Consider the following 241,872-nt stretch of genomic DNA (forward strand, 5'->3'; position numbering starts at 1 on the left):
TCTGGGAGGCGGAACCTCTGAGCAACTTATACAAGGGGGCAGTCCTTGTAAGGAAGCGGGTGGCGACCAGGGAAGACAGGCAGGCGGTCACAGCAGGTGACCGGGACAGTCTCTGGGCAAACGGGCAGGAGGTCACGGCAAGTGACCGGGACAGTCTCTGGGTAAACGGGCAGGAGGTCACAGCAAGTGACCGGGACAGTCTCTGGGTAAACGGGCAGGAGGTCACAGCAAGTGACCGGGGCAGTCTCTGGGTAAACGGGCAGGAGGTCACGGCAAGTGACCGGGGCAGTCTCTGGGTAAACGGGCAGGTACGACCTGTGACGGCTGAGCCTCCAGGTAGGCTAGCAGGCAGATGGCAGATGAGTGCTCCCAGGTGAGCAGGCGAGAGTCTCAGGATAAGCAGGTGGTCACAGCATGTGACGGCGGAGCCTCCAGGTAGGCTAACAGGCAGGTAGCAGATGAGCGCTCCCAGGTGAGCGGGCAAGAGTCTCTGGACTGGCAGGTGGTCACAGCACGTGACGGCGGAGCCTCTAGGTAGGCTAACAGGCAGGTAGCAGATGAGCGCTCCCAGGTGAGCGGGCAAGAGTCTCTGGACTGGCAGGTGGTCACAGCACGTGACGGCGGAGCCTCTAGGTAGGCTAACAGGCAGGTAGCAGATGAGCGCTCCCAGGTGAGCGGGCACGAGTCTCTGGACTGGCAGGTGGTCACAGCACGTGATGGCGGAGCCTCCAGGTAGGCTATCAGGCAGGTAGCAGGTGAGCACTCCCAGGTGAGCGGGCAAGCTGGTCCATAGACAGACTGACAGGTGTCGGAAGGCAGACCGTCGGACCTCAGGCTAGCAAGCAGGAAAGCGGATGACAGGCAGCAAACTGGCAGGAGACTGGCAGGTAACTGGCAACGGGACCTGAGGGCTGAAGCAGAGTAGTGAACAGTGCAACAACATTGCTCGGGCACCTCCATTTTGGAGGAGGTGCCTTATATATGGAGGGATCCTCCGGCCATTGGCCGGGGAGTCCTTAGGGCGACGCGCGCGGCCCCTTTAAGAGAGGGGGAGCGCGCGCCCTAAGCACAGTGACCGGGGGAGAGCGGGCGCTGCAGGCAGAGCGGGAGGAAGCCGCCGGGCACGGAGCAGAGAGGTGAGGGGAACAGCATCCCTGCCTAGCAGGAGGCAGGGACGCCGACGCTAAACTGTGCATCGGTCAACTATACAACGCACTTTGCACAAGGAGAAGCTGTATGGGAGAGTGATGCGAAAGAAGCCGTTTCAGCAAGCACGCCACAAACAGAGTCGGCTGAGGTATGCAAAAGCACATTTGGAGAAGCCAATTTCTTTTTGGAAGAAGGTCCTGTGGACTGATGAAACCAAGATTGAGTTGTTTGGTCATGCAAAAAGGCATTATGCATGGCGGCAAAAAAACACAGCATTCCAAGAAAAACACTTGCTACCCACAGTAAAATTTGGTGGAGGTTCCATCATGCTTTGGGGCTGTGTGGCCAATGCCGGCACCGGGAATCTTGTTAAAGTTGAGGGACGCATGGATTCCACTCAGTATCAGCAGATTCTTGACAATAATGTTCAAGAATCAGTGACAAAGTTGAAGTTACGCAGGGGATGGATCTTTCAGCAAGACAATGATCCAAAACACCGCTCCAAATCTACTCAGGCATTCATGCAGAGGAACAATTACAATGTTCTGGAATGGCCATCCCAGTCCCCAGACCTGAATATCATTGAACATCTGTGGAATCATTTGAAGAGGGCTGTCCATGCTCGGCGACCATCAAACTTAACTGAACTGGAATTGTTTTGTAAAGAGGAATGGTCAAAAATACCTTCATCCAGGATCCAGGAACTCATTAAAAGCTGCAGGAAGCGACTAGAGGCTGTTATTTTTGCAAAAAGAAGATCTACTAAATATTAATGTCACTTTTCTGGTGAGGTGCCCATACTTATGCACCTGTCAAATTTTGTTTGAATGCAGATTGCACATTTTCTGTTAGTACAATAAACCTCATTTCAAGGCAGAAACATTACTGTGTCCAACAGTTATTACATATATCAAACTCAAATAGCTGTTGCAAAAACACCAATTTTTATAAAACATTAAGCTTAAGATTAATAGGGGTGCCCAAACTTTTTCATATAACTGTATGTAGGAAAAGCCTCACTGTGTGGTAGAATGGACAAACTTTTTTAAATGTATGGCTATCCCTAATTTTTTAATATGATGGAATAAAGACGAGAATTTTTTAGCAATTTGGACTGCACTTTTGTTTTTCTTTAGACTGTTTTGTGGTATTTTTGGGGGTATTTTTGCTTTTAACCAAAGACACTGCAGCCAAATATTAGCTGAAAGTCAGTTGTGATATATAAAATGAACATCAATATTTATTTTAGTTGTTCTCAATTTTGGCTGTTTTTTGGATACTTTGCATATATTTAAAAAAAAAGCAGCATGCTAAAAATGTAATGAATGGAAATAAAGAATGTAAAAAGGCAATGAGAATCACATGAAGTTTATGGCCCAAGAAACATGGTGCAATAAGCCTAAAAAGTGATTTTTTCGGACTATAAGACGCACCAGACCATAATATGCACCCCAAATTTTGGGGTGGAAAATAGAAAAAAATATTTTTGATGAGATGGGCGTCTTAGGCTAAGTGCCCACGATAGTATATCACTGACTGCGGTGGAACAAAATAAAATATAACCTTTATTGAATATAATAAAAAATACTCTAAATCCACCGTGCTTGTGTGCAGTCTACCCAAGTGTGTCTGCACAGGCAGAACACACCATGGGTAATAATAGACCTAAAATGACAATTAGATGTCCCGCATCAGCTCATAATATATGGAGGTACTAGACTCACTAATATTCAATTCCCCAACTGATGAAAGAGGGCAAAGAAAAACTAAACCAAGAAGGGAGAACACCCCCTTCATAGAGTGCAATTAGTTGTATATTGCACACTAGCCCAAATGCTTGTCATAGAGCCCTATCACAGGGCTCCTTATTTCATAAAGTGCAATCAGTTGTATATTGCACAATAGTCCAATTGCCTGTCATAGAGCCCTGTCATAGAGCTCCTTCTTAAAACCCTCATTCACCCAGAGCACCTTAGAGTTTACTACAGATAGCTCCCACAAATATTATGGTCTATATCACAGGTCACTGCCTTGAGATTAATTACCAGCTCCTAATACTATAGCTCACACTGCTTCATTCATAGCAGTGGAGCACATTCATATCACACCTCGACGCGTTTCATCCCTTTTTAATGCTCATACATCAGGAGGTTTATTAGAATACGGTGCATTCGTTTAGCACCGGAGCTCAACAGGTACCGACCACGATATGAACCGCACGTGGCGGCACGGACGCCCGACATTTGTAAAGAATCCTCCACCCCCAACAGATGACGCACGCTCACGCCGGCCAATCCCATGCTTCGTCCCATCGGACCAATCAGCGGTGGCCACGTCTGGCGCAAACGTCACAGCGCCGTCCCGGATGCGGAGGTATCCTAGATACAGGCATAGAAACAACAGATAAATTGCGGAGAAGAATACACAGTGGGCAAAGTCTGCGCCAACAAATCCTGCCCACTATGTGCCCACGATGCAGAAATGCTCCGGATTTTTCCTGAGCGTTTCTGCATCTCCCTGGCAGAAAAAACGCATGCGGATTTTACATGCATTTTTCCTGCCAGGCACAAGCGTAATTAAAGCGTTTTGATCATGCGATTTCACATGCGGGTTGTTAAGCGCTTTCCAAGTGATTTTAGCATCACTTGGAAAGTGCTTGACAACTTGGTCACACTATATAAATCCATGCAACCGGCATGGATTTTATATAGTGTGACCAAGTTAGTTAAAAAAAAGAATAAAAATGGTAAAAAAAAAACAAAAAAAACATATACTTACCTTCTGATGGCCCCCGGTCTCCTTATCCGATGTGTCCGGTCTTCCCGATGTCTCGCGGTTGTGTAAAATGACCTGCCATGACGTCATTTAGTCATGTGACGGGTCACGTGACCGCCGACGTTAGCGGTCGCGTGACCCATCACATGACTAAATGACGTCATGGCAGGTCCTTTTAGACTATCGCAAGCTGCCGGGAAGCCAGGACGCATCGCTATGGAGACCGGGGGCCATCAGAAGGTAAGTATAATGTATATTTTTTATTTTGATTCTTTTTTTTTACAGGTACTATGGTACCCGGGTCTGGAGGAGAGTCTCCTCTTCGCCAAACCCGGGTACCATCCGCACATTGAATTGCTTAATATCAGCATGTGTACATGTAGTCATGCGGATATTAAGCGATTCAATGCAAGTCAATGGCGGCGAAAACACAGCGATTACGCAAAATAATTGGTAGTGCTGCGGATTTTTCCGCAATGATAATCCGTAGCGGAAATTTCCGCAGCATGTGCACAGCTCATGCGGATTATCATTGGGGAACATAGCATACCTTCTACCAAGCGTTTTTTAAGCGTTTCTGCAGCGGAATTGTCTTATAGTTAGAATAGGTATCTTACCTGGGGGGCGGTGGAGCTTTGGTCACAGGAGGCATGCTCCCTCAGGAAGCCGGCGGCAGCAGAAGTGCAGCACTGCTGCGGGCCCTGGGTGGGAGAAGGGGGCACCCACGGCCATCTTCCTGAAGAAGTGATCTACATAGAAATGGCTGCCCGATCCGGCGCATGCACAGATTGGGATCTTGGCGGCCATCTTCCTGAAGCCATGGGCCTCGGGGAAATTGCCGCCAAGATCCGAGTCTGCACATGCGCTGGCTCGGGCGACCATTTCTATGTAGATTACTGCTTCAGGAAGATGGCCGCGGCCGCTGGAAAAGCAATGCATGCTGCTCAGCCTGACCGCTGACACCGGCCCCGCAGCATCTCACCGCTTCTGCCACCGCTGGGTTCTCGAGGTAGGGAGGGACCCTGTTTCCCGCGATCCCGCTCCACCACCACCACAACTCCCCGATAAGCTACGTTCGGACCATAAGACGCACCACCATTTTCCTACCAAATTTTGGGGAAAAAGAGCGTCTTATGGTCTAAAAAATACGGTAAATAAAAAAGCAACAGGAAATAGTATTTACAGAATCTCTCTTATAGGAAGTTCACACCTAGGCCACATTCACATGTTCAGTATTTGGTCAGTAATTTAAGCCAAAACCAGGAGTGTAACAATCGGAGCAAAAGTATAATAAAAAACATCACCACTTCTGTATTTTTCACCCACTCCTGGTTTGGGTTTACAAATACTGAAAATACTGACCAGATACTGAACGTGTGGACCTGGATTTAAATAGGTTTTCCACTACTTTATCATTGATGACCTACCTTTAGGATAGGTCATCAATATCTGATCGGTCAGGTTTGATACCCGGCACCCCCAACGATCAGCTGCTCTCAGTGTCGGCGGCCACCGGCAGGAAATGTTCAAATGCAGGGCTTTTCCGTCTTCTGATAGTGGCCGTGGCCAGGTACTATACATCCACCTCCTATTGATTTGAATAGGAGGTGGATGTGCAGTACCCAGTTTAGATAGGTCATCAATATTAAAGTATTAGACAACTTCTAACTTACTAGCAACCAAAATTATGTTTCAAAAATGATTATGTGAAGTAGAAATAGGAAATGTTATTTATTGTTAAGCCCAACAGTGGTGCATTTGGATTTGTGGACCCACTGTGCCACTGACTAGGCCTACCCTGGAGGGTCTTGACTAAGCAGCCATCTTGGTGTTCAATGCAGCCTCTAGTGGTGAGGTCAGACTTGTGCGGCAGGTAGCTGCCAGGTACCACTCAAGGGTGGTGTTTGGCATTAGCAGCGGATCCCATGGGTCAGGTTAGCTGACACAGAATAGGGATCCGTTCAGACTTAGGTACAGTTCAGGATCACTGACACGGAGATTCAGATAGGGAAATGTTCAGATACTGGCCACACTGGGACCAGTGGATTTCGAGAGCAGGACCAGTGGGCAGTGTTCAGGCACAGGCTGCTCTGGGGCCAAGGGACAAGGTTCAGGCACTGACCGCTCCTTTACCAAGGGACAAGGTTCAGGTACTGGCCGCTCCAGGACCAGGGAATGATGGTTAACGTGCTAGCTGCTCTGTGACCAGGGATCGAGGGTTCAGGCACTGGGCCCTTCTGGTCCAGGGGAAGAGGATTCAGACACTGGCCACACCGGGACCAGAGGACTACGGACACAGGACTGGCCACAACGGAACCAGGAATACAGGTTCAAGACACTGGCTACATCGGGACCAGGGGACCTCACAACTCACTAGTAGTACATCTTACTGACTAATGACTCTACACGTTGCTTGGCGACTCCCTAGGGGAGAGAGAGTCTTTTATACAAGATGCCTCCAAGCTATTGGCTGGGAGCCATCTTACAGGCGTGCTACTTATGCTAAATACTTAAAGAACGGAGGGGAATAGGGTAAAGGAATAGTCAGCTCACCAAACGTTGATTAGCAGTCTTCATCTGTTAGGCAGCGCACGGAGTCGTCACAGTCTCGGATGTAGAGACAAATAGCAGATGTGATCATTAAATTTAGCTTTTTATATTTTTGGCTGGAGGATATTCTTGTTTTTCTTCTACTTATTCTAAATGCCTCTCAGCAACAAGCTGAGGGCATTTAGAAAAATGTGCGCGCAGCCCCTTTAAGAACGGGGGAGCGCGCACTATGCGTTCTAGGACTGGAACAAATATAAAAATACAAATACAGTGCACAATATGAATGACTCTTTGATGAGTAAGGTTTTAATCAATATCTCATTGAACACAAGAACAATTTCCAAAATTTTGTCAAGGCTGAGTTTCATAGAACATTTTTTGAACCCATATCATGAAAGTAAGGTTAATAATATAATTTTCATTACAAAATCTTCAGTTTTAGTCAAATTATTAGAAATTAATACACCCCACTTCAAAAGCTAGTATATCTAGTCTTCTGTATGACCTCCATGATTTTTAAGGACAGCACGAAGTCTTCTATGCATGAAATGAACAAATTGGTGACATAGTGCAACATCTATCTTTCTCTATTCTTCCAGAATGACCTCCTTTAGAGCCTGGATGCTGGATGGAGAGTGAAGCTCAACTTGCCTCTTCTTTGGTTAAGTTATTGTTTGCTGTAAGCATCACAAACTATTAGAATCTGTTCACATTAATTGCATTTTCTGCTGGTTAACACATTGCTTACTGTAAGCACCATGAACTGTTTTTGAGACTTTTTTCACTACATTACAAGACAAATATTCTGGTAGAGAGGTAGAGGTATTTGCCTGTCTTCCTTGTTGATTTAATTTCCTTGCCATGCAAGTTGACTTATGTCTTAAAGAGGTTAAGGTAGAAAGCTCTAAAACCCATGCAATTATTTTAAAAGAGGTTATCATAAGCTGAAAGATCCCGTCGCCTTACTGAAGGACTCTACTCTTTTGGTTAACTGGATCATTGTCACATAAATTTTTCTAAACTGAATGCCAAACAGGAAATCTTAAGACCCTAAGCGAAGAAGGAGGTATCATCTTGTTGTTAACTTTATCCTCCATTAAAGAAGCACTCTCTTCTAAATTTGTATCCTCTTAATATACTGCAACCATCATATTATATAGCACTGTCTACTTATAATTGCTCATTTTGCCCTTCTACCCATTTAACACTAGGACTACTGGACTCGTGACCCCGCCTAGAACTACTGAAAGGAGTCATTTTGACTCCTTGCTTGTTTTCGTTTATTTTTAGAGTTTCATTTGTGGTTATTTATTAATAATTATATTTTTTGTAATGTATTATTATTGTGAGATCCAACAGTAATGCTTTTGATTGTTTTTTTTCTGCTTTTCTTATTTTTCTACAGAAAATAACAATAATTATAATAGACGTTTTTCAAACATTTTTTTTTATTCAAGTGCACACATATAAACAACAACTGAAGAACAAAAAGCAGAGAAAATGTAGGTGGAGGAGCATAAAAATGAAAATATGGCGCAGAATTCACCTTCTAAACATTTGGTGTTTCGCATTTTAGGCATTGCCTTTGATTTATGGCAGTACATTGCCCACACAAAGACTTACCACAAGTCTTACAATTTCCGACAGATCTATTTTTCTTGCACTTTTCTTTGATCTGGCAAAATTTTGTTTGAACCATCACTTCTGAGCATGTAGAAACTTGGGACGTGGAACCCTTTTCCCTATCTGTGACATAAGGACCACTCAACTCTCTCACAAGCGTTTGCAAAAATGCCTTGCGTGACATTTTTTGGTGGGTACTCTCCTTGAATATTATCCATGCATTTATACCCGCAAAGTCTAAGGCATTTTCAAATGCATGAACAGGCCATCTCCTTGTGCATGTTCGTGTGGTATATTTTCGTGCCATCTGATCCACTACATCTACTCCATATTTTGTTTCATTGTAAAACTTTACCGTTTCTGGAGTTTTTTTAGCGGAATCAGACGCAACAACAACATCTGGATGGACGGAACTCAAAATGACAACATTTTTGTTGGGCTTTCCTTGATATACTGTAAGTGTAAAATTGTCTTCATTTCTAAACACTTTAGTGTTGTACAATTCCTCTTTCATGGATTTTATTTCTTTAGGCACTTCTCGCCTTATCTTGTTCAGTGTTCCCACGATGGTTGTTCCTTTGCTTTTTAGCTGTTTAGCTAATTTTGCTGAAGTAAAATAATTATCGGTTGTAACATTGCGACCTTTTTTCAAAAACGGGTCCAATAACTTCATTACCACATGGTCAGCTAAACGGTCCTCAGCACGGCGTGTGTCATCTTTGCCTAGATAAGGGAAGCCATTTGCCAGATATTTGCTCCTCTTATCAACAGCTAGCCAATATTTGTGGCCATATTTATCTGGTTTGGAAGGCATGTACTGCGTGAATGGACACCTAGTTTTGCTTGGGAAAAGTTGCTCAACCACCGTTATGTATGGGCCAGGTTTGTAACACGCAATACAATTTTCAATAAACCTGTCCCACACAGTAGAAAATAGAGCAAACTTGTCCGTTTGCAGTCTCTCCGATCGAGTAGATTTCTCATCAAATCTGAGAAACCTCATAATTTCAACAAAGCGGTCCCTAGACATTCTCGCTTTGCAAAACGGTATTCCCCAGTCATTACACCAAATACTGCTAATCGAGTGACGGTTCGTGCCAGATATTCCACGAGCATAGAATATCGCAATGAATGCATCTAGCTCCTCATCAGATAGAGTAAACTGTAAATTATTGTTCCTGCATGCTTCTGCAAGCGTACAGTTCTTTATATGTGTCAATATATATGAATCAAAAAATAAACGCCATGCGCTCAAAGGACTATCGATAATGATATTTCTTCTGGCGTATCCTGTAGGGCCAGGTGCTTCTCGAAGAATATTTTGGCTGTCACGCCTACCAGGCAAGTGTTCTCCAATTTCAACAGGTTTCCATTGAATACCATCCGCTGAAACTAGTATTCCTTCAGATTCGCCTTCTCTGGTGTTTGTTGTTGCATTACCTTCGCCGCCATCGTTATCTGTTGTTCTTTCATTTCTGGGACGTTTTGCTGATTTTTTCTGTCCACGACCAGGAGGATGGTCACGAGGCAACATAACTGCATGAGCCCGATCCCCAGTTGATGTGCTTGGAATATCTGTAAAAAAGTTGATGAATATTTAGAATTTTTGTTTTGTAAGGGTCCGTGCACACTGGCTGTGTAACGGGTCTGGGAGGCGGAACCTCTGGGCTACTATACAAGGGAGCGGTCCTTGTAAGGGAGCGGGTGGCGACCAGGCAGGCAGTCACAGCAGGTGACCGGGACAGTCTCTGGGTGTTTGGGCAGGAGGTCACGGCAAGTGATCAGGGCAGTCTCTGGAAGAACGGGCTGGAGGTCACGGCAAGTGACTGGGGCAGTCTCTGGAAGAACGGGCTGGAGGTCACGGCAAGTGACCGGGGCAGTCTCTAGGTAAAGGGTAGGTACGACCTGTGATGGCTGAACCTCCAGGTAGGCTAGCAAGGCAGATGGAGGATGTGTGCTCCCAGGTGAGCAAGCGAGAGTCTCTGGAATAGCAGGTGGTCACAGCACGTGACGGCGGAGCCTCCAGGTAGGCAAGCAGGCAGGTAGCGGAGAAGCGCTCCCAGGTGAGCGGGCAAGAGTCTGGAATAACTGGTGGTCACAGCACGTGACAGCGGAGCCTCCGGGCAGGCAAGCAGGCAGGTAGCGGAGAAGCGCTCCCAGGTGAGCGGGCAAGAGTCTGGAATAGCTGGTGGTCACAGCACGTGACAGCGGAGCCTCCGGGCAGGCAAGCAGGCAGGTAGCGGAGAAGCGCTCCCAGGTGAGCGGGCAAGCTGGTCCATAGACAGACTGACCGGAGTTGTAAGACAGACCGTCGGACCTCAGGCAAGCAGGCAGGTAGCTGATGTGCGCTCCCAGGTGAGCGGGCAAGTTGGTCCTTAGACAGACTGACCGGAGTTGTAAGGCAGACCGTCGGACCTCAGGCAGGCAGGCAGGTAACAGGAAATCAGGCAGGATTAGGACAGCAAGCTGGCAGGAATCTGGCAGGTAACTGGCAGGTAACTGGCAACGGGACCTGAGGGCTGAAGCAGAGTAGAACGGTGCAACAACATTACTCGGGCACCTCCATTTTGGAGGAGGTGCCTTATATATGGTAAAGTCCTCCGGCCATTGGCCGGGGACTCCTTAGGACGGCGCGCGCGGCCCCTTTAAGAGGGAGGGAGGGCGCGCGCGCGCGCCCTAAGCACAGTGGCCTGGAAGGAGCGCGCGCTGCCAGCAGAGCGGGAGAGGGACGCCGGGCATGGAGCAGAGCGGTGAGGGGAACAGCGTCCCTGCCTAGCAGAGGGCAGGGACGCCGGCACTACAGTACCCCCCCCTTTAGGCCCCCCCTTTTTTAGGCCAGATAGAAATTTAGCTAGGATGAGAGGGGCATGGATGTTCTCCCGGGGCTCCCACGTTCTCTCCTCAGGACCAAACCCCTTCCAATCTACCAGAAAAAAGGTCTTTCCTCTTACCCTTTTGGTGGCAAGAATGTTCTCTACCTCAAACTCGTCCTCAGCAGAAACCGGAGCAGGAGGCGTACCTGTAGACTTGGAAAAAGAGTTAAGCACCACGGGTTTGAGGAGAGATACATGGAAGGAGTTAGGGATCCGTAAGTTGGCCGGGAGTTTCAATTTATAGGCCACCGGGTTGATCTGACTGATGACCTCCAGAGGACCGATGAACCGAGGCCCTAACTTGTAAGAAGGTATCTTGAGTCGAACATATTTAGATGAGAGCCAGACTTTATCTCCTGGACGAAATTGTGGAGGATCCAGGCGTTTTTTGTCAGCGTGTCTTTTCATACGCTCGGATGACAGAAGGAGTGCGGACCGGGTACTCTCCCATATGGAGGAAAATTTGCTAACGAGAGATTCCGCAGCCGGGTTGTCCACAGAGGTGGAGACAGGAAAAGGAATCCGAGGATGCTGACCAAAGACTACAAAAAACGGGGATTTGGAGGAGGATTCGCTCTCGTGATTATTATAAGAGAACTCGGCCCATGGTAGGAGATCCACCCAGTCAGAATGGTGGGCATTAACGAAGTGCCGGAGGCAACTGGTCAGGTTCTGATTGATCCGCTCCACTTGACCATTGGACTGTGGGTGGTAAGCGGAAGAGAAGTCCAGGGTGACGTCTAGTAGTTTACAAGTGGCTCTCCAGAAACGTGAGGTGAACTGTACCCCACGATCCGACACGATGTGGAGGGGCAGGCCATGAAGACGGAAGATGTGGCGGATAAAGTCTTTAGCCAGCTCGGGTGCAGACGGAAGGCCTGGCAGGGGAATAAAGTGAGCCATCTTGGAAAAGTGGTCAGCGACCACCCAAATGACCGTACAACCGGCAGAGACGGGGAGATCAGTTATAAAGTCCATTGCTATATGCTGCCAGGGGGCAGTAGGTACAGGAAGCGGAAGGAGGCGTCCGGCTGGCAGATGTCTCGGGACTTTGTTGCGGGCGCAGGACACACAGGCAGAAACAAAGTCTATTATGTCCTTGTGCAGGGTAGGCCACCAATAGTGCCGGGCAATAAGCTGGAGGGTCTTTTTCTGACCGGCGTGGCCAGATAGTTTAGACGAATGGCCCCAGTGTAGGATCTTCTCCCGATCAGGTACTGAAACAAACGTCTTACCGGGAGGGAGACGATTTAGACTCACGGGAGCCACCTGCATTACTCTGGCGGGATCGATGATATGTTTAGGTTCTTCCTCGAGATCGGACACCAGAAAGGATCGGGACAAGGCGTCTGCTTTGACGTTTTTGTCTGCCGGGCGAAAATGAAGAACAAAATCAAAGCGAGCAAAAAACAAGGACCACCGGGCTTGGCGCGGGTTAAGTCTCTGGGCATGCTGGAGGTAAGTCAAGTTCTTGTGGTCAGTGTAAATTATTACCGGATGAAGAGCCCCCTCGAGTAGGTAACGCCACTCCTCCAACGCCAGCTTGATGGCCAATAACTCTCGGTCTCCTATGGAATAGTTGCGCTCAGAAGAGGAGAAGAGTTTGGAGAAGAAGCCACAAGTTACCATTCTCCCGGAAGATGATTTTTGAGTAAGTACCGCTCCGGCTCCAGAGGAGGAGGCGTCAACTTCCAGGAAGAACTGCTTGTTGCCGTCCGGGCGATGCAGCACCGGGGCGGAAGAGAAGGCCTGTTTTAGGGAAAGAAAGGCCTCCTCTGCTTCGGGCGGCCACTCTTTGGGATTAGTACCCTTACGGGTGAGCGCGGAAATTGGGGCAGTCCGGGAAGAGAAGTGCGGGATGAAGAGGCGGTAATAGTTGGCGAAGCCCAGGAACCGTTGAATAGCCTTCAACCCCTCTGGTCGGGGCCATTTCTCAATGGCAGACAGTTTCTCAGGATCCATTTGTAGGCCGGTCTGAGAGATAATGTAGCCCAGAAACGGAAGCGAGGTCTGCTCAAAGAGGCACTTCTCATATTTAGCGTAGAGATGGTTCTGCCTGAGCCTGAGCAGGACCTGACGAACATCCCTCCGGTGAGTCTGGAGATCCGGAGAGAAGACCAAGATGTCGTCCAGGTACACCACTACGCAGGAGTAGAGAAGGTCCCGGAAGATGTCATTGACCAACTCTTCAAAGACGGCAGGAGCGTTACAGAGGCCAAAGGGCATTACCAGATATTCATAGTGGCCGTCCCGGGTGTTGAATGCCGTCTTCCATTCATCCCCCTGACGGATACGAACCAGGTTGTACGCCCCACGGAGGTCCAGTTTGGTGAAGATTCTAGCCCCCCTCAGACGATCAAATAACTCCGGAATGAGCGGAAGGGGGTACTTATTCTTCACCGTGATCTGGTTAAGGCCTCTATAGTCTATACAGGGACGGAGAGAGCCGTCCTTCTTTTTGACGAAAAAGAAGCCTGCTCCCGCCGGGGAGGTAGATTTCCGGATGAATCCCCTGGCCAGATTCTCCTCAATATATTCGGACATCGACCGGGTCTCAGCAGCGGATAATGGATAAATACGCCCACGGGGAGGAGAAGTACCAGGTAACAGGTCGATAGGGCAGTCGTATGGTCTATGAGGGGGTAGTGTCTCTGCCTCCTTTTTATTAAAGACATCAGCATAAGACCAATAAGGAATCGGAAGTCCAGGTAGATTAGCTGGGGTAGGAGAAGGACGGACGGGATGAACGGGAACCAGACAGGTCTTATGGCAGCCCTGTCCCCAGCGAAGGACTTCTCCGGTCTGCCAGTCAAGAACGGGTGCATGTTTCTGGAGCCAAGGTAGGCCTAGCAAGAGGGCGTGAGAGAGTCCAGGCAGAACATGGAAGGAGATACTTTCAGAATGCAGCATTCCCACCTGCAGAGTAATGGATTCGGTGATGAGTTGGATGGGGCGTGGTAAGAGCCCCCCATCCACGGCAGCAACAGACAAGGGTACAGCCAGAGGTTTGGTGGGGATGCGGTATTTCTCTACCAGGGACTGTGAAATAAGATTCCCAGCTGCTCCAGAGTCCAGTTGGGCTAGTTCGAAATAACGGTTCTCCCCGTAGACGATTGAAACTGACAACAGCAGGGATGGAGAGGATTTATTCTTGTCAAGGTGGACCTCTCTGAGCGAACCTAGACACAGGCGTTTCCCGACCTCTCCGGGCAGGCACGGATCCGGTGCTCCTTACTGCCACAGTAGAAGCAGGTCCCCTCGGCACGGCGTAAGTCCTGACGGGTCTTGACCATCTTGGTCTGGTCGACCTGCATAGGCTCAGGAGGGTGTACCTGGTTAGAGACAGAAGGAGTGACGGGTTTCTGAAAAGTAGGAGCTAGACGTGGTAACCTCCTCTCACGGGTGACCTCTCTGGCACGCTCCTGGAACCGTAGGTCAATCCGGGTGGCAAGAGTTATTAAGTCATCGAGAGTGGTAGGAATGTCCCGACCGGCAAGTTCATCTTTAATACGGCCGGACAGACCCTCCCAGAAGACGGAAACCAGAGCGTCGTTATCCCAGGCCAGCTCCGAGGCAAGGGTACGGAACCGTATGGCATATTGGCCCACGGTGAGACTTTCCTGACGGAGGCGTAGCAACGATGATGCGGATGAGGTCTTCCGTCCGGGTTCGTCAAAGACTTTCCGGAAAGCCGTGAGAAAAGCAGGTAAGTTGGACACCAGGGGGTCTCCTCTCTCCCATAGAGGATTTAGCCAGGCCAGGGCCTCCCCGGTGAGATGGGACATGATGAATGCAATTTTGGCTCGGTCGGAGTTAAACTGGTGGGACAATAGTTCAAAGTGCAGGGTGCACTGATTTATGAAGCCCCGAGCCTGGGCTGAGTCGCCTCCGAAGCGAGGAGGTGCAGAAAGCCGAGGTCCGGGGTAGGATATCATGGTGTTAGTGGACAGCGGAGCTGCCGGATTGCGAGACATGGCACTGGCGGAGGTTGTTGGTGGAGCAGTCAGAGTGTCTAGGCGAGTATTGACATTCCGCAGGTGACCCAGGATGGACTCCTGTTGGGACCTTTGACGGGACAGTTCATGTCACAGGTCCGAGAGCGAGGGAGCTTGGGTGCCACCGGGTTCCATGGCCCGAGCAAACTGTAACGGGTCTGGGAGGCGGAACCTCTGGGCTACTATACAAGGGAGCGGTCCTTGTAAGGGAGCGGGTGGCGACCAGGCAGGCAGTCACAGCAGGTGACCGGGACAGTCTCTGGGTGTTCGGGCAGGAGGTCACGGCAAGTGATCAGGGTAGTCTCTGGAAGAACGGGCTGGAGGTCACGGCAAGTGACCGGGGCAGTCTCTGGAAGAACGGGCTGGAGGTCACGGCAAGTGACCGGGGCAGTCTCTAGGTAAAGGGTAGGTACGACCTGTGATGGCTGAACCTCCAGGTAGGCTAGCAAGGCAGATGGAGGATGTGTGCTCCCAGGTGAGCAAGCGAGAGTCTCTGGAATAGCAGGTGGTCACAGCACGTGACGGCGGAGCCTCCAGGTAGGCAAGCAGGCAGGTAGCGGAGAAGCGCTCCCAGGTGAGCGGGCAAGAGTCTGGAATAACTGGTGGTCACAGCACGTGACAGCGGAGCCTCCGGGCAGGCAAGCAGGCAGGTAGCGGAGAAGCGCTCCCAGGTGAGCGGGCAAGAGTCTGGAATAGCTGGTGGTCACAGCACGTGACAGCGGAGCCTCCGGGCAGGCAAGCAGGCAGGTAGCGGAGAAGCGCTCCCAGGTGAGCGGGCAAGCTGGTCCATAGACAGACTGACCGGAGTTGTAAGACAGACCGTCGGACCTCAGGCAAGCAGGCAGGTAGCTGATGTGCGCTCCCAGGTGAGCGGGCAAGTTGGTCCTTAGACAGACTGACCGGAGTTGTAAGGCAGACCGTCGGACCTCAGGCAGACAGGCAGGTAACAGGAAATCAGGCAGGATTAGGACAGCAAGCTGGCAGGAATCTGGCAGGTAACTGGCAGGTAACTGGCAACGGGACCTGAGGGCTGAAGCAGAGTAGAACGGTGCAACAACATTGCTCGGGCACCTCCATTTTGGAGGAGGTGCCTTATATATGGTAAAGTCCTCCGGCCATTGGCCGGGGACTCCTTAGGACGGCGCGCGCGGCCCCTTTAAGAGGGAGGGAGGGCGCGCGCGCGCGCCCTAAGCACAGTGGCCGGGAAGGAGCGCGCGCTGCCAGCAGAGCGGGAGAGGGACGCCGGGCACGGAGCAGAGCGGTGAGGGGAACAGCGTCCCTGCCTAGCAGAGGGCAGGGACGCCGGCACTACAGGCTGGATTAGCGGCGGAATATCTGACCGGATATTCTCACCACAATCCGGCCCGTACCTGCCCGCTCAGGTACAGAGCGGAGTTTCATACCTGAAGCTCCGCTCCGAACCCCGGGCTGGAGCCGCTGTCTGGGACGGAGCCGTGCTCGTTCGTAAGCAATCGCTGCTCTGTCCCTGACAGCGGCTCCAGCCCGGGGTTCGGAGCGGAGCTTCAGGCATGAGCGGGCAGGTACGGCCTGTATTGCGGCAAGAATATCCAGATGGCTATTCAGCCAGAATTCTGCTAGTGTGCACAGGCCCTAACTCAGTGTGTGGAAGAACAAATAAATACACATAACTACTTACCTTCTGGATTTGTTCCTTCTGAGTCTTCAGATTCACTTGATATGTTCTGAGGAATGAAATCTTCATCACTGTCAGAATCAAATACATGTTCCTGCAATTCGGATTCTGATTCATCCTCCGGTATGGATTGCAAAGTAGCCAGAATATCCTGAGGCTTTATCAAACGTCTTCTCTCCATATTCCTCACAAATTCCATAATTCTATATAGTTCCCTGCTGAAAAATAGAAATGAAATGAAAACTAAAAGAAATAATAACTGTTCTGCCACCTTCAAAAGTAGGTGGGCTGAATCAGTTGACAGACAGCTAAACTATTTCATAACAATTCATACCTGTATGAGTCTTCAGAGCTCGTATGTCTGCGTCTGTTCTCTTTGTCTCTTCAGCTGAACTGAAAGTAAAGTTACTATCCAGAATACTGTCTCCTGCTAGGACCTTAGAAAAACACCACCCTTCATTAGCATAAGATAAGAGCCTAGAGTAAACAAGCTATTTTGTTCAGCATTACACAGTAATAAAAGCAGGTAAAACACAAGGAAAATGTGAAAAGTTGACATGTAAATTGAACTACATCTATATGAACATCAGGGTAAATAAGACAGAGTGAAAAAACTATGCACAAAACTTTATAGCAACATTTAGTGACAAAAGGACCTCAAAATATAGTAGGGAGTCAAAATGACTCCCTTCAGTAGTTCTTGGTAAATTTTGAAAAAAACACGCAAATTTTTCACCAAAATTATTTATTCTCACAAAATCTTTTTTCACATCATATTTGAGGAAAAGTCACCGAGTTTCAAGCCGGAATTCTGAAAAATGTAGTCACAGAAGAGAAATAAAAAACGAAAGGAGTCAAAATGACTCCATCAGTAGTTCTAGTGTTAATTCTTCTCTTTTCCATTAAGTCTATGGCATCATGTGACTAAAAACTAACTAGCTAAATCCTTCTAAGCTCTAATGTAGAATCAGGAGGTCAATTGTCCTTGTATGAGCCATAAGTCACTGCAAAAGTCCCTTGCAGTGGGGAGGAGCTGAAAAGGAGTTGAAAAGGGGAATGATAAATGCAAGGTCAAGCTATTTCCTGTTTCTACATAAAAAAGAGAATAATTTATTGGGTAGAAAGGCAAAATACAACTGTAAGTACACAGTTCTATATAATATGATGACTGCAATATATTAAAAGGATAAAAACTTTGATGGGAGGAGTGCTTCTTTAAAGACAAACTTCTCATGTCTATGTATGTCTCTTTCAGTTCCTCTGTGTTCAGAGGACATTAACTGATTCCTTTTGTTTCTTTGCGGTCCCCTCTAAAGCTGATCTCTGCAAATGGATCTGAAATTTCGTGTGGTCATATCCAATTCTGGACAGAGAAGGTGGGTCTTCAGAATGGAGCACTACTCGTTGAGGAAATTTCTTTTTTTTTAATTTTGCTATTTTCAGACGCACCTGTTTTTGGGACTTCCGTAGCTATGGCTACATGCTCAGGTCATTGAATGGTCTTCAAACAAGATCATCCAGTGGGAATAAACTTGCTTTTTTTAATTGCCTCAAAGATCTTACACAGCTCTGTAATGAGATCAGGAGAGCACGGAGCAACCATTACATATCACACCGATTAATCCCCATTTCATTTAAAATAAGCTCTGTTGGTAGTCTCATACAGATCAGTGTCTGGCCCATAGTCCTGACCGGATCATTTACGTATGAGAAAAACGTGGATTTCTTTGGAATATGACATCTGATTGTAGATATTAAGGCATAATTTTGTTCAGCTTCCTATAACGTGCCAATATAGACGGCTTAGGAGGGTTGATCTTACTGTCAGATTTCCTTTAAGCATCATGAACTACCATTCCTCGTATACATAATCTCATCTGGGGGTCTATGTATGGATCCAAAAAAGTTTCCACTGTTTTGGATTGGCCACAACCCACTGCTCTCAAAGCCATCTAGAGATCAGTTAATTAAAAACTACTCTCAAGTGGTTGCTCCTCTTAAGGGCCTAGGGTGCTAATTGTTGGAACTGAATGAACTATGTAGTTAAAGCCTTCCAAAAACTTAAATCATATTTTTCCAATGCTCCTCTCCTGTATCACCTTGATATCAATAGGCCGTTTTACTTTGAGGCGATGCCTCTGCTATTGGTGTAGGAGCAACTCTCTCACATAACTCTTTTGGAGCAAAAAAACATGCCTGTGAATTTTTCTCCAAGAATTTTTTTTCCAGCAGAATGGAATTATCCATTAGTGTTTTTGAGCTGTTATCCATAAAAGCTCTTGAGAAATGGTGACATCTACTAGAATGAGCTAAGTTCTCCGTGACCATCTATATTAACCACAAATATCTGGGGTATCTTCACACAGGTTGATTTCATCCTCACCTATTATCCTGAAAAAAAAAAAACGTTAAGCTAACGCTCTATCCAGATATTTTGGTCCTTGTGATGCCTCTGCAGATGCGCCCTCACATATAATTGAACCTGACTGAATATATCCTTTCTACCATATTTTTTCTCAATTCTCCACCTTTGGTTTTAAAGGCACTCTGCTTGAAAGTGTTAACTAGCGCCGATTCTTCTCTCCTCTCTGGTCTCCCAGGAGTTAAACAAACTACTGAACACCCTTATTGAACAACCTTCTTCTGTTGGCCCCAATGGAGACAAGATATAAAATGTCTTGCCATCAGTGTGCGCTGTTCAAGCCTTCACAATGACACCTCTTGGTACTCTTCAACCTTTTTTTATACTACTAGTGTTTTGTTGACTCAGTTACAGATATTCCTGAGGCACAATGGTTCACTGCTATCTGGGTCTTAGTGGTCCATTTCTTCAAGATGTCTCATTTTGTTCCATTATCTTTACTTCCATCAGCTCCACAGTTGGTCCAAGTGGTGTGTAATGGGCAGACTAAGAGAATCAACCAGTCCATGGAGCAATTTTTATGAATTTTCTCCAACTCCCATCAAGATAATTGAACGATTTTCTTCTTTGAGCTGAATTCACCCACAGCATTTTAGTTTCAGATGATTCGGGGAAATCTCGGTTTGTTGTATGATCGTGAAACTCGTCTTCTGCTACCAATTACATGTAAAAGTCTGCTCCCTGCTGCTATCAGCATCTCACAGGAGAAACATAATATCTGGACTGAGGAGCAATACAATTTGGCTGCAAAAAATCAGGTAAAGAAAATAAGAGTGCTGATAGACACATCGAACTGTTCCCAACATCGCTCCCAGAGAAAAGGTTTGGCTTTCACCAAAAACATCTGTTTAAAGACTTTTTGCAAAAAGTTTGCTCTTAAAGGGGTTGTCCCACTAACAAAGTACATTTTAATAGATCTTTGAATAAAAATAATTTCCACAATTGGATGTGTTAAAAAATGTTCCTGTGCTGAGATAATCTTATAATTATGCCCCTGCAATGTATTGTGTAATGGCTGTGTCTGACCGTACAGGACAGCATGTGATCACAGCTGTTTCTTTCTGTGAGGTTAAGCATGTACAGTCATGGCCAAAAGTGTTGGCACCCTTAAAATTGTTCCAGAAAATGAAGTATTTCTCCCAGAAAATTATTGCAATTACTGTACATGTTTTGTTATATACGTTTATTTCCTTTGTGTGTTTTCTTTGGAACTTGATTGAGGCACTTATATACCATCTGGACTATCCTGCATTGCAACCTTTCATCAATTTTTCTCTACCGTCCACGTCCAAGGAGATTAGCTACAGTGCCATGGGTTGTAAACTTCTTGATTTTGTTGCACAACTTCTTGATTTTGTTGTGGACAAAGGAACATCAAGATCTCTGGAGATGGACTTGTAACCTTGAGATTGTTGATATTTTTCAACAATTTTGGTTCTTAAGTCCTCAGACAGTTCTCTTCTCATCTTTCTGTTCTCCATTTCTTAGTGTGTCACACACAGACATACAAAGCAATCTGGTTTCAGGTGGGATTATCATATTGCCCACACCTTACTTGCCACAGGTTGAATGAGCATCACATGCTAGAAACAAAATTGTTTACCCACAATTTTGGCAAAGTGCCAACAATTTTGTCCTGCCCATTTTTTAGGTTTTGTGTGAAATTATGTCCAATTTTCCTTTTTTTCTATTTTTTTTGTGTTGCTCCAATATACACAAAGGATATAAATATGTGTATAGCAAAACATGTGTATTTGCAATAATTTTCTGAGAGAAATACATAATTTTCAGGAACAATTTCAAGGGCGCCAACACTTTCAGCCATGACTGTATTTGAACAGGCAGGGTAATGTTTTACCACACATAAAGAAGCAGCTGTGATCCTATACTGTAATTTCTGTATACTCTCTTTTACTTCCTCTGCTGGCCATTATCTTCTCCTGGTTCTGTGACTTCTGGTGTATCCTACCTCGCTTGTTTCTTTAGCATAGCATTTTGCAGCCACTTTTACATCGTGTGTCCGGTTCAATGTGAAAAATTTGGTGATAGCTCGTTGTACATTTTACTAAAAGCATCCATAAAATTTTTCTTTGGAATCACCACATTTTACACGTGTCCTTGTTTTTGTTTCCTTCCACGTACGATGACTAGATACCAAAAACGTGGATTTTGCTTTTCAGTAACCAGAGGAAGATCATGTTGTTAAATGGTCTTTGAAATCTGGATCTGATCTGACAATTCCCCATTGCTTATTCAATATATTTAGCAGCTCGTTCCAGTTTTCCTGATAATCTGTAATGAATCTAATATTATCATGTGAGTTCTTATTTTTTGGATTCAAGATCACAAGTTCTTGTCGGTTTATTCTAAGAGCAAGATTATAAGCTCTCTCAATCATTCTTTTTGAACAATTCCTCTCAAATAACCTTTTTAGTAATTCTGAGGCTCGTAATTTGAATGATTCAGAAGTGATATTTACGAAATGGGGAAACCCCATTGAATTCAAGCCAATGTCCCATCCCCTGACGACGACGCTGAAACGGTGAAACATGTTGTGGGGACTTGTGCTAGTATAAACTACCTTTCTAGTCTGCCACGAATGGTGGCTTCCTATGAGGCCATCAGAACAAACATATGAGTGATTATATTAGAAAGTTTAGGTAGATCAGGGATGTTTTTTAATACCCAGTGTGCATTTTAATTGAATATGTAATAAAAGTTAAATTTTATAGTCTTTAGTGAGGGGTATTATATGGGGTTTCCCCATTTGGTAAATATTGCATAAGCATCCCTCTGGGCTATTTATATTCCTCTTGTTGGTATTTTGATTCTCTGGCGGCACCTCAACCCAGTGGCGCTGTGGCATCCGGCTTTGGACCCCGGCTATCTGCTCCTCCACGTTATGGTGGTGACCCGGCCCTATGTAGGGGCTTCATAAATCAGTGCACGCTGCACTTTGAACTCTTGGCATACCAGTTCACCTCTGACCGAGCCAAGGTGGCATTCATCATGTTTCACCTCACCGGAGAGGCGTTGGCGTGGCTTAAACCTCTGTGGGAGAGAGGGGATCCTCTGGTGTCCGATCTCCAGGCTTTCCTCGCGGCTTTCTGGAAGGTGTTCGATGAGCCTGGACGAAAATCTTCTACTGCCTCCTCACTTCTCCGACTCCGCCAAGGGAGTCTCTCTGTAGGCCAGTATGCCATGTGTTTCCGAACCCTCGCATCTGAACTTGCCTGGAGCAATGAGGCCCTGGTGTCTACCTTTTGGGAGGGCCTTTCCAGACGGATCAAGGATGAGCTAGCCCGTTGTGACATACCTTCCTCCCTGGATGACCTGGTGTCATTAGCTACCTGGATTGACATCCGTTTTCTGGAACGCTCTAAGAAGATGACCCATGAGAGGAAACCTCTGCGCCTTGCTCCCGTCTTCCAAAGTCCAGTCTCGCAACCTGCACTCCCCCTGATGTCTTCTCCAGAGCCTATGCAAATTGGCCAAGTAAAGATGGTCAAGTCTCGCCAGGAGACCCGTCATGTTGAGGGGAGTTGCTTCTATTGTGGCAATATAAAGCATCAGATCCACTCTTGCCCGGTGAGACTAAGAAACTCCAGTGTCTCGGAGAGGTCGTCCTAGGCAAGAGTTCTTCCTCTCCGCCCTTGACTCTGTCCGTTTCCGTTACCAGTGGTGAGATCCGCTTCTTCGAGACTGCCCATCTGGATTCTGGAGCCGCTGGGAATCTTATCCAACAGGCCGTTGTGGAGCGTTTTCAGATTCCTACCATACGTCTGGCGGATCCTTTAGCGATTTCCTCTGTGGATGGAAAACTTCTCCCTGAAACCATCTTGTTGGTCACTGAGCCGGTAATTCTTCAGGTGGGAATGCTGCACTCGGAGAGGATCTTCTTTTTTGTACTGTCCGGTCTCTCTCACCCCCTCTTGCTTGGCCTGCCTTGGTTACAGAGACATGAGCATGAGCCCATCCTGATTGGAGCTCGGGTGAGGTGCTCCGTTGGGGTCAGGAATGCCATAAAACCTGTCTGGTTCCGGTTCGTCCTGCTCGACCCCTGTCTACCCCGGCTAACCTACCTGGCCTGCCAGCACCCTACTGGTCCTACGTGGACGTCTTCGATAAAAAGGAGGTAGAGACACTACCACCTCATAGGCCGTATGATTGCTCCATCGACCTAATACCTGGTGCTTCACCTCCTCGTGGGTGAATCTACCCCTTGTCGCTGGCCGAGACCCGTGCCATGTCTGAATACATTGAAGAAAATCTTGCTAGGGGATTTATCCAGAAATCCACCTCTCCAGCTGTAGCAGGATTCTTCTTTGTCAAAAAGAAAGACGGCTCTCTCTAAACCAGATTACCATCAAGAATAAGTACCCCCTGCCTCTCATCTCAAAGCTGTTTGATCGCCTAAAAGGCGCAAGGATTTTAACTAAGCTCGACCTGCATGAGGCGTACAATCTGGTCCGGATTCGCCGAGGAGACGAGTGAAAGATGGCATTCAACACTCGGGATGGTCACTACGAGTACCGCGTGATGCCCTTCGATCTCTGTAGTGCTCCAGCCGTCTTCCAGGAGTTAGTAAACAATATCTTTCGAGATCTTCTGTATTCCTGCGTGGTGGTGTACCTGGATGATATCTTAGTGTTCTCCCCTGATCTGCCCTCTCACCGGAGGGATGTTCGTCAGGTCCTGCTGAGGCTCTGGAGGAATCGCATGTATGCTAAATTTGAGAAGTGCCTCTTCGAGCAGACCTCCCTTCCGTTCATGGGTTATATTATCTCCCAGACAGGTCTACGAATGGACCCCGAGAAGCTCTCTGCCGTCTTAAAATGGCCCCGTCTGGAGGGGTTGAAGGCGATTCAGCGATTCCTGGGCTTCGCCAACTACTACAGTCTCTTCATCCCGCACTTCTCTTCTCGGATGTTCGTCAGGTCCTGCTGAGGCTCTGGAGGAATCGCCTGTATGCTAAGTTTGAGAAATGCCTCTTTGAGCAGACCTCTCAGCCATTTCTGGGGTATGTCATCTCTGAGACTGGGCTGCTGATGGATCCCGAGAAGGTGTCTGCCATCTTGAAGTGGCCCCGACCGGAGGGGTTGAAGGCTATTCAGCGGTTTCTGGGATTCGCTAACTATTACCGCCTCTTCATTCCTCATTTCTCCTCCCGGACAGCTCCCATCTCTGCTCTTACCCGTAAGGAAGCAAATCCCAAGGAGTGGTCTTCCGACGCAGAGAATGCCTTTATCTCTCTTAAACAAGCCTTTTCCTCCGCTCCTGTGCTACACCGTCTGGATTGCAACAAACAGTTCTTCCTGGAGGTTGATGCCTTTTCCTCAGGAGCCGGAGCGGTGCTTACCCAGAAATCTTCGGACGAATGGTGACCTGCAGCTTTTTTTCCAAAGTCTTCTCTCCGTCCGAGCGCAATTACTAGGAGATCAAGAACTGCTGGCCATCAAAGTGGCGCTACTTGCTTGAGGGGGCTCTGCACCCGGTGGTCATCTACACTGACCATAAAAACCTTGCTTATTTGCAGACCGCCCAAAGACTAAACCCACGTTAGGCCAGATGGTCTTTGTTCTTTGCTCGATTCTGCTTCAATATCCATTAGCGCCCGGTAGACAAGAACATTAAAGCTGACGCTCTATCCCGCTCTTTTCTATCTTCCGACCTGGAGGAGGAGCCTCTACACATCATTGATCCCTCCAGAATTATGACTGTTGCTCCATTTGACCTGTCTCATCTACCTCCTGGTAAGACACTTGTAGCGGCTCAGGATTGGAAGAAGGTCTTACTCTGGGGCCATTCGTCCAGACTGGCTGGCCATGCCGGCCAAAAGAAGACACTTCTGTTCATTGCCTAGCACTATTGGTGGCCCATTTAAGCCTATAAGAATAGCTCCATATCATAATCTGACACCAAGAAGAGGATAGAGAGATGTAACCAAGATCCACTAAAAAGTATGTGGAGGACACCACTCTCAAACAGAAACAGCCAGATATATAGCTATTAGTGCAGTAGATCAATACATTTTATTATACAAAATATTCCATATGATAATCAATAAATAAAACACAAATTATGAGTGACTAAGATGAGAGGCCAAGTTAAGGATAAGATGGAAATACCCAAAGGAAAAAGAGACCATTTCCCCAACTGCAGAGTAATCCACACTGAATGTGCACAAGTATATATTCAAACATGCCAAGTAGCCTGTGTCCTACTTGTTAGGAGGACACCGGAGCTAAACACATAAAGCTCAAAAGAGGGCTACAAATGCAGGTATGCGTTATCTTTACAAAGCATGTAAATAACATCCATGTACACAAACCTAATGTTGCCAAGTATTACCTTGAGACATAATAGTCAGAGGTGTGGGGGATCTGCCGTGGGTGAATGGAAAGCGTGCCTCAATGCGCGTTTCGCCTGAGTGGCTTCATCAGGAGGTGTGGCTAAGGTTGGGCAGGTGGGTGTTCTTATATGAAATGGCAGCAATGTCTGTCCAATAAGCGCGTCTCCGGTCATAGCGCCACACTCCCTCAAGCGTCCGGGCGAGTCCGACCGCGCCGAATACAACAGGAAGGAGGGGGACGTCATCCCTCCTGCTGTCAAGGCAACTATGGACACGCCCACGACGCTCGGGTCGCGCGGCGGCATACGAGCGGAGACTGAGGGTAATAGGTTGTGTTTGAGTATAAAGTTGCGATCGTGAATGCATCATCTGGCGTCAGGTGGGTGGCAAGTTCACGTGCAACCCGAGAGCTGTTCAGATCCGCAAACTGTTAATCTCAATAGGGAAATGCATATATGGAGAAGCATGGAACTGAATAAAGTTAGAAGATCTATATATATTAAGTCTCTATATAAAGGTGAATACATATATTTAAATACATACAAATGATTATCTCTGTTATATAATAACCCAATGTAGTAGGGATATATTTATCCATTCCCAAAACAATCATTATGCATAGATACAGATTTTTAGTGCACTAATCATATTTATACAAATAGTGTCCCATATAAAGGATACTAAAAAGCACATAAGACAATCTTGTTTATCCTGTTAATATGCATAAATATTAAAGAGGCAGAGACTAAAAGATCATATTAGCCAGATACATGTTATATCAACAATAAGATACAGGCATATCGGAGGCCTCAGGGCCTGCAGGAGTAGTAGGTGCATCCATTCATCAGATGTGATCTTCACATGTAGTTGGATTCTTATCTCAGGAACATTGTATACGTCCATGCCCAATCATCACTCCCATATTACAGATGTTAATGACATTGCGACATAAGAGAAGTTATCTACAGTGAAACAAACATGACAGTTAAAATCATACTCAAAAATACTAAAACTCATTAAAATGGACTCTCTAGGCCAAAAAGGACTTGAAACTCACACTCTCATTGAGTCCAAGAGGAGCTACCGTATCCAGGACCATTATCCATTGTGTCTCTTTTTGCAATAATTTTTGTTTTACATTGCCCCCTCTGATTCCTAAATGAATATGATCAATACCACATATTGTTGTACCTTTCGGGTCTCCCTTATGGGCCTCTAAGTAATGTCTTGGAATAGTTTTCAATGATTGCGGATCAGGACAAGTGCTTGAGTTTTTAATATACCGGATATGTTCCTGGATACGGACTTTCAATGGCCTCGTGGTCATTCCTATGTAAATGAGTCCACACGGACAGGTTAAATGGTACACCACTGCCTCAGTATCACATGATATGTGGTGTACTATTTTGTATGTTCTATTATTTCTAGAATCACAAAAATCTGAGGTCCTAGGAACATACTTGCAGATAGAACATTTGCTACAGGGAAAACTTCCCCAGGGTGGACCCTTACTTCCAAAGATGAACTTATTTCCTGGTGGTATATAGTGACTCCTAGAGAGCAAATCCCCTAGCGTCTTGGATTTACGCCAGGTGATGGTTGGATGAACTGTCAGATTATAGCGGAAGTCCTTATCCGTGAGAAAGATAGGCCAATGTCTGGAAATAATTGTTTTCATCGCTGACCAATTGGCGTTAAACGTAGAAATAAAACGAGGAGTTACATTAGATTAGATGTTTCTTTTTTTATTGCATGTTCGTTGTGATTTGCTGAGTAAACTTTGTCTGTCAATATATAGGGCTCTAACAAATCCTCTGTTAATGTCCTGGTGTCTATACCCTCTCTCGCGAAATCGTGTAGACAGTTCCTGTGCTTGATCTAAAAATGTATTATTTTTGGAACAAATCCGACGAGCTCTCAGGAACTGACCTATAGGTATGAAATTTTTTAACTTTGGAGGGTGGGACGAAGCATAGTGTAACAGAGAGTTGGTAGAGGTCTCTTTTCGAAAAATGTCTGTCTCCAGGCTACCGTCTAGATTCTTGGAAATGAGTAGATCTAAAAAATCGATCTGCCTCTGACTGTATTTCCACGTGAGTCTGACGTTTAAATCATTAGTATTGAGGCAGGCCAGAAAGTTCTCTAATTGCGACGTGGAGCCCTGCCAGATGAAAAACACATCATCGATACAGAGCGACAAGAGAACAACCGCTTCATTACCCGGAGTGTTCAGGACCATATCCCTCTCCCACAGCCCCAGGAACAAATTAGCGTATGAAGGCGCACAAGACGCCCCCATCGCTGTGCCCTGGAGCTGTAGGAAGGGGCGGTCCTTGAATACAAAATAATTATGAGTCAAGATAAATTTTAAGAGTTTTAATATAAATTCAATTGTCTCAGGTTCTAAATTAGTCATGTTCAAAAAGAATTTTTCAGCTTTAATTCCCTGGTCGTGCCGTATCGACGTGTAGAGGGACTCCACGTCGCAAGTGACTAGCCACATGTTGTCCTCGAGTACCACCCCATCTAACCGTCTATGGACATCTGTAGTGTCCTTCAAAAAGGAGGGGAGAGTCTCCACACATTGTTGTAAAAAGAAATCTACAAATTTGCATATAGGTTCACAAATACCCCCTATGTCGGATACTATGGGTCTCCTCGGTGGGCAGAGGGGGTCTATGTGAACCTTAGGCAGCAGGTAGAAAGTAGGGTTGATCGGAAACTCAGGCATGAGAGCCTCTCCCATTTTGGATGTAATGACACAGGCTTCCATGCCATCATCTATCAGATCCTTAAGCTCCTTTCTAAAGGAGCTCAATGGAATATTTTCCAATCTTTTATATTTCTGGGTGCAGTGAAGCTATTTGAATGGCTCTGCCTCGTACATCTCCACCGGCCAAACCACTGTCCGCTCTCTTGATGACTATATTTTTTATCTGTTGTAATTCTCATATTGCATACCTTGATGCTAATGGAAGATTATCATGATTGATTTTGGAATTTAACTTACTCAAGTCCTCTCGGACAAGTCTAACAAATATGTCTATTTGTGGACAAGCGGACAAGGGCGGAAAGGCACGGGAGCTACTTGGCATGTTTGAATATATACTTGTGCACATTCAGTGTGGATTACTCTGCAGTTGGGGAAATGGTCTCTTTTTCCTTTGGGTATTTCCATCTTATCCTTAACATGGCCTCTCATCTTAGTCACTCATAATTTGTGTTTTATTTGTTGATTATTATATGGAATATTTTGTATAATAAAATGTATTGATCTACTGCACTAATAACTATTGGTGACCCACCCTGCGCAAGGATGTTGCAGATTTTGTCACGGCTTGTTCCTCTTGTGCCCGTAACAAGATACCTAGGCACCTTCCAGCCGGTCGCCTCCTTCCTCTTCCCGTGCTTTCTGCTCCGTGGCAACATATTGCAATGGATGTCATCATGGATCTCCCCGTATCGGCCGGCTGTACAGTCATTTGGGTGGTCGCCGACCGCTTCTCCAAGATGGCTCACTTCATCCCTCTGCCTGGTCTTCCGTCTGCACTTGTGCTGTCTAAGGACTTCATCCGTCACATCTTCCGTCTCCACAGCTTACCCCTCCACATTATCTCGGACCAAGGAGTTCAGTTCACTTCTCACTTTTGGAGGGCCACGTGCAAGCTGCTGAATGTCTCTTTGGATTTTTCTTCAGCCTATCATCCTCAGATAGTCAATGGTCAAGTGGAACGTATCAATCAGATCCTTACCAGCTTTCTTTGGCACTTTGTCAACATTCATCACAGCGATTGGGTTGAGCTCCTGCCCTGGGCCGAGTTTTCCTATAACAACCATGTGAGTGAGTCTTCTGCTAAGTCTCCATTTTTTGTGGTCTACGGTAGACACCCCCAGATTCCGTTTCCCGTCTCCTCTTCAGTGGACAATCCTGCCGCAGAGTCTCTCGTCTGTGAATTTTCTGCGATTTGGGAAGACACTAGATTTGCTCTCCTTCAGTCCTACAAGCGGATGAAGAAGCATGCTGATGAGACATCTGAATCCGCCTCAATTCCGTCCGGGAGACAAGGTTTGGTTTTCCTCCAAATATGTTTGCCTCAAGATACCATCTTACAAGTTGGGTCCGCGGTTGTAGCATCGGCGTCTCTGCCCCCTGCCAGGCAGAGACGCCGTCCCTCTCACCGCCGCGCTCCCTGCCCGGCGTCCTCCAGCGCTCCTCTTCCTGCTTCTGCTGCCGGCGTGCGCAGCTTCCCAGCCACTGTGCTTAGGGCGCGCTCCCTCCCTCTTAAAGGGGCCGAGTGCGCCGCCCTAAGGAGTTCTCGGCCAATTGCCGGAGGTCCTCCCATATATTAGGCACCTCCTCCAAAATGGAGGTGCCCGAGCATTAGTTGATGCAGAATGTACTTACCTCTGCTTCAGCCCTCAGGTCCCGCTGCTATCCTGACTACTAGTCCTGCCCGCCAGCCTGACTATCAGCCCAGTCCGCCAGCCTGACTACTCTCCAGCCCGACAGTCTGTCTTCCGTTCAGTCTGCCAGACTGTCTATGGGCTTTCCCCGCCTGCTTACCTGGGAGCACCCGACTGTTACCTGTCAGCCTACCTGGAGGCTCCTGCCCGTCACTTGCCGTGACCACCTGTCTGCCTACCTGGAGGCTCCTGCCCGTCACTTACCGTGAGCACCTGACAGCCTACCTAGAGGCTCCCGCCTGTCACTTGCCGTGACCACTTGTCTGCCTACCTGGAGGCTCCTGCCCGTCACTTGCCGTGACCACCTCACAGCCTACCTAGAGGCCCCTGCCTGTCACTGGCCGTGACCACCTGTCAGCCTACCTGGAGGCTCCTTCCCGTCACTTGCCGTGACCACCTGACAGCCTACCTAGAGGCTCCCGCCTTTCGCCTGCTGTCTCCGCCAGTTCATCTACCCGGATCTCTTGTCAGCCTGCCTGCTGTGCCCATCTGCAGTATCGGTCAGTCTCAGCCATCTGACCCGTGGGAGTCACCTGCTCTCTTACAAGGTCGTCCCCAGAGTAGCACCTGGTCCCTCTGCTCGGTCCCTCCCTGGTCACGGAGTCGTTAGCCGCCGTACGACCTAGGTTGGTCCGAGTGGATACTTAGTTATGCCCCTCTGGGTCCCTCCTTGCACCGCATCACAGAGGTTCCACCACCCGGATCCGTAACAGTTTGCTCGGGACATGGAGCCCGGTGGCCCCCAAGCCCCTTCGCTCTCTGACCTGTACCAGGAGGTTTCTCATCAGAGATCCCAACAGGAAACCATCCTGAACTTCCTGTGGAGTGTCAACTCCTGCCTAGACCACTGACTGTTCCACCTGTGTCTGCCTCGAGTCGTGCGACTCCCGCTCCGGCAGCGCCGCTGCCCACTAATACCACGGCATCCAACCCAGGTCCCCGGCTTTCTGCACCTCCTCATTTTGGAGGCGACCCCGCTCTAGCTCGGGGTTTCATAAACCAGTGCACCCTGCACTTTGAACTTTTAGCACATCAGTTTCCCTCCGACCGGGCCAAGGTGGCGTTCATCATGTCTCACCTCACTGGAGAAGCACTGGCATGGCTAAATCCCCTGTGGGAGAGAGGGGATCCCCTGGTGTCCGATCTATCGTCTTTCCTCACTGCATTCCGGAAAGATTTCGATGAACCAGGACGAAAATCTTCCACTGCCTCCTCTCTGCTTCGTATCCGCCAAGGGAGTCTCGCCATGGGCCAATATGCCATACGGTTCCGTTCCCTCGCTTCTGAGCTTGCCTGGGACAACGAGGCCCTGGTGTCCATCTTCTGGGAGGGCCTTTCCGGTCGGATTAAGGACGAGTTAGCCGGCCGGGCCATTCCTACCACCCTGAATGACCTGGTGTCGCTAGCTACCCGGATCGACATCCGTTTTCTGGAACGTGCTAAAGAGACTACTCGGGAGCGAAGATTTCCTCGTCTTGCTCCTACTTTCCAGAGACCTGTCTCTCAATTAGCAACTCCCCGGGCACGCTCGCCCGAAAGTATGCAGGTCGACCAGACCGAGATCGTCAAATCTCGCCAAGAGTCACGCCGAGCCGAGGGGAGCTGTTTCTGCTATGGCAGTAAGGAGCACTTCATCCTTTCCTGCCCAGTGAAGCCGGGAAACGCCAGTACCTAGGACCGCTCGGAGAGGTCATCCTAGGCAAAAGTAAACCCTCTCCTTCCCTGACTTTGTCTGTCTCCATCTCCTGGGGAAAGAACCTCTACTTTGAAATTGCACACCTAGATTCCGGAGCTGCTGGGAACCTCATTTCCCAGTCCCTGGTAGAGAAATATCACATTCCCACCAAACCTCTGGCTGGACCATTGGCAGTCGCCTCCGTGGATGGAAGACTCCTTCCGGTGACCATCCTGCTCGTCACAGAACCTATAACCCTGCAGGTGGGAATGCTGCACTCTGAGAGGATCTCCTTCCATGTGCTTTCCGGTCTCTCTCACTCCCTATTGCTAGGTCTACCCTGGCTTCAGAGACATGAACCCGAGCTGCACTGGCAATCCGGTGAAGTTCTCCGTTGGGGGCAGGATTGCCATAAGACCTGCCTGGTCCCGGTCCGCCCGGTTCGTCCGCCCCTCACCCCGACTTATCTACCCGGTTTACCGGCACCTTACTGGTCCTATGCAGATGTGGCACCCCAGGGGTCTGGTTTCCACAGTAATGTAATGTTATGTCTGAGAGCAGGTGGGAGGTCCTTTGGTCAGGGATCCTGTGCATGCCACACCTCCTGCCCAGTCTTGGGAGGGGAAGAACTTCCCCTATATAAACCCGGGGCTGAAGCAGGGTTAGGAAGTCAAGGAGAGTAGAGACAAGAAACAGCAGAAGCAATACTACTACGAGTCAGGGGCTGGCAGCTGCAGAGCTCGCCCTGACTGAGAAGCTTTCTTACCGGACCCGGCGTCCGAGGCTGTGGGGACTAACTCTTACCCAGCAGCAGAAGCCGACCGGCAGGGGATTTCAGGTCCTCAGGCCCAGAAACCCGAAGGCACGGTCACACGCGTGGGACCAGCACCGCCATCGTGGAGCGGAAGCCATTAGAAGGCCCCGAGTCACCGGCCATACGGGTGAGCACCACACGGTACACTCAGGGACGTGGGCTACTTATATCCGCTTCTAGCAAGGTAGCCAGAAGAGTACAGTCAGTTTGGGAGGCCTACAACTCTGCCTGGCCAGGGGAGATCCCATCTGCTCAAGGACTGACCAGGCCCCGTTCACTAGCAAGTGCTCCGGGAGGGTCTATCGTTGTTACCAGTAAAGACCCTGAATTACACCGCACCGTCTCTGAGTGGTTCCTGCTACCCCCATCATCCACATCTGCTGCCCTGAGGCCATACCCCTCCCGTTGGGGGTTATACCATCTACGCTGCACCATCCATCCACCGGCCTCAGCGGACTGTCCTGCAGCGGCAGCTCCATAGCTGCATTCAACGGGTGGCGTAGTCGTCCTACATCTACCGCTGTTACATCGCCGCTCAGTTTGACTCCCTGGGCACGGACCGGGTCACCGCCACGAGACTACAACCCTCAAGAGATCCGGCTCCGGGTAAGCTCCCGCGTGCGCAACGCAGCGTGACACAGGCCCAGGGGCGCGTCAACTTTGGCGTAGTCGGCAGGATTTCGTGCCCGCAACCACCGGGTACTGCGTGCCTGAAAAAGAGACTTTTCAAACTTACCTGTGGTGAAGATTCCCGCCATCCGGCGCCATCTTCAGCCTTCTTCCCGCCATCGGTGAAGTTTCCCGCCATCCGGCGCCATCTTCTGCCTTCTTCCCGCCATCCGTTGAGTTTTCCCGCCATTGGACGCCATCTTGAGGACGCCGCGCGGGAAGAAGAGGGGCGTGGACTCCGAAAGCGCGCGAGAACTGAAGCCCCGCCTCACGTCCGGACGTTGCGTAAGGTTCTGGAAGGAGCCCAGCAGACGCCGACGTCACAGGAGCGCGACGGAAGGTCCTCAACCCTGACGATCTACTGCGGAGCCGCGGCCTACGGAAGAGGATCATCGCAAGGTAGGCCACGGTCCACTAGGGGGGAGGAAGATGTCGGATACGGAGGAGAGCTTCACTGCCTCAACCCCCGCCAGCGCTACCGCTGCTGCAGTTATGCCCTTCACCATGCCCTATATCCCGGGAGCAGCTTGGCTACCCCAGTACTCAGGGGAGTCACATACCCTGCATGACTTTAGAGAAAAGCTGGATAGCCTCTTCCAGGTGTACCCCCTCACAGAAGAGCAAAAAGTGAGCATCCTGGTGGCCCAACTAACCGGGGCAGCCAAAAGGGAAGTAAAATCCTGGCCACCTGGGAGGAAGACTGTCGCAGGGATACTAACCGGGCTGAAGGACACCTTTGATACCCGCACCTCAGCCGAGATTAAGCTTAGATTCTACGGGTGCAAGCAGCGAGCGCATGAGAGTATAAGGGACTATGCACTAAACCTACAAGAGGCCCTGAGGGCCATTAAGCAGACCGACCCTGATGGAGTGGGAAACGAGGACAGGCTGTTGACCGAACAGTTTATAGAGGGACTGTATTGTAATACCCACCGAACCCAGTTGCGGGCAATGGCCTTACAGGATCCCCATCTGGGCTTTGCACAGTTCAAGGACAGAGCCATCCGGGTGCTACGGGAACCGGCACCGGGTGGCGTTGTGACCCACAAGCGCCCTGCTATCACTTACCACCAGGAGGCGGCGCCCTTGTCGGCAGGGCCTGTGGGAGCTGATGCGCAGGCTTTGGACAATGACCCGGCTCCAGACCTACACCATCAGGTCCAAGAGCTAGCTAAGAGCGTTGCTGCGCTAACCCGAACTGTGCAGTCTTTACAGGCTTCCACCCCAGGGAAGATCCAGCTGGCATCCGGACCGGAGGACATCCCGTGGCGTCGACCAAGGAGGACCCCACCGGCCAGAGGAAGACCCAGTGACCGATACAGTGAGGACGGACGACCCATCTGCCGCCGCTGCAATCAACCTGGACATATGGCAAGGTACTGTTCTTTAAACGGGCACAACCTGGGGTAGAGGGCCAACCCCCAGGAAAAAGATCACCAGGCCCATCGAACTGGCGCGACAGATATGTGGGAGGACGTCCAGTCTTGCCTGTGGTACTGGATGGCATTCCCATGAGTGCCCTACTGGACACCGGGTCACAGGTCACCACCATCCCGTACGTGCTCTTTAAGCAGTACTGGAATGACTCGGATATTACCCGCTACCCTGACGACGACTTGAGTATCATCGCCAGCAATGGCCAGCCCGTGCCACAGATCGGATTTAAAGAGGTGACCATCAAAATCGGTAGAGTCGAACTGGCAGCACAGGGACTGATCATTGTAGATATTGACAAACATGAGAGTCACCCAAAAATAACTCTAGGAACTAATGTAATTGAAAATTGTCTTGCAGAGGTGATTTTCCTTTTACAGCAGGTTGCCAAGAACGCCAGCTCCGGCGAGCAGCGGGTGCTCCAGAAAGAGATCCGGGCACTGATGCGACGGCAACAGGTGGAACTCTCCGGCGGTGAGATTGGTAGCGTAAGAATGTGTGACCCTTTTCCTATTGCCATGCCCCCAAAAAGTGAAATGATGATTTGGTGCCGGGCAGCTATTGGTCTGAGAGGTAGAGATTACCAGGCAATGGTAGAACCAGTTTACTCGGACAGTAGGCCCACCATTTTGACAGCACGGGGGGTGGTTGATGTACGCCATGGGAGGGTGCCCGTTCGCATAATAAATATCGGGGAGAGGGAAGTGTACCTGCCCCGGTATGCCACGCTAGCCAAATTGTATACCATTAACCAAAATTCTATACAATCTGTGGAACCCTTGCCTCCATCTCACCCGGAGGAAGGTAACGGCTCTAAGAAAAACATGGAGGACTGGTGTCAGCAACTACATCTGGGTACTGACTCCACTCCCGCACACCAGAAACAAGGAGTCTATCGGGTGGTTCAGGAGTACGAGAGAGTGTTCAGTAAACACCCGTTAGACTTCGGGCGAGTCAAGGGGGTAGAACACCACATCCCCACGGGAGACCATCCTCCTATAAATGAGAGGTATCGACCCGTACCCCCTGCCCACTACCAACACGCCAAGCGGATGCTTAGAGACATGAAGGAGGCTGGGGTGATCAGGGATAGCTGTAGCCCCTGGGCAGCTCCACTAGTCTTAGTCCGAAAGAAAGACAACACCATGAGGATGTGTGTAGATTACCGGAAAATCAATCGTATCACACACAAGGATGCGTACCCCTTACCAAGGATAGAGGAGTCATTGGCTGCTTTAAGATCTGCTAACTTCTTCTCTACCTTGGATCTCACTAGCGGGTACTGGCAGGTTCCTGTAGCAGAGGCGGACCGGGAGAAGACCGCATTCACCACCCCGATGGGACTTAGCGAGTTCACCTGCATGCCGTTCGGACTCTGCAACGCACCGGGAACCTTCCAACGACTAATGGAGTGTTGTCTGGGCCACAGAAACTTCGAGACGGTCCTGTTGTACCTGGACGATGTCATCGTATATTCCAAGACGTATGAGGACCACCTGAAACACCTGGCGGAAGTGTTCGAAGCTCTGGCGAGTTACGGCCTAAAGGTGAAACCCTCCAAGTGTCACCTCCTGAAACCAAAGGTGCAGTACCTGGGACACGTGGTGAGCGCTAACGGAGTGGCTCCCGACCCTGATAAGATCACCGCAATTAAGGAATGGCCAAGCCCCTCCAGCGTAAAAGAAGTGCGGCAGTTCCTCGGGTTGGTAGGCTACTACCGAAGGTTTATTCCCGGTTTCACCAAAAAGGCAGCACCTATGCAGGACCTCCTGATAGGCCAGTCCCGGAAGGCCAAGAACCAGAAGCCGCCCTTCAAATGGGAGGAGCTGGAAGAAGAGTCCTTCCGCCAGCTGAAGATGGCCCTCACGGGGGACGAAATCCTGGCGTACCCGGATTATAGCCAGCCCTTTATCCTCTACACCGACGCCAGTAACATCGGGCTAGGAGCCGTACTGTCCCAGATCCAGCAGGGGAAGGAACGAGTAATCGCCTACGCCAGCCGAAAACTGCGACCCACCGAAAGGAACCCCGAGAATTACAGCTCATTTAAGCTAGAGTTCCTGGCCGTAGTATGGGCAGTCACCGAGCGCTTTAAGCATTACCTCGCTTCTTCCCGGTTCACCGTGTACACGGATAACAACCCGTTGACACACCTGGACACGGCAAGACTCGGTGCCCTGGAGCAGAGGTGGATGGCCTGTCTGTCCAACTACGAGTTCACAATCAAATACCGGGCAGGACGCTCCAATACCAACGCGGACGCCCTGTCCAGGATGCCCAACCTGCCGGACGGAGGAGAAGATCCGGAGGGACTGGAAGAAGTTGAACTCCCTGCGTTCCACCGTCATGGGACTATCCAGTATTCCCACCGGGTAAGGAGTAAGCAGGCTGCTATGTTGAACCCCTTACCCCACTACAACTGGGCGGAAACGCAAGACAGCGACCCTGCCGTCCGACTGGTGAAGGAGATGCTGACTCGGCCGGAGGCTCGCCTTGAACCAGACGCTCCGGAGGAAGCCAAACAACTATGGGCAGAGAAGAGTCGACTGTTCCTTTACAAAGGGAAGTTGTGCCGCAGAATGGTTAACTCCCGGACGCATGAATTACTCTGGCAAGTAGTGGTGCCACGAAGAGACGCAGCCATGGTGATGGAGGCATACCACGACGGAGCTGGACACTTCGGGTGGAAGAAGCTGGAGTTCCTGCTGCGCGAGCGGTTCCACTGGGTAGGCATGAGGGGAACCATCGAGAAGTGGTGCAGAGACTGTGGCCCGTGCAACCTGAGAAGGAAGGACCGTGCCAGCCAGAAGACTCCCCTGCAGTCCATCGTCACCCGGCAACCGTTGGAACTGGTAGCCTTGGATCATGTAAAACTGACCCCAAGCAGAAGTGGCTACGTCTACGCGTTAACCATCGTGGATCATTACTCCCGGTTCTTGGTTGTCGTCCCCGTCAAGGACTTAACGGCTCAAACAGCAGCTAGAGCCTTCCAGCAGCACTTCTGCTGTCCACACGGGTACCCGGACCAAGTGCTGACGGACCAGGGACCTGCCTTTGAAGCGGAGGTCTTCCAGGAATTTTGCAATCTGTATGGCTGCCGGAAGATAAGGACGACACCCTACCATCCGCAAACTAATGGACTTTGTGAAAAAATGAACCAGGTGGTAATGGATCTTCTAAAAACGTTGCCCCTGGAAGAACGCAGTCTGTGGCCTGAGAAGTTGCCCGATCTGGTGGACCTATACAACCACATCCCGGTAGGTTCCACCAACTGTACCCCGGCTTACCTAATGAGGGCAAGACCTGGTAAGTTACCTGTTGACCTGGAAATGGGAGTCCTGACACCCGAGGACACTTCACCAGAAACAGACTGGGACACAGAGAGGCAGCAGCAGTACCGGAGAGTACAGGAGAGCGTGGAGCGAAGTCTCTGTCAGGCTAGGGAAAGACAAGAGAAAACTTACAACCAGTATGCTCCCGCTGTTCCCCTGGTACCCGGAGAGCAGGTCTTGAAGAGGAAGAGACGGCTCCACAAGTTGGACGACCAGTGGGAGAAGGACCCGTACACCGTACTGCCCTCAAGCCACGAAAACCCGAAGGTTTGTACCATCAGTAAAGACGGAGGGGAAACCACAGCCATTGTATCCCGGGACCACCTGAAGAAGTGTCCCGAACAACTGAGGAACCCTGAAGAGGAACAAGAAGACCATCGACCCGTAGAGGAAAGGGAAGATATGGTTAGTACTGTGCTCGGGGACTTCCCTCGGTCTTGGACTCAAGTCAATGGTGCAGTTGTGGTACCCGTACTCACCTTCCTCCAACCAGCATCCCAAGCACCTACGGAGCAACAGGTAGAGCTGGAAGAACAGCCGGTCCAGGAGGCAGAAGACTCCACACAAGCAGAACAGGAGGATCAACCCTCTGCTTATAGTGAGCCTGCCGTACCCCTAGTGAGACAAAGAGCCGGTAGACAGCTGCCCAGTTTACCCTTGACAGCTCCTACACCCCGTAGTTCAGGGCCAGACAGTCAGCTCCGTAGGTCCACTAGGGCCACTAGAGGCCAGTTACCCGCACGCTGGAGGATTTGAAGTGTATAAATTGTTTTATTTATGTTTATCTGTGTATTGTTGCTTGTGTATAATTTTGTGTTTCCAGTTATTTTTAGGAATCCTTGGTGGATTTACCGGGAATCCTTGTACATAGTTGGAGCGTAACCCAGGATGGACTAGAGACTGTTAAGGACTCGGGGTAGGACAGACCCCTACCTGGTTACGTCTCCCTGTTTTGGTGAAATGGACACCTTGCTTCTCCTCAAAGACTGCACCCGGTTGCGGACATGCCGTAACCATCTTTATATGTTTTTCTTATTGTATTATTATTGTTTTACCTTGTTATGTTTTTCTAAAATGTGTTTAGTCCCGGAGTACTAAATTTTACTAGGGGGGAATGTGGCACCCCAGGGGTCTGGTTTCCACAGTAATGTAATGTTATGTCTGAGAGCAGGTGGGAGGTCCTTTGGTCAGGGATCCTGTGCATGCCACACCTCCTGCCCAGTCTTGGGAGGGGAAGAACTTCCCCTATATAAACCCGGGGCTGAAGCAGGGTTAGGAAGTCAAGGAGAGTAGAGACAAGAAACAGCAGAAGCAATACTACTACGAGTCAGGGGCTGGCAGCTGCAGAGCTCGCCCTGACTGAGAAGCTTTCTTACCGGACCCGGCGTCCGAGGCTGTGGGGACTAACTCTTACCCAGCAGCAGAAGCCGACCGGCAGGGGATTTCAGGTCCTCAGGCCCAGAAACCCGAAGGCACGGTCACACGCGTGGGACCAGCACCGCCATCGTGGAGCGGAAGCCATTAGAAGGCCCCGAGTCATCGGCCATACGGGTGAGCACCACACGGTACACTCAGGGACGTGGGCTACTTATATCCGCTTCTAGCAAGGTAGCCAGAAGAGTACAGTCAGTTTGGGAGGCCTACAACTCCGCCTGGCCAGGGGAGATCCCATCTGCTCAAGGACTGACCAGGCCCCGTTCACTAGCAAGTACTCCGGGAGGGTCTATCGTTGTTACCAGTAAAGACCCTGAATTACACCGCACCGTCTCTGAGTGGTTCCTGCTACCCCCATCATCCACATCTGCTGCCCTGAGGCCATACCCCTCCCGTTGGGGGTTATACCATCTACGCTGCACCATCCATCCACCGGCCTCAGCGGACTGTCCTGCAGCGGCAGCTCCATAGCTGCATTCAACGGGTGGCGTAGTCGTCCTACATCTACCGCTGTTACATCGCCGCTCAGTTTGACTCCCTGGGCACGGACCGGGTCACCGCCACGAGACTACAACCCTCAAGAGATCCGGCTCCGGGTAAGCTCCCGCGTGCGCAACGCAGCGCGACACAGGCCCAGGGGCGCGTCACAGATGTCTTACACAAAAAGGAAGCAGAGACACTGCCACCTCATAGGTCATATGATTGCCCGATCGACCTGGTACCCGGTGCCACTCCACCCCATGGGCGTATTTACCCAATGTCGTCAGCCGAAACCTGGGCCATGTCGGAAAACATTAAGGAGAATCTGGCTAGGGGATTCATCCGGAAATCTACCTCCCCGGCTGGAGCCGGATTCTTCTTCGTCAAGAAGAAGGATGGTTCACTACGTCCCTGTATAGACTATCGAGGACTTAACAAAATCACGGTCAAAAACAAATACCCCCTGCCACTCATCTCCGAGTTGTTTGACCGCCTTAAGGGCGCTAGGATCTTTTCCAAGCTGGATCTACGTGGGGCGTATAACCTGGTCCGGATCCGTCAAGGAGACTAGTGGAAGACGTGTAATGCCCTTCAGTCTCTGCAATGCTCCCGCCGTCTTCCAAGAGTTAGTCAATGACATCTTCCGTGATCTTCTATATTCCTGCGTGGCGGTGTACCTGGACGACATCTTGGTCTTCTCTTCGGACCTTCCCACACACCGGAGGGATGTTCGTCAGGTCCTGCTTAGGCTCAGGCAGAATCACCTCTATGCCAAATTTGAGAAGTGCCTCTTCGAGCAGACCTCCCTTCCGTTCCTGGGTTATATTATCTCCCAGACAGGTCTATGAATGGACCCCGAGAAGCTCTCTGCCGTCTTAAAATGGCCCCGTCCGGAGGGGTTGAAGGCGATTCAGCGATTCCTGGGCTTCGCCAACTACTACAGTCTCTTCATCCCGCACTTCTCTTCTCGGACTGCTCCCATCTCTGCGCTCACCCGTAAGGAAGCAAATCCCTAGGTATGGCCGTCCGAAGCTGAGGAGGCCTTCCTTTCCTTAAAGCAAGCCTTCTCCTCTGCCCCAGTGTTGCACCGTCCGGACTGCAACAAACAGCTCTTCCTGGAGGTTGATGCTTCCTCCTCCGGAGCCGGAGCGGTGCTCACCCAAAAATCTTCATCCGGGAGAATGGTAACCTGCGACTTCTTCTCCAAACTCTTCTCCTCGTCTGAGCACAACTACTTCATAGGAGACCGAGAACTGCTAGCCATCAAATTGGCGCTGGAGGAGTGGCATTACCTGCTTGAAGGGGCTCTATACCCAGTGATCATCTATACTGATCACAAAAATCTTGCATATCTCCAGAATGCCCAAAGACTCAATCCGTGTCAGGCCCGGTGGTCTTTGTTCTTCGCTCGCTTCGACTTTAATCTACATTTCCGCCCGGCGGACAAGAATGTTAAAGCTGACGCCTTGTCCCGATCCTTCCTGTCCTCCGATCTAGAGGAGGAGCCTACACACATCATCGACCCCTCCAAAGTGATGAGTATGGCCCCCTTAGATCTGACTCGTCTCCCACCCGGTAAGACATTCGTAGCAGTTCCAGATCGGGAGAAGATTCTTCACTGGGGTCATTCATCTAAGCTAGCCGGCCATGCCGGTCAGAAGAAGACTTTCCTGCTCATTACCCGGCATTACTGGTGGCCCACCCTGCGCAAGAATGTGGTAGACTTCGTCTCGGCCTGTTCGTCTTGTGCCCGCAACAAAGTTCCCATACATCTTCCAGCCGGTCACCTCCTGCCTCTTCCCGTACCTGCTGCCCCTTGGAAACACATTGCTATGGACTTTATTACTGATCTCCCTGTTTCTGCCGGCTGTACAGTCATTTGGGTGGTCGCCGACCGCTTTTCTAAAATGGCCCACTTCATCCCTCTGCCTGGCCTCTCGTCTGCATCAGAGCTGGCTAAGGACTTCTTCCTTCACATTTTCGGTCTCCATGGCCTACCCCTCCACATTGTGTCGGATCGAGGGGTTCAGTTCACCTCACGCTTCTGAAGAGCTACGTGTAAGCTGCTGGATGTCACCCTGGATTTCTCCTCTGCTTACCATCCACAGTCCAATGGCCAAGTGGAGCGTATCAACCAGATCCTTACCAGCTACCTCCGGCACTTTGTTAATGCTCACCATACCTATTGGGTGGACCTCCTACCATGGGCCGAATTCTCCTACAACAACCATGAGAGCGAATCGACTTCCAAGTCCCCGTTCTTTGTAGTCTCTGGTCAACATCCCCATATTCCGTTTCCCGTCTCCTCTTCTGTGGACAACCCTGCCGCGGAGTCTCTGGTCAGCGAATTTTCCACCATTTGGGAGAATACTAGGTCCGCACTTCTTCAGTCCTCCGAGCGGATGAAGAGATATGCTGACAAGAGACGTCTGGATCCGCCTCAATTCCGTCCTGGAGACAAGGTTTGGCTCTCCTCCAAACATGTTCATCTCAAAATACCCTCCTACAAGTTGGGTCCTCGGTTCATCGGTCCATTTGAAGTCCTCAAATAAATCAACCCAGTGGCCTACAAGTTAAAACTCCCGGCCACCTTACAGATTCCCAACTCCTTCCACGTATCTCTCCTCAAACCTGTTGTGTTTAATTCTTTTTCCAACAATCCAGGTACCCCCCCTGCTCCGGTTTCCGCTGAGGACGTTTTTGAGGTAGAGAACATTCTGGCCACAAAGAGGGTAAGAGGAAAAACCTTTTTTCTGGTGGATTGGAAGGGGTTTGGCCCAGAGGAGAGAACTTGGGAACCCAGGGAGAACATTCATGCCCCGCTTCTTCTTGAAAAATTTCTTTCTGGCCTAAAAAAGAAGGGGGCATAAAGGGGGGGTACTGTAGCATCGGCGTCTCTGCCCCCTGCCAGGCAGAAATGCCGTCCCTCTCACCGTCGCGCTCCCTGCCCGGTGTCCTCCAGCGCTCCTCTTCCTGCTTCTGCTGCCGGCGCGCACAGCTTACCGGGCACTGTGCTTAGGGTGCACGCGCTCTCTCCCTCTTAAAGGGGCCGCGCACGCCGCCCTAAGGAGTCCCTGGCCAATTGCCGGAGGTCCTCCCATATATTAGGCACCTCCTCCAAAATGGAGGTGCCTGAACATTAGTTGATGCACAGTGTACTTACCTCTGCTTCAGCCCTCAGGTCCCGCTGCTAGTCTGACTACTAGTCCTGCCCACCAGCCTGACTATCAGCCCAGTCCGCCAGCCTGACTACTCTCCAGCCCGACAGTCTGTCTTCCGTTCAGTCTGCCAGTCTGTCTATGGGCTTTGCCCGCCTGCTTACCTGGGAGCACCCGCCTGTTACCTGTCAGCCTACCTGGAGGCTCCTGCCCATCACTTGCCGTGACCACCTATCTGCCTACCTGGAGGCTCCTGCCCATCACTTGCCGTGACCACCTGACAGCCTACCTAGAGGCTCCCGCCTTTCGTCTGCTGTCTCCGCCAGTTCATCTACCCGGATCTCTCGTCAGCCTGCCTGCTATGCCCATCAGCAGTATCGGTCAGTCTCAGCCATCTGTCCCGTGGGAGTCACCTGCTCTCTTACAAGGTCGTCCCCAGAGTAGCACCTTGTCCCTCTGCTCGGTCCCTCCCTGGTCACGGAGTCGTTAGCCGCCGTACGACCTAGGTCGGTCCGAGAAGATACTTAGTTACGCCCCTCTGGGTCCCTCCTTGCACCGCAGCACAGAGGTTCCACCACCCGGATCCGTAACAGCGGTTCATCGGTCCATTCGAGATTCTGAACCAAATAAATCCAGTGGCTTACAAGCTGAAACTCCCGGCCTCCTTACGGATCCCCAACTCCTTTCACGTGTCTCTCCTCAAACCGGTTGTCCTTAATTCTTTCTCTGACGATCCAGGTACCACTCCAGCTCCAGTTTCCGCTGAAGACGTCTTTGAGGTAGAAAACATTTTGGCCATCAAGAGGGTAAGAGGAAAGACTTTCTTTCTTGTGGATTTGAAGGGGTTTGGCCCTGAGGAGAGATCTTGGGAGCCCAGGGACAACATTCATGCCCCTCGTCTTCTAGAAAAATTTCTTGCGGGCCTAAAGAAGAGGGGGCGTAAAGGGGGGGTACTGTAGTGTCGGCGTCTCTGCCTCCTGCCGGGCAGAGACACCGCTCCCCTCACCGCCGCGGTCCTGGTCCGGCGTCCTCCAGCTCCCCTTCTGCTGTTGTGCGCACTGTGCTTAGGGCATGCACGCGCGCGCTCCCTCCCTCTTAAAGGGGCCGCGCGCACCATCCTAAAGAGTCCCCGGCCAATGGCCGGAGGACCACTCCTATTAAAGCACCTCCTCCAAAATGGTGGTGCTTGTGCAAGGTAGTTGTTTGTATGCTAACACTCTCCTCAGCCCTCAGGTTCCAGTGCCCTGTCTATCAGCCGTGCCCGCCAGTCTGTCTACCTGCCATGCCTGCCGGCTTGCCTACCCGTATCACCTGTCAGGTTACCTGCTGTGTCCGCCTGCTTGTCTACCCGGATCACCTGTCTGGCTACCAGCCGTATCCTCCTGCTTGCCTACCCGGATCACCCGTCAAGCTACCTGCCACTGTACATGTCAGCCTCAGCCTCCTTGATTCACGGAGTCGACTAAGCCGCCGTGTGGCCAGGGTCGGTCCGAGTAGGAGCTTAGTTACGCCCCTCTGGTCCCTCCTTGCATCCCAGCACAGAGGTTCCACCTCCCGAACCCGTAACATTTATCACTGAGAGATTAACTTTGCCGGACAAGTCCGGCAATGCCCCCCCCTCCCCCCGTGATACGCATGTCTATGGACTTTGTACATGGAGAGCCTAGTTTGGGTGGGGGCAACTTTTCTCAGCTCAGCTTCATTCTAAATCTAAAGACTCTGATTGTGTCAGAATGGCTGCACCCAGTAATCTAAGTGATACATCATTGGATTCAGCTTCTCTTTGCCTACATCAAGTGAGGTAGCAAAAACCTGCTGACAGATTCTCTTTTAACTCTTAATTCAGCCACTGATTTGCTTTTTTATGTCAGATTTCTTATACCAAAAACAATAAGTCTTCCAGAGGGGATTGTCCACATTTTTGTGTATTTTAGGGAGCATATAAAAAATTGCTACTCTACGGTCCTTTATTTTTAGTTACAGCTCCCTTATCTCATCCATTGAGAATAATCTTGGTATATTCCTCCAAAGGGTTTATAGCCATTCCTATCAGTCAGCTGTCTCTTTAACTTTTGTACATATTTTTCCTTAGGCCAAAATCACTATTTTTCCCCCTTTGTCTGATTGTTTGAAAAGTACATTATTCTATTCCTTCATTCAACTTATCATCCATTTTTGATCTATCTGTTTATAAAGATCTGCTTTCCTCTGATAATGCTAGGAACTCTTGCGTGACCATCACCACTTGGCATGCATGAAATGACAACATTTATAATGGGTTTGGGTTTTAAATTTTTTTTTCCCAATGTGGAGCTTTGTTATCTTCATCTTTTATACCCTGTTGTGAACAGTGTTATCAGATTGTAATTCTTCCAGAACTTCAATGGCAGATAGTTCCTGGCTAGAACATTGTGATTGTGCTTGTAAATTTAGCAAAACATAGTTCTCTTGACTCCATTGAGCAAAGATCTTTTCATAGATAAAATTATGACCAAAGAGGTGACGATTCTTAATTGTATTGAGTTGGTTTGGAAGGCAAAAATTAAGGCATGTCTTTAAAACTCTTGCTTGGGCTCAAGTTATTGTATGTCTGGATAAATGGCTAACCCTTAAATAGTCTAACCTGTTCGATATTGTGTTCTGTTCTTGTTTTTGATCGAGCCACTGAAGTCCCACCTCACTATGTCCAATGAAAAAGGGACATGTGGGTCAGTGAGTGTATTAAATTATCCCTTGATGTTTTTGCCTGGGGACTGCTCAGAATGCTTTGTCCCAGAGATATTTACTCCTTTTTCTGTTTTTGACTGTAGTCTCCACTTTATCAATATTTTGTAGAACTTTTTTAAAGCTTTTTTCAAATTCCATTTTTTCTTTTAATTTCTTCAATTTTGAAATAACAAGGTTTAGATCTTTTTCTAACTTCTCCCAAGATAAATTTCTCAATCAAGTTTTTCTCTCAGACACATTTTCAGAATGAAATAAGAATTTACAATCTACCAACCTCTTTTGATAATAGGACCACACAGGTAACATATGATGTAGTGAGGAATATTAATTAAAATGCAGGATGTCTTTTGTGAAAGACTGAGATTAATAGATTGGAGAGGAAGAGAAGTGGCAGAACAAATGAAAATTCCTTTACAAGCTAAGACTCTTTGGTGGGGACAGGTACTTAAACCAGGATACCGATTGTGCCATCCAGTATGAACTGTTGGTTCTCACAGGATGAGGCTCCTATGATGAAAGACTGAGATGTATAGAATAGGCAGGAAAGGCATCTTAAGTTTTGAAAGGAATGAAGCGAATATCTAACACCTGTTAGAGATAGCTATTGGTCATTCAGGATGCACATTCCCTTCATAAACACATCTTTGGCAGACTTGATGTCTCCGAAAGAAAATATTGAATATCAAAGTTTGTATAAATCTGATAGTGATGGGACATACATTTTCAGTTTCAGGATGAATCAGGGAAGAAAATACTTGTATCCTCCTAATTATAACACCTGCCTATAAGCCCCAAATCAATAGTAACCAGATAACTGACAACAGCCATGTCATGTTTGGTCTCTGGGTAATGGTAAAATCACGATAAAAAATAGGATGGCCTTGAACTTCTGCGATAATCCAGAGAGAAGTTATCGCATAAGTTGAGAATTTCATAAAATCCTGAAGGGCTGAGAATAACCCACAACCCGGCCCACGTGAGGTCATCAAAGAGGGGTGTGCTGTTAGCTAATTGTCTGCAAGGGCTTTCAACCAGTACAAGAACTTTTGCCAAATATTATTTGGTTTACTTCTACCATCTATTATATAAAGATTAGTGATGAGTGAGCGTGCTCGTTTAACCCTTTAACTGAGCATGCTCTGGTGCTTACTGAGTATCTTCGGCGTGCTCGTATATTATGTTCGAGTCCCTGCGTCTGCATGATTTATGGCTGTTAGACAGCTTCAGCACATGCAGGGATTGCTTGTTTATTAGGGAATCCTCACGTGTTGAGGCTGTCTTTTATTTTTGGTTTGAGCTCGTCGTTCTTCATGAGTTTCCGAATATCTGGACCCACAAAAATGCCTTCCTTCATTTTTGCTTCCAACAGTCCCTGAAACTTGGTACACAGGTACTTAAAAGTCTCTCCTTCTTTTGGTTAGAGCTTTCACAAATTGCTTCATCAGTCCAGGCTTAACGTGGAATGGTGGCAGGAGAACTTTAGTGGGATCAACTAAACATTCCACAACTAAGTTCTTGAGTCCAGGTTGCAAAGATGTTCTCATTGGCCAACATTTTTGGTTCCAGTGATGAGTCCTATCCCAGCTGTTCCATTTACACAAAAAGCTTGGGCACTTTGTGTATTCTCCTTGCTGCCCAAGAAGCAAAGAGAGAACTTTCAGATTACCACATATTGGCCATCCTTGATCCTCATAGTTAAAGGGTTATTTCCATCTCCAAGACCCTATCCCAATATGTAGTAGGTGTAATAATAGCAATATTAGCGAATATCTCCAATTAGAAATTTAGTATATTTTCTTTCCTCTCTTTCCTCATGTGCAGGCATTACAGGACCTTGGGTAACCATGGTTACGTCCACGGATAAAGTCACAGTTAGTTAGCTAGTTGCTAGCGGTCGTAACCATGGATACCTAAGGTCCTGTGATGTCTGCACATGAGGAAAGAGAGATAGCGAATCAAAAATACTATACTACATTTCTAATTGGAGATATTTGCTAATATTATTATTATTAGTCCCTGACTAAATCATTTAATTTGAGGGCCTGTGGGCAGATCTTTTCTTGTTGATCTGGCCTTGAACACCAGGATAAGACCCTGCCTATAGTCCCGCCCGGAGCACGGGCATATCATTAACTCAAAACTGCAAACACTGATTACATAAAAACCACAAGATGGATCTCTTCACCACAGGTATTATATTAATCAGTGCAGCAGCCCCAACATGACACTGCCTGTAGTTTACTTAGCAAAATTCTGCTGACAGGATAACTTTAAATGTATTTTGTTGTTTTTTTTGTGATATACCAACACAAAATAGCAAGTATTTGTTAAGTGTAAAGGAAATGATATACAATATAAATATTTTTAAAATATAAATCTGAAAATTACGACGTGCTTTTGTATTCAACCCCCAGAGTCAATACTTTGTAGGACCACTTTTCGCTGCAATTACTGCTGCAAGTCTTAAGGAAGTATGTTTCTACCAGCAGCGCACATCTAGAGGCTGAAATTTTTGCCCATTCTTCTTTGCAAACTAGGTTTAGCTCAGTGAAATTAGATGGAGAGCATCTGTGAACACCAATTTAAGTCTTAAATGGGGTTGTGTTGTCCAAATAGATAAGTCTGCAGTCACTCTGTGTGACTGTCGTCCAGTAGCGTGGCCGACTAGAGGGTACGGCTTCGGTCCGTATAAGTGTATAAAGAAAGGCCGCGCTCACTAGATGGGCTCTGGATGGGAGTATGTATAACGCATACATACCCTCCTGTCCCGGCTCAGAAACCGGCGAATACTCGCAGTGCATGGTGCGTGTGCTGGGGGGATTCATAAGTCTGCAGTCACACAGAGTGACTGCAGAATTATCGATTTGTACCAGACAACCCCTTTAACACAGATTCTCAATGGTATTTAGGTCTGGACCTTGACTGGACCATTCAAGCACATGAATATGCTTTGATTTAAACTATTCCTTTGTTCCTCTGTCAGTGTGTTTAGGGTTGTTATCCTGCTGGAATTTAAACCTATACCCTAGTCTCAAGACTTTTACAGCCTCTAACAGGTTTTCCTCCAGGATTTCCCTGTATTTAGCTCCATCCATCTTCCCATCAACTCTGACCAGCTTCCTTGTCCCTGCTGAAAAAAAGTATCCCCACCAACAAACATTCCACCATCATGTTTGACAGTGGGGATGGTGTTTTCAGGGTGATGTGTGGTGTTAATTTTCCACCATACATAGCGTTTTGCATTTAGCCCAAAAAGTTTTACTTTGGTCTCATCTTACCAAAGCATCTTCTTCCATATGCTAACTGTGTCCCCTGCATGACTTTTTGCAAACTGCAAATGGGACTTCTTATGTCTTTCTTTCAAAAATAGCTTTCTTCTTGCCACCCTTCCATAAAGAACAGATTAGTGGAGTATACGACTAATACTTGTCCTGTGAACAGATTCTCCAACCTGAGCGCTGGATTTCTGCAGCTACTAGAGACTGACCTTGGGCCTCTTGACTGCTTCTTTAATTAGGGCTCACCTTGCTTGGATGTCAGTTTGGATGACAACTATGTCTTGGTAGATTTGCAGTTGTGCCATACTCCTTCCATTTTTGGATGATGGTTTGAACAGTGCTCTGTGATATCTTCAGAGTTTAGGCTATTTTTTTATAACCTAACCTGCCCTGTCTGGTGTAGTTCTTGGTTTTCATGATGCTGTTTGATCCCTAATGTTCTCAAACAAACCTCTGAGGTCTTCACGGAACAGCTGTAGTTATACGGAGAATAAATAATACACAGGTGGACTCAATTTACTAATTATGTGACTTCTGGAGGGAGTTGGTCACTCAGGATTTTATTTAGGGGTATCAGACTACAGGGGGGTAAATACTAATGCATATCACAATTTTCAAGTTTATATTTTTTAAATAATTAAAAAAACATGTATAATTTCCTTTACACTTCACAAATACTTGCTACTTTGTATTGGTATATCACATAAAATCCCCCAAAAATGCATTTACGATTGTGGGTATAATGTGAAAAAATGTAGAAACGTTCACTGGGTATGAATACTTTTTAAGGCACTGTATTTGTCTCTCTACTGACAGCTCTGCCTGTTTTTGACTGTAAAACACTAATTAGATGATGAAATGAGCTACGGTGTATACAGTAAATTTTGAGGTGCTGGGTCTAAATTTCTCAAATTTTGCTTTCTAAATATTAAGTAACCAGAAGTAATTGTGAAACATATGGGAACAAGTGAAGCATCATAGAAAAGATCTAATAAACCAGGGGTGCGCAACTTGGTGCCTTATTGCCAGAAGCAAGACACCATGACTTTCTCTCAGACTCCCAACTATTGGAGCTTGCGTGACAGCTGTGGATAAAATATAGACATATTGCTTTCTTGTGTGGAACTGTTTTTAATATTCTGCACCCACCTTCGAGTTCCCCCAAAAAGAGAGGTGCTCACTAGTGATGAGCGAGTATGCTCGTTACTCGAGATTTACGAGCATGCTCCGGTGTTTTCCGAGTATCTTCGGCGTGCTCGGGTGTTATGTTTGAGTCACTCTGTGCTCATGATTTGCGACTGTTTGACAGCTTTAATACATGTGAGGCTTACAGACTAAATGGAGTGAAATGTACAATGGCGTTAGTTGCCCCCCAAAAATTCCCAGGATACTGCTCTTTTCCCAATAACTCAGTGTCCAAACATGTACAGTATAAGTAACTAAGATGTTTATTGTCACACAGATAATGTGTTTCGTGGTATAAAACCTCTGTTTCAATCTAAATAGACATACTTACAAGTAATCGCACATGCCAAATATTAATACCACAGCAGTGTGGTAAAAAAAACCTCCAAACATGTACAAAGTCAAAATACTACTAACATCTAATATATCAGAAAAACTTGTCACATGTTGGTAAAATAACCTACGACATGCTTATTATATTACAATCACTTTAAGTCCAAAGTTATGTTCAATAAATATTTACATTTTTCTGTATGAATGATAACTCAGTGTTCATTATGTTTCTCCTATCTATCTAGAAGTGCAAATTGTCATCTTAACTGAGTGTAAGGAAGAAAAATTATATGAAGGGATAGATGGTGGAAGATGTGGTGTGCATCACAAATTAAAATGAAAACAGTAGGAAAGTGGGTGGTGTGCAAGTGCCATTTTGAGTGTGGTGCACATACTTAATTTGCGGTGCAGGCATCATGCTGGTTGTGGTGTGCGTCACAGCCTGAATAAAGCAGATATGCCCGACCCCAATAGAAAGGAATGAGCATGGTGCTCATTCGTAAGGATTATAGATAGGCATAGACCTTGTGAAGTGTTCAGTTGTTTCCACAGATCAATTTTACAATAAAGATACATGCCTGCATGTATGGCCACCCCATCTCCACCTCTTTGCTGTTCTGAATACTGGATCTACATTATCCATATAGATTGTAATCCCAGAAAATCACCATCTAGCAAACATACAGAATATACTCTCCATAAAATATAAATGTATTATATTGGAATACCAGCTTCAATTATTTTGTGGCCCTTGGAAGCAGTATAATCTAATACTGTAACCTTTGGACCAGAACAGGTAGTTCACCCCTGTAATATACACTGAAAAGCACTTTTAAGCTTGTAAGGTGGCAGTAGGCCTCAATGCATTAAAGGGAACCTGTCATGTACTGTAAAATAACACTATTTACCAGCAGCTTCCCCTATAACTAGAAGCTGAACTATGCCCGGGGGAATACGATTAATTTCCTCCCAGCAGCGGGGGTCTCAGTGCGGGTGTCCCACGGTGTCAGAACATTATTAACCTGCAGATTAACCCCAGATCTGCAGGTTAATAGCATTATTTTACATGACAGGTTCCCTTTTGTGAGGAGCTGGCCTTGTTCTAAAGACTACTGGACCAATGCTCTTAGAGCGGAGTCCGTGGCTCTAAGGGATGCAGACTTTTTCCAGCACGGAGCACCGGTTAAGTCAATCTTATTGTTGTGTTTTATTCAAGATTTGCTTTCTGTGTTTTATTAGAGATTTGCTTGCTCGTCAGTTTAAGTGCACAAATTTCACCTGAAAAGTGTTCAGTTTCAGGAATCAATGTTTCCATTTAGTGACAGTAAGCAGAGGAAGACTTGCTGGTTGGATCTTATATATACATAAGGCCAGACAAGAGATTGCTAAAAGTAAATTTCAAGCAAATGTAAATCATTCCATTAATCTTGTTAGTGTATAAGGGGCCTCAAGCCATTGGTCTCCCAGCCACTAGGCCCATTATGTGGATGAGGATAGTAGATCTAGGGGAGCCATAATCACAAGGAGTCTCACATGCAGTCTCAGGTGATGGGTTTGGCCTGAGGAAAAATAACTCCACCAATGCACAGTTAGCTTTGGGAGGGGAGGGTGTGAACACTTCTTCCCATTCAGGGGGCTGATCCCAGGGAGAGAGGACAGTTAAGCCACATGTTTAGAAGGGGATTTGGGGGAGTGACGTCGAGAGGAGAGGATCTATGGCTGAGGTCCTGGTGCCCATGTATGGATGGCCTATGGAGTTTGGAGATCGGTTGCCAGCTGGGCTGGATCCACGTGCTACCGTTGAGGGATTTGTTGTCTGGATTCGAGGAACTTTCTTGGGGACTGTTGCTGCTGGATATATGGGCTTCAATCGTGTTATCTGTCTTCTGGAGGAGCGTAGACAGTGACTACAGACTATACTGGCAGGAGATACAAAATTTGTGGGCCAACCAAAAGTTGGGAGACAGTGAGTATCGCCTGGTACGGGGGCAGTGGAACTACTGTCCCCGAGGAGGAGATTTTGTGGACAGGGGGCAATGTATTTTGGCCATCTAACCTGGAGTTGTTGTAAAACAATGGACATAAGGAATAAAAAATAGTTGTATCGTTACCCTGCCTAGGTGAGTATTACAACCCACAACCTCAGATCTTCATACCTTTAAAGGGGTTGTCCACTACTTTGACACTGATGCCCTATACTGTCATTGGTGAGGAAGAGTCTCTAGGGCTAGAGAAGAAAACAACAGAGATGCTTCACCTAGATCAGGAACCAGGTCTGAAGTTGTATTCGGTACCTATGGGAAAGATGACAACCCGTTGGGTGTTATACCTGCCTGTAAATACTGCCAGTTACCAAGTAAAGTTCTGGTTGTTTTTATGAACGCTGTGTCCTCTGAATGGTCTTCTGGTTCCAGAAGAGAAATTCTTGGAGTCAGAAGAGGCTGGCTGGCCAGAAGTAAGTGGAAACACCACATACATAGCCTCATACCAGAGCAAGGACACACTTTGTCTGTAGGGGGCCAAAACGAGCATGGGCTACAGCTCGCCCACGAGTACCTCATTTGGGCACCTTACATATGTTAGCTCATATCTCAGGTCACCAAAAAAAAACAACCTTCCCCTTCCCTCAGGTATTATTGTAGTGCACCTTGCTCCAAATCCTCCTCCTAGATGGTATTTACAGACATGGTGACCAAAACAAACAGCCGTGTTACTTAACTCAGCTGCTCTTGTCAAACCCTTTAAACTTATCATCTTTACTGCATCACACCACTATGAAAACATCATTACTAAGATGAAATCCACCTCCATCACCCTGCACTGTGTCAGATCAGAGCCTCACAAAGCCCAACATTTTGATCTGAAAGGGAACCTGTCACCAAATCAATACAGGAGGGGTGCTATAGACTCCTTATATGCCCTACAGTTAAAAATAAATAATTGTAATGTTCTATATGAAAAGTAATATAATAATACTTATACATACATATTTGCAAATACAAAGAGGTAAGACTTTGTACCATAGTATGCCCACCTCTGGGCTGTATGAATCAATTTGTGGAGCTGAAAAAAAGCCATTAAAGAAGTTGTCGACTACTTTGACAATGATGCCCTAGAGACTCTTCCTCACCAATGACAGTATAGGGCATCAGTGTCAAAGTAGTGGACAACCCCTTTAAAGGTATGAAGATCTGAGGTTGTGTGTTGTAATACTCACCTAGGCAGGTTAACGATAAAAAATAGTTATATCTCTTCCTCACCAATGACGGTATATCTGGATCCCAATTCACTCCACCTCCTAGAGCTTGAGTCCTGACTCATTCTGCCATCTCGCAGACAGACTGTGCCCCCAGACCCCTGAAGACTTCTTCGAGGTTCCCAGGCCGGCTAAGGGAACTATTGTGGAGGGATTCTCTGGCGATCCACTGTCCAGGATACTAGGCCCATGTCTACCCTAGCAGCCTTTACAGAGCCTGCTAACTTTATGCAGTACTGCACACTACTGACTGGACTCTACTTCCTGTTTCTGGAAACTACCCAGAGATTCCTAAAGTGCCCACCCACTATGGGCTGTCCTGACACATAGTTAACTCTCAAACTGTCTCTATGCAGGCTGTGTTATCAGAAAACTTCACCTTTCACCTACATTCTAGACAGTGACATCTTGTGACCGTTAGTTAATACTACAGCCCACAAGGACACATATCAGGAAGAAAACGTTATTCACATTCTATACCACAGCAGCATTGATGTCTTCAGGGGAAACATGGCAGCTGGTCATCTTCTTACACATACATTAAGGGAGTCCTACCATATTGAGAGTTGCTGTTACTGAGATCAATATCAGATAAGTGAGGAAGTGACAAAGAATAACACCTGAAAGTGGTCATCAACCTCATAGAGATAGAGACCAGGCTGTTAGATGTTAAAAGGAGGTGAATAACGTGCCATTGAGAATTGTGTTGAATTTGTTTAAGAACCTCCTTATGTGGGAAAAGTTATCCCGTTACAATATTATCTACAGTGGACATACAACATACAAATAGTAGTCCGCTTTGAAGTATAATGAAGGGTATGGTATGTTTCTGTGCTGCTTTTTTCAGTCGTGATGGAAATGTGGCTTACTTATCTGGACACCACCTGTTACAGTCTTCTAAAGCCAAGTCCACACACCATATTTGTTGAGGGTTTTGAAATTGTAAAAATAATCAGATTTTAGGGTCAAGAATTCTTGACAATATCTGCAGGGCAAAGTAGAAGGTAAACTAATATATATATTAAAAAAACTTTTTTTTCAAGATTAGCAAGGCTGATTTTCCAACCAAATTGTTCTCTTCTGTTCATCCAAAATTGCATCTTTTACTGTGCAAAGAAGAGAGTCTGTGTCACTCCAGCTATCGGGATACACAGTGTTGTACAAACAGGGTAGAGAATCAAGCTCAGCCTCCTCCCTTTGAGCACACTCCAGAAGCAGATCTTCACACTTTCCCCACCATTGCCGTGTTTTTCTAAATAAATGCAGAGAGAACTGTCAAAATTCTACAACATATACACACATAATAAGTATATTACAATCTTACGTCACATGGCCACCCGTTGCTGTGTTGCCTAAATCTTAGGCTAAGTTCCTGCAATGAGTATTTGGTGAATATTTGATGTTGCAGATTTTCCGCAGCATTTCTGCACCTATTAGCTAAATTAGGTTTATTTCATTGCATTTCTGAATGCGTCTTTTTAACATGCGTTTTTATCCCTGCGTTTTTTTGTCTCTGGTATGTCATGTTTTAAATCTAGCTGCATTGTTTTTGATTCTTATTTTACTTTGACAAAACCATCTTGTAAATCTACATGATTTTTAGTGCGTTTCCACAGTTAAAACAGATTAAAAACCTGTATGCATTTTTACCTGCAGATTTTCTGCATCTAATGTTGCAGATTTCAAAAATTACCTGCAGGTCAAAGTGCCGATCCTTCTCTTCCATGAGATCACCTTTCGGGGCAAAGTTGGGGGGCAGCTATACACATTAGACTGTCAGACCATCCACCAAAATTGGTGGTGTCAGCCGTCAATCTAATGTGTTTAAGGGGCATTCTCAAGTTGTCTATTGAGCAGCTCAGAACTATGCCGTCTCCTAACAGCTTCCTTATGTCCAGATTTCTGGCGGGATGGGCACTCCTCCTTGACTGACAGTTCTCATAACAGCAGAACTGTAGTATTAATAAAACCATAAAGCTCAGCACAAGTTCTGCTATAACACATTCAGTTATCACTGGTTTGTTCCGAGTTCTACACTTTTGCCATTGTATTCACACATGGAAATAACAGGGCATTTGAACAAGCACACAGCTCAGGATAGTGAGAGCTGTAATTAAGAGACCTGCTCTGGGAGAACCCAACAATTGAAAACTTGCTTATTTTAATGCTAATTAAAACAAATTAAAGGGAATCTAACACTATGTTTTGCTATATAATATGAGAGCAGGATGCTATAGGGACAGAGACTCTGATTCCAGCTATGTGTCATTTACTAGTCTGCATGCTGTCATTTTGATACAATCACAGTTTTCTCTGCTGCCGATCCAACAGTGCTCTAATGCTGAGCCCTGTTTAACCCCACCCACACCACTTGTTGGAACTTTTCTGAGTACATTGAAAGTAAGCAGCTAATCAGTAGAGGGAATGGGGTTACATAGAGTAGTTGACGAGAAGGCACGAGGCAGCTAGTCCTGTGGTGATAATCTCCTTTTGATAAAACACTGATATTATTGAAACAACAGCACACAGTCTAGTAACTGATATATCATCGGAATAAGGGTCTCTGCCGTGGAGCATGCTACTTTCAGTTTACATAGCAAAAACCTGCTTACAGATTCCCTTTTAATAACGTGAGAATTCCCTTTACATTATTCAAGATCCTTTTCATACTGTCCAGACTAATAGTGTGACATTCTGTAAAACAAATTTGTCATTCATCTGCCTACTTTCAGGTTCATAACAATATAATTCCAAACTGTACTCATGAAATGCAACAAAAGATACTCACTTTAATTTTTTAACACTCTTTTCATTTAGTGGAATATGTAATATGATAGGATATATTCCCACACGAATCAGAGCGGAGAGACAGGAGAGTCCAAGCTCCAAAAGGCAGTGCGCATTCTGCATTATAAATAAAAGTATAAAAATATATCAGGACACCTATTCTGGGCAACATTATTTTCTATTGATAAATATAACAGCGATTAGTTCACCTGTTGGGCTACTGCTTCAACATTCTGCCTAGTGAAACAGCAGCGTATGGATTCCCCCTCCTTTTCACCAATAATGTCTCCACGCTGGTATCTTGTTGCATATTCATCATCTGTCAAGCACTCTGAAATTAATGTAAAAATGTACATTTAGTAATTCTGTGTGATTATATTTTAAGTCTCATGATTTTTCTCAACATTTTTTCAGTCTGAGCAACAATAATCATTTAAATGCCCTTATCCCCTTTAATAGTTGATTTATGCTGTAAAATCACATGAACTAAATACGTAGACTTCCATTTAAAAAAAGCTGAGATTGAAGATTAACAGATACACAAAATAGCTCACATGCCCACTACGCCAATTTGTACAGAGCTGTAATACAACACCTATAACTGATGCTTGTACTGTATCTACAATATGGTGTGCAAAATTATAATTTTAGCACATTCTATGTAGCCAAAATGTGCCTTACAAATATCTAAGGGGTAATATTTCTTCTTGCGGAGAGTGACATGTTAAGCATGTCAAGGTGAGGAGACTTTTTAAGCAGCAATGCTCCTCTGGGAAATATGCAAATTGTCTCTTCAGAGAGGAAGAGAACTGGAATTCTAGTGCCACCTATAGGAAGTAGCAATCCTAAAAGTCAATAGTGACCCTTTAACGAGCCTTATCACATGACTTAGCATAAAAGCCAAAACCAGAAACTCAATTTGCAGACGCTGTGTTTCGGGGTACTGTTCCTCATCAGTGCAAAGTGTTAGTTCTGGTTTGGCTGGACGAGAGGCGTCAGACCGGTATCTCACAAATATGTGAGATCTGGGGAAATGTAAATAAGATAATAATGCGGAAATCTGCGGTGAAGTAGCTATGTATGCATATTTCATATAGATGCACTGAAATGTTTATTTCTGTTTGATTCGTTTGTGTATGGAATATGCACTGTTTGTATGCGTGGAACAAGCGGTTTGTGTATTTGTGTGGAACATTAGGTATGTGTGTGTGGAACATGCAGTGTGTGTAACCTAGGCAGTGTATGTGCTGTATATGTACATGCCATGTGTGTATGTGTAATAGTGTAACATACAGTGCATGTGTAACATGAGGCGTGTGTATGTAAGTACAGAGAGAAAATCTAATGTCATCTATGGTGATCTAAAATGGGAAAAGCTCATTTAAATTTTTATTGCAGAATATAGTATTATTGAGAATAAGTATAATATACCAGTGTCACACTTAATGAAATCTTTATTGGCACATAGTTTGTCACTCAAGATTCTTCCAAGAAGTGAAGGGACCAAAAGGACTGGACGAGGAACTCCAATCTTGTAGTGAGTTACCAGAGTGTATGGCATTAATGTTAAGCAGCTTCTTCCAAGTGAAGAACTTGGTTCTGAATGAAAAAAAACAAATGTTTCATATATTTTAATAACATATATAATGTATGTAGAAAAATAATTGAACATTTCTATGGTATACTAGTTCTATGTATACCAGTATTATTTGATAGCAACTAGGAAACTGAAGTATGGATGTGTGCAGAACAAAAATGCCTCCTGGAATAACCTGTTCAGCAATCTAACATGCATAATTTTCAAGTTTGCTCTGTATGAAAGGAGTAAATCTAATTAGAAAAAATATTATTATTATTTATTATTATAGCAACATTTATTCAATGGGGCTTTACATGTGAAAATCGGGTATAAATTAATAAAAAAAAATACAATAATCTTAAACAATAAAAGTCACTTACTGGTACAGGGGGAGAGAGGATCCTGCCCTTGAAGGCTCACAGTCTACAAGGGAGGGATGGGTGAGGATACAGTAGGTGAGGGTAGAGCGATACTTTAAAGGTATCGCTAATGATGGATAAGTTGCAAAAAAGAGATATGTGCATTACTTATATCCTTCTGTCCACAGTGAACAACAATAGTTGAGGGGGTTGTCCCACGAACAAAGTACATTTTAGTCAATAGATATTGGATTAATAATGTTTCACAATTGGATGTATTAAAAAATTTTTTCCTGTCCTCAGATAATCTTATAAATGTGTCCCTGCTATATACTGTTATTTGCTGTGTCCAATTGTGCCGAGCTGCTCCAGTTCATGGTCAGCACTTACCATAGCTCCTGGCCAGGGGAGAAGCACAAGTCACTTATGATAAGTGAATACACAAACAAAACAGTAGGGACTCACAGCTGTTGCTTTCTAGTGTAACATATTTCTTTTCCCTACCTGTTTTTTCACAGGAGAAAGTGTTTCTGCTGCATCTCCAGCCCAATTAGCTCATCGTATATCAAATCAATGACATATGAGCTATAGCTGCTGCTGAACTTATATATCACCGCAGCATTTTACGCATGACTTCAAACACTCTTTGGTGACAGATTGTGGTCTGATAGCTATTCCCTATATTCTTACAGAGAACTGTGACATAAATCCATATGAATTCTGTAAGCTAACAGTACTAGGGATGTGGTAAGGATTATGGTAACCCTTTTTTTTAAAGCTTATTCCCCTCTCTGCATTTCATGGCTGGGATGGGTATAACTGATTCTAGGTTTTGGCTACCAGGGGCAAGTTTATGAAAACAGCCAAGTGCAGCAGAACTTATCTGTTTGTGTAAAGCCCATAGAATTGCAATGATGTTTCTGTAACACTCTTTCAAGTATTTGTAATGTCTGTCTTAGCCACAGGCTCAAAAAGGCTACCTCATACAGACTTGGCACAAGCTACTCCAACTTGCCGATTCCAGAGAAACCTCGACACCCTTTAACCCCCATACAAGGATCTGAACATACTACAGGGTTCAGTGGATTGCTACCTATGGAAGAGCTGCCATCCGGAGGTGCGCAGGAATGGTTGCCAAGTAGAGTCAAAGCAAAGAAGTCACATAAAAGGACAAAATCAGGATCCATAGGAATAGTCGAAAAAGATAAGCCGAGGTCTAAACAAGGAATGAAACAACAAGGAACTAACAGGCAGGACTGAACCAGAGAAGCACAAAACTATATCTGGCAGCTTCCACCAGTAAACTGAAAGCTTAAGTAGGGTGTGGTTCTCTCCAATTGGCTGGAGCAGTGAGCTGGCACACACACCCATACTGCCAGACTGGATGGCAATATAGGTCCCAGCCAGACAAATCTAATTGGCTGGACAGAGCCGGTGCCATCCAGAACTTCTGGTTCCAACATTTCTTCTCTCACCAGCGCCACCTGCTGAATGAATATGGTGGCACCTGGCAGCAAGATCAGATGTCACAGGATTGAGTCCTGGGGTGTCTTGGTGGAGATGTAACAGTATTACTCTCGTAATTCCCATGCATCTCTTTGGTCTTATGCAAACAGCTTAGCGCAGCTGTGCTCGACATATTTCATAACACCACCTCTGGTGGCCGGGACCTACAAACAGCCACTTTGAGACGGGAATAACACTTTAGCAAAATTATAGCACAATCCAAAGCCCTTTAGGGTCCACTACAGATGTGAATATTTTCTGTTTAACAATACAACCCATGTTGTATGGGGCAAATTGAATATCCATTTCTAATGCTATAACCTTCATTGCTTGGAGTTAGGGCTCTTTCACACATCAGTATCTCCGGTACGAGTGGTGACCTTTTCCACACGTACTGCAGACACTGACACACGCAGACCCATTCAAATTAATGGGTTTGTGCACACCTCAGTGTGTTTTCACGGACCATGTGTCCGTGTGCTCCACACGGAGACTGTGACGCGAGTCACTACAGAAATAACAGTCTCAGAACAGGAGAGAAGAGACTAATATTACTGAAAGAAATATTATGTAAGTGCTACTTACTGGATAAATAGACGGAGGTCAAACGATCCAAAGTCAAGTCCAGGAAAATGGCGCAATACAACAAGGAGAAGTCAGAGACGTAAGCCACTACACAAGCCGGGGTCAGGAAAACCAGAAAGACAAGGCAGTACACAGGGAGCAGACAAGAGTAGTCAGATAACAGGCAAATGGTCAAAATCCAAGTAAGAGAAAATAGTCAGGCTGGGTCAGGCACAGAGCACAGAGAGATCAGTCCTGCACAGGCAATAGCAAGTGTACAATTGACACTGGGTGAAGGGGCTAGCATGCTTAAGTAGAAGACTAATCAAGGGAAGTGAACACAGATGATTGCAGAAACGACCCAGGAAAACCAAAACGGACTGACAGCGTCCACACAATAGTAGCACAGCAGACAATGAAAGTGTGGAGACCGTGACAGAGACAAGTCCGTTTTTTTTGCAAACACACGGTCCGCAAAACATACCACACGGATGACATATGTGTGTCATCCGTGTGACACGTACCAGCGCCTGGGAATCAGCGCTAGAGTAAGCACTGTCCTCAAGCGCCGATGCTGAACACTACTCTCATCATGGTTCCCTACCGGCGCTGCGTTCAGCACCAGCAGGGACTATGATGAGGGTAGTGGTAGTGTGATCCCTCAGTGTCCCTACCTGTAAAAAAAAAATAATAATAATAAGGGGCTGCAGCTCAGTGAGTGACAGGTCACCGCTCCTGAGCTGCAGCTACAGAGTGGCTCACTCTCCCCGGCAGCCCGGCTTCAGCGGTCACATGGATACTGCGGGGGACACCTAGGAGAGGTGAGTATATGGATTTTTATTATGTTATTCGTTTTTTTACAGTTGGGGACACTGATGGATCACACTAGCACTACCCTCATCATAGTCCCTGCTGGTGCTGATCGCAGCGCCGGCAGGGAACCATGATGAGGGCAGTTTTAAGCACCGGCACTTGGGAACAGCGCTTACTGTAGCCCTGATTCCCAGGCGCCAGTACGTGTGATCCTGGTGTGGCACATGGGCGGCACACAGTTGCCACACTTGTGACACACTCGGACACACAGGACACAGAAATCTCCTGTACCGTTTTTTCCGGTACCCGAGATATGCGGACGTGTGAAACCTGCCTTAGTCTGCATGAAGACTTGCATCAGTACGACCTTAAAATCCACAGTTGAAACACTAGAATGAGACTTGGATGTCTGGTACGGATTGAGCTGCAAATACATTTGTTTTTTTTTCTACCGTTAAAAAAACTCCATGTAAACAAATCCAAACTACACTGCTCAAAAAAATAAAGGGAACACTCAAATAACACATCCTAGATCTGAATGAATGAAATATTCTCATTGAATACTTTGTTCTGTACAAAGTTGAATGTGCTGACAACAAAATCACACAAAAATCATCAATGGAAATCAAATTTATTAACCAATGGAGGCCTGGATTTGGAGTCACCCCCGAAATTAAAGTGGAAAAACACACTACAGACTGATCTAACTTTGATGTAATGTCCTTAAAACAAGTCAAAATGAGGCTCAGTATTGTGTGTGTCCTCCACGTGCTTGTATGACCTCCCTACAACGCCTGGGCATGCTCCTGATGAGGTTGCAGATGGTCTCCTGTGGGATCTCCTCCCAGACCTGGACTAAAGCATCCGCCATCTCCTGGACAGTCTGTGGTGCAACGTGACGTTGGTGGATGGAGCGAGACATGATGTCCCAGATGTGCTCAATTGGATTCAGGTCTGGGGAACGGGCAGGCCAGTCAATAGCTTCAATGCCTTCATCTTGCAGGAACTGCTGATACACTCCAGCCACATGAGGTCTGGCATTGTCCTTCATTAGGAGGAACCCAGGGCCAACCGCACCAGCATATGGTCTGACAAGGGGTCTGAGGATCTCATCTCGGTACCTACTGGCAGTCAGGCTACCTCTGGCGAGCACATGGAGGACTGTGCGGCCCTCAAAGAAATGCCACCCCACACCATTACTGACCCACTGCCAAACCGGTCATGCTGAAGGATGTTGCAGGCAGCAGATCTCTCTCCATGGCGTCTCCAGACTCTGTCACGTCTGTCACATGTGCTCAGTGTGAACCTGCTTTCATCTGTGAAGAGCACAGGGCGCCAGTGGCGACTTTGCCAATCCTGGTGTTCTGTGGCAAATGCCAAGCGTCCTGGACGGTGTTGGGCTGTGAGTACAACCCCCATCTGTGGACGTCGGGCCCTCATACCACCCTCATGGAGTCGGTTTCTAACCGTTTGTGTAGACACATACACATTTGTGGCCTGCTGGAGGTCATTTTTCAGGGCTCTGGCAGTGCTCCTCCTGTTCCTCGTTGCACAAAGGCGGAGGTAGCGGTCCTGCTGCTAGGTTGTTGCCCTCCTACGGCCCCCTCCACGTCTCCTGGTGTACCGGCCTGTCTCCTGGCAGCGCCTCCAGCCTCTGGACACTGCGCTGACAGACACAGGAAACCTTCTTGCCACAGCTCGCACTTATGTGCCATCCTGGAAGAGCTGCACTACTTGAGCAACTTCTGTAGGTTTTAGAGTCCGTCTCATGCTACCACGAGTGTGAAAGCACAACCAACATTCAAAAGTGACCAAAACATCAGCCAGAAAGCATTGGTACTGAGATGTGGTCTGTGGTCCCCACCTGCAGAACCACTCCTTTATTGAGGGTGTCTTGATAATTGCCAATAATTTCATCTATTGTCGATTAAATTTGCACAACAGCATGTGAAATTAATTGTCAATCAGTGTTGCTTCCTAAGTGGACAGTTTGATTTCACAGAAGTTTGATTTACTTGGAGTTATATTCTGTTGTTTAAGTGTTCCCTTTATTTTTTTGAGCAGTGTATTTAGTGAAAGCATAAAAATGGAAACAAATGAAGAGAAAAAAAAGTAAGAGCCACTTATTCATTACCTTACATAAGAAGAAAAGAAAAGCCTCAGCTCTGTTCAATCAGGTAGGGTTCAGCCTTTGTTCAGCTTGTGTTTTTACTGTGACTTTGTATACTTGGTCACCTCTGTGAAAACATTAGCTAAACAAAGGCTAATCCAGCCTGATCTTTAGTCAGTTCTATAGTTATTTTGGTGTTTCAACATTATAGCAGTACTATGTATAGTAAAGCAAATACAAAAACCATAGCACCACAGTTTCACTATGCAAATAATAATACTATTTCTATGCAGCTGTGTGGTAACTGGAGACCATAAAAACACAATTAGTAACTGTACCTTCACATCTACACGTGCCACAGTTTAGGGATGTCCAGAGTAAGTGAGAACTACAACGATCTGTGCTGATGATTCGAACATGCTTTTTAGGCTGGAGAAAAAAGAGATCAAAGTAGAAATGAATGGCTTATGGAAAAAGTAAGGCTATTTAAAAAAAAAAGAGAAGTTTTCGTAGCTAGAGAAGTAAATGGTTCAATTCATATTTAAATCAAATGTCACAAGTATTGATCTATATCTTATTTGGGTATTAGACCTTTTTCACACAAGTGTAATGCGGGTGCTTTTTTGTAGTAAAGTTGCAGCTCTTTGTCCAACCGTGGGTCTAAAGATCCAAATTGACAGCATCTTACATTAGGCAATTATCATATTAAAAAAATCATTAGATTGAGCAAAGCTTTTCTATACATCCTTTTCCAGTGTGAACATATGCAGTGATTGAATGATTAACAAGAATTTGCTTATATGTCATTGATTGTATCTTTTATGATGACAAGTGATAAGCGAGCACTAAAATGCTCTGGTGCTCGTTACTTGAATTCAGCACGTCGGACCGCTCGGGTGCTCGACTCGAGTAACGAGTATAATGGAAGTCAATGGAAAACGCAATCTGTTTTCCGAAATATCCTGCCAGGAGGTCTGGGGGAGCAGTAAAATTGCTGAAATGGATGGGAAAAGTGCTCAAATGGAATAGGAACAGCATGGGGAAAATGTCTGGACGCATTTCTGACTCCCAGGTCGGTGCTGGGAGCAATGTTGTCAGAGTATTACTCCACTTTAACAGACTAACAAAAAAACATACCAAACCGAAGATAAAACAGATTTTACAGGAAAAATGTTAGAAAATATTATTTCCTGTATAATGACTTGTATATACAGCAAAATTAAAAAGAGAGAAAAATCGCCTCCTCCACCCCTTAGGCTATGTTCACACATAGCATTTTTGCTGCGTTTTTGCTCTCTTGTTTTTTTCAATGGTGAAAAAACGCTGAAAGAATTGACATGCTTCTTCTTTAAAAAATGCAGCAGTTTTCCATTTCAGTCAGGAAAAAAAAATGAATTGTGTGCAAAAGATTTCTGAAGTTTTTTCCCATTTGTAAGGAGTGGGACTATCAAAAATTGAAAGGAAAGATTGCAATACACTTTGAAGTACACGTAGAAGATGGCCTCAGAAAACATTTACATTTAGAAGGAGTGGGACTTCTGTGGCCAACAACACTGAGTCCCGAATTCAAGGCCACTACTCAGGGTACAACTGGCACAACAAGGACCTTTAGGCATCCGACTCCCATTTTTCTCCAGCTAAGGTGGGCGGCAGTTCCTCATGTTTTTTATCTCCTTGGAGACCTATGCCAATGAAAATTCATGAACCATGTGGGAGAAACTTCTCCAACCCATCCTGGTGAAACAACACCACATGTCCTTTGTCCATTTATTCACACAAGAGGTGCATTTGGATCTTTCTCTCGTTGTATGAATGCATCTTTATTTTTATTTTACACAGAGTTGAGGCAAATCTGAGGCTTGTAGGCTGCAGTCACTGCTCCCTCTTTGCTTAAGTTGATCTCGTGGGTTTTTAGTGCCGCCGGGGGCATAGTAACTAATAGGCGCATCCGCCTGTCAACTGAAAATGCTGACAGACTGACTGTTCTCAAAATGAACAAGGCCTGGATTAGCCAAGACTTCTCAACTTCACTGGATGACAGCAACAAAACATAAAGGCAATTCAAATGTTCTTTTTTTCTGGTGTATTCCCATGCACCCCTTCCCACCCCAAAAAGTGAATACAGTTCATGGTTTATTATTTTTTTGTCCTCCACCATATCAACAGAGCTGTCATGCGATCCTCTCTCCAAAGTTTTTGAAGGCCATCAAGTGGCCTTCAAACAAAGCAGGACACTGTAACGTTAAGTATGCAAACATGAAATATATGAAATTTGAATAGCATTACTGCTGTAGAAAACTAGAAATAAATGAGAAATCTTATCGCATAAATTGGCCAAATTCATGTGTACCTGGTAGCAACGGTAAGTCATTTCTCAAAAATACCAGGACCTTATCAATGTGAACTCCTCTCTAAGTGACTATGTTTGCTAGTGTGTGGGATAATAAGATCCTGCTGTAATTAAAATCACCTGTGGCTTAGAGGCGGAGTGCTCAGTCAAAGCTTATACATAGAAACAGAAAAAACTGGCCGGCACTTCCAAAACAAGAAATAGGTGTGAACAGGTGCTCCTAGTAAGGCCTCTCGCCCTGCACATTTCAAGAGGGACATGAGGAGATCGTGTGTAGTGATGCCCAAATATTTGAGCACCCATGGTCAGAAGAAGACAACAGTGTGCAATAGCAATTAGTATCTCAAGCAGTTGATGATGATGAGACACAGTTGCCAACAAGTGATGTTGTTAGGTCAACAATTCAGGTGGTGAACGATGAAGTAACTGATCCAACCTGGCAAGGTGTCATGCAGAGCGAGGACAGCAGTGCAGAGGTTGCGGGATCAGCAGCACCGCAACAGGCAGGAAGAGGCAGTGGGGTGGCCAGAGGGAGAAGGTGGAAAACTGATCCCCAGAGCACCAACAAACGGGAAGTTTCCAGTCCAAGGGTTAGGTATTTCTTTTTTTCTGGTGTATTCCCATGCACCCCTTCCCACCCTAAAAAGGGTATTTGGTTCATAGTTTCTTCTTTTTCTAGTCCTCCTCCTCCTGTAATCCAAAACTATCCCTCCTCCAGCACCTATCCCTACACTAAATGCACATAACAGCGGTATTGATAGGGAATAGAATAGAATAGATGTAGCCCTCTAAAGGAATTGTGGTTTCTGCAGCAAGGACTGTAAGGCAATAATCACTGCTTAAATGCCTGTAATACACTACCACTACTTCAGCAGCTAGTCCTACACTAACTGCAGCTAAGAGCGGTATTATTAGAGAATAGAATATATTGGAATTAACCCTAAAAAGGAATTTTGTTTTTATGTAGCACCAACAAGGACTGTAAGGCAATAATTCCTGACTAGTTGCCTCTAATATGCTATCCCTTCTCCAGCAGCTAACCCTACACTAATTGCAGCTAAGAGCAGTATTATTATAGAATAAAATCTATTTTATTTGGCCCTGAAAGGACTTTTGCTTGTACGTGGTAGCACCAAGGACTGTAAGGCAATAATCCCTGAATATATGCCTCTAATATACTATCCCTACTTCAGCAGGTAACCCTACACTAATTGCAGCTAAGAATGGTTTTATTATAAAATAGAATCTACAGTATTTGAATTATCCCTGAAAAGAAATGTTGGGGTAACGTAGCAGCTCCAAGAACTGTAACGCAATGAACCCTGCCTAAACGCCTCAAATACACTATCTCTACTCTAGCAGCTAACCCTACACTAATTGCAGCTAAGGGCAGTATTATTATGGAATAGAATCTATTTAAATTGGCCCTGAAAGGACTTTTGATTTTGCGTGGCGGCACCATGGACTGTTAGGTAATAATCCATGACTAGATGTCTCTAATACACTATTGCTACTCCAGCAGCTAACCCTACACTAATTACAGCTAATAGCGGTATTATTATAGAATAGAATCTATTTGAATTAGCCCTTGAAATGACTGTTGGTTTAATGTTGCACCAACAGATACCATAACGCTATAACACACTGTTCCTTCACTATTTCCGAGTACAATGTGCCGAACATGGCGTCACCGTGTCTCATATAGACCCAATGACGCTATGAGGCTGGCCAGCCACAGTAATGCCAGTAGCCAACATGGCTATGGCTTTACCGTGATTGGCAGTCAGTCCCCACATGTTTAGTGACTTTAGTGGTTTAGCATGGCGCTTGAGTACCCAGATACTCGATAGAGTACCGAGCATCTCGAGCACCAGGATGCTCGATTGAGTACCGAGCACGGCCGAGCACGCTCGCCAATCACTAATGATGACCTTAAAATTACCATTTGGCATTGTTACATCTCTTTCGGTAAACAGATATCTGCCATTCACTAGCAGTAGAAATAGGAGGAAAAAGTGATCTCTAAAGATTTTAAGATTATTGTTATATGTAAATGCATGTCTTTTGGATGTTAAGACTCGCAATATCAGAAATCAGAGCTTTTGTTATTTTTTCTTACAAATATATTTTCACATATAAAAGTATCTGTAAGTGGGCAAAAGGAAAGGTGTAGTTCTTTGACCCCAAACTTTGCTCCCAGGTTGAGGATGACAGTCCTAGACACAGTAAGATTAACTTCAAACTGGTTATTACAGATTGAGGTAGGAAATCATACTGGTTACAGTTTCTCCATGACTGCACAAGGTTAATGGTTACAAAACAGTGTTGGCACAATTCTTGCTGCCTCAAGCCATAAGAAACTTAAGATTCAGAAGATTCAGGCAACAGTTCACTCGCTGTGTTTTACACGTCAGTTTCTCCAGTACGTGTGATGACAGTTTTCACATGTACTGGAGACACTTACATACGCAGACCCATTTAAATCTATGGGGCTGTGCACTTGTCTGTGTTCACGCAGACCTGTGTCCGTGTGACACACACGTGGACATGTCAGTTTTTATCAGGCAGCACGGACGTCAATATTCCCGCACACACCCACACGGATGACATAAAGTGTGTCATCCGTGTGCCGTTCATGTGACACGTATCGGAATAGAATGCAGAATAGAAATAACAGATGTTTAGGTGTTAGATGTGCTAAGATAGAGATAGATAGTTATGGTGAAGATAGATATCCGTGAGATACATAATTAGTGCCATGCGTGTGTAGTTTGCTGTACATATATTTAGCTAAAAATTAAATGCAAAAATGAAATAAATGGCTTGGGGTCCCCATTATTTTTAATAACTAGCTAAGGCAAAGCAGACATCTGTGAGCTGGTTATTATGCTGGAATGGGCCCAATAACCATGGAGCTTCCTAGCCCATTAATATCAGCTCACAGTTGTCTGCTTAGCCTTTACTGGTTATTAAAAAGGGGGGACCCTAAAAAAAATGTTGTGGGGTCCCCTGTATTTTTAATAACCAGCAAAGGCTAAGCAGACAGTTGAGGGCTGATATTAATAGCCTGGGAAGGCTAATAAGACCAGCCCTCAGCTGCCCCAGAAATGGCGCATCAATTAGATGCACCAATTCTGGCGCTTAGCTTCGGCAGTTCCCGATTGCCCTGGTGTGGTGTCAATCGGGGGAATGGGATTGTGGGGTTGTTATAAGCAGCAGGCACTAACATCAAGCCCTGGGGTTTGTAATGGAGGTGTCTGTCAGACACCCCTATTACATACACTGTAGTCAAAAGAAATAAACACACACATACAAAAGTCCTTTATTTGTAAAAATCACCCCTCGACAATTTCCCTCTTCGCCCATTTATTTAAAAAAATAAATAATCCATACCGATCAATTGTAGTCCAAATGGAGGTCCCACGATGATCACCGTCTTCTTAATCCAGCGTATGGAGCCCCGTTCAAAGAACAAAGCTCCACAGACTGGAACAGCTGCCACTGCCGGTTCTCACGCTGCACTACGTGAGAACCTGGCTGCTGTGATGAGCGGTGACATCAGTAACGTTACCGCAGTTCACAGTCACCGGGTCTCACGCTGCGCAGTGTGAGAGCCGTAATGATAAGCGGTGACGCTGCGGATAGGAAGTGTGAAGGGGGACTTTGGCCGTGTAGAACTGGTCAAACCATGTCACAGGTCTTTTCAATTTGAGGCAACACTACTACTATGCAAACAGGTTAAATTTAGTTTCCCCCTCTTCAAAAAGCCATCACTTTTTTATTTTTCCATCAATATAGCTGTATGAGGTCTTGTTTTTTCGGGACGAGTTGTACTTTTGAAAGACATCATTCATTTTACATTCAATGTACTGGAGAGCAAGAAACAAATTCCAAGTGCAATGAGATAGGGTTTTATATTTACCATGTTCAATATATGGTAAAACTGACCTGCCAATATGATTCTCCAGGACAATATGAGTATGCAGATACCAAACATATATAGTTTTTATTATTTAAGTGGTGAAAAAATATTCGAAATTTGGATGAAAATTGTTTTATGCTTTTGTCGCCAATTTCTGAGACTCATAGCACTTTCTTTTTTCAGGATATGAGGCTGTATCAGGGCTTATTTGTTGTGCCCTGAGCTGACATTTTTACTGATACTCTGTCGGCTTTTGTTAAATCCCGCTGTCAGAGATTTAATATGTTAACAGCCGCGGACGGAGCACCGCTCTATTCACGGCTGTTAAAGGCACAAGATGGCTGATTAAATCAGTCGCCATATGCGGGGAAAGATACTCAGCGTGTGAGCCCACGTCAAAGGCAGAGACAATGCGTACAACGTAAATATATGTTATATGTTGTAAAGGGGTTAGAGAGGACCTTTCCCCACTTTTTACATACTTAACTGCCTACATCATTGTAAAATAGCTGAAGAGCTGATTAAAACATAGTTATGTAGTTTTTATTTTTTGCTTCTCATCTCTTTTGTGGGGATATTAGTTTGTAAAGCTTAGTCACACACAGTGCCTTGAAGAAGTATTTATATCATGATCTTTTCAACATTTTTTCTCGTTACACCCACAAACGTAAATGTATCTTATTTGGATTTTACGTGATATACCAACACTAAGTAGTAAGTATTTATGAAGTCTAAATAAAGTGATACATCATTTTCTAAATATTTAAAAAATGTAAATCTGAAAATTATGGTTGAGATGTGTGAATGTGAGTGAATCTGAAAATTGTTCAGCTCCCCTGAATTTATACTTAGTAGGACCATGTCGTGCTGCAATTACTGCTGCAAGTCTTTTGGGCAATGTCTCTACCAGCTTTGCACATCTAGAGACTGACATTTTTGCCTTTCTTCTTTGCAAACAAGTTCTAGCTCAGTGAGATTGAATGGAGAACGTCTGTGAACAGTAATTTTTAAGTCTTGCCACAAATTGTCAATGGGATTTAGCTCTGGATTTTCATAGGGCCATTCAAACACATGAATATGCTTTGATTTAAACCATTCCATTGTAGCTCTGGCAGCATGTTTAGGGTTGTTGTCTTGCCGGAAGGTGAGCCTACACCCCAGACCTGTTACGCCGGCCACTCGTACGCCTTCTATGTGCCACCCTTCTCACCATGTGTTTCGCTCTGCTCCATCAATTACCTGACCATCGCCCTGACTTGTCTTATGGAGGGGGTGCGGAAATTTGTACCCACCCTGTCCTGCAGAGATTTGCTTCCCCAACTTATCACCTGTTAGCAGGTGATATATCAGGTGACTCCACTCTCCATTCCTCACAAAATGTTAGTTCCTAGTCAGTTCATCTTCTAGTGTCCCGTTTATGCATGTGTGTATTTTGACTCTCCCATTTTTGACCCGGTTTGTTTACCCATCCTGTCACCTTCCTTGACCTTGGACTGTCTGAATACTCCTCTGTTTCACCTTCCTGTACCTTGTACCTGTGCCTCTGACCCTCTGGTCAGCTGCTGCAGACCCGGGGACTGTCCTGGAGTGGTACTTGGTGACTACCGGCGGCAATGCCTATTCTCACCATCAGAGGCTCAAGTGAATACCTGGTAGTCACTTAGTTACGCCCCTCCAGTGTAAGCCCGGGCCGTGGCGTAGTTGGTCCACACCCACCAGCGTTACAAATATCAAGTCTTTTGCAGCTTTTTACAGGTTTTCCTACAGGATTTCCCTATCCATCCATCCATCTTCATATGAATTCTAACTAGTTTCCCTGTCGCTGCTGAAGAAAAGCAACCCACAGCATGATGCTGCCACCACCATGTTTGATGGCAGGGATAATGTTTTCAGGTTGATGTGCAGTGTTAATTTTCCATCACACATAGCGTTTTGCATTTAGCCCAAAAAAATTCTACTTTAGTCTCATCTGACCAAAGCACCTTCTTCCAAATACTAGCTGTTTCCTCTACATGTCTTTTTGCAATCTGCAAACAGGACTTCTAATGGCTTGCTTTCAAAAATGGCTTTCGTCTTGCCACTTTTCCATGAAGGCCAGATATGTGGAGTATATGACTAATAATTGTCCTGTGGACAGATTCTCCCACCTGGCATTTTCTTCTTGTCTTTTCCCTGATGCTGCTTGCTTATGATTGGGCAGCATCATGCAGGGGAAAAAGTAAACGCCTGCAGGAAAGAATCTCTGTTATTGCTACCTTGTTTGAGAGAGAAATTAGTATCTAAACTTTGCAAGTCAATATCTACATAAAGGGTAGGAGAAATTAAAAAGTAAAAACTATGTTTTATTCAGCTCTTCAGCTACTTCATAATTATGTAACCAGTTTAGCATGTAAAAAAGGGGTGAAAGATCCTCTTTAAGGTCAAGTTCATACATTTCAAATTTGTAGTGTTGATTCCACACTGCAAATCCACAGCAAATTACAGTATAGTACAAGTAAATGGGTTTTTCAAAATCCAGTCAAACAATGCGGAAAAAACTTTGCATGAAAATGAAGGCGTGCAGGTTTCACCCTCTTTAATGCTCAGAATATAGAGTCGAGTGAACTCCATAGCCAAATAGTTAACGAAGTCCGCAAGTAATACATCCAGATTAGTTGCGGATTTGTAACCAAGTATACAGTAGAAACTGAAACTTGGGAACAGAGCCCAAGAGTGTTTTTTGAGAACCATCGAAAAACAAAAATCTTCTAGGCTTCCCACATTATGCATTTGGTGCATTTTTATTTCTGCAGTTTTTCAGAAGCATTTGTGAACCATTTAAATGATTTTAGCTACATATGTTTTTTTTTAAGTTTTTTATTGAGTTTTTTTAAATGCTTTCTTATTGCATTTTTTCAGGTGCAGTTTTTGTCTCTTTTTGGTGTATCATGTTTTAAAGAAAGCTAATTTGTTTTTGAAACTTTGTTTGGCGAGTTACCTTGCTTTCATAAAGCGTTATCAATAAAATAATGTGCAGATTATATGCATTTTTGCTGTGTTTCGGGTGCAGAAATGCGCTAAAAATGCGTATGCAGTTTTCATCTGCAGATTTTCAACATCTCATTTAGTTCTACGGGTAAAATTCACAAATGAAATATTTGCCGCAAGACAAATTGACATTCTGGTGATATAAGCAATGCACCGGGAGTCAATTTCCATGGCATTAAAAAACAGCAGAGTGGAAATGAGATTTACAGAAATCTCTTATCCCTTAGTCGAAATGTAATCTACTGTGTTATTTGCATACAAAAATAGGAATACAAAAAAATGCACCAAATACTAATCGTGGGAATTTAGACTGAACCATTTAATTTCTACAACAGCAAGGACAAAAATGTAGGCTACAAAGTGCTCTCTCTTTTATTTATACTCCTATGCTTCCTTATAGGCATTCATTTCTTGCCAGGAACTACAGTTTTCTCCATAAAAGACTTTTCACTAACCCTGCTTTATTTTTCCACCTTACCCAACAAATAATTAGTTCGGCAGTGTAATGTTACAATTTTTGTATAGTTACACAGTTATATTTTCATTGGCTACCAGAACAGAGGATAGAACATGTGCAGTACAGGGTAAAGGAAAGCTATAAATTACCGCAATTCAATTGTGATATCCTGAACTAGTTACATTTACTGCACTAATCAACAGGCGTGATTTTTATAGGGGCTAAGTTCGATATATGACCATCTGATTAGTTTAAACTGAATTATGGGGGTAACAGACTCCCTTTAATTGAGTGGGTATCGCTGTGATTTCCAATGCAGAAATGAAAATAAGAAATTGATATGCTGCAGATATTAAATCTGCAACGCTTGTTAATTTTCGCCTAGGTTTTCTCTGCACATTTCATAAAATCTCATCTATAATGCTGGTACTGTAATAAAAAGAGGATTTTCCATCTGGAAATTACAAACATCTGCTGCAAATACATCCAGTGTGAACAAACCCTATGGGTGTATTCAAGCGGTATTTATTACTTATTTTTTAAAACACCATTAATTCCAGGGTGCTGTACATGTGTCAAGGGTTACATACATAGAATACATATATAATAATAATTTTTATTTTTATAGTGCCAAATATATAAAGTATGCTCTACGTAATTACTCTCTAATCTATGCAATTACTTGTCATTTCTTTTACTACTCACCATGCGTTGCAACCCATTTTGCCAAGTCATGCGCTGTATAGATGTTATTAATTGTTGCTGAGCTCTGCAAAATAAGAATGCAGTTAATCAATTAAACAAGCAACATTTAGGGAAACATTATTGTTAAAACAGAATTTAACAGTTCAAGTTTAGAACTTAAAAGGTCTTAGTACCCTTGGTGCACAGGGATTGACGACTTGTTGTTTTTGTCTCTTACTATACAGACTTTCTACTTAAGTCTAACTCCCCCACAAATCCTCAATAGCCCATCCAGATCACCATGGCTCCTCTGGGTTAAACGCCGCACCCATTATCAGTAGTTGTTAATTGATAACTTAAGAATTACTTCTCATTTACCCATTTATTTAGGATAGGAACAGTATTTGTGCATGGCCGAATATCTGGAACCTATCTAAGGCTCCACCCCATTGACTCATTCAGACGTCAGATTTTTTTGCATATTAATGCTATCCAGGATTTTCACGGATAGCACTAGTACCTGTGATAGTCTAAGGGGCCATTCACTTGTCTGTGATTTTTTATAGACCGAGAGGTCTGTGGAAAATCAGAGACATGTCCGATTTTGATCCGAGGGTAAGTTCAAAATCGGCAATGCAAGTCAATGGGTCCATGAAAAAAATCGGATTGTACTCGGATGACATCCAAGTGTGGTTTGATTTTCACAGAATGTCAAAATGGAGAAGGTAGAGAAAATATTTTTTTAATTTCTCCACGTATGAGAAAATAGGATAAAACTCGTACCACACTCTGATCAAAAACTGATCAGAGTCTGATCAGAATCGGTCCATTTTTCTCATAAGTGGAAAAATTGGACGTCTCTGAATGAGTTTAAGGAACACAGAAATAAAATTCATGTGCAGTACGGATCCATTACATAAAGGATGCTAATGAAAGCAGAAAGTCCCCGTTAACAAGTGGCATAGCAGGATGTTTGTTTGGCAGGAACATTTCTTTGCAGCACAAAATTTCAATATAAAAAAAGAGTAAATTACAGTGGCATTACTAACACTGGAGACCAGACTTAACCATACTGATAGATCCTTGGTAGAGCTTGGACCAAAGGCACCACCACTCTCCATCCTGTAGGCCGCAGGTTGGTGTAGGCCTGTGACCAACAAATCAACACTTGCATTGCTCCACCTGTGTTCACCTGCTCTGCATGCACGACAGAAGAGAACTCAGCCTCTTGGATTAAATGTCTGCAAACTTTAGTTTTTTGAGAGATGACATTATTACTTTTTGAGGGGACACTTAGCGGGCATCATTGCTTTTAAAGGGGCATAAATACTTTCTAAAACTACTTTCAGACACATTATTTGTTTTAGGTTGGCACCTAGGGCGACATTATTTGTTTTAAAAGGGCATTATTACTGGTTTTGGGGGCTCAATGTTTTTCTTGCCCTGAGTGCTGGCAAACCCACGCTATGCAACTTCTATTAACTATTATGGGGTCTGTTTTGTTTCTTTTTCAATATATAGTTAGCCAGTTCTTGCAGCCATTTTGCGTATTAGAACTTGAAATATTGCTTTCCTCTTTATTTATTGCAATTAATGGATACTAGGCACCCTGTGAATTACAGTTTAGGGAAACAAGCCATTTTTTTTATTATGAATCTTAATTTTTAAAGCATTTAAAACTTTGGCCCCGATTCATCAAGACTGGCATTTTGTGCACCAGTCTTCATGAAGTGTGCGCTGGAGGAAGATGCGCAAAATTCATTGACAAGCTGGCGCCTCTCAATGACTTTAGTGTATCTTTTAGCTGCAGCATGCTCCCGCAAGAAATGTACTAGTACATTTTGATAATAATTTATGCACTTTTATGGCCTGGACTGGTGTAAATACTGGCAAAAAGTGCTTGATGAATCAGTCCATAATCTTTTTTTTTTCTTTTGATTAACTGTTGAGATGTTAAGATTAGAGAGAACACATGAGCTTAAATTTTAAAATTAAGGCATAACAAAAAAACAGGTATAGCTTTGTTAGCCATATCTCCTAGTAGATGCTGCCTGGTATACTGTATAGTTGAGAGAGAACCCTGCAAGTGTCAAAATGTCGCAGCTTTTCATGATGGAGGAATTAAACACCTGTATTAATTCTACACAAGCAGTGATGCTACCATTCTCCCCTCTTTACATGGAATATTGCTTTCATCTGACGCTGTTGTGGAGAAAATAAGATACACACTCCTCTGAGTAAAAAGCTTGTTCCTATGAATACGCTTTTATTCCTTTTAAACAAAACTTTTATTCTATTCATGGACAGCGGATGCGCTGTACACTTCCTGCTCTGTGCCATTTTCCATGTATACAGCACAAGGATGGGCAGTATTCCACAAATAATATTTCCCAGAGCAAGGAGAGCACAACGCAAGATTTTAGTGTTGAAGAGTGTGATGAACTCTTGAGACGAAGCTGGGAGTGAGGGACAGAGTTTACAGAGGTGAATCTAAGCACTTGCCGGCTCAGGACCACCCACTGGACACTTGAGATTTTATTAAAGGGAACCTGTCACTATGAAAATGCAGTCCAATCTGCAGGTATAATGTTATAGAGCAGGGGGAGCTGAGTAGATTGATATATAGTTTTGAGAGAAAAGATTCAGTATAAACTGGGTTTTAATCATTCAAATCTTTGATGTTTCTGGGATTTTTGGTCCAGTGGGCGGTCCAATCAGTGACTGACAGCTTTCTTTCTTAAGTTCGCATACAGAAATAGTTGTCAGTCACTGATAGGACCACTCACTGGACCAAAAATCCCAGAAAGAGCCAAGGTTCAAATGACTAAAACCCAGGTTATAGTGAATCTTTTCTCACACAACTATATAATCAGGCTACTCCGCTCTATAACATGCTGCCTGCGGATTAAACTACATTTCATGATGACTGGTTCCCATTAAGAAGTTGAAGAAAAGTATTAGACCTCTGTCGAAGGCAACAAAGATATGTATACAATTATCCTCTGCCATGTCCTATTATTGGTTTAACAGTCAGAAAGAAGCAGACAGAGCACCTTTTGGGTTTGTTTTCTTGCTCATATAGTCCACATTAAATATGATTAAATTCAAGCACAGATTTGGATCAGGACTCTGTGATTCCATTTAGATTTTTATCAAAACTTTCTTCCCATGGCATAGAGATTGTTACGGAACTGCAACTCAACATTAGGGCAGAAGAGGGAAAAGCTGTCCCTTCACTAGGACTAGACTGAAGCCCTATGGTAGAGTGGGCAACCTATTCCTAGCGAATAGACCCACCGACGTTTCCTAGACTAAACTCAAAAGAAGACCTAAAGGAAGAGGGAAAGGAGACGCTGAAAGAACTAAGGAAAAAACAAACAGGTGACCTCCTAGCAGGAAACTAAAGGAAGCTGCACAAACGAAAAAGGGAATACAGGAATCTCAGCGGGCAGAACTAGAGGATCCAAGAACTGCACAAAACTAAACACAGAGAGTACTACTACCAAACCTCCTAGCCAGAACTCTCGCGGATTAACACTGTTGTCCGGCAAGACTAGGAGGCAGGTGCTGGGTAATAAAGGGTGATACAATCACCTGACCTTAGTCAAAACCAACACCAGGGGAAAAAGACCAACAGCCAGAAAACCACAACAAAATGGCGGATGGTCCCAAAGAAACAGATTCTAACAGAGATAGCTCAATAGTGTAGTATATTTTTATTATACATCTTTTTTCATGGTATTACATCCCTTTATCCCCTTACCGAGCTATGCTACCAATCCTATGATGCCTCACACTGAGCACAGCATTACATCACATAAGTAATTGGAACAAGTACCATATCTGGCTGCTTAATATTCTCTTAAAGGTGCCCATCAACCTTCCACCAATCTCTTTTTTTCCCCAACTATCCCTTCACCACCATACATAGGCATGCTCAGTTTGCGAGAAAATGGATGTGTTCTCAATAGGGAGAAGGGAAAGTCAGTGCTAGACACCTCTGGAGGTTGACTGATCCTTCCTCCCCAACACCATTTGTCGTAGAAGAGTTTGAAGGCCCCTATACATATTGTTACTCACCTGTCCTGGCTCGAGCTGGGCTTCACATTTTACTTTCCTGGCCATCGGTTTCCTTTGCTCTTGTATATGTTGCATTACTCGGGTAACCTGGTACGCACCTCTAATTTTACTCACCTTTTAAGGCAGACTCAGTCAGCTGCATTCCACTTAAGTATTCAGGTAATTCAGTGAATGCTAGCTACCTCATGCCAGGACTCCTACCAACTTCTCTAACCCAGCTTTTCCACATGGATGGACTCTGGTACACATCCTCAAAATTGTGCCTTCTGACAATCTTTTCTCTACTCTACTGCAAACTCAGCTCTGTATTATGGTGTCTCTCTGCATATATAGCTCTGATGTTCCAAAGTGCTAGTTCCCACACTTGGCTCTGCTATACCAAGGTACCTGCCTGCTGCATACTCAGCTCTGTTGTTCCATGTTGCCAGTCTGCAAACTCGACTCAGCTGTATCAAGATAACTCACTGCATATCCAGCTCCTATGTACTGCGTGCCACCCAGATTTCCAGCTCCATTGTTCCACGTTTCATCCAGCATATCCAGTTCCACAGTTCTATGTGCTCTCCAGCATATTCAGCTCCGCTGTTCCACACCGATGCAGATGTTAACCTGCTAATTCAGCTATGCTGTTCCATGTGTCATCTGATTTATACAACTCAGCTGTATTTTTCAGCACCAACTCCTCTGGTTCAAGCTTCTCAACTAGACCTACTGCTTAGTGAATCCACATCAGCAGGGGAGCCATAACAATATTTTATTATAAAATGGAAAATAAAAATTGATCCCAAAACGTTATAATCTCTTTTATGAAGCAAAACACTGGGTATACTTACTGACGATAGTTGGGAATAATCCCCGATTCTCCATCCTTCATATTGTAAGCATTGACTCTGTGAGCAAACCATTGGCAACGATTTTTGTACATGGTATTGGTGATATGTAAAATTTCTCCACATTTTACTTGCAGGCCACCCTCAACACGTGCAGGCATTGAAAGGTTTACATGGACATAAAATGAGTCGCCAGAAGTTAATAAGCCAGTCTCTATGTTATTCAACAGCTTTCGATAATCTGAAATCAGAAAAAAAGAACTACCGTAAATATATATTTTAAGATACACATTAGGATATGTCTAGCTTGATCTTGTTAAGTGAACATCTCTGTATGGTGTTCAGCTTGTGTCCGAACAGTTCTGGTTTAGAGAGCTATTGGCAATTTAAGCACTGCATGGTGCCCAAGCAGGGCTCTGTATTAAGGGGTGGTTCTTCCCTAAAAGCAATGCCACGTGTATGGCAACATGGAAACTCTAAGTCTTAAAGGGTTATTTCCAGCTATAGAAATTATCAGCAATTTATAGGATAGGTCATCACTTGCTAATCAGCAGATGACTGAGGCAAGTTATAATGTCTTGCAAAAGTATTCACCCCCTTGGCATTTTTCGTGTTTTGCTGCCTCATAACCTGGAATTTGACTGTTTTGTTTGAGGGTTTGCATCAGTTCATGCAAACAACATGCCTACAATTGTGACTATTTGGTTTTCTTTTTATTGTGAAGCAAACAATAAATAGGATAACATTTCTGAAAACTTCAGTGTGTATAATTATTCACCACACTAAAGTCAGTACTTTGTAGAGACTCCTTTTGTGTCAATTACAGCTGCAAGTCCCTTTGGATAAGTCTCTAGGAGCTTTACACATCTTGCCCCTGGGATTTTGCCAATTCCTCAAGGCAAAACTTTTTCAATTGGATTAAGGTCTGGGCTTTGACTAGGTCACTCCAAAACATTTACACGTTACCCCTTATAGTGTTGCTATAGCAGTATGCTTTGAGTGATTGTCTTGTTGGAAGGTGAACCGCTGTCCCAGACTCAAATCACTGACAGACTGAAGCAGGTTTTGCTCAAGAATATCCCTCTATTTTTGCACCATCCATCTTCCCCTCAATCTGACTATTTTCCATGTCCCTGCTGCCGAAAAACATCCTCACAGCATGATGCTGCCACCATCATGTTTCACTGTGGGGATGGTGTTCTTGGAGTGATGAGCTGTGTTGGTTTGGCGCCAGACATAGCGTTTACCTTGTTGGCCAAAAAGTTCAATTTAGGTCTCATCTGACAACAGCACCTTCATCCATACATTTGGGGACTTTCCCACATGTCTTTTGGCAAACTCAAAACAAGCCTGACAATTTTTGTGTGTAAGTAAAGGCTTTTATCTGACCACTCTTTCATAAAAGCCACCTCTATGGAGTCTATGGCTTATTGTGGTCTAATGGACAGATACTCCAGTCTCTGCTTGCAAACTCTGCAGCTCCTTCACAGTTACCTTTCGTCTCTGTGCTGCCTCTCTGATTAATGCCCTCCTTGCCCGGGCTGAGAGGCTTTGAGGGTGACCCTCTCTTGGCAGGTTTGTTGTGGGACCATGTTCTTTCCATTTGATGATAATGGATTTGATGGTGCTCCCGGGGATCATCAGAGATTGGGATACTTTTTATAACCCAACCCTGATTTGTACTTCTCAAAAACTTTGTCCCTGACTGGTTTGGAGATCTCCTTCATGGTGTTGTTTGGTCAGTGGTACTTCTTGATTAATGATGTTGCAGCCTCTGTGGCCTTTCAGAAAAGGTGTGTATATACTGAAAGACCATATGACACTTAGATTGCACACAGGTCGACTTCCTTTCACTAAGCATGTGAGTTATCAAGGTAATTGCTTGCACTAGAAATTTTTAGGGGCTTCATTGCAAAAGGGGTGAATACATATGCCCATGCCAATTTTTAGTTATTTGATCCCTTAAATTTAATTTATGCCTATATTTTTCTCACTTCACTAACTTAGACTATTTAGTGCTGATGCATCACACACAAGTCAGTTTACAAAAATATGTAAACACAGGTTGTAATGTAACAAAATAGATAAAAAGCCAAGGAGAGGGGGGTGAATACTTTTGCAAACCACTGTATCAACTATCCAATGAATAGGGGATAACTTCTAAAGATGGGAATAACCCTGTAAGCCTATATTCACATGTCCAGCAATCATCTGTTTGAAACCTATCCAGTTATCTTTCCAGGTCAAAAAAGTTGTGGAGACACAACTTTTTTGTCAGGCTAAAAAAACTGATTTCAACTGGATCCGTTTTTTTTTTTAACACTTAAGTCTATTGAAAATGGCTTTTTTAAATAGCCATCCGTTTTTCTTTTATTTGAAACGGATAATTTTTTTGGTTTTCAGATCAGTTTCGAATGGATGATTACTTGACAGTTCATTTGTCCATAATCTATATCTATATTTTCAGTATGGTCAAAAATTGGCTACTAACAGGCTCTACATAAAGATCCCATATGCAATACATGACCACCTGTATAACCATGGTATGGGAAGTGTAGAAGAGATAGTATTTACCTGGAAACCTATTAGTGTAACTGAAGATCAATAATCTAAGGCAGGAAGCCGTCCCATTCACCCCGACGTGCGTTTCGCAAGCTTGCTTCTTCCAGGGGCGTGTCAGGGTGAGGGATGACGGTCTTTTTATATAGCATACTGGCCAATCCTAGCACAGAGAGGAAGAGGGGGTGTGGCACCTCCCGGACCTTGTCGGCGCATGACGCATCTGCTCCTCCCCTACAGAAAAGAAGGCTTCCGGTGGAAGCGCTCACTGACCCGCATGGTGGAATGCATGCGGTCAGGAAAGAGCACTTTCGGAAGCCACGAGGGATAGAGAAGGCTGCTCATGCACTCAATCCGGTCAGGCATTCCGTAGATTCTGTCCTTAGAAAGTGGCTATGGTAGATCTCAATGGGAAGATAAGAAGTAACCCACTCGTGAGGCATGAATATAAATTACTATAAGGTTCCTAGTTACTATATAAATGGGATATCCAAATCAAAACCCTAGGAACTGAATGAGAAGAAAAGAATCATAAGAGAGGAGACAGCTATGTCTGTTTTGCCAAGTGATAAAAATGAAAGATGTGCATAATTGAATACCAATACCGTGATTAATTATGACAAAACAACTGTGTATAATTACTAAATAAATATTTTACTAAAGTGACAGTGCTGAAAATAATTATATTAATAAATATCACAGTATGCACATATACAGATAGACATACCGGTGCTATAAATATACGTATCTATTTTATAAAGTGCCTGTGTGCTAAAGGAAGGTGTATATCCAAAAAGTGAAAAAAATCATTATATGAATAAACATTTTATTAATAGATGTGCTTGATAAAGTGCATAATGAATTAAAGATACAGATACTGTGATAATGTGTTATGCGTTTAATTGCTTATAACAAAACAACTGTGTATACTTACTAAATAAATATTTTTTTGAATTAAAGTGACTGTGCTAACAATAATTATATAAATAAATATGATGGTATGCATATATATATAAATAGACATACCAGTGCTGTTAATATAAATATCTGAATTATAAAGTGCCTGTGTGCTATGCGAAAGTGTATACGAAAACAGGCAAGTGGAGTGGAAAAAAGTGACTGTTGCATAAAAAAGTGACCTAGTACAATTATTGAATTATCTGTTTTACCAATATATATAGATATGGAGAAAAAGTGAGCTTATATTTATAAGAGTGAACTCTTTTATCATTAATAAAATCACATCCCCTGATCCAATAAGGAATTTTTGTCTAAAAGGAAAAAACATTAAAAGGAATAAATCCCTTGGACCACATTAGTCATTTTTCAAAATGTGATCTTATGCAAAAAGAAGGGTGGCCACATAAATATACAGCGTCCAAGAATTCCGTTAATGCAGTAATAAATTCTCATTATTCTACCCAATTGATTAATATAACAATGTCTCTTCCATCCAAACATATCTTGGTTAAATATAGAGGATGGATATGTCCATATAGTATCCATAATCTGCATGATAATTAATCTCCCTCATGCAGATTATGGATACTATATGGACATACCCACGATCAGGAATAGCAGCACATTGGATGCAGCATATTTTAGCTGCGTCCAAAACGCTGCATTCTAATTGCCGCACTTGTTTGTGAGTACATACGGATCCACTGCATGTAATGACATTCATTTGGTCAAAATCCGCAGGGGAGACGCTACAGAAGTTGACATGCTGCGGTTCATAAATCCGCACTGCCAGTGAGTTTACGCAGCATTAAATAGAAGCACAGTGGACATGGGATTTCTATAAATCCCATCCACTGTGCTTCTATGTAGAATGCAGAGATTTTGACGCAGTGCAGATGCGCTGCGTCCAAAATGCTGCTCTTCCTGATCGTGGGCACGTTGCCTTAAACTGTAACGTATTTGGCAAATAGACTCATGATGAAATATGTCATAGGCTGTGATAATATTATTATTTATAAGCATGGTAAAAGATGTATACATTGATTTCCCAAATGAGTAATAGGCAGCAATTAAAGCAGTTTCCCTTTATTTAGTAAACTTAGGAATAATTGACAATATTTGTAGACAAGTTTCATACTTTTTACAAAGATATTTTTCTCCAAAAGCGAATCGACCATAGAACTGCATACTGAGTGCATACGGCTCAATTATGTGTGCCCACCTAAGGCTAAATTCACATGTCCAGTAAGCATCCATTTAAAACAGACCCAGCAGCAATCAGTTATCTTAGCAGGACAAAAAGGTTGTGTGGACACAGCTTTTTAGTCCAGTTAAAAAAACTGATTCCTTTTTTTTAAAAAATAAAGTCTATGGAAAATGGATCCGTTAACTAGCCATCTGTTTTTCTTATATTTTAAACGGACCCGTTTTTTGCTTACTGGATCAGTTTCAAACAGATAACTACTGGACAAATGAACTAAATCATAATCAACAGACTCTGCCGTGCAGAGTAAAGAAGAGATCCAACTACACAAGCTATCTGACTCCAGGTCAGAACATGATGAAACATGAAATGTTATGTGTGAAAGGGTGTCTGCAATGCTCCAATATAATCTACAATGATAAACACGTCCTCTTACCGTCCATGTTGCATCGAACAGAAAGGCTGCAGAAACCATTTACCCTATTGAGGGTGCAGTGGGCATCTTCAAATGTCATGCCTTCTAGGTCTACCTTATAAGCAGGATTCATAACATCAAAATCTACCTGTATTTCAAAATGATACAAATTAACGGGTAGAAAGCAATATTTAAAAATGTATATAGGCTATTCGTAAAATGCGTATGTTATAGTCAACTTTGTTTTTTTTGACAATTTAACTATTGATTTGGCAACCTGCTTATTGACAATTAGTTGGTATCTCTATATGGCATAGGTTATATTTTTTTGAAGGGAATATTTTCTTATTATCTGAGAGCAGCACGATGCAGGGGCAAAGACAATGATTCCAGTGATAGATTACTTTCCTGGTTTAATCAGTTTTGAATAAAAAATATTTTATCTGCTACAGATCTACCAGTTCTCTGAATGCTGAGCTATGTATAACCCCGCCCACACCACTGATTGGCAGCTTTCTGTGTACATTGTGCATAGGCAGAAAGCTGCCAATCAGTGGTGGGGGGTGGAGTTATACAGAGCTTATAAATATGGAGATCTACATGGCAGCAAATTTACTGGTCATCTAGTGATAATCTCCTTCTGATATAAGTGATTTTATCAAAGCTACAGCAAGCAGCTTTGTAAGTGTTACATATCTGGAATTAAAGTCTATTCCCTTACATTTTGCTTCTCTCAGATTAGGTAAAGAGTACTTAGTGACAGATTCCCTTCAATGAGTTGATGTAATTTTAGTACACAGGACTTGGTCCATTAACTTTTAGCTAATACATGCCAAATTGCTGATATGGCTAGAAGACTAACTAAGGGTGGATGGATTTTAAATGGAAGGTAGACCACAGGTATATTTTGATAATGTAATATTTCATTAGTGTTTTTTTATATGTGCATACCTTTTAGAGGAATAGGTAGCGGAGATTTTAATATAAAACCATGAAATTCAAGGTGTAGGTACAATATGTCCTTACTAACCCTTGTTTCTCTTATTCCTTAAAGAAGTTGTCCACTACTTTTACTTTACGGATAGGGCATCAATATAAAAGTAGTGAACAACCCCTTTAATAAATTTACGATTACTTTCTACTGCTGTTTGATTACGTTTGGTAATATAAATTGTCATATTACAAAAGATGTTGGATTTTGGTGAAAATGATCATGCTGGTAACTGTTATCTCTGAAATTTTTTTAAAATTTTAAAAATTGGTTCTAAAATTATAGCATCTTACAAAATCTTATAGTACCTCCCATCCCTCCTTTCCACTCCAAAAAATGGCTGAAAAAATAATGGCAGCATACGGAAGGCATTTGGTAAAAGATTGTTTTAACTCATTTGTTTGATATAACTTTAAGGCTAGAAAAAATAAAACTGTAATGATGATCTTAAAACAATAGAATATAGAATAGACCTGAAAATCCAAATATCGGATGCAAATCGTGCATACTGTGAATTTATATTTGGACAGACTCTGTCTGAGGAAAAAATCTGACATGTGCATAGCCCCAGGGGCGTATCTAGAGGGGCACAGGAGAGGCAGTGGGGGGGGCGCTGGTGGGCCGAGCCGAGGTGTCCACCCCGGCAGCTGCATTCTGCCGCCCCCCAAACCGGGATTCGGTCCTTCTCTGTGCTGTCAAGCTGACAGCCTGCTCAGACAAGCTGCGGCGTGCCGGCTCCCAGTGATTGTACTTGCTTCTTGCAGACGCAAGTACAATTGAAGCTCTGACTGTCGGCTTAGAGCGACGTCAGAAGCGTGATCAGGCAATGTGATCACGCTGCTATCGTCACTCGCCGGCGCCAACAGGAGAGAGCAGAGCCCTGGTAGTAAGTGCTCCTGTGGCTATGGAGCTGAAGACACCAAAGATTCAGCCCAGGGGGGGGGGGGGGCTATTAATTGTGCTGGAAGGGGAATTATTAATTGTGTACGGGGCTAATTATTAATTGTGAAAGGGGAGTAATTATTAATTGTGCAGGGGGCTATTAATTGTGCAGGGGGGCTAATTATTAATTGTGAAAGGGGAGTAATTATTAATTGTGCAGGGGGCTATTAATTGTGCAGGGGGGATAATTATTAATTGTGCAGGGGGAAATTATTAATTGTGCAGGGGGCTATTAATTGTGCACGGGGGCTAATTATTAATTGTGCAGGGGGCTAATTATTAATTGTGCAGGGGGCTAATTATTAATTGTGCAGGGGGGTATTAATTGTGCAGGGGGGATAATTAACAATTGTGCAGGGGGTTAAATATTAATTGTGCAGGGGGGCTATTTATTAATTGTGCAGGGGGGCTATTTATTAATTGTGCAGGGGGCTATTTATTAATTGTGCAGGGGGGATTTATTAATTTTGCAGGGGGCTATTTATTAATTTTGCAGGGGGCTATTTACTAATTGTGCAGGGGGGATATTTACTAATTGTGCATATTTATTCATTGTGCAGGGGGCATATTTATTCATTGTGTAGGGGGCATATTTATTTAGTGTGGAGGGGGGAATTTATTCAGTGTGAAGGGGAGAGGTTTAATCTGTGGGAGGTGGGTGCAGACACATTATTGGTAGCGAGGGGGAAAATGTCTGCGGACACAGTATGGGAAGTGAGGGTGATGGGATGTGTGTGGACACAGTATGGGCAGTTGGGGGGATGTGTGAGGAGGAAATCTGAGGAGGTAGAGGAAACGTGTAAGGAGACTATTGAGGGGAATAGTGTGAGGAGACAGTATGGGGGAAGAAAAGTGTGAGTGGGCACAGAATAGAGACTGAGTAGTGGGTGGGGGATAGCATGGGGGCACAGTGTAAGTCTACAGCCAGAAGAGAACAGTATGCTAAGGAGGGGGAGTGTGATGAGGGGGCACAGTACAGAGACTGGGCCCTATAGGGGGTACACAGTGTGAGAACAGTGTGAAGAGGTGGCCCAGTATGGAAAGGAGAGGGCAGTGTGGAGAGCATGTACCATAAGTGGGACAGTGTGTGGGTCATATTTTGTGCAGGGAATATAGTGAGGGGCAATTAGTTATTCAGGGGATCAGTCTAGGGCAGATATTTTTATTCAGGAGCATTATAATGCCACTGCTGTCTTTAAGGGCATCGTGTGGGGATGTGCTGCAGAAGACCGGAGAAGATGGAAGTCTCCAGAGACGAGCTGTGGATGAGAAAAGTCATCATGGAGTCTGGACAAGAGGAAGAAAAGAAAGAGAACGACTCCAGAGACAACGTCATCTATAAGGTACCTGGATGTAAATGTTTTTTATGATGCTGACATTTTTATATTTTTATTTATGTTAGGAGCATTAAAGATGTTGTCCATGTTTGTGATGGATCTGCAGTCATTCTATGTGACTACAGATTTCTGAATTCTCACAATGCACACTGCACACTGTCAGGATTCTCTCGTGCTGGTGATTTGCATAAATGCAGTCACGTGCTGACTAGGCATGCGTGGTCTCACTCAATGAAAATGAATTGAGCGAGGCAGGACACGTGTAGTCGGAATGTGGCCAGAAGTATACAAATCTCATACTTGTGGTGACATACTTGTGGTGACATGACCATTCACTTTTGCCACGGAAAGCGAGAATCCTAAAAGTATGCAGTGCATGCGCTGTGAGAATTCAGAGGCCTGCCGTCACACACAGTGACTGCAGACTTTCATTTCAAACCTGGACGATATCTTTAATTATAAAATGAAGCCCTGTAGCCAATCCTAACATTGTGTAATATCCTCACTGTCAGGATTCAGCTCTGCTTGCAGGTTCTATTAGTTATCACATGGCCACTTCACTCATATGCGATTTTCATACTTATGGTCTTGTGACAACGAGCTTTTCTTCTTGCTTCTCTCAGATAGAATTAAGAAGAGCAGCTCGTCGGCATGTGACTAAGGCCACGGCCTCACTATCAGTATTTGGTCAGTATGCAGTCAGTATTTTTTCTCAGGAGTGGGAGCCAAACCAGATGAGGAATAATCAGAGAAAATGTATAATAGAAACAAGTCACCAATTCTGCATTTATGACCCACTCCTGGTTTTGGCTCCCACTACTGAGAAAAAATACTGACCAAATACTGATAGTGGAGCCCTGGCCTTAGTGTGCAAATCGCATGTGCTGGGGAAGGAGCTGGGGAGGGGTGGCACCAAACTGAATTCTTGCCCCGGGGGCTAGAAGACCTAGATACACCTCTGCATGGCCCCATAGAATAACATTGATCAGTCTTCTGCACAAAATTTTAGCAATTAATCGCTTTTTTTTACTATAGCATATTAGAAAACAGTTAGAAATGTAGCAAAGTTACATGTAACCGGTGTGGTAATAGTTTAAAGCAGGGGTCCTCAAACTTTTTAAACAGGGGGCCAGTTCACTGTCCCTCAGACCATTGGAGGGCCGGAATATAGTTTTTAAAAAAAAACTATGAACAAATTCCTATGCACACTGCACATATCTTATTTTGTAGCAAAAAAAACAATACAGGAACAAATACAATATTTAAAATGAAGAACAAGTAAAGTTAAATCAACCGGTATTTCAATAGGTAGGTAACTGTACCCAATAGGCAGCATACGTCCTCAATAGGCAGGTAAATGTACCCAATAGGCAGCATAGGTCCTCAATAGGCAGGTAAATGTCCCCAATAGGCAGGTAAATATCCCCAATAGGCAGCATAGGTCTCCAATAGGCAGGTAAATGTACCCAATAGGCAGCATAGGTCCCCAATAGGCAGGTAAATGTACCCAAAAGGCAGCATAGGTCCCCAATAGGCAGGTAAATGTCCCAAATAGGCAGGTAAATGTCCCAAATAGGCAGGTAAATATCCCCAATAGGCAGCATAGGTCTCCAATAGGCAGGTAAATGTACCCAATAGGCAGCATAGGTCCCCAATATGCAGGTAAATGTTCCCAATAGGCAGCATAGGTCCCCAATAGGCAGGTAAATGTCCCAAATAGGCAGGTAAATGTCCCAAATAGGCAACATAGGTCCCCAATAGGCAGGTAAATATCCCCAATAGGCAAGTAAATGTCCCCAATAGGCAGGTAAATGTCCCCAATAGGCAGCATAGGTCCTCAATAGGCAGGCTGTTTCCCCCTTATAATGCCCTATGCAGGCTGTTCCCCCCTTATAATGCCCCATGCAGGATTTCCCTTTCTCCCACCATATAATGCCCCGTGCAAGATATCACTCCCCTGTCTTTATAATGCCCAATTCAGGATGTCACCCCCCCATATAATGCCCCATGCTGGATGTCACCCCCCATATAATGCCCCATGCAGCATGTCACCCCCCCCCATATAATGCCCCACTCAGGATGTCACCCCCCCCATATAATGCCCCATGCTGGATGTCACCCCCCATATAATGCCCCATTCAGGATGTCACCCCCCCATATAATGCCCCATGCTGGATGTCACCCCCCATATAATGCACCATGCAGCATGTCACCCCCCCATATAATGCCCCATTCAGGATGTCACCCCCCCATATAATGCCCCATGCTGGATGTCACCCCCCATATAATGCCCCATGCAGCATGTCACCCCCCCATATAATGCCCCATTCAGGATGTCACCCCCCCATATAATGCCCCATGCAGCATGTCACCCCCCCCATATAATGCCCCATTCAGGATGTCACCCCCCCATATAATGCCCCATTCAGGATGTCACCCCCCCCATATAATGACCCATGCAGGATATCACTCCCCTGTCTTTATAATGCCCCATGCAGCACGTCACCCCCCCATATAATGCCCCATGATGGATGTCACCCCCCATATAATGCCCCATGCAGCATGTCACCCCCCCATATAATGCCCCATGCAGCACGTCACCCCCCCATATAATGGCCCATGCTGGATGTCACCCCCATATAATGCCCCATGCAGCATGTCACCCCCCCATATAATGCCCCATGCAGCATGTCACCCCCCATATAATGCCCCATTCAGGATGTCACCCCCCCATATAATGCCCCATGCTGGATGTCACCCCCCATATAATGCCCCATGCAGCATGTCACCCCCCCATATAATGCCCCATTCAGGATGTCACCCCCCCCATATAATGCCCCATTCAGGATGTCACCCCCCCCATATAATGCCCCATTCAGGATGTCACCCCCCCATATAATGCCCCATTCAGGATGTCACCCCCCCCCCCCATATAATGCCACATGCAGGATGTCACCCCTAATATTATGTCCCATGCCTCCATACATTAAAAAAAAAATCCAATACTCACCTCCCTCCTTGCCTGCTGCCGCTGCTCAGGTCCGGATTCCAGCGTCTCCGGCGTTGTCCCTCTCTGCGCTCCCTGTGACGGCACTCGGGAGGGCGCGGTGTTGAGACGTCACCGCGCCCTCTGACCTGAGACGTCACAGGGAGCGCAGACCAGGAAGACAGCGGATCTGCGGAGGCACGGGGAGAGGTAAGTATCCAGCTGCCGGGGCTCTGAGAAAGCGGGGGGAAGGGCGGGCGCTGACACCGCTCTCCTCTGCCCACAGCCCGGCGGGCCGGATAAAAGTCCTACGCGGGCCACATGTGGCCCGCGGGCCGTAGTTTGAGGACCCCTGGTTTAAAGTATCTGCTCAGTCAGCTATTGTCTTATGCCTTCCATTAAGCTACATATGCATGGCACCACTTATGTTTTCATTACAATTTTTTCGAAAGGTAGTTTTGATTGCCCCACAGTAAATAATGTAACATACCGCCATGATCTGGACTCCTGGTGTAAGGGACATTTCATCAGCCGCTGACTTCCGAGTAACTTGATGGATAAAGATTCCTGTTCTGTTTCCTCCAATTATGCTTATTTGTTTTAGCAGGTCATCTCCCTGAAAAGCAATTGTTGTCACTCGACTGGACATTCTCTGAGCGTACCTCCTCCGTACAGGGCTGCATGTAAAAGCAGAACACCATAGCTATTATATAGATAATTACAAAAATCAGCGTTAGAATTTATATACAAATGAGGATGAATAACCAATTATAGACTTGAAGCCTCTGTCACTCCAGCTCTATTCCCTGCCCCAGTGCCTAATCCTCGTGCTTAACTGACAGCTTCTATGCTATGTGACTTTAGGCAAAGGAGGCATCAGCCAAGCTCCCTCTGTTGCCTTTTCGATATCCTGCTTTGTTGCCAGAGGCATAGTGTAATAGATTGCCTGTAGGTATATCACTGACAGGCAATAATGCTTTGGTATACTGAGTATGAGGCCACTATCAGTATTTGGTCAGTATTTTTCTCAGGAGTGGGAGCCAAAACCAGGAGTGGGTGATAAATGCAGAATTGGTGAGTTGTTTCTATTACACCTTTTCTCTGATTGCTCCTCACCTGGTTTTGGCTCCCACTCCTGAGAAAAAATACTGACCGAATACTGATAGTGGGGCCGCGGCTTTATATAAGCAATCGTACATTATATTGTGAAGTCCTCTAGTGGGACGAAAAAAAATTAAAGTTCATTAAAGGTCTGGCCACTACTTTTTTATTAATTGCCTATTCTTAGGATTGGTGGTGGTGTGACACCTGACAACCCTGCCGATCAGCTGTTACCAGTGCCAGCGGTGGAGTGAAGTTCTCGGATGCTGCTGGAAAACAACAGCTTTGTCATTTCTATTGTGGCAGCAGCTGAGTACCTCAGATCCACTACTTATTCAAATGAATAGGAGGTGAATCTGTAATATGTACCAACTATAGTTTTAACTGAGCTGCTGAGTTGTGGCAGCATCCGAAAACTATAGGCCACAATCGGTAAAAGCTAAATGATGGGGGCTCAGAGTGTGGCAACCCCAAAATGTGTTTTCAATTAAAAAAAACCATATGCTATTGACGCGCCCCCTGGGACATATTCCTTTTTGAGGGGAATACCCGGCACCGGATCAGATGGGGGGGTTTGTAGTCTCCGAGCGGCTGTGACCCGGCCCGTGCCCAGGGCGTCAAGCTCAGTGTTATGTGGCAGTCCTACAGATGTTATTAAGAGTTCTTTTGTGTCGACTACGCCACCCGTTGTGATGCGGTCACTGTGGCCGCCGCTGCAGCAGGGTCCGCTGAGGCTGATGGTGGGTGCGCAGATTGGTGGGATAACCCCCAACGGGAGGGGTATAGCCTCAGAGGGGACAGGCGCAGAGGATGGGGGTTGTGGTGGTGTAGTGCAGACGGCAGTGAGGACAGAGTCGGGTTGTCCAGTTAAGGGTGTTTACTTACTGCAGAAGTTGTACTGGTCACTCCAGCTGCTAGTGACCACCCGAGCCGTGCTGCGTCCACCAGGTCCTGGATCCAGCCAACCCCCAAACAAGTCCGGAGCGTGGCCCTGAGCTCTCTTTCTGTCCCGTTCTCTGGCCGTCCCCACCAGTAATCCACCTAGGTCCAGCTCCCTCGGGCCTTCTGTTGGGACACCCTTGGCCCTGGGTTCCCTGACCCTTCATGTGGTGTGCCTTCGGGGTGGATGTGATGGGTGACCGTGGCAAACGCTGCCCACGGTCTCCGGTCTCTGGCTGGGGAATGTTTTTACCCCCACCAGCTTGGGTTCCGGTACCCTGATGCCGACTCTTCACCCGGTGCTTTTAGTTGGGATCTCAGAGTCCTTCTCTTCTGTGCTCTGGGTCTCTCTCTTTTCTCCTCTCTCACTCTGGGTCTTTGTCTTTCTTCTCTCCTCTGCTCCTGACTTGTTCTCTGCAGCTGACTGACTCTCTGCATCTGATCCTCTGCATCTGACCCTGATCTTAGTTGGTGCCCACCTTATATACACCCTCTATGTGTGAGCTCAGGTGACCAGCACCCAATGAGCTCCTATCTTTACCCAGGCTGCTCCCCCTATCTGCCCCTACACTACATGGGATGTACCACCCCCCTCCCACTCCAGCCAGGAACAGACTCGGTCGTACCTGCACATTTCTAAGTGGGAGTACCGTCGGCCTGTTCCCCGGAAATGGGATGTGTGTAGTGCATGCAGCCTACCGAGCTCAGTTCCACACTCCATCCTTACCCGGGAGTGGAATATCACACCTCTGGGTTGAGGTGCAATACTCCTGTAGCAGCCGAATCCTCAGGGTGCTACATTCCCCCCTGGTAAATCACAGCACGTCCTCGGGCTGTAAAGACAAAAACACCAAAACATACAAAAATTTTTTTTTCATATAAACATAATAAAACATATAAAACATTATATATATAAAACTTTTCATATAAACATTCTCGTAGTCGTTTCTTGTTTCAGGTTCCTCCTCCGGACACTATGCAACGTGTGTCCGGGAAAAGTGCGACAGTCTCTTAGAAAAACTGGTTTTCCTATAAAACCGGTAGGGGGCGCTTTAGGAAGCGCAACTATATACAGGGGAAGTTGGCCGCTCTCAGTCCTCGGCCAGGTAGAGGGAAGGGAATGGCTGCTCACAGTCCTCAGCCTGTGGGATTAAGGGGTTAACGGGTAAACAGTTCACTCAGCTGGTCCCAACGGGGACTATATATAAGTATCAACAGTTTCTTTGGTACCCGGTCGGGTAACTATTTACATCACTTGCTCTGCCGCACTCAACGGCGTCTTCCTCCTGCTCTTTGCTTACAGCTGGTTGTTACTTCAGACCCATCCGGGTCCTCTTGCTCCTCCTCCTCGCACCGCAACTCCTCCTCCGTCAGGCGGTGTACGTGGAGGGCGTAAGGTCCTTTGGCACACTCGTGCCGGGTGAAGGTGACCTCGTCTCCGATGTAGAGGTCACGACCTCTGTGCCCCTCCGGCAGATGGGACTCCACGTCTCTGCGCGTGACAAAGACGTCGCCGGGGGTGTTGTTGTCTCTGATGAAGCCCCACCCGTGCTGCTGGTTAAACTTGATTACAGTCCCGGTGGTACGGGGACTGTGCGCTGCACGGGGGTCCCTCCTGGTCCGCCTCTTTTGCTCGGCGCTCCTTATTTGGGCCTGTTGTTCCCGGACCCGCCTCTCTCTCCGCTCCCTCGCAAACTCCTCGAGCTGTTGGCGGCAGCACTCCGCACGCTCTGCTGCAGCTGCCCTAGTTTCCTGAGTGAACCCCATTAGATCTTCTCCGGTGGGGTCCCACTCAAACTGTGCTTCCGCTAGCGGGGGCGAGATCCTTATTACGGGCTTCGGAGCCGGAATCAGGGGTGCACACATGGCCCCAACCCTCCTCTGGTGCTCCAGTTCGTAATACTTCTGGGGCCAGATGAAAGGCTGCCCGTCCGGCCACGTGTGCTGGGCAAACAAGTCCTCTCCCAGACGCGGCACCCTTGGTTTTACGGGCGCGGGCGCGGTGGTGGTGGCGCCCGGGTTGCCCAGGCCTTGCGGCCAGGCCTGGGGCACCTGGAAGGTGAAGGGTACCGTTAGGACGGCGGCGCCCTGGGCTACCTGGCCTTGCGACCAGGCCGGAGGCTCCGCGGAGGTAGGGGGCGCTGTTGGTGATGCGGCACCCGGGGGTACTAGGCCTTGCGACCAGGCTGGTGGTACTTCCTGCTTGGTCACGCTCGGGGTCGAGGCGTGTGACGTCACAGGGGTCGCGGCGGCGGCTTCCGGTTGGGGCCTAGTCTGCGTCGGTGACATGGCGTTTTCGGGCACAGCAGGGGGACTTTCGGGCTCTGCGACGGGGAGCTGGGGCAGGTAAGCGGTGTCACGGCTTGGGGTATAGGCGTCCCCTTTACCTGCCTCCATGCGTTCGGCTCCCTCCTCGGCGCCGTCTCCGGCCTTGGGTCCTCCCGCGCCATCCTCAGAGGCGGTCTCCTTCCTCATCTCGGCTGGCGTGCTCCGGGTCTTGGTTTCAGCTTGCGTCTTGGTTTCAGCTTGCTGGGCCATCTCCCGGCTCCATTCCGCCAATATCTCGCGCTGTACCCGGGCCATCCTCCGTGCGAGGCCCTCCAGGGCAGTCTGTGCACACTCCCGGTCTCGGGGGAGCTGTGCAAGGACCTCCACTAGGCCTAGTGGGGTCGTGGTGTCCAGCAGGCTCCTGACCAACGGGTCGGTGCTGCTCTGCTCTTCTTCCAGCAGGCTCCTGGCCAGCGGGCCGGTGCTGCTCTGCTCTCTGGACATCTCCGGGTGAGCTTTTCTGCTGCTCCTCTCCAGGCTTCCTGCCTCCGGGTGCGCTCGCTCCAGACTGCTCCAGGCGGCACCCATTTTCGCTCTTTTCTTTCGTCTCCTCCCACTTCGAGGGCGGTCCCGGGGCAACTCGGTGACTGTCAGCTCCAGGGGTAGTTCTTTCACGCTGACAGACACCTCCAGCATCACAGTCTCTGTTGGTGGGGGCGGTTTCCACTTTTGGCGCCATTTTCTGTCCTGGCCCACGATGGGAGGCGGCCTCCTGCCCTCCTTTGGCACGCCCATAATGGCGTCCGCTGCTCTTCCAAGGCGGGAAATCTGCGGTTTTGGCGGGAAGCGTCGCCCAGTGGCGGGAAACTCTGCAGATGGCGGGAACAAGTTGGAAATGGCGGACAATCGGCGGGAAACGACTGGTGATGGAGTCCGATGGCGTGGACCCTCCGGAACCGGCGGGAGACTTCTTTCTGAGGTAAACTTGCACTTTTCTTCAGGCACGCAGTACCCGGGTGTTGCGGGCACGTAATCCTGCCGACTACGCCAAAGTTGACGCGCCCCCTGGGACATATTCCTTTTTGAGGGGAATACCCGGCACCGGATCAGATGGGGGGGTTTGTAGTCTCCGAGCGGCTGTGACCCGGCCCGTGCCCAGGGCGTCAAGCTCAGTGTTATGTGGCAGTCCTACAGATGTTATTAAGAGTTCTTTTGTGTCGACTACGCCACCCGTTGTGATGCGGTCACTGTGGCCGCCGCTGCAGCAGGGTCCGCTGAGGCTGATGGTGGGTGCGCAGATTGGTGGGATAACCCCCAACGGGAGGGGTATAGCCTCAGAGGGGACAGGCGCAAAGGATGGGGGTTGTGGTGGTGTAGTGCAGACGGCAGTGAGGACAGAGTCGGGTTGTGCAGTTAAGGGTGTTTACTTACTGCAGAAGTTGTACTGGTCACTCCAGCTGCTAGTGACCACCCGAGCCGTGCTGCGTCCACCAGGTCCTGGATCCAGCCAACCCCCAAACAAGTCCGGAGCGTGGCCCTGAGCTCTCTTTCTGTCCCGTTCTCTGGCCGTCCCCACCAGTAATCCACCTAGGTCCAGCTCCCTCGGGCCTTCTGTTGGGACACCCTTGGCCCTGGGTTCCCTGACCCTTCATGTGGTGTGCCTTCGGGGTGGATGTGATGGGTGACCGTGGCAAACGCTGCCCACGGTCTCCGGTCTCTGGCTGGGGAATGTTTTTACCCCCACCAGCTTGGGTTCCGGTACCCTGATGCCGACTCTTCACCCGGTGCTTTTAGTTGGGATCTCAGAGTCCTTCTCTTCTGTGCTCTGGGTCTCTCTCTTTTCTCCTCTCTCACTCTGGGTCTTTGTCTTTCTTCTCTCCTCTGCTCCTGACTTGTTCTCTGCAGCTGACTGACTCTCTGCATCTGATCCTCTGCATCTGACCCTGATCTTAGTTGGTGCCCACCTTATATACACCCTCTATGTGTGAGCTCAGGTGACCAGCACCCAATGAGCTCCTATCTTTACCCAGGCTGCTCCCCCTATCTGCCCCTACACTACATGGGATGTACCACCCCCCTCCCACTCCAGCCAGGAACAGACTCGGTCGTACCTGCACATTTCTAAGTGGGAGTACCGTCGGCCTGTTCCCCGGAAATGGGATGTGTGTAGTGCATGCAGCCTACCGAGCTCAGTTCCACACTCCATCCTTACCCGGGAGTGGAATATCACACCTCTGGGTTGAGGTGCAATACTCCTGTAGCAGCCGAATCCTCAGGGTGCTACACTATTTCCCCAATCATATCAACTTACATAATAATGTTAATGTGTTATTTAACTGCAACTGCAAATGCTGCACAATGGGTAAAACACATATTACGCAGAGTTACTGGTGACCTTTGCTAATTCATTATATATAATAAGTTCATTATAATTGGTGGTGATGGTGAACTTTAATATTATTTTAGGGAAACTTTCTCATTTGCCTCTTTATTTTATATCTGTAGGATGTAAAACCAACCTTGTTTAGTAAGTGCATGGCATTATTATTCACTATATTGTTTGGAAAATTAACCACATTAGTCCATCTGGCCCAAAGTTTAGGTTCTTCATCACTGCCATAATTATTTTGAAAAGTGAAAGACAGTCATGTCTATAAAAAAAAGTTTACAAACCTTTCAAGGTAACCAAGATCCAAACTTCTATCACTTATATTCAAGTGTGAAAATAGTTCGAGACCTACAATAAAAGGTAACGATTATTGTACTATTCCTGTATGAAGTTACAGAATACTAATTGAGTTAAGGTTTTCTAATTTACTTTGTATTAGAGCAGCCCTACTACACAATTAATGTATGAACAATGAAATAAAAACTGTAATATGTGAAAGATTCTTCTCACCCATCATTTTTGGCTTTGTAGATTAATGCCACTATCCATATAAATGAACATAGTATACACAAGTCGACCCTGTATAAGCACAAAGCAAAGAAACTTGCTGAAAGACTGGACACTGCCAGAATCAGCCACAATATACCAACTAATAAAAATGAACATAGTAGGGAGCATTTACATTATCCTGCTGATCATGAAGAATCTAAGAGATTAGTATATGTGTGTGTATATGAATTACCAAAATTACAGGATTGATCGACATGTTAATGATATGCAAATAATTAAAAAATGGAAACAAACTTTTCGAAACATTTTGATTTGGTGCAATACGGTGGCTCAGTGGTTAGCATGGTTGCTTTGCAACGCTGGGGTCCTTGGTTCAATTCCTGCCAAGGACAACATGTGCAAGGAGTTTTGTTTGTTCTCCCCGTGTTTGCGTTGGTTTCTTCCCACACTCCAAAGACATACTTATAAGGAATGTAGATTGTGAGCCCCAATGGGAACAGTGCTGATAATGTCTGTAAAGCGCTGTGGAATTAATGGTGCTATATAAGCAAGTAAAATAACTACTTTTAATCATTATTGGTTATGAGCGTGTGTGTGGCACAGAGAAATGCACACACTTGCACACCTTGGCTACTATCAGTTGGGTTATTAATGGTTTTCTGTGGAATGTTCTGCCACACTGAATGCACTTGGATATTAAAATCTTCAAGATACGAGTTGCAGTTGCTTACTAATGACGTCCTAGGTGTGCTCGATGGAAGATAAGTCCGGAAATGCTGCAGGCCATGGTAACACGTTTAGGCCATGCGGGCTGCTCAAAGTAGTACGAGCAACATGCGGCATATGTTGTCAAGTTGAAAAATAGCTCATGAGACACTCTGGGGAAATGGCTGTTCCATAACCAAATCAATGTAACGCCGAGCTGTTAGTGTACCTGGAATGAAGACTAGAGGCTACCATACATTATGCCACCCCAAACCATAATCCCAGGAGCAGGACCAGTGTGGCATTTCCTCATTAAGGTTTCTACATTGATCTCATACCACTGCTCTCAAAGGCTACCTTGGTGTAAAGAAAGACGGCAATGGAGGTATATCCTTTTTAGCAATGAGTTCCGCATTTGTCCTGGATGTAATATTAGCCAGAGGTTAGTTTGGAGATCATGTTTGCAATGCCATGGAAAGACCTACTGGAGGGTACACATTATTGGTCCTACTTCCAGGATTATAGTGTGGGGTGGCATAATGTGCGGTAGCTGGACCCTTTTCATCTTCAGTCTAGGTACACTAGCAGCTCAACATTACATTGACTAGGTCATGGAACTAGTGGTATGGTAATTTCTCCAAAGTGTCCCAGTAGCCATTTCTCAAAATGACATCATCACCAGATTGTATATTACCCGTGCTACTGCGAGCAGCATATGCAGTCAACATGTGCTTCCATGTCAGGCAGTATCTCCAGAGTTGTCTCCCATCAAGCACATCTGAGATGCCATTGGTCGACAATTGCGAAGGGAGTTGCCAGCAGCGGATCTTGATAATCTGTGAAAGTATTTTTGCACCTAGAGTTTATATTATGGTATGGTAAATTGCAATGTTTCAAAAATGTTGGTTACATTCCTTTATCATTTGCATTTCTGTAATATGTCTATAGATCCTGTGATTTTCATGATTCCTACTTGATGCTGCAATCAATTTCAATATTGAGGGGTGTGTAAATGTATAAACACACACACACATATATATATATATATATATATATATATATATATATATATATATATATATATATATATATATATATATATATATATATACATATACAATGGGTACGGAAAGTATTCAGACCCCTTTAAATTTTTCACTCTTTGTTTCATTGCAGCCATTTGGTAACTTCTAAAAAGTTCATTTTTTTGTCATTAAAGTACACTCTGCACCCCATCTTGACTGAAAAAAAACAGAAATGTAGAAATTTTTGCAAATTTATTAAAAAAGAAAAACTGAAATATCACATGGTCATAAGTATTCAGACCCTTTGCTCAGACACTCATATTTAAGTCACATGCTGTCCATTTCCTTGTGATCCTCCTTGAAATGGTTATACTCCTTTATTGGAGTCCAGCTGTGTTTAATTAAACTGATAGGACTTGATTTGGAAAGGCACAAACCTGTCTATATAAGACCTCACAGGTCATAGTGCATGTCAGACCAAATGAGAATCATGAGTTCAAAGGAACTGCCCAAGGAGCTCAGAGACAGAGTTGTGGCAAGGCACAGATATGGCCAAGGTTACAAAAGAATTTCTGCATTACTCAAGGTTCCTAAGAGCACAGTGGCCTCCATAATCCTTAAATGGAAGAAGTGTGGGACCACCAGAAGTCTTCCTAGACCTGGGCGTCCAGCCAAACTGAGCAACCGAGGGAGAAGAGCCTTGGTGAGAGAAGTAAAGAAGAACCCCAAGATCACTGTGGCTGAGCTTCAGAGATGCAGTAGGGAGATGGGAGAAAATTCCACAAAGTCAACTATCACTGCAGCCCTCTACCAGTCGGGCTTTTATGACAGAGTGGCCCGACGGAAGCCTCTCCTCAGTGCAAGACATATGAAAGCCCTCATAGAGTTTGCTCAAAAACACATAAAGGACTCCCAGACTATGAGAAATAAGATTCTCTGGTCTGATGAGACAAAGATAGAACTTTTTGGTGATAATTCTAAGCGGTATATGTGGAAAAAAACAGGCACTGCTCATCACCTGCCCAATACAATCCCAACAGTGAAACATGTTGGTGGCAGCATCATACTATGGGGTGTTTTTCAGCTGCAGGGACAGGACGACTGGTTGCAATTGAAGGAAACATGAATGCAGCCAAGTACTGAGATATCCTGGATGAAAACCTCTTCCAGAATGCTCTGGACCTCAGACTTGGCCGAAGGTTCACCTTCCAACAAGACAATGACCCTAAGCACACAGCTAAAATAACAAAGGAGTGGCTTTGAAACAACTCTGTGACCATTCTTGACTTGCCCAGCCAGAGCCCTGACCTAAACCCAATTGAGCATCTCTGGAGAGACCTGAAAATGGCTGTCCACCAACGTTCTCCATCCAACCTGACGAAACTGGAGAGGATCTGCAAGGAAGAATGGCAGAGAATCCCCAAATCCAGGTGTGAAAAACTTGTTGCATCATTCCCAAGAAGACTCATGGCTGTACTAGCTCAAAGGGTGTTTCTACTCAATACTGAGCAAAGGGTCTGAATACTTATGACCATGTGATATTTCAGTTTTTTTTCAGTCAAGATGGGGTGCAGAGTGTACTTTAATGAGAAAAAAAATGAACTTTTTAGAATTTACCAAATGGCTGCAATAAAACAAAGAGTGAAAAATTTAAAGGGGTCTGAATACTTTCCGTACCGACTGTATATCTACACACACCTATGTATGTACATACTGTATATATATTTATTTATGTAAAATATATATATGCATGTATATGTAAACATGTTTGTGTAATGTGCACGAGTAAATAATGTGTATAAATATGTATATTTTGTATGAAGATGAATGTAATGAGTACACATGTGTATTTCTGAACTTTTCCTTCTGGCTTGACAAAACCAAAAATGTATATTGAAAGATGATTAGCTTTTAAAATAATAGTTTTGGTATATTCTTTTAGAAGAGGTTTATGCCATATGTGTCTATGTGTAGAAAAAAACAGTATTATGTACAATTTATCATGCACAATTATTAGGCAATTGAGTATTTTGACCATTTCATCATTTTTATGCAGCTTTTTGAATTTCAAGCTGTATAAATTTGAATGCTTATTGAATGAAGCAGATCAGGTGATGTGTATTTGTGTAAGGAGAGAGGGGGCGGCCTAAGGATACAACACCTTTTATTAAAACTCTGAAAAGTCAAAAATGGATAAAAGTCTCACAGAGGGATATAGCCCTCTTGAAATTGCTAATATAATGGGGTGTGATCACAGAATCATCAAAAGTTTTATTTTAAATCAACAGTTTCGCAAAAAATGTCTAATCAGAAAATAATTGAAATATTTATTTTAGTGGAATTTTGTATTACCATTACTACAAATTAAAAAAGTAACAGATTGAGACAATTTAAGAAAGCTGTAGATGTGTGATGTTAGTGAAGTGGATTTCCACACTGAATGCTGATCCTAGGAAAAGGAAATCTTAGCGAAAACTGTGTCGTACAAACATTCAAATACAAAAAATGTCTAAAATAAATAGATTTGTTATTTAGTTTACATAATTTTTGTAATTTGAGATAGAAATCTGTCTGTAAATATGCAAATTGCCTTTTCAGAGAAAAAGAGGACTTGTACTCTATAGCGCCACCTATTGGAAGCAGCAATCCTACAAATCACAATCAACCCTTTAGGCAATTTGCATATTAAATTTCCCAGAGGAGCATTGCATGGCGAATAAGCCTCCTTATCTTGGCGTGCCAGAGCCGGTGTGTCACTCTCCATAAGGAGAAACGTTATCCCTTAGACCTCAGTCCAGAGCCTCTCATCTAGCCAAATCAGTTCTCATACTTTGCACTGACGAGGGCCAACAGCCTGAAACACCGTGTCTGCAAATTGAGATTCTGATTTGGCTTTTATTCTAAGTCATATTGCACAACTCATTAAAGGGTTGATTGTGACTTGTAGGATTGCTGTTTCCAATAGGTGGCGCTATAGAGTACAAGTTCTCTTTTTCTCTGAAGAGGCAATTTGCATATTAAATTTCCCAGAGGAGCATTGCATGGTGAATAAGCCTCCTTACCTTGACGTGCCAGAGCCGGTGTGTCACTCTCCACAAGGAGAAATGTTACCCTTAGACCTCTGTCTGTAAATACACACTTGAATACTGGTACCAAGTAATGATTTTCTGAGTGGGTATTTTTGTGACCAACTCATACCACAAAGTGAACTAACCGGTTTAAATTTTCAATCCAGTTTACCTTTCTTGTACTCGGTTTCATATTCAAAGTCTACCACTGTTCTTTCTGTCTCAAGAAGATCAGGAAGTTCATTGGAACAACTGTTGTGAACGAAATGAAAAACAGCAACAATTCTTATATGGTATTTGCTTGATATTATAATCGTATTAATTTAGTTTTAACATTTGCATGTAATAAAAGTTACTTACACACTATGATAAACAGAACTGAAATTATAGGTCCACCCATGCAACCAACTTTTATTATTAGGGACTTTTGACCAGTCTTCCAAATATTAATAGATTTGTCTGTTGCTTGAGCAATTAATTTTAATTGCAATTATAATCATATGTAAACTTTAACACCTTCCTTAAATCTGACCTACATGTATGGCACCTGTTGGGTGTATGCATGTTATGGCATTGAGCCCACTCCATACATTGCTGGAAGGCTTGGACTGGCCAACAGGAGAATCCTCCGGTGGGCTCCTGTACAAGAGTGGGCCACCACCCTCTTATATGAGCAGTACTTGGCACTATATACTTTAATCACTATGTACAGACATAGGCAGCATCTTATTCATGTAACAATCTACCCAGTTCAATGTTCTATAAATTTATGATTGAGGATAATGTCACATTTTCAGGTAGCTGAAAAGTTGGGCCCTGGAGTTGGTTACTGGTGGGCTCTTGGCACCTCAGTCTGACACTGATCGCTGGTGCCGGCTGCTAACAGCAGCGACTGGAGCAAATTGTTGGGTTGCCATTAGGCTGCCATGGTAGGCATCTAACTGAAGGCTGCTGTTGCCTCCATCTTTTTTAACCTGTGATTGGACTTCATAAGAGATTATACACTTCACTATATATTGCAAAATACTGCAAAGTCCAAATTGGATTTAAAATAGTAAAAAAAATAAAATTCAGAAATAAAGAAATTAAAAAATAAAAAATAATAATTTAGTATTGCTATGTCTTCAAAAGTCTTATCTATCAAAGTATAAAAAATTTTAACCTGCTGAAAACCTCCCCAAAAAAATAAATGCAAACATTACAGTTTTTGATTGATGCTCCTCACCCAATAAAATGCAACAAAAAGCAATCAAAACATATATGACACAAAATAACAACAATAAAACTGACAGATTGACACCGAAAAAACAAGCCCTTCCACAATTCCATCAGCAGAAAAATAAAAAAAGTTATCGATCTCAAAAACTGGCGACACAAAGAAAAAAAAAAGTTTCATTATAAATTTCTGAAACGTATTAATTAATAAAATAAGAAAGTAATCGACATGTTTGGTATCGCTATAATCGTGGTGACCTGAAGAATCATATTATCAGGTTATTTTTACAGAACTGAATGACGTAAAAATAAAACCCCCAAAAACAATGGCAGAATTACTCGTACTTCAAAAGCCCTCTTGTGGGTATGTCGAAGGAAAAATAAAAAAGTTAGGACTCTTTGAATAAGGAAAGGAAAATAGCAAAATTGCAAAACTAAAAACATTGGCTGCTACAGGAATGGGTTAATATATAAACGCTGATATTATATTATATTAATTTTTTACAGTAGCTTCATCATCTTTTTGAAAAGTGGTTGGAGCTTCGCAAGAGGGGGCATTAACTTGCACGGCTCAACAGATTCACTATAATTTACGACACAAAAGTTGCATAAATTATAACAGAAATGTTCTTTAGTCCCCCCAGTTATACCATTTTTTTTTTTAAAGAATCTATACTGTGAAACATTCCTAGAACTGTGTCCCTAGAGCTAAAATTGTGAGATTCAGATTGACTATAGGTACTTATCTGCAAGTATGAAACCTTGTTCACACGTTGCGTTCCAAATGCATTTTCTGGAAAATTGGTGCATTTTTTGCAGTTGCAATTAAAAACTCAGCAAAAAATATGCACCACGGCTGCACTGTGTGAACGCAGCCTTAAAAAGGTACTGTAGATAATTCACAAACTGATGTCTCCCTGCTACAGAAACAAAACTATTGCAAGTAAAATCAGTTGTGCTTTATTTAGTATTTACTTTTAGTATTACTTTATTTTTGCTTTCCAAAATAGATTAAAAAAAACAAAGCCATACCCAAACCCAAGAAACACTACAAATTAAATTGCTTTGTATGTAATGTATTTTATATTTCATTATAGACACTTTAGTGTAACATGTGGCTGCAGCATTTTTTGCTTAAAAAGTGACATTAAACTGAAGCTAGCAAAGAAAAGGTTCAAAATGCAGTTTATTAATCTAGCCTAAAATTGCAAAAAAAAATTCAAAAAATAGGGCATTTTTTTTACTAGGTCTTAACTATTTATTTATTTGAATACTCATGTGTGAAAATCCAATTTATAACTAGCTGTATTGAGGATAAATTAACAGAGAGCTTTTAAAGGGGTATTCCTAGAATTGAAAGTTGTCCCTTATTCATAGAATAACTTACTGAACACTAGGGATATCACCACTGAGATGCCCATCGATCCCAAGAAAGGGACTCGGTATCCCAAAAATGGGTGTAGAATCCATGGCAGTCTGCTCAACTTTCACTTCATCCATTGTCTGTGGGACTGCCGGAGAAAGTTGAATACAGCACTGGACTATTTCCACCAGATCCATAAACAATGAATGGAGCAGAGGTTGAGCAAGGTTCTACAGAGCTATATTCTCAGGATCACTACCAGGAAATCAACCACTTTTTACTGTTCTATGAGTGGATCTAAGTCTTGGCTGCAGCAGGGACCTCTCCCTTCTGAACTGTCTGCAGTGTGACAAAAAACTTCAATAATCATTCTCAGAAGTAGCTCATTACATCTTGAGACAAGCTCATCAGAGCTGAAACGTCCCATGGGTAAATAAAAGGTTCCTTTCACTGGGTGTGAGGCCTCACTCTACATATTAGACAACAATTATTATGGTAGTTTATTTTTCTTTTTTTATTACTCATATCAATAATTACATCCTAATGGTGATATGGTAAGAATGGTAACATCCAAAGGCGTAAAATCTGCTTTTACATGTGTTTGAGCCACTAACCTTTTAGAAAGATCAGGGAGATAATCATCATGAAGGGTACTGCAAGAAATACGGCCACCAATGTCACTGTTTGCCTGACAACCTAGGTCCTGCCAAGACTAAAATAGAATGATAAAAAGATGATTAGATGACATGACCAAGTGCAAGTCAAAATGGAATTTGCTGTTGCTAGTATTGCACTATATTCATACAGATTTATCATATTTAAACCCGCCTGAATGATAATATGCCAAATAAGAAAATCTTTTAAAGCGGCAATGATTGATTAGTAACTAGGGATGAGCAACGTTCGTACCGGACAGTTACTGTCCTATGCTAAACGCCGAACTCGGACTTTCCTTGGAAGTCTGTTGCAATGTTCAGAGTTCCTGGGGGAAGTCCGTTGCAGAGAGAGAATTTTCCGGTTCAAAAGTCCTGGTCCACATTGTTTTCAATAGGGTTCGGGTTCTGGCTCAAGTTCGGGTACAGTTCTGGTACCTGATCCGAACTATGAAATAAAGTTTGGGTCAGGTACCAGAACCCGAACTTTTACGGGTCCGCTCATCCCTTGGTAACACATTTTTCAGTCTTATAACATAACAAATGTACATCTTTGCTACAAGATTCTCGATATGTTCACATCTTAGAATAGATTGTTAAGTCTAAATTCAGCTTAAGCCCAAGTTTCCTGCACAAAAGGGATTAAAATAACATATGTGAAGTAAAAATGGTTAACATGCTGGGTCCTTAAGGTAGCAAAGGAAAAAATGTACTGGTACTACAGGCTGCAGAACATCTTTCTCTTGCTTTTCCATCTGTGACTGTTGACTGCTCAGACACACACATATTGCACCATCCTCTATTAACTGCTCAGACAAGTTTAGAGGTTCTGTACTTGATTTACTGAGATGATGCATTGCCATTATAATCCATGAGCGTGCATGGTTAGGTGAAGGAATAAGCAGGATTCTTGACATCCTAGACATCTGAAGTAGTACCTATGGACACACTCAATATATATCTTTCACAGCCAGTGGTCCGTTTAATGGTGAGCACTGAAAGGAATTATAAAACCAGCAAAGCTAATGAGGTGGCTGGTCTTATTATAAAGATTATTTCCATATTATGTTCTCATTGTCATGCTATTGTGCAAGGGGATGAATATGCGTAATTAATAAATGCACTAACACTATGTACACACAGACGGAAAGAAAGAGATAGTTATGCATGACTCAGATTGGGTAGGAAACAACCCTGCCCAAACATATTAATAGTCTAGAAAGAGAAACGATGGATTCGCCACCCTCCTCTCTGTAGTCCTGCTCATGTTGCAGAGAAGCAGGACAGCCACTTTCTGATTCTTTCCCCTACTTTTTAATGAATTGTCAAGTGCTGACATTGCATTACGCACATGATGAATATGATGAGAAATAACAATGCAACCGGCAACTCAATATCATTTATTAAGCAGCTGATTTTCCCTTCCACACATGATGCTATATTTTAGAACTATAGCGCCATGGATGTTTTATATCTGAACTTTTCGAAAACATTTGATACAGTGTCACATAAAAGGTTGGTACATAAAATGAGAACAATGTGTAGAATTAAAAAAAGCAAAGATTTCCAACGAGTTCAAATTAAAATTCAATCACTAAACTTAAACAGCCTTTCTAAAATTATAGCTTCTTCCTAAGCATTTTAACATACAGAACATAAGAACATAAATCTGTCCTTAGACATGGCACAACGTATAAGTAATTGAGTTCACAACTGTCTCAGAGATAGGAAACAGAGAGTGGTTATTAATAGAACTCACTCTGATTTGGTTACAGTTAATAGCAGAGTACTACAGTGGTCAGTATTGGGCCCTCTTTTTAATATATTTATTAAGGTACTTGCTGAGGGCACACAGAGTATAATGTCAGTATTTGCAGATGATACTAAACTCTGTAAGCTAATCACAACAGAGGTGGATACTATAACCCCTTCCCAACATAGGATGTACTAATATGTCCTATGTGGTTTGTGGGTGTATTGAGTGGGCTCAGCTATGTCACATGCAAATGGTTTTGATTTACAAAAAAAGCCTGCCATATAAAACATTTGACAATCCTAAAAACATAATTGTCTACCAGAACACAGAAATACAATAGCATCTAATGATAATGTTGTGTTATTGAGCATAGGAACATGACCTGCCCATATATAATCTGAAGTTAACATCCCATCTGTTTCTAATAGGCATTGCAGCATTGTTTATATGATGGAGGCATACAGATGTAGCAAAGGTTATCGTGACTCACAATTTAAAAATAATAAGGTTGGCCACTTTATTTTAACAGATGTGTTAAGGACATAATTTTGTGATCACTTACTATAATATAAGTATTACAGGTTCTTCTCCTGAACTTGCTAGTGCAGATTTCCTCACAGACTGAGCAAGTCTCATGTCCATGAAATGGCTGTAGGTGGAGGCGCATGTGACCAAACATGTCCATCAGCCTCATCTACTTGTAAAGAAGCTTTCCTATATAAGATGTTTTTCAATTGGAGGAAGCAAATGGAATAATCTGGTCACATGCTCCTTCTTCAGCAGCCATTTTATGGACCGGAGAGCTGTACAGTCTGTGGGGAAGGCTGCACCAGGAAGTGGAGGAGAACCTGTCATACTAAATTTTGTATACACTTAATCACTTAATATTACATATGTTAAAATAAAGATAAAGTATCCAACCCCTTTAAGAGATAAGTCATTAAGAGATGACAATTTACACTTGCCGTATAAATTGTATAAGTCATTAAGAGATGTAAATTTACACTTGCTGTGATTTTCCAGTACTGTGTTACCTGAGTCAAGGCAACCTTTGCTAGATCTGTACCTCCAATTGTCCCCATACACTCATTTGGCTGACTTTGGCAATGCAGTTAGGTTGAAAGTAATAGAGTTGTATGATAATAGGAAATCATAAATTCACATCCACTGTGCAATATATTTTTGTATATGTACAACATCATCCAAAAAATATCACAAATCTATTACTGTATAACATACTGTGAAAGAAGCAAGGCAAAGGTTTGCATCTGCATGGTACAACATCAACACTGAAAAACAACCAACCCCAAAAATGTTGCATACTTTGCTGAAAAGATCACATTTTCATATGCAGGGGGTACAGAGCTTAAAGTAGCACCTAGGTCATGGTACTTTAGGTCATGGTACGGTCATGGTTATGGCTATGTCATGGTACATTTTGCCACATTAGTTCTGTAAATGACATATGATTGTTGAAGAAATGCCATTGATTACTCACTAGGGAAGTTATTTTGCTGCCGAATAGCATCTCAATGTTATTCATGATATAAATTGCATACTGCAGCAAACTTTAATCTGTTGAAAATATAATATATGGTAAATTAAACATTAACTACATTCCAAAGTGATTTAACAAACCTCTGATGTGCTGCAATAGGACCCCTTGTCACCATCATCAGAAGGACAAATTGCATCCATACGAACAAGCCTTTGATGTTTAAACTTCTGACAGCTGTATATTTGCTCTGGGGATTCTTGATAGTCTTTTCTCATCTGTCAGAGAAAAGCAGAGAGTAAGAAATATTTAAGCTAAATCTTATAATTTAACTGCTTAATGCACAGCAATCCGTATGAAGTCCAGAATTTAGTTCAACTCTATAAACATGTTATCACTATTCTCCACATGCAGTCCACTGACAGGAAATCTTAGGCTTCCCATAGGTGGAAGAGGTAGTGCTTCATGCATCATTAACATATGTCATGCGATATCCGTGGATTGTTTCCACACATGGCCTCACTTATTTAATTGATGGATGCATACAGTTAGGTCCATACATATTTGGACAGAGACAACATTTTTCTAATTTTGGTTCTAGACATTACCACACTGAATTTTAAACAAAACAATTCAGATGCCGTTGAAGTTCAGACTTTCAGCTTTCATTTGAGGGTATCCACAATTGGATGAAGGGTTTAGGAGTTTCAGCTCCTTAACATGTGCTACCCTGTTTTTAAAGGGACCAAAAGTAATTGGACAGATTAAATAATTGTAAATAAAATGTTCATTTCTAGTACTTGGTTGAAAACCCTTTGTTGGCAATGACTGCCTGAAGTCTTGAACTCATGGACATCACCAGACGCTGTGTTTCCTCCTTTTTGATGCTCTGCCAGGCCTTCACTGCTGTGGTTTTCAGTTGCTGTTTGTTTGTGGGCCTTTCTGTCTGAAGTTTAGTCTTTAACAAGTGAAATGCATGCTCAATTGGGTTGAGATCAGATGACTTACTTGGCCATTCAAGAATATTCCACTTCTTTGCTTTAATAAACTCCTGAGTTGCTTTGGCTTTATGTTTTGGGTCATTGTCCATCTGTAGTATGAAACAACAACCAATCAGTTAGGCTGCATTTGGCTGGATCTGAGCACACAGTATGGCTCTGAATACATCAGAATTCATTCGGCTGCTTCTGTCCTGTGTCACATCATCAATAAACACTAGTGACCCAGTGCCACTGGCAACCATGCATGCCCAAGCCGTCACACTGCCTCCGCCGTGTTTTACAGATGATGTGGTATGCTTTGGATCATGAGCTGTACCACGCCTTTGCCATACTTTTCTCTTTCCATCATTCTGGTAGAGGTTGATCTTGGTTTCATCTGTCCAAAGAATGTTCTTCCAGAACTGTGCTGGCTTTTTTAGATGTTTTTTAGCAAAGTCCAGTCTAGCCTTTTTATTCTTGATGCTTATGAGTGGCTTGCACCGTGCAGTGAGCCCTCTGTATTTACTTTCATGCAGTCTTCTCTTTATGGTAGATTTGGATATTGATACGCCTACCTCCTGGAGAGTGTTGTTCACTTGGTTAGCTGTTGTGAAGGGGTTTCTCTTCACCATGGAGATTATTCTGCGATCATCCACCACTGTTGTCTTCCGTGGGCGCCCAGGTCTTTTTGCATTGATGAGTTCACCAGTGCTTTCTTTCTTTCTTAGGATGTACCAAACTGTAGATTTTGCCACTCCTAATATTGTAGCAATTTCTCGGATGGGTTTTTTCTGTTTTTGCAGCTTAAGGATGGCTTGTTTCACCTGCATGGAGAGTTCCTTTGACTGCATGTTTACTTCACAGCAAAACCTTCCAAATGCAAGCACCACACCTCAAATCAACTCTAGGCCTTTTATCTGCTTAATTGAGAATGATATAACGAAGGGATTGCCCACACCTGTCCATGAAATAGCCTTGGAGTCAATTGTCCAATTACTTTTGGTCCCTTTAAAAACAGGGTGGCACATGTTAAGGAGCTGAAACTCCTAAACCCTTCATCCAATTTTAGTGTGGATACCCTCAAATGAAAGCTGAAAGTCTGAACTTCAACTGCATCTGAATTGCTTTGTTTAAAATTCATTGTGGTAATGTCTAGAACCAAAATTAGAAAAATGTTGTCTCTGTCCAAATATATATGGACCTAACTGTGTATATATATATATATATATATATATATATATATATATATATATATATACATACATACAGTACAGACCAAAAGTTTGGACACACCTTCTCATTTAAAGATTTTTCTGTATTTTCATGACTTTGAAAATTGTACATTCACACTGAAGGCATCAAAACTATGAATTAACACATGTGGAATTATATACCTAACAAAAAAAGTGTAAAACAACTGAAAATATGTCTTATATTCTAGGTTCTTCAAAATAGTCACCTTTTGCTTTGATGACTGCTTTGCACACACTTGGCATTCTCTTGATGAGCTTCAAGAGGTAGTCACTGGAAATGGTCTTCCAACAATCTTGAAGGAGTTCCCAGAGATGCTTAGCACTTGTTGGCCCTTTTGCCTTCACTCTGCGGTCCAGCTCACCCCAAACCATCTCGATTGGGTTCGGGTCTGGTGACTGTGGAGGCCAGGTAATCTGGCGTAGCACCCCATCACTCTCCTTCTTGGTCAAATAGCCCTTACACAGCCTGGAGGTGTGTTTGGGGTCATTGTCCTGTTGAAAAAGAAATGATGGTCCTACTAAACGCAAACCGGATGGAATAGCATGCCGCTGCAAGATGCTGTGGTAGCTATGCTGGTTCAGTATGCCTTCAATTTTGAATAAATCCCCAACAATGTCACCAGCAAAGCACCCCCACACTATCACACCTCCTCCTCCATGCTTAACAGTGGGAACCAGGCATGTAGAGTCCATCCGTTCACCTTTTCTGCGTCGCACAAAGACAAGGTAGTTGGAACCAAAGATCTCAAATTTGGACTCATCAGACCAAAGCACAGATTTCCACTTGTCTAATGTCCATTCCTTGTGTTCTTTAGCCCAAACAAGTCTCTTCTGCTTGTTGCCTGTCCTTAGCAGTGGTTTCCTAGCAGCTATTTTACCATGAAGGCCTGCTGCACAAAGTCTCCTCTTAACAGTTGTTGTAGAGATGTGTCTGCTGCTAGAACTCTGTGTGGCATTGACCTCGTCTCTAATCTGAGCTGCTGTTAACCTGCGGTTTCTGAGGCTGGTGACTCGGATAAACTTATCCTCAGAAGCAGAGGTGGTCTTCCTCTCCTGGGGCGGTCCTCATGTGAGCCAGTTTCTTTGTAGAGCTTGATGGTTTTTGCAACTGCGCTTGGGGACACATTCAAAGTTTGCCCAATTTTTCGGACTGACTGACTTTCATTTCTTAAAGTAATGATGGCCACTCGTTTTTCTTTACTTAGCTGCTTTTTTCTTGCCATAATTCAAATTCTAACAGTCTATTCAGTAGGACTATCAGCTGAGTACCCACCTGACTTCTGCACAACACAAATGATGGGTCCCAACCCCATTTATAAGGCAAGAAATCCCACTTATTAAACCTGACAGGGCACACCTGTGAAGTGAAAACCATTTCCGGTGACTACCTCTTGAAGCTCATCAAGAGAATGCCAAGAGTGTGCAAAGCAGTCATCAAAGCAAAAGGTGGCTACTTTGAAGAACCTAGAATATAAGATATAGTTTCAGTTGGTTCACACTTTTTTGTTAAGTATATAACTCCACATGTGTTAATTCATAGTTTTGATGCCTTCAGTGTGAATGTACAATTTTCAAAGTCATGAAAATACAGAAAAATCTTTAAATGAAAAGGTGTGTCCAAACTTTTGGTCTGTACTGTATATATATATATATATATATATATATATATATATATATATATATATATATATATATATATATATATATATGCTGATAGGCCCCCTAATCAGTATCACAACGCCTCCTGATGCAGATAGGCGAAACGTACGTTGGGGGCACTCGTCTGATGTTTTCACATTGAGCTAAGTATGCTAATTTATCTCTATTATACTGTTTGCTGCGCCTGTTAGTTCTTATAGGCATTTGGTAGTTTTTCCTGGCATTTAGTATACTTTAAATACTTATCATTGTAGGTTTTTCTATTCATATACAGTTATATGAAAAAGTTTGGGCACCCCTATTAATCTTAAGCTTAATGTTTTATAAAAATTGGTGTTTTTGCAACAGCTATTTCAGTTTGATATATGTAATAACTGTTGGACACAGTAATGTTTCTGCCTTGAAATGAGGTTTATTGTACTAACAGAAAATGTGCAATCTGCATTCAAACAAAATTTGACAGGTGCATAAGCATGGGCACCCTTATCATTTTCTTGTTTTAAATACTCCTACCTTCTTTTTACTGACTTACTAAAGCACTTTTTTTGGTTTTGTAACCTCATTGAGCTTTGAACTTCATAGCCAGGTGTATGCAATCATGAGAAAAGCTACTTAAAGTGGCCACCTGCAAGTTGTTCTCCTGTTTGAATCTCCTCTGAAGAGTGGCATCATGGGCTCCTCAAAACAACTGTCAAATGATCTGAAAACAAAGATTATTCAACATAGTTGTTCAGGGGAAGGATACAAAAAGCTGTCTCAGCGATTTAACCTGTCAGTTTCCACTGTGAGGAACATAGTAAGGAAATGGAAGAACACAGGGACAGTTCTTGTTAAGGCCAGAAGTGGCAGGCCAAGAAAAACATCAGAAAGGCAGAGAAGAAGAATGGTGAGATCAGTCAAGGACAATCCTCAGCCCACCTCCAGAGAGCTGCAGCATCAACTTGCTGTAGATGGTGTCACTGTGCATCGGTCAACTATACAACGCACTTTGCTCAAGGAGAAGCTGTATGGGAGAGTGATGTGAAAGAAGCCGTTTCTGCAAGCACGCCACAAACAGAGTCGGCTGAGGTATGCAAAAGCACATTTGGAGAAGCCAATTTCTTTTTGGAAGAAGGTCCTGTGGACTGATGAAACCAAGATTGAGTTCTTTGGTCATACAAAAAGGCGTTATGCATGGCGTCAAAAAAACACAGCATTCCAAGAAAAACACTTGCTACCCACAGTAAAATTTGGTGGAGGTTCCATCATGCTTTGGAGCTGTGTGGCCAATGCCGGCACCGGGAATCTTGTTAAAGTTGAGGGACGCATGGATTCCACTCAGTGTCAGCAGATTGTTGACAATAATGTTCAAGAATCAGTGACAAAGTTGAAGTTATCCAGGGGATGGATCTTTCAGCAAGACAATGATCCAAAACATCGCTCCAAATCTACTCAGGCATTCATGCAGAGGAACAATTACAATGTTCTGGAATGGCCATCCCAGTCCCCAGACCTGAATATCATTGAACATCTGTGGGATCATTTGAAGAGAGCTGTCCATGCTCGGCGACCATCAAACTTAACTGAACTGGAATTGTTTTGTAAAGAGGAATGGTCAAAAATACCTTCATCCAGGATCCAGGAAATCATTAAAAGCTACAGGAAGCGACTAGAGGCTGTTATTTTTGCAAAAGGAGGATCTACTAAATATTAATGTCACTTTTCTGGTGAGGTGCCCATACTTATGCACCTGTCAAATTTTGTTTGAATGCAGATTGCACATTTTCTGTTAGTACAATAAACCTCATTTCAAGGCAGAAACATTACTGTGTCCAACAGTTATTACATATATCAAACTGAAATAGCTGTTGCAAAAACACCAATTTTTATAAAACATTAAGCTTAAGATTAATAGGGGTGCCCAAACTTTTTCATATAACTGTACTTGTTTGTACTTTTCATTGAATTTTGATTATTGAAACCTGAAGGAATATATTTATATGTACCGTAATTCACTTTTACACAGTTCATTTAATGTAATGTTATTATATGGTTACTATCATTGTTAATAAGGGATAGGTATTTCTATGTATATTTTTTCTGGCTCATGTGCAATTAATCCGGTACCCATCTTTCCTTTTCTATGATACTCCTTGCTTAATCGTAATTATTTACATGTGTTCATGTTTTTAATGTATTCAATAAAATGATTTATTTTAAATGGAAATTTTGTCACTCTCTTTGAACTAAGGTGGCAATTAGCTTCTTTTTTTGGATAGTTATTGTTTACTAGAGTGTGTTTCCGGTTACTATGATGGATCAGGTATAGGCATCCGTTATGCTATATTCATATTATGATTATCGTAAAAGAAGTTCACACTTCACCACTGGAACTAATTTAGCATGCCTAACTAGGAAGCAGGTTTATAGATTGACATTTTGGTTGCAACAGTGCTGCTGAATAGGACTGGAACCCATACCATGAATTTTCTCTATATAGTTCACTCAAATTGCTCTCTGAAACCCAGACCAGTGACATTTACTGTTAAGTCTCTCTTGCAATTACTATAGTTACTCCTACAATGAAGCCTTGGTTAGCATACTTATTTCTTTTCAAAGACACATTGATGCCTATATATACAGTACAAATAAATGGGCTCTACTTGCACCCATGTGAATACATCTCAAAAGAATATTGCTGTAACACACATACTGTATATTTACCAGGGAATCCCCAAGTTTACCCTACTACCAGCCTTAGGCAACATAGTGGTTGCTACATAGCTGAATACTGCTATGTGCTATGGGCTCACCTGGCAAGGTGGAATCTATAAGCTGTAGGTCTGGGTAAGCAGAATGGACCAGCACCAGTGATGTAACAGAAAAAGCCAGCACATGGATCAGTGAAGACCAGGATAGCAGGGTATGAAGGACAGTAAATGGGCAAAAGAAGCTAAAAGCACTAGACTATTGGGCAGTCACACCCAGGAACAGTGGAGAAGTGCATGCGGTCTGGAACTTTCAGCAGAGATATGGTTACTAGCATAGACATATGCAAATAAACTTGTAGCATGGATATGGTTAATAGTGCGCATGTGCTAACAGGTACTTTGATAGCAGAAATGAACAAGTTACTTGTAGTTTGAAACAGTAGAGCTGAGAGAGGATTCACTGGTCTGAGCTCAGAAGTAGTGGTGGTTGGTGGAAAACAGACAAGAGTTTGCAGAAAGGATAACCAGACACCTGGCTGGAGCTCAGTCAAATGATTGATGAATCAAACTCCTGAGAAACGTGGTAGGTTGTAGGATCTATGCTTCCTGTATACTCAGGCACATATGGGTGCCTGAGCCGACCATAAACAGACCTTGAGTAATTACATCAGAGATCCTTGCTGGGTTAACAGAGTAACCTGGTGTGAAGTAGTACAAAAGGAGATGGCCATAGGAGAAGGTAACAAGTTCTGTGCTGGAACCAGAACAGGTAAATAACACTATAATTCAATACCTGTGGTCCATTATATCTCCCCAACTTCCATAAACTATTGTGAAATGCTGGGTTAAGAAAGTAATCTGGTGTGGACTAGTACAAAAAAGCCGACTATAGGAGGAGGTAAAATTGTGGGCCGCTGGAGGTAAGTAGCAATACAATTCAATACCTGTGCTCCGTTATATCTCCCCAACTTCCATAAACTATTGTGTAATGCTGGGTTAAGAGAGTAACCTGGCGTGGACTAATACATAAGTAGCCAGCCATAAGAGAAGGTAACAAGGTCAGCCGCTGGAGGTAGGTAACACTAACATTGAATTCCTGTGGTCCGTTATATCTCCCCAACTTCCATACACTATTGTGTAATGCTGGGTTAAAAGAGTAACTGGCGTGGACTAGTATAAAAGAAGCCGGCCATAAGAGAAAGTAAGAAGGTCAGAGGTAAGTAACTCTATGATTCAATACCTGTGGTTTGTTATATCTCCCCAACTTCCATAAACTATTGTATAATGCTAAGTTTTTTCCTTTTACATTTATATTTGACTTTTCTCTATTCATCCTTTTTGTTTGCTTTGTTCTTAAACTGTTTATTGAATTCTTCTAATGAAAATGCAACCCTTATGATTGCCTGCCTCACCTTGAGTAAACCTGTTTAAATTTAACCCTATCTGTGTCAGTCACTGTGCTACTCTCATGTGGGATGTAGTGTTTGGGATCAAATGGCCATGCAGAAAAAACTGACCCTCTTACAAGTTTGCATGACCAAATCTCATCTTACCATCCATATCTGTAGATGTGCCTCCAAACTTCGAATCTCCTGCTTGAGTTCCGAATTAGATTCAGTAAGATTCATAACTTGTTCTCTTAGTGAATCCTTCTCATCCAAAAATTGTGAAATCTCAGCTTGAACCATGTCTCTAGCTCTGTATGCCTGCAAATGAAATATAGTGCAAAAAAAGTTTACCAATAGAACTGAACGAACCAGATTAGTAGTTGTTTCAAAGTTGATCCAAAGGTAGTAAGAAAATAATGTGCAAACTTTTGAAAATGTAAATGGTACTATTTTTTTCAGTTGCTTTTTTTATTTAATGGTCAGATAACTTAGTAGAATAGCTTTTTTTTCCATTGTGGTACCTGGTCACGCTCCTTCTGGAGTTCAGACACTTGATCATGGAATGCTTCAGTTTTTTTCTTCAAAATGTCATTATTATCCTGTAAATGTCGACAGTTTTGCAGCATTGTCTCTTTTTCCTCTTTCCACTAAAAAATAACATTTCCATGATATTATCACTTGGACAATGCAAACTGTTAGTGAATTTTTCTCAGTACTATGAGAGAACTATCATGATCTAGGAACAAAATGGATAAGAAATTTTCTTGTAGATCTATCATGTGTAATTATGTGTAAAAGTAAGTACACCAATGCAAAGGTTTTTTTTCCCTATCTTTTTACTTGTGGGCATAATTACTTTTTATTTTCAATCTATCAGTATATAAGGAATGGTGATCATTAGACAAAAAACCACAACAAATTGACTTAAAGGTGAAAAAAATTCAACTATTCTCTGTCTTTTGGAAGGTTCACACGAGCATATAAAAATTTGTCCAAAGTTTTATCCAGAAAACTGGGACAATTTTTTTCTCACTTATCATCCGTGTGCTGTCTGTATGCAATTCGTTTTTACAGCAGCTATTAATCTTTTATAGGACCATTTACTGTTTCCTATGTTACAGAATTGCAATGCATCCGTAAAAATTGGAGGCTTTACTGTGGCTCTGTATGGCATCTCATTTATTTTACACATCCATAGACTTGAATGGGTGAGTCTCATTCAATTTATGGAGAAACTAGTGCATGCTGTAATTTCTTTCACACTCATTCATTCAGTGAAAAAAATCGGTCATCTGCACTGCCCCATTGAATAACATTGGTCTGAGGCCAGTCAGTCTTTTTTACTGACAGCCCTTGGATAGAAAATACAGTTGTATGAAAGAGTCCTTTGTGTGGAAAGAGTAGACACCCATTTAGCAGTACCTTAAACCACATAAGGTACAAATATTGAAAACACAGTAATAGGAAAGAGAAGATCTTAGAGCAATACAAGGCCTCGTTCACACTTGGGGATCAATATCTATAAACCTGAGGGAAGAGTGGGTAAGGGGGCTCCAAAACACAAAAGAAGCACAGTACAAATTTTTCGTTATACTTTTTCTATTTATGGTCCATTACTTATGCTGCATGATGATGGAAAATACTGACCAAAATATGGAGATGTGAATGAGAAAGCGCAACTTAAAATGCAATTTGGATAGTTCCATGTGACCTTCAGAACAAAGGTTTTTATATATATACTGTATATATATAAATATATATATGTATGTATATATATACACTGCTCAAAAAATAAAGGGAACACTCAAATAATACATCCTAGATCTGAATGAATGAAATATTCTCATTGAATACTTTGTTCTTTACAAAGTTGAATGTGCTGACAACAAAATCACACAAAAATCATCAATGGAAATCAAATTTATTAACCAACGGAGGCCTGGATTTGGAGTCACCCCCAAAATTAAAGTGGAAAAACACACTACAAGCTGATCCAACTTTGATGTAATGTCCTTAAAACAAGTGAAAATGAGGCTCAGTATTGTGTGTGGCCTCCATGTGCCTGTATGACCTCCCTACAATGCCTGGGCATGCTCCTGATGAAGTTGCGGATGGTCACCTGTGGGATCTCCTCCCAGACTTGGACTAAAGCATCCGCCAACTCCTGGACAGTCTGTGGTGCAACCTGACGTTGGTGGATGGAGCGAGACATGATGTCCCAGATGTGCTCAATCGAATTCAGGTCTGGGGAACAGGCGGGCCAGTCCATAGCTTCAATGCCTTCATCTTGCAGGAACTGCTGACACACTCCAGCCACATGAGGTCTGGCATTGTCCTGCATTAGGTGGAACCCAGGGCCAACCGCACCAGCATATGGCCTCACAAGGGGTCTGAGGATCTCATCTGGGTACCTAATGGCAGTCAGGCTACCTCTGGCGAGCAAATGGAGGGCTGTGCGGCCCTCCAAAGAAGTGCTACCCTACACCATTACTGACCCACTGCCAAACCGGTCATGCTGAAGGATATTGCAGGCAGCAGATCGCTCTCCACGGCATCTCCAGACTCTGTGACATCTGTCACATGTGCTCAGTGTGAACCTGCTTTCATCTGTGAAAAGCACAGGGTGCCAGTGGCGACTTTGCCAATCCTGGTGTTCTGTGGCAAATGCCAAGCATCCTGTACGGTGTTGGGTTGTGAGCACAACCCCCATCTGTGGATGTCGGGCCCTCATATCACTCTCATGGAGTCGGTTTCTAACCGTTTGTGCAGACACATGCACATTTGTGGCCTGCTGGAGGTCATTTTTCAGGACTCTGGCAGTGCTCCTCCTGTTCCTCCTTGCACAAAGGCGGAGGTAGCGGTCCTGCTGCTGGGTTGTTGCCCTCCTACGGCCCCCTCCACGTCTCCTGGTGTACTGGCCTGTCTCCTGGTAGCGCCTCCAGCCTCTGTACACTACGCTGACAGACACAGCAAACCTTCTTGCCACAGCTCGCATTGATGTGCCATCCTGGATGAGCTGCACTACCTGAGCAACTTGTGTGGGTTGTAGAGTCCGTCTCATGATACCACGAGTGTGAAAGCACAGCCAACATTCAAAAGTGACCAAAACATCAGCCAAAAAGCATTGGTACTGAGATGTGGTCTGTGGTCCCCACCTGCAGAACCACTCCTTTATTGAGGGTGTCTTGATAATTGCCAATAATTTCCATCTATTGTCTATTCCATTTGTACAACAGCATGTGAAATTGATTGTCAATCAGTGTTGCTTCCTAAGTGGACAGTTTGATTTCACAGAAGTTTGATTTACTTGGAGTTATATTCTGTTGTTTAAGTGTTCCCTTTATTTTTTTGAGCAGTGTATATGAAATGGATTTAAAAAAGACCAGCAAACAACACAACATCTTTTGTTCTATTGACGGCTAGATCATCTACAAGCATTGAATGCTGTCCATATTAGCATGTTCAGTCCAAGAGCAGAAAATTGATGTCAGCGAAAATGCTGAAACTCCCAGAATATACCATGCAACATAAAGGAAAGTATTTCCACTGCTGATGTCAAAGTGCATGAGTCTACCAAAAAGATAGGACTACATACTTTTGTCAGATGACAGCAGTTCTCAGGCTCGTTGTGACGCGCCCCCTGGGCCAGTGTTGTTTGGGGGATACCCGGAGCCGGATCAGATGGGGGTTGTAGTCTCCGAGTGGCGGTGACCCGGTCCGTGCCCAGGGTGTCAAGCTCAGTGTGTGGCAGTCCTACAGATGTTGCTGGATGTTCTTTAGTGTCGACTACGCCACCCGTTGATTTGCGGTCACTACGGCCGCCGCTGCAGCAGGGTCCGCTGAGGCTGGTGGTGTGTGTGCAGCTCAGGTAGTATAACCCCCAGCGGGAGGGGTATAGCCTCAGGGGGTCAGGTGTAGAGGATGGTGGTTGTGGAGGTGCAGTGAGGATGGTAATGAGACTCAGAGTCGGGCTGTGCAGTTCAGGGTCTTTACTTACTGCTGTTGTTCTGGTCACTCCGGCCTTGAGTGACCGCCCGAGCCGTGCTGCGTCCACCAGGTCCTGGACTCGGCCAACTCCCAAGTAATTCTGGAGCGTGATCCTGAGCTCCCTTTCTGACGTTCCTTCTCTCTGGCCTTCCCCACCAGGGATCCACCTAAGTCCGGCTCCCTTGGGCCTCTTGTTGGTAAACCCTTGTCTCTGGGTTCCCTGACCCTATTCCTGGTCTGCCTTCCGGGTGGATTTAGTGGGTGGTCGTGGCAGATCCTGCCCACGACCTCCGGTCTCTGGCTAAGGATTAGGGCCCTCCACCAGCTTGGGATCCGGTACCCTTGTGCCAACTCTTCACCCGCTGATCTAATCTTGGGTTCTTGGAGTTCTCTCTTCTCCCCCTCTGGGTCCTTCTTTCTCCTCTCTCTCTCTCTCTTGGCCTTGGAGCTGGCTGAGCTGCTCTGCTTGTCGGACCAAACCTCTACAAAAGACCCTGTTCTAAGATTGTTCCCACCTTATATACTCCCTCTATGTGTGAGCTCAGGTGACCAGCACCCAATGAGCTCCTAGCATTACCCAGACTGCTCCCCCTATCTGCCCCTACACTACTGGGATGTTCCACCCCCCTCCCACTCCAGCCAGGGACAGACACTGTCGTACCTGCACATTTCTCTAGTGGGAGTACCATTGGTCTGTCCCCCGGAAATGGGATGTATGTAGTGCATGCAGCCTACTGAGCTCAGTTCCACACTCCATCCTTACCCGGGAGTGGAATACCACACCTCTGGGTTGAGGTGTAATACCCCTGTAGCAGCCGAATCCTCAGGGTGCTACATTCCCCCCTGGTAAATCACAGCACGTCCTCGGGCTGTTAAAGATAAAAACATCCAAAACATACAATTATTTTTCATAAACATCAACATATAAACATATAAAACATCATATATATATCAGCAATAAAACGTTTTCATAAATAACATTCTTGTAAACATTCCTGTCTCTGGTTCCTCCGGTCACGGTGCAACTTGTGACCGGGTAAAGTGCGACAGTCTCTTGAAGAAAAATGGTTTTCCCATAAAACCAGTAGGGGGCGCTTTAGGAAGCGCAACTATATACAAAGGGGATATGGCCGCTCTCAGTCCTCGGCCAGGTATTAGGAACTAGGGACACACGGGCATCAGTTCACACTTTGTGCCAACGGGGACATATTTAAATCAGCAACAGTTCTTGGTACCCCGACGGGCAACTTTATACAGTCTCTCTCTACCGTACTTCAACGACGGCGTCCTCCTGCTCTTTCTTGTTGGTTGGTTTCAGTTTCAGACCCGTCCGGGTCCTCCTGCTCCTCCTCACACCGCAGCTCCTCCTCCGTCAGGCGATGCACATGGAGGGCGTAGGGTCCTTTGGCACACTTGTGCCGGGTGAAGGTGACCTCGTCCCCTACGTACAGGTCACGACCTCTGTGTCCCTCCGGCAGATGGCTTTCTACGTCTCTGCGTGTGACAAAGACGTCGCCGGGGGTATGATGGTCTCTTATGAAGCCCCACCCATGCTGCAGGTTGAATTTAATCACAGTCCCGGTGGAAGGGGGACCATGAGCTGCACGGGGATTCCTCCTGGTCCGGCTCTTCTGCTCCGCGCTTCTTATCTGCATCTGCTGTTCCCGGACCCGCCTCTCTCTCCGCTCCTTCTCGAAGACCTCGAGCTGCTGGCGGCAGCACTCTGCACGCTCCGCTGCGGCCGCCCGAGTCTCCTGAGTGAACCCCATGAGGTCTTCTCCGGTGGGGTCCCACTCAAACTGTGCCTCCTCCAGCGGGGGTGAGGTCCTCTTTACAGGCTTCGGAGCCGGAATCAGGGGCTCGCACATGGGCCTTGCCTTTTGGAGTTCCAGCTGAATATACTCCTGGGGCCATATGAAGGGCTGCCCATCCGGGCACGTATGCTGGGCGAATAGATCTTCACCCAGGTGCGGCACTCTAGATGTTGAGGGCGCGTTGATGGTAGCGGCGCCCGGGTTAACCAGGCCTTGCGACCAGGCCTGGGGCACCTTAAAGGCAAAGGGCACCGTAAGAACGGCGGCACCCTGGGTTATTCGGCCCTGCGACCAGGCCGGTGGCTCCGCGGAGGTAGGGGGTGCTGTTGGAATTGCGGCGCCCGGGTGTACTAGGCCTTGCGACCAGGCCGGTGGTATTTCCTGCTTGGCCACGCTCGAGGTCGAGGCGTGTGATGTCACAGGGGTCACGGCCGTGGTTTCCGGTGGAGGCCTAGTCGGCGGCGGTGACGATGCCGCGACGGGCACGGCAGGGGGAACTTCGGGCTCTGCGACGGGGAGCTGGGGCAGGCACGCGGTTTCCCGGCTCGGGGTAGAGACGTCCCCTTTACCTGCCTCCATCCGTTCAGCTCCTTTCTCGGCGCCGTCTCCGGCCTTGAGTCCTCCTGCACCATCCTCAGAGGCGGTCTGTCTCCTCGTCTCGGGTGGCGTGCTCCGCTGACGGGTTTCGGTCTGCTGGGCCATCTCTCGGCTCCACTCCGCCAACGTCTCTCGCTGTACCCGGGCCATCCTCCATGCGAGGCTCTCCAGCGCAGTCTGTGCACACTCCCGGTCTCGGGGGAGCTGTGCCAGGACCTCCACTAAGCCTAGTGGGGTCGTTGCTTGCAGCAGGCTCCTGACCACTGGGTCGGTGCTGCCTGACTCTCCCTCCATCTCCGGGTAGGCTCTATCTGGACTCCCCTCCAGACTTCTTGTCTCCGGGTGCACTCTCTCCAGACTCCTCCAGGCTGCACCCATCTTCGTTCTTTTGTTCTGTCTCCGCCCACATTGAAGGTGGTCCCGGGGCAACTTTGTGATTGTCAGTTCCAGGGGCAGTTCTCTCACGCTGATGGACACTTCCAGCATCACAGTCTCTGTTGGTGGGCGCGGTTTCCGCTTTTGGCGCCATTCTTCGACCTGGCCCACGATGGGAGGTGGCCTCTTGCCACCCTCTGGCACGCCCATAATGGCGTCCGCTCTTCCAAGGCGGGAAATCTTTGGAAATGGCGGGAATCGTCTTCCAGTGGCGGGAAAAAGCTGCAAATGGCGGACAACCGGCGGGAAACGACCTGTGATGGGGTCCGTTGGCGGGGACCCTTCGGAACCGGCGGGAGACTTCTTTTTGAGGTAACGGTGAACTTTTCTTCAGGCACGCAGTACCCGGTTGTTGCGGGCACGTTATCCTGCCGACTACGCCAAAGTTGACGCGCCCCCTGGGCCAGTGTTGTTTGGGGGATACCCGGAGCCGGATCAGATGGGGGTTGTAGTCTCCGAGTGGCGGTGACCCGGTCCGTGCCCAGGGTGTCAAGCTCAGTGTGTGGCAGTCCTACAGATGTTGCTGGATGTTCTTTAGTGTCGACTACGCCACCCGTTGATTTGCGGTCACTACGGCCGCCGCTGCAGCAGGGTCCGCTGAGGCTGGTGGTGTGTGTGCAGCTCAGGTAGTATAACCCCCAACAGGAGGGGTATAGCCTCAGGGGGTCAGGTGTAGAGGATGGTGGTTGTGGAGGTGCAGTGAGGATGGTAATGAGACTCAGAGTCGGGCTGTGCAGTTCAGGGTCTTTACTTACTGCTGTTGTTCTGGTCACTCCGGCCTTGAGTGACCGCCCGAGCCGTGCTGCGTCCACCAGGTCCTGGACTCGGCCAACTCCCAAGTAATTCTGGAGCGTGATCCTGAGCTCCCTTTCTGACGTTCCTTCTCTCTGGCCTTCCCCACCAGGGATCCACCTAAGTCCGGCTCCCTCGGGCCTCTTGTTGGTAAACCCTTGTCTCTGGGTTCCCTGACCCTATTCCTGGTCTGCCTTCCGGGTGGATTTAGTGGGTGGTCGTGGCAGATCCTGCCCACGACCTCCGGTCTCTGGCTAAGGATTAGGGCCCTCCACCAGCTTGGGATCCGGTACCCTTGTGCCAACTCTTCACCCGCTGATCTAATCTTGGGTTCTTGGAGTTCTCTCTTCTCCCCCTCTGGGTCCTTCTTTCTCCTCTCTCTCTCTCTCTTGGCCTTGGAGCTGGCTGAGCTGCTCTGCTTGTCGGACCAAACCTCTACAAAAGACCCTGTTCTAAGATGGTTCCCACCTTATATACTCCCTCTATGTGTGAGCTCAGGTGACCAGCACCCAATGAGCTCCTAGCATTACCCAGACTGCTCCCCCTATCTGCCCCTACACTACTGGGATGTTCCACCCCCCTCCCACTCCAGCCAGGGACAGACACTGTCGTACCTGCACATTTCTCTAGTGGGAGTACCATTGGTCTGTCCCCCGGAAATGGGATGTATGTAGTGCATGCAGCCTACTGAACTCAGTTCCACACTCCATCCTTACCCGGGAGTGGAATACCACACCTCTGGGTTGAGGTGTAATACCCCTGTAGCAGCCGAATCCTCAGGGTGCTACAGTTGCATAACCAAAATCTTTTATAAAGCTCAATTAAGCAGTGTTTGAGGAAACATTCTAAAGGGATTGTCCCATCTCCTATATTTACGGCATAGCTACCGAATATACCAGAAATGTACACTCCTCGAAACTGAAATTGCAACACTAAGAAGGATAAGTCGTGGCATTTTGAAAATCACAGGATCACTAGTAATGCTAATGAAATACAAATGATGAAAAAATGGAAACAAAGTTTGCAACGCATCTTGATATATTCAGTCTCAAGTATGAGCGCCAAGCTGCATGTTGCTCGTGCTACTATGAGCAGCCTGCGTGGCCTAAACATGTTACCATGGCCTGCATCGTCTTTGGACTTGTCTCTCATCGAGCACATCTGGGATGTCAAACTTGGACAAAGTCGTGGGCCAACCAGTATACAGTATAATGGGCCCCACAAAGTCCTCCATACAGAATAATGGGCCCCACATAGTCCTCCATACAGAATACTGGGCCCCACATAGTCCTCAATACAGAATAATGGCCCCATATAGTCCTCAATACAGAATAATGGCCCCACATAGTCCTCCATACAGAATAATGGGCCCCACATAGTCCTTCATACAGAATGATGGGCCCCACATAGTCCTCCATACAGAATAATGGCCCCACTTAGTCCTCCATACAGAATAATGGTCCCACATATGGGGAGTTGGTGTTGAGGGTGAAATAAAACCACCCTGCAGGCTAGATTTGGCCCATGGGCCGGAGTTTGACACTTGTGGAAAAACCCATTGTCATGAAAACAACACCCACTCTTGGGTCAGACCTTGCAGCTCTCTGGCGCCCCCTTATCCTGCTGGTCAAACACGGTATTGACAGAGGATAAGCACGGGTGCCGCTGCTCTAATTTATGTCAACTATTGCGGCACGTGATGTGACAGGACGTATATATACCACCAGTTCCTTCCAGGAACGTATATATACCTCCGACCAGCCACCCTCAAACCACAATATCACATAAATACTGGTATACTGCCACCACCGATCGCTTAACAGGTGGATCGGGTACCTGGTAGGTAACGTGAATTAGCGAGTGAGGAACGTGTTTGCTCGACATAGGACAAGAAGAAAGAAACTGGTAAATAATTAATGATTTACTCCCAAAAGGGGGGCAGTGTTTACAAAATATATACAAGATATTATAAAGGAGACAATTTACATGTATGCATAAACAGTTATTAAAATAAAAGGGATAAGTAATAGCAAAACCTGCTTCACAAGGTGATGGTCTCAGATTCTGTGGGGGGGACGGCTCCCCGGAAATTAGAGGTGATTCTTCTTACGCCGCATGATGTGCGTGCGTTCGACGTCCCTAAGAAGAATGACCTGAAAATGGCCGATTTGCTTTTTAGTAACAGGGCCAAATTATTAGGAACCGCCCATTTTGTCTACCTCACACGGGGGCTCGGTTTTGTGAAACCGCCCAGCTGCATAGAACATAGAAACCTTCAGATTTCATATCTTGGTGTGGGGGGGTCCCACATCCAAGATGGAGACATCATGTTGGCCGTCACTAATTTTCATGCAGATGGATATTAAACAGGACCTCTCTATGATGCTCAGAAGCTAAGAAACCAATTCCTCGATTTCTGGGGGTATCTCAGTTATGAAAAATATATCATTGTAACCAGGCAGATGTGAACATTCCAAAAATGTGTTCCCTGGATTAGTAACCGTCATGTGCGTTTTTTAAATTCTACATTAACTGTACAAGCTTTTAAACAATGGCAATTTTGGAGGGAATAATCTAGTTTGAGCTAGAAGCTGTGCTACACTGAGAGTTTACGACGCTAATAAAAATTCTTAGGGTGGGGGTCAGCACTGCAGTTCTCTATGTCTTCTTACAAATGGATAGGGAGTGGGGGGGGGTTTTCTTTTTTAAAAACATCTCTCATTTTTAAAGCTCGGGCAAAAATACCTTTTGCCTGACACCTCCCCCTTTTAGACTGCGCTATGGAGGTAGGACCTTCTGGTACTCCTCCAAGCGTATGTCTGGAGGCTCCCCTCGCCGGGACAACCCATTGGCATTGCCATGCTCGCTGCCCTTGCGGTGTTGAACGGTAAAGTCGTACTGCTGGAGGGTGAGGCTCCAGCGTAACAACCTTCCGTTGGCACCTGACATGGTGTGCAGCCAACTCAGGGGGTTGTGGTCAGTCACGACAGTGAAGGGGCGCCTGTACAAGTAAGGCTGTAAGCGGTTGAGGGCCCATACAATGGCCAGGCACTCCTTCTCTATGGTGGAATAGGCCACTTCCCTCGGCAGCAGTTTCCGGCTTAGGTACAACACGGGGTGTTCTTGGTTCCCCGAGTCGACCTGGCTGAGTACAGCACCGAGGCCAAACTCACTGGCGTCGGTCTGTACTAAGAGTGGCCGTGTGCCGTCGACCGCCTTTAGTACAGGAGAGCTGCTCAGGGCAGTCTTCAAAGCCCTAAAGGCCACCTCGCATTCATCCGTCCATTTGACGGAATGGGGTAGGCTCTTCCTGGTGAGGTCTGTCAAGGGCTTCGCAAGGCTACTATAGTCCTGCACAAAGCGTCTATAGTACCCTGCGGTGCCCAAGAAGGACTGCACCTGCTTCTTGGTCCTGGGGGTGGGCCAGGACACGATAGCGTCCACCTTCCCAGGCTCTGGCTTCAGAGTACCCCCACCTACCCGGTGCCCCAGGTAGTGGACCTCGTTCATTCCCATCTGGCACTTTCCCGGCTTGATGGTCAAGCCCGCCTGGTGAATGCGCCCGAGCACCTGCTGCAGATGCTCGAGGTGATCCTCCCAGGTGGGACTGAAGATGGCAATGTCATCCAGGTACGCCACTGCGTACCTCTCCAGTCCCTGGAGCAGGTGGTTGACCATTCGCTGGAACGTGGCAGGGGCATTTTTCATGCCGAAGGGCATGACCGTGGATTCATACAATCCGAAGGGGGTGATAAAGGCGGACTTCTCCTGGGCCCCGGGGCTCAAGGGAATCTGTCAATATCCCCGACTCAAATCCATAATGGAGAGATAGCTCGCGCTGGCTAACCGCTCCAGCAGCTCCTCAATGCGTGGCATCGGTTGTGCGTCAGAGGCGGTGATAGCGTTGAGCCCCCTGTAGTCCACACAGAACCGGGTGGTCCGGTCCTTCTTAGGCACCAGGACTACAGGTGAGGCCCATGCGCTCTTGGACCGCTTAATCACCCCCAACTGCAGCATCTCCTCGACCTCCTGGCGCATGACATGCTGCACCTCGTCGGAGATTCGATAGGCTGTCCGGCGGAGTGGGGCATGATTCCCGGTGTCCACTTCATGGACTGCCACTTCAGTCCTGCCAGGCTGGTTGGTGAACACTGCTTGGAAGGGTTTCAGCACTGCTTGCATCTGAGACCTCTGGTCTGCGGATAGCAAGTCGCTTAGCTCTACATCCTCTAGGGACCCGCTGGCCTTCGCTTGGGCGAGCATGTCCAAGAGGGGGTCATCCTTCCCATCCTCAGGCAGGTTGCAGACCGGTAGGACGCAGGTTCCACGTTCTTGATGAGCCTTCATCATATTAACGTGAAACGCCTTCCGCCTACCCCGCTCGTGGTCAAGTGTGATCACGTAGGTGACCGGGTTGAGCTGTTGGTGAATGACGTACGGGCCTTCCCAGGCCGCCTGAAGCTTGTCCTTTGGTACGGGGACCAGCACCCACACCTTCTGACCCACCTGGTAGGTCCGTTCTCGGGCGTTCTGGTCGTACCAATGCTTCTGGTCAGCCTGGGCTTGCGCCATGTTGTCATGCACCAACTGCGTCAAGGTCTGCATCTTGTCACGGAAGCGCATGACATACTCCACGATGGACACTCCTGGGGAGCTCGGCTCTTCTTCCCAGAATTCCCTTATCAACCCAAGGGGTCCTCGGACACGCCTGCCATACAGGAGCTCAAAGGGGGAGAACCCCGTTGAGGCCTGTGGAACCTCTCTGTAAGCAAATAGCAGGTGTGGGAGGTAACGCTCCCAGTCGCGACCCTGGGTCTCAACCAGCATTTTTAACATCTGTTTGAGGGTACCGTTGAATCGCTCACACAAACCATTGGTCTGTGGGTGATACGCGCTCGATACCAAATGCTGCACCTGCATTTTCTTACATAGAGCCTCCATTAAGCGTGACATGAACTGAGTCCCCTGGTCGGTAAGCATCTCCCTGGGAAATCCTACTCGCGAAAAGATGGCCAAGAGGGCGTCCGCCACCTTATCCGCCCTAATTGAGGACAGGGCTACTGCCTCCGGATACCGGGTAGGATAGTCTACCACGGTAAGGATGAATCGTTTTCCAGAGCTGCTGGGTATGGCCAGTGGTCCCACAATGTCCACAGCAATCCTCTGGAAAGGCTCCTCTATCACTGGCAAAGAGATCAGGGGGGCTTTGGGGGCCGGCCCTGACTTTCCCATTCTTTGACACGTGGTACAGGATCGACAGTAGTTCACCACATCTGTCCTCATTTTGGGCCAATAAAAGTGATGAGACAGCCGGGCCTTGCTTTTGCTGACCCCCAAGTGTCCAGCGAGTGGAATTTCATGGGCGATCCGCAACAACTCATCCCTGAATGGGTAGGGGACGACCAGCTGTCTTTCCCTCAGCCACTCCTGTTGGGGCGTACAGGGAACTGTCTCCCGGTACAACCTCCCTTGGTCCCAGAATACCCTCTCCTTATCCGACTCGGAGGTGGGTTTCTCCGCGAGGCTCCTTAACGTCTCCAGGCTAGCATCTGAGTGCAGAGCTGCCTGAAACTCATGGCTGGAGGAAGCCAGAAGTGAGGTTAAGGCCACGTCCTCACTGGGACCCTCTGGGACCGGCTCTGGGTCCATACCTGATTCAGTTATTCCTCTGTTCGAGGAAGGTCCAGAAGGCAGGGCGTTACTTGCGTTCTGGGCACTCTGACTGCGGGTAACAGCGGCTATATAGGCCGTCTCCCCGGGGAATAACCCCGTCTCATTAGCCTGCGAGGCCATGAGAACTACTTCTCCATCATCCTCCATTACCTCAGGCACAGTGCTACGTATGGGGCAGCGACTATCAGCCAGGTCACCATCTGTTGTGACACTGGTCACTGACACAGCACCACCTGCGCCATGGTCCTCGTGCCTCTCCCCATTACCCTTGGCACTGACTGTTGCTCCTGCTAGGGGATCCTCAGCAACATCACCCCGCAGAGTGACATGGCTGAGTTCTCCTGCACCTTCCAATACAACAACAACATCATCATCATCATCATCATCATCATCATCATCATCATCAGGTAAAGCCTTGACATTCACATTATCAGCATTAACCTTACCAACCGTATCAGATCGGGGAGGGGTGTCAGGGACATAATAAGCAAACATCCTCCCCAAATCAGTTCCCAACAAAACATTTGCAGGTAGGTTTTTTGATACTCCCACTTCCTTCACCCCACTCCCCGCACCCCAATCAATAAAAACCCGGGCCATGGGCAAGGGGCATCGGACGCCCCCAATCCCAGTGACAGTCAGGGTCTTTCCTGGAATAAGCGCTTCAGGGGACACCAGTTCGGGTCGGATGAGGGTTCGTTCGGCCCCAGTGTCCTTGAGGCCTACAGTGAGAGTGTTCCCCACCCTGACAGACTGAAAGTTTTCACAGGCCCTCCCAACCGGCCCACCCACCAAAAGAACTGATGCAGTAGGCCCGGGGGCCTTGGATGGGGGGTTCTTCCTCTGCTTCTCTGGGCAAGTGGCGCTGAGATGACCAGTCTGGTTGCAGGAATAACACCTGTGGGCATCGGATGCAGGCAGGGCCTTGGCAATGGGAAAAAGGCCTCCGGAAGGTCGGCTGGCAGGGGCAGGGATGGTGGTTGATGGCTTACCCCCTTTCCAGCTGGCGACGACCGGCTTCCGCACCTCTGGTCTCCGGTTGGCCTCGTAGGTGTCTGCGATCTGCGCTGCTTTATTGGCATCAGGTGGCTCCCGATCCATCACGAACTGCCGTACCTCAGTCGGACACAGATGCAGGAACTGGTCTTTCACCATCAGGTCCTTTAGCTGCTCAAAGGTGGTCGCTGACAGTCCTTGGATCCACTGCTCAAAGTTGGTTCTGAGCCCGTCTACCACATCACGGTAGGTGTCCTGTGGTCCACGTTGGAGGGTTCTGAATTTTTTCCGGTAAACCTCCGGAGTCAGCTGGTACTTTTTTATCAGGGCCTGCTTGACGGCCTCATAGTCTCCATCCTGCTCTCGAGGGAGGGAAGCAAACACCTCCAAAGCTTTTCCTCGGAGCCCTGGAGTCAAATATCTTGCCCATTGGTCGATGGGCAGCTGATACTGCCTGCAGGCCTTTTCAAAGCCTCGCAGAAATGTGTCCAAGTCCCCATCCTTTTCCATCACAGGGAAGTGCTCAGGACGAGGTTTAAAGCAGCTGGCACTGTTGGACTCACGGGTCTGCGTAGAGGGCGACTCCTTCTGAATCCGGGCTAGCTCCAGCTGGTGTTGTCGGTCAGCTTGTCGCTCAGCAGCCTCTCGGTCAGCTTGGGCTTGTCGCTCAGCAGCCTCTCGGTCAGCTTGGGCTTGTCGCTCAGCCCGCTCCTGGAATTTCAGGATCAGCTCCAGTCGTCCATCATGATTGTCTGTGGCGAGCTCCTCCAAGGCCATCTGCAGGTGGGGGTCCACACTACCCTGGTTGCGGGTATGGCTGGCAATCACTGGTTGGACCCCGGCAGCAGCACCATCCGGGCCTTGGCTGGCCGCCCCCTCATCAGGGCTCTGCTGTCGGACGGGCTCTGCAGCATCTTGTAACAGTTCAGAAATCATTTGTTCTTTGCTTTTGCCGTGGGGGTCAATGCCTTTGATTATACATATTCCAGTAAGAGTGTCCTTTTTCTGCTGGTGATACCAGGACTCCCCAACTACGACCATGATCACCAAAATAAAAATAGAAAAGAAAAATCGAAGAAGGGTAGGGGTAACTGCTACACATACAGTATTGTCTCAGATCTAATAAACACTGAGTTCGATCTTCAAAACTTTTGTTCAAGTTTTTAGTGAGAGGAATGATTGCTCAAACCAGATCACTAATGTCCTATGATCCCACCGCTGCCACCAATTTGTCATGAAAACAACACCCACTCTTGAGTCAGACCTTGCAGCTCTCTGGCGCCCCCTTATCCTGCTGGTCAAACACGGTATTGACAGAGGATAAGCACGGGTGCCGCTGCTCTAATTTATGTCGACTATTGCGGCACGTGATGTGACAGGACGTATATATACCACCAGTTCCTTCCAGGAACGTATATATACCTCCGACCAGCCACCCTCAAACCACAATATCACATAAATACTGGTATACTGCCACCACCGATCGCTTAACAGGTGGATCGGGTACCTGGTAGGTAACGTGAATTAGCGAGTGAGGAACGTGTTTGCTCGACATAGGACAAGAAGAAAGAAACTGGTAAATAATTAATGATTTACTCCCAAAAGGGGGGCAGTGTTTACAAAATATATACAAGATATTATAAAGGAGACAATTTACATGTATGCATAAACAGTTATTAAAATAAAAGGGATAAGTAATAGCAAAACCTGCTTCACAAGGTGATGGTCTCAGATTCTGTGGGGGGGACGGCTCCCCGGAAATTAGAGGTGATTCTTCTTACGCCGCATGATGTGCGTGCGTTCGACGTCCCTAAGAAGAATGACCTGAAAATGGCCGATTTGCTTTTTAGTAACAGGGCCAAATTATTAGGAACCGCCCATTTTGTCTACCTCACACGGGGGCTCGGTTTTGTGAAACCGCCCAGCTGCATAGAACATAGAAACCTTCAGATTTCATATCTTGGTGTGGGGGGGTCCCACATCCAAGATGGAGACATCATGTTGGCCGTCACTAATTTTCATGCAGATGGATATTAAACAGGACCTCTCTATGATGCTCAGAAGCTAAGAAACCAATTCCTCGATTTCTGGGGGTATCTCAGTTATGAAAAATATATCATTGTAACCAGGCAGATGTGAACATTCCAAAAATGTGTTCCCTGGATTAGTAACAGTCATGTGCGTTTTTTAAATTCTACATTAACTGTACAAGCTTTTAAACAATGGCAATTTTGGAGGGAATAATCTAGTTTGAGGTAGAAGCTGTGCTACACTGAGAGTTTACGACGCTAATAAAAATTCTTAGGGTGGGGGTCAGCACTGCAGTTCTCTATGTCTTCTTACAAACGGATAGGGGGTGGGGGGGGGTTTCTTTTTTAAAAACATCTCTCATTTTTAAAGCTCGGGCAAAAATACCTTTTGCCTGACACACATTAAAATGGAAATATATTGATATGCTCCCAGTGCGCTCCTGGGCTAATTTGTTTCTCGTGTCAATGCTTAATTTTTTAGCAACAGCACATCAAAATACTAAAAGAAAGATATTTTATTGTTGTTTTATGACCTATACAGCCATACCTCTTGTTTTATTAGTAAAATCGTCACGACACGTACCCTCTAAAGCATACTTGTCCTTTCACATAAAACTTGGACAAAAGCATGGTCTTGCTGCCTTCATTTGCGAAAAAATTAAAACTTCTATTTGTGCCAGCCTAACATTTGCAGAGACTGTCCCTATTCTTATGACTGCAATGTTTGCAATTTTACAAACAGGAGAGATTACAGCCAGATTATATATGAATTGCTAGTTAATTCAAATTTTGACTATTTACATTTTTTTTTTCATACTTTTATATTTTGGGTTAAATATTCACTGAACAAAAATATATATGAAAAACATTCAATAAGAATTACAGGAAATCAACGTTCAGGTTGTCCACTGTGCTTTCCTGTGTGACATCAGAAGACATTTTGGACATAGGAAATAGCCCCAGCAATTGGGAACTGCAGCAATGGGGATTAAAGTCAGTGCACCCGGTGTGGTGTTTATGCATTAGTAATGTAGAGATAAAATTATTCTCTGGACTGGAAAGTTGTATTAAAGCATGAAAAAATAAATATACTTACCAGCTTTTCAGATGCCTCACCAGCACTAATTTTCTTTCTGGCTGTCATTAGCTGAGCCATTAACACTTCTGAATCTGGTAATGTCTCATCTGAACACGGATTTTGTCCATCCACCTTAGATAATTAATACAAAATAATCAGCAAAGAAATAGGGAATTTACAAAAAGCATTCTCATGTTAATGAACCTCATGACTGCTACACCAGAACTTGTGTTTTTGAATAAATACTTAAGCAATGACTATTTTTTATGTTATTATACCTGGCATACCCACATTGTCTTTGATGCAGAAGACGTTTCAGAAAAACAGCAGTTGTGTTTCCCTTAAAAGTCTTTTTTGAGCCACCAGAACAATGGACTGGCCACTTCTTTCTCTGCTTCACAGCTTTTGAAGCCTGAAACGGTTAGAAGAAGTTACAAACGCCAGAACATATGCAAAGATAGTTGTTTTGACATTGTTGTGTATATGTTCATTTGCTATGGTGTTTTTTTAGCGCTTTTGCCAAGGTTTTGGGTGGAATCCCCTGGAAAAGATGTCATGTGCGCATACCCTGTGATATGGGGAAAGGAAAGACTCAATGCACACAGATATGACACCTAATATCAAAACAGGAATACAACATTTAATTAATGCAATGAACACACATATCAATCATAAATCCATTTATAAACAATAGCCATACAAAAAAACATGACAAATTAGTGCAATGCTGGTTCAAACAATAAAAGGTATATTTTAAATAATAAATGGAGAACAAGCAATAATTGTTTATCCTCACAACAGGCATAAATATAAGAAATTGTGTCCAGTTTGTGTATTGGTACCAATATAGCGGAGGAGGAGCGATACAACCAACTATATGCGGAGAGTGCTATCAATCCCATACATGACTGAGATGTATATGCAAAACGTCAAGACTCCAAGTGTCCCTGGAGGAGAGTATCGTAAAGAGAGTAAGTCTCAAGATTACTCACTACACCATATTGAAAAAGCATCTATAGATGGTAGCCAAAAGATACCTATTGGGGTAAGAACCAGCGGTCATCTCACATGCTGATGAATACCAAGACATGCTAGAAGCCTATTATATACCATTACCTATCCCAGAGGGAACCCAAGTACAGAGAATAATTGTGTCAAGTGTATGAGGAAGGATAGGAATATGGACAGAGCCATGATGCGATTTCGTCAGGACAGGTCATGTATTGGAGGGTGCGTACGCCTATATATAGTAGAGAAGCAAATAGCATGATTGATTACCGGTGTCGAGGTGCGGTGCTCCAGGCGGAAGGGGCAGTTTGGATATCCATCATGTGACGAGTGTCACATGATATTATCCCAAGGTGCATTGCACAATGCTGCATAGAAGATCCAGTGCTCCGAGAGGAGGGGGGCAGTTCAAATGTCAATCATATGGCGAGTGTCATATGATCACATCCCAGAAGGCATTGCGCAGGGTGGCACATGCCCTGGAGGTGAAGGATGTATAAGTGAGGGCATCACCATTTACCCAAAAACAGTCCAGTATACAGCCCAATGCAGAACAGAGCCATCTATTTGGGTAGATCCCAGACATCTATATGGCAAAATTCCTGAATCACAGTAAGGTATACCATGATGGTTGCAGCGACTGCCTCATACAGCAACGAAAGTTGCTGAAGAGGCAAAAAACAGAGTCAGTCTGCAAGTCACAATTAGATAAGTAGAAGGCAGGTCCATCAAGGGACCAGCAAAAGCATAGTGGTATATGTCTGCAGAGTGAACATAAAAAAATGTAAATTTTGAAAGTCAAGAATTATCCCCACAGTGAGCATATGTGTCCAGGTCCACATGGACACATATGCTACTCGGAACTCATGTAATGACATAACGTCCGATATAACAGGTCCGTATCGGTTAGAGGGTACAGATGTGGGGAGTTCTGATTGGCCAGGAGTCAAGGATCATCCAAGAAATCCGGTGTAGAGCAGTGCCTCGTTGAGACCCAAGGGAGCATTAAAATGAATATCCATCTTGACTCCATGTGTGATAGCTGCTTCTGATAGCTGCCACCTCTGTCGTTATTAAAGATTTTCTGATTCCATTCGGTGCTGTAGTCCTTAATGAATCTAGGTGTAGGATCCTGTATACAATTCCGGGATACCTAGAGTGAGTCCTCACTGTGTGCCTCAGCATTTTGGAAGGCCATTTTACCATTCTTTTAGGATAGCCCCTAAGACTTGTAAAATCTGTTGGTTAATGATTTGGCTTGTACACAGAAGTCGTCATCCCTGGTGCAGTTATGTCGGATTCTGAGAAATTGTCTGATGGGCACTCCCCTCTTGGTATGGGGTGGGTGGAAGCTGTGGTACTGGAGCAGACTGTTGTTAGATGTCGGCTTACAATATAAGTCTGTAACCAGCCGATTGCTAGAGATAGAGACTTTCAGATCTAAAAGTGTCGCAGCACTTACCAAAGAAAACATCGTCAATATAATGCTGCCAGTATGACACACGTTGTTGAAAGACACTTGACTGGTGTACCACGGTCTTCTCCCATCATCCAAAAAAGATGTTGGCATATGCCGGCGCACAGTGAGCGCCCATTGCCACACCTGAAACAATTCTGATTCTCCAGTTTGTCAAGAAAGAAATTGCACTGATTCTGTCACTGTGGCCAATATTTGAGTAGAGAGATTCTACGTCACAGGTTACAATAAGCGCTTGCTCAGGTAGAATAATCCCACAGCAGATCTCCATGAAGTGGGTGGAGTCCCTGTAGTCAGTTCATTCTCTTGTAGGAGATCAAGTAGGTCTCTTAAGGCCTGGCGTTCATCCTCAGGTAAACTGAGGATGAGTTCTGGTTTTCTATGTATTATTTGGAATACCAGTCGTCTGTGTGGGGTCATCCTGGATGGGGTTTGAAGGTTAATTGTCTACCTGCGTTTTGTGTTCCGATTGTGTTGGAATGGTGATGTGTGGCCCTTGTATCTTGACACCCGTGTGGGTAGAAGTCTTGCACCTGCCCTCACGTCTGGTATGTGCACATACCCTAACTCTTATATCAACAGGATCAAATCAGCATTTATTGAACAACAGCAGATGATCATAAAGCAATAAATAGGATTTGCTATACTATGTGATCACCGCAAGGCAAAATGGGGAAGCCCGCCCGGCTGTGCTCGTGGTCAGGTGAGCTTTCTCCAGCTGATGAGGTCTTCTGCAATGTGTAAAATGGAGGCAGCCATTTTTGTCAATTAGAGCTAAGTGAATCGCAAATTGTTCAAATTCACCAGGTTTACAAAATTCCTAACAATTCAACACAAATTTTATTTCTAATATAAATCAATTTGCTCATCTCTCATAATTAGATACAGACTGTGGAGTGTGTTGAGCAGACTAGACATCAAACAATATTAGGCTTAACTCAGCAACATCAGGCTAAAAGATTTCAGCGCATGCTAATCTTGCCATACATATTAACGTGTATGGAAGTCCCGGAGGCAGGCTTTGACTGGCCCACAGGAGAACAGGAGAATCCTCCAGTGGGCCCCTGTGCAAGAGTAGGCCATCACCCTCTTTAATGTTTAGAGATTGCTGGAACTCACAAGCTGTACAATTCTCATTTTCACCGGCTGTAAACTGAATCCTAGAAACTTTAAACCCCTTCACGACCTAACGATTTTCCATTTTTGTTTTTTGCTCCCTTTCTTCCCAGAGCCATACCTTTTTTATATTTCCGTCAATATGGCCATTTGAGGGCGTGTTTTTTGCAGGATGAGTTGTAATTTTGAACGACACCATTGATTTTACCATATTGTGTACTAGTAAACGGGGGAAAATTCCAAGTGCGGTGAAATTGCAAAAAAAAGTGCAATTCCACAATTGTTTTTGTTTTTTTTTATTTACCATGTTCACTAAATGCTAAAACTGACCTGCCATTGTGATTTCCCAGGTCATTATGAGTTCGTAGATACCAAACATATATAGTTTCTTTTTTATGTGGTGAAAACAAATCCAAAATTTGTAAGAAAAATAAAAAGGAGCCATTTTCCCAGATCTTTAGCGTCCGCATTTTTCGGGATCTGGGGCTGTGTGATGGCTTATTTTTTGTGTGCTGAGCTAATGTTTTTATTGATATCATTTATGGGGTATGGGATATGATGTTTTGATCGCCTGTCATTGCATTTTACTGCGACCAAAAAAACCTTAATTCTGGAGTTTTGATTTTTTTTTCTCGTTATGTCGATTACTGATCTGATTAATTATTTTTTAGTTTTTATTTTTATATTTTGATAGATGAGACATTTCTGATTAATTATTTTTATATTTTGATAGATCAGACATTTCTGAATGCAGCGATACCAAATATGTGTATTTTTTAGTTTTATTTTGAATAGGGCAAAAGGATTGAACTTTTATATTTTTTTAAGATTTTTTTAAAAAATGTTTTGTCTACTTTTTAGTAGAGATGAGCGTTGTTCTACTCGAACTGTTCGCCAATCTCAAATTCGAGCTGTTTTGGGCGGTGTTCGAGCCGTTCGGCGAACACGAACAATTTGAGAAAAATTCGGCTGTTCGAGGTTATGTTCGATAACTGTTCGTGCACCAAAATCATAACTGGATTTTTTCTCAGTAATGATGAAAATTAATGTTAATACGCAGTTTGAGCGTACAGCGGGGTGGGGGGAGGGGCAGGGGATGGATCTCTGCAGGAACAATGAAGATCTCCATTTTTTTTTTCTCTTTCCCGCATTTACAGTGGGGAGGTGCAATCTGTCAGCCTATCAGCAGCGCACACACGGAGCGAAGTGCTTTTTTTCACACAAGCAAGGGCATGTGTCATTGGCAGTGTATGTCACATGTCCGTCCTTGCCCTATAAGACCAAGCCATTTTCCCCATCGCCACCATTTTCTCACTGATGCAGCTGCGTGTTAGACGGCACCGCTGTTGCTGTGTGCGCTATACCTTGTTAATTTCAAGCCAATTTTCGCACAAATCTACAGATAGCTTGGGAGTAGGGAATAGTTGTGATTGCAGTCCTTTTAAGGACTAGGTTACAGCATTTCCTACGACTTTTATCAGGCAGGTCTGTGCTCTTAAATAGATAGGTTGTGGGAGTAAAGACTAATTGTAATTGGAGTCCTTTTCAGGACCAGGTTACATCAGTTCCTATCAGTTTTTGCCAGGCAGGTCTGTGCCAGTGCTGTGCAAGTTTTTTTCACAGCATTTGGCTGAATCTAGCAAAGCTAATCCTTTTTGGCCTATTGCAGAGTGTGTTAGTCAGTGGAGTAGCCTGTGTTGCAAGATATACCACCTGTGTATAGAATACCAATTTTTTTACTGCACCTAGTGAATTCTATTAGTCCATCTATACTGACCTCCATCAGGTTGCAAATTGAATATAATTTTTTTCTGCATCTAGCTCTGAAAAAATATTGGGCTTCTAGCTGTGTGTGGGACTTGTTGTATTAGTCCATCTATACTGACCTCCATCAGGTTGCAAACTGAATATATTTTTTTCTGCATCTACCTCTGAAAAAATATTGGGCTTCTAGCTGTGTGTGGGACTTGTTCTATTAATCCATCTATACAGACTATAAAACCAGGGGAGGAGTCCTGAGGAGATAATTTGCATATTCCCACTGCATTTTGGGGTAAGTGAAGAGTCTCCGCGAGCTCAAAGAACACTGGATTTTGGCTGTTGGAGCTGAAAAGAGGACATCGGTAAACCGCGCGCCTACTGGCGCGCGCATTTTGAAGCTTTTTTTTGAAGCTTTTTTCACTGTTTTCAGAACATTAACAATAAGAACATGGAAGAGTCCAGGAGCCATTTGGTGAGCTGCATATCCTGCTACATGTTCACAGACTTGCCAGTGGAAAAGCCAAACTTCACATGCCAGAAATGCAAGCTTGTGTCCCTGTTGGAGGAAAAGTTGCGAAATCTAGAAGAGAGGTTAACTACCTTGAAAATCATTAAGGAAGGTGAAGAGTTCTTAGACAGAGCAGAATTATCTCTTCATGATTCAGAAAGAGAAGAAATTCGAACTGCACCTGACGAAACAGAGGAATGGAAGCATGTGACCCACAGAAGCAGGAGGATCGAGAGGCAGTCAGCACCCATACTGCTCAGGAACCAGTACCAGGCTCTCACGCAGGAAAACCATGAAGAAATACAGCAAAATAAGACTTTGCCAGCAATGAATAACCTTGTAAGCCCTCAGAATCCTCCTGGATGGAAAAAGAAGAATGTTGTGAAGAAAAAACGGAGAGTGGTGGTCATGGGGGATTCCCTGTTAAGAGGAACAGAGGCCGCTATCTGCAGACCAGACATAACCTCAAGAGAAATGTGCTGTCTTCCAGGAGCAAAAATTAAAGATGTGTCTGACAGGATATCAAGACTCTTCAGACCTACAGATCACTAGCCATTCCTGCTAATACATGTGGGGACAAATGACACCGCAAGAAAGGACCTGGAAACCATCTGCAGTGACTTTGAAGACTTAGGCAAGAAAGTGAAAGAATTGGGAGCGCAGGTGGTCTTCTCATCCATCCTCCCAGTGGATGGCCATGGAACAATGAGGTGGAATAAGATTCTACAGGTGAACAACTGGCTACGTCGATGGTGCCGTCAACAAGGATTTGGATTTCTGGATCACGGAATGAATTACCTATACGATGGACTACTTGCTAGAGATGGGGTGCACCTTACGAAGACTGGAAAACATGTATTTGGAAGTCGCCTTGCTACACTCATCAGAAGAGCTTTAAACTAGAACAATGTGGGAAGGGAAGCAAAAGGCCAGAAAAAGCCATACAGCTGACAAATACTATTGAGATCTCTGCTACTGGAAGTGGAAAGGAAGAACAAAGACAAAACAATTTAAATAATAAAAATATGGGAGGAAGAGAAACCAATCACAAACTAAAATGTTTTTATACAAATGCACAAAGCATGGGCAACAAACAAGGAGAATTGGAACTACTAACGCAGGAAAAGGAATATGATGTCATTGGAATCACTGAAACTTGGTGGGACGATACACATGATTGGAATAAAAGGCTAAAAGGATACAACTTATTTGCAAGAAACAGACTTGATAAACGAGGAGGAGGTGTTGCATTGTATGTTAGAAAAGCGTATATCTGCACAGAGATTGAAGCTTCAGAGACTGGGAGTTCTGTGGAAACTGTTTGGGTAAGAATACAAGGAGAGAACAACGGAAAGGACACCATTGTAGGCATTTACTACAGGCCACCTGGGCAAGCTGAAGATATGGATGAACTCTTTATGTATCAAATGACCAAGTTCTCCAAAAAATATGACGTAGTGGTCATGGGAGATTTCAACTATCCAGACATTTGTTGGGAATCTCTCTCAAGTAAAACTAACAGGTCAAGCAAATTCTTATCCTCTCTTGCTGACAACTTTATCTTCCAAAAGGTAGGGGAGAAAACAAGGGGATCTGCTACTTTGGATCTAATCCTTATAAACAGGGAGGAAATGGTTGAGGAGGTAAAGGTGGCTGGGACCCTAGGAGGCAGCGATCATGCTATTATAGAATTTTGGATAACTAGAGGAGGAAGACATCTGAAGACTCAAACTTCAAGGTTAGATTTTAGAAAGGCAGATTTTAAGAGACTCAGAAAGAGAATAGGAGGGATCCAATGGCTGGATGTCCTTAAGGACAAAAATGTCCAGGAAGGATGGGAAATTTTTAAAAATGAGATTCTCAAAGCACAATCGTTAACAATCCCGAAAAGTAGGAAGAATGGGAAGCATTTAAGGAAACCAGGATGGATGAACACAGAACTTAAACACATGCTAAAAAGAAAGAAAGAAATGTTTATTAAATGGAAAGAGGGAGGCATATCTAAAGAAGATTATAATGCAGTCTGCAGATCCTGCAGGGCACGTATCAGGTTAGCTAAAGCTGACAATGAATTAAGGCTTGCAAGAGATGTCAAAAGCAATAAAAAGGATTTTGGGGGTATGTCAAAAGTAAAAGAAAAGTCAAAGATGCTATAGGATTTTTACAGAATGAAAATGGAGAAATGGTAAGAGAGGATGTTGAGAAGGCCGAACGTTTTAATTCTTATTTTGCATCTGTTTTCTCTCAGAAAGAAAATGTAACATCAACTGATCTCCACTGTCCTTTTAAAGGAATAGAGGAATCCAAGTTATCTGTAAACAGAAAGATTGTGAGGGAATATTTAGCTAACATAAATGAGTTCAAGTTTCCAGGTCCAGATGAATTACACCCCAGAGTACTGAAGGAGATCGTAGAAGAAATTTTAGAACCACTCTCCATAATCTTTGAAAATTCTTGGAGAACAGGAGAAGTCCCAGAAGACTGGAGAAGAGCAAATGTTGTTCCTATCTTCAAAAAGGGGAAGAAGGTGGACCCAGGGAACTATAGGCCGGTGTAACGGGTCTGGGAGGCGGAACCTCTGGGCTACTATACAAGGGAGCGGTCCTTGTAAGGGAGCGGGTGGCGACCAGGCAGGCAGTCACAGCAGGTGACCGGGACAGTCTCTGGGTGTACAGGCAGGAGGTCACGGCAAGTGATCAGGGCAGTCTCTGGAAGAACGGGCTGGAGGTCACGGCAAGTGACCGGGGCAGTCTCTGGAAGAACGGGCTGGAGGTCACGGCAAGTGACCGGGGCAGTCTCTAGGTAAGGGGTAGGTACGACCTGTGATGGCTGAACCTCCAGGTAGGCTAGCAAGGCAGATGGAGGATGTGTGCTCCCAGGTGAGCAAGCGAGAGTCTCTGGAATAGCAGGTGGTCACAGCACGTGACGGCGGAGCCTCCAGGTAGGCAAGCAGGCAGGTAGCGGAGAAGCGCTCCCAGGTGAGCGGGCAAGAGTCTGGAATAGCTGGTGGTCACAGCACGTGACAGCGGAGCCTCCGGGCAGGCAAGCAGGCAGGTAGCGGAGAAGCGCTCCCAGGTGAGCGGGCAAGCTGGTCCATAGACAGACTGACCGGAGTTGTAAGGCAGACCGTCGGACCTCAGGCAAGCAGGCAGGTAGCTGATGTGCGCTCCCAGGTGAGCGGGCAAGTTGGTCCTTAGACAGACTGACCGGAGTTGTAAGGCAGACCGTCGGACCTCAGGCAGGCAGGCAGGTAACAGGAAATCAGGCAGGATTAGGACAGCAAGCTGGCAGGAATCTGGCAGGTAACTGGCAGGTAACTGGCAACGGGACCTGAGGGCTGAAGCAGAGTAGAACGGTGCAACAACATTGCTCGGGCACCTCCATTTTGGAGGAGGTGCCTTATATATGGTAAAGTCCTCCGGCCATTGGCCGGGGACTCCTTAGGACGGCGCGCGCGGCCCCTTTAAGAGGGAGGGAAGCACAGTGGCCGGGAAGGAGCGCGCGCTGCCAGCAGAGCGGGAGAGGGACGCCGGGCACGGAGCAGAGCGGTGAGGGGAACAGCGTCCCTGCCTAGCAGAGGGCAGGGACGCCGGCACTACAGTACCCCCCCCTTTAGGCCCCCCCTTTTTTAGGCCAGATAGAAATTTAGCTAGGATGAGAGGGGCATGGATGTTCTCCCGGGGCTCCCACGTTCTCTCCTCAGGACCAAACCCCTTCCAATCTACCAGAAAAAAGGTCTTTCCTCTTACCCTTTTGGTGGCAAGAATGTTCTCTACCTCAAACTCGTCCTCAGCAGAAACCGGAGCAGGAGGCGTACCTGTAGACTTGGAAAAAGAGTTAAGCACCACGGGTTTGAGGAGAGATACATGGAAGGAGTTAGGGATCCGTAAGTTGGCCGGGAGTTTCAATTTATAGGCCACCGGGTTGATCTGACTGATGACCTCCAGAGGACCGATGAACCGAGGCCCTAACTTGTAAGAAGGTATCTTGAGTCGAACATATTTAGATGAGAGCCAGACTTTATCTCCTGGACGAAATTGTGGAGGATCCAGGCGTTTTTTGTCAGCGTGTCTTTTCATACGCTCGGATGACAGAAGGAGTGCGGACCGGGTACTCTCCCATATGGAGGAAAATTTGCTAACGAGAGATTCCGCAGCCGGGTTGTCCACAGAGGTGGAGACAGGAAAAGGAATCCGAGGATGCTGACCAAAGACTACAAAAAACGGGGATTTGGAGGAGGATTCGCTCTCGTGATTATTATAAGAGAACTCGGCCCATGGTAGGAGATCCACCCAGTCAGAATGGTGGGCATTAACGAAGTGCCGGAGGTAACTGGTCAGGTTCTGATTGATCCGCTCCACTTGACCATTGGACTGTGGGTGGTAAGCGGAAGAGAAGTCCAGGGTGACGTCTAGTAGTTTACAAGTGGCTCTCCAGAAACGTGAGGTGAACTGTACCCCACGATCCGACACGATGTGGAGGGGCAGGCCATGAAGACGGAAGATGTGGCGGATAAAGTCTTTAGCCAGCTCGGGTGCAGACGGAAGGCCTGGCAGGGGAATAAAGTGAGCCATCTTGGAAAAGCAGTCAGCGACCACCCAAATGACCGTACAACCGGCAGAGACGGGGAGATCAGTTATAAAGTCCATTGCTATATGCTGCCAGGGGGCAGCAGGTACAGGAAGCGGAAGGAGGCGTCCGGCTGGCAGATGTCTCGGGACTTTGTTGCGGACGCAGGACACACAGGCAGAAACAAAGTCTATTATGTCCTTGTGCAGGGTAGGCCACCAATAGTGCCGGGCAATAAGCTGGAGGGTCTTTTTCTGACCGGCGTGGCCAGCTAGTTTAGACGAATGGCCCCAGTGTAGGATCTTCTCCCGATCAGGTACTGAAACAAACGTCTTACCGGGAGGGAGACGATTTAGACTCACGGGAGCCACCTGCATTACTCTGGCGGGATCGATGATATGTTTAGGTTCTTCCTCGAGATCGGACACCAGAAAGGATCGGGACAAGGCGTCTGCTTTAACGTTTTTGTCAGCCGGGCGAAAATGAAGAACAAAATCAAAGCGAGCAAAAAACAAGGACCACCGGGCTTGGCGCGGGTTAAGTCTCTGGGCATGCTGGAGGTAAGCCAAGTTCTTGTGGTCAGTGTAAATTATTACCGGATGAAGAGCCCCCTCGAGTAGGTAACGCCACTCCTCCAACGCCAGCTTGATGGCCAATAACTCTCGGTCTCCTATGGAATAGTTGCGCTCAGAAGAGGAGAATGTAACATACCTGGCGGCGTCCTTGCATGGTGGTCCATCTCCCACTGTGCAAGAGCGCGCACTTGATCTCCAGTCCAGAATGTCTCTCTGGCTTCCCTCCATGCTGTCTGTTTGTGTCTGTTTCTGCTGCTTAAGGGCGGCGCCCGATCACTTCCTGCTTTTTGTACCTGCTGTGGGTCACACCCCTTGTGCGTCCTCAGCCTATTGCTGTCTGTCACCTGGTATATAGCTCAGCTGCTCCCATCTATTCCTGCCTGAGCATAGTGTTTCATTCAGTGTGTGCTTGCACTCTGAAGGTGCCAGGTCCCGTTCTGTGTTCTCTTGTCTGCCTATCCTGGAGGCTGTATTTCCAGGCCTGTCTGAACACGCTCCTAGCCTGTTCCTCCTGCCTTCTAGGGGCCGATTACCTAGACCCGTTCCTGTATCTTGTCTGACCTGTCTGAACACGCTCCTAGCCTGTTCCTCCCACCTTCTAGGGGCCGATTACCTAGACCCGCTCCTGTATCTTGTCTGTCCTGTCTGAACACGCTCCTTGCCTGTTCGTCCTGCCTCTCTGGGGGCCGTATTCCCAGACCCGCTCCTGTATTCCGCTGCAGTGTCGGTCTCCTCCGTACACTCAGTTCCAGTCTGAACTCTCTCCTATCCTTTACCTGTTTTGCCTCTATGTCCGTTCCCTTCCTTTTTCTGCAGAGTCTGAACTCGTACCTAACTCCTGCTTGTTGTCTCTGTACTCCCGTTTGTGAGTTTGTGGTCCACTCGCTACTTCTCTGCTAGTACCCTGTGGGTGTCTGGCTCTGCCTTTCCCTTCCTGTCTGTTCCGTGTGAACAGAGCCCTGTCCCCCCTACTCAGCCTAGCCTGCTCTGACTCCTTTGCTCACCGCTCCGGCGGTTCTAGCCTGCTCTGACTCCTTTGCTCACCGCTCCAGCGGTTCTAGTCTGCTCTGACTCCTTTGCTTACCGCTCCGGCGGTTCTAGCCTGCTCTGACTCCTTGCTCACTGCTCCGCAGCCTTGCTCCGCTCTGACCCTTTTGCTCACTGCTCCGGCAGCCTTGCTCCGCTCTGACCCTTTTGCTCACTGCTCCGGCAGTCCTGTCCTGCCCTGCTTCTGCCCGCTGCTCCGGCAGTCCTGTCCTGCCCTGCTTCTGCCCGCTGCTCCGGCAGTCCTGTCCTGCCCTGCTTCTGCCCGCTGCTCCGGCAGTCCTGTCCTGCCCTGCTTCTGCCCGCTGCTCCGGCAGTCCTGTCCTGCCCTGCTTCTGCCCGCTGCTCCGGCAGTCCTGTCCTGCCCTGCTTCTGCCCGCTGCTCCGGCAGTCCTGTCCTGCCCTGCTTGTGCTCGCTGCTCCTGCAGCCCCGTCCTGCTCTGTTCTTGCCCACCGCTTCGGGCGTTCCCTCTCTGCTGTGGTTGTCTACCGCATCTGCGGTTCTGTGACCCAGTCTGTACTGGGTCTTAACCTTTCTGTGCTCCAGCCCGTCCTTTCGGCCTGTACCTCCCTGCCTGCATACTCGCCTGTATCCACCCATCTGCATACCTGCCGTGTTTGCTTACATCCACCAGTCTGTGCCAGCCTAACCTGCCTGTTCCTGAGTCCCAGTGTGTACTGGGTCCTATCCCGCCTGTGTTCCTACCTGCTAGTGCCTCCCTGTCTGCACTCTAGCTGTGCTTGCCTGTACCCCTCTGCCTGTATTGTTCCTGAGTCCCAGTGTGTACTGGGTCCTATCCCGCCTGTGTTCCTACCTGCTAGTGCCTCCCTGTCTGCACTCTAGCTGCGCTTGCCTTTACCCGCCTGCCTGCATACCAGTCGTGCCTGCCTATACCCTCCAGTCTGTGCGCCAGCCTAACCAGCCTGTTCCAGTAATCCCTGTGTGGGTCAACCCCCGTGTCCGGAGTTTGACCTGGAGTAGCACCTGGTCCCTCTGCCCGGTTTCTCCCTGGTGCACTGGCGTCGTATGCCGTCGTGCCATCTTGGTCGGATCGGCCAGATACTTAGTCACGCCCCTCCAGGCACTCTCTGGTTCATGGTCCAGTGGAACCACAACACCCGCACACGCCAGTCAGTCCGGGCGTGTGCATAACAGCATGCTCAGGCCATGGTTCCCGTTGAGCCCCACGGCCTTCGCTCTCTGAGAAGTTTTCCAGCGAATACATGCATTAAAAATAAATAAATAAATTTTTTTTTTTTTTTTCTCAGCTGAGTTCCAGGCGAATTACGCACCCGTCCAGATGGATCTATCTGCTCTCGTTCCTGCGGATCCGCCACGTTACTATGGGGATCCAAGACAAAGTCGTGCATTTGTGGAGCAATGCATGCTATACTTCAAGTTCTACCCTCTATGTTTTCCCACCGATCGGGTTAAGGTGGCATTCATTATGTCTTACCTGGCGGGTGATGCCTTGGAATGGATCAACCCCCTATATGAAACACAGGATCCGATCCTCCTGGACCTAATGGCCTTCCTGGTGGCCTTTCAAATGGTGTTCGATGATCCTAACCTGGAGGCTCCTGCTGAAGCTTCACCTCCCAATATCCCGGAGCAGCCCCGATGGGTAATGTGTGTGGGTAGCGCAATAGTCCTCCAGCCCAATGAGACTACTGTCCACCCAGAATCTTCACAGGGTGACTACGCTTTCCGGAATACATCTCCCAACCTCAAGAGGCAGTCCAGACGTGCTAGACGTAGAGGCAAGCCGTCACGCCAGGGTCTGTCCTCCCTGAGACCTCCTGACCCCAACCTTGAAGTCCCTACTGAAGCTTCATCTCCCTGTATCCCGGAGAAGCCCCAACGGGTAATGTGCGTGGGTAGTGCTCCGGTTCTCCTGCCCGAAGAGACTTCTGCCCATCCAGACTCCACACAGGAGAACTTCCTGCACCCGGCATCAGATGCTTCACCCACTTTAACCGGTGTGCATGTCCAAGGATGCTCCAAAGCTGTGGTTACCTCTGAGTCTGTGCACCTCTACTACCTGGCGGAGGACCCCCTGTTGCCTCCTGAATCCTCCGGGATACCACTCGATGACAAATGGAGAGAGACTTCTCTACACTCGGTACTCGATACTTTGTCCGCTTCGTCCTGTGAGCCTGACAATCGGTACCCCAAAGTGGTAGTTACCCCCGAGTCTCTACACCCCTCCGACCAGGCGGAGGACCTCCAGTTGTCTCCAGAACCCTTCGGGGTGCTACCTGGTAGCGAAAGGACAGAGACTCTCCTATACTCTGTACCTGATACCTCGCTCGCTTCGTCCAGTGAGTCCAACCTAGTGTACTCCGAAGCAGAGGTTACTCCCGAGTCTCTACACCCCTCCGACCAGGCGGAGGACCTCCAGTTGTCTCCAGAACCCTTCGGGGTGCTACCTGGTAGCGAAAGGACAGAGACTCTCCTTTACTCTGTACCTGATACCTCGCTCGCTTCGTCCAGTGAGTCCAACCTAGTGTACTCTGAAGCAGAGGTTACCCGTGAGTCTCTACACCCTTCTGACCAGGCGGAGGACCGCCAGTTGTCTCCAGAACCCTTCGGGGTGCCACCTGGTGGTGAATGGACAGAGACTTTCCTATACTCGGTACCCGATACCTCGCCTGCTTCGTCCAGTGAGTCCGACCTAGTGTACTCTGAAGCAGATGTTTTCTCTGAGCCTCTGCACTCTTCTGACCCGGCGGAGGACCTCCAGTTGTTTCCTGAATCCTCCGGGGTACCACCAGATAACAAAGAGACAGTGACTTTTCCTCATTATGTACCTGATAACCCGTCTATTTCTTCCTGTGAGCTTGACAAGATGTACCTCGAAGCAGAGATTACCCCCAAGTCTCTGTCCCCCTCCAACCCGGTGAAGGACTTCCAGTTGTCTCCTGTACCCTCTGGGGTGCCACCTGAAAATATGTGGAGAGAGACTTCCTTGTGTGCTGTTCCTGGTACTCCACCCGTTTCGTCTGTTGCTGAGGATGGCTGGATAGGAGGTAGCATCCTAGCTAACCAGATGAGATCAGTTTTTCCTGTGGACAGTGGAAGTGATCTCCTTGAAGTGAACGACTGGTCCTCGAATTCCCTGCGGAAGATTCTGGCAGGCCTGAAGAAGAGGGGGCGTAAGGGGGGGGGGTACTGTAACATACCTGGCGGCGTCCTTGCATGGTGGTCCATCTCCCACTGTGCAAGAGCGCGCACTTGATCTCCAGTCCAGAATGTCTCTCTGGCTTCCCTCCATGCTGTCTGTTTGTGTCTGTTTCTGCTGCTTAAGGGCGGCGCCCGATCACTTCCTGCTTTTTGTACCTGCTGTGGGTCACACCCCTTGTGCGTCCTCAGCCTATTGCTGTCTGTCACCTGGTATATAGCTCAGCTGCTCCCATCTATTCCTGCCTGAGCATAGTGTTTCATTCAGTGTGTGCTTGCACTCTGAAGGTGCCAGGTCCCGTTCTGTGTTCTCTTGTCTGCCTATCCTGGAGGCTGTATTTCCAGGCCTGTCTGAACACGCTCCTAGCCTGTTCCTCCTGCCTTCTAGGGGCCGATTACCTAGACCCGTTCCTGTATCTTGTCTGACCTGTCTGAACACGCTCCTAGCCTGTTCCTCCCGCCTTCTAGGGGCCGATTACCTAGACCCGCTCCTGTATCTTGTCTGTCCTGTCTGAACACGCTCCTTGCCTGTTCGTCCTGCCTCTCTGGGGGCCGTATTCCCAGACCCGCTCCTGTATTCCGCTGCAGTGTCGGTCTCCTCCGTACACTCAGTTCCAGTCTGAACTCTCTCCTATCCTTTACCTGTTTTGCCTCTATGTCCGTTCCCTTCCTTTTTCTGCAGAGTCTGAACTCGTACCTAACTCCTGCTTGTTGTCTCTGTACTCCCGTTTGTGAGTTTGTGGTCCACTCGCTACTTCTCTGCTAGTACCCTGTGGGTGTCTGGCTCTGCCTTTCCCTTCCTGTCTGTTCCGTGTGAACAGAGCCCTGTCCCCCCTACTCAGCCTAGCCTGCTCTGACTCCTTTGCTCACCGCTCCGGCGGTTCTAGCCTGCTCTGACTCCTTTGCTCACCGCTCCGGCGGTTCTAGTCTGCTCTGACTCCTTTGCTTACCGCTCCGGCGGTTCTAGCCTGCTCTGACTCCTTGCTCACTGCTCCGCAGCCTTGCTCCGCTCTGACCCTTTTGCTCACTGCTCCGGCCGCCTTGCTCCGCTCTGACCCTTTTGCTCACTGCTCCGGCAGTCCTGTCCTGCCCTGCTTCTGCCCGCTGCTCCGGCAGTCCTGTCCTGCCCTGCTTCTGCCCGCTGCTCCGGCAGTCCTGTCCTGCCCTGCTTCTGCCCGCTGCTCCGGCAGTCCTGTCCTGCCCTGCTTCTGCCCGCTGCTCCGGCAGTCCTGTCCTGCCCTGCTTCTGCCCGCTGCTCCGGCAGTCCTGTCCTGCCCTGCTTCTGCCCGCTGCTCCGGCAGTCCTGTCCTGCCCTGCTTGTGCTCGCTGCTCCTGCAGCCCCGTCCTGCTCTGTTCTTGCCCACCGCTTCGGGCGTTCCCTCTCTGCTGTGGTTGTCTACCGCATCTGCGGTTCTGTGACCCAGTCTGTACTGGGTCTTAACCTTTCTGTGCTCCAGCCCGTCCTTTCGGCCTGTACCTCCCTGCCTGCATACTCGCCTGTATCCACCCATCTGCATACCTGCCGTGTTTGCTTACATCCACCAGTCTGTGCTAGCCTAACCTGCCTGTTCCTGAGTCCCAGTGTGTACTGGGTCCTATCCCGCCTGTGTTCCTACCTGCTAGTGCCTCCCTGTCTGCACTCTAGCTGTGCTTGCCTGTACCCCTCTGCCTGTATTGTTCCTGAGTCCCAGTGTGTACTGGGTCCTATCCCGCCTGTGTTCCTACCTGCTAGTGCCTCCCTGTCTGCACTCTAGCTGCGCTTGCCTTTACCCGCCTGCCTGCATACCAGTCGTGCCTGCCTATACCCTCCAGTCTGTGCGCCAGCCTAACCAGCCTGTTCCAGTAATCCCTGTGTGGGTCAACCCCCGTGTCCGGAGTTTGACCTGGAGTAGCACCTGGTCCCTCTGCCCGGTTTCTCCCTGGTGCACTGGCGTCGTATGCCGTCGTGCCATCTTGGTCGGATCGGCCAGATACTTAGTCACGCCCCTCCAGGCACTCTCCGGTTCATGGTCCAGTGGAACCACAACACCCGCACACGCCAGTCAGTCCGGGCGTGTGCATAACAGAGAAGAGTTTGGAGAAGAAGCCACAAGTTACCATTCTCCCGGAAGATGATTTTTGAGTAAGTACCGCTCCGGCTCCAGAGGAGGAGGCGTCAACTTCCAGGAAGAACTGCTTGTTGCCGTCCGGGCGATGCAGCACCGGGGCGGAAGAGAAGGCCTGTTTTAGGGAAAGAAAGGCCTCCTCTACTTCGGGCGGCCACTCTTTGGGATTAGTACCCTTACGGGTGAGCGCGGAAATTGGGGCAGTCCGGGAAGAGAAGTGCGGGATGAAGAGGCGGTAATAGTTGGCGAAGCCCAGGAACCGTTGAATAGCCTTCAACCCCTCTGGTCGGGGCCATTTCTCGATGGCAGACAGTTTCTCAGGATCCATTTGTAGGCCGGTCTGAGAGATAATGTAGCCCAGAAACGTAAGCGAGGTCTGCTCAAAGAGGCACTTCTCATATTTAGCGTAGAGATGGTTCTGCCTGAGCCTGAGCAGGACCTGACGAACATCCCTCCGGTGAGTCTGGAGATCCGGAGAGAAGACCAAGATGTCGTCCAGGTACACCACTACGCAGGAGTAGAGAAGGTCCCGGAAGATGTCATTGACCAACTCTTGAAAGACGGCAGGAGCGTTACAGAGGCCAAAGGGCATTACCAGATATTCATAGTGGCCGTCCCGGGTGTTGAATGCCGTCTTCCATTCATCCCCCTGACGGATACGAACCAGGTTGTACGCCCCACGGAGGTCCAGTTTGGTGAAGATTCTAGCCCCCCTCAGACGATCAAATAACTCCGGAATGAGCGGAAGGGGGTACTTATTCTTCACCGTGATCTGGTTAAGGCCTCTATAGTCTATACAGGGATGGAGAGAGCCGTCCTTCTTTTTGACGAAAAAGAAGCCTGCTCCCGCCGGGGAGGTAGATTTCCGGATGAATCCCCTGGCCAGATTCTCCTCAATATATTCGGACATCGACCGGGTCTCAGCAGCGGATAATGGATAAATACGCCCACGGGGAGGAGAAGTACCAGGTAACAGGTCGATAGGGCAGTCGTATGGTCTATGAGGGGGTAGTGTCTCTGCCTCCTTTTTATTAAAGACATCAGCATAAGACCAATAAGGAATCGGAAGTCCAGGTAGATTAGCTGGGGTAGGAGAAGGACGGACGGGATGAACGGGAACCAGACAGGTCTTATGGCAGCCCTGTCCCCAGCGAAGGACTTCTCCGGTCTGCCAGTCAAGAACGGGTGCATGTTTCTGGAGCCAAGGTAGGCCTAGCAAGAGGGCGTGAGAGAGTCCAGGCAGAACATGGAAGGAGATACTTTCAGAATGCAGCATTCCCACCTGCAGAGTAATGGATTCGGTGATGAGTTGGATGGGGCGTGGTAAGAGCCCCCCATCCACGGCAGCAACAGACAAGGGTACAGCCAGAGGTTTGGTGGGGATGCGGTATTTCTCTACCAGGGACTGTGAAATAAGATTCCCGGCTGCTCCAGAGTCCAGTTGGGCTAGTTCGAAATAACGGTTCTCCCCGTAGACGATTGAAACTGACAACAGCAGGGATGGAGAGGATTTATTCTTGTCTAGGTGGACCTCTCTGAGCGAACCTAGACACAGGCGTTTCCCGACCTCTCCGGGCAGGCACGGATCCGGTGCTCCTTACTGCCACAGTAGAAGCAGGTCCCCTCGGCACGGCGTAAGTCCTGACGGGTCTTGACCATCTTGGTCTGGTCGACCTGCATAGGCTCAGGAGGGTGTACCTGGTTAGAGACAGAAGGAGTGACGGGTTTCTGAAAAGTAGGAGCTAGACGTGGTAACCTCCTCTCACGGGTGACCTCTCTGGCACGCTCCTGGAACCGTAGGTCAATCCGGGTGGCAAGAGTTATTAAGTCATCGAGAGTGGTAGGAATGTCCCGACCGGCAAGTTCATCTTTAATACGGCCGGACAGACCCTCCCAGAAGACGGAAACCAGAGCGTCGTTATCCCAGGCCAGCTCCGAGGCAAGGGTACGGAACCGTATGGCATATTGGCCCACGGTGAGACTTTCCTGACGGAGGCGTAGCAACGATGATGCGGATGAGGTCTTCCGTCCGGGTTCGTCGAAGACTTTCCGGAAAGCCGTGAGAAAAGCAGGCAAGTTGGACACCAGGGGGTCTCCTCTCTCCCATAGAGGATTTAGCCAGGCCAGGGCCTCCCCGGTGAGATGGGACATGATGAATGCAATTTTGGCTCGGTCGGAGTTAAACTGGTGGGACAATAGTTCAAAGTGCAGGGTGCACTGATTTATGAAGCCCCGAGCCTGGGCTGAGTCGCCTCCGAAGCGAGGAGGTGCAGAAAGCCGAGGTCCGGGGTAGGATATCATGGTGTTAGTGGACAGCGGAGCTGCCGGATTGCGAGACATGACACTGGCGGAGGTTGTTGGTGGAACAGTCAGAGTGAGTGTCCAGGCGAGTATTGACATTCCGCAGGTGACCCAGGATGGACTCCTGTTGGGACCTTTGACGGGACAGTTCATGACACAGGTCCGAGAGCGAGGGAGCTTGGGTGCCACCGGGTTCCATGGCCCGAGCAAACTGTAACGGGTCTGGGAGGCGGAACCTCTGGGCTACTATACAAGGGAGCGGTCCTTGTAAGGGAGCGGGTGGCGACCAGGCAGGCAGTCACAGCAGGTGACCGGGACAGTCTCTGGGTGTACGGGCAGGAGGTCACGGCAAGTGATCAGGGCAGTCTCTGGAAGAACGGGCTGGAGGTCACGGCAAGTGACCGGGGCAGTCTCTGGAAGAACGGGCTGGAGGTCACGGCAAGTGACCGGGGCAGTCTCTAGGTAAGGGGTAGGTACGACCTGTGATGGCTGAACCTCCAGGTAGGCTAGCAAGGCAGATGGAGGATGTGTGCTCCCAGGTGAGCAAGCGAGAGTCTCTGGAATAGCAGGTGGTCACAGCACGTGACGGCGGAGCCTCCAGGTAGGCAAGCAGGCAGGTAGCGGAGAAGCGCTCCCAGGTGAGCGGGCAAGAGTCTGGAATAGCTGGTGATCACAGCACGTGACAGCGGAGCCTCCAGGCAGGCAAGCAGGCAGGTAGCGGAGAAGCGCTCCCAGGTGAGCGGGCAAGCTGGTCCATAGACAGACTGACCGGAGTTGTAAGGCAGACCGTCGGACCTCAGGCAAGCAGGCAGGTAGCTGATGTGCGCTCCCAGGTGAGCGGGCAAGTTGGTCCTTAGACAGACTGACCGGAGTTGTAAGGCAGACCGTCGGACCTCAGGCAGGCAGGCAGGTAACAGGAAATCAGGCAGGATTAGGACAGCAAGCTGGCAGGAATCTGGCAGGTAACTGGCAGGTACCTGGCAACGGGACCTGAGGGCTGAAGCAGAGTAGAACGGTGCAACAACATTGCTCGGGCACCTCCATTTTGGAGGAGGTGCCTTATATATGGTAAAGTCCTCCGGCCATTGGCCGGGGACTCCTTAGGACGGCGCGCGCGGCCCCTTTAAGAGGGAGGGAGGGCGCGCGCGCGCCCTAAGCACAGTGGCCGGGAAGGAGCGCGAGCTGCCAGCAGAGCGGGAGAGGGACGCCGGGCACGGAGCAGAGCGGTGAGGGGAACAGCGTCCCTGCCTAGCAGAGGGCAGGGACGCCGGCACTACAGTCGGTGAGTCTGACTTCTATACCAGGAAAGATCTTTGAACAAATTATTAAACAACATGTATGTAAGTACATGGATAAGAATGAAGTGATTAACCAGAGTCAGCATGGGTTTGTAACTAACAAGTCATGTCAGACTAACTTAATTTCCTTCTATGACAGAATCACTGACTGGGTGGATCAGGGAAATGCTGTAGATATAGTATATCTTGACTTCAGCAAAGCATTTGACAAAGTATCTCACACCATCCTTATTGAAAAAATTACCAAGTATGCAATGGACCAGGCAACTGTTAGGTGGATTCATAACTGGCTTAGTGATCGGACTCAAAGGGTGGTTGTAAATGGCTTCACATCCAGCTGGATGAATGTCTCAAGTGGGGTACCACAGGGCTCCGTCCTGGGACCTGTATTGTTCAACATCTTTATCAATGATTTAGATGAAGGAATTGAGGGTAAACTGATTAAATTTGCTGATGACACAAAGCTAGGAGGGATAGCTAATACTAGAGAAGAGAGAGAGAGGATTCAAAAAGACCTAAATAAACTGGAGCAGTGGGCAGCAACCAACAGAATGGTTTTTAACAGGGAAAAATGCAAAGTACTACATCTGGGCAATAAAAATGAAAAAAGCATATACAGAATGGGAGGAATAGAGCTAAGCAACACACATGTGAAAAAGACTTAGGTATACTAATAGATCATAGACTGAACATGAGTCAACAGTGTGATGCAGCAGCAAAAAAGGCAAATACAATTCTGGGATGTATTAACAGAAGCATACAGTCTAGATCACGTGAAGTCATTATCGGTCTTTACTCCTCTTTGGTCACACCTCATCTGGAATACTGTGTACAGTTTTGGGCACCACATTTTAAAAAAGACATAGACAAACTGGAGCAAGTTCAGAGAAGAGCGACCAGAATGGTGACTGGTCTGCAAACCATGTCCTATGAGGAACGGTTGCAGGATTTGGGAATGTTTAGCTTGCAAAAAAGAAGACTGAGAGGAGACTTAATAGCTGTCTACAAATATGTCAAGGGCTGTCACATTGTAGAAGGATCATCTTTATTCTCATTTGCACAAGGAAAGACTAGAAGCAATGGGATGAAACTAAATGGGAGGAGACACAGATTAGATATTAGAAAAAACTTTTTGACAGTTAGGGTGATTAATAAGTGGAACAGGCTGCCACGAGAGGTGGTGAGTTCCCCTTCAATGGACGTCTTCAAACAGAGGCTGGACAGACATCTGTCTGAGATGATCTAGTGAATCCTGCTTTGAGCAGGGGGTTGGGCCAGATGACCCAGGAGGTCCCTTCCAACTCTACCATTCTATGATTCTATGATTCTATGATTCTATGACCTCCATCAGGTTGCAAACTGAATATATTTTTTTCTGCATCTACCTCTGAAAAAATATGTGGCCTTCTAGCAGTGTGTGGGACTTTCTCTATTAGTCCATCTATACTGACCTCCATCAGGTTGCAAACTGAATATAATTTTTTTCTGCATCTAGCTCTGAAAAAATATTTGGCCTTCTAGCAGTGTGTGGGACTTTCTCTATTAGTCCATCTATACTGACCTCCATCAGGTTGCAAATTCAAAATAATTTTTTGTCTGCATCTAGCTCTGAAAAAATATTGGGCTTCTAGCTGTGTGTGGGACTTGTTGTATTAGTCCATCTATACTGACCTCCATCAGGTTGCAAATTAAAAATAATTTTTATCGCATCTACAGTACCTCTGAAAAAATATTTGGGCTTCTAGCTGTGTGTGGGACTTGTTCTATTAGTCCATCTATACTGACCTCCATCAGGTTGCAAATTGAATATAATTTTTATCTGCATCTAGCAATGAAAAAATATTTGGCCTTCTAGCAGTGTGTGGGACTTTCTCTATTAGTCCATCTATACTGACCTCCATCAGGTTGCAAATTAAAAATAATTTTTATCTGCATCTACCTCTGAAAAAATATTTGGGCTTCTAGCTGTGTGTGGGACTTGTTCTATTAGTCCATCTATACTGACCTCCATCAGGTTGCAAACTGAATATATTTTTTTCTGCATCTACCTCTGAAAAAATATTGGGCCTTCTAGCAGTGTGTGGGACTTTCTCTATTAGTCCATCTATACTGACCTCCATCAGGTTGCAAATTCAAAATAATTTTTTGTCTGCATCTAGCTCTGAAAAAATATTGGGCTTCTAGCTGTGTGTGGGACTTGTTGTATTAGTCCATCTATACTGACCTCCATCAGGTTGCAAATTAAAAATAATTTTTATCTGCATCTACAGTACCTCTGAAAAAATATTTGGGCTTCTAGCTGTGTGTGGGACTTGTTCTATTAGTCCATCTATACTGACCTCCATCAGGTTGCAAATTGAATATAATTTTTATCTGCATCTAGCTCTGAAAAAATATTTGGCCTTCTAGCAGTGTGTGGGACTTTCTCTATTAGTCCATCTATACTGACCTCCATCAGGTTGCAAATTGAATATAATTTTTATCTGCATCTAGCTCTGAAAAAATATTTGGCCTTCTAGCAGTGTGTGGGACTTTCTCTATTAGTCCATCTATACTGACCTCCATCAGGTTGCAAATTAAAAATAATTTTTATCTGCATCTACCTCTGAAAAAATATTTGGGCTTCTAGCAGTGTGTGGGACTCATTGTATTAGGCCATCTATACCAAGCTCCACCAGCTTTGAAATTAATAATAATTTTTAGCTGCATCTAGCCCTGAAAATAATTTTTCCCAATAGTGGTAGCAATAGAAATATGGGGCGCACGCCTGGCTAACAAAAATATACGCTTCATAACACAAAACACCAGCCTAGCGCACTGCATTAATAAGATGGCATCATCGTCTCTCCCAGTGCTAGGCCTACTACGCAGGCTAGTATTCCTGTGCCTAAAACACAATGTATGGGTCCGCGCTAGCCACTATGCTGAGGGGTATAAAGCTGCTGCTAACGCTTTATAACAATTCAATTGGCAGATTTTCACAGAGCTCTTCCACAACGCCCACCCATCGGGCAACAGTTGCCCACCCTCCCTATGGGATCTAGTGGCGAATAGTTGATGCCATTAATCAGAGCGTCAGTTGCCCCGTCAATGTGGCAAGCATACGGTAAGGCATGGGAAGAGTGGACACGACTAGTAGCAGGCAGACGGGTTGACCAATGTGAACAAGCCAGATCACAAGTCACCATAGAATTTCTCCACCAGCTAATGATGAGGGGCATATCAGGGGCGTCAGCGCAGCGGTGTCTGACCGGAGTAGCATTTCACTTCCAACTACTGAATTGGGGAGATGTGACAAAGATTCATCATCAGACAATCCATAAAAGGGTGGAAAAGGGGTCAGCCAAGTCAGGAATGTAGACGTCCCGTCCCGTGTCACTAAAACTGATTTCTCACATCTTATCCCTAACACCATTAACATGACACTCACAATTTGAAGCAACACTAATGTCTACTGCATTTGTGATCGCCTTCTTCGGGGCGCTATGTATAAGCGAATTAGTCCCTCAATCCAAAATTACCACCAGTGGACGCTTATTACACCAGGAAGTAGTCATAGCCAATAATGCAATACGTGTACGCATACACCAATCGAAAACGGTTCCAGCGGGCAGGGGTACTTGGGTACTTCTACAACCCACAAACGGTACACTGAGTCGGGTAACAATAGTAAAAACATATCTAACCATCAGATCACAAAGTAATTTCTTCGTATCACACATTGATGGAACGCAATTATCAAGATACCTGTTCCAAGCTATATTTAATAAATGCATAACATCGGCAGGGAACCACCCCAAAGATTACGGGACACACTCATTCCGCATAGGTGCGGCCACGGAAGCAGCAAGAGCAGGACTGTCAGAAACGGAAGTTCAGAGGATAGGGAGATGGCGATCCACGTGTTTGGCGAGATACATAAGACCGGACTTGTTATCCTAACGTGGTTTGTTTCTTTTACAGGTGACGCTAAGCCAACAGTGTGAGTGATAGGCCACTCGTATATATATTGGGCACAAAAAAGGGCGAAAGTCCGCCCAGGCGGGAGGAAATTAGAGTTTCATAACACATATTTCAACTGGAGAGGTATTAGAGGCCTGCTATGGTACTAATGGAGGTAATCAAGGTAGGGAGAGAGGCAAGAGGTCCGGTCATCTTAGTTATACAGGCCGGGGGAAACAACCTAGGTCATCACAAGAGCGCATAACTAATGGCAATAATGAAACTAGACACTGAGCGCTTCAGAGAATTTTTCACAAAATTAGCTATAGTATGGTCAGAGATTGTGCCGATAGCGGTATGGCAAGGTGCGCGAGACATCACGGCCATCGAATGGACAAGGTGGGTAATAAATATTCGGATGGCAAAATTTAGAAGAGACAGAGGCGGTGTAGTGATACGACACCGACAACTGGAAGGAGATAAAGCAGGCCTCATACGGCCCGACGGTGTTCACTTAATAGATATTGGACTGGACATATTCCTGTCAGGACTCCAGGACGGAGTGGAACAAGCGTTAAGAGTGATGGGTGGGGGTCAGAGTCCTGCATACGAGTACGCTGGATCCTCCGTGGCCTGGAAATAGAAAGGACATGTTGGAGAGTTACACTTGTTGACCAACTTGCCGGAGTGGGGACCCAGGGCATGCTGCAACAAGCTGAATTATTTTAGAAATAAAATGCCTTTCTAATGGAATGAGTATAAAGAGTTAATAAAGCTGTGACCGATCCTCACCCATCCAGTTGTAAGAGTTACATTATTGGGTTGTCCATGAAAGGGGGGCGGTAGGGGGGCTGAGCATCTGGGTTTGGTTGGGGGTCCCCACAGTCTGCCTAGGCTAGATTAATTTAAAAATTCTTATTAGATACACAGGCGGTGCAGCTTGCTTCGCAGCTGGGCTACTGCGCCCAAAGTATTGCCTAGGCTAGATGCAGTTAAAAATTCTACGCTGACTAGCAGACACTGAAGATTTGGAGCAGACCTCTGAGTAAACAGCTCTTTAGACTCAACCATCTGTGTTACCCCAAGCCATAGTGTATGTAGTTTCTTACAGTTAAAAGGGGGGGGTGCGACCCAACCCACCTGGAATTGACGATGCCAACGTCACGTAAGACACAGCAAGGGGACTCCCAAAATTGTGGCACAGACACCACTTAACCCTAGAACGCATACCTGTGGCCTTGCAGGCCCGCCCAGTTAATTGTTTTCTATTTTCTGCAAGATTGCTTTAGTTAGAATTTTGAAACTCTAGGTATTCTTCATGTATATAGTTGTTTGTCATTTGAGTTTGAGTTATTCCATGTTATTTGCACACGGGCCTAAAGGGCCCCAGGTATGTGAAAGTGTAGATTTTTATGGTCATGCGTTCTAGGGTTAAGTGGCATCAATTGCCCCACTGTTGCTTAAAACGGTTGGTGAGGTGATTTTACCAAATCCCCAAGCTTTTAGTCTCCCAAGGATGACACAGGGGTAGAAATGTCCTTGTGAATCCATGATTTGATCATCTTTATGAACGTGAGTCTGTCTACATTCTCAGTGGACAGCCGCGTGCGCTTATCTGTCAGCACACCACCAGCAGCGCTGAACACACGTTCAGAGAGAACGCTGGCTGCATGGCATGACAAGATCTCCAAGGTGTGAGTGGCGAGCTCCGGCGATTTTTCAAGATTGGAATACCAAAATGAGCAAGGGTCCAGTGACACAGTCATGGCTTCGATGTTCACTTGGAGATTCTCCTGTACCATCCTCTCTAGGCATTGACTATGTGTCAGACTTCTTGTCTCCTGTGGCCTTGCAAAGGATGGTCTTAAAAAGTGGTGAAACGATTCCACAAAATTGCTGTTACCAGCAGATACTGTGTTACTGTTACTGTTTGAGTGATGAAGACTCGACAGTCCCACCGTTGGCAAGTTAGAACTGTGAGATTCACTACGTGCACCACTGGTGTTTTGTGGAAAAGCACATGTAAGATTCTGCAACAGATACTCCTGCATTCGTCAATACCTTTTTATGGCAGGAATTATTTCGGCAAATATACTTTTGTACCGGGGATCTAAGAGTGTGGCAACCCAGTAGTCGGGATTACTTCGAATTCTGACAATCCGGGGGTCATGTTGCAGGTAGTGCAGCAAGAAGGCACTCATGTGTCTTGCGCATCCAGAAGGACCAAGTCCTTGTTGTGTTGGTAGCGAGGTAAGAATCATGCTTCCTTCCTCTGCCCTCTCCCTCCAACCTCGCACAACAGAAATGTGATCAAGGTCTCCCTCATCTGATGAGTCTTCCATGCCCATTGCCAGTTCGTCCTCCACTTCTTCCTCGGCCCCTGCACCTTCCTCAACAGTTTGGCTGCTACCATGCGCCCTGGTTAATCCCTCTCCCCCACCCTCCCATGCCCGCCGCCTTGGTGCTGCCAACCGTCTGGACCTTGGAGATGTTATCCCTTCCACATACGACTCCTCCTCTACTTCCTCCACCTCCTCTTGTCCCACCACCTGACTCCGAATTCTGTTTAACATGTGCTCCAGCATGTAAATCACCGTAATAGTCATGCTGATAATGGCATCGTCAGCACTAAACATCTTCGTCGCCATTTCAAGACTGTGCAGAAGGGTGCATAGGTCCCTGATCTGAGACCACTCCTCCAGCGTTATTTGCCCCACCTCTGGATCTCGTTGGCCCAGGCTATACATCAGAACGTATTGCACCAGGGCTTGTCGGTGCTGCCACAGTCGCTGCAACATGTGCAGAGTTGAATTCCACCGTGTCGGCACATCGCATTTCAGCCGGTGAACTGGCAGGCCCAACGACTTCTGTAGAGATGTAAGTCGTTGAACTGCGGGATGCGAACGGCGGAAGTGAGCACACAGCGACCGTGCACTCTGCAGAAGGCCATCTAGTCCGGGATAGTGGGCTAAAAATTGCTGGACAACCAGGTTCAACACGTGAGCCATACAAGGCACGTGTGTGACATTGCCCCGGCGAAGTGCCGCACCCAGGTTTGCAGCATTGTCGCACATGGCCTTCCCTGGTTGCAGGTCCAGTGGAGACAACCTTTCATGAAACTGGGTCTCCAGAGCTGACCAAAACTCCTCAGCTGTGTGACTCACATTTCCCAGACATTTCAAAGTAAACACTAATGCGTTGAGCCCTGCTGCCAGCATAGTAAGGAGGTGTGCAGGATTCCTTCTGCGCAGTTAGAAAGCAGGTGGCATTACCAGACAGGCTTTGGGTGCAGGTGGAGGACCGAGAGGAGGTTGAGGAGGCAGAAGCAGTGGAGGAAGTTCGAGATAAAGAGGATTAACACACAACTCGTGGGGACGGTAAGACTTGGACAGCAGCCCCTTGTCCTGCTGTCACCATAGTTACCCAGTGCCCAGTCAGCGACATGTAACGCCCCTGTCCATGCCTTCTCGTCCAAGTGTCTGTGGTGAAGTGCACCCTGTCACACACAGAGTTTCTCAAAGAAGCGGTGATGTTGTGTGCGACATGCTAGTGGAGCGCAGGCACACCTTTCTTTGAGAAGTAGTGCCGACTGGGCATCTGGTACTGGGGCACTGTGACGGACATAAGGTCTTGAAAATCCTCTGTGTCCTCCAGGTGGAAAGGCAGCATTTCTGTAGCCAACAGCTTGCAGATGGTGAAATTCAACCTCTTAGCTTTCTCATGGCTAGGAGGAAATGGTCTTTTACTTTTCCACATCTGAGGGACCGTGGGCTGGCTGTTGTGCTTAGACGGTGTTGAGTAGGGTGTCCCCGGCAACTGCTGGTCTGTGAGGAAGATGCAGGCGGACATGTTAGGTTGCCTTGATCCAAAGGTGGTGCTCTCGATGTCGGAGAGCGCTCAACACTAGCAGGTGTTTCCACTTCCCAATGAACTGACGACCTGCCAATCACACTGGCTGTTGCGGGTAAAGAGGTGGCAGGTCTGCGTCCAAAAACATGTGTGACTGCTGTCCCCCCAGTCACAGAGGATGAAGAGGCTGCGGATGCACAAGATGGGGCAGACGGTGGTTGGCCCAGCCGGCTAGGCCGCATTGTAGCACAGTGAGCTTCCCACTGCAACTTATGCTTCATATCCATGTGACGGTACATGCATGAAGTACTCAAACTATGTATTTTTTGGCCTCTACTTAGCTTTTGCTGACAAATATTACAGATAACACGAGTTGGGTCATCCTTATCGATCTGAATAAATGCCCAGGCTATGCAAGGCTTAGAGCCCATGTGACCTGAAGAGCCACTACGACTTGTGGTCAGAGGCAGAGTTGTGGTTGAGGATGCAGTTGTTGACGTGCTTCCAGTACTCCGTCTCTGTTCAGGAAGGCGCAACCTAACCTCGTCGTCAATAGCATCTGTGATGCCCCGCTGCGCTTGGTATCACAGATCCTACAAGAGTGCATTGATGGAATCCTCCACAAGAGGCCCCCATAAACATTCACACATCTCCACCTTCCACCTCAGACCAGCAGAGGGAGCCCGTTAGGGATATAAATAGGGAAGGTGGAGCTAGGCAGTTCAGTTCCTCTGAAGAGTTCCTGCAGTAGAGAAGCCTAAGAGAGGTCAGTCTGCAGTGGAGCTCAGTCTAGTCTAGAGAATGCAGTTAATAGTTCAGCAGTGGAGCACGAGGCTCCTGCTTGCTAGATTCAGGGAGCCCAGATAGAGCTTAAGGTGTGCCGGTGCCGTAAGATCAGTGAAGCACGGCAAGCTGCCGTTAGTGTGTATAGCCTAGTGAGGGCCCGAGTAGGCCGAAGGCGAGTGGCGAGTTAGTACATAAGGGGCAGAGGAGCTTAACCAGCTCACCCCGAAGCATTTACCGGACACAGGATCCGAGCTTACCGGTATCTCTATGACCCAGTAAGGCATAACCGGAATCCCTGGAGAACTACAAGTCCCAGGATCGCTAAGGTGCTGATATGTAACAGAGCCAGGAGACGCTTAGGCCCCGCATACTGGGAGCGTGAACTCCAAGAGAATGCCCTACCACAAGGTCAGCCAGCGCAGGACAGAGACAAAGTTAGGCCTAGCTCCAGGCAGGTCAGAAACTTACTACGCAGAGGCAAGAAACAGGAGGCCCTACACCCGCTCATTGGGGAGGATCCTGATATGCACCCTTCACCCTACAGTGCTCCGGGATGTGCCTGAATTTCCACCAGTAAAAGGTACTGAAGTGACTACCGTGTCCGTTCCCGTTCTTGCTCTGACCCAGCTGGGTCTCGCCTGTCCTGCATTCCCCCTGCATACGCTGCCCTGAGACCTAGCTCCACCTGTGGGGAGCTATACCATCGAGCTGCCTTATCACCGGCCTCAGTGGACTGCTGCAGTGCTGGTGCTTATCACCAGATACCACAGGTGGCGTCATGAACTCTTATAAAATTAACAATTATCCACCCTTTTAAAGAGAGACCCCAGGGTACGGGCCAGGGAGCCGACCACCGCGACATCCCCAAGGCCAGGCAAATGCCCGGGTACCGAGTCATCCCCATCCTCAGGGCTAGTCACATCCTCCTCCACCTCCTCTGCTGACCTCATCGACTGTCTGACTGTGGGTTGACAGTAAGTGGGATCTCCAACCTCGTCATCATCACCCTGTGTGTTATCACACCCGTCGCCCTCAGAGCCAACCTCTTCCTGCCCTGACCGAAAAGTCAAGTTGTCGCTCCAATCAGGTATTTGAGTCTCATCATCGTCTTCATCATTGTCTCCACCAACAGGAGTTACAGTTTGGGAACAAGGGTCTACATTATGCTCAGAACCTTCTTCATCTGGTCCTGGATCCAACTTATAAAGATTCTGGGCATCGGATCAGATCATTTCCTCATCTGGATTAACAGAAGCTCTGGAGCAGACCTCCGTTTCCCAGGCTATAGTATGAGTAAACAGCTGGGCAGACTCAGCCATCTGTGTTACCCCATACTCAGACGGGCAGCTGGAGACTTGGGAGCTGTGAGGAAGCAAGTGCGATTGGGGTGACACTTCTGAGGACTGGAGTATTTGTGATGTTGAAATTGAGGTGATGGAGAGCCCACTTGAAGGAGCACTTGATATCCGTTGAAGCACCTGCTGTTTTTGTGCCTCATCTAGAATTTGTAGCGATGGGCGTGTCCGTAAGAATGGGATCGTATCACATTGTCCACGAAAAGAAGTCGACATCTTAGTTTGGCTGGAAGATGGTCTTTCTTCTGCAGATGTTACTCCCCCCCCCACCGTGGGGGGCCTCGACCCACCAGCGGACAGGCACCAGTATTGGGATAGGGGGGCTGGCCGTCAGGGTCCACCGCGGCTCTGGCACAAACCCGGCGACACAGAGGTGGCACAGGCAGGCACGGACTGGCCGTGTCGGCTTCTCACTTTTTGGATTTTAGAAGGGCATGACATGCCTATATCTGTGTCTCCCCCTCCTTTTACTCCTCCACCTCTTTTCTTTTTGCATGACTATATGTACTTGTCACTTTTCCATGTGTTAGTTGTGTCTTCTGAGCAGTTTATCAGCTTTTGGACACCTTTGAAGGTGTTTTCTATGTGTTTCTATGTGTTTTTGTTTGCCTGCCATTGGTTTTAACGGTGTTCGAAGGTGTTCGACGAACAGTTCGACGAACAGTTCGGCAAACACACGGGTGTTCGACGAACCGAACCGAACTCGAACACTACGGGGGTGGCTCAACACTACTTTTTAGTTGCTTCAATAGTCCCCTTAGGAGACTTGTTGCTGCGATCGTCCAATTACTTGTGCTAAACTGTCACTGTGTAGCAGAAATCTTCATATCCTATGAACGCCGGTCATGGGAGCCCACAACAAAGGAAGGGACACAGGTGTTAAGCTGAGGTTAGGGCTGCTCTAACATAACTTGTTAGGAAGCCCTGATTCTCTTGCAGGGTTGTCGAAGCTCTGACATAGCTAACCCCCGTTCCTCTGATAAACACCTTACATGTCAAAGTTCCTATTGACAATGGCATCTAACAGGTTAAACTATCGGGATCAAAGCATGGTTCTATACAATTAAACCACTCTCCTTTCTCACTGCTCATCACATTTGGCAAGTGACATGTCTATTATTATTTTGAATAGGAATAGGAAATCTTAGTGGTAATCTTCATTTACTTAGAGCAGGTATAGTAGTGGAGAAGGAAGTAGTTTTCCTCTGACACCAAAAAGAGGTTAAAAGCATGTTCCCAAAATTTAGATCACTCTGAACTGCAGTTTAATTCAGTTAAGGGGTTAGCTGTGACAGCCCACCCAGTAGAGGGAGGGGGAACCCAGTGATAATGTTGAGTACAGGAAGTGAATAGTTTAGTAGTATATAGTACCTCAGAAAATTGACAGGCTCTATTTCTGGCTGCAAGGGTAGACGTGGGCCTAGTATCCCAGACAGTGGACCGTCAAACTGGAGAATCCCTCCACAGGAGTCCCCTTAGCTGGCCTGGGGACCTTGAGAGAGTCGTCGAGGACCTTTGGGCACATTCTCTCTGCAGGACTGCAGAAGAAGTTAGGACTCAAGGCCAGTATGTGGAGAGAACTAAGATCTGGATATACTGTCACTGGTGAGGAAGATTCTCTAGAACTAGAGAACAGAGCAACAGAGATGCTTCACCTAAATTGGGGACCAGGGCTGAAGTTGTATCAAGTACCTGTGGGAAAGATGACAACCCGTTGGGTCTTATCCATTATATCTGCCTGTAAATATTGTAAATACTGCCAGTTATCAAGTAAAGTTCCAGTTATTGTTATGAACTTTGTGTCCTCTGAATTCATTGCTGCCCTGGTTCTGGAAGAGAAATCCCTGGAGACAGAAGAGACCGGCTGGTCAGAAGCTAGTGGAACGCACCACATACACATCAGAGGGAGGACACACTTTGTCTGGAGGGTGCCAGAGCGAGCATGGGCCACAGCTCGCCCATGACTACCTCACTGGGGCACCTTACACAGGTATTGATTTTATTTCCTCACTGTTAGACTGCAAATTTATTAGGTTTGCGTTGTTTAATAAATGTTCCCAAAAAGTCAACGTTAGTAAATATAGGTCTTCCCTCTATTTGACATCTTTACTATAAACCATTGGCATTCTTTTATGTTTTTATCCTGCTAAACAAAGTCTTTAGGTAAAAAAAATATGATTCTGTTCTTAATTCAAATGTACAAAACTTGAAATTGGTTTCTCACCAATCTAGTCTGTCTTTCCAAGCTCTCTTTTAGTGTCTTGTTTTCTTTTTGCAGAACTTGCAACTCTTCTTCACACTGAACTCGGGTTGTCCAGCTCTGGGCTACTTGAAGCTCCATTCTCACTCTATGCAGCTCCTCTTTCACAGAATAGAACTATAGGAAAAGGTTTGATAATACATTTACTATTCATATACAGATATAGGGAAATATAGCATATATCAGTTACCAGTTTAAGACATGTAGCTAACACAGTACACCAGAACTGAACTTTGTCTCATAACAAACACATTAGCAGCTGCAGCTCTCACAGCTTTGCTGTATTGCAACACTGCTGCCTGTGAGATGGAAGCTGAAGCACTGAGAGGAACCTGCAGATGTGTCGGGTATAATCACACACATCTCTGCAGTGACATCAGGAGAGCAGAGAGCGGCCATTACACATCACACTGGTAACTCCCCCTTTTATTTAAAATAAGCTCTCGAGGCAGATTTTCATGCAGATAAGTGTCTCGTCCATATTCCTGAACTGCTCATTTACATACATACGATTTAATTATTTAGAAATCATACAATGTGATTTTCTGGTTTTTATTTTTAGATTCTGTCTCTCACAGTTGAAGTGTACCTATGAGAAAAATGTTAGCATGTTAGAAGGATTAAAAGTTTAGCAATTTAGATTTTTTCCATTGAATTTTACAAAACCAATTTTTTTTAGTGACCAATTCACTTTTGAAATGACTTTGAGGGGTATATAAGTCTTAAAACCCCAATATATGACTACATTTTAAAAACTACACACCTAAAGGTATTTAAAACTGCATTCAGGAAGTTTGTTAACCCTTTAGGTGTTTCACAAGAATTAACACAAAAGGAATGAAAAATTTGTACTGAGTATGCCTACACACAATATTTGGTCAGAAACTAGTGTTCGGCCATTTGGCAGGGCTCAGAAGGGAAGGAGTGCTATTTGACTTTTAGTGTGTAAATTTGGTTGGAATATATTGTGGACGCAATTTGCAGAGCCCTTGGAGTACCAAAACATAAAAACCTCCTTTTATAAAAACTACATTACTCAAGGAATTCATTTAGGGCTGTGATGAGCATCTTGTACCCTCAGGTGATTCAAAGAATTTTATAACATTGGGCTGTGAGAATGAAACATCACATTTTTCCACTAAAATGTTACTTTACTCTTAAATTTTCATTTTCACAACGGATAATAAGAAAAATTGGACAACCAATTTTGGGGTTAATTTTGTCCTGAGTATGTCAATATCACACATGTGGTTGGAAATTACTGCTTGGGCACACTACAAGGCTCGAAAATGTAGAAGAGCTATTTGAGTTTTGACGTGCAATTTAGGCTGGAATAGTTCAAAATGTAGAGCATATGGCTTGGCACTGTCTTTTGTATTACTGATATAATACACCGTCCATAATTATGATAGAAAAATATCACTCAAGAAACTCTTTTAAATGAAAGGTGGTGGTCTAACATGTAGAAGGCATAAATGTGACTCCTGATTATATGCTGATGAACTGGTCCTCTTTTTGTCTGAGGTGGAGTGTTCACTTCCTAGGGCAATTAATCTGAATAATGACTTTGGAGAGTTTTCAAGCCTCACTATAAACTGGGGCAAGTCTTCGATCATGCCGCTAGTAAACAATTTATCTGGCCCCATAGCATATGGATTACAAATAGATAATACATTTAAATATCGTGGGATTATTATCAACAAAAACCCAATAGTGGATTAAAAGGATAATATATATCCCCCGTCCAATATGCTTAAAAATAAATTTGAGAGTTGGTCTCACCTCCCCCTCTTTGTAGTGGGAGGAATTAATCTTCTTAAAATGATAATTCTCCCAAAATGTCTCTATGTACTGGAGCACTCTGTTAAAATGCCCAAAACATTCTTTAAGAGACTGAACAGCATGATGGCAGCATCAGTATGGGGTCCCTCGAGACCTAAGCTTCTTAGCATCGGTACTCTGCAAAGACCTCAAAACCATGGTGGACATGGTACCAGATCTATTCCTATAGTATCTAGCTGGCCAATTACGTTACCTAAAGTGTTGGTTGGGAAATGAGAAACCACCTAATGCAGAGGCTCATCTCATGCAATTTTAAATGGTAACTCAGTGTAGGCAATATTAGAGGGGTCTTACAAACCACCACAGGGAATATTATATGCTCACTTCCTGGCGGTACAGGTCTAAAAAGAGAGTAAACACACCTTATTATTTACTGACCAGATAAATAAGACCAAGCTGTGGAATAACCCTGAGTTTCCACACCTTAAAAACCTGCAAGATCCAATAGTTTGGAAACAATGCAATATAACAACACTAGGCCAAACCTTTGATAACGAGATTTTATTGTCTTTTAACCAAATCCATACCAGGTATTACGTTACTCATGGAGCTTTCTATATTCTTTTCTCTTCACTGAGTCATGCAATATCACACCAGTTTCCACACCCAAGGCAATTATCCACTTTTATAGGGGTGTTTCTTAGCTAGGGTCCCATGGGAGTAATATCCATGCGTTATACATTTCTCCTGAACTCCAAAATTGCATCTACTCAACTTCACGTTGAAGATAAATGGCGTCACTTGTTTCCTTCGATAACCGAAGAACAATGGGATGACGCATTAGAGTCTCACACTGTAGTATCCTCAGTAGCTAACAATAAAGTGATACAATTATACATCTTTCACCAGTCTTATTTAACCCACTTATACTACATTGATTTGGTAGATTGTTATCACAGGAGTGGAGAACTGGGCTCAGATTTCTGGCATCTTATATAGAACTGCACAATAATAAGAAGATATTGGAATGAAGTGATCTCTACACTATCACAGATAATTAAGACCCCCATTGTTCCAGAACTTTGTGTATTGGGAGTTGTAGATGAAAAATCTCGACTCATTACGATAGAATATTTCTCTGTGACACCACGTTCTAAACCAGGAAGGCAACAGCTCTGAGGTCGATGGGAGGGAGATCTCCCACCGTCACTCAATGGAAAAAGTTGGTTAATGATATAATACTGTTTGAGAAAATATAGTTTATAGGAATAGGAGATACACTCAAAAATTCCACAAAATATGGGTAAGGGTAAAGTGGTGTGATTCACCTCTAACACAATTATATCTCAGCACGCTGACCTCTGCACTTTTACAATATGTACCCTAACATGTTCCAGTGTTTATCAGGGCCCAGATATGTGTCCATACATGTAGCAGTGCCTGGTACAGCAGTTCATCTCCATTCATGTTACTATCTACAACGTTTAGTTGGACCATCTATTTTTCAACAGGACAATGACCCTGAACACACCTCCAGGCTGTGTAAGGGCTATTTGACCAAGAAGTAGAGTGATGGGGTGCTACGCCAGATGACCTGGCCTCCACAGTCACCAGACCTGAACCCAATCGAGATGGTTTGGGGTGAGCTGGACCACAGAGTGAAGGCAAAAGGGCCAACAAGTGCTAAGCATCTCTGGGAACTCCTTCAAGATTGTTGGAAGACCATTTCTGGTGACTACCTCTTGAAGCTCATCAAGAGAATGCCAAGAGTGTGCAAAGCAGTCATCAAAGCAAAAGGTGGCTACTTTGAAGAATCTAGAATATAAAACATATTTTCAGTTGTTTCACACATTTTTGTTAAGTATATAATTCCACATGTGTTAATTCATAGTTTTGATGCCTTCAGTGTGAATGTACAATTTTCATAGTCATGAAAATACAGAAAAATCTTTAAATAAGGTGTGTCCAAACTTTTGGTCTGTACTGTATAGGTACTGTTTGATATTCAGTAAAGCATAAATTTTCTTTTTTCTTTCAGAATCTTTCATTTTGTCTTGACATTTACTTCTTAAAGGGAACCTGCAACTACATATAATGAAATTTAACCTGCAGATATAGGGTGAATCTGCAGGTTAACAGTTTTAGGGAGGAGCCTGGCTGCCATACTGCAGTGTGGCACCCATGTGGAAAAGAAGGAACTTTATTCCTTCCAGGAGCTGCCGGCTTTCAGTCATATGGCCTTATTGGCGCAGCTGCAGTCACCGCTTACAGCACTGAAAGAGGCGGCTGTAATCATGCCCAAGTACTTTGACTGACAGCCAGCTCTGCACTTATGCACTTTCTTATGGGTGCTGCACTTTCAGTACAGCAGCTGGGCACCTTCCCAACACCATTACCCTGCAGATTAACCCTATATCTGGGCATTAATAGCACCTTCATAATTATGCCTACATTTGCAATATAAAGTAACAGTATTTCAAGATGGATAATCTACATTTTTGAAACCGCGTATAAAATGCTAACCTGTTCCTGCAGTTCACTATTCCGGCTCTGTACATTGTCCTTCTCCTGTAATGCATGTGAGTAGCGCATGGAAAGCTCATACTGCTCATCTTTCAACTTGCTTATCATTTGACTCTGGGCATCCATCTCTCTGCGAAGTCGTTGATTTTCATGCTCCATACTTCGCATACTTTCTCCTTCCTCCTTTAACTGTTGTTGCTTTTCTCGCATTTTGTGTAAATGATGGACCAATGTTCCTTTGACTTGTTTCTCCTGCATCAATTCCTCCTGCAGACTACTTAGTGTGTTCATGAGAAAAATACTTAACTGGCTGCTGTCGATAAGTCCTGCAGATAAAAGACACTTATTACCGACTGGGTAATTATGATTTTGTAGGAAAACCTATATGATTGGGATTTTGAGCATTAGTTTTAAAAATGTATATTAGGCTATGTGCCCACAATTAGTGTTGAGCCACCCCCGTAGTGTTCGAGTTCGGTTCGGTTCGTCGAACACCCGTGTGTTCGCCGAACTGTTCGTCGAACTGTTCGTCGAACACCTTCGAACACCGTTAAAACCAATGGCAGGCAAACAAAAACACATAGAAACACATAGAAAACACCTTCAAAGGTGTCCAAAAGCTGACAAACTGCTCAGAAGACACAACTAACACATGGAAAAGTGACAAGTACATATAGTCATGCGAAAAGAAAAGAGGTGGAGGAGTAAAAGGAGGGGGAGACACAGATATAGGCATGTCATGCCCTTCTAAAATCCAAAAAGTGAGAAGCCGAGACGGCCAGTCCGCTCCTGCCCGTGCCACCTCCGTGTCGCCGGGTTTGTGCCAGAGCCGCGGTGAACCCTGACGGCCAGCCCCCCTCTCCCAATACTGGTGCCTGTCCGCTGGTGGGTCGAGAGAGCCCCCCTGTGGTGGAGGCAGCTCCAAGCTTTTTAATTTAAATTGTCCCTCTAATTTGAATGAATACACTTTAAATCCATTTACAAGGATCTATTGGAGGGCAAGTCTCATGCCAGCAGCCGCGTAATTCCAGCTCCAGTAGCGTCCACTAAAGCTGCTGCAGTTAAAAAGCTTTTATAAGGATCGAGCTCGGCTGTCCACCGCAAGGCATCCTAGTGCCAGTCCCAGCCCCTATGCCTTGGGGTGCCTCCTGATGCTCTTCACTAAGTATCCCGTGGTCCCGAAGCATTTCCTTTGAAAAAATTAAGTGTCCAAACTACAGGTGGTGTAGCTTGCTTAACAGCCGGGATAATCCGCTGACTAGCAGACACTGCTACTAGGCACAAAGTATTTCCTGGGCTAGATGCAGTTAAAAATTTGTAAGTAGATACTCTCGTTGGATGCTGAGAAAGCATTCCATAGAGTCTCCTGGCACGCCATATATGATTCTCTTAAAAAGCTTGGGGTAGGGGTCTAGGGGACCCTTTTATAGCCAAAATCACGGCCCTGTATCACAATACGTCACCTAGGCTGAAGATAAATGGAACTGTAGCACCGAGGGCTCGGTTGCTACAGACGTATTGCACCTCACCCAGAGGTGTGATATCTCACTCTCAGATAAGGATGGAGTGTGGATCAGGACCCGACACCTGCATGCATTACACCACATTGCCGTGGGGCAGGGCGACCAATATGCCCCTGAGATGGGCACGACAGTCCCTGTCCCTGGCTGGAGTGGGGGGAGGGAACACTGAGGAAGGGGAACCCTGCAGTGCAGGAGCAGGGAGGAAGCAGTTCCTGGGTGCATTGAGAAGGGAGTATAAAAGGTGGGCACCATCTTAGTTCAGTGCAGAGAAGTCTGAGCAGAAGTGGCAGGGAGCAGGGGCTCTGCATGAGCTCTGCTCCGGAGGCGGGCCTAGTAACAGAGGCCCAGGCCTGCAAGAGGGAGAAGGAAGGAAGAGGAGCGGAGAAGGCTCCAGGAACGAGGAATGAAGGGATCCCAGGGGTGCGGACGGGCGAGTCGCCACCGCACGCCCGAATCCACCTGCGTGGAGGGGTCAGGCCAAAGGGGGAGACCGGTCCCCGAACTAGTGGAGGCAGGAAACGACCCTCAGCTAGAAACCGGAGGCTCTGACATTTTATGTGGCGCAGCCCCTTGCTCCACCCGCTAGGAAGGCACCACATAGGGTCAGGGAAACTGGCGCCAAGTTTACCAAGAGGAGGCCCGAGGCAGCCGGACAGAAGTGTTGGTAAGAAAGGCCAGACAAAGGACACACAAAGGGGGTCCTGTGAAGCGCTCCAAAGTTATCTGGGAGTTGTCTGAGCCCCTCACCTGGTGAGCACAGTACGACGTGGGCAGCCGTTACCTGCAGACGTGGTCTGGATAATAAGAACTGTGAGTAAAGGCCCTGAACTGCATCACTGACTCCGTGTCGTTACTGCTGCTGCCCTGCACCATCACCCCCATCCTCCGCATACACTGCCCTGAGGCTATACTCCTCCCGTGGGGAGTTATGCTACGCTCTGCTGCACCCACAACACCAGCCTTAGCGGTCTGCCCTGTAGCGGCGGTTCACTCTGACCGCAATCCACGGGTGGCGTAGTCGGACATTTAAACATCAAAACCACATAAATAGTTCCGCCACTGGTTTGACCGCCCTGAGCCACGGAACCGGATCGCCGCCACGAAGACTACAACCACCAGCATCCACCAAAAAGGGTCCGGCTCCGGGTGTCCCAAGGCCCAGGGGGCGCGTCAGAACATTTTCATCACCTTTCACAATCACCAATGGGACAAGGCAGGGATGTTCTCTGTCCCCTCTCTTATACATCCTAGTGACGGAGCACCTGCTCTCATCAATTCGCCATAACCCCAATATTAGGTGGATTGAGGTGGGAGGCACCGAGTACAAGTGCTCTCTATTTGCTGATGATGTCCTAGTATATATCACTCAATCACATATATCCATCCATGCTGTTATGGCTGAAATAGATCACTTTGTTACATGGTCAAATTTTAAAATCAATGCAGCGAAGTCTGAGGCCCTCGATGTCTCCCTCCCCAAATCCATATAGGATTCCATCCAGTCCAACTTTCCCTTTGCCTGGCCCTCACAGGGTATCAAATACTTAGGAATTCCTATTCATAGAGACCTCTCCCATCTATGTTATCTTAATTTTGGGCCCTTTATTGAACAACTCCATACAGACCACGGTTGGCAAGTTAGAACTGTAAGATTCACTACGTGAACCACTGGTGTTTTGTGGAAAAGCACATGTACACTGTGTTCCAAATTATTATGCAAAAAGTGTTTAGGAGTGATAAGGGAAGAATTTGTTTGTTTGTCAGTTAAACTCACTGATGGTGATGTGTGTCAGGGCTCTTTATATCACTGTAAGCAATTGCAGACACCAGTGCTAATTAGTTTGTCAGGTGTGTCCAATGAAAGGCAAGACTACTTAAGAAGGCTCTCTCACATTATTCAGCAGCCTACATTTTCTGCCAAAATGGGAAAGAAAAAGGATGTGTCGGCTGCTGAGAAGCAACAAATTGTGGAGTGTTTAGGTCAAGGCATGACTACAATCAACATTGTGCGATGATCAGGATGAAGTGTCTTGGCAATCAAGAAGTATGTAGCTGATTCACAGTACACACGTGTGCGTGCTGATAAGGGCAAATTGAGGACTCTTTCCTACAGGCAATTACGTCAGGTTGAAAGAGCAGCGGCAAAAAAGCCTTGTCATAGCAGCAGACAAGTTTTTGAAGCTGCTTGTGCCTCCAACGTCCCCCGAACAACAAGATGCAGGGTCCTTCAGAGGTTTGCAGCTGTGCATACGCCATCCTGTCGACCTCCTCTATCCACTTCACACAAGCAGAAACGGCTCCAGTGGGCCAAACATTACATGAAGACTGATTTCAAAACTGTTTTGTTCACGGATGAGTGCCGTGCAGCGCTCGATGGTCCAGATGGATGGAGTGGAGGATGGCTGGTTGATGGACACCCCACGCAAACACGGCTACAGCGCCAACAAGGAGGAGGTGGAGTAATGTTTTGGGCTGGAATCATGGGGAGAGAGATTGTCGGCCCCTTTAGGATCCCTGAAGGCGCTAAAGATGAACTCCATAATGTATGTGGATTTTCTCAAACAGCACTTCCTGCCATGGTTCAAGAAGAAGAACAGTGTATTTCACAGCAAGATCATTTTTCTGCATGATAATGCACCATCTCATGCTGCACATAAAACATCTGCATCTCTGGCTGATATGGGCATAAAAGGGGACAAACTTATGGTGTGACCCCCATGCTCCCCTGACCTCTACCCCATTCAGAACCTTTGGAGCATCATTAAAAGGAGTGTCTATGATGGCGGGAGGCAGTTCACATCTAAGCAACAGCTCTGGGAGGGTATTCTGTCCTCATGCAAAACAATTGAAGCAGAAACCATCCAAAACCTGACAAATTCAATGGACGAGAGAGTTCAGAAGCTCCTTTCGAACAAGGGGTCCTATGTGAAAATGTAACATCACCTAGAATAAAGTTTTGAGTTGAAAACTGTTTGATTTCAGTTTCTAACAACCTGCTAATGCTTATAATTTCAAAAATGACCATTTTTTTGGTCTTTATTAAAATGAAAAGGTTGATCGAAAAGTTTGGGGGATCTAAGAGTGTGGCAACCCAGTAGTCATGATTACTTCGAATTCTGACAATATGAGGGTCATGCTGCAGGTAGTGCAGCAAGAAGGCACTTATGTGTCTTGCGCATCTCGGAGCCCCAAAATTATTTTCCGGGCTAGATGCAGCTAAAAATTATTTTTAATTTTAAATCTGGTGGAGCTTATTATAGATGGCCTAATAGGATCAGTGCTGCACACTGCTACAAAGCCCAAATTATTTTCCAGTCAAGATACAGATAAACATGATTAATAATTTGAAAGCTTAAAACGGTTGGTAGGGTGATTTTAAACAATCATCAAGCTTTTACTCTCCCCAGGATGACACAGGGGTAGAAAAGTCGTTTCGGATCCATGATTTGTTCATCTTTATGAACGTGAGTCTGTCTACATTATCAGTGGAGAGCCGCGTGCGCTTATCTGTCAGCACACCACCAGCAGCGCTGAACACACGTTCAGACAGAACGCTGGCTGCGGGGCATGACAAGATCTCCAAGGCGTAAGTGGCTAGCTCCGGCCATTTATCCAGATTGGAAGCCCAAAAAGAGCAAGGGTCCAGTGACACAGTCGTGGCTTCAATGTTTACTTGGAGATACTCCTGTACCATCGTCTCTAGGCGTTGACTATGTGTCAGACTTCTTGTCTCCTGTGGCCTTGCAAAGGATGGGCTAAAAAAGTGGTGAAATGATTCCGCAAAATTGATTTTACCACCAGATACTGTGGTTCTGTTACGGTTTGAGTGCTGAACACTTGACGGTCTCACGGTTGGCAAGTTGGAACTGTGAGATTCACTACGTGCACCACTGGTATTTTGTGGAAAAGCACATGTAAGATTCTGCAACAGTCTCTGCTGATACTCCTGCATGCGTGCATCCCTTTCTATGGCAGGAATAATTTCTGCAAATTTACTTTTGTACCGGGGATCTAACAGTGTGGCAACCCAGTAGTCAGGATTATTTATAATTCTCACAATTCGAGGGTCATGTTGCAGGTAGTGCAGCAAGAAGGCACTCATGTGTGTTGCGCATCCAGGAGCACCAAGTCCCTGTTGTGTTGGTGGCGAGGTAACAATCATGCTTCCTTCCTCTGTCCTCTCCCCCCAACCTCGCACAACAGAAATGTGATCAAGGTCTCCCTCATCTGATGAGTCTTCCATCAGTTCGTCCTCCACTTCTTCCTGGGCTCCTGCACCTTCCTCACTAGTTTGGCTGCTACCATGCGCCCTGGTAAAACCATCTCCCCCACCCTCACATGCCTGCCGCCTTGGTGCTGCCGACCGTCTGGACCTTGCAGATGTTAGCCCTTCCGCATACAACTCCTCCTCCTCTACTTCCTCCACCTCCTCTTGTGCCACCACCTGACTCCGAATTCTGTTTAACATGTGCTCCAGCATGTAAATCACCGGAATAGTCATGCTGATAATGGCATCGTCAGCACTAAACATCTTCGTCGCCATTTCAAAACTGTGCAGAAGGGTGCATAGGTCCCTGATCTGAGACCACTCCTCCAGCGTGATTTGCCCCACCTCTGAATCTCGTTGGCCCAGGCTATACGTCAGAACGTATTGCACCAGGGCTTGTCGGTGCTGCCACAGTCGCTGCAACATGTGCAGAGTTGAATTCCACCGGGTAGGCACATCGCATTTTAGCCGGTGAAGTGGCAGGCCCAACGACTTCTGTAGAGATGTAAGTCGCTGAGCTGCGGGATGCGAACGGCGGAAGTGAGCACACAGCGACCGTGCCCTCTGCAGAAGGCCATCTAGTCTGGGATAGTGGGCTAAAAATTGCTGGACAACCAGGTTCAACACGTGAGCCATACAAGGCACGTGTGTGACATTGCCCCGGCGAAGGGCCGCACCCAGGTTTGCAGCATTGTCGCACACGGCCTTCCCTGGTTTCAGGTCCAGTGGAGACAACCATTCATGAAATTGGTTCTCCAGAGCTGACCACAACTCCTCAGCTGTGTGACTCACATTTCCCAGACATTTCAATGTAAAAACCGCCTGATGACGTTGAGCCCTACTGCCAGCATAGTAAGGAGGTGTGCAGGATCCCTTCTGCGCAGTTAGAATGCTTGTGGCATGACCAGACAGGCTTTGGGTGCAGGTGGAAGACCGAGAGGAGGTTGAGGAGGCAGAAGCAGTGGAGGAAAAATGACATAAAGAGGATTGACGCACAACTCGTGGGGACGGCAAGACTTGGACAGCAGCCCCTTGTCCTGCTGTCACCATAGTTACCCAGTGCCCAGTCAGCGACATGTAACGCCCCTGTCCATGCCTACTCGTCCAAGTGTCTGTGGTGAAATGCACCCTGTCACACACAGAGTTTCTCAAAGAAGCGGTGATGTTGTGTGCGACATGCTGGTGGAGCGCAGGCACACCTTTCTTTGAGAAGTAGTGCCGACTGGGCATCTGGTACTGGGGCACTGCGACGGACATAAGGTCTCGAAAATCCTCTGTGTCCACCAGGCGGAAAGGCAGCATTTCTGTAGCCAAGAGCTTGCAGATGGTGAAATTCAACCTCTTAGCTTTCTCATGGCTAGGAGGAAATGGTCTTTTACTTGTCCACATCTGAGGGACCGAGGGCTGGCTATTGTGCTTAGACGGGGTTGATAAGGGTGTCCCCGGCAAACTGCCGGTCTGTGAGGAAGATGCAGGCGGACATGTTAGGTTGCCTTGATCCAAAGGTGGTGCTATCGATGTCGGACAGCGCTCAAGACCAGCTGGTGTTACCACCTCCAAAGAAAATGATGACCTGCCAATCACGCTGGCTGTTGCGGGTAAAGAGGTGGCAGGTCTGCGCCCCAAAACAGGTGTGACTGCTGTCCCCCCAGTCACAGAGGATGAAGAGGCCGCGGATGCACAAGATATGGCAGACGGTGGTTGGCCCGGCCGGCTAGACCGCATTGTAGCACACTGAGCTTCCCACTGCAACTTATGCTTCATGTCCATGTGCCGGTTCATGCATGAAGTACTCAAACTATGTATTTTTTGGCCTCTACTTAGCTTTTGCTGACAAATGTTACAGATAACACGAGTTGGGTCATCTTTATCGATCTGAAAAAATGCCCAGGCTATGCAAGGCTTAGCACCCATGCGACCTGAAGAGCCACCACGACTTGTGGTGAGAGGCAGAGTTGTGTTTGAGGATGCAGTTGTTGACGTGCTTCCAGTACTACGTCTCTGTCCAGGAAGGCGCAACCTGACCTCGTCGTCACTAGCATCTTCTTCCACCTCCTCTGCTGACCTCATCTCTTGGCTGACTGTGGGTTGACAGTAAGTGGGATCTCCGACCTCATCATCATCACCCTGTGCGTTATCACACCCGTCGTCCTCAGAGCCAACCTGTTCCTGCCCTGACAAAAAACTAAAGTTGTCGCTCCAATCAGGTATTTGAGTCTTATCATCGTCTTCCTCATTGTCTCCACCAACAGGAGTTACAGTTTGGGAATGAGGGTCTACATTATGGTCAGAACCTTCTGCGTCTGGTCCTGGATCCGACTCATAAAGATTCTGGGCATCAGTGCAGATCATTTCCTCGTCTGGATTCACAGAAGCGCTGGAGTCGACCTCTGATTCCCAGGCTATAGTATGAGTAAACAGCTCTGCAGACTCAACCATCTGTTCTACCTCATACTCAGACGGGCAGCTGGAGATTTGGGAGCTGTGAGGAAGCAAGTGCGATTTGGGTGACACCTTTGAGGACTGGAGTATTTGTGATGTTGAAGTTGATGTGGAGGAGAGCCCACTTAAAGGAGCACTTGATATCCGTTGAAGCACCTGCTGTTTTTGTGCCTCATCTGGAATTTGTAGCGATTGGCGTGGCCGTAAGAAAGGGATCTTATCACATTGTCCGCTAAAAGAAGTAGACATTTTAGTTTGGCTGGAAGATGGTCTTTCTTCTGCACCTACCCCACGGACACAACCTTTTTTCCCCTTCCCAACACGCCTATTCCCCTTTCCACCAGCAGCAGGCCTTTTTCCACTCATTTTGGTGGTTAACTAATTCACAACTCTGGAGTTGTTTGCACAAAAAAACAATGGATGGTAACCGAGCAGAGCTGAGTGGCCAAACTGTGGTATTAGGCCAAAACTATTGGCTGGGTTAGATGCAGAAAAAAATTATTTTTAATTTGCAACCTGATGGAGGTCAGTATAGATGGACTAATAGACCAAGTCCCACACACCGCTAGAAGCCCAAATATTTTTTCAGAGCTAGATGCAGAAAATTTTTTTATTCAATTTGCAACCTGATGGAGGTCAGTATAGATGGACTAATAGACCAAGTCCCACACACTGCTAGAAGCCCAAATATTTTTTCAGAGCTAGATGCAGAAAAAAATTATTTTTAATTTGCAACCTGATGGAGGTCAGTATAGATGGACTAATAGACCAAGTCCCACACACCGCTAGAAGCCCAAATATTTTTTCAGAGCTAGATGCAGAAAAAAATTATTTTTAATTTGCAACCTGATGGAGGTCAGTATAGATGGACTAATAGACCAAGTCCCACACACCGCTAGAAGCCCAAATATTTTTTCAGAGCTAGATGCAGAAAAAAATTATTTTTAATTTGCAACCTGATGGAGGTCAGTATAGATGGACTAATAGACCAAGTCCCACACACTGCTAGAAGCCCAAATATTTTTTCAGAGCTAGATGCAGAAAAAAATTATTTTTAATTTGCAACCTGATGGAGGTCAGTATAGATGGACTAATAGACCAAGTCCCACACACCGCTAGAAGCCCAAATATTTTTTCAGAGCTAGATGCAGAAAAAAATTATATTCAATTTGCAACCTGCTGGACGTCAGTATAGAAGGACTAATAGAACAAGTCCCACACACTGCTAGAAGCCCAAATATTTTTTCAGAGCTAAATGAAGAAAAAAATTATTTTTAATTTGCAACCTGATGGAGGTCAGTATAGATGGACTAATAGACCAAGTCCCACACACTGCTAGAAGCTCAAATATTTTTTCAGAGCTAGATGCAGAAAAAAATTATTTTTAATTTGCAACCTGATGGAGGTCAGTATAGATGGACTAATAGACCAAGTCCCACACACCGCTAGAAGCCCAAATATTTTTTCAGAGCTAGATGCAGAAAATTTTTTTATTCAATTTGCAACCTGATGGAGGTCAGTATAGATGGACTAATAGACCAAGTCCCACACACTGCTAGAAGCCCAAATATTTTTTCAGAGCTAGATGCAGAAAAAAATTATTTTTAATTTGCAACCTGATGGAGGTCAGTATAGATGGACTAATAGACCAAGTCCCACACACTGCTAGAAGCCCAAATATTTTTTCAGAGCTAGATGCAGAAAAAAATTATTTTTAATTTGCAACCTGATGGAGGTCAGTATAGATGGACTAATAGACCAAGTCCCACACACCGCTAGAAGCCCAAATATTTTTTCAGAGCTAGATGCAGAAAATTTTTTTATTCAATTTGCAACCTGATGGAGGTCAGTATAGATGGACTAATAGACCAAGTCCCACACACTGCTAGAAGCCCAAATATTTTTTCAGAGCTAGATGCAGAAAAAAATTATTTTTAATTTGCAACCTGATGGAGGTCAGTATAGATGGACTAATAGACCAAGTCCCACACACTGCTAGAAGCCCAAATATTTTTTCAGAGCTAGATGCAGAAAAAAATTATTTTTAATTTGCAACCTGATGGAGGTCAGTATAGATGGACTAATAGAACAAGTCCCACACGCTGCTAGAAGCCCAAATATTTTTTCAGAGATAAATGAAGAAAAAAATTATTTTTAATTTGCAACCTGATGGAGGTCAGTATAGATGGACTAATAGACCAAGTCCCACACACTGCTAGAAGCCCAAATATTTTTTCAGAGCTAGATGCAGAAAAAAATTATATTCAGTTTGCAACCTGATGGAGGTCAGTATAGATGGACTAATAGAATGATGCTATGCCCAAAAGATTTTACTTCACTAGGTGCAGTAAAAAAATTGGTATTCTATACACAGGTGGTATATCTTGCAACACAGATAGGCTACTCCACTGACTAACACACTCTGCAATAGGCCAAAAAGGATTAGCTTTGCTAGATTCAGCCAAATGCTGTGAAAAAAACTTGCACAGCACTGGCACAGACCTGCCTGGCAAAAACTGATAGGAACTGATGTAACCTAGTCCTGAAAAGGACTCCAATTACAATTAGTCTTTACTCCCACAATCTATCTATTTAAGAGCACAGACCTGCCTGATAAAAGTCGTAGGAAATGCTGTAACCTAGTCCTTAAAAGGACTGCAATCACAACTATTCTCTACTCCCAAGCTATCTGTATATTTGTGCGAAAATTGGCTTGAAATTAACAAGGTATAGCGCACACAGCAACAGCGGTGCCGTCTAACACGCAGCTGCAGCAGTGAGAAAATGGTGGCGACGGGGAAAATGGCTTGGTCTTATAGGGCAAGGACATGTGACATACACTGCCAATCACACATGCCCTTGCTTGTGTGAAAAAAAGCACTTCGCTCCGTGTGTGCGCTGCTGATAGGCTGACAGATTGCACCTCCCCACTGCAAATGCGGGAAAGAGAAAAAAAAATGGAGATCTTCATTGTTCCTGCAGAGATCCATCCCCTGCCCCTCCCCCCGCCCCGCTGTACACTCAAACTGCGTATTAACATTAATTTTCATCATTACTGAGAAAAAATCCAGTTATGATTTTGGTGCACGAACAGTTATCGAACATAACCTCGAACAGCCGAATTTTTCTCAAATTGTTCGTGTTCGCTGACCGGCTCGAACACCGCCCAAAACAGCTCGAATTTGAGATTGGCGAACAGTTCGAGTAGAACAACGCTCATCTCTACCCACAATGCAGAAATGCTCAGGATTTTTTCTGAGCATTTCTGCATCTACCTGGCAGAAAAAACGCATGCGGATTGTACATGCGTTTTTCCTGCCAGGGACATGCGGATGTGAAGCGTTCTTCACATGCATTTCCGCATGCGGGTTGACAAGCGCTTTCCAAGCGATTTTAGCATCACTTGGAAAGTGGTTGACAACTTGGTCACACTATATAAATCCATGCAAACAGCATGGATTTATATAGTGTGACCCGAGAGAATGTCAAAAAATAAAAAATAAATCTATACTTACCTTCCGATGGCCCCCACAGTCTTGCTTCACCGTCCCAGCTGCCGGCAGATCGCGTTACACTGAAGGACCTGCCGACGTCAGCGTCGCGTGACCCGTCACATGACTATGACGTCAGCGCAGGTCCTTCAGTCCGTCGCGAACTGCCGGCATGAGAGGAGGAGCGCATCGGGGGCCGCCAGAAGGTAAGTATATATTTATTTTTTATTTTATTCTTTTTTTTTTACAGTTTTCTATGGTACCCAGGTCTGGAGGAGAGTCTTCTCTTCTCTAGACCTGGGTACCATCCACACATTAGAACACATGGAATGCGCATATACATATACAGGGATGCATAATCCATGCGATCTAATGCAAGTCAATGGCGGTGAAAACGCAGCACTTCCGCAAAATAATTGGTAGTGCAGCGTTTTTTTCCGCAATGATAACCCGCAGCGGAAATTATGCAGATTATCATTGGGGAACATGGCAGACCTTCTACCATGCGTTTTTTAAGCGTTTCTGCAGTGTTTTTGCCGCTGCGGAAATGCTTAAAAAACGCATCGTGGGCACACAGCCTTACTTTAGAAATAAGACTGCATTAAAATAAAAGAAAAAGAAACATTTCTTACTCGTAACACTATTGGGATCTTTGTTTGCTTCTTTTCCAGTAATGAGGGTATAAAATTTGGGATTCAGCAGCATTAAACTCTCCAAGAAAGCAATGGCTCCATTCTTTCCTCGTGTATGAAGTATATCCAGTAGGTGCCCTACATAAAAAGGAGAGCTTAGTTTAAAGCGGAACATGTAACAAACATTTTTTTAAATCTGAAAAATATGAAATTGAAAAACTTTTGAGGTTTGTTCACACCATGGATTCCATGGAAGCCATGATCTTTCTAAATCACAGCAAAACAAAGCGATTCACATCTATTTTGGAAATTCTTTGAAAAAAAACAACCACAAAAATTAGGCAAAAGCATAGTGAACATAGCTTTAGAAGACAAAAGTACAAAAAAATAAAGTATGTTGACCCTGAGGTAGATACATAATAGTAACAAGGCCTATTTAGCTAAAAATGTAATTTTATTGAAAAAGTTGAGGGCTGTGTCTTTCGTGTTGTCACATTTTTTTCATGTCCTCACCATTTGACCTACTAATATTAATTTTATTTATTATTCATTTTATTGTTGGCTATAAAACCTTTTGACTTTTTCAACAAATTTAAGTTTTAGCTAAATAGGCCTTTTTACTATTTTGTATCTACCTCGGGGTCAACATACTCCATTTTTTGTATTTTTGTTTTCTAATTTTATCGGGAGTTCCCCATATTATTTTTGGGATTATGGCCCCTGGTATTGTCCATACACTGTGTTCCAAATTATTATGCAAATAATATTTTCTCAGATTTTCCCAAATTACCTATATGAATTGCAGTCATTGTAATTTTCCAGTCAAATAACTATTAGAGTACAATTGAAAGGTTTTTGTACAAACTGCCTATGATAACAGTATATTTTTAAAAAAAATAAAAAACTCAAACTGCACTCAAAATGCATGTTCCAAATTATTATGCACAGCAGAGTTTTCAACCTTTTCATTTTAATAAAGAACAAAAAAATGGTCATTTTTGAAATTATAAGCATTAGCAGGTTATTACAAACTGAAATCAAACAGTTTTCAACTCAAAACTTTATTCTAGGTGATGTTACATTTGAACATAGGACCCCTTGTTCGAAAGGAGCTTCTGAACTCTCTCGTGCATTGAATTTGTCAGGTTTTGGATGGTTTCTGCTTTAATTGTTTTGCATGAGGACAGAATACCCTCCCAGAGCTGTTGCTTAGATGTGAACTGACTCCCGCCATCATAGACACTCCTTTTGATGATGCTCCAGAGGTTCTCAATGGGGTTGAGGTCAGGGGAGCATGGGTGCCACACCATAAGTTTGTCCCCTTTTATGCCCATAGCAGCCAGAGATGCAGATGTGTTATGTGCAGCATGAGACGGGGCATTATCATGCATGAAATGATCTCGATGGTCCAGATGGATGGGGTGGAGGATGGCTGGTTGATGGACACCCCATGCAAACACGGCTACGGCGCTAACAAGGAGGAGGTGGAGTAATGTTTTGGGCTGGAATCATGGGGAGAGAGATTGTCGGCCCTTTTAGGATCCCTGAAGGGGTAAAGATGAACTCCATAATGTATGTTGAGTTTCTCAAACAGCACTTCCTTCCATGGTTCAAGAAGAAGAACCGTGCATTCCGCAGCAAGATCAATTTGTTGCAAAAAACACAATGCAAACACATTCTGTGAACACACCCTTGAAGTTAGACAATGTAAGAAGGCATATTGGACAAAACTGAGGAGTTAAGGGATCCTAAGAAGTGTAATGGTTTTGCTACTCACAGAGTAGTCACTGTTAGTGAAAACTGAAGTATATATGTATATATGACTTTATTAGATGCAAAACATGGTCAAACAGAGTTTTTTTTTTAATGGTAGAAGGCAGAGAGGCAGGGAAGGCAGCAGAGAGTCAATACTAAAATATACAAAATAAACACCTTTGCACAGATTAAGAACCAAACAAACTTTATTTCTTAAAGGTGTGGCCCACAAATAAAGGTGCTTTTCATACTAAATGTCTATCTATTTAATTTAAAAATCTAACCACATTTAGCTTGAGTATCCCAGCATGTACTGGGGATTCTTAAATAGGACATCATCAGGGGGCTGGCACTGTGTTCACTGCCTAAGCTGCTGTCACCACCTTGAAACAAAGTATTATCACTGATGTCTGTTCCAAGGACTGGGCTAGTCAATGCCCTACTAAGCATGTGCTGGTTGTCTATTCTGACACATGCTCAGTATGTGCTCTCTGTGCTTTATGTTTTTGAATATGCACTAACATTGCGCTCCCTCACTGGGTCTACAGAAAAGTGAAGAACCCGCAAGAGAGCACAGTGTCAGTGCACATTGCAAAGGAGAGAACGCATCAAGCAAGGAAAACAGAGACCAGCCCATACAGTAAAATAAATAAAATAATGAACAAAGTTCATCTAGAAAGGATTAGATTGCTCAGCTACTGTAATCCGTGGATTGGGCAATGTGTATCTGCTGACAGGTTTCCTTTAAGAAAAATGTGGATTTGTCTTGATATCAAATCGCAAATATCAAGGCATGATTTTATTAAACTTTTCAGTAAATAGACTTAGGAGGGTTGATTCTACTGACAGTTTCCCTCTAAGTTCTTAAAAAAATAATTGTGCAAAACAATTAAAATAAACACATTTTTGTTTCAAACTTTTTTTAAATAGACATAAAAAGTAAATAATATACACCTATATTTGGAATTTATGGTTATATTTGTTGTACTGTTAACATATTTTTTGATGGTGATCAAAAAATTCTATAAATAAAATTGGCACATCTTTCTTGTAATTACTTCTGCTCCCTTGTTTTAGCAAATGGTGAACCCAAAGGCCAATCTTTTTGATGCTTTTCACTGTGAAATGTTAATATTTTTTAATGATAAGTACCATTTGTATTGATCAAAGTCAAGTGATATTATATTGACTGCATATGATTATAACCTTAAAGATGTTCATAATAGTTTCAATTGGAATATTTTGAGTTTCTGTAAATATCCTTATATCACTTTGTTCTACTTATGGAGAAAATGTGCTTCTTGCAGAAGTCTGCCCTACACATCTATTTATTATTAGTATGCTCACTTATATAGTGCCATCATATTCCACAGCGCTTTACAGACATCATCATCACTGTACCTATTTAGGCTTACAATCTAAATTTCCTATCAGTATGTCTTTGGAGTGTGGGAGAAAACCAGAGAACCCAGAGAAAACCCACACAAATATGGGGAGAACAAACTTCTTGTAGATGTTGTTCTTGGTGGGATTTGAACCCAGGACCCCAAAGCTGCAAAGCAACAATGCTAACCACTGAGCCACCGTGCTGCCTAGAATGATACCTATTTCAACCTATATTGCATACAACTGTTTTTCAGGTTTGCTTAGTAAGACTCACCCATTCGCATGGCCCTTGTAGAAAACTTTGCACAGTGTAGAATATCCTCTTCATCCATGGCATCTATCACTCTAGCTTGCCGCAAATATGGAGTGAGGCGTTCTGGTGACAGTCTTTGTACAATTTTACATCTGTGCCTTTCAATCATTTCCCATAGCTCTTCATCCTCCAGGCCCATTAACTCAGGGTCAGTCTGTGATTGCGTTGTCATAGTTATTTTTTATTATAGTAACTAAAAAAAACAGAAAGAATTAAACTTAATATTTAAATTATTGATTTAAAGTATGCACAATTACCATATGCCTTTTAAGCCTCAATTAAATATTTTGATTATGACTATTATGATCAGTAATGTACTATAGAAATAACTTCATCATAATGTCATTGACAAACAATAAGACTCACCTGTATTTTATATCGGAGCATACACCAATGATGACTAGCTCCTTCAACAAGGGATAGGAAATAAGCATAGCAGGAAGTGCTACAGCATTAACTTCTATGCCTAACCCTAGTTCTTATCGATGTCAGTGCATTTTTGGAATTTCACCCCAAGGGCTTGGTGAATTTCAATGCACTTAAGTAAACAAAATAATCAATAAAGTTCATCTAGAAAGGATTAGATTACAAAAGCTGATAATAAATTTTTTTAAACTCAAACACTGTAATATTTTTATTGACACATTAAAAACATATCACATCTATCTATCTATCTATCTATCTATCTATCTATCTATCTATCTATCTATAAATATTAAAAAACAAGTAACATTAGTTATCAAGGTAATAAGGTGCAGGGCCTCCAAAGTATGTACCAAACCTAAAAGATTAGCATTACCCTGGTCCATGAGTAGTTTGTGGCACCAGACCAGAGTCCTGTGAACATTCTTCTACCTCCTGCCATCCCTGGCACCTCTTCTAATTAGTAGTTCTGGTGTGATGTCATCGTTGCGGCATGGCCTACTAATCAGTAAAGGCACTTGGGATGTCAACTGGTAGGAGGAAATATGCAGGGCTTTGGTTCAGGGGTGTACATACCATTGGTGGAACCTGGGCCCAAGAGGTAAGGGGGCCCACTCGCATCTCCAAATCAGGTGGAATTGTGCATTATGATGAGCTATTAGACAGCAAAGGAACCATATACTGTTTTTGTACAGGGGCCCTCTTCTGTCTGTGTCTGCCACTGCTCTGGTTTGGCAGCCTCGGGCTACATACTGTAAATTGGCCATTGGAACAGGATCCAGCAAAATTTCTTGCTCTAAACTGTAATATATACACATACACAACTTTGCAAAACACAACAAAAGTGCAACTAAATCGTCTTTCCGCAACACATTATGCCACGAACTACCATGGTTTTGAGGTTCTTTTTTTTACAAGTGAAATATATAAAAATGATAACCTGCATGGCCAATAAGCACACTACAAAACCTTGTAAACGGAGTTTTGTCAAGTGATAAGTGACTGCGCAGTATCCTCCTGATAACATGAGCCTAGCTTAAAAAAAATTCTGCTAATCCGCCATATTTTACCAATAAGGATGAACAATTCGATTCATGCTGCCCTGGTCCGGCTTCAAGTGCAGTTCCCTACGGCAGCCTGCCTTCACTTCCGGCATCCTCGGCCCATTATTGGTTTATAACCAGGCAAGTTAAATGTAACCACGACAAACAAAAATTAAGTATTTTTTTTTAAATGCTGAGTTTAGTCATGTGCATTAAAAGCACATTGTTACCTCCAGTATATGTAGGGACCTTGCTATATTTAGAGTCATGAAGGCGTTTCCCCTTATATGAGGCAACAGGACTATATTTATCACCCATGTTGCCCTAGGCAAGCACTGAGACTGAAATAAATAAGTGCAGTTACATTAGTATTGTAACATGACTACGAAGAAAAAAATAATAATTTAGGATAAATGCCAAATGTATAAATATCTCACTGGACTTTTGATGACACAATCTTATTCACTTGTGTTGGAACATGCAATGCACACTATGCTGCAACAGGATTTCCCTTTTGCAAACACTAATCAATTTTTTATAGTGGACCACTAAATAACACAGTCATACCGTAGTCAAGTAATACAAGTAATTTTACAAGAAGCAGCTAATACCTCCACACTAATATGGAAGGGTTAACCCCTTTACAACCCAAGGTGGTTTGCACGTTAATGACCAGGCCAGTTTTTACAATTCTGACCACTGTCACTTTATGAGGTAATAACTCTGGAACGCTTCAACGGATCCCCCTGATTCTGAGATTGTTTTTTCTTGACATATTGTACTTCATGAAAGTGGTAAAATTTCTTCTATATCACTTGCGTTTATTTGTGAAAAAAATGGAAATTTGGCAAAAATTTTAAAAATTTTGCAATTTTCAAAATTTGAATTTTTATGCCCTTAAATCAGAGAGATATGTCACACAAAATAGTTAATAAATAACATTTCCCACATGTCTACTTTACATCAGCACAATTTTGGAACCAAATTTTTTTTTATTGGGGAGCTATAAGGGTTAAAAGTTGACCAGCGATTTCTCATTTTTCCAACAAAATTTACAAAACCATTTTTTTAGGGACCACATCATATTTAAAGTCACTTTGAGGGGTCTTTATGACAGAAAATACCCAAAAGTGACACCATTCTAAAAACTGCACCCCTCAAGGTGCTCAAAACCACATTCAAGAACTTTATTAACCCTTCAGGTGCTTCACAGGAATTTTTGGAATGTGGAAAAAAATTAACATTTAACTTTTTTCACAAAAATGTTACTTTAGACCCAATTTTTTTTATTTTTGCAGGGGTAACAAGAAAAAATGGACCACAAAATTTGTTGTGCAATTTCTCCTGAGTAAGCAGATACCCCATATGTGGGGGAAAACCACTGTTTGGGCGCACTGCAGGGTTCGGAAAGGGAAGGAGCGCCATTTGACTTTTTGAATGTAAAATTTGCTTGAATAATTAGCGGACGCCATGTTGCATTTGGGGAGCCCCTGATGTGCCTAAACAGTAGAAACTCCCCACGAGTGACACCATTTTGGAAACTAGACCCCTCAGGGAACTTATCTAGATGTGTAGTGAGCACCTTGAACCCCCAGGTGCTTCACAGAAGTTTATAAGATTGAGCCGTAAAAATAACATTTTCACATTTTTCCCACAAAAATGTTTTTCAGCCCCACTTTTGCATTTTCATAAGGGTAACAGGAGAAATTGCACCATGCAGTTTGTTGTGCAATGTCTCCCGAGTAAGCAGATATCCCATATGTGGGGGAAAACCACTGTTTGGGCGCACGGCAGGGTTCGGAAGGGAAGGAGCGCCATTTGACTTTTTGAATGTAAAATTTGCTTGAATAATTAGCGGACGCCATGTTGCATTTGGGGAGCCCCTGATGTGCCTAAACAGTAGAAACCCCCCACAAGTGACACCATTTTGGAAACTAGACCCCTCAGGGAACTTATCTAGATGTGTGGTGAGCACCTTGAACCCCCAGGTGCTTCACAGAAGTTTATAAGATTGAGCCGTAAAAATAACATTTTCACATTTTTCCCACAAAAATGTTTTTCAGCCCCCACTTTCGCATTTTCATAAGGGTAACAGGAGAAATTGCACTATGCAGTTTGTTGTGCAATTTCTCCTGAGTAAGCAGATACCCAATATGTGGGGGAAAACCACTGTTTGGGCGCGCGGCAGGGTTTGGAAGGGAAGGAGCGCCATTTGACTTTTTGATTGTAAAATTTGCTTGAATAATTAGCGGATGTGCCCCTGATGTGCCTAAACAGTGGAAACCCCCCACAAGTGACCCCATTTTGGAAACTACACCACTCAAGGATTTTATCAAGGGGTATAGTGAACATTTTGAACCCAGAGGTACGACACAGAATTTGATGACATTAGGTCATCATATTGAATAAGCTGTCATTAGTCTTGAGCGCAAGTGCTCGCTACTTGAGTTTGGATCGGGTACTCAGGTATGCACAATGTATCATGGATGCTCAACTGAAATGCTCGAGTACCCACCCGCATGTTTCACGGTTATTAGACACCCTAACAAAAACATGCGGGGATCGCTCGTGCATGGCAGGAAATCCCCGCGAGTTTTTTTGGCCGCAAAGCATATGGGGCGGAGACTCGAGCACCCGCGATACTCAATGCATACCCGAGCAACCGATTCAAACTCAAGTAGCGATCACTTGCGTTCAACGCTAGTTGCCACATCTTCTTTTTTTTTTTTTTTTTTACTTTTGAAAAAAAAAAACAACATTAACCCCAACCCTGACCCCAACCCTAACATTATCACAACCTTAACCCCAACCCCAGCCCTAGCGTTTATTTTTTATGCCGTTCCTAGTGCGGTATAAGTGATTAGATGACCTTATTCTTCTGGTAGGTGCGACTACAGAGATACCAGAATCATATCGGGTTTTTATGATTGACAGCTGTCACACACTAAAAGACACATGTTTTGTAAAATCTAGTTTTTGCATCGCCATATTTTGAGAGCTATAATTTTTCCATATTTTGGCTGACAGAGTCATGTGACAGCTTGTTTTTTGCGGGATGAGTTGACGTTTTTATTGGTGCCATTTTCAGGCACGTGAAATTTTTTGATCTCATTCTATTACAGCTTTTGGGAGGCAGAATAAAAAAAAACAACAATTCAGGAATTCTTTTTTTTTAAATTTTTTTTATTTTACTCCACGTGTGGTAAAATTGATAAGGTAGCTTTATTCTTCGGGTCAGTACATTTACAGCGGTACCACATTTATATCGTTTTTCTATGTTTTTCCACTTTTACACAATAAAAGCTATTTTATAGAAAAAAATATTTTTTTGCATCGCTTTATTCTGAAAGCTATAACTTTTTGATTTTTCAGATGATGGAGCTGTGTGGTGGCTTGTTTTTTGCGTGACAAGATGACGTTTTCAGCGGTACCATTTTTATTTTTATTAGTTTTTTTGATCGCGTGTTATTTCATTTTTTGTTTGGCGGTATGATGATAAAGAATTGTTTTTTGCTTCGTTTTTTATTTTATTTTTTTACCGTGTTCACTGAAGGGGTTAACTAGTGGGCCAGTTTTATAGGTCAGGTCATTACAGACGCTTAATATGTGTAATTTTATTGTTTGTTTGTTTGTTTTTTCATAATAATATTTATTGATGGTACATTATATTTTTATTTTTGGTGGATTATTATTTATTTTTATTTTTTTAATATTTTTACAATTTTTTTTTTTTTTTCACTTTCTGAGAGTTTTTTTTACTTTGTCCCACTGTGGGACTTTCACTTTTTTTATTCTGATCGCCTGCATAGCATAGGGATGGAGCACCATCCCTGTGCTATGCAGGCAGTCAGCGCTACACAGTGAGCTACACTGCGCATGACCAAGCAATCTTCCGGCTGTCTGGTGACCCAGATGTTGTCATGACGACATCGGGTTGTCATGGCAACACCAGGGAAGCCGCGGCAGACAGCGCTGGAGGCCGGAAGAGGAGGTGAGTATTCCGATCACCTCCCCTTAGCCACCGCAATGCTGCGATCGACTTCGATCGCAGCATTGCGGGGGTTAATGTGCCGGGAGCGGTGCGGGACTGCTCCCTGCTCATAGTACCGGGTGTCAGCTGTGACAATCAGCTGACACCCAGCGGCGATCGCGCCCGCACAGCCTGTGTGCGCGCTCGATCGCGATGATGTACTAATACGGGTCAGGCTCTTAAGTCCCAGGGCACAGACGCGTATTAGTACGTCATGGGCTTTAAAGGGGTTAATATTTTTAATATTTTGTCCTATATTTTCCTATCTCGTATGCAATGTTTTTAGAAACCATGTGTTATAGGGAATATGATAGGAAAGGGATAAGAAATAAATGTTATCATGACATACTCCTGAGAAGGTGGAGTTTGGTGGAATTTCCCACGAGAATCTGGGATTGAGTATAACTTTGTCTCTGAATGGTATAAAAATCTTGCTTACCGTCTTAATAATAAAAACTACTTATGCTCACGACCTGCTGGCATCAGTATCTCTTCGAGCTTGAATTGTACAAACTTCTATGATCAGGTCTCACTGGTGATCCCGTAGTCTGACTTTGGGTCAGAATCAAATAGCTACAACAACATCATGACATATAGTAAATCAAATTGCCATAGAGCAACCACTGTACAGTGCCTGAATCTTGCCACAAACAGCAACTACACAGTAAGGTCCAGAAATATTTGGACAGTGGCCGAATCTTTGATTTGGCCTTGGTGTGCCACTAATTATTATTTAAAATGAAACAACTGAGATGTAATTGAAGTCTAGACTTTCAGATTTAATTAAAGGGGTTGAACAAAAATATCCTGTAAAACGTTTAGGAATTTCAACCATTTCTCTACAAAACCTCCTCATTTCAGGGGAGCAGTGCTCAGTCAGAGAGTGTGTATTACAAATATGAAAAATTTGACTGGCACTCCCAAACAGAAAAAAGCAAGTGTGAATAAGTGCAAGCTAAGAAAGCAACTCTTTGTGACTAACAAATTAAAGCTGCACTCTGTAATGCTGTAATATTTAAATATTGGACTCCTAAGGAATTTTAAATAGAGCTTAATCCTACCTGCCCATACAATTGTAGCATTTTAGCCCAGGAGAGGCATCATGTTAGGTTTAGGGTCCCAACAAAGGGTTATGCCTATTCGCTGCCTATTGGGCTCACATAAATTGGCCTATTAGTACGCTAAGTACTTTCATTTTTTAACATTTTTTCTACAGCAGTAATGTCGTTCCAATTTCATATATTCAATGTTTACTAGTATAGCGTTACAGAGTCCAGCTTTAATTTGTTAGTTACCGTATTTTTCGAACTATAAGACGCACCGGACCATAAAACGCACACCAAGTTTTGGGGTGGAAAATAGGGAAAAAAATATTTTTTATAAGATGGGGGTTCGTCTTATAGTCTGAATAGGTATCTTACCTGAGGGGGCGGTGTAGCGGGGGTCACAGGAGGCAGGGTCCTTCAGGAAGCCGGGCCTGGCTCTTGGGCTGGGGCCCTGGTGGCTGGCACTGGGGGCCTGGTAGCTTGTGCTGTGGGACTGGGTGCCTGGTGGCCTGGGGATGGGGCCTGGTGGCTGGCACTGGGGAACTGGTTGCCTGGGGGTCTGGTGGCCTGGTGCTGGTGGCCTGGGGCTGGGGGCTTGGTGGCTGGCTCTGGAGGCTTGGGGCCTGGATCCCTGACACTGGTGGCTTGGGGCAGGGGGCCTCGGTGCCTGGCGCTGGTGGCCTGGTGGCGGGCGCTAGTGGCCTGGGACTGGGGGCCTGGTGGCTGGCGCTGGGGGCCTGGGGCTGGGACCCTGGAGCCTGGTACCGGGGCCGGTGTCTTGCTGTGAGCTGCGTGGCAGAGAGGCATGAGCGTCTTCCAGTAAGCGTGGCCATCTTTCTGAAGCTGTGATCTACAGGAAAATTGCCGCCGGTGTGGCAGAGCGCATGCGCCGGCTCCGGCAGCCATTTTCCTTCAGAAAGATGGTCACGCGCCCCAGAAGCCGCTCACGCTGCTCACAGCAAGACACCGGCCCCAGCCCTCAGGCAGATACCAGCCCACCTCACCTCCTCTTCTGCTGCCACTGCCGCCTGCTGCTGCCGCCACCTTCCTGATGGCCCTGCGATCCCACTCCACCACCACCGGTAAGTTACTTTCGGACCAAAAGACGCACCCCCCATTTTCCTCCCAAATTTGGGGGAAAAAAAGTGTGTCTTATGGTCCAAAATATACGGTATATAGACTGGCTCTCTTAGCTTGCACCTGTTAACACTTGTCTTTTTTGATTTGGAAGTGCTGGTCAGTTTTTTTATATTATGTTATTTGATATATTTAAGTTTTGTCTTAAGCATGCGAAATTCATGATCTATGGGGTTGAAATCTGGTGATTGACTCGGTCATTGCAGAATATTCCACTTATTTGCCTTAAAAACTCCTGGATTTCTTTTGTAGTATGTTTTAGGTCATTGTACATCTTTACTGTGAAGCGCAGTCCAATCAACCATGCTGCATTTGGTTGAATCTGAGCAGAAAGTATCACCCTGTACACTTCACAATTCATCGGGCTGCATCAGTCACATCATCAATAAACACTAGTGACCCAGTGCCATTGGAAGCCGTGCCATTGGAAGCCATGCCATTGGAAGCCATGCCCAGTGCCATTGGAAGCCTCACACTGCCTCCACCATGTTTTACAGAGGATGTTGTGTGCTTTGGATCATGAGCCATTCTAAGCCTTCTCCATACTTTCTTCTTCCCATCATTCTGGTGCAGGTTAATCTTAGTTTCAACTGTCCAAAGAATGCTTTTCCAGAACTGGGCTGGCTTCTTTAGATATGTTCTAATCTGGCCTTTTTATTTTTAAGGCTGGTTAATGGTTTGCACCTTGTAGTGCACCCTCTGTACTTACTCTCATGAAGTCTTCTCTTTAAGGTAGACCTTGAAACTGAAACACCTACTTCCTGAAGAGTGTTCGTCACTTGGGTGGATGTTGTGAAGGGGTTTTTCTTCACCATTATTGATTTTGTGATTTTGTGATTACCCACCACTGTTGTATTCCATCAAAGTCCATGCCTTTTTGAGTTCCCAAGCTCATCAGTGCGCTCATTTCTTCGCAGATTGTATTAAATTATTGATTTGGCCACTCTTAACATTTCTGCTATGCCTTTGATGGATTTCTTCTTTTTTTCAGCCTTATGATGGTCTGTTTAATTTCCATGGAGAGCTCTTTTGAATGCATGTTATGGATTCACAGCTACAGCTTACAAATGCCAATGCCACACCTGGAATCAGCTCCAGACCTTTTACCTCAGACCTTTTACCTGCTTAATTTATTTTGGATTAATGAGGGAAAAACCTATACATTCCATTAAAAAGCTTTTGTCCAATTACTTTTGGTCCGTTGAAAAAGAGGCAGCTACAAATTAAAGAGCTATAATTCCTAAACCTTTACTCCAATTAGGATGTGAATACCCTCAAATTAAAGCTGAGAGTCTGCACTTTAAGTCCATATTGATTATATAAATGTATCTTGACTGTGTTTTGGTAAACAGATAAAAGGCCAAAACTTGTGCCACTGTCCAAATATTTCTGGACCTAACTGTATATCAATACTACACACATTTTTGCAATATGTTTATGCCAATGTGTATGTTAGTCTTGATTCCGGGTGTGCTCAAGTAAGATGGCACCAAATTAATTCTAAGGCTTGAATTAGGTGTATCTTTTAACTTGAGTGCATCAATGTCATATATGTATTCCAGTCATTTCAGTCATAATTTATGCCACTTGTGGTGTAAATTCTTATTAATTTGTTAAACTTGGCCATGTCCCTGTCCACTGAGCTCTGTCCACTTTTCAAAAAGTTGTTTTAGCTGGTGTAAAAATGGTAAAAGTCACAAAAAATTTGTGATATTTCAAACAGTGATATGCCAGATTTCTGGCCTGGCACAAAGTATTTAATGAATCATCCCTAGTGTCTATGATATGTAGCTGAATTCATGTTTGATGCCAACCTGACCAACCCTCTGCAAATATTTTACATATCTATCTAATAGTCAATAAACCATTCTTACCTCACTCTTTCTGTGGCTTGTTATTTATTCTCCTGCTCTCAACATTATTAATTAGACTACTGTATGCTAGCTTAACTGTTACTTATCTCACTGACTCCTGCTCTTCTTTTTTTGCTGCCATCCTGTTCATTAGACATTAGCTCTAATGATTTAGTAATGTCTTGGAAGATATTGTCCTATACTTGCTCTCTCTGAGTCCTATAGCTTTGCTAAAAATGATGTCTATCAGTTATGCTAAGGTGTACAGCCTTTATTTCTGTCTGTTTATCCAGTACCTGAATTTTTGCTTGCAAACATAACTTGACATACAGTATATGTCTTGTCTACCTAAATTTCTAGCTTGTTCAACTGTTGCCAATGAAGACTATTTGCAAATTAAATATTTCAGGAATGCTACTCACTTGGGTGCATGGTGAGGTAACACAGGAACCGTTTCCATTTATATGTCCAGACTAGTTTATTGTTGCTTCATAAACCAGCCACAAGCAAAGGAAAATAAATGGCCTTTCAGTGCAGGCAAAACAATGTAAACAGTTCCAACAATTTCACTTTAGAGACAGTCCAGGACACACAGGCTGGATAGCATCCAGCATACCGGCTCAGTCTGGAGACATCACACAGGAGGTCTTCTTACCTCCAAACACAGGCCATGTGTCAAACAAATAGACTCCATTTTTATCAGAGGTGGGGCATGTGGGCAGCCAGCCCCAACCATCTCTCAGGCTGCCCGTAAACCTGACCCAGATGCACAAACAAGCTTTTTAGTACTATGTGCATTAGAGCATTACTCCAGGTTTACATCATAGAGGACAACCATCTCCGTGATACATACCTCCCATCAACTATGTGTCCAGTAGCCACCTTACAATATTATATCTAACAAAGTCCATCTTTGGGTGTATAAAGGAAAAGAACAGAAAATCCTTTAGACTCTGCAAATCTGATTATACCTAAATTAAATTCAATGGCAAGCCAGTAGTTCCACCTCATGGATAAAGACATTCTTTCCATCCTTTGGTTGTTCCTTTAACACTACTTTTTGTTGTAAAGAGTTCAGCATATTCTTCGATTTCATTGTGTTAATTAATATGCATAATTATTAAGGACTCACCTGATGAAGTGGATTTTGCAAACAGTGGGTCAGAATGAGCAGCACAGGCTGGACGCGATGATGCAGCAAAACTGGACTTGCCAGATGGCACATGGACCAGCGAGGACCATTACAGCAGGGTATAAAGGATTGTAGATGGGCAAGCAGAATTGGAAGCACTAGATGCAGCTAAGGGAGATGTGCGGATTGTAAGTGAGTATTTTAACATAACATAGTTTTCATGCAGATTTTACAGCTCCATGCTGTATACTTGCATACTTGATTGCTTATTGGTTTAAAGCATATCAGGTGATGTGTATTTGTTTAATGAAGGAGGTCTAATGATATCAACACCCTTTATTAAGGTGTGCATAATTATTAGGCAGTTTGTTTTCCTTAGGTAAAATGGGACCTGTATAGCAGAACTGCTCCTTTATAATGGGAACATTTTGTTACTGAGGCCCTCCTCTATGTGTCTTTAATTGGTATTGGGGTTTTTCCTAAATTTAGGCAGCCGTTGTAGTCACTGCATACACAATAACTGTATAGCAGAACCGCCCCTTTATAATGGGATCATTTTGTTACTGAGGCCCACCTCTATGTGTCATCAAAGGGCATAACCAAAGAAGGGAAAATGGAGCCAAAAATCCCCAAATTATAAAAAAGTCTAAGAAATAGTCTATTAAAAAATAAAAATGTTATTGTTTCATTATTAAAATCTTTTTAGCAGAAAAGTAACAAACATGGAAGTTGTACGGTGAGTACACAAGAATATTATGACAAATACAGATGAAAGAGTATATCTATCAATATCATATAGGTAAATCGGTAATATACTATAGAAGAGATATAGTATTTAACAAGTAATCAATAACAATAGTTGAAACTATAATATCTTGAGGAAGCAAGTTATGCGAAATGTGCGTCAGGGCAGCTTGACATACAGGACAGATTTGTTACTTTATGGGTAAACATGGCCTTACTATAGGGTTTGTTCATTACTTACTTCATCCTGACCGTTTACTCCTATAACTAGATTTATATACATGCACCTTCACTTTACTTCCTGATTTGGATAACAGTGCTACTTCATTAATATTATCATGTTTTGAACCAAGTATTATAGTGAGTGTAAGATATTCACTCTGAACATTCTCCCTTTATAGAGATATTATAGTTTCAACTCTTGTTATTGATTACTTGTTAAATACTATATAAAGTGGCGTAATACTCTGTCAGCATTGTTCACAGCATTGACCTGGGAGTCAGAAATGCTTCCAGGGGTCTTCCCCATGCTGTTCCCATGTCATTTGCGCACTGTTCCCATCGATTTGGGCAATTTTTAGGCCCCCTGCAGACCTCCGGGGGGGCACCGGAAAAATGCTTGAGTTTCCTATAGACTTACATTGGGCTCGTTGCTTGGATCGAGCACCTGAGCATTCGAATTTGCTTGACCCGAGCATCGAGCACCCGAGCATTTTAGTGGTTGCTCATCACTAGTGGGACCCACATATACTTGTTAAAACAGAGAGAATCCTATTGGTTCCACATACTTCAGATACTGGCTCCCAAGGGACTCAATAGGGAACTGGATTTGTTGATATGATCTCTTCTGATTTTTTTCTATTTTTTTCTGACTTTTCTTGATATCGTTAGGATGTTCTGACATTGTTAAAATTCCTAATGTTGAATTTCCTGAATTATTTCCTTAATACCCTGAATACAAAATTTTCCTGATATTATCAGACAGTCTTTATATTGCTAAAATATTTTCAATCACACTTTACTGACTACATGATACTTCTTTTTACAAACATATTTCACATTCCTTCTTTCTTTCACATTTTGGCACAGGTAATTAGCTTGAGCTGGTGCTCTCATACCTACCATATGTTTACAATGTTCTTTTGATAAGGTTTGTGTATATGGGGTTCTTAGAATCATAGAATCATAGAATGGTAGAGTTGGAAGGGACCTCCTGGGTCATCTGGTCCAACCCCCTGCTCAAAGCAGGATTCACTAGATCATCTCAGACAGATGTCTGTCCAGCCTCTGTTTGAAGACGTCCATTGAAGGGGAACTCACCACCTCTCGTGGCAGCCTGTTCCACTCATTAATCACCCTAACTGTCAAAAAGTTTTTTCTAATATCTAATCTGTGTCTCCTCCCATTTAGTTTCATCCCATTGCTTCTAGTCTTTCCTTGTGCAAATGAGAATAAAGATGATCCTTCTACAATGTGACAGCCCTTGACATATTTGTAGACAGCTATTAAGTCTCCTCTCAGTCTTCTTTTTTGCAAGCTAAACATTCCCAAATCCTGCAACCGTTCCTCATAGGACATGGTTTGCAGACCAGTCACCATTCTGGTCGCTCTTCTCTGAACTTGCTCCAGTTTGTCTATGTCTTTTTTAAAATGTGGTGCCCAAAACTGTACACAGTATTCCAGATGAGGTCTGACCAAAGAGGAGTAAAGACCGATAATGACTTCACGTGATCTAGACTGTATGCTTCTGTTAATACATCCCAGAATTGTATTTGCCTTTTTTGCTGCTGCATCACACTGTTGACTCATGTTCAGTCTATGATCTATTAGTATACCTAAGTCTTTTTCACATGTACTGTTGCTCAGCTCTATTCCTCCCATTCTGTATATGCTTTTTTCATTTTTATTGCCCAGATGTAGTACTTTGCATTTTTCCCTGTTAAAAACCATTCTGTTGGTTGCTGCCCACTGCTCCAGTTTATTTAGGTCTTTTTGAATCCTCTCTCTCTCTTCTCTAGTATTAGCTATCCCTCCTAGCTTTGTGTCATCAGCAAATTTAATCAGTTTACCCTCAATTCCTTCATCTAAATCATTGATAAAGATGTTGAACAATACAGGTCCCAGGACGGAGCCCTGTGGTACCCCACTTGAGACATTCATCCAGCTGGATGTGAAGCCATTTACAACCACCCTTTGAGTCCGATCACTAAGCCAGTTATGAATCCACCTAACAGTTGCCTGGTCCATTGCATACTTGGTCATTTTTTCAATAAGGATGATGTGAGATACTTTGTCAAATGCTTTGCTGAAGTCAAGATATACTATATCTACAGCATTTCCCTGATCCACCCAGTCAGTGATTCTGTCATAGAAGGAAATTAAGTTAGTCTGACATGACTTGTTAGTTACAAACCCATGCTGACTCTGGTTAATCACTTCATTCTTATCCATGTACTTACATACATGTTGTTTAATAATTTGTTCAAAGATCTTTCCTGGTATAGAAGTCAGACTCACCGGCCTATAGTTCCCTGGGTCCACCTTCTTCCCCTTTTTGAAGATAGGAACAACATTTGCTCTTCTCCAGTCTTCTGGGACTTCTCCTGTTCTCCAAGAATTTTCAAAGATTATGGAGAGTGGTTCTAAAATTTCTTCTACAATCTCCTTCAGTACTCTGGGGTGTAATTCATCTGGACCTGGAGACTTGAACTCATTTATGTTAGCTAAATATTCCCTCACAATCTTTCTGTTTACTGATAACTTGGATTCCTCTATTCCTTTAAAAGGACAGTGAAGATCAGTTGATGTTACATTTTCTTTCTGAGAGAAAACAGATGCAAAATAGGAATTAAAAAGTTCGGCCTTCTCAACATCATCTCTTACCATTTCTCCATTTTCATCCTGTAAAAATCCTATAGCATCTTTGACTTTTCTTTTACTTTTGACATACCCCCAAAATCCTTTTTTATTGCTTTTGACATCTCTTGCAAGCCTTAATTCATTGTCAGCTTTAGCTAACCTGATACGTGCCCTGCAGGATCTGCAGACTGCATTATAATCTTCTTTAGATATGCCTCCCTCTTTCCATTTAATAAACATTTCTTTCTTTCTTTTTAGCATGTGTTTAAGTTCTGTGTTCATCCATCCTGGTTTCCTTAAATGCTTCCCATTCTTCCTACTTTTCGGGATTGTTAACGATTGTGCTTTGAGAATCTCATTTTTAAAAATTTCCCATCCTTCCTGGACATTTTTGTCCTTAAGGACATCCAGCCATTGGATCCCTCCTATTCTCTTTCTGAGTCTCTTAAAATCTGCCTTTCTAAAATCTAACCTTGAAGTTTGAGTCTTCACATGTCTTCCTCCTCTAGTTATCCAAAATTCTATAATAGCATGATCGCTGCCTCCTAGGGTCCCAGCCACCTTTACCTCCTCAACCATTTCCTCCCTGTTTATAAGAATTAGATCCAAAGTAGCAGATCCCCTTGTTTTCTCCCCTACCTTTTGGAAGATAAAGTTGTCAGCAAGAGAGGATAAGAATTTGCTTGACCTGTTAGTTTTACTTGAGAGAGATTCCCAACAAATGTCTGGATAGTTAAAATCTCCCATGACCACTACGTCATATTTTTTGGAGAACTTGGTCATTTGATACATAAAGAGTTCATCCATATCTTCAGCTTGCCCAGGTGGCCTGTAGTAAATGCCTACAATGGTGTCCTTTCCGTTGTTCTCTCCTTGTATTCTTACCCAAACAGTTTCCACAGAACTCCCAGTCTCTGAAGCTTCAATCTCTGTGCAGATATACGCTTTTCTAACATACAATGCAACACCTCCTCCTCGTTTATCAAGTCTGTTTCTTGCAAATAAGTTGTATCCTTTTAGCCTTTTATTCCAATCATGTGTATCGTCCCACCAAGTTTCAGTGATTCCAATGACATCATATTCCTTTTCCTGCATTAGTAGTTCCAATTCTCCTTGTTTGTTGCCCATGCTTTGTGCATTTGTATAAAAACATTTTAGTTTGTGATTGGTTTCTCTTCCTCCCATATTTTTATTATTTAGATTTTTTTGTCTTTGTTCTTCTTTTCCACTTCCAGTAGCAGAGATCTCAATAGTATTTGTCAGCTGTATGGCTTTTTCTGGCCTTTTGCTTCCCTTCCCACATTGTTCTAGTTTAAAGCTCTTCTGATGAGTGTAGCAAGGCGACTTCCAAATACATGTTTTCCAGTCTTCGTAAGGTGCACCCCATCTCTAGCAAGTAGTCCATCGTATAGGTAATTCATTCCGTGATCCAGAAATCCAAATCCTTGTTGACGGCACCATCGACGTAGCCAGTTGTTCACCTGTAGAATCTTATTCCACCTCATTGTTCCATGGCCATCCACTGGGAGGATGGATGAGAAGACCACCTGCGCTCCCAATTCTTTCACTTTCTTGCCTAAGTCTTCAAAGTCACTGCAGATGGTTTCCAGGTCCTTTCTTGCGGTGTCATTTGTCCCCACATGTATTAGCAGGAATGGGTAGTGATCTGTAGGTCTGAAGAGTCTTGATATCCTGTCAGACACATCTTTAATTTTTGCTCCTGGAAGACAGCACATTTCTCTTGAGGTTATGTCTGGTCTGCAGATAGCGGCCTCTGTTCCTCTTAACAGGGAATCCCCCATGACCACCACTCTCCGTTTTTTCTTCACAACATTCTTCTTTCTCCATCCAGGAGGATTCTGAGGGCTTACAAGGTTATTCATTGCTGGCAAAGTCTTATCTTGCTGTATTTCTTCATGGTTCTCCTGTGTGAGAGCCTGGTACTGGTTCCTGAGCAGTATGGGTGCTGACTGCCTCTCGATCCTCCTGCTTCTGTGGGTCACATGCTTCCATTCCTCTGTTTCGTCAGGTGCAGTTCGAATTTCTTCTCTTTCTGAATCATGAAGAGATAATTCTGCTCTGTCTAAGAACTCTTCACCTTCCTTAATGATTTTCAAGGTAGTTAACCTCTCTTCTAGATTTCGCAACTTTTCCTCCAACAGGGACACAAGCTTGCATTTCTGGCATGTGAAGTCTGGCTTTTCCACTGGCAAGTCTGTGAACATGTAGCAGGATATGCAGCTCACCAAATGGCTCCTGGACTCTTCCATGTTCTTATTGTTAATGTTCTGAAAACAGTGAAAAAAGCTTAAAAAAAAGCTTCAAAATGCGCGTGCCGGTAGGCGCGCGGTTTACCGATGTCCTCTTTTCAGCTCCAACAGCCAAAATCCAGTGTTCTTTGAGCTCGCGGAGACTCTTCACTTACCCCAAAATGCAGTGGGAATATGCAAATTATCTCCTCAGGACTCCTCCCCTGGTTTACCGATGTCCTCTTTTCAGCTCCAACAGCCAAAATCCAGTGTTCTTTGAGCTCGCGGAGACTCTTCACTTACCCCAAAATGCAGTGGGAATATGCAAATTATCTCCTCAGGACTCCTCCCCTGGTTTACCGATGTCCTCTTTTCAGCTCCAACAGCCAAAATCCAGTGTTCTTTGAGCTCGCGGAGACTCTTCACTTACCCCAAAATGCAGTGGGAATATGCAAATTATCTCCTCAGGACTCCTCCCCTGGTTTACCGATGTCCTCTTTTCAGCTCCAACAGCCAAAATCCAGTGTTCTTTGAGCTCGCGGAGACTCTTCACTTACCCCAAAATGCAGTGGGAATATGCAAATTATCTCCTCAGGACTCCTCCCCTGGTTTACCGATGTCCTCTTTTCAGCTCCAACAGCCAAAATCCAGTGTTCTTTGAGCTCGCGGAGACTCTTCACTTACCCCAAAATGCAGTGGAAATATGCAAATTATCTCCTCAGGACTCCTCCCCTGGTTTACCGATGTCCTCTTTTCAGCTCCAACAGCCAAAATCCAGTGTTCTTTGAGCTCGCGGAGACTCTTCACTTACCCCAAAATGCAGTGGGAATATGCAAATTATCTCCTCAGGACTCCTCCCCTAATACTATGTTGGTCCACATTTGAATTATATAGGTAAATCCTGTCAAACCCTCCTTGATTTCTCATACTTCTATTTCAGGTTATTACCTATATCTCCCACACCCTATTATATGATTTGTCTCCCCATTCTACATCTTGTTCCCACACTTATGCAAATTTACTTGTATATCCTCGATCTCCCCACAGCTCTGACACAATGCCATCATTGATGTTGCTATTAGGTACTAATTTTCTTGACTTTAATTCCATACTGGACCTTTTTTGTTATATTTTGTAATATATATATTTGTTCACTGTATATACTGTACAACATTTTTATGTATATATGTTTTCACTATGTGAAAAAGACCCAGTAAAGGTCGAAACGTCCCTACTTTGTCACATATGTCTCCATTCCTCATGTCATGTATTTTGTGCCTGTTACACATACATTTAGCTTGATTTAAAAACTTAAGGACATTTTGAGAATGCAGTTTTCTCTCCTACTATGTCTTACTACAAGGTGCTGATTATCCTTTGCAATCAACTCCCTGCTGTAAGCCTTGGGTAGTGCCACTCCCTATTTAAACCCCCTGCTGCTAGATATAGCTTCCAGTTAGAGTTTTGTTATTACCCTTGTCCTTTGCTTTGTCTAGCCCATGTATCTTGTATCTCCTGGTGTTTAGTTCCTGACCTTGACTTGCTTATCTGTTTACTTAACTGCCTCACAACTCTGTCCCTGGCTTTGATTTCCTGGTTACAATCCAGCTTGAAGACACGTCTTTCTGCAAGCTCGCCCTAAGGCTATGTGCCCACGTTGCGGAAATGAAGCAGAAAATTTCTGCTTCATTTCCGCATGTTCTCTCCCGGAAAAACGCATGCGGAATTCCACAAGCGTTTATCGCGCGTTTTTCGCGTGTTTTTCGCGCGTTTTCGACATGCGGAATTGCCTTGCGTTTTTTCATGCATTAAATAAGGCAATTCCGCTTGCGGAAACGCAAAATTAATGAACATGCTGCGGATTTTTGAACGCAGCATAAACGCTGCGGAAAAATCCGCAGCATGGGCATAGAACTTGCGGATTCTCATTGGGGACCATGGGGTGCGGCTTACCAAGCGTTTTACAAGCGTTTCCGCTGCAGAAATTCCGCATCAAAAACGCTTGTAATCTGCAACCTTAAGGTAAGAAGCCACTCAGTGGACGCAACTTAGTGGGCCCCTACATAACTCCAGATCCCTGAAAGACTTAAAGGGTGAAGACCAGGGTTCTCCTAGGGTCTGCTAAATGAAGTGGCTTGTGCAAAATGTGTCAGCAGAAGCCTATATAAGTGCTGCCAGTCAGCCAGAAACAGAGCAACATTACAGCTACCTAATAATAACCCATTGTGGAATTTCATAGAGGTAGCCAAACTAGCTATCCATAAGGGAAAGAAGAAAAATTTGGCTTTGGCGCCAGGACTGGTACTTTTATATATTTTTTTTTGCGATTTCAACTCTATTTTTATCCTCAATTCCATTATATTATTAGGGAGAAAAACGGAGGGCACCACAATAGCAATAATAGTAATACTATACAATGGTGTTCAACCCGTCACATACCTGACAATTGCAGTTACATCATAAGAGAAAGAAAAGAAGTATGTATATACAGGGATCACCAACTTTTAATCATAAATTTTTATTGGACAAGTAACTAGACAAACAAACCCAGTTAAAAACATTTAAAAAGCACAAGGCTTCAATATAACAAGCCTCATCACAATATTAGGTGGACTAAACCTCAAACATAGAGTCATAATAGACACAAAATGTCACAATCCAAGAAATTGTTATACCAAAAAATATAATCCCTGCTTACAATACAGGATAAAGCAAGGAAACATGTGAAATGACACTCACATAGGTACTATTCTGCTGTAGGTACAACCATATCAAGAAAAAAATACAGGACTTTTATTTAGGGAAAATACCCAAAGTGCCATGCATGTGATGTGTGTAAAAATGCATAAAGATGTGAAAAAAAAGGGGAAGAAACCCCCCCCAACCCCACGCGTATCGCCACTACCAGAGTGGCTTCATCAGGGGAAAAGTAATAGTGGTAAAGTTCATCTAGTCGAATACTTATATATCATTAGGTAATTACCTTGAAACAGTGTCAGCTGAGGAAAGCCGCCGTCAGGCCGGCCGCCATAGTGCCCATACATATGAGCAATAGAACAGAGCAGGGAAACACAGGTCAGTGACCAGGAAGTGAAACATCACTAGTTCCGTGTCAACCATGTGGTATATGATATAGTACATGCATGCATGGTATTGGTATAAAAGAGTGCGCAATGCGCATGCGCTCCCCCTGGAGCGCATCAGTCGTCCCCCTAGGAACCGTCTGCCAATCAGGCGCGGTGCGCATCCTAGTTTCAATGTGTGCGCGCCCCATTCAAACCTCAGGGCGTTTCCATGGAGATCAAATAGCCAATGGGCTGCCACAAAGGACGTCTATGCATGTATGTTCAGACATGATTCCACGGAGTCACGGTAGACTATGTGCAAATGCCTATAATTTAGAACGCACATCAACACTTAAAAATTATTATTATGCGCAAAGGGAACCTCACATAGAACATACCCAGTAAATAAATCCGATACTATTAAATAGGCATGCACATAGTCGTCCAAAATTAATGGCTGTCCAAACAAATTATGGTGACATTGGATACTCAGTAAAAAAAAAAAAAATAGTAATATATATATAAAGATATATGTTGATTCAATCGATGTCAGAAAAAAAAAATACAATAATAAGCATATAGGATTGCACAAACATCCACAAGTGCCACCACTCGCTTTTGAAATTGTTGTGGACACGAGGGAAGTGTTGAAGGGTCCAGCGACCCACTTCAGCTACTGTGAAATCATTATCTGCTGCCAGTTAAACTACGTACCCCGGCTGGCCCTTCTGCAACATCTGGCGCCTCCCCAGTGGCCCACCACATATACAACTAGCAAAACTATTTAATCTGTCAAATTTGCATGCATAGTATGGATTATACTATGAAGAAATATAGTATACTCATAGTGTGTCTCTAATATTAAAAAGATACACAATGTTTTCTTCTCATTGATTCTTACACTACCAGTCAGGTAAAATATATCCAAATCTTCTTTCTACATGTTATTGACGCGCCCCCTGGGCCGTGTGTGGGGGAATACCCGGTCCCGTGGCTCAGGGTGGTCAAACCAGTGGCGGATCTATTTATTTGGTTTCTTAATGTTTAAATGTCCGACTACACCATCCGTGGATTGCGGTCACTGAGAACCGCCGCTGCGGGGCAGACCGCTGAGGCTGATGTTGTGTGCGCAGCAGAGGGTAGTATAACTCCACACGGGAGGAGTATAGCCTCAGGGCAGTGAGTGCAGATGATGGGGGTGATGGTGCGTGGGAGCAACAGTAATGACTCAGAGTCCAGTGATGCAGTCCAGGGTCTTTACTCACAGTTTTACACTCCAAGCCACTTCTGCAGGTAATGGCTGCCCACGTCGTACTGTGCTCACCAGGTGAGGGGCTCGGCCAACTCCCAGGTACCTTTGGAATGCTTTTCAGGACCCCCTTCGTGTGTCCTTTCTCTGGCCTGTCGTACCCTACAATTGACCACGTTTCTGTCCAGCTGCCTCGGGCCTTGGCGGGCAAATGTATGTTCTGTTTCCCTGGGCCCTATATGGTGCCTTCCTAACGGGTGTAGTAAGGGGCCGTGACACGTACAATGCCACAGCCTCCGGTTACTAGTTGAGGGTAGTTGCTCTCCTCCACTAGCTGAGGGATCCGGTTCCCTTTCTTGGCCTGACCCCCCCTACTCTGGTAGCGGCAGGCGTACGGTGGCGACTCGCCGGTCTGCACCCCTGGGGTCCCTTCACTCCTCTCCTGGAGCCTCCTCCGCTCCTCTCAGCAACTCTTCTCTCTGACTCCAAGATGGTGCCCACCTTATATACTCCTCTTTCCAGTGCACCCTGAATCTACTCTCCCCACCCACACACTACCGGGTTCCCCCTTTCTAGGTGTTCCCTCCCCCCACTCCAGCCAGGGACAGGGGCAGTTGTGCTCACTCTTGGGAACATTGTCGCCCTGTCCCCCGGAAATGTGGTGTAGTGCATGTGGGTGTTAGGGCCACACTCCATCCTTACCTGGAAGTGAGATATCACACCTCTGGGTGAGATGCAATACCTCTGTAGCGACCGAACCCTCGGGGCGCTACATTATGAACTGGCAAATGCAATTATCTGATTATGATATTTGCAGAAGATAATGGGATAGAAGTCTTAAATGATCAAACAAGATTGAATACGTAAATCTGGCAATACACATTTGATTATTTTTGGTTGAACCTACTGATTTTGGTGGTATTTGCTGAAATACTAATATGGATAGGTGCCTCTTGACCTCCCCACAGAGAGAATATCAGGAGAAAAAAGGTGTTGGGCTTGTTGCCATCAGAGTAATCAGCCAAACATGCACGTGTATAGAACCTGTTTACAAGAGAGATAAAAACATTTGATTCCAAAATTCATCTGGAATTTCAAATTGTTGTATTGAAACTTTTCAATACTGACCTTTTAGATTATAGGTTTCCTGTATGGTTTTATTTCATGAAAAGTGTGCACACAGTAAGAAATGAACCACTATTTTTATCACCCACTCAACTGCTATGACCCTGTGTGCATTTCTATTAATATTAACAATAATAATATCACTAATATGACATAATCAACATTTAACAATATTACATTCCAAAAATCCCAGCTTAGCTAAAATGCCAAGACGTTAATCAGAAACTTAACTCACATGAGATTTTTAGCAAGACTCTAGTATGTGAGTATGTGTATACAAGGCAATTCTTAAAGTATGAAACTTAGCTTAAAACTCACATAATTATTAAAATGTGTTATTTATGAGTCTAATTAAGAATACATTGGTGTCTTTAACAGGAAGATTTTAAAGTTATTTTGAAAGTCAAAAACAGTCTGTGAATGGACAACTATGATACTTACAGTCACATTTAGACAATTGTGTTAAGTAAAATGAGCTTAAACAAATTCAATTTATATGCGAACTTTTGACAGCATTTATCAAGGCAACATTTTTATAGAGAGATTAAGTCAAGAAACCATGGCACTTGAAAGATTAGAGACTTTACCCTGCAATAACATAACAATACAATGGTCATAACATTTACCTCTAGTGATTTTATGCTCCAGGTTTAAAAGCTTTTTCTTAACTCTTTGTATTATTTATTGAATGATATATTTTCCCGACAGTTTATCTTAATATTTCATCAAAGCAGACAAACAATAATCTCCAGACACCGCATTAAGGATTATAATGTACATGAACATACCCTGCTGCTGTTAGTGCCAAAGGTTTCTTCTTGTGATGAATAGTTGTAAGTTTTTTTTTCTGATCCTTAACGACAGTAGTTATAAAATGGGAGTGTAAGAGGAGTAGAAAAGCCAGTCTTACGGGTTAAATGCCTATCCTTGAATTTGATGACTCAAGATGATTGATTTTTTTTTTTTAAAGGAAGTTACTAGAGAAGGTGATTTATTGTATTTTTGGTGGAGTTATTTAAAGTGAACCTGTGACAAAGTATTACCAATATTGCCTATACTTTATATTGTTAAAACCTGGTGAGAGGTTCCATTTAAAGAACTCCACCAAAAGTAGAATAAGGCTAAGTGCCCACGATGCAGAAATGCTGCGGAGCGTTTCTGCATCTCCCTGGCAGAATAAAAGCATGTGGATTTTACATGCGTTTTTCCTGCCAGGTAGAAGCCTTTGTGAAGCATTTTTAACATGCGATTTCGCATGCGGGTTGTCAAGCGCTTTTCCAAGCGATTTTTGCATCACTTGGAAAAGTGCTTGACAACTTGGTCACACTATATAAATTCATGCAACCGGCATGGATTCATGTTGTGTGACCAAGTTACGATGCAGCATTAATAGTAAAAAAAAGAATAAAAATGTTGAAAAATAAAAAAAAAACATTATACTCACCTTCCGATGGTCCCTGGTCTCCACTACGGTGCGTCCGGTGTCTTCGGCGGCTCGCAGTGCTCTAAAAAGGACCTTCCATGACCATGACGTCATTTAGTCATGTGACAGGTCACGCGACCGCCAACGTCAGTGGTCGTGTGACCTGTCACATGACTAAATGACGTAATGGAAGGTCCTTTACACCACCGCGAGCAGCTGAAGCGCCAGCAGTGCCGCCGGGAGCAGACAGGGGGCCATCAGAAGGTAAGTATATGTTTTGTTTTTTTTAATTCTTTTTTAACTACAGGTACTATGGTACCTGGGTCTGGAGGAGAGTCTCCTCTTCTCCAGACCCAGGTACCATCCACGCATTGAATCGCATAATATCCTCATGTGTACGTGTAGTCATGCGGATGTTATGCGGTCCAATGCAAGTCAATGGCGACGATTTTGTCGCAATTCCGCAAAATTAATGGTTGTGCGGCAGATTTTTCGCCAATGATAATACGCAGCCGAGATTTCCACAGCATGTGCACAGGGAAACATGGCAGACAACTTAACAAGCATTTTTAATGCGTTTTTGCGGCGGAAATGGAGCCACGGAAACGCATTAAATCCGCATCGTGGCACGCAGCCTAAATCACCTTCTCTAGTGACCTCAGCAGGGTAGAGCGAAGTACACCTGTGCAGGACCGCAATTAAGGGACACTGTATTGATGATATAGAACAAGTTATCCAAATGAAGCAGGGAAGGAGGACAACGATCGTAAGAAGAGAAGAGGTGCTGGGTCAATATCAGTATTGTCCACTGGACTGGACCACGCCTTATGTGAGTATTATAAAAGGTCTTTTTTGTGCTATGCAGAGGGGATTGGGGCCAGACATATACCTTACTAGAATGCTGTGCAACAGGCCTGAAGGTGGTGGCTCTACTTTATATTGGGAAAACAAGATAACAGGTTTAAGTATACGGAATTAAAAATAAATAGGAATGAATATGAAAAGATCTATAATACTGATAAACAGGATTGATATTGATTTTATTAAATACATTTAACTTCTGGTTATAAAAAATCAGTTGTTCTTAATCTCTATTGTATTGGGGTTTGTGGGACTACGTACCGTATGTCAAAATAAATGACCCCCACCCAAAAAAAAAACATTTTCTTTTTTACTACTTAAACACATATCTATAGTAAAGATAGGTGAATGGGACATTTCTGACATGTTCACAGGATATCCATAAACACCTGATAGATGAGGGTCACACCATCCCTAGAACAGGGCTCCTTCTTGCGCTTTGGCCATGAAGATGTGGCAGTGTACAATTGTCTTTCTCCACTCATTGTTTTTGGGGTTCCAAAGATAGACAAGCAAGTGTGTTTGCTGTCTGAGTAAAAATTAATGACAACCTTTAACACACAGAACAGGAATGAATAGTGGGAGTATCACAATCAGTGAACAATAAAACTTCTACACCCCTCATCTATAAACATGTCAATATACTGCAAACTATAACAGTAAAATCTGCACTATAATATGACGCTCCTTCCCTTGTGACCCTTATACTGTGCCTAGTTTCCGATTACATGTAGCATATTGTCGCAATCAGGAGAAATTGCACAACAAACTGTGAGGTCCATTTTTTCCTATTAGCCCTTATAAAAATAAAAAATTTGGGGCTAAAAAAACAATTTAACGGTAAAAATGTAATTATTCTTTCTTCACCACCCAATGGTATAAAATTCTGTGTGGCACATGTTGTGTCAACATACTCATTGCAACCCTAAATTAATTCATTGGGGAGTGTAGTTTGTAAAATTAGGTCACTTACAGGGGATTTGTTGTTCTGCTACCCCAGGGGCTCTGCCAATGTGACATGGCACCCTCAAACCATTGCAGCAAAATCTCAACTCAAATATGGCGCTTCTTCACTTGTGAGCTTTGCACTGTGCCTCCAAACTAGTTTTCGACCACATATGGAGTATTGGCGCACTAAGGAGAAATTGCAAAAAAAATGTACAATGCATTTTCTCCTGTTATCCTTGTGAAAATAAAAAAATTGGGGCTAAAAGAATATTTTGGTGGGAAAAAATTGGATTTTTTTTTTATTTTCGGCTCTACATATAAACTTCTGTTAAGCAACTAGGGGTTCAAGGTGCTCACCACATATCTAGATACATCCTCTGAGGGGTCTAATTTCCAAAATTGCATCATTTGTGGAGGGTTTCCACTGATTAGAAACATTAGGGGCTCTCCAAACCTGACATCGCGTCTGCCGTGCACCAAAACAGTAGTTTTCCCCCACATATAGGGTATGGGCCTACTTGGAAGAATTTGCACAACAAATTTTGAGGTTCAATTTCTACTGTTGCCCTTGTGAAAATAAACAATGTGGGGCTAAAGTAAATTTTTTGGGAAAAAAAGTAAAATGTTTATTTTTTTCCTTCCACATTGCATTAATTCCTGTGAAGCATCTTAAGGATTAATAAACTTCTAAAATGTGGTTTTGAGGACTTTGAGGGGTGCTGTTTTTAGAATGATGTCACTTTGGATATTTTCTGTCATGTAGAGTCACTTCAAATGTGATGTGGTCCTTAACCCCTTTAGAGCCCATGACGTCTTAATACGCACATTTGCGTACTGCCCGTTCAGTGAAGGCTGCTGCGCTGAGCCCTCACTGAACCGAGCACATGTCAGCTGATTCTTACAGCTGACATGTGCCCGCAACAGCCGCGGGTGGAATCGCGATCCACCCGCGGCTGTTAACCTGTTAAATGCCGCTGTCAATCTCTGACAGCGGCATTTAACGCGCGCTTCCTGGAAGCGCGTCCTAAGCCCCGCCCACCGGCGACCCCGTCACGTGATCGCGGGTCGCCGATGGGCGTGCATGACAACCCAGGGTCTGCAGCAGACGCCTGTGGTTGTCATGATCTGGTCGCTATGAGTGCCACCTAGTGGTCGGCGCTCATAGCACAGGACCGTTTCTGCTGCATACAGGGGACCTGCTGGTCCCCTGTATGTAGCAGAGCCGATCAGACAACTGCTGCTTCTAGTCTCCTATGGAGACTATTGAAGCATGCAGTAAGTGAAAAAAAAAAGTTTTTAAAAAAATAAAAAAAATTAAAAAAATATAAAAGTTTAAATCACCTTTTGCCCCATTCAAAATAAAATAATAAAAAATAATCCCCACACACACATATTTGGTATCGCCGCGTTAAGAATCGCCCGATCTATCAATATAAGAAAGAATTAATCCGATCGGTAAACGGCGTAACGAGAAAAAAATTCTAAACGCCAGAATTACGTTTTTTAGTCACCGCAAAATTGCAATAAAATGCAATAACGGGCGATCAAAACATCGGATCTACCCCAAAATGTTATTAATAAAAACGTCAGCCCGGCGCGCAAAAAACAAGCCCTCACCCAGCCCCAGATCACGAAAAATGGAGACGCTACAGGTCTCGGAAAATGGCGCTATTTTTTTTTTTTTACCAAATTTTGGATTTTTTTTTCACCACTTAAATATAAAAGAACCTATACATGTTTGGTGTCTATGAACTCGTAATGACCTGTAGAATAAGAATGGCAGGTCAGTTTTAGCATTCAGTGAACGTGGTAAAAAAATAAAATAAAAAACAACTGTGGTATTGCACTTTTTTTGCAATTTTACCGCACTTGGAATTTTTTTCCCGTTTTCCCGTACATGATATGGTAAAACTAGTAATGGCGTTGAAAAGTACAACTCATCCCGCAAAAAATAAGCCCTCACATGGCCATATTGACCAAACAATAAAAACGCTATGGCTCTGGGAACAAGGGGAGCAAAAAACGAAAAAGCAAAAACGACAAAACCCAAGGTTGCGAAAGGGTTAAAAAAATGGTTTTGTAAATTTTGTTGGAAAAATGAGAAATTGCTGATCAACTTTTAACCCTTCTAACTTTCTAACAAAAAAAATTATATTTCAAAAATTGTGTTTATGTAAACTAGACATGTGGGAAATGTTATGTATTAACTATTTTGAGTGACATAACTCTCTGGTTTAAGGGCATAAGAATTAAAAGTTTGAACATTGTGAAATTTTCGCCAAGTTTCCAATATTTTCACAAATAAATGTAAGTCATATATATATATAAATTTTACCACCGTCATGAAGTACAATGTGTCACGACCATGCCTGATAAAGATACTTAGAGGGGTTTTACCACAAAGAAAGTTTCCCAGGAGCTGTGGTGTGATCAGACTCCTGCATGGTAAGACACAGCCATTACACAATACATAGTAGGTGCTCATATAAGTTTATCTCAACACAGGAGCATTTTATTTAACAGATCAAATTGTGGAACTTATTTTTATTCTAAGATCTGTACTTTGCTCATTGGAAAACCCTTGTATTTGGGATCACTAGTGATGAGCGAACGTTCTTGGTGATGCTTGGATATCACTTGGGTACCTGGGTGCTCGGATGTGCTCGGCACTCACAGAGCATTGGCTGGTACTTGGATTTCAAGCTCGAATCCCCACCCCGCATGTTTGACGCTTGTGACACAGCCAATAAACATGTGAGAATTGCCTGCCAGTCACTGTAATGCTGTAGCCATCTTTGTAGTGGCATTACTGTGATTGGCTGGCCGTATTACCTCATCAGAGGTTATAAAAGGACCGGCCCCGCCATGCTTGAAACACTGACGCAATTGCAAAGCTAAGGGATAGTTGTGATTGGAGGGAAAGTGTAGTTGTCCAGGCCTGTGTGCACAGTTTCACGAATCAGAGTCCTCTAGTGGTGATACTGGTGCTAATGCTGAACCATCATGCTAAAAGTCCTACTAAAAGAGCTAATCCTGTGCTTTGCTGTTTCTTTGTGATACATTCTACAGGGCGGCCCATTTATATGGATGCACCTAAATAAAATGGGAATGGCTGGTGATATCAACTTCCTGTTTGTGGCACATTAGTATATGGGAGGGGGAAAACTTTTCCAGATGGGTGGTGACCATGGCGCCATTTTGAAGTCGGACATTTTGGATCCAACTTTATTTTTTTCAATGGAAAGAGGGTCATGTGACACATCAAACTTATTGAGAATTTCATAAGAAAAACAATGGTGTGTTTGGTTTTAACATAACTTTATTCTTTCATGAGTTTTTTACAAGTTTATGACCAGTTATAAAATGTGTTCAAAGTGCTGCCCATTGTGTTGGATTGTCAATGCAACCCTCTTCTTCCACTCTTGACACACTGATAGCAACACCGCAGAAGAAATGCTAGCACAGGCTTCCAGTATCCGTTGTTTCAGATGCTGCACATCTCGTATCTTCACAGCATAGACAATTGCCTTCAGATGACCCCAAAGATAAAAGTCTAAGGGGGTCAGATCGGGAGACCTTGGTGGCCATTCAACTGGCCCACGACGACCAATCCACTTTCCAGGAAACTGTTCATGCAGGAATGCTCGGACTTGACACCCATAATGTGGTGGTGTACTATCTTGTTGGAAAAACTCAGGGAACGTGCCATCTTCAGTGCATAAAGAGGGCAACACATCAACATGTAGCAATTTCAGATATCCAGTGGCATTGAGGTTTCCATTGATGAAGAATGGCCCCGCTATCTTTGTACCCCATATACCATACCATACCATCAAGATACAAGATATACTAATGTGCCACAAACAGGAAGTTGATATCACCAACCATTCCCATTTAATTTAGGTGCATCCATATAAATGGCCCACCCTGTACATTTAACCTAGGGTTCGCTGCTGGAGCAGGAAGTGTGAGTACAGCCTCTAGGCAGGGCTTAGGGCTTTGCAATCCGTTGCTAAATATATAGCTGCTGCAGCTGTCCACATTTTTTTGGTCGAAGGGTGAAAATAATTACTATATTTTCATCCATAGAGTTTAACGTGCTTTGTATTACATTACTATGGTATTAAACTCCAAAAAAAGTTCCAAAAAACTTTCTGGATTGAATTTGTCATCCATAGAGTTTAACGTGCTTTGTGTTACATTACGGTGGTATGCTAAACTCCTCCCAAAAAATTTCTGGATTGAATTTGTTCTCCATACAGTTTAACATCCTTTGTGTTACCTTATGGTAGTATATTAAAAAAAACATTTAAAAAAATTTCTGAATTGAATTTGTCATCCATACAGTTTAATATGTTTAGTGTTACATTACAGTGGTATATTAAACTACAAAAAAGGTTAAAAAATTTCTGGATTGAATTTGTCAACCATACAGTTTAACATGCTTTGTTTACATTACGTGTGTTATATTAAACTTCAAAAAATGTTAAAATTTCTTTTCTAGATTGAATCTATCATCCTTACAGATTAATATGCTTTGTGTTGAATTAGGGTGGTATTAAATTCCAAAAAAACACTTTGCCTGTTGCAGGTGACCAACTTTTTTTTTATTAAAAAAAAAACTTGGTTTCCAGAGACCTAGCAATTAGAAAATGCGTAAGGCGTGCAGTAAGGGATGGGGAAGTGGAAATGATGCTGATGGCACATACAGACGCCGAGGACATGGGCAGATGCAACTGCGCATGTTGCTGGAGCACAAGAAACACGCCCATCCACGACACATAGCTTCCTGTCCCACTTTGCAGGGAGGCATGGGCACCACTTCTGAAGCCACACCAGTGAGAACAGGTGGCCGGTTGGATAGCAGATAATGCTTCCAGCAGGCTTGCCAACACCACCTACACGGTCCAGTCTCACCAACCAAGAGTCCGGAGTCCCAGGAGACCAGTGATCCCAGACTAGGACACTCCGAGGAGCTCTTTACATCATCATGATTGTAGCCTCTCATCCTGCATGTTACAAGAGGGACAGGAGGACATGCTGTTTAGTGATGCACAAAACTTTGAGCAGCTACGGTCACAAGAAGATGACGGTGGGGAATGACAAATTTTGTGTAAGGAAGTAGATGATGATGAGACACAGTTGCTGATAAGTCATGTTGTTGTTAAATCACCAAGTCAGGAGGACCAGGGTGCGGCAGTGGAAAACCAGGTGGTGGATAACAAAGTCAATGACCCAACCTGGGAAACTGACATGCAGAGCGAGGACAACAGCACTGAGGGGGAGGGATTATCAGAACTGAAACAGGCAGGAAGAGGCAGTGGGGTGACCAGAGGTAGAAGGCGGGCAACTGTTCCACAGAGAACTGACACTCATGAATTTCTCCGTCAAAGAGTTAGGTGTTCCCCGGTCTGGGTCTTGGTAATTTGCAACTTGTGCCATGCCAAGATCAGCAGGGGCCCGACCACTAAGAGTTTAAACAACACCATCATCATCAGGCATATGTCATCTAATCACCTGACTCGGTGGTGACACCACTGCCTCTTCTTCTATGCTAGGTGGTTGCCGATTCTCTGTCAATGACACTGGCGCAGATGCCTCCCATCCTACACCTGTCCTTGCACATTCTGAGGGACCATCATCAGGCACTTCCAAATCCTTGTCCCAGCTCAGCCTTCAGCTGTCCCTACCCCAGGCCTTGGAACGAAAAAGAAAGTTCTCAGCCACCCACCCACAGGCCCAAATGCTAAACGGGCACATTTCCTGGCTACTTGCCATGAAAATGTTGCCATTTAAGCTTGTGGAGACGGAGGCAGCTGTACCTCGGTACTCAGTCCCCAGCCGTCACTATTTCTCCCATTGTGCCATCCCCGTTTTGTACCAGCATGTGTCTAGGAGCATTACCTGTGCCCTTACCAACACACTTACTGGAATTGTCCACTTAATGACTGACATGTGGACAAGCGCTTGTGGCCAGTGATGCTACATTTTCCTGACGGCACACTGGGTGAACATTGTGGAGGCTGAGGCCGAGTCCCACCCTGGCATGGTACATGTGCTGCAAACACAGAGGATTGGCCCTACTTCTATCAGGGTTTCCTCCACCTCCTACACCAGTTCCTGCACCCCTTCCTCCTCATCCCCTGTGTCCGATTAGCTATCTCAGAGCACGTCGTCCACATCAGCTGGAAGCTGGAAGCTCTGCAGCACTGCCCCAGCAAAGTGGCAACAGACGCTGCTGAAGCTAATTTGTCTAGGAGACACACCACAGCAGAGTTACTGAAAGGAATAACAGACCAGACAGATCTGTGGCTTTCACCGCTGAACCTACAACCGGGCATGATCATGTGTGATAATGGCTGTAACCTGGTGGCAGCTGTGAAGCTTGGCAAGCTTACACAAGTACCATGCTTGGTCCACATGCTCAACTTGGTGGTTCAGCGGTATCTGAAAACCTACCCAGATTTGACAGAACTTCTGTTCAAGGTACGCCGCATAAGCGCCCTTTGATGCAATTCACCTCCAGCTGCCGCCACTCTGGCAGTGCTGCAGCAGCACAGGCAAGTGCCAGCTCACCAACTGGTGTACGATGTGACCACCCGCTGGAACTCCACACTGCACATGCTGGCAAGGCTTTGTGAGCAGCAGAGGCCAGATGTCGAATATCAGCTTCAACACGCCCGTCGGTATTCTGGTCAGCCTCTGCACATAACTGAAGAGTGGGCATGGATGTCTGACATTTGTGCGGTTCTACAAGACTTTGAGGAGTCCACAAAGATGGCGAGATGCGATGAAGCCATAATAAGCGCAATGATCCCGCTTCTGTGCCTACTTAAATAGTCGCTGCTCACAATTACATATGGGAAGTGTTGGCTGTAGGGAGCTTGGCACTTAGGACTGACTTTTTGTACTGCTGCCTTTCCCGTGACCCTCACGTTACATTCATCTTGTCCAAAAAAGAATACTGCTTGTTCACCCCGCTAGACCTACACTGCATGGAGAACCTTGCATCTCGCCTTCCTGGGGCGGATAGGTCTACTAAAATGGTGCTATACGAGAATGCCATTGTGGAAAATATGTTGCAAAAATTCCCATCAGACAACGCTAGCGACAGGGGGCAAGTTTCCTTGCCCAACCAAGGAGGAAAGGCGAAGGAGACACCCACCAGGTACAGCAGAGGCCTGGATACACAGTTAAAGGCCTGGGCCAATTTCATGACACCCTCCCTGCATCCATTCCCTGATGACAGGGTGTTTTTGACAAGGCGGGAAAAGTTTTTAAAGATGGACAAGCAATACCTGGCTGACCAAACCAGCCTACTCCCCAATTTATCTGCTACCTTCAACTATTGGGTCTCAAAGATGGACACCTGGTATGAGCTGTCCGTCTTTGCCTTAGAAGTGTTGTGCTTCTCTGCTGATAGCGTTTTGTCTGAGCGGGTTTTTAGTGCCACCGGGGGGGTCATAACAGACGCTTTCACCTGTCAACTGAAAATGCTAATGGGCTCACTCTGATAACAATGAACAAAGTCTGGATTAGCCCTGACTTTTCCACACCACCAGATGACAGCAGCACATAAAGTATTTTTAATATTCAATATTTGAATGAGGCCCTCCAGTTGTTGCCTTCAAGGGCATATGGATGACTGGATGACCCTCCTTGTAATTTTTTCCTGGCTTTGCACTTTTTGCAGAGCCTTTATGAGTGTAGGAGTACATCAACTGCACTTTCTTAATATTTTAATGAGGCCCTCCAGTTTTTGCCTTCAAGGGTCTATGGATGAGCCTGCTTATAATTATTGGCTAGCTTTGCACTTGGTGCAGAGCCTTTATAAGTGTAGGAGTACCACAACTACACTTTGTTTACAATATTTGAATGAGGTACTACAGTTGGTGCCTTCAACGGTGCGTGGATGACCCTGCTTGTAATGTTTGGCAGGATTTGCACTGTGTGCAGAACTTTTATGAGTATAGGAGCACCACAACTACACTTTGTTCACAATATTTGAATGAGGTACTACAGTTGGTGCCTTCAAGGGTGTGTGGATGACCCTGCTTGTAATTTTAGGCAGGCTTTGCACTTAGTGCATAGCCATTATGAGTCTAGGAGTACCACTACATGACAATTTGAACAGAATGTGTATGAGGCCCTCCTTTATGTCTAATACAGGGTGTATCTGAGTCCCTCTTCCACCTAATTTTTGGCAGTTCTTGCTTCCTTCATAAATTACAATGACATTTCCTATTTTTTAATAAACACTTAAATCATTATTATTTTTTTAATCGTTTTAAAATTTTGCCTTATACAGTATACTAGTCATTATACAGGAAAGAATGTTTCTTAACATTTTTTTTTTACTGTAAACTACAATTTCTCTTCGATTTTGAATGTTTCATTGTCAGTCCTTAAAGTAGAGTAAAAGTGTGACACCATTGTTCTCAGCAGCGATCTGGGAGTCAGAGGTGCTTTCAGGGGTCTTCACCATGCTGTTCTCCATCCATTCAGCACTTTTTCCACCCATTTCACCATTATCACTGCCCCCCAGACCTCCTTGTAGGATATGCCCCAAAAATGCTCGGATTTCCCAACGACTCCCACTATACTCATTACTCGAAAAGAGCATCCGTGCATTAGGAATTGCTCGGTTCGAGTAACGAGCATCCAAGCATTTTAGTGCTCACTCATCCCTAGTGATCACCTTTTCAGTTTTAAACATGAACAACTGAGGACTCTCAAGTTTTACCTTCTATAAGATGATAACAAGCACTGAGTATCAACCTCCACTCTGACACACATTTCACCCTGCAGCTGTTTTTTAGGGCTGCCGAGGTAGGAGGGATGGATACCAAGCTGTATAGTCATAATATAGAGGTTGCGTACAACCCATTCCCACTATGAAATATATAGACTGTTAGTAAAGTGCTGCGGAATATGTTGGCGCAATAATAATAAATATTATTATTATTATTATTATTATAGTATATACTGGTGGGAGACTCAGCAATAAACTATACCCTTTGTCACACGATCCCTGCAGCCAGTCAGCGCTGGCATCACTCTCCCTGTCATCGGGCGTATCCCATACATACATGCAGAGGAAATGAGAGAGCAGCAGCACTCACTTCTTCCAGATGTATGTGATTTGTCTGAAGCAGAGAGTGAAACCAGAGCTGATTGGCCACAGGGATCGCGTGACATAACAATATTGCACAATCCCCAGAAGAGCCAGTGCTGACACCTCTTGAACGGCACTGGCACCGAACGTGATTAAAAGTGTTATTATTTTACAAGGGAGGAAACGTGTAATGAAAAGGGGTTATCTGAGTAATGGACAACCATTTTAAAGGCAATTATTGTAAAAACGATCATGATTAGAGTGCAATAACTTCATACAAATCACTTTAAATATCAGTAAAGTTGGATTAATAATATTAAGGGGAAACTTATCAATAGCATCAAACAAGATTATATGGTATATTCCATATGATAAACGCCTTAACTCGTCCTATCTATAGCCTGTACTGATACTGCCTAACATGAGGGTTGGCACCCTAGAAAACGATTTTGGCGCCCCCGTTCCTCGGCGGCTGTCCTTCACTCTCCCTGTTTCTCCCTATTAGGTGAGCTATACATAGGGAAATAGGTGACAGCCTCCTCTAATACATAAAAACACTATGCTGAAAAATATATAAATAGATAAACATAACCTAATACTAAAACTTATCTCGTATTCTGGTAACTGCCTCAACGCGTTTCCCCATCTTGTCGGTTCATCAGGAGGCCGGATTTAGAAAAAATCAAGTATCGAGGTAGATGCATTCTGGATAAAAGCAGGCTATTAGAGGAGACTGCCATCTATTTCTCTATGTATAGCTCACCTAATAGGGAGAAACAGGGAGAGTGATGGACAGCCGCCGAGGAACGGGGGCACCAAAATCGTTATCTAGGGTGCCAACCCCCATGTTAAGCAGTATTAGTACAGGCTATAGATATATAGCTATATATACATGGAATATGCCATTATTCATGTTCTGACTACCCTTGATCTTGTTTGAAATAGTCCTATAGGGAAACTGGTCTTTTAGTAGATCACCATTGAGTGAAAATTTCTTTTCTTCTTGATCACATGGGACTTTGGTGTTTTTTAAAAATATTGGATTAAAGATTATACATTTTAGAGGTTTTTGTATGTTTACACAGTAGCTATTTACCTCCTTCTAGGATTCTTGTACTTTCTTTGACATTATCAATAGTACTGGACAACCCATTTAACCCTTTAATGAGCCTTGCCATATGTCTTAGGATAAAAGCCAAACCAGAATCTCAATTTGCAGACACGGTATTTTGGGGTGTTGCCCCTCATCAGTGTCAAGTACGATATCTGATTTGGCTAGGTGAGACGCTTAAGACTGGGATTTAAGTGGTAATGTTTCTCCTTGTGGAGAGTGACATGTCAGGCCAGGCATGTCAGAGTGAGGAGACTTATACTTCATGCATGCTCCTCTGGAAAATTAAATATGCAAATCGCTTCTTTAGAGAGGAAGAGGACTTGAACTCTAGTGCCACCTATTGGAAGTATCAATCCTTTTAACTTGGTTTGCACTCTGGTACTAGAGGATTCAGAAGACCAAAACAATCAAGCCATTTACATGAGCAACAGTGTGTTCCAGAAATTGGACTGCTCACTTTGTAATTGAGTTGACATAAAACACCAGTTGCCATTCCACAAGTTCAATATATGGAAAAGTCCATGAAATAATGTGGAACCACAAGATCACTTTCGAGGCCAATTCTAAGTATCAATGTACTCATATTTAATCTGGAGGTCCACACTAGTGCATTCTGCAGTCTTAATGTACTAACTGTGACTAATCCATTGCATTTCAACATTGTGAGGCCTCCTTGGGATAGGCTATCAATGTCTGATCAGTCTGAGTCCAACATCCGGCACGCCCTGCTGATCAGCTGTTTTCGGTGTTGGTGTCAGCGTCCGCTGGCTGGAACTGCTCGATTGCAGAGCTGTTCCGTATGGTGATAGTGGCAGGGGCAGGGTAGTACACATCCGCCTCCTATTGATTTGACAAGGAAGCAGATGCGCAGTACCCTGCTATGGCCACTATCAGAAGATGGAGCAGCTCCACAATTGAGCTGTTCCGACTGGCGGACACTGCTGCTGACACCGAGAACAACTGATCAGCTGGGGTGCCGCGTGTCGGACCTCGACTGATCAGTTAATGATGACCTATCCTAGGGATAGGTTATTAATAAAAAAGTAGTGGACAACCTCTTTAAGTCTTTATACAGAAATGCAAGAAGAATTCATGGAATCAATGGTGCTCTAAAAAACAATAATAATAATAATAATATAATAATAATTCAGGATGTCAAACAATTAATTTATATCAATCTGTTTAGCACCTTGTGCCCCAAGAGAGCTACATATCTAATGTGATCGGTTCCCTTTAAAAATACCATAAAAGTGAAAGGGGATGTGATGGATTTTTACAATAATTAAATAAGTATTAGACTACTACATGCATATTTATATCAATCATAGATCAGAATTCACGTCTAGTACTGTCACATAGGAAAGAGAGCACCCCAAGACAAGTGCCCAGTGGTAAAACTTCTAGAACATCCACCACACCCGATGTGCATTTCATTAATGGGTTCGCCAACATGTGCAAGTACATGAAGCAATTATCTGACTGAATGATAAAGAAGTATTATGATGGAAGAAAGTGATTTAATTATTTAAATTATGGGTGTGAGACAAGAAAGAATAGGAATTTTATAGTTATTTAGCATTTATTGTGCATATTACTTCCAAAATTTACATAGTAGGATTATCGTGGATGGAGAAAACAAATGTTCAAAGTGCATGGTGCCTAATGCAATTTATTACTATTGGAATGAGATAAACAAGGTTTTTGAGATGAAGATTCTGTTTGAAGCGTTAAACATTATACTTAGTGTAGCAAAATGGGAATAAAAGGTAATAGTTTAGATTGGGTTGATGGTTAACTTGGGTTGTTTAAGGATTTGGGATTGAAATTAAATAAACAGATTAGAAGGATCATGAAGGAAAACCAATGGGAATTTAAGAAATGGAGGAACTGAAGTATCAGGGAATTGGTTGCATGAGTATAAATTTCTTTATTTTTTTTTACTCATTTTGCAACTCTTTAACCCATTCCGATTACAAATTTTCAGATACACAGTATATCCTATCTGCCTATATTTCTTGTAGGACATACAGTGGGTACGGAAAGTATTCAGACCCCTTTAAATTTTTCACTCTTTGCTTCATTGCAGCCATTTGGTAAATTCTAAAAAGTTCATTTTTTTTCTCATTAATGTACACTCTGCACCCCATCTTGACTGAAAAAAAACAGAAATGTAGACATTTTTGCAAATGTATTAAAAAAGAAAAACTGAAATATCACATCATCATAAGGATTCAGACCCTTTGCTCAGACACTCATATTTAAGTCACATGGTGTCCATTTCCTTGTGATCCTTCTTGAGATGGTTCTACTCCTTCATTGGAGTCCAGCTGTGTTTAATTAAACTGATAGCACTTGATTTGGAAAGGCACACACCTGTCTATATAAGACCTCACAGCTCACAGTGCATATCAGACAAATGAGAATCATGAGCTCAAAGGAACTGCCCAAGGAGCTCAGAGACAGAATTGTGGCAAGGCACAGATCTGGCCAAGGTTATAAAAGAATTTCTACATTACTCAAAGTTCCTAAGAGCACAGTGGCCTCCATAATCCTTAAATGGAAGAAGTTTGGGACCACCAGAAGTCTTCCTAGACCTGGCCGTCCAGCCAAACTGAGCAATCGAGGGAGAAGAGCCTTGGTGAGAGAGGTAAAGAAGAACCCCAAGATCACTGTGGCTGAGCTCCAGAGATACAGTAGGGAGATGGGAGAAAGTTCCACAAAGTCAACTATCACTGCAGCCCTCCACCAGGCGGGCTTTTATGGCAGAGTGGCCCAACGGATGCCTCTCCTCAGTGCAAGACATATGAAAGCCCGCATAGACTTTGCTCAAAAACACATGAAGGACTCCCAGACTATGAGAAATAAGGTTCTCTGGTCTGATGAGAAGAAGATAGAACTTTTTGGTGATAATGCTAAGCGGTATGTGTGGAGAAAACCAGGCACTGCTCATCACCTGCCCAATACAATCCCAACAGTGAAATATGGTGGTGGCAGCATCATGCTATGGGGGTGTTTTTCAGCTGCAGGGACAGGACGACTAGTTGCAATTGAAGGAAATATGAATGCGGCCAAGTACAGAGATATCCTGGATGAAAACCTATTCCAGAGAGCTCTGGACCTCATACTTGGCCGAAGATTCACCTTCCAACAAGACAATGACCCTAAGCACACAGCTAAAATAACAAAGGAGTGGCTTCAGAACAACTTTGACTGGCCCAGCCAGAGCCCTGACCTAAACCCAATTGAGCATCTCTGGAGAGACCTGAAAATGGCTGTCCATCAACGTTCACCATCCAACCTGACGGAACTGGAGAGGATCTGCAAGGAAGAATGGCAGAGGATCCCCAAATCCAGGTGTAAAAAACTTGTTGCATCATTCTCAAGAAGACTCATGGCTGTACTAGCTCAAAAGGGTGCTTCTACTCAATACTGAGCAAAGGGTCTGAATATTTACGACCATTAGTGTTGAGCGAGCATGCTCGACACTGCTCGGTACTCGCCCGAGCATCTCACTACTCGGGATGTTCAGCGAGTACCGAGCATTTTCGGGTTACTCGGGCGGGAGCTCGGGTCTCCGCCCTGCATGTCTGGCGCTCTTTAGAGAACCAATGAACATGCAGGGATTGCCAGCCAGTCACTGTAATGCCGCAGCCATGTTGGTTGTGGGCATTACAGTGATTGGCTGGCCGCACAGTGTCACCTCAAGTATTTAAAACCGGGCGCCGCCATCTTGGACACAGTCGCTCTGGATCAGAAAGTGTAGGGAGAGTGCTGCTGAGCTAGGGAGAGATTTATACTGCGAAATAGGTAGTGTAGGGTCTCTAAAGCCTGCAAAATCAAACAAACAGCCCTTCTGAGGACTAATATCCATCCCAGATATCAGGCAGGCAAGCTGTATAGGAGACGCAGTGGTTATACCAACAAACACTGCATTACAGTCCTGTGTGCTGCTGCTGCTCAAATTGCTAGACTTAGCCCCAGGTCTCAGGGGCCAAGAAAAATCCTTTTTTTTTCATCTAAATCCTCTTTTTTTTTTTTTCCTCAGTCAGACTGTACAAATACCCATCTTATTAACCTTTTGGTATTCCCCCGCCCCCCAAAAAAATTGAGTGTGTCTGTGAGTGTTCAGACACAAATATATCTGTTTAAAAGAGTCTAGTTTTGGCCAGATAACTAGAACTGTGGTTTTCCAGTTCCAAGGTTCAAATCTCTGTATTATCCACTTTTTTGCCTTTTTTCCATAAAAAAAAACAGTTTGAGTGTCTCGCTGACTGTTCAGACACAAATATATCTGTTTAAAAGATTCTGGTGTAGGCCAGAGAACTAGAACTGTGCTTTTCCTCTTCCACGGTTCAAATATGGGTGTAATCCACCTTTTTGCCTTTTTTACATAAAAAAAACAGTTTGAGTGTCTCGCTGACTGTTCAGACACAAATATATCTGTTTAAAAAAATTCTGGTGTAGGCCAGATAAATAGAACTGTCGTTTTCATCTTCCACGGTTCAAATCTGGGTGTTATCCACCTTTTTGCCTTTTTTACATAAAAAAAAACAGTTTGAGTGTCTCGCTGAGTGTTCAGACACAAATATATCTGTTTAAAAGATTCTGGTGTGGACCAGAGAAATAGAACTGTGGTTTTCCTCTTCCACGGTTCTAATCTCCTTTTTATTACCCTTTTGCCATTGATAGTGCGAGTGTAAGCTATTTTCCTTCATTTACAATGGGCAATGAGCGTGGCAAGGGACGTGGAACTGGACGTTCTGGTGATGGTGCGTGCAGAGGATGGGGCCGTGGCCAAGGTGAAAATGTGCCACAACCAACAGCCACATCTTCTCGCTTCCAGTTCTTGACCGAATTACTAGGGAAGCACACAATAACAAGACCACTATTGCCAACTGATCAGTGTGAACAGGTCATTAATTGGATAGCAGATAAAACTTCCAGTCACCTGGGCACCACCACCTCCAGTCTGTCTTCCACACCGTCAAGTCTTAGTAGCCGTGAGTCTCGACCGCATACTCCTCCTCACCCTGATGCTCCTTCCTCCCACCATGCCAAGTGTCATCAGACAGCAACTGATCCCACACTTGGACACTCTGAAGAGCTGTTCACTGGTCCATTTCCATATTTGGGCCCCTTGCCTGCTCCGCTTGAAGTGGTGGAAGAGGAGATCCCATGTAGCGATGGCCAAATATATGAACAGCCACGGCCACAGGCAATTTGTCACAAGAGGTGGACGATGACGAGACACAATTGCCACAAAGTGAAGAAGAGGACCGTGGTGTGGAAGTGGAAGAGGAGGAGGTGGTGGATGATCTAGTAACTGACCCAACCTGGCAGGAGGACTCGCAGAGTGAGGCCAGCAGCACACAGGGGGAGGGAGGCAGAGTACCTCAACAGGCAGGAAGAAGCAGTGTGGTGGCCGCAGACAGAAGGCGGGCAACCGTTCCCCGTAACACCAACACGAGGGACGTTGCCAATACAACCGGTAGGTGTTCCAGAGTCTGGAATTTTTTTAAAGACTCTGCTGATAACCCCCAAAAGGCCATTTGTACCACCTGCCAGGCCAGCATCAGCAGGGGTGACAAAACTACCAGCCTGACCACCACCAGCATGATCAGGCACATGTCAGCAAAGCACCCGACTTTGTGGGGCGAACCCCAGGGTCCATGACCAGTGTCAGAGGGTGTCACCACTGCTTCTTCCGCTGTTGTGCGTGTAAGAGAACCCCCTGTTGTGCGTGCAAGGCAATCTCCTGTCCATACTGCATGCAAAGATGCCCCCTCCTCTCTGTCTTCACTTGTTATGGCAGTTTCTCAAGAAACAGCATCAACGTCCACGTCCACGTCCCACCACAGCGTTCAATTGTCCATATCCCAGACCTTTGAATGAAAGCGCAAATTCGCAGCCAACGCCCCACAGGCCACAGTCCTAAATTCGCACATTTCATGACTGCTTGCATTAGAAATGCTGCCTTTTAGGCTGGTGGAGACTGAATCCTTCCGCAACTTTAAGGCGGTGGCTGTCTCTCAGTACTCGGTCCCCAGCCAACACTATTTTGCCCGGTGTGCCATCCCCGCACTACACAAGCACGTGTCCAAAAACATCTGCCGTGCCCTCAACAACGCAGTTACTGGGAGAGTCCACCTGACAACGGACACGTGGACAAGTGCTTGTGGCCAGGGATGGTACATCTCCCTGACGGCACACTGGGTAAACATAGTGGAAGCCGGGACCCAGTCGGACCTTGGGACAGAACACATCCTCCCAACACCGAGGATTGCGGGCCCTATGTCAGTCAGAGTTGCCCCCACAGTGTACAGCTCCTGTGCATCATCCTCCTCCTCCTCCTCATGTTCAGCCTCCATCTCAGATATCACCACATCAGTTACAAGCTGGAAACACTGCAGTACTGCCTCAGCCAAGTGGCAACAGGCTGTGCTGAAACTCATAAGCTTAGGTGAGAAATCTCACACTGCTTGTGAGTTGTGGACAGCTGTGAAAGAGCAGGCAGATCTGTGGCTGAGACCACTGAACCTACATCCAGGCATGGTCGTGTGTGACAATGGCGGCTCTGAGACGAGGCGAGATCACACATGTACCATGCCTGGCTCATGTGCTTAACCTCGTGGTTCAGCGGTTTCTTAAATCATACCCGAGTTGCCAGATCTGCTCGTCAAAGTACGCCGCCTGTCAGCTCATTTTCGGAAGTCGGCTACAGCTTCCGCCGCCCTTGCTGTGTTGCAGCAGCGTTTGCAGCTTCCGTCACACCGACTGGTGTGTGATGTCCCCACACGTTGGAACTCTACCCTCCACATGTTGCAAAGGATTTGTGAGCAGAAGAGAGCAGTTGTGGAGTACCAGCTGCAACAAGGCCGTCGATATTCAGGTCAGACTCCACACATAAGACCTCAGGAGTGGACGTGGATGTCTGACATATGTACCATCCTGACAAACTTTGAGGAGTCCACCAAGATGGTGAGTGGCGATGACGCCATCATTAGCGTTAGCATCCCACTTGTCTGTCTTTTGCAATGGTCTCTGAGGAGAATTAAAGAGGAGGCATTGCAGCCAGAGTATGATGAGATGGATCAAGAAGCCGTAGCGGGCGATTACACACAGCCCAGCCTCATCTCATCCCAACGTGCATTGGGGGACAATGAGGGAGAGGAGGAGGAGGAGGAAGAACAGGAGCTGGTATCATTCATGCGCTGTAGACGGTAGTACCTGTACAACTGTCATACCGTCGATTCAGCGTGGGTGGCCTGAGGACAGGGGGGGGGGGGGGGGAGGAGGAGAGCATGGTCAGTCGTCATCTTGGTGAGGACATGGAAGTCTTGCCCGTTACCAGTCTGGCACGCATGGCTGACTTTATGTTACGCTGCCTTAACCGTGACCCTCGCGTTGTCAAAATGTTGGGTGACAGTCATTACTGGTTGGTGACACTTTTAGACCCCCGCTACAAGAAGAACTTTCACTCTCTTATTCCTGAGGTGGAGAGGTCTACAAAAATGGGCAGAAGACCCTTGCTGCAGAACTGTTAAAAAAATTCCCATCTGAACACGCTTGCGGCAGGGGTCACAGTTCGTTGGCCAACCAACGTGTACAGGCGAGAGAGACGCAACTCCAATCCAGCAGAGGCAGGGGAACACTGTCAATGTTCTGGGACAGTTTTCTGAGACCCGCCCCGCTTACAGGCCCTGAGGCGCGGGGTACTCTCACAAGGAGTGGAAAGTTTCAAAAGATGGTGATGGAGTACCTTGCCGACCGTACCAGCATCCTTCGTGATTCCTCTGTGCCTTTAAATTATTGGGTATCCAAGCTGGACACTTGGAATGAACTCGCTCTGTACGCCTTGGGGGTCCTGGCCTGCCCTTCCGCTAGCGTGTTATCGGAGCGTGTTTTTAATTCCGCTGGGGGAATTATAACTGATAAGCGCACTCGCCTGTCAACTGACAATGCTGACAAGTTGACCCTTATCAAAATGAACAAGGGCTGGATTGGGCCAGACTTCTCATCACCACCAAATGACAGCAGAGTAACATAAAGTCAAATCCACTGTGTTATTTCGGGAGGTGTATTCCCATGCACCGCTTCACACCCACACATGGGTATACGCTTCCTAATTTCGGCTGTTTTTTGCTCTTCTCCTTATCCTCAGCCTCCACCACCACTATACCACCAGGGTGACCGTAGTCCGTGTTTCCAGCATTGCAAGTTCCTCCGTCCTAATTTTTGGCAGCTTTTGCTTAAAAGGCATAGGCAAAGACTATGGGAGACCCACTCCCCAATAATGGGAATAATGTTTTTAATATGCTGTACTGCATGGCTCTTGTAAGGGGCATTGCAAGTTCCTCCATCCTAATTTTTGGCAGCTTTTGCTTGGAAGGCATAGGCAAAGACTATGGGAGACCCACTCCCCAATAATGGGAATAACGTTTTTAATATGCTGTACTGCATGGCTCTTGTAAGGGGCATTGCAAATTCCTCCGTCCTAATTTTTGGCAGCTTTTGCTTGGAAGGCATAGGCAAAGACTATGGGAGACCCACTCCCCAATAATGGAAATAATGTTTTTAATATGCTGTACTGCATGTCTCTTGTAAGGGGCATTGCAAGTTCCTCCATCCTAATTTTTGGCAGCTTTTGCTTGGAAGGCATAGGCAAAGACTATGGGAGACCCACTCCCCAATAATGGGAATAATGTTTTTAATATGTTGTACTGCATGGCTCCTGTAAGGGGCATTAAAATCATCATATTAAGCTACTGTGACCTCCACATCTCTTCCAAGGGTCATTGATATTGTCTTTTTATTCCACTGTGACCTCCACATTTCTTCCAAGGGGCATTAAAACTGTCTTGTTAAGCTACTGTGACCTCCACGTCTCTTCCAAGGGGCATTAAAACCGTCTTTTTAAACCACTCTGAATTCCACGTCTCTTCCAAGGGGCATTAAAACCTTCTTGTTAAGCTACTGTGACCTCCACGTCTCTTCCAAGGGTCATTAAAATCGTCTTGTTAAGCTACTGTGACCTCCACGTCTCTTCCATGGGTCATTGATATTGTCTTTTTATTCCACTGGGACCTCCACCACTCTTCCAAGGGGCATTGATATTGTATTTTTATTCCACTGCTACCTCCACCACTCTTCTAAGGGGCATTGATATTGTCTTTTTATTCCACTGCGACCTCCACCACTCTTCCAAGGGGCATTGATATTATCTTTTTATTCCACTAGGACCTCCACCACTCTTCCAAGGGGCATTGATATTGTCTTTTTATTCCACTGGGACCTCCACGTCTCTTCCAAGGGGCATTAAAACCGTCTTGTTAAACCACTCTGAACTCCACGTCTCTTCCAAGGGGCATTAAAACTGTCTTGTTAAGCTACTGTGACCTCCACGTCTCTTCCAAGGGGCATTAAAACTGTCTTGTTAAACCACTCTGAACTCCACGTCTCTTCCAAGGGGCATTAAAATCGTCTTGCTAAGCTACTGTGACCTCCACGTCTCTTCCAAGGGTCATTGATATTGTCTTTTTATTCCACTGGGACCTCCACCACTTTCCAAGGGGCATTGATATTGTCTTTTTATTCCACTGTAACCTCCACCACTCTTCCAAGGGGCATTGATATTGTCTTTTTATTCCACTGTAACCTCCACCACTCTTCCAAGGGGCATTGATATTGTCTTTTTATTCCACTGGGACCTCCACCACTCTTCCAAGGGGCATTGATATTGTCGTTTTATTCCACTGGGACCTCCACCACTCTTCCAAGGGGCATTGGTATTGTCTTTTTATTCCACTGCGACCTCCACCACTCTTCCAAGGGGCATTGATATTGTCTTTTTATTCCACTAGGACCTCCACCACTCTTCCAAGAGGCAGTGATATTATCTTTTTATTCCACTGGGACCTCCATGTCTCTTCCAAGGGGCATTAAAACCGTCGTGTTAAACCACTCTGAACTCCACGTCTCTTCCAAGGGGCATTAAAACTGTCTTGTTAAGCTACTGTGACCTCCACGTCTCTTCCATGGGGCATTAAAACCGTCTTGTTAAACCACTCTGAACTCCACGTCTCTTCCAAGGGGCATTAAAATCGTCTTGCTAAGCTACTGTGACCTCCACGTCTCTTCCAAGGGTCATTGATATTGTCTTTTTATTCCACTGGGACCTCCACCACTCTTGAAAGGGGCATTGATATTGTCTTTTTATTCCACTGGGACCTCCACCACTCTTCCAAGGGGCATTGATATTGTCTTTTTATTCCACTGGGACCTCCACGTCTCTTCCAAGGGGCATTAAAACCGTCTTGTTAAACCACCCTGAACTCCACGTCTCTTCCAAGGGGCATTAAAACCGTCTTGTTAAGCTACTGTGACCTCCACGTCTCTTCCATGGGGCATTAAAACCGTCTTGTTAAACCACTCTGAACTCCACGTCTTTTCCAAGGGGCATTAAAATCGTCTTGCTAAGCTACTGTGACCTCCACGTCTCTTCCAAGGGTCATTGATATTGTCTTTTTATTCCACTGGGACCTCCACCACTCTTCCAAGGGGCATTGATATTGTCTTTTTATTCCACTGGGACCTCCACCACTCTTCCAAGGGGCATTGATATTGTCTTTTTATTCCACTGGGACCTCCACCACTCTTGAAAGGGGCATTGATATTGTCTTTTTATTCCACTGGGACCTCCACCACTCTTCCAAGGGGCATTGATATTGTCTTTTTATTCCACTGGGACCTCCATGTCTCTTCCAAGGGGCATTAAAACCGTCTTGTTAAACCACTCTGAACTCCACGTCTCTTCCAAGGGGCATTAAAACCATCTTATTAGGCTACTGTGACCTCCACATCTCTTCCAGGGGGCATTAAAACTGTCTTGTTAATCCACTCTGAACTGCACAGCTCTTCCAAGGGGCATTGAAATGTTGTTTTTAATTACCTCTAACCTCCACGACTCTTCCATCGGGCATTGCATTTCCTCCTAGTTTTAGTCAGCTTTTGCTTTTCACTGCATAGTCGAACACTAAGGGAGACCCACTCCCCAATAATGGGTAGAAGGTTTTAAGTACGCTGTAATCCACGTCTGTTTCAAGGAGCATTGCAGTTCCTCATAATTTTTGGAAAGCCTTCCATTCACTGCTTAGGCCAACAGTGTACAGGAAACCCAGTTGCTATAAATGGAAAAAACAGTTTAGTTAAGGCCCTCTGACCTCCATGTCACTTCCAAGGGGCATTGGAGTGCCTCAAAATTTTTGGTAGGCATTGCACTCACTGTATGCCCTATAACTATGTAGCTGAACCACTCCTTTTGGTACAGAAACATATCCTACAAGACATGTGTGGTTGACTGGTCTGCTATTGTTGTGAATGGTCCCTGTTCCTCCTGCTCTTTCTCCTTTGCCACCACCTCATCCATCATTCATCACCTGAAGCTCGGTTTTAACGGGAGTCATAGAACTGGGATAGTAGCAGGAAAACATCCAGCAATCCTTGGAGGAGGTAGGATATGCGCCAAAGCGCTGACCACCTCAGGCCTAGCTGCTACTACATACATGCGCTTGCATTCCAAGGAACAGAAAGCTAAGGAGATGGATGGCCTCATGATCATGAATAATTTACTCGTTGTGTAGGAGGCCGACCACTGCTGCTGTCTACCTTCTGAACTTTGTTTTGAAGCCTGATTGACCCAGGACCCACAATCCTCTTTGTCTGGAGGACGTTTTGCATCCCAGTGTCCAACTGTGTCCCGGCTTCCACAATATTAACCCAGTGTGAAGGCGTCAGTGAGATGGACCATCCCTGGCCACATTCATTTGTCCATGTGTTTTTAGTTAAGCTGTCCTTCCCACTAAATGCACTGGGGACGGCACAGGTAATGTTTTGGTATGCGCGCACCGGGACAAATAGGGGCGGCTGGGGACTGTTTATGGACACCTGGCCGCCCCCTGGTGGCTGGGGACCAAGCGTGGACACCCGGCCGCCGGGCCGACGCAGCCATGACGTGGTGGCCAGATTCCGCCTCCACATGCCTAAAAGGCCCAATTTCAAGTGCAAGCAAGCAAGCAGTATGGTATTGCAGCCTGGGGGTGGGTGGGTGGCTAGGCTGCAAACTTGCGCTTGCATTGCAAGGAATGGGGAAGGTACAATTGAACACTGCCCTGGGACAAGGACTTGAACGGGGATAGTTGCAAGTCTGCAACGACAGGTGCAGGGCGGGAGGCATCTTCGCATGTGCCATGAACAGGGGGTTGGCATGTTCACACTACAGCGGAATAGGCTGTCCTTCCCACTAAATGCACTGGGGAGAGCACAGGTAATGTTTTTGTATGCGCGCTTGTGTATAAGGCACACCGGGACAAATAGGGGTGGCTGGGGACCGAGTATTGACACCCGGCCGCCCCCTGGCAGCTGGGGACCAAGTGTGGACACCCAGCCGCCGGGCGGCTGGGGACTGAGTATGGATACTAGGCCGCCGACGCAGCCATGACATGGTGGCCGGTGTCTGCCTCCACAAGCCTAAAAGGCCTCATTTCAAGTGCAATCAAGCTAGCAGTGTGGTATTGCAGCCTGGGGGTGTGTGGGTGGCAGGCTGTACACTTACGCTTGCATTCCAAGAAAACAAAGCAGATGCTAACTTCTATCATCATCATCATGCTCCATCAGGGCCCACCAGAGGAGTCTGGTTGTCTGGTGGGCTCGTCCAATGCTGCCCTAATGCAGGCCTGGCTAAGAAAAGTGTCGGGAGGGTTATCGGGACGAATAGTGGCGGCTGGGGGCAGAGTATGGAGACCTCGCTGCCGAAGCTGCCATGAGGTAGTGTGGCACCCCAGGGGTCTGGTCTCCACAGTAATAGCAATGTTATGTCTGAGAGCAGGTGGGAGGTCTCTTGGTCAGGAATCCTATGCATGCCACACCTCCTGCCCAGTCCTGGGAGGGGAAGAACTTCCACTATATAAAGCTGGGGCTGAGGCAGGGTTAGTGAGTAGAGTAGAGAGAAGAAGAGGAGCAGCATAGGAAAGAAAGATCAGGAGCTCAGTGGGAGCAGTGCTAAAAGGAATCAGGGGCTGGCAGCTGAAGAGCTCGCCCTGATTGAAGAGTTACCACCGGACCCGGAGTCCGAGGCTGTGGGGATTAACCCAGACCCAGCAGCAGAAACCGCCCGGCAGGGGATTTCAGGTCCTCTGGCCAAGAAACCCGAAGGCACGGTCACACGCGTGGGACCAGCACCGCCGTCGTGGAGCGGAAGCCACTAGAAGGCCCCGAGTCACCGGCCATACGGGTGAGCACCACACGGTACACTCAGGGACGTGGGCTACCTTTACTCGCCTCTAGCAAGGAAGCCAGAAGAGTACAATTAGTTGGGGAGGCCTACAACTCCGCCTGGCCAAGGGGGATCCCATCTGCTCAAGGACTGACCAGGCCCCGACCGCTAGCCAGTACTCCGGGAGGGTCTATCTTTGTCACCAGTAAAGACCCTGAACTACACCGCATCGTCTCTGAGTGGTTCCTACTACCCCCATCATCCACGTCGGCTGCCCTGAGGCCATACCCCTCCCGTTGGGGGTTATACCATCCACGCTGCACCATCCTTCCACCGGCCTCAGCGGTCTGCCCTGCAGCGGCAGCTCCATAGCTGCATTCAACGGGTGGCGTAGTCGTCCTACATCTACTGCTAAAAGACTGCCACTCAGCTTGACTCCCTGGGCACGGACCGGGTCACCGCCACGAGACTACTACCCCTATCAGATCCGGCTCCGGGTAGGCTCCCGCGTGCGCAACGCTGCGCGACTCAGGCCCAGGGGCGCGTCAGGTTTTGGCGTAGTCGGCAGGATTACGTGCCCGCAACCGCCGGGTACTGCGTGCCTGAAAAAGAGACTTTTAAACTAACCTGTGGTGAAGATTCCCGCCATCCGGCGCCATCTTCAGCCTTCTTCCCGCCATCCGTGAAGATTCCCGCCATCCGGCGCCATCTTCAGCCTTCTTCCCGCCATCCGTGAAGTTTTCCCGCCATCCGGCGCCATTTTGAGCCTTCTTCCCGCCTTCCGTGGAGTTTTCCCGCCGTTGGACGCCATCTTGAAGACGCTGCGCGGGAAGAAGAGGTGCGTGGACTCCAAAAGCGCGCGAGAACTGAAGCCCCGCCTCACGTCCGGACGTTGCGTAAGGTCCTGGAAGGAGCCCAGCAGACGCCGACGTCATAGGAGCGCGACGGAAGGTCCTCGACCCTGACGATCCACTGCGGAGCCACGGCCTATGGAAGAGGATCATCGCAAGGTAGGCCACAGTCCACTAGGGGGGAGGAAGATGTCGGATACGGAGGAGAGCTTCACTGCCGCAGCCACCGCCAGCGCCACCGCTGCTGCGGTCATGCCTTTCACGATGCCCTATATCCCAGGGGCAGCCTGGCTACCCCAGTACTCAGGGGAGTCACATACCCTGAATGACTTTAGTGAAAAGCTGGATAGCCTCTTCCAGGTGTACCCCCTCACAGAAGAGCAAAAAGTGAGCATCCTGGTGGCCCAACTAACCGGGGCAGCCCAAAGGGAGGTAAAGTCCTGGCCACCTGGGAGGAGGACTGTCGCAGGGATATTAACCCGGCTGAAGGACACCTTTGACACCCGCACCTCAGCTGAGATTAAGCTTAAACTCTATGGGTGCAAGCAGCGAGCACATGAGAGTATAAGGTGTAACGGGTCCGGGAGGCGGAACCTCTGAGCTACTATACAAGGGGGCGGCCCTTGTAAGGGAGCGGGTGGCAGTCTCTGGGTGAACGGACAGGGAGTTACGGCAAGTGATCAGGGCAGTCTCTGGGTAAGGGGTAGGTACGACCTGTGATGGCAGAGCCTCCGGGTAGGCTAGCAGGCAGATGGTAGATGTGTGCTCCCAGGTGAGCAAGCGAGAGTCTCTGGAATAGCAGGTGGTCACGGCACGTGACGGCGGAACCTCCGGGCTGGCAGGCAGGTAGGTAACGGAGAAGCGCTCCCAGGTGAGCGGGCAAGAGTCTCTGGAATAGCTGGTGGTCACCGCACGTGACAACGGGACCTCCGGGCTGGCAAGCAGGCAGGTAACGGAGATGCGCTCCCAGGTGAGCGGGCAAGAGTCTCTGAGATAGCTGGTGGTCACAGCACGTGACAACGGAGCCTCCGGGCTGGCAAGCAGGCAGATAACGGAGAAGCGCTCCCAGGTGAGCGGGCAAGCTGGTCCATAGACAGACTGACCGGAGTAGTAAAGCAGACCGTCGGACCTCAGGCAAGCAGGCAGGTAGCTGATATGCGCTCCCAGGTGAGCGGGCAGGCTGGTCCTTAGACAGACTGACAGGAGTAGTAAGGCAGACCGTCGGACCTCAGACTGGCAGACAGGTAACAAGTATTCAGGCAGGAATCAGGCAGGTAACTGGCAGGAATCAGGCAGGTAACTGGCAGGTAACTGGCAGGTAACTGGCAACGGGACCTGAGGGCTGAAGCACAGGTGAGACACAGGTGCAAACAACATTGCTCGGGCACCTCCATTTTGGAGGAGGTGCCTTTTATATGATGAAGTCCTCCGGCCATTGGCCGGGGACTCTTTAGGGCGGCGCGCGCGGCCCCTTTAAGAGGAGGGGAGCGCGCGCGCGCGCGCCCTAAGCACAGGGGCCGGGAAGGAGCGCACGCCGAGAGCAGAGCAGGAGGAGGACGCCGGGACGGAGCGCGCGCTGACAGCAGAGCGGGGAGAGGACGCCGGGCAGGAGCGCGCGCTGACAGCAGAGCGGGGAGAGGACGCCGGGCACGGAGCAGAGCGGTGAGGGGAGCAGCGTCCCTGCCTAGCAGAGGGCAGGGACGCCAGCGCTACAGTACCCCCCCCTTTAGGCCCCCCCTTTTTTAGGCCAGACAGAAATTTAGCTAGGATGAGAGGGGCATGGATGTTCTCCCGGGGCTCCCACGTTCTCTCCTCAGGACCAAACCCCCTCCAATCTACCAGAAAAAAGGTCTTTCCTCTTACCCTTTTGCTGGCAAGAATGTTCTCTACCTCAAACTTGTCCTCAGCAGAAACCAGAGCAGGAGGCGTACCTGTAGACTTAGAAAAAGAGTTAAGTACCACAGGTTTGAGGAGAGATACATGGAAGGAGTTAGGGATCCGTAAGTTGGCCGGGAGTTTCAATTTATAGGCTACCGGGTTGATCTGACCGATGACCACCAGTGGGCCGATGAACCGAGACCCTAACTTATAGGAAGGGATCTTGAGTCGGACATATTTGGACGAGAGCCAGACTTTATCCCCAGGACGGAATTGAGGAGGGTCCATCGCTAAATGCTGCCAGGGGGCAGCAGGTACTGGCAGAGGAAGAAGGCGGCCGGCCGACAGGTGTCTCGGAACTTTGTTGCGGGCGCAGGACACACAGGCAGAAACAAAGTCCATAACATCCTTGTGCAGGTTAGGCCACCAGTAGTGTCGGGTAATAAGCTGGAGGGTCTTTTCCGACCGGCGTGGTCAGCTAGTTTAGACGAATGACCCCAGTGTAGGATTCTCTCCCGATCAGGTACCGATACGAACGTCTTACCAGGAGGGAGACAATTTAGACTCACGGGAGCCACCTGCATTACTCTGGCGGGATCGATGGGGCAGTCACATGGTCTATGAGGTGGTGATGTCTCTGCCTCCTCCTTAACAAAGACATCAGCACTAGACCAATAAGGAATCGGAAGTCCAGGTAGATTAGCTGGGATAGGAGAGGGACGGACGGAATGGACGGGAACCAGGCAGGTTTTATGACAGGCCTGTCCCCAGTGAAGGACTTCTCCGGTTTGCCAGTCAAGCACGGGTGCATGTCTCTGGAGCCAAGGCAGACCTAGCAAGAGGGCGTGAGGGAGACCAGGCAGAACGTGAAAGGAGATACTCTCTGAATGCAGCATTCCCACCTGCAGAGTAATGGATTCGGTGATGAATTGGATGGGGCGAGGTAAGAGGCCCCCATCCACGGCAACAACAGACAAGGGTACAGCCAGAGGTTTGGTGGGGATGCGGAATTTCTCCACCAGGGACTGTGAAATAAGATTTCCGGCTGCTCCAGAGTCAAGTTGGGCTAGTTCGGAATAACGATTCTCCCCGCAGATGATTGAGACTGACAACAGCAGGGATGGAGAGGATTTATTTTTGTCTAGATCGACCCCTCTGAGTGAACCTAGATACAGGCGTTCTCCCGACCTCTCCGGGCAGGCACGGATCAGATGCTCCTTACTGCCACAGTAGAAGCAGCTCCCCTCGGCACGGCGGAAATCCTGACGGGATTTGACCATCTTGGTCTGGTCGACCTGCATAGGCTCAGGAGAGTGTACCTGTGGAGAAACGGAAGGAATGACGGGTTCCTGGAAAGTAGGAGCTAGACGTGGAATCCTTCTCTCACGGGTGACCTCTTTGGCACGCTCCTGGAACCGTAGGTCAATCCGGGTGGCAAGGGTTATTAGATCATCGAGAGTGGTAGGAATGTCCCGACCAGCAAGTTCATCTTTAATACGGCCGGACAGACCCTCCCAGAAGACGGATACCAGGGCTTCGTTATCCCAGGCCAGCTCCGAGGCAAGGGTACGGAACCGTATGGCATATTGGCCCACGGTGAGGCTTCCCTGACGGAGGCGAAGCAGAGAAGATGCGGATGAGGTCCTCCGTCCGGGTTCGTCGAAGGCTTTCCGGAAAGCCATGAGAAAGGCAGGCAAGTCGGACACCAGGGGATCTCCTCTCTCCCATAGAGGATTTAGCCAGGCCAGGGCCTCCCCGGTGAGATGGGACATGATAAAGGCAATTTTGGCTCGGTCGGAGTTAAACTGGTGGGATAATAGTTCAAAATGCAGGGTGCACTGATTTATGAAGCCCCGAGCCAGGACGGAGTCGCCTCCGAAGCGAGGAGGTGCAGAGAGCCGGGGTCCGGAAAAGGATACCATGGTACTGGCGGAGGTTGTTGGTGGATCAGACAGAGTGTTCAGGCGAGTATTAACATTCCGCAGGTGACCCAGGATGGTCTCCTGTTGGGACCTCTGACGGGACAGTTCAAGACAGAGGTCCGAGAGCGAGGGAGCTTGGGTGCCACCGGGTTCCATGGCCCGAGCAAACTGTAACGGGTCCGGGAGGCGGAACCTCTGAGCTACTATACAAGGGGGCGGCCCTTGTAAGGGAGCGGGTGGCAGTCTCTGGGTGAACGGACAGGGAGTTACGGCAAGTGATCAGGGCAGTCTCTGGGTAAGGGGTAGGTACGACCTGTGATGGCAGAGCCTCCGGGTAGGCTAGCAGGCAGATGGTAGATGTGTGCTCCCAGGTGAGCAAGCGAGAGTCTCTGGAATAGCAGGTGGTCACGGCACGTGACGGCGGAACCTCCGGGCTGGCAGGCAGGTAGGTAACGGAGAAGCGCTCCCAGGTGAGCGGGCAAGAGTCTCTGGAATAGCTGGTGGTCACCGCACGTGACAACGGGACCTCCGGGCTGGCAAGCAGGCAGGTAACGGAGATGCGCTCCCAGGTGAGCGGGCAAGAGTCTCTGAGATAGCTGGTGGTCACAGCACGTGACAACGGAGCCTCCGGGCTGGCAAGCAGGCAGATAACGGAGAAGCGCTCCCAGGTGAGCGGGCAAGCTGGTCCATAGACAGACTGACCGGAGTAGTAAAGCAGACCGTCGGACCTCAGGCAAGCAGGCAGGTAGCTGATATGCGCTCCCAGGTGAGCGGGCAGGCTGGTCCTTAGACAGACTGACAGGAGTAGTAAGGCAGACCGTCGGACCTCAGACTGGCAGACAGGTAACAAGTATTCAGGCAGGAATCAGGCAGGTAACTGGCAGGAATCAGGCAGGTAACTGGCAGGTAACTGGCAGGTAACTGGCAACGGGACCTGAGGGCTGAAGCACAGGTGAGACACAGGTGCAAACAACATTGCTCGGGCACCTCCATTTTGGAGGAGGTGCCTTTTATATGATGAAGTCCTCCGGCCATTGGCCGGGGACTCTTTAGGGCGGCGCGCGCGGCCCCTTTAAGAGGAGGGGAGCGCGCGCGCGCGCGCCCTAAGCACAGGGGCCGGGAAGGAGCGCGCGCCGAGAGCAGAGCAGGAGGAGGACGCCGGGACGGAGCGCGCGCTGACAGCAGAGCGGGGAGAGGACGCCGGGCAGGAGCGCGCGCTGACAGCAGAGCGGGGAGAGGACGCCGGGCACGGAGCAGAGCGGTGAGGGGAGCAGCGTCCCTGCCTAGCAGAGGGCAGGCACGCCAGCGCTACATAAGGGACTATGCACTAAAC

General features: G+C 45.5%; 1 protein-coding gene across 5 annotated transcripts; it reads right to left on the bottom strand.

The window, feature by feature from the left end:
* Positions 1 to 49,625: 49,625 nt before the first annotated feature.
* On the bottom strand, positions 49,626 to 210,067 carry CARD14 (caspase recruitment domain family member 14). Of its 5 annotated transcripts, none has more exons than XM_073684107.1 (22): positions 209,946 to 210,067; positions 208,940 to 209,076; positions 187,164 to 187,395; positions 183,749 to 183,886; positions 171,394 to 171,719; positions 167,053 to 167,205; positions 133,972 to 134,085; positions 117,073 to 117,198; positions 116,717 to 116,869; positions 108,725 to 108,859; positions 105,292 to 105,389; positions 102,272 to 102,351; positions 97,076 to 97,139; positions 90,585 to 90,771; positions 83,860 to 83,986; positions 78,704 to 78,941; positions 73,812 to 73,875; positions 63,689 to 63,779; positions 57,851 to 58,018; positions 56,629 to 56,750; positions 56,421 to 56,536; positions 49,630 to 54,884 (listed from the first exon to the last, which is right to left on the bottom strand). In XM_073684107.1, the coding sequence occupies exons 3-22, from the start codon at positions 187,372 to 187,374 to the stop codon at positions 54,677 to 54,679; spliced, it is 2,919 nt and encodes a 972-aa protein (XP_073540208.1). In that variant the 5' UTR covers positions 187,375 to 187,395; positions 208,940 to 209,076; positions 209,946 to 210,067; the 3' UTR covers positions 49,630 to 54,676. The 5 variants fall into 5 exon arrangements, with proteins under 5 accessions (XP_073540213.1, XP_073540210.1, XP_073540212.1 ...); XM_073684108.1 differs by lacking the exon at positions 209,946 to 210,067 and adding an exon at positions 209,784 to 209,929; XM_073684112.1 differs by lacking the exon at positions 183,749 to 183,886 and having other exon boundaries at positions 49,626 to 54,884.
* Between the last annotated feature and the right edge of the window lie 31,805 nt (positions 210,068 to 241,872).

Source organism: Phyllobates terribilis, unplaced genomic scaffold (genome assembly GCF_046119375.1).
Source record: "Phyllobates terribilis strain yellow unplaced genomic scaffold, ASM4611937v1 Scaffold_5__5_contigs__length_657084704, whole genome shotgun sequence".
Taxonomy (NCBI): domain Eukaryota; kingdom Metazoa; phylum Chordata; class Amphibia; order Anura; family Dendrobatidae; genus Phyllobates; species Phyllobates terribilis.

Coding starts and splice junctions, on each gene's coding strand:
- CARD14 (XM_073684109.1), bottom strand. CDS start 187,374: ATGACAACGCAATCACAGACTGACCCTGAGTTAATGGGCCTGGAGGAT. Junction 102,352..105,291: donor CTCCCTGATCTTTCTAAAAG/GTTAGTGGCTCA, acceptor CGTTCACAACAG/TTGTTCCAATGAACTTCCTG. Junction 56,751..57,850: donor TTTCATTAAGTGTGACACTG/GTATATTATACT, acceptor CATTAATTTCAG/AGTGCTTGACAGATGATGAA.